Source organism: Dermochelys coriacea, chromosome 5 (genome assembly GCF_009764565.3).
Source record: "Dermochelys coriacea isolate rDerCor1 chromosome 5, rDerCor1.pri.v4, whole genome shotgun sequence".
Classification (NCBI taxonomy): domain Eukaryota; kingdom Metazoa; phylum Chordata; order Testudines; family Dermochelyidae; genus Dermochelys; species Dermochelys coriacea.
In genome coordinates this window covers 112,169,916-112,413,708 of record NC_050072.1, presented here as the reverse complement: position 1 = coordinate 112,413,708, position 243,793 = coordinate 112,169,916, and the positions used below count along the sequence as shown (strand labels likewise).

At 42.4% G+C, this 243,793-nt stretch overlaps 2 protein-coding genes and 1 long non-coding RNA gene across 9 annotated transcripts in view; all 3 read right to left on the bottom strand.

Annotated features, from left to right (window-relative positions):
- Positions 1 to 352: 352 nt before the first annotated feature.
- Positions 353 to 3,864, bottom strand: LOC119856191. The gene is made up of 3 exons (XR_005293199.2): positions 2,913 to 3,864; positions 2,329 to 2,497; positions 353 to 1,405 (listed from the first exon to the last, which is right to left on the bottom strand). It is a non-coding gene; the product is annotated as an uncharacterized LOC119856191 (long non-coding RNA).
- Positions 3,865 to 12,343: 8,479 nt separating this feature from the next.
- Positions 12,344 to 173,696, bottom strand: SH3GL2 (SH3 domain containing GRB2 like 2, endophilin A1). 3 transcript variants are annotated; one of them, XM_038403723.2, is made up of 10 exons: positions 173,381 to 173,696; positions 98,357 to 98,420; positions 53,383 to 53,451; positions 49,361 to 49,433; positions 30,155 to 30,298; positions 26,490 to 26,623; positions 24,809 to 24,967; positions 21,490 to 21,593; positions 16,416 to 16,546; positions 12,344 to 13,828 (listed from the first exon to the last, which is right to left on the bottom strand). In XM_038403723.2, exons 3-10 carry the CDS (start codon positions 53,389 to 53,391, stop codon positions 13,629 to 13,631), a joined length of 954 nt encoding a protein of 317 aa, XP_038259651.1. In that variant the 5' UTR covers positions 53,392 to 53,451; positions 98,357 to 98,420; positions 173,381 to 173,696; the 3' UTR covers positions 12,344 to 13,628. The 3 variants fall into 3 exon arrangements, with proteins under 3 accessions (XP_038259651.1, XP_038259649.1, XP_043371116.1); XM_038403721.2 differs by lacking the exon at positions 98,357 to 98,420; XM_043515181.1 differs by lacking the exons at positions 49,361 to 49,433; positions 53,383 to 53,451; positions 98,357 to 98,420; positions 173,381 to 173,696 and adding an exon at positions 46,254 to 46,368.
- A 50,355-nt stretch (positions 173,697 to 224,051) lies between these two features.
- CNTLN (centlein) overlaps positions 224,052 to 243,793 on the bottom strand; it is a 283,198-nt gene continuing 263,456 nt past the window's right edge. For 3 of the 5 annotated variants that reach the window (XM_038402595.2, XM_038402593.2, XM_043515180.1), the window contains 3 exons: positions 235,009 to 235,206; positions 233,428 to 233,505; positions 224,052 to 224,867 (listed from right to left, as the gene is read on the bottom strand). In XM_038402595.2, coding sequence (XP_038258523.1) covers positions 224,766 to 224,867; positions 233,428 to 233,505; positions 235,009 to 235,206 — 378 coding nt within the window. In that variant the 3' untranslated portion in view covers positions 224,052 to 224,765. Of the gene's footprint in view, positions 224,868 to 231,294; positions 231,811 to 233,427; positions 233,506 to 235,008; positions 235,207 to 243,793 lie in introns of those variants that run through there. The other 2 variants (XM_043515178.1, XM_043515179.1) reach the window with 2 other exon arrangements.

Below are 243,793 nucleotides of genomic sequence, written 5' to 3'. Positions count from 1 at the left end.
GAAAGTACAAGAGAAGCACAGCTCTGGTCCCATTGTTAAAATGAGATAAGACAAGTAAGAGCTTCCCTCCTAGGCATCCCCTTGGTCTTTAGCTGGTGAGGCAGGGGCATCTGAAAAGAATGTAGTAGAAAAAGATGGAGCCTGGTTTGGGGAGTTTCTGGGTCTTGAACCTTTCCCCATCAGCCAATGGAGCAGCAGAGGGATCTGATGAGGTGTCCTAGATGGGAGTCCTTTATCCACCTTCTCCTCCCAGATGATCTGTCCCCTAGGTGCCTAGTTCCCATTTAAATCCCACTAGGTGCCTGTCTTCACCTTTTAGGTGCCTAAACATATTTTAAAACCTGGCCCTCAGAGTACAGTGATTGGTGTTGTATAAAGCCATAATTAGTCCCCCAGATTGTTCCCCTTGCTGCAGGCTGCTGTCAGAAGGTAAAAATGACACCTCATTCCCATATGATTTCAAGACCTCTGACAGCCACTATAAATTTAAGTTCTCCTTGTATGTTGATGTACTTTAACCGCTAATTTTACAGCATGGGGATGCCATTGATCAGTAAAAGAGCTCAGGTTGCTTAGGACTGCTGAGAATTTTTATTTCACAATCTAATTAGGGCATTAGGAGCCCAATTTTACCTACCCAAATTTGAAAATTTTGGCCAAAGATACTTAGCCACCTTTGTAAACCACTTTCAGTTCTATAGAAGAAAAGGTCTGAATAAATGTTTGATTGAGTATTATGGGTATCTGGGCTTTCCTCTGAAGTATCCTATGTAGGCTATTCTCAGACAGGTTACCAGACTGTATGGATCATTCTTCTGTCCTGGTAAAGCAAGTCCAACAGTCCTGATTATAGGAAGTTCATGCATGAACAGCCAGTGTGTTAGTTAACAGGATTTTTGAGCACTGAAAAGTTCAATCATAAAATAAAGGAAGCATTAAACGTACAAGAGGTAATTTATACACAAACAATTTACATTCCTTTTGGGCTAATCTTCACATTTTGCTTTAAATTACATGGTGCATACTGTGAACTTGAAAAAGAGAGTTTAATAAAATGGCATTCAGTTGTGTCCTGTTGTAGAACTGAAATCAGAATTATACATGGATTTATCAAATCAACAAAACAATATACTCAGTCAACACCAATAGTTTGTTATACAGAATTAAAAAATAAATTCAATCAATCAGTCAATATTGGATGGAGAAAGAGTTAAGCTAATAGCTGACTCAAACCAGTAAGGAAAAGATTTTCTGTGCATTAAAACCTGTGGGCCAGCTCCTTAGCTTGTGTCAAGTGGCATGCCTCAATAGACCCTGATGGTGCTATGTCGATTTCCACCAGGTTGAGAATATGACCCAATGTGGTTAAAGCTTTGTAACTAGGACAGAAACTTCAGTCTTCATTCTGCAGCATGAGAAAACTATCAGTTAAAACAAAGAACATTTTTATGTAGACATTAGTTTTGCCACTAGAGGGCAATCAAGTTTCCATTGTGTGACGTATATACTCCAGGATTAATTCATGCCAGATGCAAGTCCTTTAAAGTCAATGCCGTATGCATTTCACTGTATTTGTCACAAAGGACTCTGCCAGCCTTACTCACAAGGAGTGGCACTTACATACTCCAGTGGTCCCACTGACTTCAAAGGGGACTCCTGGGATAAGAATGTGCTACTCAGTGCAGGGTTAAAGTAAAGTGGAGCTCCCCCAGTCTCATCCCAAAACACAATTTCTGCTTAAAACAAAGAGTGCACTCCCTCTTCTCCCTGCCTTGGGATAGCAGGACTCCCCAACAGCACCCATTCGTTCGTGGCTCCTGCTGAGAGAGCTTCCCTCCCTATTTTAATTTGCATTAACCACTGACTCAGTAGCTTCAGCATAGGGCCCAAAACATTGGTAACAAACTACCTTGGGTCTGCAGAGATTCTCAACCCCCCATCTTTGGGGAGATAAATTGTAGAATTAGCCCCTGGGGGACTGCTGCAGCATTTTTTAGTTTGCTCCCCTCAGTGTGTCTGATCAGGAGCCAGTAGGAGGGAAAGCAGGGGCATAGCCCTATCTCCTCCCTAACCCTTTGGGATAGGTGCACTGTCAGGGACATCACTTGTGACTGGTTATGTATGAGACTGAGATGCACTCAATCTGGCCCATTGGGCATGTGTGTGAACTATTTAGAGTTTAAAACAAAATACCAAGCAGGAGTAGTATTTAGTAAATACAATATAGCTGGAAAAGGGCAAACATGGGAAGGAGGGTGCCAGCTCACACCCCAACAACCATGGCTAAAATAGTCACTAATTGCATATTATAAGGGCATGGCTCCCAACCTTTTCCTGGGAAGGGCCTCTGTGAGGGGGGGCCACTTGTTTCCTGCGAGTGCCTCCTGTCGGGTGTGTCTGCACCTGCACTCTCTGCTCTGCTCGCAGGGTCCTCTGTTGGCAGTTAAGCTCTCAAGCAGGTTTCCACTGACTCAGCCCTCCGGCCAAGGCGCACACACTGTGTAAGTGTATAACAAAACAGATTCCTTCCATGGTACAGTGTCTCTCAGAGTGCCCTTAGCTATGTCTCTATTGCTAGCCCTGTACCTGGGCTCAGTCCTCAGTCAGTCCAACAGGGGCCTATCCCAATACACTCATTTAGCATCTTCAGCCCTCTCAGTTCAGTCTCCTTGTGGGTGGTATTAAAGTGCATAAATGCTGACCCTATTTAGGGTCTTCAGCCCGCTCCATGGGCCTGTTTAGATTCCCCCCCTCTTCAGGGCTTTGGCCACTGCCAGTGGGTGGGTAGACCTAGACCCACCCACTACTCTGGGTCCTGACCCAGTGACCCTATAAATAGCAGCTACACGCTGCATCTCTTTTAATCTGCAGCTACTGTTTCATGGGCCACTTCCCCACACCCCCTGTTTTACCTTCACCCTTAAGCTAGGGCTGAAGAAGCTGACCAAGAATGCCCTCCTTACTCCAGCCAGCAACTGCTCTGTTTAAGTACTGTGGCCAACCATCCTTACTTTTTATAGGAGCCTACTGGGCTCTGATTGGCTGCTCCCTGCAGCCTCTCTATGCAGGCTGGAGGACCAACTCTACTCCTGCCTTTTTGGGGTAAGGTGTGGTAGGACCATAATTCCTCCAGCAGGGGTTCAAAGGACCTAATACACCCTGTCACAACTCCCCATGGGGTGGACTGGTCAATCTATCTTCCCATCACCCTTCTCACCATGTCCTGATACAGTGGCTGCCATCTCTGCTTCTTTCTATGCCATTTCTCTCATTTCTCCTTTTCTGTCCTCGTCCCCTCATCTTTTTCTTTTTACTAGTCTTTTCCATGTGGTTTTTATTTTCCTTACTCTTCTCTTCCCAGTTTGCCTCTGGTTGCTCCAGTTCCATCCTAGTCCTCATTCAACAAAAGACTACTTTTGGCCATCCCAGGATGATCTGACTGTCTGTCAGAGTAGTGCTTATTCACTAATATTTCTAGTTCTTCTTGTTTATTCCCCATTCTTCTTGCATTAGTATACAGACATCTAAGATACAGATTTGATTTCCCCTCTGTGTTCTCTCTTGCCTCTGCTATGATTGCCTATGCTCCCCTCTCTCAGCACCAGATTCCAACCATTCTCCCAGGTCTCCATGTTTTTTGATTTACCTGTGGGCTTTTGTCTCTTGTCCCCACTTAACCTAAGTTAAAGCCTTCCTGACTAGTTTAAGCCAGTCTGTATCCAAAGATATTCTTACCCTTCCTTGATTCGTGCACTCCTGCCTTGAGTGCAGAGGCCTAGACTAGATGATCTATTGAGCTCCCTGTCAGTCCTACACTTATATGGCTCTATGAATACTGTGGAAGCAGAAAGGAGAAGAGCGGGCCAGCAGGTTCTTTTCTAGGCCTCCAGCCCTGTATATGGCAGCTGTTGCTACCACCAGCTACACTGGGGGTCAAAATAGGAACAGGGAGGAAAGGACTTCCAACTCCCTCACCCAATCACACAGCAGCAGGTTTGAACTGTGGTGGGTGGGATGGTATATGGTGTCTTGCAGTCTTCTGCCCCAGTTTTCTTCGCCTCTCCCCAGCACCACCCCCCTTTTATTCATCTGGCATCCTCCAGCTTGGGAAATACTGATTTAACACACCCAAGAGAGAATTGCAGCCATTTGGACAAGACTAGCAGGGAACTTGTCATTTAAAAGTCTAAAGGTTAAAGCTTGAGGCAAAAGTAACCCATAGATTAATCAATCACTAATGGATGTCAGAAGCATCTCTGATTTTGAAAGTGTCTTTCCTATTTGAACCTCTTCACCCAAATGAACACATTTCCCATAACAGGCTGGCAATCAAAGCTGAAAATAAAATAGAACTAGGCAAAACATAAAGTTGGAGGCTAAAGCCAAAGAAGACCAAAGCCAAGAAAAGTCCCACCAGCACTCCAATGATCCACATAAGCAGGGGAAGATACAGAATATTAAAATTAGAAACATTTATATAAGTTTCTACAAAAGCAAAGTATGGGAGGGGGAGAGCAGAAGGTAGGGTCTATGCCCCCCCGGCTTGCTCGGTCATGTGATGTAGACAGGCCCCCTCCTTGCACAGTAGCTGAGCCTGCAAGCTGTGCTGAGCAGGGAGAGGCAGAGGCAGGAGGAGCCAATGCTTTCCAAAAGGGGGGGGGCTGCTTTCTGAAGGGGAGGGGAGCTGCTTTGGGTGGCATGAGTCAAGGGTTGTGCCCCCCCTCCTCACTGCCAGGAACTATTATTAAAATACTCTCATTGACTTGCCCTAAATTCATGTACCGCTAGCCGAGCTACTATTAGCCGTTCCACCCTAGCCTAGCTTCTGCAGTAACTGCTTGGCCCACCTTTCCAAACTAGTACTAACAGCTTGAAGTGCCATTAATCACAAATTATTTTCCAAGTTGCACCTATTCACAAACTAGTCAGATACATGAGTAACTTTCACACTGAAATTCACTGGTACTCTTACTTTCAATAGACTCTGTGTCTGTCTGTCTCTCTAAGGTATTTCTAAGGCACCCATCACCCTCTGTACAGCTACCACAGTGTAAAAAACAATGTAGAATTATTTCATTCTCCCTTGATGTCATTTTGTTCTCGCTTGCTGTCATTCACTAGCTGATGTGTTAGCACATTGGATTCAAATATAGATCATTTGAGAAATTAATTAGAGGGATGTTGAGACAATTATTAACTTTGGATGAATTTTCAACCAGATACTCCAGGATTAAAAACAGAATGAAGACATGTAGCAAATATGATTATGTAGCTGAGCAACACTCTGCTGTGTAATTCTAGCTAGGGCTTCATTATTAAGATTGTCAGAAGCCCCCTAGTGTGATGTCTTTACAGTTCCAAGTAAGCTATTCATTAATTTGGGGGTCTGTTAGTACTGGATACTTAAAGGTAAACAATATGGAGAACACACCACAGTGCACAGCCATAGTAAATCGTAACAAGGCTATTTACATGTTCCATTTGCATCCAAACTCCCCAGGCTTACTTCAAGAATACACTTGGCCCTTGGAGGGCAAGTGTTTGTTTTATTTGAATCCTACTCTTAAAATGGTTTTGGGAACTGATAAGTTTGTGAGGTTTTTAATAACAAGGAATAGAAGGAAAAGGTGAAAGCCCCATTGTGACCCTACGAGCCCCTTTATGCCAATTGGCAAAGGGCACCCCCAACATACTATTGTCAGACTATTTAGCCAAACAGTATCTTCTAAGGTATCAGATAAAAACTGATGACACACTGGTCATTAATATTATTAAGTGATGTATATACAGTTAACATGTAAAGGATTATGTACATTTCTAAAATATGTTCAGACCAAGCAACCTGAGTAGAGCAGATAAACATGTTTGTCATACAAACAAATGTTGTTTTGCTTCTTTGCCTGCATCTCTAAATGTAAATTAAGTTAGGTGAGGTCAGAGCCAATGGAAGTATCTTTACATCTAAGGTAAACAACTGATTAAGCCCATCGAAAAAGCACATTGATCAGAGGATGGGGAAGACAGCTACACACCAGCAGCGCAAAGGAACTTTGTTTGGGTTTACTTTTCCAAGAATATATTTCAAAGGTTTACTGAACTATAAAAAAGGGCGGGAGAGAACCCCTTTGTTATCCATCACTTACAGAACACAGGCAACAGCACCCCCCGATTCTGATCCTCTGGGCTGAAGGTTTTGGTATGCTAGTAGTTTGATGTGAGAACTGCTTAGGCAAAGATTTTAACTTGCTAAAATTGAGTTTTAGTCACTAGAGAGCATGGGTTGTTTTGGTTTTGTTTGTATCCATATGTAATGGGGTCTACAAATCCCATACTGAACATAGACAGAGAGGGAAGGAGAGTCTCTTCTGTTTACAAGCAAGCTGCTTCCAGAGCGGCCAATCATGGAGGCAGGTCCCCATAGTTCCAACTATTAGAGGAAACAGGGCCTGCTATAAAGGGAAGAGGAGGTAGAAAGGCCTGGGAGTAACAAGGTGGTGACAGTCCTGCATCAGGCTGCCTCCAAGAAAAAAGCCAGGTGACTGGCAGAGACGACAAACCTAGAACACAACAGGCTTATCTGTTAAGGAGGGTGATTGTCCCATCACTGACAGCAAACTAAGTGTGTGTGTGTGTGTGGGGGGGGGGGCTAGTCTAGTGAAGCTGCGAGGCCCAAGAGGTTGCGACACCATACTTGTGCCTTTTCCTCATGCTTAGTGTCAGTTAAATCTGTGTTCTTTGTTAATAAACTTTGTTTTACTGTAAACCATCTCACTGCAGTTATACTGAAATAAAGACGGACTCCTCTGCTAACCTAACAAGCTGTTTGTATACTGTCTCTTTGGAGGCAGCAAACGTAATTTCCGTGAGTGGCCAGTGAGATGAATGGGACACTGCAGAGAGATGTCTCTAGGGAATGTGGGAACTGGGATTCATTCATTGTTACCTGTGAGACAAGGTTAAGACCAGCAATGTCTTGAGGAGTTTGCTGGTGTGGCGGATAGACTGGCATGTCAGAGCTGACAAAGTTTAAATTCCAGCAAATCCCCCACCCCCTTGTTGAGGCAGAGGGGTAACACTGGCTTATGGTTCTGGATGTGCTGAACAGAGCCTGACACCCACATAACCTAAGTGTATAACTTAATATGTAAGGACATTTTGATACATTCTGCTGCTAATATTTCAGTTTCAGGATTTTCTATTTCCCTCTTTGTGGCAATGCATTCATTGAAGTGCCAGGTCTGGCAATGAGGTATTATGAAATGTTCCTTAAGGCTACATGTACCCTGCAAAGAAAGGTGACAACAGAAGTCAAAGTCTACCAGTTACTGCAGAAGCCTTTCTCCAGCAGTAGAGTATCAGGCATGCTTCTGGAAGCTGACAGCCATGTGGTTCCACACCTAAGCTTTGAAGTACCTGAAGCAATCATGGAAGAGGAGCAAGCAGCTTCTTGATTTAAGTGTCTCTCATCCTGCCCATGAGCCTCTGAAAGACATGTGATCTCTTATTTCATCCAGGAAAGCTACTGGAAGGACTCTGTAACTCTTCATGACCCATGATAATCTTTGAAGCCTAGAAGCCTGAAATCTGCCTAAGCCTCTTAATAAAGGGCTTGATTTTGCCACCCTTACTCATGGACTAAGGTGCTTCTTAGTGTGAGTAAGGGTAGCAGTGTGGGGCCTATAATGGCTGGCAGTGCTGAGTACTAGTTCGCCTTCTGCTTGAATCAGATGCAAACTTAAGTCTTTCAGACTATCGCCTTACCATTGCACCATCTGGAGTAAACATTGCAGCACAAATAAAAGTCTCACTGGGTGAGATCCCAACATTGAGTAACACCTGACTTAAAATGGGATCATTTGTGCAGTAGGATACTATTTCCCTTGAATAAGGGTATCAGCATCTGGCTCTTTGTTTTAGGTTAGAGAGCTCAGCATTTGCACTTTTCTTTTGCCAATAACCACCAGCTTAAACACACCATGTTACCGATGTATGTTCACCTGTTATCGAAGATATTTTGTTAAGCTGCACATCTGCAATCTCCAGCCTCACAGCACTGCACCATAGTCAAACCCTCTGCAGTAGACTCTTCTCATGCTCTCTATCATAAATGAAACAGAGCATTAAAGAGGTTTCACTTTGTTATGGGAAAATGTAATCTACTTCTGCCCTGGCATGCAAATAATGTATATTATGTATTGATTGCTGATTGCTTGGCAAAAAAATTATGCAAAAAAAAAAATTGAGTCGTTTTATAAGCCAATCCTCAGGAGTTAAACGAAAGCTGACCGATTCTCCAACCCTAACTCACTTTCAGTAGTATTTTACTTCATGAGTCATCCCAGGTTTTAGGAAGGGATGAGAGGCTGAGGATGTGTATGGCAAGAAACCACCCTGGCTTAACCAGGAGATCTTCACTGATCAAAGAGTCCTACAAAAAGTGGAAACTAGGTCAAATTACAAAGGATGAATATAAACAAATACCACAAGTATGTAGGGACAAAATTAGAAAGGCCAAGGCACAAAATGAGATCAATCTAGCTAGAGACAAAGGGTAACAAGAAACCATTCTACAAATACATTAGACGCAAGAGGAAAACCAAGGAAAGGATAGGCCCGTTACTCAATGAGATGGGAAAAACAACAACAGAAAATGTGGAAATGGCAGAAGTGATTAATGACTTCTTTGTTTCAGTTTTCACCAAGAGTGTTGGTGGTGATTGGACATCTAACACAGTGAATACCAGTGAAAATTTGGTAGGATCAGAGGCTAAAATAGGAAAACAACAAGTTAAAAATTACTTAGACAAGTTAGATGTCTTAAAGTCACCAGGGCCTGATGAAATACATCCTAGAATACTCAACGAGCTGATTGAGGAGATATCTGAGCCATTAGCTATTATCTTTGAAAAGTCAGAGAAAACAGGAGAAATTCCAGATGTCTGGAGAAAGGGCAAATATAGTGCCCATCTATAAAATAAGGGAATAAAATAAGGGAATTACAGACCAGTCAGCTTAATTTCTGTACCAAGAAAGATAATAGAGCAAATAATTAAGCAATCAATTTGCAAACATCTAGAAGATAATAAGGTGATGAGAAACAGTCAGTATGGATTTGTCAAGAACAAAATAATGTCAAACCAACCTGATAGCCTTCTTTGACAGGGCAACAAGCCTTGTGGATGGGCAGAAGTGGTAGACATGGCATATCTTCACTTTAGAGTAAAGCTTTTGATGCTATCTCACATGACCTTCTCATAAATAAACCGATGGAGCTACTATAAGCTGGGTGCATAACTGGCAGGAAAATTGTTCCCAGAGAGTAGTTGTCAGTTGTTCACAGTCATGCTGGAAGGGCATAACGAGTGGAGTTCTGCAGGGATCAGTTCTGGGTCTGGTTCTGTTCAATATCTTCAATGATTTAGAACAGGGGTCGGCAACCTATGGCACGTGTGGCAAAAACAGCATGCGAGCCGATTTTTAATGGCACGCTGCTGCCTGCCGGGTCCCAGCCACCAGCCCAGCTCAGCCAGCTGCCGAACCCAGGCCAGGACCCCAGCAGACAGCAGCGTGCCATTAAAACTCCTGCCCCTCCCACCCCCGCAAGGGGCAGGGTGAAGAAGCTTGGTTCTGCCAGCTGCTGCTGCAGGGCAGGCAAGCTCCCCCTCCCCTGCCTCTTCCCCCAGCGTGCTGCATTCCTGCCCCATCTCCTCTCCCTGCTGCCAATCAGCTGATGGCCCTTGCAAGGGAGGGGGAGAAGCAGAGCCGCAGCGCACTCGCTGCTTCCAGGCGGGGGTGGGGGTAGTGGTGAGGGTGGGGAGGGAATCAGGGCATATCCCCTCCAGCCCCCTGCCGTGAGCTGCTCTGGGCAGGGGGCTGGGAGCATCCCCACGACCCCAACCCACACCCCCAGGCCTCTGCCCTGACCCCTGCACTCCCCCACACACACCCTGACCCCTGCACCCCCCACAACCCCAGCCCTGACTCCAGCCCCCCCATACCCAGCCCCCCCACAGCCCATGCCCTGACTCTTGCAGCCCCCACATTCCCACCCCCACCCTGAGCACCAAACGGGAGCTTTTGCACACACCCCCACACATTCCCACCTGCACTCCAAATGGGAGCTGCCCAGGGAAGCGCTTCACACCCAAACCTCCTGCCCCAACCCTGAGCCTCCTCCCTCATTCTAGCTCTTGGCCAGGCCCTACACCCCAACCCCCAGCCTGCTCCTTCACCCCCAGCCCTGTACTCAGTGCACTCCCACCCTCAGTTCAGTGCAGAGAGAGGAAGAGAATGGTTAGAACCAGGGAGAAGGTATGTGGGCAGGGCCAGGATCCCAGACTGGCAGCAGGCTGTGTCTGGGGTCCCGGCCGCTGGCCCTGCTCAGCCCACTTCCAGTCTGGGGTTCTGATTGCCAGCCTCTTGCCAGCCAGGGTCCTGGCCGCAGGCCCCGATCAGCCGGCTGCCGGCCTAGGTGAACAGAACCCCAGGCTGGCAGCGGGCTGGTGGCGTAAGATCAGCATTTTAATTTAATTTTACATGAAGCTTCTTCAACATTTTGAAAACCTTGTTTACTTTACATATGACAATAATTTAGTTATACAATATATAGACTTATAGAAAGAGACCTTCTAAAAATGTTAAAATGTATTACTGGCATGCAGAACCTTAAATTAGAGTGAATAAATCAAGACTTGGCACACCACTTCTGAAAGGTTGCCGACCCCTGATTTAGAAAATGGCATAGAGAGTACACTTATAAAGTTTGTGGATGATACCAAGCTGGGAGGGGTTGCAAGTGCTTTGGAGGATAAGATTAAAATTCAAAATGATCTGGACAAACTGGAGAAATGATCTGAAGTAAATAGGATGAAATTCAATTCTGACAAATGCAAAGTACTCCACTTAGGAAGGAACAATCAGTTGCACACATACAAAATGGCACCTGGCTGCCTAGGAAGGAGGACTGCAGACAGGGATCTGGGGGTCACAGTGGATCACAAGCTAAATATGAGTCAACAGTGTAACACTGTTGCAAAAAAACTCAATATCATTCTGGAATGTATTAGCATGTTGTAAGCATGACAAGCGAAGTAATTCTTCTGCTGTACTCCACACTGATTAGACCTCAACTTATGGCCAGTTTTGGGTGCCACATTTCACGAAAGATGTGGACAAATTGGAGAAAGTCCAGAAAAGAGCAACAAAAATGATTAAAGGTCTAGAAAACATGACCTATGAGGGAAGATTGAAAAAATTACGTTTGTTAAGTCTGGAAAAGAGAAGACTGAGAGGGGACATGATAACAGTTTTCAAGTACATAAAAGGTTATTACAAGGAGGAGGGTGAAAAATTGTTGTTCTTAACCTCCGAGGACAGGACAAGAAGCAATGAGCTTAAATTGCAGCAAGAAAGATTTATGTTGGACATTAGGAAAAATTTGAATAAATTACCTATGGAGGTTGTGCAATCTCCATCACTGGAAATTCTTAAGAGCAGGTTAGACAAATACCTGTCAGTGTGTTGCAAAGCTTCCTTATTTTTTCAGTGGGGAGTCGGTGGATGTAGGAAGATGGGTGAGGGATTTGTATGATGTACATTTGTTTTTATTTAATTTAAAAATGTCCATTATAAATGCAACGCCCGCGATGAGTTACACTAGCTTGACACCAATTTGGTCTGCATCATTCCGTTTTTGGGCAGCTGATCTGGTAGCACAGATGATGTAGAAGCTGTGAAACAGAGGGTACAATTAAGAATGGGAACATATTTAGGGATTAATTTTGACCTTATTTACTCCTAAACTATTCCTAGGAAAATTAATGAGAGCTGCATCTGAGAGGAGAAGTGAGCCGCTGGCCTGTAAGATTCTTGTTAGCGTGCGTACGGATATATATACACAGCAAGCAACTGAAGAAAAATAAAGACTATTAAAAATAAGATTCAAATACAATATTGAAATAAAAGAAAGAAATCAGAACTCACCCTGTTTTTAAGCCTTAGTAGGTGAGTTGCAGAGCTCTCTCATGATAGGTATTATGTCTCCAGAAGATTGAAGGCCAGATGCATCACACTGAGCATGACATTCAATTAATAGGCTGAATGCTTGTCTTATCCTGTTTACTTGGATCACTCTAGTTATGGCTCTGACCCTGCTCTGACCATGCTCCCATTGACTTTGATAGAAGCAGTGTTGGGTCTGATAATACCAAAATAAAGGGAATTTTATGCTTCAGGATTGCTGCTCACTTTTAATGAATACGCTTTCTGAAATAAGACACTGAATGAACCGGCACTTAGCACAACCATTGTTCTTATACAAAGAAAAAATTAATTCACAGTATCATTCTGATTATTCTGTCAGCATTATTTATTTGAAATATCAATACTTTCCACAATATAGTTTATACATCAAGCAGTAGGATTGCCTTCATTTCATGGGATCCAGTACTGAAGTGGCACACCCAAAGCAGCACATTCAACCTCTGAAAGAGTCTGTACAATTTAGATAAATAGAACTCTGGATAACTAAACTAAAAGAACTTTTACGACTGTTACAAAAAGAATGCTGATAAGCTAGGCACAGCACTGTACACACAAAATGCAGGAAGGGTGGGGAAGATTAAAGAACGAACTAAACTTATGGGAAACATTTTTGCGTATACAGCCACAAGTCTTTAATTGCTCAGCACAAAAATCAATTTTATTTAGTCCTCATTGAGGGCAGAATATGCACAAATGATGTTCAAAAAACACAAAGTAGACAAAAATAAAAAGGACTATTGGTTATTGGTTTTTTCCCCGTGTATGAGTGTATTGAAGGCTCCCAGTGCTTGAATGGTGTGATTTTGTGCCAAAACTTTACATGAAATACATAACAATTATGATAGTTTTATTCCCCACCCTGCCCTCTTGCTGGCATTTTGTTTATTGTGTTCAAAGTTTTTGAAGAGCAGACACATTTGGCTTGTATCCCAAGCTCTTTATTACTGGCCTTCTTTTTATAGTTTGCAATTTACCTGAAGATTGAACAGGCCTGTTATTAACAATCCAGAATATAAAACCAGTTGCAGGTAGGCAGCACATACTGTACAATGGTAGCTCACTTTCAGAGAAACTGGAGGGTCAACATTATACTGGCTCTCTGAGAACAGTAACTGATTCTAAATCATTTTGATCAGAAGACACAATGCTGGTGAGTCAATATTAGACCTGCATGAGCCATATCCTTGTGAAGGGAAAGATGGAATGTAAAAAACTTTTCCCCTCTTTTTATCAAAACTAAGACTTAAAAGTAATACAGTGGTGATAGGCATTATCTTCCCAACAACACACTGAATTTCCTCTACTTCACTGAGTCATCACTTTTGCTTGCCATTGTTTCCCCAATACCATACAAACAATGGCTCTGGTTACCGCGTGCTAGCACACCATAGCATACAAATCCGCATGCCACATTATGCTGCCTCAGAAGATACCACGCATCACCACTATGCCGCATGACAACACGTAAACCAAAGATGCTCAGTGGGACTTGACTTTAACCACTGCAGTTTGCACTTGTGAGGTGTAGTAAGCAGCAGTTTGAAAGCAGTGGTATCAACATGACAAGAGGTGGTGAGTCAGCCATCCTAATGGGGCAAAGGTACCAGAATATCCACATAATTGATAGGGAAGAAGCCCGACTGGCCATGAAGCATCCCTTCATACCAGTTCTCATCAATCTGGTTAGTGAGGGTAATGACATCACCCTCTTTAAAGCCCAACTCCCCTTCATTTTCAGGGTCAAAGTCATACAGAGCTCTGCAGCATGGCTGATCCATTGGAATACCTAAAAAGAAGGGACACAATGAAACAGTGCTTAGAAATCTTGGTAACTACAGACTCTCCTGGTTATTATCATTAGCATATTTCACCATTTCTATTACAATTCCCATTGCATTTACGGCTCCTTGACATCATCCAAAACTAGAACTAATAAAATGCCGTCAAAGCAGAGATCAATTTATGGTACAGGTACTTCTCAAATTCCCATATCTGAAGCTTTGTTAACTGGGTGTTGTAGAACCCCAAAAATAACAAGCTAAGCCAGGTCTACATTTAAGTGTTGCTAACATAACTCTGTCAGTTTGGGGTGTGATTTTTTTTTCCTGACAAAGCAAAAGTCCTAATGTAGATGCAGTTATACTGACATAAAAGTACTCTTCTTGATATAGATCAAGACCATGTCTACACTACAGACTTCTGACAACACAGCTATGTTGGTCAGGAGTGTGAAGAGGTGCGATCCCCAGGCAACATAGTTATTGCAGCAGAAGCCCCTAGTGTAGACACAGTTATATTGGCAAAACTTCACTTTTAATAGCTTGTTTCACTCAGGGCATGGGGGGCGGTGACAGTTGGTTTACTATACAGCCACAAAGCACAGCTTTGCAGGGGTAGATATGTCCACACTAGGAGCACTTATATGGTTCCTCGTGGGCATGGATCAGCGTTCCTGTCGCACTCACCATCAGGACCCAGCCAAATCTGGGGAACCTAATGATCCAACCAGCAGACCAAATTCAGTGATGAATCCTGGTCATGTGCCACCTGAAGCACGTTGCACATACGCCAAGAAGAACTGGGATTCCTATACAAGTAGAGCATTTTCTAGTGTAGACAAAAAGAAAAGGAGTATTTGTGGCACCTTAGAGACTAACAAATTTATTACCGATGAAGTGAGCTGTAGCTCACGAAAGCTTATGCTCTAATAAATTTGTTAGTCTCTAAGGTGCCACAAATACTCCTTTTCTTTTTGCGAATACAGACTAACACGGCTGCTACTCTGAAACTAGTGTAGACAAGTTACTGAGGGAACTAGCATAAACAATACAAGCAAGAGCACTTTTTTTTGCTGGTACAACTGTATCTACACTAAGAGGGATGGCAGTATAGATACACCTGTACAGCTATATTGGCAAAACTTTTAAATGTAAACAAGGCCTAAGTCCTTGAGACTCTTTTTTTTCCTAATTCTCTCCCATTCTCATTTTTGTGGTAAGTGGTTTCTGAAGAGCCTCTTATACTACAACTTTCAAAGCATTAAACTCTCTGGAGGTGCTCAGCAATTCACATGATGGGGCTCCTACTGAGGAACCTTGGCAATCTATTCTTAGCAAAGTGTCTGAGTGAAATGCCAGTATCTACCATGAGAGGAAAATCTAGTTTGTGGAAGATACAGCATTGACTGCATTTAACTCCTTGTTTTTCTGCTACAGAAACAGAAATGAGGTAAATTTACATCACATCAGTCCTAGTCCCAGCACAAAAAAAAAGTGAAGAAAAAATAGCTGGTGTCATGACTGGAAGAGCATTAGTAAGTCACAGGCTGCACTCACGCACTAGGAATCTGTATCTCATCCCCTCTGGCACTGTGGGGGTGAGGAGGGGTGTTTGAAATTACAGGGCAGCTTCTAGCTGCTGTTACAGAATACAAAATAGAGGTGGTGTTGTGCATCCACGCTGAGGATGTCAAACATGCACATCAAGATCTGACGGGGAGGAAGGAAATCCTGATTACAGAACTAGGGGGAGAAAACATCCAATGCTGCAAGGTGGTGTGTGCTTGCAATTCCCGCTGGTGTCAATGGGAGTAGAGGGTACTCAGGGCCTTGCAAGATTGGGTTCAGGGAGAGAGAACAGCCCTTATCATAATGACATGTGATGAGAAAGTATTCCTGTAAGGAGCAAAGTGATGTCATCTTAACATGTGAACATTTTAAACAAAGCGGTTACTTAAGTTACTAATAAGACATTTGTCACTGCTTATGCACTTTAATTTGCATTTCTTTCATCTGAACAATGAACATCAGTTCCACTTTTGTTCATAGTCAGTTTCACTTTCAAGATCAGCTAAAATATCTGAGTTTCAAAGACTGCATAGAAATGTTTTTTGGGTGGGGGAGGAAGGGGAGGAGCGGCGCGATACATGTTCATGGAAATCTTTCAATTGACCTCTAGGTTTTCTAAGTATCCATTTTTACAAAATCTAAATTTTAAGGAAAATTTTATGTGACACCATCCCTTTAGGATGCTGTGATTGATGGAATCACTGGCCACTAAGCCACATATTTAATAAAATGGATCATCCTCCTCTCTAGGTCCTTGTACTATACCTAACACCATAGTATCTGAGCCCTTTATAAAGAGCACAGTGCCAGAGTTGGCCATTGGGGTAATTCCTTTAGTGTAATTGATAGTTTAGTTTCAATAAGCTTTCTCCTTTTCTCCCTTATACCTTTACCCCTCAACTCTTCACTAAGGCTGGTTGTATTCTGGTGGGAAAGCTAAGCTGAAAAAAGTGAACTTCATGCTTTTGCATCATAGCAAAAGATTCAGACAGACAAGACTACATTCTCCTTCCTCATTCTTTTTACCTGTTGGTTTTGGGGTGCTGGTCTGGGATATCCCTCCATTGTACTGGGTATTCTCACTAGTGGAAAAATCCAGACTCATACGGGGTTTTGGCTGGTATTCTCTTCTGGGCTGAGTTGATGCTTCTTTTATTCTGAAAAATGTGAAGAAAGTTAAATATACAGAGCTAGTTTCTTGTCAACAGACCCACACTGAGATTAGTAAAAGATGGAGGTTTTTCTTCCTGTACTGCAAGGTTGAAGTTCAGGCTAGGTATTGGGCCACACTAAACAGAGTTTGGTATATGGAGTGGCTTCCAGTTGCTAGCTTAATCTACACTACAAAAAGCACATCATTTGACCTCACTGTGTGGGGCTGCTAATTTTCTCTCCCACTATGAATTAGCATATTAGACTGGTTTGCCTTTGACTCATAGACCTTGTCTTCAATTGCTACAAAAGGTGCATTTTTTAGCTCCAAATAACTAACACAGGTGACCTATCCTGAGGTAAAAACACAATGAAGACCAGGTACTTTCATTTTTGCTGTGAGGCAAGCTCACCAAGGTCAATCCCTGCAAGCAGTATAAGGCCGTTTATTTCATTTTAAAACTGAAGTGCCTATTCCCCTCAGGATAGCTCATGCATGTTAGATACTTTCAGGTTAAACACACTTTTTTTTTTTAAGCAGTTAGGACAAGACCATAGTGAAGGGAAGCTCTCATGAAAGGAAGGGACAAACAACATAGCCTCAGGGACGTATAGTGAGGGCAGGTGCTGCACAAGCATCTCTAGCCGGCTTTTCAGCTTGATTCTGACCCACAAGTTCTCTGCTGTTCCACTCCTGGGCCTCACCTGAACAAAGGTGCTGCTTTTTGAGAGGAGAACAAGGGTGGATAAGGGTGTGATTACCATATTGATTTTCAGGACCAAAGTAATTTCATTTGTAAATGGGGACAATTTTCTCACAGAAGGGACCACAACTGCAATAGATACCCATTCTCCCAATGGCAATGTTATGCATTGTTCAACTCAATTAATTATTCTTTTCATTATAAGGTGATAAGTAAACAGTCTACATGGATTTGTCAAGAGCAAATCATGTCAGAAACCTTATATCCTTCTTTGAAAGGGTAACAAGCCTTGTGGATAGGGGGAAAGCAGTAGATGTGATATATCTTGACTTCAGTACAGCTTTGGATATTGTCTCACAACCTTCTCATAAACAAACTAGGGAAATATAGCCTAGTCAAACCTGCTATAAGGTGGGTGCACAACTGGTTGGAAAATTGTCCTCAGAGAATACTTATCAATGGTTCACTGTCAAGCTGGAAGGGCATGTTTAGTGGGATCCTGCAGGGATCTGTCCCGAGTTCGATTCTATTCAATATCTTCATAAATGATTTGGATAAAGGCATAGGGAGTATACATATAAAGTATGTGGATGATACCAAGCTGGGAGGGGTTGCAAGCACTTTGGAGGACAGGATTAGAATTCAAAATGATCTTGACAAACTGGAGAAATGGTCTGAAATAAATAGGATGAAATTCATTAAAGGACAAATGCAAAGTATTACACTTAGGAAGGAATAATCAATTGCACAAACACAAAGTAGGAAATGAATGCCTAGGAAGGGGTATTGCAGACAAAGATCTGGGGTTTATAGTGGATCACAAACTAAATGAGAGTCCATAATGTAATACTATTGAAATAAAAAAGGCAGCAAACATCATTCTGGGATGCATTAGAAGGAGTATCATAAGCCAGACACATGAAGTAATTTTTCCACTCAGAACTGTATCATTAGAAGTTTTTAAGAACAGTTTAGACAAACACCTGTCATGGATGGTCTAGTTAATACTTAGTCCTGCCCCTGTGCAGGGGACTGGACTAGATGACCTATTGAGGTCCTTCCAGTCCTACATTTCTGTGATTCTGACTGCTAAAAATAAAAATTTATAGAAAAAAAATTTCAAATGGCAGAGGCTAAATCCAGGAAGATGGCGACTCAATGGGAGCTGCATATGGTATGTGCCTCTCAGGAGTTAGCTCAGAGACTTCACTGGGAACTATACCTGAATAAAAACCTTTGGATACGACTTAGTAAGCGTTTTGTTTCAGTAATGTTGCTCAAACTTTGGTTTGAGCCAGGTTTGCTGCCATTAGTACTAATGGTACAAAGCACATATATTAATATGTCTGCTATGTGGCTTTTGTTGAAAATTCCTCTCTCACTTATGGCAGTTCTGATTCTTATATCCAGGGTCTGATCACCCTTTAAAATATTAATAATACTCAGCCCCAGATAGATCTTTTCCTCTTCAGAGTGCTATAAAAGCATTAAATAATTAATAAATAGAGGTGGTCAAAAATTTGACGAAAATTTGTGAAAATAGTTATTAAAAGGTTTTGCTCTTTTTTGACCAGTTTATAGAGAGGAGTTAATATTTTGCAAAAACTCAAAGTTTTGATGAAAAATTCTCAATCAGCTCTACTAATTAATCTTCACAAAGCTCATGTGAGGGAGGCAAGTATCATTTCCTCTCAAATTGTGAAACCAAGGCAGGTTTAGTGGCATGTCGAGAACCACACAGAGAGCCAGCATCAGAGCTAGGACAAGAACTCACAAGCACGGGCTCCCAGAATGATGGCCAAACCACTCTACCATGCTAGTGTCTTCAAAAGTGTGATTAAGCCCGTTTTTAATTTTTTCATTAAGATTAAAATGAAAAGACCAGTCCAGTATTGTAAACTCTCATGATTTTATTGCAAGTATCATGAGGTTTAGTATTTTTCTTACAGCCCCAGCTCCTGGAATGATGCCATTTCATGGAAATCTCACCTTTCATTTAAAAAACAAAAACAAAAAAACATTTCTAGCCCTCATGGTTGCTGCAGAAAGCTTGGAAATGTGACCTATGTATACCCCAAAAGCTCAGAAAACAGGGCAAATAAAAAGAATGTGACATTTATTTTAAAATCTCATGATTGTTTAAGCCAGGATCATGACCGCTGGGGACTTGACTCATGGATTTTGAACTCTTGGGGCTAGCAATACTGGAAGACCTGGGCTGGACTCACAGTTTTTGTTTCAGGCTGGAAGAGGCTGGGAGTAGAAAGTGCACCTTGCCACTAGAGGTAGGAAGGACCTGCTTTGCATTCTTCAGCACCAATACCTCAGGTTGATTAAGAGGTGGTAGCAATGGGATCTTTAGGAGCCAGAAGGTTTGTGGCCATGAAAAATGAGTAACCTAGGGGAGGCAGATGCGTGTCATTCCCAAATAAAACCCTTTTCAATGGGAAGTGCTGCTATATCTTGAAAAGTGACTGTAAAATTGACATTGAGAGATTCTGTGTTTGTCTCTCAGTGACTAGGTATCAAATCAGCTCAGTTCACAAGTAAAAAGCTTTCCCCCCACCGTGGTTGCTTTGCAGTGTACAGGGAATTCATTTCAGTTCTTTGCTACTTGCATAACACCACCAGTAAAAAAATCACGTAGGTCCAACTCTGCCATTAATGACACCTGTACAAGACTATGGGTATGAAGGCTGCGCAAACCCAGGCTGTAATCGAGGCATAATTTGTTCTGCAGAATCTTTATTACTGGTGATGAACAGTAACATATTTAAGCCATTGCCGTTGACTAGACTGGTACAAGGAAATGGTGATGCTGAAAGCATCCTGACCAGTTATATAAACAAGGTAAAAAAATCTAGACATTTACCAGACATGTGAAGAGAGCAGAGGGGGACCTGCACTGGGCTGGAGGCTGGCTGGCTGTGGGTCTTAAAGGGAGAGGAGGCATGTCCACTTTGGCATGTGCTTGTAACATAACATCTGGACTGTGACCCAACATGTCTGATCATTTTAATGCTTCTACACAATGTGTGAATTACGGTATTCATTCAGAATGGCTTGGAAATCCTTCTTTGCTGGCTGTTTACATTGTTCTGCAAACTGCAGCCAAAACCACCCTGCCAAGCAGTCTAACTGCCATAACAAGTTCTGTATATGATGCTCAAGCTGCAACTGAGCTAAGACAAATGTAGGAGTCAGGACAGTATAGGATGTGTGTGCTAGCAAATGTGTGCTTAGCAAATAATGAAATGGCAAGGCCTAGTGTTACTAGAAACTAGACTTATAGCATTGATAGCAGAAAATAAAAAACATGAAGACTTTGCTTTGTATTAAGTTACTGAATGTGTGAGAACACTAACACTAGCATTAGCAGCTGTTCAGATTTATGGTCACTTCCTTCCATGTCCAAGATTTTAGGAGAAGAGTCATTCAGGATTAAATGGAACCAGAGAAGGCAAATAAATCCCTTGCATTATTATCTGACTTTCTCTCAGATCTGTTTTCCAAAGTGTGGGGGAGGAGGGCGGGGGTGGATGAAAGATTTTCTTTTTAAACAGCAATTGTCCTCTTTTCAAATGGAACCAATCTGTTTAATCTAGTTGCAAAGAACTGCATAAGTAACAACAGGTTTGTAACATTAAAAAGACACGGTCAGTTCTGAGAGGATAGGCACAGCCACAGGGAAGTAGTGGAACGGGGCAAACTCAATGTGACAACCCTTGTATGAATGGTGGCAGATCATGGGGATCCTCAAGACCCCTTTTGGATCATGGAGTTCACTGTGATGGGGAACAGGATAAAAAGATATTGTCCTTCAATTAGGATAAATTTACAACCCATTTGTTTTTTAGAAAGCCGATGCAAAACTGATATATGCCAAAGCTCTGATTCCTGAAAGCAGATTAAGTCCATCCATCCAGCAAAGCACTTAAACATATGCTTAACTCCCATCACTTCAACTGGATGGAAGCACATGCTTTCAGTTAAGCACATGCTTTACTGAATAGGAGAGTTTTTTCTCTGAATTGGGGCCTAAGTCAGGAGCACTTTAATAAAAGTGCATAATTTTACTTACTAATGTCTCCAGCCAACATGAACACAGACTTGCAACTGTCTTAAATGACAGCACTGTTATGATTATAAAATGGAAAAGATCTTTTAAATGTCTTACATCCAGCACATATTTTGCCTTTGTACAGAAGAGTAAATTCCAGTGTCTGATGAGAAGTGAATGTTACCTCTCTTCCAACTTGGCAGTGACTTGCTGTAGGATCTGTGTTGCCTGTCTGTGGTACTTCAGCTGGGCTTCTACAAGGGCAGAAAGCTGACTCACTTGTTCAATCTGAGGATCAACATGAAAAATCAAGTCTTAGTTCAATACTGTTGAGCAGAAGTATTCAAACAGCTTCCACGGAACATTACCGCGCTGACACTGCAAAGGTACTTTTCCTTTCTGTCTGTAATCTCAGCTCCTCTTTATAAGTCAGATAATAACTAGGGACCAGTTAAGCTTGGCTTATCTATTTGTTACTGCATATGGTTAGGCCACTAGGCCACATATATGGGGCCTGCAGCTACAGCTCTTTCTCAGCTGATCACCTCCGTGGGCTTAGTCACATGTGCAAGGAGCCTCAAGACCTACCTCGTTCTGAGAATTCTGTGTACAGAAGAACGAGAAAAGGGCAATAAGGAGGGAAGGCAGAAGGAATCTGCCCTCACATTGTGCAGCCTGAGTTTGAGGCATGCAGAATGATGAGAGCCATAGCTCTGCTTTCCTTACACACAGGCCAGTAGAGCTGGCTGGCCACATAGGGAAAAAATAAAGTGCCCCTCAAAATGGGGTTTAAGTAGTGGAAGTGCAGTCACTGTCTCTTTCTTAGGTTTCAGAGTAGCAGCCGTGTTAGTCTGTATTCGCAAAAAGAAAAGGAGTACTTGTGGCACCTTAGAGACTAACAAATTTACTAGAGCATAAGCTTTCGTGAGCTACAGCTCACTTCATCGGATGCATTTGGTGGAAAAAGCAGAGGAGAGATTTATATACACGCACACACACAGAGAACATGAAACAATGGGTTTATCATACACACTGTAAGGAGAGTGATCACTTAAGATAAGCCATCACCAGCAGCAGGGGGGGGAAAAGGAGGAAAACCTTTCATGGTGACAAGCAAGGTAGGCTAATTCCAGCAGTTAACAAGAATATCAGAGGAACAGTGGGGGGTGGGGTGGGAGGGAGAAATACCATGGGGAAATAGTTTTACTTTGTGTAATGACTCATCCACTCCCAGTCTCTATTCAAGCCTAAATTAATTGTATCCAGTTTGCAAATTAATTCCAATTCAGCAGTCTCTCGTTGGAGTCTGTTTTTGAATCTTTTTTGTTGAAGTATAGCCACTCTTAGGTCTGTGATCGAGTGACCAGAGAGATTGAAGTGTTCTCCAACTGGTTTTTGAATGTTATAATTCTTGACGTCTGATTTGTGTCCATTCATTCTTTTACGTAGAGACTGTCCAGTTTGGCCAATGTACATGGCAGAGGGGCATTGCTGGCACATGATGGCATATATCACATTGGTAGATGCGCAGGTGAACGAGCCTCTGATAGTGTGGCTGATGTGATTAGGCCCTATGATGGTATCCCCTGAATAGATATGTGGACAGAGTTGGCAACGGGCTTTGTTGCAAGGATAGGTTCCTGGGTTAGTGGTTCTGTTGTGTGGTGTGTGGTTGCTGGTGAGTATTTGCTTCAGATTGGGGGGCTGTCTGTAAGCAAGGACTGGTCTGTCTCCCAAGATCTGTGAGAGTGATGGCTCGTCCTTCAGGATAGGTTGTAGATCCTTGATGATGCGTTGGAGAGGTTTTAGTTGGGGGCTGAAGGTGATGGCTAGTGGTGTTCTGTTGTTTTCTTTGTTGGGCCTGTCCTGTAGTAGGTGACTTCTGGGTACTCTTCTGGCTCTGTCAATCCTGCTGCTCGGCTGCCTCTGCGCCCTGCTCTCGCTCTCCTGGTACGGGGCCTTCAGCGGGCACAAAGGTAAGCGGCGGCTGGAGCCGTGGCGGGGCCTTGGGTGGCCGCAGACCCTGACCCGGAGCTGAGCCCCCTCCCCAGTCTCCTGGGGGCCTGCCCCTCCAGCCCGGCACCCAAAGTCTCCCTGCCGCCCCCACTCCTCCTCCAGACTCCAACGAGAGACTGCTGAATTGGAATTAATTTGCAAACTGGATACAATTAACTTAGGCTTGAATAGAGACTGGGAATGGATGAGTCATTACACAAAGTAAAACTATTTCCCCATGTTATTTTTCCCCCCCACCCCACCCCCCACTGTTCCTCAGATATTCTTGTTAACTGCTGGAATTAGCCTACCTTGCTTGTCACCATGAAAGGTTTTCCTCCTTTCCCCCCCCTGCTGCTGGTGATGGCTTATCTTAAGTGATCACTCTCCTTACAGTGTGTATGATAAACCCATTGTTTCATGTTCTCTGTGTGTGTGTGTGTGTGTGTGTATATAAATCTCTCCTCTGCTTTTTCCACCAAATGCATCTGATGAAGTGAGCTGTAGCTCACGAAAGCTTATGCTCTAATAAATTTGTTAGTCTCTAAGGTGCCACAAGTACTCCTTTTCTTTTTGTCTCTTTCTTAGGGAGAATGCCTCCCAGTGCTCCCTCTGGGGCAATGCGACTCCCCACAGAACTTCTTGACAGTGTCAGAATGGTACTATCTAGGTCAAAACAAACTAGCCAAGTGGGAAATATTAGAAAAATTTGTGAAATAAAAAAAATATCTAGACTGTATCATGCAGTTACCCTTTTCACTTGTATGCACTCCAAGACAGCTATATTTATTTTTATGTACATAGTTTCAGTTATATTAAAGCCCCTTTCCACTGCTCTGGCAGGATACAGAGGCCTTAAAGTGGGTGTGAATTTAAATCTAAATAAATCCACTCAATCTGTAGATTCAAGTGCATAGAAAATAATTAGAATATATTTCAGTTTAGAGGAATTCTTTCCTCCAAAAGAAGGAGTAACATTGACTTTTCAATTTTGCAGTTTTCAACCTTATTTATGAAGGGAAAAAAGACTCCAGTCTCTTTGGTTTCAGTTAATGCTACTCATTTTTCCAGCATAACGCTCAAGTCTCACCTATTCTATAAGCAGAAGTTACATTGCCAAGCCATGTTTGAGTAGTCATGTACCAGAGTTTATGGGAAATCATGACTTGTGGACAAGCATTTATATAATTCTGATCATGGAAATACTCTTTCTTTTGCCATAAATAACCTTAAGCTGTTAGTGAGAATGAAATATTAACAGTGGAATAATTTCTCTCTCTCTCAGGTATTTACATGGCCCCCTTTAGCATAATATCTGAGTCTGTGAGGTAGGAAAGTGCTCTTATTCCCATTGTACAGATGAGCAACAGAAAGGCTAAAAGATCAAAGTCGCACATGAAGTCTGTGGTGGAGCGGGGACTTAAAGTCAGTCTAGTGCCCTCACCACTGGACCATTCTTCCTCTCATTTCAAAACTCGGTTCAAAACATAAATAAGGGATTTCCTCACATCCATCTCCAGAAGGTTATACATGCTTGACTCGGCTATTTCTTTGGACTCATCAAATTTCTCCAGAGCTTGGCGTAGCTCCTCATCAGGGAGCCTGCCTTGTCTTTTCTTTTTGTAATCAAAGTCCAGGCGTCGACCTTCCATTTTCTTCAGGTGGTGCTGAAAAATATGAAAGGGAAATAGTGTATATATGATGGAAACAATTTCCCAACTCCTCTTTCTTTGCTTTAGGTCCACGACATTCAGTCAGTCAACAGAGGTTGAAAATGTATGCTGCCAATCTACTATACATCACACTTTTACCAGAGTAAAGGAGTATAGAAAAACGAGGTAGGTTTACACTTCAAACGGAGCACCATGGCATTTCATGTCAAAACATCGAAACAGCTCCATCACAGAGTAATTTATAGAAATAGTACACAATGGCAAATTGCACTGACACCTAGATACATGAGAGCTGATAGTAATTTATAGTTCTATTTATAATCTAGAATTATCTGCATATTGTGCATATCCCCCAGGAGTTTAGGAACAATTTTTTCTTTACATTCTAGTTTTCTTTCCCTGTACAGACAAGCGGATAATTTTTGCAGTTCTCACAAGATCAGCAGTGCATCTTAATTTCTGAATGATTTACCAGACTTACCAGACATCACTGCTGTCACTATACTTAGTTAGCAAATTCCATATTAGGTTCACTAAAGCATTTTTTAAAAGAGCAGGTTAGAGAAACAACTCTCAGGTCTAGCTAATACTTAGTCTTGCCATAAGTGCAGGGGACTGGACAAGGTGACCTTTTGAGGTCCCTTCCATTCCTATTATTACCAATGCCACTGCTGGCCCAGGGGCTGAGAAAGTAAAGCACTAAAGCATGAGTATTTTAGGTTTTCATTACCAAAATACAAGAAATAACTTGTGATCTGACATGATTCACTCAGCAAACATTAAGCAAACTTTTAAAACGTCAAGGTCCCCTTCTGAGGCCCCAATTCTACACTTACACATATGCTTAACTTTATCCCGGGGAGTGTCATTGAATGCACATGTGTGAAGTTACACACATGGGTAAGGGTTTGCAGAATTGGGACCCAAATTTATACCGACAATTGTGTGTGTGATATCACTTGCACCAGCAAAAAACAAGCGTGTGTATATAAAGCATTTGCACATGCAAATATAGTAGCTGGCTGACTACCTAATTTGCACATGCAAATGATGATTGTGTTTCACATTCTGGGGAGTTTGTGGATGCAAATCGCCAAGCAAATAAAACTGCAAGTGCAAATTCAGAGGCAGCTATTCAAAATCTGGATCTAAGGTAAGTCATCATTAACACTGGCCTAAATTATTTAAATGCACACTAGAAAACCACTTATAATTTGAAAGTGAATTTTTTATGATAGAATTAGAATACAGCAGCAAGGCCTGCACAACAATGGATTTTTCAAGACAGACAATGTAGTTTGTCACTAAAAATAATGTTGGCATTTTGCTCCTGAACATTTAAAAAAGCCACTGAATGGAAGAAAATTAATTTGACTTTTATTATTCAAAGAGAAAAAATGAGGCCTTTTAGAGATTTACAAAGACCTTCAGCCTCACAGCTGAAGTAAGAATCTTGAAAATATACAAGGTGTCAATCTGGCTTTCCAAAATCATGCAACTCAATCTCTGGCAATACCTGTATTTCTCTCAGATCTTTATCATGGAGATTCTGCAGGGGATCTATGAAGTTCTGCTTCACTTCAATGTCCAAAGAATCTTTGACTTCAGAAAGCTCTCTCATAGCTTCCCCAACATCACCAAGGGCTGGGCCTGGAATAGAAGAGTATGTCTAGTTTACCTTAAATACAAACAGTGGGATGTGGTGCTGCTTTAATACAGAACAGAGCCAAGACACAGAACTCAATTAAGAATAAAATTTAATCTTTAGTTTTAAATACATGGCAGAAAAATGAGGCATTGTAGGAAGGCCACAATTGATGCTACAGTTTTGCAGCCACAGAAATCGAACTGTACTTCAGAATCCAAGCTCCTTTAAAAAAAATCAATCAATCAAAGGCCCATATGGTGGTAAAAGAAAACCTGCCAGAGATAAACCATCTACACCTGATGCAGTATTGTCTTCTGTAGGCTGGAGATTGTGTGAAACAGTCATTCTACAAGAGGTCTGACCAGCCCGATTAATTTTAAATGGGGTGTGTTGACTCTGACCATTTGTGTGTCAAAATCATTAGCAATGTCACTGCTGAGCATTTTATCAGAAACATCATACTGACAAGCTGACAAACTGACTACTTATCCTGTAATTTACGATATCTTAGTGACAAAACCTCCAGAAACAACTTCTAAAATGCAATTACTCAAGTCCAATAAAAAATTATTCAGTGCTCTGAAAATTCAGATTTTAAGGACAGTGCAAAATAAAATTAAATATTAAAAGCAGAGGGTATCCCCTGTACTGGCTATATTATTGATTTTTATATTTAATTCAATAAAATCCTCAGTTTCAAAATGTAATATATAGTTGAGCTTCATAAACAGAATACACTAGACATCAGTCAGAAGGGTGAGCCTCTGAAGATCAGAATCTAGATGTTTCAAGTTAAGCACCCAAAAATGGAGGCAAAATCAATCAACACTTTTGAAAATGTTAGCCTAAGTGACTTGCCCAGTGTCATGCAGGAAGTCGGAGGCAGAACTAGAAAAAGAACACAGGAGTCTGAACTCCCATTCCTATACCCTAACCACAGTACAAGCCTTCCTCTTTTCAGGGGGTCAGGGTTCTGTACTTCTCCTCTAGAGTGGATAACACCCAACTACAGAAGTTGGGAAGCTGCATTCCTTAAGGGGTCACATCTGGTATTCGATGTGTCATCATCTATCATCATCTAAATTTGGTTTGGTCTCTGCACAGGCACCTGGACTAGGTGACCTACTGCAGTCCCTTCCAGCCCTTCATTTCTATCATTCTTTCTCTCACAAGGGGAAGACAGGACTCTGAACTCAGGTCTGGGCAGGTAAAGAATTTATTTTACTTTCACAATGTATTTATTTGTGGTATTAGGGCTATCAGTGCATTTTCTTAATGTTTACAGGCTTAAACAGTTTCTGGTTAATAGTAGATGTATTTTTTGGTAAAACATCTTTCAATTCACCTTTAAAAATTTTTATTCATGTCCTCAAAGCAGTAAGGAAACAAAACTTGGCCAGTTTAAACAACTGCCACATCAAGGAAATCAAAAAGTCAAATTCAGTAAAGAGTCAGCTTTTAAGTTTTGCACTCCCAAAGGGATATTTGAAGCAATAGTGAAAAAAAATCGTATTTTAGGCAAAAAATATTTTGACCATTTCCTTTTAAAATGAAACTGCAGCACCATCACTATGCTATTCCCAAGATAAGGCTAAAACTTTTAAAATTCCTCCTAACATTAAATGCAGGTGTTAAGGCTCAAAGAAATTGGTTGTGCAAAACTAGGACCTGCACAGCAAAGCAGCTGAAACCTTAATAAGGGACACTAGTTATATGAGCACTAAAGAATGAAACTTGCCCTTACTAATAGAAACTGTGCTTGGGGCAGTGTTAGCCACATATATGTTCCCAGAGCTTTCTTACTATGCTGGACATGGCTGGGGAAATTGTAGGGTGCACACTGCTGCTCTTCTAAAGCCCAATCCTACAAAGATTCTGAGGGCCTCCTAGAAGGTGCTGAACACCCTCAACTCTCATTGACTTCAATAAGATATGAGGGAGCTCAGTACCCTGCAGGACTGGTTCCTTAGAGAGAATTCGCATGCTACATGCAACAGCACAAGTCCTAAGGGGTTAACGTCCTCACTTTGATGCTAGATAATCAAGCCAAGCTTCTTTGGGGCAGTGATGCATCAGCAGGTCAAGGAGTTTAGCCCACCTCCCAGTACCTTCAGTTGTTAGGTGAGAATCGAGCCCTGCTGCTGGGAGAGATAATGTTCATTGCATACCCAATGTAGCCACCAAACACCAGTGGTTTTGAACCTCCCCCACAACTATGGTCCATAAAAACTACTCTTCTGATCTGTCCCATGAAGCAGTAGCAGAGAATCCAAACCTGCTTTGATATTTGGAATGGAGGAAGAGAGTCTAATTTTAAATAAATTGTTTATGAAACGTGGACCTGCACACCAAAAAAAGTAAGCCTGCCTAACAACAAATCCCAGTCATTAGCTTTGTCTTCCAAACAGAGAACCTCACCAACATATCATATAACCAGAGAGCCTGCTCTAGGCATCCAGAGGAATGATGACTAATACCTAGAAGAAGCATTACTAGGTAGGAACTTATGGTATAGCAATGCTGCCTTTTGCCTACACAGCAATTTGTTCAGATTACACTTTATTAAGCCAATCTGTTAAGAATATATTTGAAATTTAGCATGAGAGAGAGAACTGATTTTAAAAAAAGCCAGCACTGTTCAGTAGAATCAGTCCATGGCTGCTAAATTAATTAGTAGGTAATTTGGGTCTAGGAGGTTTAAACCAAACCAGAAGACACCTTTCTTCTGCAGATGTCTTCCTGCACAGGAATAAAATTGTATTAAAGCTTAGAATAGAAGAGAATTTTCAAGCTATTGTTCAAGCAACCTACCTGTTGCTAGTGTATAACTGACTGCATAGAGCTCCACACAAATGGGCTATGGAGATACAACAAGAACCTGTTGTGGATGTGAGCTCACTGATTAGGCTGAAGATGACCTCCACTGTTGAAAAGTATCTTCAGTATTCCTTACGCAGCAAAACTCCCAGTGACTTCAATGGGAGTTTTGATGGATAATGAATGAAAAAAGAATGTGGACTAGTACCCTAAAATGTAGAGTTCAGGCACCAGAAAGACCAGGTAGAGTAAGAGGAACTAACATTTTCAACTCATTATTGTACATTGGATTTTTATTTGTTGTTAGCCTTTATTCCATATCTGCAGTGAAGGTAGGGACATCTTCCTGTAAGGAGTCTGAGGACAAGAGAGCTTTTAGCATGACTGTAGGAGGACATGAACTCCCTATAATAGTATAGCTTCTACTCTTTTGGTCACAATGCATCATCGCAATGTACACAGTAAGGCAGTATAAAGCCTATCTAGATATCACCCCAAATGAAAACTGCTTGGCTTTCAACAATAAGAAAACAATTTCCACTTCCCATCCTGGGAAGATATTGGATCTACATCATCTTGATTGACATAGGCCTGCTCGGAATTGAACAGTTTGACAGTATCTGGGCTTTGCATTTATTACAGGCTGTTCTCCAAAGCTCTTACTCTACACAAGCACTAATATACTCGCATAATTTAAAGGGAAGAAACCACATTACCAAAGTTGCATTCATCTCCAAGTTCTCTTCCAAACTTCAGCATAGCTTCTGCCAATAAGGCCTCAGCCTGAGGGTAGCCTGGTCCTTTTTCCTGCCCTCGAATTTTTGACATTGTGTTGATCATGTTGAGTTTAGCTCTGGAAGCTGCAAGCAGACCAATAACAGAGTTACCAAAGAGCAGTAAATGGGGGTATAGACTTTATAAGTACTGTATCTTAAACTGCAATATGTAGAGTATGGGAGAGCCCCCTTGTGTTCTCAAAAAAAAAAAAAAAAGAATTACAAAGCTACTTGTAACATGTTAAAAGTACAGTAGAAGTTGTTACTGAACATGTATGTTAGATAAATTGAAGATTCACTCTCAATGTTCAGCAAATTTTTGGAGAGAAGGGGTGAAATCCTGGCCCCACTGATATCAACAGGAATTTTGCCATTTACATCAGAGGTGCCTTAATTTGACCTGGGATGTTCACGGGATTTCAAGAAAACAAAAGAAGTCCCAGGAACAGTCTAGAGACTAGTCCCTGATACCCATTACAGCTCAGGCTAGGGGGAAATGAAGGAAGCTCTAAACCATTTACATTCTCCCAGTCTTCAGGTCACTGGGCAACAGTCCAATCTCATGGTGCAATCTAAACTGGTTTACCAAAAGGTTGTTACCAGCAGCTGTGGATCAGCAGGGTACGCTAACTCCCCTGTCACACTCCCATATGCCCAGTCATATGCCCTATACTGCAGCTGTGGTGGTGAAGAGGGGGCATAGAAACCACAATGTTGGCCCTACTACTCTTGGGAAATCCTTAGATAGCCAGTTAAGCCATCACTGCAGCAGCTTTACATCAGTGGATGGCCAAAGATGGTGCAGTAGGGGCCAGAATCTGGTCCTCCATATTTCCTAGATGTAATATGTTTTTCTCTCTTTATTGAATACAAAATATATCAAATATTATCTCAGAAAATATGGGCATATAAAAGCCTGCAATCCCCTTGTTATTTTTACTAGGATTTTGGGAAGACACCTGGGTTGATATGAAAAAGAAATTGTGTTACAGCTCATATTTTCCCTCCAATACACAGTTGCAAAACACTCCCCCACCCCACTGCCCAAACAGTGATTGTTTAAAAGACACCTGGATTATCAGAATTGATAAAAACAAAAATAAAGATGAAGAAATTAACTAATTCAGTAGACCATATTGTGTGGTGAATGCTGCCACTGCAGAAAGAGTTTAAGAATGCATATACTGTGCTTTCATAGAATCATAGAAGATTAGGGTTGGAAGAGACCTCAGGAGGTCATCTAGTCCAACCCCCTCCATCCCTCTAAGGATGGAGATTCCACCACCTCCCTAGGAAACTCATTCCAGTGCTTCACCAACCTCCAAGTGAAATATCCTAATATCCAATTTAGACCTCCCCCACTGAAACTTGAGACCATTGCTCCTTGTTCCGTCATCTGCCACCGCTGAGAACAGCCTACCTCCAGCCTCATTGGAGCCCCGCTTCAGGTAACTGAAGGCTGCTATCAAATCCCCCCCTCACTCTTCTCTTCTGCAGACTAAACAATCCAGTTCCCTCAGGGTCTCTTCATGAGTCATGTGCCCTAGCCCTGTGATCATTTTCATTGCCCGCCGCTGGACTCTCTCCAATTTGTCCAATCCTTTCTGTAGTGGGGGCCCAAAACTGGATGCAATACTCCACATGTGGCCTCACCAGTGCTGAATAGAGGGGAATAATTACTTCCCTCAATCTGCTGGCAAGCTCCTACTAACGCAGCCCAATATGCTGTTAGCCTTCTTGGCAACAAGGGCACACTGCTGACTCATATCCAGCTTCTCATGCACTGTAATCCCCAGGTTCTTTTCTGCAGAACTGCTGCTTAGCCAGTTGGTCCCCAGCCTGTAGCAGTGCATGGGATTCTTCCATCCTAAGTGCAGGACTCTGCACTTGAACTTCATCAGATTTCTTTTGGCCCAATCCTAAAATTTGTCTAGGTCACTCTGAACCCTATCCCTACCCTCCAACATATCTACCTCTCCCCCCAACTTAGTGTCATCTGCGAACTTACTGAGGGTACATTGTATTATATTTCTAATATTTCTGATATTGTATTATATTTCTAATTTTGTCAACTACAATAAATAAGCAACTGTACCATTGTAAACCATTGCACAATAGGGAAAAAATTTAAACCACAAAAACATATATTTGAATATTTCTATGAGTCTGATCGGATTTGGATTCAGAAGAGTAAAAGCAATTCAAAATTAAGAATGACATGCCATCTGTAATCCTCCCTGTAACCCTCCCTTGCAGCACAGATGCAAGATTATTCAGTATTTGGACACCACAGCAGTGCATAAGCACAATGGATCCAAGAAGTATTTTACTCTTCGCTTAATTCACTCTTAGTTGAAATACTATGAATGAAGATCTGGAGACTGCTGCTTTTCACATTGTGGCATTTATGTGCTAAAACCAGGAAATTGTCTAACTACATATTTTGCCTGTGTAGAACATTATGAAAGAGTAGCATATTTTTAGCATAGTGTACGTTTTTGTAGAGTCTTCTCACTACCCAAAAGTGCCACTGTACCATACTATTCTTAATTTTTGATGCTTCCTGGTCCCAAACTGTACAGAACTACAGGCAGCAGACTGACAATCCAATGAGAGAGACTCAATTTTAATGAGGTGTCAGCAGCACGCTCCACCTCTATGCCGCAAAAGGGATCATTCCTCTGCTATTGCAGGATTGGAAGATGTCTGACACTTTATTCTCTTAGGGCCTGATCCAAACTCCATTGAAGTCAATGAAAAGATTCCCATTGTCTTCAAAGGGGCTTTGAATCAGGTCCTTAATATGCCAGGGTACAAAAAGAAAAAAGCAGTCTGCTAGCCCTCATGTTACCCCCTGGCTAATGATCCTGAGATGGGTGAGGAGAAGAAAAGAAGCTGGGGAACTATGGGAAAGAAAAGATGAGGGCCCTGACAACTGAGGATAATGGAGAAAAACAGAACAAGGGGGAAAAGATAAAAGAAAAAATACAGATAGCAGAGAAAGGGAATGGTGAAGAGAAGGACAAAGAGGAGGCAGTAAGTGTATTTAAATGGGAAAGAAGGGGAATGTTTTTAAGAAAGAAAAGGAAGGAGGAGACAGGAAAAAGGGAAAAATTCAAGAGAATAAATAAAAGGAGGGGCACACTCTGGCCAGATAGGAAGGTAGGGGGAGGGGGATCAAAAGCAGAGAAGAGAATTGTCAAGGCTGATTCCTGACTCTGGCACTTCGAGTGCAGAAGGTGGGGGCTTGTAAGGGTTCTAAAAATTAACACTGGCCACTCCAGGTTTGTATTAAACTCCCAAGGTCACAGTTTCTCTCTGACCTTGGATGGGCAGATGCTGCCACCAACCAAGTGCAAAAAACCTCTTTGGACCCAGGAAGGAGCAATTGGGAACTCCTCCCTGTGGGATACTCTCAAGCCCTTTCATTTTCTGATCTACTTACAAATCTAAAGTTTCAAATGAGTAGTCTCTAGGTATGATCTGATGGGTTTCCATACCTGGCTTAAAGCTGCTTATAGCATTGCTGCCATGTGTCCCCTCTTTCTGGACAACAACCACAGACAGACAAAGGGAAAGTTTTTTCCCAATTTTAAAAAGTTCTAGCCCTCCCATTGGCTCTTTTGGTCAAGTGCCCATTCCCTTCCTTTTACCTATGGGCTTTTTTAACTCTTTACAGGTAAAGCAAGTAGAGAACTAACAGGGATTTTACAGCTAAGTGGCTGGCTGGGTGTTCACAAAAGGAAGCTACACCCCTTCATTTATCACAAGAATGATGAAATGTGGAGATGAAAAGGAGAGTAGGGGAAGGGGACAAACAGATGAACAACAGAGGAAATCAAGCATGACAAATACTTTAATTAATTCATACAATGATAAAACCAGAAAGGACCATTGTGATCAAAAACATGTCACCTGTAAAGGAATTTGAACCCTGGATCTGCAGATTAAGAAATTGATTCTCTACCAAGCGAGGGATCCATATTAATCCACGTTCCTACATTTCACAATCTGCTGACATGATACTAAAACACAAACACAGTCTGTGTCTGCATAGTGTTTAACACTGTATTCTAACACAATGTAATTTTCCAGTGTGTATAGACCAGTTCTCCACATCTCATTCACTTTGGCAGAGAACTCACAACGCTGAAATATATAAATAAGAACAACAATCAGTTTAAAAAGCTGCCATAATAGAGTTTAAAACAAACATTGCCAGCGACTTCAATTTCTCACTGTTTATATCTGATGTCACATTCCTTCTGCATTACTGTTTTTTTTAAGTTAGCCACATTCAACCCTGAACTTTAATTTTTTGTCCCCTTCAATCTCCCATTAGGTTATTTTCATGGTTAGGCAGTTCTGTAATGATTTTTTTTTCATTTGTGATACCCTCAAACCCAACTTTCCTTTCAGTAAATTCATTGCTCTTCTGTTAACAATATGCTCTTTTTCCTCTGGAGTGAGAGTTCATTAGCTTTCGAGTAAGGCTGATCAGTAATGCAAAATCAAGCTAACCACACTGTGGTGGGGCGATGCCCCACCCTCAGGCAAGACTGGGCTACAACAGGCCAGAGCGGCTGCGCGGAATGGCAGCCAATCAGAGAGGGCCTGTGGGGGAGCCAATCAGTGCTGAGCTGAGGGAACCCAGGAGAGAAGCCATCAGTCTCTCCCAGACCTTCAGAGGGGAACGTCTGTCTCTTGAGCTAAGGAGACCAGCACCTCGGACAGCGCAGTGTTGGGCAGGCTCCGGGGAGCAGAGGAGAGCTCCAGCCCAATACCTGTCAGACTGTGGGCCCTGACCGGAAGGGCCTAGGGGATGCTAGGGGGTCAGAGGGGTCGGATAGATGAGGGGAGAGAAGAAGGGCGGAGAGGCTGCCACTAGAGCCTGGGTCGGGACCCAGAGTAGTGGGTGGGCCTGGATCCCACCCCCACCCTTGTACAGCACCTGGCTGTGGAAGAGTGGCCGTGATAGACTGCAGCCAGCCCTTGAGCAAAGGGACTAGCCCTTTGGGGGTTGTGGTTGGCCGCTGCGGCAGGAGCAAACTGGAAAGACTGCTGTTAACAACCCCCCTCCCCGTGGAAGGGGATAAGAATGGACTAGGGGGCGCTGCTGGAGGGCAGTGTCCTGAAGTGGACATCGCTGAGCGGGGAGCAAAGCGATTCCAGATACCGGCACAGCAGATGATGGATGGGACACCACCAGCAGAGGGTGCTCCGCAACGGACAGAGTTAATTCCCAGATGCGTGCCAGCAGGAGGAGCTGCGGTGGTGAGTCCCAACCCTGACACACACAGCATCATGAAAAGCTTGTCCTATTTCCCATTTCTTCATTCCAAGTATATACCAATGTCAGGTAAAAGATTTTTTTAAAATTTGAAATTAAAAACTGTGTCAAACTGAAGTTTTGCTAAACTCTCACATCCCAGCCTGCAGAATCAGATCTCCTCAGGGTGCATCGCAATAATCAGTAGAGCTCTATTTTATCTCAACCTTCCCCCCCCTCGGCAACAAAAAATATTTTATTGAAGAAAATAAGTTTGTGCAGAAAATGTTTGTCTCCTTAGAAATATTCTGAATTTTCAATCAAAATCAAAATCCAAACCAAACAGGAAATGTTTCTGTTTACAAAAGCCAATAAACCTGTGTTTTGTTTTCTGAAAACTGGCACTTTTGTGGTATCATCAAAAAACAACAAAAAAACCCCAAAAAGTAATTTAAGAGGAAATTTTAAAAAAAATTCTGGGAGAAAAAAATAGTGTTTCTCAACCACTTCTATTTACTAAGCAGACTTCCAATGAAGCCATGGCCAGATTCATTGTTAGCTCCAGTTGCTTTATGCCTCTCTTGCTTTGCAAAGCAACTGTAATCAATAAGTTAAGTTAGGTGTATGGCTACCTTTGCACTGCCAGATAGCTGCAGAGCAGCTGGAGCTTGTGGCTGAATCTGGATCACACCGTTGAATACCTCAGGCTTGAAAGGGGAGCTAACAGTTTTACTACTATGTCCATAACATGTATCAATCTTATTGCTTTCTCTGCAGAGTGCTTGTTGATGATGATGAGCAATGAAGCTTTGGACCCTATAATAAACAGTGCTCCATCTGTTGACATAAAAGCCACTTTAATTACCATTGCTTTCTGTTTAGTGCTTCTTAAACTCATAAATATCCTTCTCTCCTGTTTTCATCATCAGCGGCAGTGTCATCAAATTATCTTCCCTACCGCTGTGGTCTTACACACAAATATCTCCAATTAAGCTGTGCCAGTCACATTCTTTGATTCATCACATTGGAGGGAATCTGTATCATGCCAATTCAAGTAATTTTCCAGTAGTTAGAAGACTGCCAGTGATGCAGCATTCCTGGTCACTGTATTTGCACACAATTGTATGTCATTAACTGAAAACACAGGGCCTAATTCCTCTTGTGCTAGTTTTACACTGGCATAACTCCATTGACTTCAGAGGAGTTGTCACTGATTTGCACTGGTGTAAGTGAAAGGAGAATCAAGTCCTTAATTTCATGGGTTATTTTGGAAATCTTTGAACTGGGTTTGAATTGTTTAAGTTACTGCCTCATTTATGACTGCACCATCACCGACTACTTTCTCATCTTTGGCAAGTATGTTCTGAAATGCCTTTCAATTGCAGCCTTCTATTCTTTTAATAGTTTTGAAATAATGTCTGCTGAGTGATCAAAGATAATTTACGGCCTAGCTTTGCAGACTCCTATTTTTAGGATACTCCACTTCCAATTTCTGCTGCACTATGGTGAAGTTATGCCCAGATCACTGCCTCTGGTAAAAGTGGTATTGGTTTAGCATGAAAGCAGGACACGCTCCTCCATGAGCCTTGTCAGCAATCCTTCATGTTCCCCACTCTTCATGAAAACCAACTGTTTGGTTTCTATTTGGAAGGTCGAGCTCAGTCACTCATGATCCCATTTGGCTTGCTTGTCTTTGAACAAGAAGTTACCGCAAGCCTCTGTTCCCTTCCCCAATTCATTGCCAGGGTCTCTTCCCCCGCCCCCCCCCACCGGTGGCGGTGACTGTAGTAAGGAAGGGCAGCTACCTGAACACTACAGGACAGCTTCATTATACTGTCCTCTCTCCACATAAGCTCATTGTAGGGCAAAAAGAGCAGCTGTAGCTCCTTGTCCCTTCTCCCAGTCCTCTGCAGGCTAGGCTGGCCAGCCCTGCATCTTCCTTTTTGCACTCAGAGCATGAAGACCTGAGGAGAGGGAAGAGGCAGGGAAACAGATAATTTGCCCCATTCACAGGCCAGGAATTTTCACCCTCTTCCTTCAGCTTGGAGGGCCTGCAATTCTGCTCTGTTGCATTCCCCTCACTTGGCTGCACTAGCTGGTCTCCCTGTCAGATACTGCCTCCAATTCCCAACTGTTCAAATGTGCCGATTGCAGCCTCTGAGACTGTGGTGGCTCACACGGAAACAGCTCCCAGCCCCTCAGAGAAGGCAACAATTCATAAAGAAAATAACTTTCCTATTCTCCTCACAGCACAATTTGAGTCAATATTTGAACACGAGTAGAATAGAGGCATCTACTTTGTTAATTGCAGGTTTTTTGTTTGAACCAGAAGTAGTGTCAGCCGAAGTCATAGCTCCTCACCTCTCGGCAGCGGGCAGCATGGTGAAGTAAAAACTGACAGTACTGACTGCAGCACAGATTGGACTTTCTAGGAGCTAGGGATGTTATTTATTCAGGCTATGACTATAACCATAGGAGTTGTGTTAGCAGCTCTCCCTACTGCTAGCAGAGAACTACCAGAAATGCAGCTGCTAGCAGGATAGGGTCCTCCCAGGCATAACTCCTCACCTTTGCTGTAACCACCAGTATGCTTTTCCCATCCAGTGTTACGATGGGAGGCAGGTTCCTGCAAGATTCCTGCCTGTGTCACGATGTGAGGCAGAGGAAAGGAACCACTGAAACACAAGCACACGCCTGTGTCATAATATGAGGAGATCTGCACACCAACCCGCTGCTGACCAATCACAGAAAGCTGCAGCGGCACAGGAGCTAGCAAACAGAGCTCTAAACAGGGGAGTTTGAGTGGGAGTTCTGTTGGAGGAGAAGGTAGTTGTACTTGGTTTTGTATTTTTAGTATTTGTCTTTGTGTGTGTGTAGGGGTTTTGTGCTGGGAGAGCAGCTGAGCCTGATTAGGGGGTGGGGCTTTGTGCTGAGAGAGCAGCTGAGCCCTGCCTAGGGGGTGGGGCTTCTGACTAGGGGCCCTATAAAGGTAGCCAGCCAGTCAGGCAGCAGCACAGACAGCTGCAGCGGCACAGGAGCTAGCAAACAGAGCTCTAAACAGGGGAGTTTGAGTGGGAGTTTGTATTGTGCTTGTTTGGGGTTTGCTTTTGCTGGGGGGGGGGGTGGTCTTTTTGGTGTGGCTTCTGTTTCCCAGATTAACAGGATTTAGGTGGGAAGGAGATGACAGATACAGAGGAAGCTGTGGGAGTGACTCCTGCAGTGAAAAACACATTGAGGATGACTGGATGTGGAAGCTGTGGTATGTACATGATCCTGGAGGGGGGAACCGGTAAGAGTTTTGTCTGCATGAAATGCCGTCTGATAGAGCTGATGGAGGAAAAGATCCGAGGTTTGGAGATGCAGGTGGAAAGTCTGGTTGAGTTTAGGAAGGGGTTTGAGCAGATGATGGAGCAAAGATATGAGGTATCTGAAGGGAAAAGCTCAGACTCACAGATGGAACCAGGGCTGGGGAATTTTGAGGAGAGACTGGATGAGGAAAGTGGTCAGTGGAAACATGTGACTCAAAGAACCAGGCAGAGAAAAAGACGGGCTAGTGAAGGAGAAATAGAGCTTAGGAACAGGTTTGCAGAGTTGGAAAATGAAGAAAGGGCTCAGCAGGTAGTCGCTGAAGGTGGAAGGGTAAGGAAGAAGAGAAGAGAGGCTAGCCCTATAGAAAAAGGGAAAGAGTCAAGGGAGACTACACCAAATATGAGCCCCAGGAGGATACAGGATGGGTTGAAGAGAATTGTAAGGGAAAATAGGAATGGAAAGAACTTGCAGCCAGAAGGAACAGGGGAGAGACTGGAGAATAGCACTGTCACCAGGAAAAGGCAGGTCTATGTGATCGGGGACTCTTTATTGAGAAGAATAGACAGGCCTGTAACTAGAGCTGATCCTGAGAATAGAAGGGTGTGCTGTCTTCCGGGTGCTAAGATACGGGATGTAGACCTGAGGTTGAAAAGGATCCTCAAGGGAGCGGGAAAGAATCCCCTAATTATCCTTCATGTGGGAACAAATGATACAGCCAGATTCTCGCTGGAAAGTATCAAGGGAGACTATGCTAGGCTGGGGAAGACGCTTAAGGAAATTGAGGCTCAGGTGATCTTTAGCGGGATCCTTCCTGTTCCTAGAGAAGGGCAACAAAGGTGTGACAAGATTATGACTGTCAACAGATGGCTTAGGCAGTGGTGCTATAAGGAGGGCTTTGGGATGTATGGCCACTGGGAGGCATTCACGGACAGAGGTCAGTTCTCTCGGGATGGACTTCATCTGAGTAGGGAAGGAAATAGACTTCTAGGATCGAGGCTGGCACAACTGATAAAGAGACCTTTAAACTAGGAATTGGGGGGAGATGGATGGGAGATGTCCAGAAAATCTCCACGCCAGATTTTAGCATTGAGAGGGAAGAAGATGAAGTAAGAAAGGATACAGCCATGGGTAGGAGAATGTATATAAGGAGCGAGGGCGGTGTGGATACTAGTCTAATAGGTTATACTGGCTGTAAAATGTCTGTGCCTAATAGGGTACAAAATGTGAGCGAGGCCAAACAGCAAAAATTAAGATGTTTATACACCAATGTGAGGAGTCTAGGTAACAAAATGGAGGAACTAGAGCTACTGGTGCAGGAAGTGAAACCAGATATTATAGGGATAACAGAAACATGGTGGAATAGTAGTCATGACTGGACTACAGGTATTGAAGGGTATGTGCTGTTTAGGAAAGACAGAAACAAAGGTAAAGGGGGTGGAGTAGCACTGTATATCAACGATGAGTTAGAATGTAAAGAAATAAGAAGCGATGCAATGGATAAGACAGAGTCTGTCTGGGCAAAAATTACATTGGGGAAGAAAACTAGTAAAGTCTCTCCTGCGATAGTGCTTGGGGTGTGCTATAGACCTCCGGGATCTAATTTGGTTATGGATAGAGCCCTTTTTAATGTCTTTAATAAAGTAAATACTAATGGAAACTGCGTGATCATGGGAGACTTTAACTTCCCAGATATAGACTGGAGGACCAGTGCTAGTAATAATGATAGGGCTCAGATTTTCCTAGATGCGATAGCTGATGGATTCCTTCATCAAGTAGTTGCTGAACCGACTAGAGGGGATGCCATTTTAGATTTAATTTTGGTGAGTAGCGAGGACCTCATAGAAGAAATGGTTGTAGGGGACAATCTTGGCTCAAGTGATCATGAGCTAATTCAGTTCAAACTAAATGGAAGGATTAACAAAAATAAATCTGCAACTAGGGTTTTTGATTTCAAAAGGGCTGACTTTCAAAAATTAAGGCAATTAGTTAGGGAAGTGGATTGGACTGAAGAACTTATGGATCTAAAGGCAGTTGAGGCCTGGGATTACTTTAAATCAAAACTGCAGAAGCTATCGGAAGCCTGTATCCCAAGAAAGGGGAAAAAATTCATAGGAAGGAGTTGTAGACCAAGCTGGATGAGCAAGCATCTTAGAGAGGTGATTATGAAGAAGCAGAAAACATACAGGGAATGGAAGATGGGAGGGATCAGCAAGGAAAGCTACCTTATTTGAGGTCAGAAGATGTAGGGATAAAGTCAGAGAGGCTAAAAGTCGAGTAGAGTTGGACCTTGCAAAGGGAATTAAAACCAATAGTAAAAGGTTCTATAGCCATATAAATAAGAAGAAAACTAAGAAGGAAGAAGTGGGGCCGCTTAACACTGAGGATGGAGCGGAGGTTAAAGATAATCTAGGCATGGCCCAATATCTAAACAAATACTTTGCCTCAGTCTTTAATAAGGCTAAAGAGGATCTTGGGGATAATGGTAGCATGACAAATGGGAAGGAGGATATAGAGGTAGATATTACCATATCAGAGGTAGAAGCGAAACTGAAACAGCTTAATGGGACTAAATCGGGGGGCCCAGATAATCTTCATCCAAGAATATTAAAGGTATTGGCACCTGAAATTGCAAGCCCATTAGCAAGAATTTTTAATGAATCTGTAAACTCAGGAATAGTACCGAATGATTGGAGAATTGCTAATATAGTTCCTATTTTTAAGAAAGGAAAAAAAAAGTGATCCAGGTAACTACAGGCCAGTTAGTTTGACATCTGTAGTATGCAAGGTCCTGGAAAAAATTTTGAAGGAGAAATTAGTTAAGGACATTGAAGTCAATGGTAAATGGGACAAAATACAACATGGTTTTACAAAAGGTAGATCGTGCCAAACCAACCTAATCTCCTTTTTTGAAAAGGTAAAAGATTTTTTAGATAAAGGAAATGCAGTGGATCTAATTTACCTAGATTTCAGTAAAGCATTTGATACCGTGCCACATGGGGAATTATTAGTTAAATTGGAGAAGATGGGGATCAATATGAACATCAGAAGGTGGATAAGGAATTGGTTAAAGGGGAGACTGCAACGGGTCCTACTGAAAGGCGAACTGTCAGGTTGGAGGGAGGTTACCAGTGGAGTTCCTCAGGGATCGGTTTTGGGACCAATCTTATTTAATCTTTTTGTTACTGACCTTGGCACAAAAAGTGGGAGTGTGCTAATAAAGTTTGCAGATACAAAGCTGGGAGGTATTGCCAATTCGGAGAAGGATCGGGATATTATACAGGAGGATCTGGATGACCTTGTAAACTGGAGTAATAGTAATAGGATGAAATTTAATAGTGAGAAGTGTAAGGTTATGCATTTAGGGATTAATAACAAGAATTTTAGTTATAAGTTGGGGACGCATCAATTAGAAGTAACGGAAGAGGAGAAGGACCTTGGAGTATTGGTTGATCCTAGGATGACTATGAGCTGCCAATGTGATATGGCTGTGAAAAAAGCTAATGCGGTTTTGGGATGCATCAGGAGAGGCATTTCCAGTAGGGATAAGGAGGTTTTAGTACCGTTATACAAGGCACTGGTGAGACCTCACCTAGAATACTGTGTGCAGTTCTGGTCTCCCATGTTTAAAAAGGATGAATTCAAACTGGAGCAGGTACAGAGAAGGGCTACTAGGATGATCCGAGGAATGGAAAACTTGTCTTATGAAAGGAGACTTAAGGAGCTTGGCTTGTTTAGCCTAACTAAAAGAAGGTTGAGGGGAGATATGATTGCTCTCTATAAATATATCAGAGGGATAAATATAGGAGAGGGAGAGGAATTATTTAAGCTCAGCACCAATGTGGACACAAGAACAAATGGGTATAAACTGGCCACCAGGAAGTTTAGACTTGAAATCAGACGAAGGTTTTTAACCATCAGAGGAGTGAAGTTTTGGAATAGCCTTCCAAGGGAAGCAGTGGGGGCAAAAGATCTATCTAGTTTTAAGATTCTACTCGATAAGTTTATGGAGGAGATGGTATGATGGGATAATGGGATTTTGGTAAGTAACTGATCTTTAAATATTCAGGGTAAATAGGCCAAATCCCCTGAGATGGGATATTAGATGGATGGGATCTGATTTACTATAGAAAATTCTTTCCTGGGTATCTGGCTGGTGAATCTTGCCCATGTGCTCAGGGTTTGGCTGATTGCCATGTTTGGGGTCGGGAGGGAGTTTTCCTCCAGGGCAGATTGGAGAGGCCCTGGAGGTTTTTTTTTTGCCTTCCTCTGTAGCATGGGGCATGGTTGACTGGAGGGAGGCTTCTCTGCTCCTTGAAGTTTTGAACCATGATTTGGGGACTTCAATAGCTCAGACATGGGTGAGGTTTTTCATAGGAGTGGTGGGTGACATTCTGTGGCCTGCGCTGTGCAGGAGGTCGGATTAGGTGATCAGAGTGGTCCCTTCTGACCTTAGTATCTATGACCACTTCTGTGTCATGGTACACAACAGGAAGGAGGAAAGGCAGTAGCAGGGAGACTACTCCAAACCCCTCTGCCCCCTCCTGTGCACTTCTATGAAGAAGAGACTTCTGTGAATATATAAAGTTGAAATAAAAATTTTGTATGGGGAGCTGCCTAAAGTGGGAATTGAGCACACAAGTGAAGACTGCACTGCATAGGAGCACCAAGAGATCTAACTGCTTTTGTCAGTAGATTTGCTAGCTTTCTCCAGCAAGCCTCATGGCAAGGTAGGGGCAGTCAGAAGTAATGACAATATGTTAGCTGTCTATTAATTATACATGTTTACATCACTGTTAGATTATTGATCTGTTTCACATAGCATATGGAATTCTTACAGGATTCATATACAGTGTTGATACATTACATATGACTCAAATGTTCCAGCTCTAGAATATTTAAAATAGATTTTTGTGATTTTTGCCTTGGTTCCTCTTGGTTAAGCTGCCTAACTGTTGCAAGTGCTGTCTGTTCTTTCTGTCTGATCTCTGCAAGCCAACCATTGCAACACTCATAAATGGACCATTCTATCACACTAGTCCAGTGTTTCTCAACAACCAGTCCCTGGACCAGCACTGGGGTCCCTGAGATCTCACTGACACAATGTAGGAAGGCAACAAGCTGGTCCCTGGTAGCAAAAAGGTTGAGAAACAGTGCACTAGTCTATCCTTCCATCAAACCCGAGTCTTCTGAGTGCCTGTAGCTCCAGTCCAACAATGAGCTCTATGCTGGCAGATCCTGTATGAACATGGAACCTTACTAAAGCACTGTGCAGCACCAAGGCCCAAGGCAGGAATCCTGTAAGGTGCAGAGGTCATGTGTGTATTTTTAAACACTGAGCTAAGATTTTCAGAAGTGACTTGGGGTTCTTCAGATTTTGGGTGTCAACTCAAGAGATCTTTAAAGGGACTGATTTTTCTGAAAGTGCTGGGCATCTCACCTCAGCAAATTGGCCCCTTTTAGATGACTCAGGTTGGACCCCCAAGAGACTGAGGCACCCCAAATCATTCGCCCTGCTGAGAATCTTGGCCAGAATCCAGAATATAACCAATGTAGGCTCCCATTCAGCAAGTATTTCCAGAACTATTTTTTAGAATCACATTTGTAAGATCTGATTGTTTCTCTCTTTTCTGTTTATATATGTTACCAGTCACATTTGCACGCTGCAGAGGTAAGACCCACAAAAGAGGAAGATACGACACCTTAATACTTACTCACTCAAGGAGAATGAAAATTGGCCAATTACCCTGATAAGAAATTTGTCTGGTTAATGGTCTTTTATTTTATTTTATGCTATGGCAGATGTCTACACACTTCTGCAGACACACAAACCCATTCAGCTGTTAGCTAATTACTGCACAATATGCCTCAAAGAATATTATTTATTCAAATGAAAGCAACAAGACCCAGGGACTAAGTCTTATGTCACACAAACTGGTTTTATACTACTGCAACTGACTTCATAGTTACTCCCTGGTGATTTCAGTGGAGTTACAACTGATGTATAAAAGATCAGAATCAGCCTCTAGGTTCTTCCACAATGCAGTCTTTTTAGCAGGGTAATAAGAGAGAGGAAGGGTAGTCTGACGGCTAGGGCACTCTAGGACTTGGGGAACCTGGGTTCAAGTCCCTGCTCCACCATAGACTTTCTCCATGACTTTGGGCAAGTCACTTAGGCGGTCTGGGTCTCAATGCCCTGCTTATAAAATGGGGCTTATAGCACTTCCATACCTTACAGGATGTTGTAGGAAGATGCATACATTAACAATGATGAGGTGCTCAGATAAGATGGCAATGGGGGCACATAAGTATCTAAGATAGATAGAATAGGTCTTGGCGTACTAGTTAGGGAACAGAGGTGCAAAAACTACATCTACACTGGAATAAAAGACCTGTGCTACAGCTGTGGGTGGACCAGGTGAGCTCGCTCAGACTTGTGGGGCTAAATTGCTGTGTGGTCATTCAGGCTTGGGCTGGAGCCTGAGCTCTGGGACCCATCCCCCTCACAGGGCTCCAGCCTGAGCCTGAATGACCACACAGCAATTTTTAGCCTATACAGCAATTTTACAGCCCCAGTCCAATGACCCTGAGTGAGCTGACCTGGGGCAGCCACAGGTGTTTAAGTACTGTGTATACATACCCAGAAAGGCTAAATGACTTGCCCAGGATCACACAGGAAGTCTGTGGCAAAGCAGTGGTTGGTACCCAAGTGTCCCAAGTACCAGGCTACTGCTTTAACCGGTGGACCACCTTTTCGCTCAAGACTTCCTTCTGATTTTATTCCTGTCTGGTATTTATATATCCTTTAAGACAACCCACTGAAAGCTAAGCAACAGCTTTCCAGACTAAATTGAACTTGGATAAGCGTAAGGTAACTCATGTTGACAAAAAACAGCCAAACTTTTCACATGTACTGGCTTGGCCAAGTTCTTCTCATAGTAAGTCATTGGTGTTACTGAGAGACTGCTGTAGCTCTGTATGATCTTACAGGAGCCTCTGAAGTAAAAGGTTTAAGAGTTATGAAGCCCAATGGAAATACTTTGACTACCCCATGAACAGTTTGGCTTATCCTGGGTAGCTCAATAGAGATGTCTGCTCAGAGTGCAGTGGCAGTTAGAAAAGGAAACTGGATGTGTGAGGTCTGTTAAAAAATGCAGTTCGTTTGAAGGCATTATAGTGGCAATGGAACACTTTTGACACTGCTATGCGCACCTGAATTTAAGAAACATGTAGGCTGGAATTTTTAAAAAAGCCTCAGTGAATTAGGTACATGTGGATGAGATGGCTGCCTCCATGACCCATTTTGTGGCTGGGTGTCTCTGCTCTGCCTTTATTCTCCCTCTTTCATGCCCTTTTACAGAGACCCCACACACTTGCTTGTCCAATCACCACCCTTATAGGGACTTAGGTTTATTCAGATAACAACTCAAAAGTAGAATTAAGAGTCCAAGACATAGCTCTTACATCAGAGCCTGGTGAGTGAAAGGGTTCCTTCATCTAGCCTTTTCCCTTTTTTCAATGAGTTTTAAGGGGGTGATCCACCTGGTTTCAGCTTGCCACTAACTCCCCTGTAGACTTAGAGTCAGCTCCCTCAAGCAACTGCTTCAGCTCTCTTATAAGGAACCAGCTGCTTGTGGTTCCCTCCCCTAACCAGATGTGTCTGGTTAGCTTGTCTGGCAAGCCTACCCTGGCTTCAAGTCTCCTGCAGGCATCTCCCCCTCACTCTCTCATAGTGCTCAGAACCCCATCAAATTTCAATGGAAACAGGGTGCTGAAGTCCCTTTGGTTCCTTTGAAAATCTGAGCCATAACTGAGATTGAAAAAAGTCAGATAAGAGCAACAAAAATGGTTTACATGAAGTACAGTGGGGTTTACATATGACGGGAGAGGCAAAAATTAGGATTATTCAGTCTTGAAAGAAAAGGAAGAGTTAGATGGATTGATTTAAAGGTCAAGTTCAAAGGGTTTGGCTTTTCAAATTTGTTTTAAATCTCCAAGATTACAAACGTTGATAAAACAATATGTAGACATTGCTCTCAAATGTATTGAGTGCTGTAGATGAACAAAAAATTACCCTAAAATATTTGCTGCCTTGCTAAGGGCCTGAGATAAAACCCTTTGATCTCAATGGAAGTCTTTCTACTGACCTCAGTGGGCTCTGCATCAGGCTGTAACGGTACCTTTACACAGAAACAAAAGACCTGCAGCATGGCCACGGCTGGCCCAGGCCAACTAACTCAGGCTCTGGAGCTAAAAATTGTCGCATAGATATTGGATGGAGTCCAAGTTCTGGGACCCTCCATCCTCACAGGGTCCCAGAACTTGGGCTCCAGTCCAAGCCCAAATATCTACACAGCAGTTTTTCAGCCCTGGAGTCTGAGCCCCATGAGCCCGAGTCAGCAGACCTAGGCCAGCACGGGGTTTTTTTAATCCATGTGTAGACATCCCCTAGACAATGAAAAATTTAGAACTGTATCGTTCCAGGTTTCTCTGTCAACCCAGGCTTGAAATAATGTTCCCATTCTAAACCCGTATCTTAATTTCTCTCACATATAGTATTTCTGATGCCACTCACAAGGTAGGAGTCTCAGGTTTTGGGTAATTTTATTAAAATACAGTGACAGCTATACTTTAAAGTAACACTCACTCAGTGGGTAGCACTAGACTATAACTCAGGTTACATGGGTTCTAGTCCCAGCTCTACCATCATTGTATGACTCTCAGCAATCAATCACTTTCCCTTCCTATGCCCAAGTTTTCCCATCTATAAAATGGAGATAATGATAGCAAGTCCTTGATAAAGCACTTTGAGATTTACAGATAAAACATCTTATGTAAGAGGTAGGCATGATTAGCATCTCCTTTTTTGCATTCTTAAAATCAAGTTTTTAAACTTTCTGCAAAACCTTTTCAGTTCACTTTTAAGATCCTGATGCAAATATTCATCAGTTTCTACTTTCTAAATTGTTCCATAATATGAGAGTGGAGGAACAGTGAATTTAATTATAATCAAATCTCATGCTCAGACACTGCAGTAGTCAGGAGAAAGCATCTGAAATGAAACCAATACAACAGATTAACCTTCCTGGGCAACCTCCTTTTTTAAACAACTATGCAAACCATCCTGAAATGTATTGAGTGCAACTCTATTTTACCTGTTTTAGGAAATTACCTCAACTAAGCAAGTAATTTTTGCGAAGTCTTTGAATGGTCACATAAGAGACACTTCACCAAGCTCAGTTGAAAATTCAGGAGAACCCCACACCACTTCTTCACCCACATTTTAACTCCCAGTGTAGCCTACATTGATTAATTGCTGGCTACTGGGAAGGACAGAAAACTATACTTTATAATTTTATATGGATGGCTGTAATTCTGAATAATCTGATGCTACTATTGGCACAACTGGCCTTGGTACTAAGAAACCATCAACACCACCTGATCTCATTTAATGTATTTCACTCCAATGTAACTCCATTAACTGTGTTAATCCTAATTTACACCAGCATAACTGAGATCAGAATCAAGACATGTATGTGGAAGAGACACATACACACAATACAGTGAAACATATTCCACCGGAATATACCAAAAAACAAAAACAACAACAAAAAAAAAACTAGTTCCCAAGAGAAGTGTAGTGACGTGATGTGGTGCCCCACCACCGTGCCAAGGGAAGAACCTCCCCAGACACAAAAGCAGGCGGAGCCAGTGGATCCTGCTCCCGCCCCCCCAGAGGTCAAGATGCAGGACAGGAAGCAGAAAAGCCCAACCTTGGAGCTCAGATGGGCAACAGCAGCCGGAGAGGCCAGATGCCCATGGCCTGGCTCCGGCTTGGGAGACCCTGGTAAGCCGTGGCCGACCTGAGGACTGGCCGGACCGGCCAATGCCAGACACTGGCTGACGCCCAGAGGAGCGGCCAAGTCTACCCCTTGCTGGCGACCCAGAGGAGCCCATGGTGCTGGAACCCTCTGAGGATGCCACCCTGACCCAGGTACCCTCAAGGGGGAGTCCAGAAGTAGCTGGGGGCAGCCGACCTCAGTCTGGCTCTGGCAGTGCTGTAGCCAATGTCAGTGTCTTGTGGCCAGGATCCCCACTGACACAGCAGCGAGTCTTCGACCACTGCTAGGACCCCGGGGTGGGACACAGTGGAGTGAATGGGTCTGCATCCCCCCTGCGACCCACCTTGCGGGTGGCAGTCTCCCCCTGGTTGCTAAAGCTAGAAGCCTGGTCTTATATTGATTATTTGATCAGCCCCTGCCTGAGGGTCTGAGCCCCTGACTGTTTCTTTGCTGTCCTGCCCTGTCCCAGGGCCTGGGCTTATATCGAACTGCTTGCAGGACCCAGCCTGAAGGCCTGGGCCATAGACTGGGTATTCCCCAATCCAGTAGAGAGTGTAGTGAGGCGGTGTGGTGCCCCACCAAGCGACGAGCCCCAGCTGAGTTCCCTTACAAGAAGGGTGGTTAAGTAGTACAGTGGCAAAGGCTACTGACAAAGTATCCTCTAAACTAGAAAAAACCAAGAAACGGTAAACATCTTTAAAGCATACTGCAACTCAGAAGTTTCTTTACCTGGGTTGGGCTGAAGATATTCTACTGTCTTGGTCATTATTTCCATCACAGCCCTGCTGGTGACATCTACTTTCTGAAATTATAATGAGAAAAATATAAAAAGGAGAGAGACACAAGACAGACAAAAGTGAAATTTTGAAGAAAACACTCATTTTTCTTCTTAGGTTTATTCCCCGAGGATTCTTGTTGGAGAAGGTGAGTGATAAGTTCAGCAGTGGTGCTGGGTGGGGTGATTATAAGGTAACCTGCCTGGTGAACTGTTATACTGCACAAACAAGCCATCTCCCGAGTTGGAGCAGAACCACATGCTTGTAGGCCCAGCTCCCAAGGAGATTCCAAACCTAAGCAGCAACAAGTGCGAAGCAGTGGTACAAGGAGAAAAGGAGATCTTTTTCTTCAAGGGAGAGCTAGCCATGGTAATCCATACCTTCCTGCTGGACTACTAGTTTCTCTACGTCTGACCATGTAACTCCCTGCAGTTGGTCTCTTGAGAGGGCCTGACTGGTGAGCTGCTATCACCATACCCTGCACAAGCTTCCCAGCCAAATGCCTTTTTTCTCTAGCCAGTGATGCCAGACTCAAATACCCCTTCTCATTTTACAGTCAGCTGAACAATCTGCCTCTGGAGATGAACTGAGACCATATTATAGAAATCCAGAAAAACTTGCTGCCCTTCTTTAGAATCAGACAACATGTTCTCACTTGAATGATGGCAGAAGTTTGTTACTGTGCAAAGGTCCTGAAGTGGTAATATAACGTCAACATATTGGCTGCTGTAAGAAATGTGCCATGCACCTGGGTTTTTGTGGCTCTTTGTGGTTCTCTTTGGATAAGAACAGTAAGTTATCCTGAGTAATCTCACTTTTCACAACAGCAGCAATTCACAAGCTACCAATATATTTATTTTAACTTTATAAATACACCTGTTACACAGCAAAGAACAAACGATAGGTCATGCTCAAAATCATCTCAGAAATACCTCTCCCAAGCACGCTTTCACTGTCAGTTATGTTGAGACTCTGGCTTTGTTTCCAAGAGTATAGATCTGAATTGGGTTCGTAGTAAACTTCTCTGTTACAATTGCTCATATTGTTGGAGTCAGTGAGTTCTCATGTACCTTTTTGATATCTGTTCTTGCACCCATTTTGTTTTTAAAAACTTAAATTGTTTTTAATGTGATGGGAGCATTTTTAAATTGTAGCTTCTCCATTAGCTTTTCAATAAAGTTATATTGGGAAAATATGTGTAATATTATTTTATGTTTAAAGAAATACTTATTTTATAATTTATTTCTTTAACAAGAAGAAAAGAATGGTTTGAGATCCCAGATCTATAAGGGCCAGATGTATTTGACTCTGAGCATCCTCAACACCCACTGATTTCCTTGGGTGTTCCAGGTACACAGCACTTGCCAGGGGCTATGCAGCACCTCTCAAGATCAGGCCCAGAGAGAAATATGTTGCTCTTAGTCTGCTTCCTTAGATCTGTGGTTCTCTATTACATATTGTGCATGCTGCACTTATGCAAATACATTGTTGTACTGTAGGAGAAGCTCACTGTAGAGAAGTACATCATCTGTCCTGCAGAGTAAATTTCTCCAAACACTACATTTTTATTTAATTTTTTTTAAATCACCTGAGATGAGCTAGTCACAGCTTCCTCTGCCTGCCCTCCCTCCCATAGTACCTTGTCTTTATCTTCTGCCAGCTCTGGCTCCTTCCCAATAGCGAAGGGCAGCAGGGAGTAGCTGACCTTCCTGGTACCAAGCCCAGAAGTGGCTCTGTGTTGAAGAGCTGGGAAGCAGAGAATGTAAAGCATGCAGGGACTATGCATCAGGAGAGAGAACACTTCCAATGTTTACTCAAGGGCTGAAAGCAGGCATCTTGGATAATGAAGACAAACAGGAGAGGAGTTTCTCTGCTCCAATCCCTCACTTTAGCATTCTCAAGAAGAGTAATCTCATCCTTATGTTTAAGTCTCACAACACTTCTGTGGAAGGTAAAGTTGGTGAACAATTTTGTTTTAAAATGTACTTATTTGTAATGTTTAATTCCACCATGCTCGTATGGAGCCTTCACAGCTGAGAAGACTGATCAGGGAGTACAGATTCTCACCTGTTGACCATGTGTTGCAATCCAGATAGATTATAACACGTTAGTTACTGTGGCATATCATGGTAGCTCAGTGACCTATGGAATATGAACTGATGCTCACAGTCCTCTCCTAGCAGAGTGCTGTCCATATGAACAAACACATCTAGATTTGGCTCTAACTGGCAACCATATCAGCAATCTTTGCAGAGAGAGCATTGAATGAACGACCATGGGGACTGAGCTGGTCACTTCTAGAGCTGGTCTCTCTATGTCAGAGTTGAACTATGGTGTGGGTTGGTGCATATGACTTTGCAGTTCTGTGGATAAACAATAGATTTCATTCTCTAGGGGTGCCAATCTCATACTGTTCACAAACATAAAATGGAACTCACCCTTAACTAAAGCATTGTCCTAGTTTCCATTATAAATCTCCCACTAGTTTTCAACTCCTGAGAACCTTCTCAAACAAATTCTGTTTTTGATGATAATTTCTATGTTTTGCCTCAGTGCAAAGCAGCAGCAAAATAAATTCTACAGTTCTTCAGTGATGTGAGCAAGGAAAGTCCCCCACTTATGCTTTTCCTCTATGTTCAGGATGACATTTTTGCACAGAGAGGGAGAGCTAAGCATATAGGTGTGGAGTGTTCACCCCTCTAGATGAAAGATTGTGTATACGCTGTCATGGGATGCATCACTCACCATGGTCTGGAGCCTCCTCCTGGTCACTCGGGATTAGCTCTTGAGGTAGACTCCTCCTTCCACAGTTTGTACACCGTCGCTCTGACTCGCTCTCTGGTCTGCTGCCCCTTTCTCGCTCCAGAAACTGCAGTGTGCTCTTCACGGCTTAGCCCTCTGGCTAGGTCACTCAGCATTTCCCTCCTTCTGGGGTACAGTCCTTCAATCCCCTGTCACTCCCACGGTGACCCAGGCAGTATTCCAGTTCATTGTCCCACTGGTCTATGCCACACCCTCAGTGCCTTGTAGAGGAACCTGGGCCTACCCCCTATTCCGGGTTCCGGTCCAGAGACCCTCAACTCAGCAGTTCTGGGCTTTCCACTCTCACTGCTTCCTCCCTGGACTGTTTCCTACCCCTCTGTCTCCCCTCCTGTCTCTGTCCTGTCTCCAACCCCCGCTTCCACTTCCTAGGGAGTGACTGCAGCCTGCATGCCTCTGAAGCCTCCAAATACTCCTCTGTTTTCCCAGGAAGTGACTGGCCTTTCCCAGCAGCAGCCCCTATCTGCCAGCTACCTGGCTTTATAACCCCCGCACCTTTCCTGCCCAGCTAAGCAGTCTGTAGAGTTAATTGGCCTACGTGGTCATCTTAACTCCTGTCAGTCCTGTATGGGGTGGACACCCCATTACATACACCCACCCAGTATTGTAATCCCTTTTCTTCCAAAAGGGATTCACAGCCACGGGAAGACAGCTGCTGTTGTCACTTTCAGCATCCATGGAGTTTCTGATGGGGGAAGGCATCTCTTACTGCAGTTCTAGATCCAAAGGAGCCCTGACCAGTGGGACTGCTGGGGGGGATGCTCTGAAATTGCAAATATCCTAAGCATCTTGGATACAATCTTTCCTCAGCCAGCTCTGCCTCTCTTGACTGGCCTCGATGAGCTGAGGATTGTGGGATCTTTGTGCCATAAGAACATCCATCCATCCAGGCAAACTTTCTGCTTCCAGGGCTCCACTACGGTGGATTAACTCAGGGATAAATTGAGGCAGATGTCATTGATCTCTGTATGTAATATTTGTTATTTATATTTCTTGATTAGAAAATAAAAGGGGGGTAACAGACCATAAGTGCAATTCTGCTGTATAATGATTTAGGAATATAAATCAGGAGACTCATGCTGCTAAATCACTTATCTTTTTATGGTGGGATTTAAAAACAAAAAACAAAAAACTAATACTTATGTTCAGACTTACCCTCTCCATTTCTTTGAAGTCATCATCTAATTTAGTTCCTTCTGCACCTCCAACCTTCTCACTCACTTTCTGTGGATTAAAAACAAAAGGTAAGATCAGAGATGACTGAAGATCTACCAGAATTCTCATATATACATTGGTTTCCAGTGCAAAGGTATTTTCCTATAAGAAACTAGCTGGTATAGTGACCAGATGCATCAGCCATTCACCTCTGCAGAACTGAGTTTAAATATATGACCTATGTCAGGAGTGAAAAATAGCTTTGTGGTCTATTCTCTTAAGCCTCAATCCTACATTACTGTCAATGGAATTACACATGGTGCGTGAAAGAAAGCACACACAGAAGTCTTTGCAGGATTGGGGCTCTACTCCTTTACATCTGGGGGGATGAACCCAGGATCTCAAAGAACAAGTCGCTGCTTGAACTAAATATCCATTACCTCTGAGCAGAATCAGCCTCACAATCCCCTGTAAGCACTCTAGCTACTTGAGGGGGGCAAACAGCCACACAGCTTGTTAGGATGAGTTGCACACTCCCCCTGGACAGGGATGCTCCCTCCTGACCTTCAGATGCATACCTGGCTCAAGCCAGAACTCAGCCTCATATCATTAGAAATCAAATTTACATCCCAATTTTTCCCTACATAAAAGAAACATCCATAGAAAATCATTCTCATACCATGCCTGGGCTTGTAGTAACTACATGAACAAACACTTCATATCGGAAAGCAGTGGTGGTCATATGAGATATGTATAAAATATTAAACTTGACGAAATTTCAGTTGAAATAAGGAATAAAGTGAACTCCGGTGACATAGCTTTGACAAATCTTCATTTCTCACAATATGTTCAGTGTGGAGATGATTTGGAAATGATTTTGTGCTATCCTTTCATTTTCCTGATTCATGCTGGATCATATTAAATTGAGTTTCCCTTTTCGTTAACAATACTAATGATAATGGATTATATTGGTCACCATTATACAGCACCAGTCACCAATGAATCTGTAGGAAACTCACTGTACTAGCACTGTTCGTCACAACAGGCTCAATTTATGACTGGTGTCACAGAAGTCAATTTGATGGATTTGACCCACTGCCTGTTCTCATCATACACTGTCTGCATTTGTCATACTAAATTACACACTTTCAGTTTTTCACTATAATTTGCAATTCATTATACTGTACATCATTTAATTGTACATATTCTTCTATGAGTCTGATTCTGATCTCTCTTACACTTGTTTTATACCAGTATAACTAATGAATTCAGTAATGTTACTCCTGTTACACAGGTATAAGTGAAGTCAGAATAACACTTGTGTTTCCACTTGGTTTCAACCACTCAGTTGACTTTTTGGCTAGCTTGGCACTAGGCAGAGGGAGATCTCAGGGGAGGTGCAGTCTAGCATTTTAGTGTTTCATAGGAGAGGGGCACAAGTCCCCCTTTCTATACTTGCCTATGGTGAACAAGATCCAGAAATGTGATTAATCTCATCAAGTTCATTCATTCTTGTAAATCAGCAGTGCTGCAAGGTACCTGCACTTGAGCACTTATTAATGCAGAGCCATTGCACACACAACATTACCTACCAAACAGGAAACAGTTGTAGCTTCTCTTTGTTTATTGTCAACTCCTCATTGAGTAGTATCCAAAACCTGACTAGTACAGCTTCATTCAGCTGTGTTAATCATACACCAATACTAGATGGCTTCTACCAAAAAAAAAAAAAGGGGAGGAAGCACTTTACTTATCCTGTTTCCCCAATAAAGACTGGATGGACAGAGCTGAAAAGCTTCTGTTCAGACACACTCCTGCTGATACTTTGAATGCAGATGAATCTGTGTGGTCTGCACTACTGAATCGACATGAGCAAGCACTCAATAAGAAAAAACGGTTACCTACCTTTTCGTAACTGTTGTTTGAGATGTATTTCTCATGTCCATTCCATTCTAGGTGTGCACACGTCCACGTGCACAGTTGTCGGAGACTTCTGCCTTAGCAGTATCCTTAGGGCCGGCTGTGACACACTCTGGAGTGCCGCCCTCATGCCTTGGTATATCAGGCACCACCGGCCCTACACCTTCTCAAGTCCTTCTTGCCGACAACTCCCACAGAGGGGCAGGAGGGCAGGTAATTGAACGGAAATGAGCAACACATCTTGAAGAATAGTTTCAAAAAAGTAGGTAACCGTTTTTTCTTCTTCGAGTGCTTGCTCATGTTGATTCCATTCTAAGTGACTCACAAGCAGTAACTATGGAGATGGGCTTGGAGATCATCGCTTGGTGGCTTGAAGTGACCAGGGCCTGCTGGGCCAGTGCACAGTGGGATGTAAAAGGTATGGACTGAAGACCAGGTGGCCACTCTACTTATGTCCTGGATAGGCACTTGGGCCAAAAAGGCTGCCAAAGAGGCCTACACCCTGATAGAGTGGGCGGTGATGATCACCGGGGGCAGCACCTTTGCTTGATCATAGCAAAAACGAATGCAGGCAGTGATCCAGGAGGAAATTCTCTGAGTGGAAACAGGGTGACCTTTCATCCTGTCAGCCACAGCAATGAATAATTGTGTTGACTTATGGAATGGCTTGGTCCTTTCAATGTACAAGGCCAGAGCCCTCCTGACGTTCTAGGCATGTAGCCTGTGCTCCTCCTCTGACTAATGCAGCTTCGGAAAGAAGACCAGTAAGTAAATGTCTTGGCTCAAATGAAATTGAGAGACCACCTTAGGAAGGAAGGCCAGATGAGGTCTTAGCAGGACCTTGTCCTTGTAGAAAATCATGTAAGGTGGCTCTGAGATGAGCACCTGAATCTCAGATATCCAGAAGGTCGATGTTACCAGGAGCAGGAATTCGACCTTCCAGGAGAGGAGGAGAGAGCAGGAAGCCAAAAGCTCAAAGAAGGGACCCATGAGCCATGATAGCACCAGATTCAAGTCCCATGGAGGAACAGGATCCCTGACATAGAGGTAGAGGTGCTCCAGGCCCTTGAGGAATCTGCCTGTGATATCCTGAGAGAAAAATGACGTGCCTTCAAGTGGTAGGTGGAAGGCCAAGATAGCCACTAGATAGACCTTGATGGATGAGAGCAACAAGCCCTGAAGCTTGAGGTGCAGGATGTAGTCTAGAATCACCTGCAATGGGGCTTGCTTGGGACAGATCCCCTTATTCACCATCCAGAAGGGGAATTCCTACCATTTGGCCAGGTAGGTGTCCCTGTTGGAGGACTTTCTACTGCCCAACAAGACTTCTCTGTCCACGCAGCAGCCAAGCCGTCAGATGAAGAGGTGCAGGAGACTGCCATGGCTCTGGGACAACAGGTCTGCCCCGAGCAGCATCTGTGATAGGGTTTTGCCACAAAGAGATCCAACAGCATGCTGAACCAGTCTTGGTGCGGACACACTGGCGCTTTGTCGTGTCCTGCTTGATCTTCATGAGGACCCTGGGCAGCATGGCACTCCTCCCGACCAGAGGAGCAGGAAAGCGTCTGACAGGGCTCTCCTGTCCCTGCCCTGGAACGAACAGAAGATGTGGCATTTTCTGTTCTGCCTAGATGCAAATAGGTCCACCTGGAAACTTCCCCACCTGCAGAAGATAGAACTGACAACCTCTGGGTGAAGAGACCACTCGTGAGAAGAATGTCCTGCTGAGGCTTTCCGCCCAAGCTTTCCTGGCCCCCGGAAGGTGAGCGGGCATGAGATGGATGTCGTGCTGCAGGCAGAAATCCCAGAGCCGGAGCACTTCCTGACATAGGGCAGACGACCTGGCTTCCCCTGCTTGTTGATATAGAAGACCGTGGCTGTGTTGTCCATTAGGTGTTGAACCACCTTGCCTTGTATGTGAGGCCAAAAGGCTTGGCAGGCTAGGTGAACCACCCTGAGTTCCCTGATGTTGAGGTGCAGGGACTGATGACCAGGAGTATTGAGATTGCCTGGGTGGGCTCCCCAACCCAGGTCTGAAGCATCGGAGACAAGAATCACCGACAAGACTGGGGGAGCGAATGGGACTCCATCCAGTGCCGATGTAGGATCTTTTCCACCAGGTAAAGAACAGTACGCTATCTGGAATCCTGATCACCCGGGCCATATTGTGCTGGTTGGGGACTGTGCTGGATGATGCCAGCCACACCTGTAGGGGCCTAAGGCGGAGTCACACATGCCAGATCATGTAAGTGCATGCTGCCATGTGACCCAACAGTCTCAGGCCCGTGTGGGCAGTCATGAGTGGTTGGGCACGCAAAGACAAGATGAGGTCCACCATGGATTGGAACAGAGTCTTGGGGAGGAAGGCTCTGGCTTGAGTGGAGTCAAGTACTGCCCAAATGAATTCTCTACGTTGCACTGGGGTGAGGGTCAACTTTTTGTTGTTTATTATTAGGTGCAGGTCATGGCAGGTGGAACAGACCAGATCGAGATGCCTCTGCACCTGATCCGAGGACCGCCCCTAAGGAGGAAGAGTCAATGGAGACTACACCAAATATGAGTCCCAGGAGGATACAAGATGGGTTGAAGAGAATTACAAGGGAGAATAGGAATGGAAAGAACTTGAAGCCAGAGGGAACAGGGCATGGACTGGAGAATAGCACCATCACCAGAAAAAGGCAGGTCTATGTGATCGGGGACTCTACTGAGAAGAATAGACAGGCCTGTAACCAGAGCTGATCCAGAGAATAGAAGGATGTGCTGTCTTCCAGGTGCTAAGATACGGGATGTAGACCTGAGGTTGAAAAGGATCCTGAAGGGAACGGGAAAGAATCCTCTAATTATCCTTCATGTGGGAACAAATGATACGGCTACATTCTCGCTGGAACATATCAAGGGGGACTATACTAGGCTGGGGAAGACGCTTAAGGAAATCGAGGCTCAGGTGATCTTTAGTGGGATTCTGCCTGTTCCGAGAGAAGGGCAACAAAGGTGTGACAAGATTATGACTATCAACAGATGGCTTAGGCAGTGGTGCTATAAGGAGGGCTTTGGGATGTATGGCCACTTAGAGGTGTTCATGGACAGAGGACAGTTCTCTCAGGATGGACTTCATCTGAGTAGGGAAGGAAATAGACTTCTAGGATGGAGGCTGGTACAACTGATTAAGAGAGCTTTAAACAAGGAATTTGGGGGAGATAGTTGGGAGATAATCTCAGGTAATCTCCATGCCGGATTTTAGCATTGAGAGGGAAGAAAAAGTAAGAAAGGATATAGCCGTGGGTAGGAGAATGTATAGGAGAGGAAGGGCAGTGTGGATACCAGTCTAAAAGGTCATACTGGCTGTAGAATGACCATGTGTAATCAGGTACAGAATGTGAGAGAGAGCAAAGAGCAAAAATTAAGATGTTTGTACACTAATGCGCGGAGCCTAGGTAACAAAATGGAGGAACTATAGCTACTGGTGCAGGAAGTAAAACCAGATATTATAGGGATAACAGAAACATGGTGGAATAGTAGTCATGACGTGACTACAGGTATTGAAGGGTATGTACTGTTTAGGAAAGACAGAAATAAAGACAGAGGTGGTGGAGTAGCATTGTATATCGATGAGGTAAAATGTAAAGAAATAAGAAGCGATGGAATGGATAAAACAGAGTCCATCTGGGCAAAAATCACATTGAGGAAGAAAACTACAAGAGCCTCCCCTGTGATAGTGCTTGGGGTGTGCTATAGACTGCCAGGATTTAATTTTGATATGGATAGAGCCCTCTTTAAATGTTTTCAATGAAGTAAATACTAATGGAAACTGTGTGATCATGGGACACTAACTTCCCAGATATAGACTGGAGGACGAGTGCTAGTAATAATAATAGAGCTCAGATTTTCCTAGATGCAATAGCTGATGGAGTCCTTCATCAAGTAGTTGCTGAACCGATAGAGGGGATACCATTTTACATTTGGTTTTGGTGAGTAGTGAGGACCTCATAGAAGAAATGGTCGTAGGGGACAATCTTGGTTCAAGTCATCATGAGCTAATTCAGTTCAAACTGAATGGAAGGATAAACAAAAATAAATCTGGTTTCAGAGTAGCAGCCGTGTTAGTCTGTATTCGCAAAAAGAAAAGGAGTACTTGTGGCACCTTAGAGACTAAAATTTATTTGAGCTCATGAAAGCGTATGCTCAAATAAATTTGTTAGTATCTAAGGTGCCACAAGTACTCCTTTTCCTTTTTTAAAAATAAATCTGCAACTAGGGTTTTTGATTTCATAAGGCCTGACTTTCAAAAATTAAGGCAATTAGTTAGGGAAGTGGATTGGACTGAAGAATTTATGGATCTAAAGGCAGAGGAGGCCTGGAATGACTTTAAGTCAAAACTGCAGAAGCTATCGGAAGCCTGCATCCCAAGAAAGGGGAAAAATTCATAGGCAGGAGATCTAGACCAAGCATCTTAGAGAGGTGATTAAGAAAAAGCAGAAAGCATACAGGGAGTGGAAGATGAGAGGGATCAGCAAGGAAAGCTACCTTATTGAGGTCAGAACATATAGGGATAAAGTGCAACAGGCTAAAAGTCAAGTAGAGTTGGACCTTGCAAAGGGAATTAAAGCCAATAGTAAAAGGTTCTATAGCCATATAAATAAGAAGAAAACAAAGAAAGAAGAATCGGGACTGCTAAACACTGAGGATGGAGTGGAGGTTACGGATAATGTAGGCGTGGCCCAATATCTAAACAAGTACTTTGCCTCAGTCTTTAATAAAGCTAATGAGGGTCTTAGGGATAATGATAGCATGAGGATATGGAGGTAGATATTACCATATCTGAGGTAGAAGTGAAACTCAAACAGCTTAATGGGACGAAATCGGGGGGCCCAGATAATCTTCATTCAAGAATATTATAGGAATTGGCACATGAAATTGCAAGTCCATTAGCAAGAATTTTTAATGAATCTGTAAACTCAGGGGTTGTTCTGTATGATTGGAGAATTGCTAACATAGTTCCTATTTTTAAGAAAGGAAAAAAAAAAAAAGGTGATCCAGGTAACTACAGGCCTGTTAGCTTGACATCTGTAGTATGCAAGGTCTTGGAAAAAAATCTGAAGGAGAAAGTAGTTAAGGACAATGAGGTCAGTGGTAAATGGGACAAAATACAACATGGTTTTACAAAAGGTAGATCATGCCAAACCAACCTGATCTCCTCCTTTGAGAAAGTAACAGATTTTTTAGACAAAGGAAATGCAGTGGATCTAATTTACCTAGATTTCAGTAAGGCGTTTGATATCGTGCCACATGGAGAATTATTAGTTAAATTGGAAAAGATGGGGATCAATATGAAAATTGAAAGGTGGATAAGGATTTGGTTAAACAGGGAGATTATAGTGGGTCATACTGAAAGGTGAACTGTCAGGCTGGAGGGAGGTTACCAGTGGAGTTCCTCAGGGATCGGTTTTGGGACCAATCTTCTGTAATCTTTTTATTACTGATCTTGGCACAAAAAATGGGTGTGTGCTCATAAAGTTTGTGGATGATACAAAGCTGGGAGGTATTGCCAATTTAGAGAGAGACAATGATATCATACAGCAAGATGTGGATGGCCTTGTAAACTGGAGTAATAGTAATCGGATGAAATTTAATAGTGAGAAGTGTAAGGTCATGCACTTAGGGACTAATAACAAGAATTTTAGTTATAAGTTGGGGACGCATCAATTAGAAGTAACGGAGGAGGAGAAGGACCTTGGAGTATTGGATGACCACATGATGACTATGAGCCACCAATGTGATATGGCCATGAAAAAAGCTAATGCGGTCTTGGGATGCATTAGGCGAGGTATTTCCAGTAGAGATAAGGACATTTTAGTACCATTATACAAGGCACTGGTGAGACCTCACCTGGAATACTATGTGCAGTTCTGGTCTACCATGTTTAAGAAGGATGAATTCAAACTGGAACTGGTACAGAGAAGGCCTACTAGGATGATCTGAGGAATAGAAAACCTTTCTTATGAAAGGAGACTCAAAGAGCTTGGCTTGTTTAGCCTAACCAAAAGAAGGCTGAGGGGAGATATGATTACTCTCTCTAAATATATCAGAGGGATAAATACCAGAGAGGGAGAGGAAGAGGAATTATTTAAGCTCAGCACCAATGTGGACAAAGAACAAATGGCTATAAACTGGTCATTGGGAAGTTTAGACTTGAAATTAGACGAAGGTTTCTAACCATCAGAGGAGTGAAGTTTTGGAATAGCCTTCCAAGGGAAGCAGTGGGGGCAAAAGACCTATCTGGCTTTAAGATTAAACTCGATAAGTTTATGGAGGAGATGGTATGATGGAATAACATGAATTTGGCAATTACTTGATCTTTAAATATTTATGGTAAATAGGTCCAATGGCCTGTGATGGGACGTTAGATGGGGTGGGATCTGAGCTACTACAGAGAATTCTTTCCTGGGTATCTGGCTGGTGAATCTTGCCCATATGCTCTGAGTTCAGCTGATAGTCATATTTGGGGTTGGGAAGGAATTTTCCTCTAGGGCAGGTTGGAAGAGGCCCTGGAGGTTTTTCACCTTCCTCTGTAGCATGGGGCATGGATCACTTGCTGGAGGATTCTCTGCTCCTTGGAGTCTTTAAGCCATGATTTGAGGACTTCAAAAGCTCAGACATGGGTGAGAGGTTTATTGCAGGAGTGGGTGGGTGAGATTCTGTGGCCTGCATTGTGCAGGAGTCAGATTAGATGATCATAATGGTCCCTTCTGACCTTAATGAATCAACCAGTCATTGAGGTATGGTTAGATCTGGACTCCTCAACATCACAGGTAAGCGGCCACTGGTGCTGTACACTTTGTGAACACTCTTGAGGCCGACAAGAGACCAAAGGGCAATGCCATGAACTGGAAATGGTGCTGGCCCAACACGAAATGGAGGAAATGCCAGTACCCCAGGAATATGGAAATATGGAAGTATGCATCCTTTAAATCAAGGGCAGTGTACCAGTCAACCGGATCCAGGGAGGAAATGATGGAGGCCGGGGAGACCATGTGAAACTTCAATTTTTTGAGAGATGTGTTGAGGCAATGCAGATCTAGATAGGTCTGAGGCCCCCCTTTTGCCTTCGGAATGAGGAGGTAATGGAGTAAAATCCTCTTCCCTCCATGTCTTGTGGAACCTATTCCTCCAGGTTTTCGTCCTCCTGAATGAGGAGTTGCTCTTGAGAAGGGTGCCTTAAGAGGGAAGGGGAAGGGGAATGGAAAGGTTGGTTAGCTACAAACTGCAGGGTATAGCCCCATGAGACTGTATCAAGCACCCAGTGGTTCGAGGCAATATGGGACCAGGCCGACCAGAAAGGGCGGAGGCAGTTGAGGAAGAAGGGGAACAGATCCGGTGCAGTGACTGGGGTGTTGTCCTTGTGCGCACCCTCAAAATGCTTCTGGCTGCCTTCATCCCTGGAAGGACTGGGCTGGGCAGGTGAACAAGAAAATGCCTGGTGGCATCACTTAAAACCCATCTTTGTCCTTCCTTTTCTAAGAGCCAGAATGAGGGAGATGATGGCGGAGGTAGCGGAATGACTTTCTGGCCTGCTGAGGAGTATGTAGGCCTAAGGAGCGGAGGGTGGTCTGGGAGTCTTTACTGCCGTGGAGCCTAGCATCAGTCAGCTCAGAGAAAAGCCCCAATCCCTCCAACGGGAGGTCCTGGAGGGCGGATTGCATCTCTTGGCACAGCCTGGAGATCTGTAAATGCTATAATCCAGCCAGGCCTCTAACTACTAAACTACAACTAACTAAATCACTGACTGAATAACAAAGGAGAATGATCTGAACAGTGACAAACAGCTCATGCTCTTGCTAAGCAAGATCAGAAGTTCCAACTAGCCGTCACAGGTAGTAAGTAAGAACTGAGAAGGCATAGGGCTGGCTGTACCTGATACACTGCGGCATGAGCGCGGCCCTCCAGTGTGGATACCGCTAAGGCAAAAGTCTCTGACCACGGTGCATGTGGGCGTGCACATACCTAAAATGGAATCGACATGAGCAAGCACTCAAAGAAGAACTACTGCAACAAAAGGGTGTCCCAAGGCCCAATTCGGATCTGAACATCAACATAAATCAACAGTAACCCCACTGAAGTCAGTAGAACTATGCACCAGATCATAATTGTAGTGAGATGGGATTTGGGCCCTATACTTTTATCTTGCAACTTAGTATGACCCTGTGTTTTTGATAACCTGCTCTGACACTTGTTTGCCAACTGCAATGGGTGCATTGGATGAAGGACAGTGACAGCACATTTTGTCCACAAGCAGAGCCCATATTATAGCCATTATCATTTCACAAAGTAATTCAGAATTATTCTGTACAACTATGCTATACAACAGATTTCGCAAAGACTAACATCACATACTGTAAGCATCCCTGATTGTAGGCACTGCATATGTGAGACTGATTCCTAGGAACACTGGCTTGCTGAAGGGAAATGAAAACATCTTATTTACAACGTGGTTTTTTTTTTTATTAGCAGGACGCATTATGAAGAGTTAGAATATATAAAGAAATTAAATATGGGATGCTTGCCTATATTAGCCTCTCTTACAATTCACTTGAATGCACAAATCTAGATAGTTTTTTTTTTAATTAAAAAAAAAACTAAGAACAATGAGGTTGCTATAAGGAGACAGATCCAGTTTTCAAAAATCTAACTGGAGGGATTTGCATCCATTGATGTAAATCAGCCCTTTTACATCAACGGAGGATCTGAGCCACTAGGAGTGAATTACACACCTATCTTAGGGCACTCAAGAAAAAGAGGGAAAGAGGTTTCTTTGAAAGTGTAAATCCACTAACTGCACTTTTCCTGGTTATATTCACCATATTGTTTTACCAGCATATGAGAATACAACATCACTATAAGTGGTTCTCTTTTATACAGCCTTATAAATCCATTTGATTCGGTTAGCCAAAGCCAGTTAATGTCCTTTGAAAATATTATGCCAATTAAATCAACTGGCTGTGCAGGCTCATGTACAATCTTTCCACTTTCATCTTGAATTGTGCCAGTATCCTGGAGTTGAAAAAAGGGCCAGTACAAAAACATGCAGGTAAGACATGGAAGGGATGGTATTCATGCTTTTTTTTAACTCAACTAAAAAATGACATGGACAATGAAAGTACACTCCATCCCCAGCTGAGTGCATGAGAAAGCTATTCTACAGTGCCTGGCCTGATCTCACTTCCATGGATTATACCTTTATATCCCCACTATCTTCAATGGAATTAGTCCAGAATTACACTTGTGCAAGCAAAAACAGAAGCAGAGTTAGAAAATGGATCCTCATCTTTTTTTATATTTGTCATACCCAAACAATGCAAATATATTTGCTTCTAGTCCAGAGGGATGATTTCAGATTAAATGGAAGAACCAAAGAAGAAGAAATTCAAAATTTCCAAGAAAGAAAAAGCGAAGTCTCTCTCTCACTCCAAAAAATCTTTTCTCATGAATCCTCTCACAGCCCTGTCCCAATCAGTCAGACATTTTACTTTTAAAGTAGTAGTATACAAAAAACAGAATCACAGCTACATGCTGGGAGTAATAGTCACAGCTCAGGAAGGTATGCATGAGAATATAGTTACATTAGAACCTCAGAGTTACAAATACCAGAGTTACAAACTGACCAAATCACACACCATATTTGGAACCGGAAGTATGCAATCAGGCAGCAGCAGAGCCAATGGAAAAAAAAAAAGCAAATACAGTACTGTGTTAAACGTAAGTGAATAAAAAAAATAACGGGAAAACAGCATTTTTCTTCTGCGTAGTAAAGTTTCAAAGTTGTATTAAGTCAATGATCAGTGGTAAACTTTTAAAAGAACCACCATAATGTTTTGTTCAGAGCTAAAAACACTTCAGAGTTATGAACAACCTGCATTCCCAAAGTGTTCACAACTCCGAGGTTCTACGGTATTAGTTTAAATCATCATCTGACGCGGATAGCAACCTCACACACATAAAAGCTCATCTTCAGTCAGCCTGATCAGAAATGTACCTTTGTATTCATCAATATACAATTATCAAGATATATAGTTTTTAATTGAAGTACTGTGTGGAATTTTTCTTGCATTTGAGAAAAATCTATTGAAAAAGCCTTCTCAAAATAACAGGCCCAAATTGCAGGAGGAAATAATTCTCCCCCAAGCAAATCTTACAAATAGTTAGTCCCACATTTTGGAATGTAAATATCCCACACTCTGCAGAAATGTATATTCACAGGAGATTTTAAACTACACAGATCTCTTTGTGGGAGTTTGCTAAAGAAGTTTGAGACCTAGAAAGTCAATGCAAATTTCCCTAAGAATTCAATAAAAAACTGAGAAAATGTTCTAAGTAAGAAAATAACCAGAACACTTGATGGGACAATGGGAGAGAGTTAAAAATTTACAAGTTCCAATACCAAACTTAGGAAGAAAAAAAAGGGGGCCTTTGTGGGCTCACAAGACTAGCTACATCCATACCTATCCATGTGTGCAGACAGTTACTCAATGAACACGATCACCTGCAATTGTGCCTTTGAAAATCAGGCTCAATATTCCTCCCTAGGTTTCAGAACCTGTGATTTGTCATAAGAACAAACTCCCTTCATTTTGAGAGAAGAAACATATGGGTGAAGGACTATTTAATATTATATTCCATCTGCATGAGGAGCTGTTTAGCAGTCTAACCTAATTATGCAGGGGAAATGATCCCAACCTCCAAAATCACAAGTCTTGATTCTGTCTCTTACATGGTTACTTGTTTTAGAACACTGTGTTTGACTTAGTTTCTGAAAGCAATTAAGCTGAGCCAGAGAGGAATAAGAGTCATACAAGAATGCAATCAGTTTAAAATGTATGAAAGATTCTTTGCCAGAACTGAGCTGTCCTAGTGGAAGTTCAAATCTAGAGAAGATCCCAGATTATATGGGACTGAAAGGTCACTGAAAGGCAGAAAGTCCTAGCATCTGTCACAAAGCTGACTGCAGGCTGCTGATGTACCAAGGAACACAGAGGTTTCACTGCTGGCAGCTTATCAAGGTGGTTGGCATTTGATTAAACATTTAAAATGAATTTCTCCTCACAGCATTATAGAAAACCACAGAATGCATTTATTGCCTGTCTAGAATTCCTATACAGAAAACTCATTTTTAAAGACAATACTAAAAAGGAACAGTGAACTACACCAAGTGGTCAGATCAAGGCATCGTCAGTTCTCAAACTCAGGTCCCAGTTTTGCCACTGAGTTTCTATACTTCGTTCCTTGTGTTGGCAGTGCACATCCTCACCAGGAACGCTTGCACCAATTGAACTGTGTGGAACATGGTAGGCTGGCTTCTGAAAAGCCTGCAACTGTTGATGTAAGCAACACAGTGTCTACACCGACGCTATGTCAACCTAACTACATTGACATTGACTCTACGCCACCTGTGGGGAGGGGGAGGTTATTAAATCAGTGTAGTGGTCGAGTTATGTTGGTGGGAGTGAAATTTTAGTGTAGATACTTACAGAGTTAGGTAGACGCAAGGCTGCTTACAGTGACCTTTCTTTGTAGTGTAGACCACTTACTCCGTTTGACTTGTATCCGAGGCCAGGTCTACACTACAGACCTATATCAGTATAACTATGCTGCTCAGCGGTGTGAAAAATCCACAGCCCAGAGCAACGTATTTATACCGATCTAACCCTCAGCACTATGTCAAGGGGAGAGCTTCTCCTGTCAACATAGCTACTGCCTCTCAGAGAGGTGGATTAACTACGCCAATGGGAGAAGCTCTCCCATCTGCATAGAAGAGTTTTCACTTAAGTGCTACAGCGGCAGAGCTGTAGCTCTGCATGTGAAGACAAATCTTCAGTTTACTCATGAACAGGATTCTTCACAGGAATCTTCACAGGAGATACTTCACAGGAGTAACAAGGCAGCTTAGTTATCCAGAGCCAAATTCTGCCACCGTTACTCATTTATTCCAACTGAAAAGGAGTACTTGTGGCACCTTAGAGACTAACAAATTTATATGAGCATAAGCTTTTGTGAGCTACAGCTCACTTCATCAGATGCATTCGGTGGAAAATACAGTGGGGAGATTTATATACACACACAGAGAACATGAAACAATGGGTTTTATCATACACACATTGCTGGCAGGCCAGTCCTTGCTTACAGACAGCCCCCCAAACCTGAAGCAAATACTCACCAGCAACCACACACCACACAACAGAACCACTAACCCAGAAACCTATCCTTGCAACAAAGCCCATTGCCAACTCTGTCCACATATCTATTCAGGGGACACCATCATAGGGCCTAATCACATCAGCCATACTATCAGAGGCTCGTTCACCTGCGCATCTACCAATGTGATATATGCCATCATGTGCCAGCAATGCCCCTCTGCCATGTACATTGGCCAAACTGGACAGTCTCTACGTAAAAGAATGAATGGACACAAATCAGACGTCAAGAATTATAACATTCAAAAACCAGTTGGAGAACACTTCAATCTCTCTGGTCACTCGATCACAGACCTAAGAGTGGCTATACTTCAACAAAAAAGCTTCAAAAACAGACTCCAACGAGAGACTGCTGAATTGGAATTAATTTGCAAACTGGATACAATTAACTTAGGCTTGAATAGAGACTGGGAGTGGATGGGTCATTACATAAAGTAAAACTATTTCCCCATGTTATTTCTCCCCCCACGCCACCCCCCACTGTTCCTCAGACGTTCTTGTTAACTGCTGAAAATGGCCTACCTTGCTTGTCACCATGAAAGGTTTTCTTCCTTTCCCCCCTCCTTCCTGCTGGTAATAGCTCATCTTAAGTGATCACTCTCCTTACAGTGTGTATGATAAAACCCATTGTTTCATGTTCTCTGTGTGTGTATATAAATCTCCCCACTGTATTTTCCACCGAATGCATCCGATGAAGTGAGCAGTAGCTCATGAAAGCTTATGCTCAAATAAATTTGTTAGTCTCTAAGGTGCCACAAGTACTCCTTTTCGTTTTTGCGAATACAGACTAACACGGCTGCTACTCTGAAACCTGTTATTCCAACTGGAGTACTTACAGAGTACAGTTCTACTTAATAGAAAGGTAGCAAAATTGGACCCTTATTCTTTGTAAAGTGACTTAATATTCTCAGAAAAAAGGTGCTATTGGCCTGATCCTGTCCCATAGAAGTCAATGGCAAAACTTTCATCAACTTCTCTGGTGCAGGATCAGGGCCTATTTACCATATGTGCAAAGCAGTATTACTAAAATTTTCTTAATTTTTAAATTAATTCTTAATTCTCTTAAATCTGAGATCCTCATATGCTATAGAAGCTGGAACAAACCAACTAGCCTAGACTTGCTACAAAATCATGTTAGTTGGCGACATTGCACTAGTTTCGGACTTGACAAAAGGTGACAGAGAGAGGGAATTAATTAGGATGTAGACATTGTATTAATTTATTAAATTTTGCATGTGGACATTAATTAAGATATTTGGAATATTCAAATTGAAATGTCAGTATGTCAGAAATTATTTATGCAAATTCCAGTGATGATAGGATCTGAAGATCTGCTCCCTAATGACTTGCCTACCTTTTCTCCAGTTTCCCCAACTCTAACCTAGGCAAACATAGGTAAAATTTGAATTATATTGCACAGGCAGATATTATTTACTCCTCATACTAGTCCTTAGAATTTAGCGCAAAGGGTTGATGGCACTACGGAATTCAAAAATGCAAGCAGCATTGTTAACAGAAGTGATTATTTGCCTACCTGGCCAAACTCCATTATTATCTTTGTTAATGATAGGGAGCCACTTCCACTTTTGGATTCTGTATTGCCAAAATAACGTGTTGCTAAATTCAGTGCATGATGCACTAGGCTCCTAATATAGTCATTGAAATCTGTATGAATAAAGGCAAAAATAAAAACTATACAGGATTTAAGATGTACACAGCCAAATGTAAATATATAAGTATGTATATAGTTTTTGAACATAGAGTGCAGGAAATGGGGCTCAGATGTTGACATAAATAATATCTAACCTGTGCAATACAATTCATATTTCACCCATGTTAAACACCATTGTGCCCATTATAGAGTTGGGGAAACTGGAGGAAGGTAGGCAAGTCTTGTGGTTAAGGCACAGAGCTGGTAATCATTTGGAGTTCTGGGTTCCGATCCTGGTTTGCCACAGGCTTCTGGTATGACCTTCTGCAAGTCACTGACTCTCTCTGTGCCTCACATTATAAAAAGTGAAAAATAATACTTTTTTCTCTGTCTTCTCTATTCAGACTGTACACTCTTTGGGACAGAGGCTTTTACTATGTGTATGTACAGTACCTGCAACATTCTTTAAACATCACCGTCCTCTTGTTGATAAAGACCAGAAATGTGACTTCTGTCTATTAAAACAGGACCCCAAACTCTGAGGAACTGATATTTTCATGCTACTGCTTCTGTGTGAAGCATGTGGCACACTAGTTCGCTTTCATGAGAGGGAGTGGGCATGAGCTGGGAAGAGAACTAGAAGTCAATTGTGCTCTGCCTTTTGATTATGGTGGTCTGGTCTCAGACATCTGAAAATAAAGTCTGCCACCTATCCATTCACACTTGCCCTGCTACCCAATTAACAGGAGTCATGAAAGGCCAAGAGACTCTTGTCATTTAAATTAGGGAACACCTTTAAAAAAACCTAACACACACACACACACACACACACACACACACACTGCACCAGAGGGAAAGAGAATAATGCTACTTATATGAACTCTCAGGCAACCGGACAGTCAAACACACACTTGATATGGGTAGGTTTAATAGTGCTTCTCTGCCTAGACTTATCAGCCTCTCGTGCTTCAGGGGTAACCTGTTCTTGCCACTCCTGGTTGATGTGTGGTGTGAGATAAGGTTCTGACTACTTGTACACTGGATGAGCTGGGGCTGCTACAGGAGTGATGAGAAAGCAGGCAGCCATTTACTTCCTTTCCCCTACCCCTTCTCTGGCTTGACCATTACAACGAAAGTCCTCCTAGGCAGTAACTATCTTTTACAGTTTCAGAGTAGCAGCCGTGTTAGTCTGTATTCGCAAAAAGAAAAGGAGTATTTGTGGCACCATAGAGACTAACAAATTTATTAGAGCATAAGCTTTAGTGAGCATTCGATGAAGTGAGCTGTAGCCCACGAAAGCTTATGCTCTAATAAATTTGTTAGTCTCTAAGGTGCCACAAATACTCCTTTTCTTTTTGTCTTTTACTGTGTGTATGCACAACACCTAGCACAACTGAGCAGGGGTTTGGACCAGATGACCTACTGAGGTCTCTTCCAACCCTAATCCACTAGAATTACGCTAGAATTACGTTTGAATTACGTTTGTTTGGCAGGCAGTGCATAAACCGTTTGCCCTAGAACAGGAATGTGTACTTGTATGTCACCAGGCAGACTACAACAAAGGCACATTTATATAAAATGGGAAACAAAGCCATCAACCCAGTGAGTGAGGGAGATAGCCTCTTGCCGGGGTCTGAACCTCAAATGATAACTAACTGTCTGTATACAATATTACTGTATTATAAAAGTGTATCAGGTACAGTCTTTTATGAAAGCTAATGACATGATGGTGAGTCATGTCATTAAATAGATATTAATACTCTAGGAGGAAATATTGTTACTTAAAGATATTATGCTTTAAAGTCCATACCAGAGGGAAGACAGGTATCTGTCTGTCTTCAATTAAATTATGCAAGATGTGTCCAAAAACATGGAAGCATCATCATTTACATTTGAATCAGCAGAGAGATGGGAAGTCCACAGGAAGGGAACATCATGAGGTCATCCTAAATCTGGAGACAAAATAGTGAGTTGGGGAAGATATAATGAAAGAAAAACCATCTTGATTTCCATTACTTGAAAGACTTAAGGAGCCAGAGATCTTGCAAGCTGAGAAATATAGGACCTTCAACCAAGAGGGCTAAAATCTCTAGGAACTGGATTTATGTGAGACTTGCTTACGCAAAGATCTTTCACCTATAAAGACAATTGAAACCAGCATCTTGTACTGCTATGCCTGGTCTTTACAGAGAGGGTCAGCCATAGCTGGAAAGCAATGATAAGAAACTACACTGACACAAGGCTATAGTTGAACCAAGGCTGTAGTTTGTCGAATTAAATCTTCTCCCTTAGAAAATGTATTTTACTTTTTTTTTTTTTTGCTTGTGACAGTTTAATCTTTATCCTTTGTGCTTGAACTCACTTAAAACCTCCCTTTTTTGATGGAATAAACTTGTTTTAATTTTACCCTAAAAGAACTCAGTGCTATGTTTAAATTAATGTAATTGTTAACGCAAATTGAAGTCATAAGCCGTGCTTTTGTCTCTTTAAAGGAGCAATGAACCTTATTGATTCTCTGAGTGTTCCAGGAGAGGGCAGCACACAACAGGGCAGATGGTTTGGGGAAAGTCTGCAAGTGGGGATGTGGTGGGGTCACCTTGCAAGTAGTAACCAAGACTGATGGAGATCCGGGTGGAGCTATTGTGTTATAGACAGGCTGCTGGAATTAGAGTTGCTGAATGAGGACTGCTTAACATACCCTCAGTGTGCTTGCATGCTTGTATACTGGCTGGGAGCATCTACACAGGGAGCTACAGCAGCAGACCATTTTAAGGGTTACAGGACACACTCTCACGAGTCCGGGTTGCACCTGAAAACATCACAGCCTGAGTCACCTCTCATTTACACCAATGGAACTTCAATAGAGTTATTTCTGTTTTATAAATGTACCAAGGAGAGGTGTAAGGACTTTATGCATGTAGGTGAGAGAGATTTTACATGGCAAAAATTATTTAAAAAAAACCCTTCTAATTAGGGAACTACCTTACCAAAAATAGTAAGAGGACCAAAAAAGTGTCACTGAGGCTAAACAACAAAATAAAAGAAGTGGTTAGAGGCAAAAAGGTATCCTTTAAAAAGTGGAAGTTAAACCCTATTGAGGAAAATAGAAAGGAGCAAAACCTCTGGTAAGTGAAGTGTTAAAATATAATTAGGAAGGTCAAAACAGAATTTGAAGAACAGCTAGCCAAAAACTTGAAAAGTAACAGCAAAAAAAAATTTTTAAGTACATCAGAAGCAGGAAGCATGCTAAACAACCAGTGGTGCCACTGGATGATTGAGATGCTACAGGAGCACTCAAGGGCTATAGTCCATTGGAGAGAAGCTAAATTAATTCTTTGCATCAGTCTTCAGGATGTGAGGGAAATTCCCAAACTTAAGCCATTCGTTTTAGGTGACAATCTGAGGAACTGTCCCAGACTGGGGTGTCATTAGAGGTGGTTTTGGAACAAATCGATAAATTAAACAGTAATAAGTCACCAGGAGTATTCACCCAAGAGTTCTGACAGGGCTCAAATGTGACATTGCAGAACTACTAACTGTGATATGTAACCTATCAATTAAATCAGCTTCTGTATCATATGACTGGAGGATAGCTACTGTGATGGCAATTTTTAAAAAGGGCTGCAGAGATGACCCCGGCCATTTCAGGCCGGTAAGCCTGACTTAGTACTGGGCAAATTGGTTGAAACTATAATAAAGAACAGGTTTATCAGACTATAGATGAATATTATTTGTTGGGGAAGAGTTAACATGGTTTTTATAAAAGGAAATCATGCCTTACCAATCTACTAGAATTATTTGAGGGGTCAACAAGCATGTGGACAAGGCTGATCCAGTGGATGTAGTGTACTTAGATTTTCAGAAAGCCTTTGACAAGGTCCCTCACTAAAGGCTCTTAAGCAAAGTAAGTTGTCATGGGATAAGAGAGGTGGTCCTCTCATGGATCAGTAACTGGTTAAAAGATAGGAAACAAAGGGTAGAAATGGTCAGTTTTCAGAATAGATAAAGCTAAATAGTGGTGTCCCCCCAGGGGTCTGTACTAGGACCAGTACTATTCAACATATTCATAAATGTTCTGGAAAAGGGGATAAACAGTGAGGTGACAAAATTTGCAGATGATACAAAACTACTCAAGATAGTTTAGTCCAAAGCAGACTGTGAAGAGTTATAAAGTGATCTCATAAAACTGGGTGACTGAGCAACAAAATGGAGGATGAAATTCAGGGTTGATAAATGCAAAGCAATGCACAGTGGAAAACAATCCAACTATACAGATAAAATGATGGGGTCTAAGATAGGATAGTTCTCTGAAAACATTCATTCAATGTGCAGCAGCTGTCAAAAAGGCTAACAGAATGTTGGGAATCAAGGAAAGAGAGAGATAAGATGACAGAAAATATCATATTGCCTCTATATAAATCCATGGTACGCCCACATCTTGAATACTGTGTGCAGATCTGGTTGCCTCATCTCAAAAAAGGTATTTTGGAATTGGAAAAGGTATAGAAAAGGGCAACAAAAATGATTAGGGGTATGTAACAGCTGCCCTATGAGAAGAGATTAATAAGACTGGGACTTTTCAGCTTGGAAAAAAGATGACTGAAGGGAGATATGATAGAGGTTTATAAAATCATGACTGGTGTGGAGAAGATAAATAAGGAAAAGTTATTTACGCCTCAAACACGAGAACTAGGGGTCACCAAATGAAACGAATAGAAAACAGGTCTGAAGCAAATAAAAAGAAGTATTTCTTCCTACAACGCACAGTCAACCTGTGGAACTCTTTACCGGAGGATGTCGTGAAGGCCAACACTATAACAGGGTTCAAAAAAGAACTAGATAAGTTTATGGAGAATAGGTGATTTTAGCCAGTGATTTTAGTTTATAATCCATTTATTGTGTGATGTTATGATTAATTTATGTTACATTAACTCTAACATACAATGAATATATGTAATTTGTAGGATTATAAAAGTATAAGACTGATCAGTATTTAAAGGAACCAAGTACTAGACTTGAGTAAAACAAGTTGAAATGCCACGCCTGCAAGACTTTAGCTTAGCTATTTTAGGCCTTGAAGGCAAGAAATGATTACTTAAACCAACGACCAAGAAATAACCCAATGCTCTAAAATTATGGGAAAATTACCCAGAAGATTACTATTAGATGATAAAAATACTGTAAAAGTGCATCTTGTCTTAAATGTGTCTTAACCACAGGATACAGGTTGTGCTAATGAGAATGAAGAGAACTTACACAGCCTATAGAAAATTGGGGTCCCTTAAGTTTCCAGGTGACAAAGACCAAGAAGGGAAAAGAGGCTTGACACTTTTATGGACATATGTCAAATGTAGACAATTACTTTATAAAAAGAGGGTGCTCAGAATGGGAAAATTGAGCTCCCTATGGGAGACTCCAGCAGGAGCCATCTCTCTACTGATGATCAAGCCATGAGAGACCCATCAGATCCTAACACTGTTGTTAAGGATGTGAGCATAACTATATTTGTAACTGTATAGAATTTCTATGCGCTTCGGTAATCATAACTTTAATTGTAACTTTAATATAACTTGCAAAATAGACTAAACTTTGTACTGGTGAATGTGCGTGTGGTCACGACCCTTGGTCTTTATGCGTTCCCAGAGACTGACTCTGAAGCAAGTAGCAGAATTGACTTTCACTCTGTTAAGCTTGAAACAGTAGCTGCCAGAGCCGAACCCACGGTGGTGTAATACACCATTACAAAATTCACTTTAAAAGGCTACAGGTCCTTCAGTGGCTATTAGCCAGGATGGGCAAGGAATCAAAACCATACTCTAAAGTGTCCCTAGCCTCTGTTTGCCAGAATCTGGGAATGGGTGACAGGGAATGAATCATTTGATGATTACCTGTTCTGTTCAATCCCTCTGAAGCACCTGGCATTGGCCACTGTCAGAAGACAGAATAAATGGACCATTGGTCTGACCCAGTATGGCCATTCTTAAGTTCTACACTGTCAATTAAATAAATAAGCCATTAATCTATATGTAACTTTTGTGAGGACGGATGAGCAATTCTGCTTAACCATTCAAGGACATTGTGATGTTCAGTTTAAATGTTTCATTGCATAGTTAACTGTTAAGACTTAACAAGCTTCCCTCTCTGCTAGAGGCGACCACGAGTTATAAACTAAGTTATTTGATTGCACCGTAATGAGATGTTTGAACTATTCCACAGCAGCCTGCTGCACCTAATAAAGAGTTTTTACTGTAGCAATTTTTCCAAATGATAAGGAAAGTGCCAATTACTCACTGTGCCCTTTCAGACGAAATGCTGATTTTTCAATTACCCATGTCCATCTCCTCAATAGTAAAAGCGGTCAGAGATTTTCAAATAGGCCTCTGTAGCTTTTGGAGAAATATTCTGATGCAGTACATGGCATTGCTATTATCTCTGCTCAGTAGGTTCCATGATTTAAGGTGAAAAGGACTTATTTTGTTATTTAAAAGCCATTTGTTTTCTATGTTTTCTGGCACTAGCTGATCATTGCTGGGGCCAAAAAGGACCCAAGGTCAGATTTTAAAGGTATTTAGGCGCCTAACAATGACAATAGGCGCCTGGTGATATTTCCGACAGCACGTAGGACCCTAGGCACTTTTGAAAATCCCACAAGATGCCTATACCCCTTTTTGGGTGTCTAAATGCTTTTTAAAATCTGACCTTAAGTAAAAGCCTTTGCTGATTTGAGAGGAAGAATGGTTCTGTAGTTAAGGTACTGAACAGTATCAAGAGATCTGGCACTATTAGCACATGCTTCCTTTATGACCATAGACAAGTCACTATGGCCCAGAAGCTATTTAGGTTTTGCTTCACTCAGAATTGCAAGATCTCAATGGTTTAGGAACCTAAGTCTCATTTTCAAAAGTGACTTAGGCACGAGGCTCCTAAATCCCATTGACTTTCATCTGGGCCTAAATCTCTCTGTACCTCAATAGTCATGATACTTTCCTTGTTAGTTTACACTGACAGCCCTTCAAGGCAGGGAGTGGCTGTCTCTCCAGCTGGGCACTGGATGTCTAAGTGCTATCGTAATACAAATAAATAATAATAGCCCAGTTCTTAGCTTATGCAGTCCACATATAATATGTAGTATTTTTAAAACAATTTCCATCTTCTAATTTTTTTCCCTAAATTACCAGTTTGTTTACAACATTACATTTATCTTAACATTTCTGGTTTGAGGACAAAGTCATGCCTTTGTCTCTAAGAAGAATGTGCTGGTTGGTTTTAGATGTTAGAAAAAGAACTTAAGCTTAAGAATCCATTTGTAAAGAAAGCAAATCTTTAAAAAAATGAGTTCTGAGTGATTACTGGTGCAAATTAAAAAATAAGCTACAGAGCATCTCAGCATATGTGAAACTGTTGGCATGACAAACCAACAGCTTAGGAAGATTTTCCTGTATGGTTTGCAATTTATCTGCAAAAAACTGGGAAACAGACCTTATAATTTTAGGGGAAAAAACTGAGTCTTATGGTCAGTTTCACATGCATCATAACTTATGCTCACAGATCTTAGTGTAGCATATGCAAATATGCTGGGACCTAAATCAGAATCTTTTAACTGAAATATGCACAGCTATTCATAAAACAGTGCACCTGGATCTCTAAAATCAATTGTGTTATATCAGAAGTAGGAAACAGAAGAAATCTTATATAGCAGAAATAAAATGATGTGGATCAATGCAAGCTATGAAGGAAATAACAGGCTGGGATGACCTGTGGCAAAATATTTCAGCACAGATGGACACCCCACTGATAACATAAAAGTGCTGCATGTATCAATGCTGTGGAAGACAGAGATGAATTTTTCATTAGGGGTGAATACTTGAACTTCTCAGGATTTATACTCTCCATAAGAAATCCAATTAAACACTGTGTGTAAGTAATGCAATATATTATACTGTACAATATTCAATACAATTTAATACAATTTTAACAATCCCTCACAACTGTGTTTTGGTTTATATTCTGGTCCAAGTCAGTCCTTGCATTCTTGACCTGAATTCATATTATATGTATAATTGTGCCCTTGGAGCTCTATGTATTTACTACTGAGTTACATTTGTACATTTAAAAAAAAAATCTTTCCTTAAAGAAGATGAATATAAACCTCCTTTTTAGGGCATTGTTAAACTGACTTTTACTTGTTATTTGCTACTACAGTACTGATAAATGTCACATGGATTTTAATCCATGCTGGTAGTCCTCGACATGTGAGCTGCAGAGCCTGCTGTTACAAGTAAGCAATGGGAAGACAGACCTATTTGCTGCCTTCAGTCTCATTAATCTGACTTTTGTATTACGCCAATTCCAAGTTGGAATTTCAATGGTACATGGCTCCTAAATTAGCCCAGAAATAAATGCTTCATATACTACTGATTTTTAAAATCCTTTTAAACAGGGTTTATTTATCAAAAAAGCAAATCTTAGGACCCTCAATTGTACAGTAATTTGATTAAAATACTGTAGCTGGCACAATTAAAAATGCAACCTTTGCTACTACATAGTGCTTGTGGTAATTACTGAAAGCACTGAAAGATAACAGCAGTAGCACAGTTCAACCAATAATGAATATCAACTTTTTATAGCAACTGTTGCACCTATTACTTCAGGCACATGGTGCCTAATTCATCTCAATTAAGACCTTGATTCTCAAAAGAATCCCTGTTCTTGAGCAAATGCAGAGCTTTAAGCACATACTTCAGTTCAATTGATTTCACATGCTTAAATGGTCTCCTATATTGTCAGAGTTATACAGCAATGAGTTTTGTGTTCTCAATACATAGATTTTCCTGTAATGCAGTATCTCTGACAAACTATGGGACAGAAATCACGGTAGGTGGAGGATTATCGGAATAATTCTGAAGACATAAGTAAAGCATACGGTCTTCTGTAGGAGATTTATTTTTTAAAAGATCCATTATGCTATTATACAATTTTAGGCATGACAAGAATCTCTCTCTGTCAAAGAAAACTACTATACAGAAATAGCAACAAAATCCACCCCTCACCCCAACACTGCAACCTAAACCATTACTTAGAAAACAATTTTTTTTCTACAAGCATTCTCTTTGGCAGGTAATTTAAAATGTGATATCGAACATGGATGGCTGTCAAATTTATTTCTCAAACTATGAATGTTTGTCAAAATCTATTATAATTTATTATTATTATATAAGACACTGTACAACACACTGAAAACTGATAAATATACTAGTTTTTCTTCCATCAGTATTAAAGAAATGTTCTTTTCAGTTAAGGTCATATCACAGAGTTTGTTTTGGTTAATTGTCTCTGTTTCTGTGATTTGTGCTCTAAATTCTGAATATTTTATGTCCAGAAATGAATCTTCCAATTAAGCTCCACATTTCATGTTTCAAGTTCTGAATGCTTAATGAGCAGTACTGTATAACATTTGTTGTGTGAAGAACTCCTGCAGTATTACAGAGGAAAAAACTTAGCAAAATCAACTGGTCAGTCCCCAGGACAGGAATACATTTAGGGAAGAGAACAGACTTCCACATCTCACCGGCTTTCACTATTGTTCAGTCTTTTTCCTTCAGCTTACACAAATGTGTAAATGTGCACACGATAACAGATAGCCTGGGGGAGTGAACTCAGGTCTACAATTCACACAGGAGCACAACTGGAAGGGTTTCAAAATGAATTTGGCCATGTATTCATACTAATATTGTCATATATTCATATTAATATTGTCATCTAGAGTCCTGACCCGTCCCCACTGTTCACTCTTCTGAAAAACCATCTCGGATAGCTTGCACTCACTCTCCAACCCCCATCACTCCCAAATACTGTATCACACAAACAGGGCTGCAATCCTAGCAGTTCATTACTGGCTCAGCTAAGATGATGGTTTTATTTTTGATCATAGGGAAGTCAGATGGACTGAGTCAGAAACCATACATGAACAAACAACAATACCAGGAGATAAAACAGAGGCCCTGTCTCTCTGGATGCTTTTTAAAGTATCCCAGAATAGTCCTAGGTCTGAGACAAAATTAAAGTGACCACAATGTTCCTGCAAAGCATTTGCACAGAGATGTTTTCACATGTTTTCATGTAGCATTAAGGTAACTGCTGCCCAGGCCAGGAGACAACAGAGGTGAGTTTATTTTGTAGGGTGTCAAATGTAATTGGGAGGGTTTGGGAGTGGGAGAGTGTTAAGCACTACAGTAATATGATTACTTTGTGGTGCATTTTGTTTTATTTCTAAATATGGGGAAGGAACCCAGCCCTAGCCCTAGAATTTTTGCACCCATAGGCAATCACCTTTTCTGCCTGTATTGTACAGCTACTGGAGCATAGTAGAGGTCCAAGTCCTGTTTCCCTATTCTACACCCAGAGTTTTACAGGAAAGATGCTTACCACAGCTCCCGCCCTTTTCACAAACTCCTCACATCTCAGTTAGAATCACAGAAGATTAGGGTTGGAAGAGACCCCAGGAGGTCATCAAGTCCAACCCCCTGCTCAAAGCAGGACCAACCCCAACTAAATCATCCCAGCCAGGGCTTTATCAAGCCGGGCCTTAATAACCTCTAAGGATGGAGATCCCATCACCTCCCTAGGTAACCCATTCCAGTGCTTCAGCCTCCCAATGAAATAGCTTTTCCTAATATCCAAGGTAGGCCTCCCCCATTGTAACTTGAGACCATTGCTCCTTGTTCTGTCATCTGCCACCATTGAGGACAGCCTGGCTCCATCCTCTTTGGAACCCCCCTTCAAGCAGTTGAAGGCTGCTATCAAATCCCCATCACACTTCTCTTCTGTGTACTAAATAAGTCCAGTTTCCTCAGCGTCTCCTCATGTCATGTGCCCCAGCCCCCTAATCATTTTTGTTGTCCACTACCTGCCATATTTGCTATTCTTTCTGCACATCAGGATGGTTTGTTTTGCATCCTCAATAAGGCTCTTTAAAATACAGTTATGCTCTTCTATCCCTTCCCTTTTCACAAGTACCCTATGGGCATCTAACTCCCTCTCCAAAACCCAGCATGCTGGCATCTTCATTCCTCCTCAGGACAAGCTCCCTACTCCCTCATAGGCCTCCCTCCCATCGCAGGGCTGTTGCAGTGTCCAGCTACATCTCAGAGACATCCAGGTGCTGTGTTTGTAAAATCTTGCACCAGTTGGTGAACAGAGCCATGGGGGGACAGAATGGCACTGAGGAAGCAGTAGGGTACTGAAGAAACTACACCCAAGTGCTACAAAGTTTATGAGGTTTGACAGGAGAGGTATTAAGATGCTTCACAATGAATTCTCAAAGGTTAGCTTACTATGAGGAGATAGGTTTCAGAGTAGCAGCCGTGTTAGTCTGTATTCGCAAAAAGAAAAGGAGTAGTTGTGGCACCTTAGAGACTAACAAATTTATTAGAGCATAAGCTTTCGTGAGCTACAGCTCACTTCATCGGATGCATCTGGTGGAAAAAACAGAGGTTTCCCACCAAATGCATCCGATGAAGTGAGCTGTAGCTCACGGAAGCTTATGCTCCAATAAATTTGTTAGCCTCTAAGGTGCCACAAGTACTCCTTTTCTTTTTATTGTAAGGAGAGTGATCACTTAAGATAAGCCATCACCAGCAGCAGGGGGGCGGGGGAGGAGGAAAACCTTTCATGGTGACAAGCAAGGTAGGCTATTTCCAGCAGTTAACAAGAATATCTGAGGAACAGTGGGGGGTGGGGTGAGGTGGGGGGGAGAAATACCATGGGGAAATAGTTTTACTTTATGTAATGACTCATCCATTCCCAGTCTCTATTTCTCCCCCCCACCCCACCACCCACTGTTCCTCAGATATTCTTTGACAGGTTTCAGAGTAGCAGCCGTGTTAGTCTGTATTCGCAAAAAGAAAAGGAGTACTTGTTAGTCTCTAAGGTGCCACAAGTACTCCTTTTCTTTTTTCAGATATTCTTGTTAACTGCTGGAAATAGCCTACCTTGCTTGTCACCATGAAAGGTTTTCCTCCTTCCCCCCCCCCCACCCCCGCTGCTGGTGATGGCTTATCTTAAGTGATCACTCTCCTTACAGTGTGTATGATAAACCCATTGTTTCATGTTCTCTGTGTGTGTACATAAATCTCCCCTCTGTTTTTTCCACCAAATGCATCCGATGAAGTGAGCTGTAGCTCACGAAAGCTTATGCTCTAATAAATTTGTTAGCTTTTAAGGTGCCACAAGTACTCCTTTTCTTTATGAGGAGATAGGAGATAGTCATGAGGGGCCATGCTAGATGCATCAGGAAAGGCAAGCATGAGAAGCCTCCAGCAGCTTATGACTGAACCTGAAAACCGATCACTAGTTCTGATTTCCTAACTGTGGTGTCAATTTTTATACATTCAATGTAGGAAACATGCAGTGCAGTGACAGGTAAAGATTGGAGTTTACTGACTTGTGCATTTCCAATTTCAACCATAATGTTGCTCCCGTATAATTTTTCTGCAATTAATTCCTTGATTTCTTAAAATGGAAAAACCATCAAAAAAGATGAAGCATATGGCTGCAACATATTTATTTGCCTCTGCAAGGGTTCGGCTGCACCTTAAAAGTATGCCTGTTAGCACAAATTCAAACAACTGTACGTATCTGACCTAATGATTCAAAGGCATACATCAGTACCTGCAGGCGTGCTGGTGCTTCAGTTCATTTCCTGCTCGATTCAGAATTACTAGATGCAGTTTGGGGCAGAAAGGGGTATTTCCATTTACATCCAGAATGTGACCGTGCATGGTTATTTTAAGGGTTTAATTTATAAAATGCTAATAATGGACATGGCTTCTCAGTAAGAAATCACTTCCTTGTGGCACTAGGACAGATAATGAACCAATGATCTGTTACAAGAGAGATTATACAGTTTAATCACTGCAGGAAAAATAGTCCCTTCAATATGATGGTACCATTACGATTAAGCTTCAGTGGAGCCAGTTCCTTAAAACATCTCCAGCGTTGACTAAATTTAATCACACATAACGGGGTGGGAGGAGGGGTTAGACTGTTATTGCTGTTGTCAGTTAATCCACCTACTCTATGCATTAAGTAGATCTTTCAGTTCTTGGGTGAAATGCTTAATATGCAAGACTTAATCATTTATTCTGAGAACCCTGCCCATGTGTTTTCTAAGTTCCACCAACATTTTTTCCCTGGTGTTTTGTACCATGCTGAACTGTCCCGTGCTGCAGCTATTAGCTTTTTTCCAGGTGCAGGAAGGAGCATTGTCTACATTCACGTCAGAGTAAAATGCAAGATTAGAAAAATAACAGTGTAACACTGCATCCTGGCAGCTTCTCATCCTACAACAGGGTTATCCAAGTCATGAGCAAATGGGGCTAAGCCAATGGGACTTTCAAACAAACAAACGTTAAACAAAACAAACAAAGGCAAAATGACTCATGAAAGCAGCTGTGTATTATTTCTATGCATGTGTTTTCATAGCTACACAATCCAAATTTGTCTTTTGCAGGAGGATTTCTAATTCCTAGAAATTGCTAAACTTCTTGGAGAGGCCCTCTGCATCTGTAGTCTTGATTATTGAACCCACTTCTTCTCTGTCCTCCCCCCTCCTTCTTCAGTCCCCATGAAAAGACACCACTAAGATTATCTTCTTTGCCCATCATCACTTTGAACACTTCAAAAATAAATTGGCACTGAACAAACTCACAAAGGCATTTAAAATCCATGGGACAGGGACGATCTTTTTGTTATGCGTTTACACAGCACACAACACAATGAGGTGCTGGCCCAGGATTAGTACTCTTAAATACTACGGTGTTACACATGACAAATAATAAAAAATAATAATTTGGCTTTTCTACTGGTGTGAAACAAGCTGTTAATCTAGAAAGAATGGTTTATTTAGTTATACACTGGCTAATTTTTTGGCTCCATCAAAGGGAGAAGTTTTCAAGTCAGTTCACAAGACAGCTCTGGCTAAACCATTCTCTCATATGGTTTTGTAACTGTAGCTGAGCAATGCTAGAACTTCATGCAGAAACCTATCAGACATATTTCTGAACACAGTCTAGCTCCAGCTACATCGTCTGGCCAAACTGTGGTAGACTATGGTTCAGTAAGTGCTATGTTTGACCATATTTTAAATCTAGGACAATTTCCTCCTCATGCTGACGGGGCTTCAGAAACTTAGCTGCTGGACATGCCATGAAGTAACTGTAACTGCATCTACCCTTTGATGTCAAATGCTACCAAACTGAGGGCTGAGTTATTCGTATTTTATTAAGCTCTTTTCAAATAGGAGCTATAAACAAAGATGGAAAAGTTGATATTTATACCTTGCTGTTCAATGGACAATAATGAAGAGTCCATAGTCTTTGTGTGTTAAAAGAATCTTCTTTAGGTTTAGTTTATGCAATGAGCTAGTGTGTGTGCTTTCACCTCTCAACCCCTGGTTTCAAATCCTGCTCAAGTCGACAAGTGAGAAGGCGTTTGGTGTCAGTCTTGGCCATAGAGACCACCTGTCTATATCATCAAACCACCCCCGAGTTCAGAAAGGGCAGTAATCTCCATCTGAGAAAAAGTTCCTAGAAGGGGGTGAAGAGCACAAGCAGAACTGGAATTTACACAGGGCCTGTTGCTTTATGCTTATCATAATCCCATTAATCATTGACGTCATGATTACAAAATGCAACAGGCTCATTAGTACTCTCACGTATCCAGAGGGTAGAAGAGGTGATGTGGCCTAAAATCCAACAGACTTGGAGCTTTTCAAGTACCTGTAACCAAATCACTAAATTGCCAGATGTTATGCTTTTCCTACCTCGAAGGTCTTAAGAAAAAAAAAAAAAAAAGTCAGCTTGTAGGTGCAAAAGGCAGAGAGCATACAGTTAACTGAAATGGATCAGGACAAGGTTCAGTCAGGCTCGTGGAAGTAAATGAAACAGAATTTATGGCTACATTCAGCATTGATTCCCACTTGCATCCTCTCTTTCCCCCGCCCTCCACCCAAGGAACACAATTGCGGGGAAGGATTACTTATTGAGACAGCAAAACCTCTACAAAAGACTGCCCTTAATGGGTCTCCTTCCCTCGTGAAAAATATCTTTATTAGAAATCTCCTTCGGTTAAGCAGCTGATTTTTGTCAGCTGAGCACTTTCTTGAGCCAGGTTTTATTGTATATTAATAGGTCTAAGTTATTCTGATTTTAGTGTGTGCATATATAAACACATATGAAAAACATACGAGAGACAGAAATTAAGATTTGACATTTCCAGTCTTCTTATAGACTGTCAAAACATTTCCATTATGTTTTTGTTCAGTACATATAAAGTATTAACTATCTTTCACGTTACAGCCAACAATGTATGGGTATAACAGACACTTGGAATTTTAAAAATCAGACAGGATTAAGTCCTAAATATGTATGCAGGAAACAAGCTGTTGGGAAGAGGATGGGCTAGTTGTGTCTTTTCCACCCATAATTTTCACAATGCTTCAAAAGGTAATATTGATTCACCCTATTCCACGCTAACATTTGTAGATGTAGAGTTACAACGGGAGTACAACCCCTTAACAGAAGTGCTAGAAGACAAATATTCCTTGAACAGCATGAAGCAGTTGCAAGAAGCAGTGAGAAAGACAAGGGAAGCAGAAAGACAAAGAGCTGAAGAAATGGTGGCAGCCATAGGAAAAAACAAATTAAAAGATCCAGAAGCAGAAACAGCAAAGACAAAAACAAGAAAAAAGGAGGAAAGAAAATAATGCAGAAATAGAAAATGGAAGAGGAAGTCATAGAAAGAACCATGAGTAGCAAAGTAATTATAAGGAAAGGAGTATGAGAGAGAGATATAAATACCCAGGCAAAGGGAGTGATTCTGAAGCCCACAAAACCCAGGATAAGAAGGAAGTCTGGGACAGTGCAATAAGGACAGCTCATATTCACCAACATGTCAAATGTGAGCCAGATGAGCGATACAGTAGGAAGAAGAGAGGCACCAGACCATGAGAAATGATAGATGGAGTCTTTCAAGGGTGGAGGAAATACAAGTGAGGTCCCTGTGAGAGAGAGAAAGGATACAAGAGATTTTCTTTAGGCTGGTGGCTTAAATTTCTGCAAAACTGCATAGGGGAAGGTTTATAGTACCCTCTTGAAGGAGTCTGGGCCAAGTTCTTCTCTCCTAGGGTGAAACATACAAGTTCTGTGCACCACCTAAAACAGTGCTGAATTCATCCTTGCACCAGGGAGCTTCTCTTAGAGGCAAGGGACAGAAGGAGCTGAAATGTCATATTGTCCATCATCTTCATTAACGATCTGGATGATGGGATGGATTGCACCTTCACCAAGTTCGCAGATGACACTAAGCTGTGGGGGAGAGGTAGATACTCTGGACCCTATCCCTACCCTCCAGCATAACCTAGACAAATTGGAGGATTGTACCAAAAGAAATCTGATGAGGTTCAGCAAGGACAAGTGGAGAGTCCTGCACTTAGGAAGGAAGAATCCCATGCACTGCTATAGGCTGGGGACTGATTGGCTAAGCAGCTGTCCTACAGAAAAGTACCTGGGGATTACAATGGATGAGAAGCTGGATACGAGTCAACAGTTTGCCCTTGTTGCCAAGAAGGCTAATGGCATATTGGGCTGCATTAGGAGGAGTGTTGCCAGCAAATCGAGGGAAGTGATTATTCCCTTCTATTCGGCACTGATGAGGCCACATCTGGAATACTGCATCCAGTTTTGGGCCCCCCCACTACAGAAGGGATATGGACAAATTGGAGAGAGTCCAGCGGAGGGAAATGAAAATGATCAGGGGGCTAGGGCACATGACTTCTGAGGAGAGGCTGAAGGAACTGGGCATATTTAGTCTACAGAAGAGAAGAGTGAGGGGGGATTTGATAGCCTTCAACTACCTGAAAGGGGGTTCCAAAGAGGATGGAGCTAGGCTGTTCTCATTGATGGCAGATGACAGAACAAGGAGCAATTGTCTCAAGTTACAATGGGGGAGGTCTACATTGAATATTAGGAAAAACTATTTCACTAGGAGAGTGGTGAAGCACTGGAATGGGTTACCTAGTGAGATGGTGAAGTTTCCAACCTTAGGGGGTTTTTAACACTCAGTTTGACAAAGCCCCAGCTGGGATGATTTAGTTGGGGTTGGTCCTGCTTTGAGCAGTGGGTTGGACTAGATGACCTCCTGAAGTCTCTTCCAATCCTAATCTTCTATGATCTTTCAGGAACAAATGGAGGTGGCGCTTTAGCTCAGGATCAGAGGGCCAATCTTGCAGCGTTTAAGAGCTAGGCACAGCCAGTGCTTATGCCGGCAAGCCACCTTCTGCCCCTCTCCCACTCCTTTAATAATATATCAGTCCCTTCTGACTGTATTGTTGCTGCTCCCCTCTTCCACAGAGGACCATACAGCTCAAAGAGACTCTTCTTCTGCAGAACTCCTAAGTCTTGCAAGACTAGTGCTGTTGGAATAGTTTTTCCAGTGGGGCTGCTGAAAGCCATTGAACAAAACTGAAAATCCTTTGTATGATGGAAACCACTTCAAGTGAGGGGGTACTGCTGTACTCCCAGCATCCCTAGTTCCAGCAACCCTGTGCAGAATTGGTATTCCTCTGCTAAAATGCAAGTAAACAGCATGTATTTTCACACTGTTGAGCATTTTTAGAATTGTTTCAGTAAAAGGGGAGGTGAGCAAATAATTTCATACTCAGTTAACATTGCCTAGTTCAGTCATGTCACCTGCAGCACCTTTCTCCAGGTCTCATGGGCCTTAAAGACTACACAGTATATGAAATTTTGCTAATGGGTTTGCACTCCACCCCAGTGGGGTCTGGTTAGACCAGTGACTTAGATATGAAAGTTTACATATACCATTATAAATTAATTCTTAGAGTCATCTAATCCTCTGTCCTTTCAGCATTTAGTTATTTAAAACATACCACTGTGTAATCAAGAAGGGAAGCCTAAAGAAAGTGCAATATAGGAACATGGCTACCTTGGTGATACTCTTGCAAAAGGTAATAAATCAGCATGAAAGAGTTTGGAGTTCTAAACCCAAAGCTCTCTACCTGAAGTGCAAAATCAAGCCTTTCTAATCACTCTCTCAAATGACTGTGACCAAGACAGACAATTATTCAGTTCTAAAAGTTCTGCTAGAAATCTCTATTATGAGAGAGACTAAGGACTGGTATACCATGAATTCTGACTCTAAACGGTATGTTAGGCTAGGACACCATATAATCAGGGCTCTGCGCATAATGGAATTATTCAGATGCATAACTGCAGATTATTTTGAGACTGCTGCACAGTTATATTCCAGATTTTAGGCTCTCATTTTCTGAAACAGTTAAGGCTTTGCTTACATCCAAACAGGCACCATTTTAATTACAGCTGTCATTTTAAATCAGGAGGGGTTGAGGTATGGCCACACAACTCCAGAATCCTTGTTGTATAGGGATTTGCATTATTATTTCATTATTCATATTTTGTGGATCAGGACCCCATTGTGCTATTAAAATGGTCACATGATTCTAATTTTTAATACCGGTTTTAGGGTTTGTTTTTTTGTTTTTTTTTTTTTAAACTTTTGGAAACAAACTTACCATGCCCTTAATTAAACTGTGTGAGAGGTACTTACTGAGTTCATTTCATTTCGAGCAATGGACTTATTTCTCAACATTTATACTGTCTCATGTAGACTCAAAGCTTGGTGTTTATTAAACTGCAGCTACAGCATCTAAAAGGGATTACAGTCCAAGCAAAATATTCAATATCCTGAGTGGAATCAATTTTGCCCGTTTCTATTCCAAATTAATTGCTCTGTGTAGTGACCGGCTGTGCAGCTGCAAGGTAATCTCAAAATGTGACTGATTATGAAATTGCCATTCTTTCAATGATGCTAAGTATTAGAACTATCAACATGAAGGGGGGGGGGGGGGGAAAGCTGTGTTTGGACAGGAAGACAGTCCAAAAAAGCAATCTGGTAGCAACAGAAGTATCTCTCCATATTATGAAATATGTACTGGTATTTGTAGTAACATGTGGAATCATAAAAACATCAAATGTATAGGCTACATTTAGTTCTCCTCCACTAGTTACAACATTTACTGTAAAAAAGAAAAAGGAGTACTTGTGGCACCTTAGAGACTAACAAATTTATTTGAGCATAAACTTTCATGAGCTACAGCTTACTTTATCTGATGCATTCAGTGGAGAATACAGTGGGGAGATTTATATACATAGAAAACGTGAAACAACGGGTGTTACCATACACACTGTAACCAGAGTGATCACTTAAGGTGAGCTATTACCAGCAGGAGAGCGGGGGAACGGGGGAACCTTTTGTAGTGATGATCAAGGTGGGCCATTTCCAGCAGTTGACAAGAACGTTTGCAGAACTGTGGGGGGAGATAAACATGGGGAAAATAATTTTACTTTGTGTAATGACCCATCCACTCCCAGTCTCTATTCAAGCCTAAGTTAATTGTATCCAGTTTGCAAATTAATTCCAATTCCGCCGTCTCTCGTTGGAGTTTGTTTCTGAAGTTCTTGTTGAAGTATTGACACTTTTAGGTCAATAATCGAGTGACCAGAGAGACTGAAGTGTTCTCCAACTGGTGTTTGAATGTTATAATTCTTGACGTCTGATTTGTGTCCATTTATTCTTTTACGTAGAGACTGTCCAGTTTGACCAATGTACATGGCAGAGGGGCATTGCTGGCACATGATGGTATATATCACATTGGTAGATGTGCCAGTGAACGAGCCTCTGATAATGTGGTTGATGTGATTAGGCCCTATGATGGTGTCCCCTGAATAGATATGTGGACACAGCTGGCAACGGGCTTTGTTGCAAGAATAGGTTCCTGGGTTAGTGGTTTTGTTGTGTGGTATGTGGTTGCTGGTGAGTATTTACTTCAGATTGGGAGGCTGTCTGTAAGCAAGGACTGGCCTATCTCCCAAGATCTGTGAGAGTGATGGGTCATCCTTCAGGATAGATTGTAGATCCTTGATGATGCGTTGGAGAGGTTTTAGTTGGGGGCTGAAGGTGATGGCTAGTGGCGTTCTGTTATTTTCTTTGTTGGGCCTGTCCTGTAGTAGGTGACTTCTGGGTACTCTTCTGGCTCTGTCAATCTGTTTCTTCACTTCAGCAGGTGGGTATTGTAGTTGTAAGAATGCTTGATAGAGATCTTGTAGGCGTTTGTCTGAGGGGTTGGAGAAAATGCGGTTGTATTGTAGAGCTTGGCTGTAGACAATGGATCATGTGGTGTGGTCTGGATGAAAGCTGGAGGCGTGTAGGTAGGAATAGCGGTCAGTAGGTTTCCAGTACAAGGTGGTGTTTATATGACCATTGCTTAGTAGCACTGTAGTGTCCAGAAAGTGGATCTCTTGTGTGGACTGGTCCAGGCTGAGGTTGATGGTGGGATCAACAAAAGGTTTTACCCCCCCCCCCCGCCCCTCCTGCTGGTAATAGCTCACCTTAAGTGATCACTCTGGTTATAGTGTGTATGGCAACACCCATTGTTTCATGTTCTCTATGTATATAAATCTCCCCACTGTATTCCCCACTGAATGCATCTGATGAAGTGAGCTGTAGCTCACGAAAACTTGTGCTCAAATAAATTTGTTAGTCTCTAAGGTGCCACAAGTACTCCTTTTCTTTTTGTGAATACAGACTAACACGGCTGCTGCTTTGAAACGTTTACTGTATTTCTCTGGTAGCATGTCTTGCTGAATCAGAGAAATCTAAACTCTTGTAGAGTCTTGAACCTCAAAAGCTCTTGACTCATTTGCAGTCTTGTATTCAGTTACACACCCTGCAATGTTCTCACATTCTAACTTTTTTTGTTTTACCAATTCCCTAGCAAAATTTTTTTCCTCATAACTAAAACACTTAACAAGCAGAGAAATATCCACATTCTTCAAGGAGGAAAGAATTCAATATTGCACTAGTCTAAAGTGTACAGTGGTTGCCACTAAAGTGTCAACTTTACCCTCCATTGCCACACAAAGTAGTGTGCTAGAAACATTAACACTGTATGGTAATGGATTTCAATGGGAGTTAGACACCTAGCTATTTTCAAAAAAATAGCATTAGGAACCTATCCGCACCTATACATGGCCTCAGTGCTTTTAAACATCTGGCCCTAGTACCTAATCCCACAGCCTTTACTCACCCAAGGAGGCCCATTAGAGACTACTTACTTGAGTGAGCAGTGCAGAATTGGTCTCTAAATCCAAGAGTACATATCATAAGGACAGTACACCAAAACAGATACAATAAAAAGGACATTTGAGTAATTATACTGTTTGATCAGAATATGGAAGCTATGTAGAACAATACTTTATACTTTCATATGTTTCTCATAGTAAGTTTGAGAACTGCTGGTTTACAGATCAATTAATCCAACCAGAGTCTGTTCTAACCTTAGGCAAAGAAAATCAGAAGATCTATATGGACAATGTACAGGAAAGCAATTTGTTCTGAACATTGTAATGTTTTTACCTGAAAACCAGTTTATTTTAATACCCAACAGATCTGTTATGTACAGGGATAGAACTGTAAAAAAGTTACAGTGTAACAATTTACAAAGCTAGTAAATTGGGTGAGTAACCTGAAAAAAAAATATTACTCTTATCCAAGAAACACTGAACTAGAGGAATGAGAGAATTGTATGCTTGATGGGAGAAGTCTATTACACTAGCAAATCAATGTCACAGCCAGCACAATGATGTGTTGATCTCAAATATGCCACAGAAATCACATAATTAGCTATTTCAATTTGCTATATTTCTAAACACAATACAGACAAAAACCTTACAGCATTCACTCCATCAGAACACATTACTGCCTGACTACATCCCCTCAATTCCCTACAAGAACAGAACTATTACAGTGGACTCCTTATTGTTATTACAATGGAAGGGCTCAGTATTATCCAAATTCAAAATATGAAGGTGCCCAGTACAAAGAGAAAACATTTTCTTTTCTTTTAATTAAGGACTCATGAAATGTAGGACTCTCAAATAGTCAGGTTGACAGCCCTGGTAAAGAAAACCCTCTATACATGGAATGACAGTAAAACCTTCCTTAGAAGTTGCCATCACACCCGTTTCTGGCAGAAACAACCCTAGAAGTAAAAGATGAATTAGGTCTCCCTGCAATTCTTGTTCTCCAACAAGTCCACCAATTAGCATCAAGTAGGCTGGGAGATCATTAGGAAATGGACTGAAATAATTAATTCCTGGAGATTTTTAGTTCTTCTTACCTACCCGATCATGATATGAACTGGTGACTCAGAATTTGAAGGCTCTGTGTCCCATTACCAACCCCATGAACTATAACTACCTTCAATCAGTGCAATTTTATGGTTGTATGAAACTCAGTCACAAGATTCCATGTGAGAATGTGTCCACAGCCCTTACCTTGTCTACATAGATAGTTTCATGTTAGCAATCTAGTTGCAGATCTGTTCAGAAAATGGGCGGGAGGTGTATTGTGAAAAATATATTCCTGTTTTTCAATAAACATTTTCCAGCACTCTTGAAATAGTTGCTTTTCCTTCTCTTGCCTAAATATTCTGTAGCCCACTTCCTCAGATAATGTGGTGTAGTAGCTCCTAGGATTTCCTAAACACATTTCTTTCTCCTGAGGAAGAAAGTGGGCAGGATATTTTTCTTTCACTAATATCAGAGGAGGACCTATAGCTAGCAACTTGAAAAGTGCACCCTGACTGGCCAGTGAACTATTTCCACTCCTCAACTGACAGCAGTCTCTCAAAGAGGACATGTTGTTTTGCACAGGGGACCAAATTAATTCTTGGTGCAACTTTGCAGAAGTCGGTGTATGTACTGAATGCAGTTAAGTCAGCGGTTCTCAACCTGTGGCCCAATTAGCACACAGCTGTGGACCAGCTCAGCTGTGCGCTAAGGCCGTGTGGTCCAGGCTGCCAGCTTCCGCGTGGCCCCACACAGCAGGGTGCGGGATTGTGGCAGGGTCTGGAGCTGGGGTCCTGGATGCCCCCTGGCCCCGCATGACAGGGTTCAGGGTTGGGGGTTCCCACGCAGCAGGGTTCAGGGTCCCTGCCCTGTGCTCAGCTCTCTGCTCCTAGCCCCACTCTGTGAAGGGGTCTCTTGGTGGAGGGTGCTGGGCATAGGGGTTGGGGGGGCTAGGTAGGGAGCAGTGTGGTTCTCAACCTGCAGCCCAGGTAACACTTTGTGGGCTGCACACGTGGCCCACAAATGATAAATAGGTTGAGAACCACTGAGTTAAGTCAGTGGAAGTTGAAGGCACTCAGAACCTTGCAGGCCTGGACTCATGATTTCTAAAACAGAAGGTGCAGCTACATATACTGTAGACATCTAGAATGGGTGAAGAGAAGAATTAGATAAAGCACAGAAATAAACCCTGCCAAGTAATGACATAGGAAATGATACTCCAGAAAAACTGTAAGCCCTGTCTTGCAGGCTAAATAGCTGCCTATACCCAAGAGAGGTGAGAACGTGGATCCAGAGCATTCTAGATTTTCTTGTTGTTGTTGCAACCTCTAAAGACTTTCAGGTAGCCCTCAACCTAAAAGGTAAGTACATGTTCCTGCTGTGTAAATACAAGGGATGTCCTAGAATGCATGTAGTAGGTCATTGCTTGAAAAAGTAGTAGAAGCAGAGCAGTGACTATTTTATATTAATAGCCAGTCCAGAAATGCTACACACTAGTGTTCTGTCAAGCAAAGAGGGAGATGAAAAATAGCATGAGCCTGTTTTAATGAACTGAAGCCCCAGGGGTGTACAACAACCAAAAATCAGCCTATAAAAATAGATGAGTGTTGGTGAGAACACGCATCACATACTACCTGCTGCAGATCAGGATTTCTCCTTCACATCCAAGAAATACATTTAATAAAATCCCAAAGTAATTATTTTAATCACCCTTGGAGGCCTCATTGCAAACTGCTCAGCAAGTCAAAACTCAGATATTCACTGATAAGATTTTCTGTGTCCCACTCTAAGTGGGCAGTACCTAAGGCCTGGTCTACAGTACACAGGTCAGAGTAAGGCAGCTTACATCAACCTAATTATGTCAGTTTACACACTATAGCCCTCTTCCCACTGATTTAAGTGCCCTACTACACCAACATAACTCCACCTCCACAAGAGGCATAGGGCTTATGTCGATGTAGTTAGAGTAACACAGTATCTATGGGATGGGGAGCTGAGAGTCTGGGGGCCAGCCGGGCTCTCAGCAGGGAGCTGCCCTGGGTCTCAGCCCCCACACTGCCCCTCCTGGTGAGGATGTGCACCACTGACAGAAGGAGGATATTGTGGACATTAACCAGCTCAGTAATTACTGTGGCAGCTGTAAGCCGACCTAACATAGGTCAATTTACGTCTGTAGCGTAGACATGTCCTAAGTCTTCCAGTCATAATAGGTCTTATACTGATGTTCTAACCTCCCACAAGATACAAATCCACTTGCCACAGACCCTGGAAGCAAAGATTTGTACTACAAGAGATGTATTTATTCTCTTATTAACATGCTTTGCAGTTCCATAGCACCTGCCATCAAAGGACCATTAATGATCTAAATCTCAAAACACTCCTGTGGACATTTGTCATTGTTATCCTTATTTTATAAAAGGGGTGTTGAAGCACAGAGAGGGTGGCTTTCAAAGGCACAAAGGGCAGTTAGGCACACAACTCCCATTGAAAGTCAAGGATAGCTAGATGCCCAACGCTCATCTGAAATATTAAAAATCTCCCCTGGAGGGATTAAGAGACATGGCCGAAACCGCATGAGGAATCCACAGTAGACAGAGGGAGATCTACTGATTCTCAGTTCTGTTCAAGTCCATTTCCCTCCCTATTTCGTGTGGGTAGTATATACATACATATAATCTACTTTAAGCTAGAGTCTGCAACCTATATTTGCATTGACTTCTACCCTACCCCTTGAGCAGTCCTACTGATTATTGACATGACATCTAACACACAAGCATAGATAGGTGATATGGTACATGTGTTCTGAAGTCATTTTTCTATATAGATTGTCAGGGAACACTTGCTCATTTTAGGATATGGGACCAATTACTGTGGCAGCTATAACAGGCCAGATCCTCAAATGGTGTACATTGGCACAGCTTCGTCAAAGTCAATGAAGCTACACTAATTTGAACCAGTTGACTCACTAGATATACATCTGCCTACTTGTTGCCTTGCGGAACGCAAACCCCATCTCTTTAACATAGCTTTCCCTACAGCAACCTTCTCAAAAGTATCAGCATCTTTGCCCTTTGTCTTCTACTCTATGCATCGTGATTTACCCCAAGGTACATGAGTAAAATGCTAGCAAACCCAAATGATAGTGTTTTACACTCACTTTCCAATGTGGAGTAAGAATCAGGACATACATATGTTTAAGTCCCAACTATAATCTCAAGGTTATTTATGCCGACAAGGATGATAGCAAAGTATTGTTGTACTTATTCTGTGGAAGGCTACTCCGATACCACAGTGACCTTATAAAAGCCTAGTTAGACAACTCAATATGGCCTTGGCTTTCAGTCTTAAAGAAGGTCTCCTCAGTTCTTTCTGCACTTCAAACAGTCTTGCGTCCATTGAATTATCTTGGAGACCCTCACTCTTGGATGTTGTGCCTCTTTCTAAAATGTAACTCTAGACAACAAGAAGTGCTATTGATAGGAAAATTGGAGCTGGTTCATGGGGTGGGGTGGGGGGTATTTGTTCTCTTTCTAGCAATCCTTTTGAGAATGAGAATATAAAAATTTTCAAACCTGAGAATGGTAGGTGTCATTTTGGAACTGGAGCTATTTTTCAATGAGCCTTGAACAAAATATTTTAAATCAATCACTTATAGAATATGGCCAGGCTGAGGTGCCTCCTTGACAGGGAAGTCCTGGAGATGCTGATTTAATGATTTTGCTATTCTTAGCTTCATTACTGCAATTCATTATTTGCAGGGCACACAGAGGATGACCTCCACAAGCTCCAATTAATACAGAATGCAGCTGATCAGCTTCTCACAGGGACCAGCAAGTCACCCTTAATTCTTATGTCATCACTGGCCCACACAGAAGTTCTGAATCAGCTGTAAGATTTTATTGTTACATTTTTAAAATATCAGCACTGCAGATCCAGGCTGTCCTTTGGAACTTTCAAGATTAATAGGAGTCAGACGTAGATGAAAGGAATATTATAACACTAACAAACGTATTACATGCTTGCTTACTCATGCAAGCTACTTCTCCACAGTCCCATGCAACTGCAAAATAAACTTGCATCCATGAGGAAACTGAGGGGGATGGTATATTTTCACCAGATTCATGACAAGAACAAGTAGGTTTTATTGAGTGACAGGAAATTTTGAAAAATAAAAATTGCTTCTTGTCCCAGCAAAGCTTGAATCTAAAGAAAAGACAAGGAGATTACCTCTGCAATAATGAAATAGGCTTATGGAGACCGGAAGTTGTTTTCTCATATTCCAGCGAGGATAGGAAAGTAGAAATGTTGAATGCATTAGATTCATCGAACTAAAACAGTATAGATCCTTACATTTGCCAGCATTATCATCAGCTCTTACTCATCTAGAGCCTTTCCCAACTCCCTAAAAATCTGTCACTGTCCACCCCTTGACTCTGGCACACTAACTCTCCTTTTCTCAGCAAGAGAGAAGGGCTTCTCTTAACTACAGAAATATTCTCAAAGACAGTTTCAACACCTGTAGTCCCCTTCTTAGCTCAGACTGCTCATTTCCTTCCATCATCCATAAACAAAATCCTGACAATCATCCTTGGCCCAGAATTTTCCTTCTCCTCCCACATCTTCTATGTCTAAAAATCTGCCTATCACCACTACCACAAAACTTTCTATGCCTCTCGCTGACTTGACTCCACCTCTGCTGAAATCTTCACTTCATCTCAAATAGACTGTCCCTGCAGCCTCCCTAAGTTCCATTTCACCAGTCAAGAGCATGCCCAGAATGCTGATGCTGGCCTTTTCATCCTACCAAAAAACCATGACTATTCTCCATCTTCAAACATTTTCAAAACCCTCCCCCTCTGCATTAAGTTTCAGGATCCAATTCAAGACTCTGTTCTGCCTCTCTCAGGTGGTGCACCATAGAAGACAGCACAGAAAAGGGCAGGTCAAGGTGGCTTTAAGCCCCCTTTATGCACCTTAGAAGCAACTATGCTCTGGGGGCTAGTGCTACCCACTTCATATGCTAGAGGAACCATGGGGAATTGCAGTCAGTTTCCAACTTTCATTATCCTAACTTCTCATTAATTCTTAATGGTTTTAATTGCACATTTTCTGGAATTTTTAGCTCAGGCAAGACAATTTCGTACAGAACAAGTGGCACCAGAAGCTCTAAAAAGATGTGTTCTGTTGCTTGGAAACAATTTTGACACAACTCCCTCCCAATCCATCCTCCAACAGCAAGTTAAGCTAGCTGTAATTCTTACTGTTCAACTGAAAAATGGATACAGCCTAAACCAGAATCTCCAGATACTCTAAGGCAGTTGTGTGACTAGTTAAGAGGCATATGTAAGATTCAGTGCATAGGATGGATGCTCATTAACGAGCAGCTAGTCAATATTTTGTTTTATCCTCACTGTTTGACATGTGGCCCCAGGCCTTATTTACTTTGCACTATTCAACCTCTGTTCCGATTAAGTTCTTCGTGGGCATGTCTGTGGCAATCTTCACTATAGCAACTGCATATTTCACAAACATTAGTTTATTTTTTACAGCACTCCTGTGGGGTACAGGCAACTTTAATTCTGCCATTTCCTCTCTCAAGTACTAGACTTTACAACCTTAATGTTCTTTTAACATATTTTCTATGTGTGTTTTGTATATCTATACACACACACACACACACACACACACACACACAGAATAACTAAAGTGTCCTAGACCAAGTCCTTCATTGAGCATGTCCTCATTTTGAAATATTAAGAGGTACACACTGTCAGACATTTGGATGACTCCAACCAAATTTAATTGTAGCTATGCAGCTAAAGGTCTATGCAAATGTAAAACAGTCAGGGCCAAAGATACAAAATTGAAGAAGCACTTTGGCCTCCCAAGTAAATTTTTTAAATAGGTTTTTTTACCTTGATTTCTGCTCTAAAGTCACAGGTCTTGTTGAAAGGTCTGCTTGATGGATGGCAGGTCTTTCTGTGACTCCCAGATGTAATTAAAACTGCATCAAGTTGTTGTAAGGCTTAAAAACTACAAGACCTGCCAACAGTCATTGGCACAACCTTACCAGGTCAGCCGAAAATTTCATTTCTTTACTATAAAACATGTGCAGTAATTACATTGAGAGATATTAGAACATTGTGGTTCCAGCAAATTTATCAATTTCTGACCCTTTACTGCTCCAAAATAGTCTCAGTTTCAAGAGACCAACTATGGAAATGCTTTGCCAGGTGTTCTGTATCCTTCTTCCTTGGCCCATTTCAACACTCCATGAAATTGCTTATTTGAACTTGGCCATTTAAATGCCTCTCAAGCTCCGATGGTGAAGGGAAGAGAGGAAAATAAGTATAGAGGAGGGGCTGAGAGAAGGAGAAAAAAGAAACAGCGTGCTCATTCCTGCAGTCCTTACTCACACGCGAGTCATTTATTTATTGGGCAAATGACTAGTGGAATAAGTGAGGTGTGAATCAAAGTCTCCTTATTTCTAATGCAGACTCTGCCTACTAACTGACTGTATTCCCTTGGGCAAGTCAATTCTTCTCTGACTCACTTTCCCCATCTGTAAAATAGGAGTAATAATATTTAATAATCAACCTGACATAGGTCAGGCACTGTGCGGATTACATACATGCTGAATGATCATGAAATGAACCTTGTTTTATTGTGCACATACAGAAGACTTGAGGTTTCTGTGGGAACTAACTCTGATTTGTCTGACTTTTGTAGGATTTGAATCTTAAAAATTGTTACAATATCATTTAGGTTAATAAAAAATATATATTTGTATTATGGTAGCTCCTAGGAGCTCCAGTCATGGACCAGAGCTCCATTGTGCTAGGTGCTCTACAAACACAGAACCAAAAGATGATCCTTGCATTACAATTTAAGTAAATAACATTGGTGTCTATATAACAGAGAAAACAACTTACTCAGGGTTGCATTTCCATTTGCTCACATTTGGTGAAGGCATTTTGAATGCGTCTTAAACTGTCTCTGTAAAAAAAAAAACACATATGGTATCCAGTGTGTATGCCATATTTAACAGAGTGAATGGAGTGGCCAAATCTGTGGTCCTTATAATATTAAACTCTTAATGCAGTCCATTATATTAAGATTTTATTAAATATGGATGCACATCAAACTGTTTTTATAGATTTATTCTTAAATTATACTAAAAGGGATTTTCTTTAAAATATCTACATTTGCAAATACATGAGAGTTTTACAGAATGGAGAGAGAATCTGGCCCAGTGAAAGTAATCTAAAAAGACAAGAATATAAACAACTCAGATTATTTTTCTACAACTGTGTTTCATTTTTCCTTAAGGAATGGGACAATTTCCTTATAGTTTGGGCATAAGGCAAAGTTGACTCATGCGTGGATAATCTCCTAAATCGCTCCCTGCTGAATTTTCCATTTTTCAGAAGCCTTAATTTCATTGTAATGAAATATCTAAAAACTCTCTCCTCACTAGAGCAAATGGAATATGCGACTCCATCCTAGGACTTGATCAGATTTTTCCCTCCAACTCTGTTCAATTCATATGTATTTCAGTTAATGACAGTGACTGGGCAAGCACAGGTAGATGAAAAGTGTGTTTAGATGCAGAGAGTTAGATTTTCAGCTCATGTAAATAGATGTAGCTCCAGTGAAATCAATGAAGCTATGCCAAATATACACCTGCTGGGAATCTGTCCCTCAAATCAGCAACCAAACCCACTTTTTGGCCTAAAGGTTAATATACATCAGCCAGGCTTGTTCTTGCTGAAGCTATGCTGATTTATAGCAGCTGAGGATCTGGCATCCAGTGCAGTGAGGCTCCTGTGTGGACACACAGTCCTGTATTTACTTTTTGGGCACAAGGTATGTTTTTCTCTTGTTAAGATCTTCCCTCTCCCTTGCCCTGCCGGCAAAGAGATGCCATTTGAACTTTTCCAAGTCCTAGCGAGATATTTTCCACACTAAAATTATTAAGCTGAAAGCTTGTCTCCCCCAGAGAGTTGAGTTGGTGTAACTTAAGGTGTGATTTTAAACAAGTTTACTTAAAAATATGACTTAGGCTAAACTGAAATAAGCCTGGTTTAAAACAAAAATAAGAGTGTCCATACAGACTTTTGAACCAGTTCAACTATGGAATCCAGGCATGCCCCAATGAAATGGATTACCTGTGAAAGGAGAAGCACAGATTTCTCCTAGTTGACATAGATGCTTAGGGAAGGCAAGGAGTGAGCAGCAACAGCTGCCATCATTTTGGCGAGGGTTGGTGCCACCAGGAGCTAGTCATCCAGGTAAGAGAACAGAGCATCCCAGGTAGCGCAGGTGGGCTGCAATAAACTGCAAAGACCTTGGTGAAGACCCTTGGGGACATGGCAAAGCTGAAGGGGAGGACTCTGAACTGATAGTGATAGTCACCCATGTGGAAGCAGAGGAATTTGAGGTGGTCTGGGTGGATATTGATATGGAAGTAAGCATCTTTCATGTCCAGAGCTGCAAACCATGCCCCCTGGGAAGGGAAGGAAAGGAATGATTGATGCTAGTATCACCATATGGAACTTGGTCTTCCTGATAAAGATGTTGAGTAACTGGAGACTGAAGATAGGGAAGAGGCCCCTGCCCCTCTTTGGGATGAGAAAGCGTGGAGAGTAGAAGCCCTTGCCAACGAAGAGGGTGGACATGACAGCAGAAGGTGAGGAACTCTACTCTAGAGTAGCCATGTTGCATGATTTCCAGGATCCAGCAATCTGTGGTGGTGATCTTGCCCCAGTGGGCTGAATAGGGCAAGATGGCCCCTGAAGTTAGGGAGCAAGGTAGATGCAGAGGTTCACAGAGCTCAAACAGATGCATCAAAATAGGGCCTTTGGTTGGTGCCGTGGTGTGATGGGGGAGATTATGGTGGCCAAAGGGTGTGGATGCTGGGAGCTAGGGCACCGTGGGGCATGCTCCTCATACCGGATGTAGGCAGGGAGGTATGGGGGAGGGGCAGGAGTGTGGGCGGAAAGGTGGCTTATGTTGCTGGTGATGGGAGGGGGGGATGAGGGTTGTAAATCCTCAGACTGCAGAGTAACCCTGGAGTCCTTCAGGGAGTGGAGGGCCTCATCCATCTTAGTGAAGAACAGTTTGGCTTTATTGACATGAAGATCCTGGATTGGACCTCCCTGGGACAGCCTGAGGATTGCAGTCAGGCCTCTTGGCACATACCACCGCCCATGGCCAGGGAGCAGGAGGATGTATCCACTGCTGCCTGGAGGGAGATCTTGTCCATCAAGCGGCCTTCATCCACCAAAGGCTTGGAACTTGTGCTGATGGTCTTGCAGAATATCCTCCAAGAACTCTGCCAGCTTGGCCTAATTATTAAAATCATACTTTGCCAGCAGAACCGGGTAGTTCAAAATGAGGACTTGCAGGGCTGTGGAGAAGTAAAATGCGTGTAGGAGCTGGGTCCAAGCATTCTGTTGTCTTTCCCAGTGGGGTGGAGGTGGTGAAGTGCTGTCTTGCCCGTTCTGTTGCTATGTGTACCACTTGCAAGACCAGGGCAGGGTAGAGAAAAATGGAAATTAGCTCCCTTGGACAGCACAAAGTAGTGACATTCTGCCCCCTGAAGCGTCAGGTGCAGGATGCTGGTGTGCGACAGACTTCTCATGCAGGGTGGAGCATGGCCTTGTTAATGGGCAGAGCCACATGCGCTGGTCCACAAGGCTGAAGAGTGTCCAGCAGCCAATGGGATTGGTCCTAGACCTCCTCCAAGGGATACCCAAATCAAGGCCCACCTCCTGCAGCAACTCCTGGTCCTGGTGGTGATCACTGGGAGGTAAGAGGGTTGGTAGAATCAGGACTTCATCCAGATTGGAGGATGCTGCCTGCGGGACTGCTGGCACTGGATCATACTCTGGTTCCACTTCCAGGTCTGAGGTGGTTCTGGTGGAAAGGCCCAGATGGAAGGGTATGTGACCTCTGAAGGTGGGTACAGGTGGTGGTGCAGATCCTATGTGGGCCATTTCTGCCATGGAGCTGTGGGTACTGTGGGCCATAAGGACACCACCCCAGTGGGACCAGGGGGGGTAGCCCATCTAGTGCGGTGGACATGCCCAGGAGTCCAAGCTGTGCCAGTACAACAAAGAACAACATCATTTCTGCTGAAAAGCCCTCCGAGTCCAAAGAGGCCTCCAGTAGTGGTGGGGCCATTAGTGCAGGTGGTCCCATGACTGTTGGGTGTGAATCCTGGCCCGGAAGCAGTGGTGTATCCATCAATGTAGGTTGCCACCAAGCTGAGATGAGTGTGAGGGTGGGTACAACAGGTCGAGTTGTGCCATGAGGAGCAGCAGTTCAACTCATCTGAGCATCCAGGGCACATCCAGGTGACTACTGAAGTGTGGGAGAGTGTGGGGACTCCTGTTAAAATGGAGGAACACGCCTTGGAGGGTTGTCAGGGTGCATGGCCAGCATGTGAGACAATGATACCAGTGCCACCTCCTTCTGTCTTGGCCTTCCCCCTCCATGTGTAGTATCAAAGGAGGCGGTGCATCAGATTCTGCATGCAACGTCTTGCCCATCCAGGCTTGGCTCAAAGAGGTAATGCTCTGCATTGCAGCATTCCATGATAGGGACCTGTTCCGAGATGTCCATGGGACTGCATGCAACTCTCCTTGGCCTCATCATGCTTCGGCAGTGTCGCCAAATCCGAATGGGAAGTAAAGGGTGGGGTGCTCACTGCCAGTGAATGGCAGTGCACTGCCGGCTCTGCCAGTCTAGGGTTGGACACCACACAGGGCCCCAAGTGCTTCCTCCATGAGGCATTTGTGGAGACAAAGGAGATGAACCTCATGGGCAGAATGGACCTGTAGACATCACAGCATGCTGCGAGATGTGCTTCCCCCGGACAATAGAGGCAACAGCTGTGCTCATTGCTCACCAAGAAAGAGTGAGGGCATGAGGCACAGTTCTTAAATCCCAGGACATGGGCATAGTCTCCTAACAAAGTCGGGGTGGACCCTGCATGGAACAAATCTCTCCACTAACTACAAGCTATGTACACAACCAAGAACATAACTGAACTAACAATATATAGTGGACAATTGTTCTTATAAAGGCTATGAGCGGTAAAAGGGAACTGAGGGAGTGCTGCTCTGCACGGCCTCTTATTAGCTCACCTCAAGCACGAGGGAAAGAAAGACACACATGCGAGGCAATGGACACTACTGCTGAAAACTTCCAGCTCTGGCACATACGTGCCGCCACATTTGAAATTTTTATATATAGGGACCATCGCTTGAAGTGGTATTAGCGTTGGCAAGAAAGCACTCATTAAGAAAAACACTTCAGCACATGCTTAAGCACTTTCCCCATTATAGCCTTAAATCACTTGAGTCCATAGTTGTTTAACTGATCAACTCTACCTGAACCATATGAATTCAGAGTGGAAAGGATTCAAAAGGTATACTTCTGAATATGGAATGTTGCAAGCTGATGAGCTGAAATGGTTTTTAGATTTGTACCATTTGCATTGTTAAGCAAGAAGTGCTGGAGGCTGTTTTGTACCACGCAAGTGTCAATATGCTTCCTTTTTAATCAGGGGAAATATGTTATCCTGTGATTTCAGTTTTAGAGAAAGCTTCCCTTAAGCACAGATGATATATGGTTCCATAAATATAATGTTTTTTGCATTTAGATTGCTTAACTGGAAGGGTGAGTGATTTGTTTTTTTCAGTACACACCTCTGAGTTATGATTTTATATGAACGGTTTTATTTTTGAACAGGGCTAGACAAGAGCAAAATGTCAATGGTGTCTAGTCACTCATTGATTAGTATTAATGGGAGCTGCCCTTGTAAATGTTTCTCCCTTTGACAGGAGAGGAGGCTCCACAGGGCTAAATTCTACCCTGATTTACAACCTGTGTCTTTAGTGTAGTGGCAGATACCACAAAGAGGCACATTGAGACCTTACAGAGGTACTAGTGGTCAAACACACACCCAGGACGTACATTGTTTTTAGAGATGTAGGGGAAAAAAAAAAGTTCTCACTCCTCAAGAAATTTGGCCTGAAAAAGAGAAAAACAACAACTCACTACATTTTACTGTTGCACTGAAAGCCTTGAGCTGAATAGCAACAATGGGACAGGCATATTTGTGAGACCACATGAACCTCAATATATAATTAAAGATATTTTTCCTTAATTTATGTCCCAAGGTATCCTAGAAATTGATGTTTTTTCTCTGGAGGGGGAAAAAAAAGTGGTGCACAATAACATGGAGAAACTAGATGGTTTCTAAGGAGATTAATATAGCTGCAGTGAGAGCATTAAAGTCTTTCTGTGAGCTGGAAAATTTAAAGTTGTCTCTGGTAATAACTCCACCTCCCCCAGTCTTTGCCTTTTACATAGTCTCATTCTGAAATTAAGACACAGAAAAATGACATTCAAAGGAGACACCTGATGGGCTAAGCCTGTGACAATTGGTAACACAATGAATATTGACTCAGAGTTGGTGGGCTTCTTTTTAGGAAACACGCATTACCTTTCCAAGGTGGCAGAGATTGGGATAGAGTACTTCATGCTTCACTCCAGTGACCCACAGGTAGATAAAGGAGCAAACAAGCTGATGAGATACATATTTGTATACTTTGCATGTTACTGAGAATCAATGTTGGCCCACCAAAGAGGAGGGGTTTGTGGAGGTGACCACGCTAAAACTTGTTAACTACGGATCTCACTTTCAGTGCAGTACACAAACGCTCTGAGATGTCTGCACCTAGTGGCTTCCAGGTGAGTTTAAAGTGTTAGCTATGACCTATATAGACCTAAATGATTTGGAACTTGCCTACTTTCAAGGCCACCACCCTTCCTCAACCCCATACTTGTTTAAAAGGGAGGGAATTAGTGCCAGGGGATTCTCTGATAGGGCCCCTCAACTTTGGAATTTGTTCCCCCACCTTAATTCAAAACAGAGTGCAAAAACAGTAGAGAAACAAGCCCCAGAAGTCTCATCGTAATTCATGGATGATGGCTCCAATCTTTTACCCTTAGGGTATATCTTCACTGCCAAATTAACAGAGGTGAACAGCACATGCATGTGAGCACCTAAATTGGTTTAGCTCAGGCAACAGTGCCACTTGCAAAGTCACATTTGACACTAGTGCTATGGTTAACCATGTGAGGCACTAGCCTTCTGGGGTCATATCCCACAGTACCTTGCAAGGCACCGATCTGAGCCACTCTATGAAGGTGGCTAGAAAATACAGCTCAGGGTAATCGTGGGAAGGCATTGATCTTTCAGCACTTGTGTGACTTGGACCTGCGTCCACACAGCAGAGTTGTCAGGTTACCCGTTAAAGTGTCAGAGTTCATGCTGTTAACCTATACCCCTGGAAGAACCAGCTAGGTTAGGTACAGAGCACTCCCACACTCAAGACAGAGATGTGTGTGTGTGAATGGGACTCAGGTTAAGAGCAACACCCAAGTAAGAACTTGAGTTAACTTTGCAGCAAAAACAAGCTTAGCCCACATTATGTTGTGCCTCATGAGTAAAGATGACAGAATTGGAGCCAGTATTTGTGACGTAACCAAATGGCATACCCTGGGATAAATCAAAGTGAACCAGGTAGTCAAAAGAGGAAAGTCTTTACAGAGAGGAATTTCTAGGTGCTACAATACAAATATCTATTAAGAAGGTAAAAAGCCATCAGTTAAAATTTAACTCTATGCAGCTTCAGGTCTGGTTCACGGCAATAGTGAGAACAGAAATTGATACTCGATTCAATTTGTTTTTCAGTTTGTTGAGGGAAAAGCTAATATGTGCAGAGCTGGCACGTTTTGGCGCCAGCCACTGTCTGTGCAGCTCAGACCGCAGCACATTTGGGGAATCGTTTCGGGCCTTGAAACTGTTGTCCTTCCTGTCTTTGTGGTATGCGAGGCACGTTGTGTAACTGCATGTTCCGTTTTAATGATAAAGTTGACATTCTCAGAACACGAGAAAGCACTCACCAGAGAGTGGCTGAGGATGGGGTGAGGATGGAATTCATTGGTTAAGGGTGCCGATGCACGAGGGCAGCACGCGATGTCAGATGGTATATAAGCTTTGCATAAACTGTATATGGGGTCCCCTCCTGACTAGCGGGGGGGGGGGGCACCACGCTTGAGCGTAATACATTAAACACAGTCTGGAAACTCTGCAGATCTGGACCTGGTTTTTGGTGCCTCAGCCTAAAAACTTGAACCGTGCGTGACCGATCAGGTATAATTCGCAACAAGTTCAGTTCTTTTCTTTTCTTTACTTTAATTCTAGCTCATAGCAGAGAGATGCATCTTATCTTAGCCAATTGCTTTAGACAGTGAAAAAACTTAAGTGTTTGTGTAACTCCAGGTATTCACTACAGTGAGTATAGAGACCTACAAGAGCAAGAAACCGAAATAACCTTATTTAAGGTAAAGATCAATACTTAAGGTGAACCATTATATGGTGATGTTGCATTGTAAGTGATGGGTATTGTATACATACCTCAGATATATATATTACACTGATTTCACCAGAATCCCCACCCCTAGTCCCAAACAGATGAATATTACATAACTTAGGATGCGGTACTGGAATGGGTAACCCTTTTGCAGCCTATAACAAGTTTTAAAATAATTGATAAAAAATGCAAAGAATAGAGAGCATAGATGTTAATTAGCCATGAAGACTCTGAAGAGAAAATATAGCATTTTTAATTATTCAGTAACGTGCAGGGCTCAATTCTTCCCTGCTATAACCCCAGTAACATTGCATCAGATCAGAATTGGGCCCCTAATCTTCTTAGGAAGATGTTTTGTGTATAAGCAGTATGCATGCACTCTACAAGTGATAGTACTTGGCATTAAGAATGCAACTTACACGGTCATAAAAACGGTTTTTCAGGCCCTGGTCATTTTCCTCATAAAAACCCACACAGAGGCAGTTGGTATTCAAGGTTGCCTAGCAACTAACGGAGTGGGCAAAAGGGCAGAGGAGGGTGGCTTAAAAATTAACTATAGAGTCAGTTAAAGGAGGCCAGCTACTGTTTGGATTTGCCCAGCTTAGTTTTCACTTAGTCAGCCATCTGAAATATTTCTTAAAGAGGTGCACGACAATCTATTTAAGCCATCTGCACCTTCCTGAAAGTGTCAGGGATGTTCATTCTGCATCCTGCTGGAAAGGTTTGTTTCCCTTGGCTGATGGGCTGGATTTATTAGATCAGCCCTGACTCCCTCACTGCTCAGGACAATTGACTGTCAAGAGACTGGATGTCTGCTATCATTGTTGTGAATGAGAGGAAAGGGGAAAGCGGTCAGAACCATTTACAAAACCCAACCCAGTAGGAAAAGGATGACTGTTAGAAGGAATAGAGAAAACAACTCAGATCTGTATTGCTCTTCCTCCTTTCCATAGCTAGAGAGAAGAATTTTTTTAAAATATGGAACTGCATGAAAATGTTACCCAAGTGGGCATGCCCTAGGTTTTCTCCCCCTCACATTCTGATCTATACAATGTACTAACCTCATGCATGTCTATATGCAAATATGACTGTATTAACAGCACCAATAGAGTCAAGTAATTTGTAACCTGTCCAAATATAACCAGTCTGAAAAGGTTATACAATAGGAAATATGCGCCTTACTCCAATTTGGCATATGTGGGAGTGACAAAATTAGGCACAATAGAAACAAAAAACACTTAATCTCTGTCCTACACACAAACAAAGCTGTGTGTATATTATAAATGGCAGATGTTCTTTCTGTACCTGTTTACTCACTCTGCAAGCACAGACATTTAAATTTAAAGGGGGGGGGGGGGAGTACATCTTGCTCCCATTCAAAGTACACCTTGCTCCCATCCTGCACTAAAGGAAGAATAAGCATCTCCAGGGATGCATATCAAAGTGGGAAGTGGTGAAAAAAAGAACATCAGCTAGTTTCTTCTGATTGGTTTCAGCAGATGCATTTTTATTTTATTCCTGAACTAAAATGGATGCCAATTATCTTTCAAAGACACTTCCAAAAGGAATGACAAGATATTGCTCAAGTTCCCCCGACATTACATTTGATCAACTTACTGTGCAGCAACTTTTGGAATGTTCAGTCTGTTTCAGCATTTAAAAAGAAAAGAAATACACTTACTGCGGCTCATGTTAATTGGGTACCTAACTCCCTTTGGCTCCTTTGAATACTCCCAGGCAACCAGTGTTTAATTTCACACCACCAGGTGACTCTGGGGAAGCATACAGTAGGATTGTGAAATGTTGCTGGTGTGTATAACTCACAAGATGAAGCGAGTTGGAGGGGAGGAAAAACAATGGGGCGAGGAAAAACTCTCATTTCTGGTTTACAAGAGGCTGCTCTCTTAGTCTGAACAGGACTAAGGTGACAACAGCGGATTCCAAAATTAACCTCTACAGTAGACAGATCGGAAGGAATAAATAAGACCAAAAAAAAAAAAAAAAAAAAAAAAAAAAAAAAAAGAGACAGAGGCCCAGATTCTCAAAGATATTTAGATACCTAAATACTTCTGAGAATCTGAGCCAAAATGTCCCCATATTACTTACTGAACGATTATTCTTAGAAAGTTTCAGGATATAAAACTGCCCTATTAAGAGGCTATAAAGGTTAAGGACTGTCACTGATTTATTGCTTCTTTTTGTACTGAATGACATATGGATAATTAAGTCTAAGGCTTAGTACCTGTAGATTATTAATAATCCCAACACTAGCTAGGTAATGTCAATAGTGATTTACTCTTACAAGAGAGACAAGGCGGGCGAATTAATATCTTTTATTGGACCAACTTCTGTTGGTGAAACAGAGACAAGCTTTCAAGTCACACAGAGCTCTTCTTCAGGTCTGGGAAAGGTACTGACAGCATCACAGCAAAATGTAAAGTGGAACAGATTACTTAGCATAAGTAGCGAGTCCATATTGGAAGGCAGTGGTTTTCACAGTTTGCTTCGTGACCCAGTACTGGGTTGTAACATGTAAAGCACTGAGTCACCTTGCTCAGCGACATCAAAAGTACCATTGGTGGTGGTGCTGCCTGACTGAGGCAGGCTAGTGCCTACCTGCTCTGACACTGTGCTCTGCTGCTGGCCACTTCTGGGGCACATCTGGCTTCTAGGCAGGGGGGCCTCAAGGCTCCGCACTCCCATTGGCAAGGAACCAGGGGGCCGGTGCCTGCGGGTGAGAGCCACGTGTAGCTGCTTGTGCACCTCGGCCTAGAAGCCAGACCTGCTGCTGGTCACTTACGGGGTGCAGTGTGCTCTGAGGTGCCAGGACAGGCGGGAAGCCTGCCTCTGCACCCCGGCGGCACTGCTGACTGGCAGCCCCTGGAGGTAAGTCCACACCCCAACCCACTGGCCCAGTCTTGAGCCCCCCCACCCAGAACCCCCTCTTTCTTGTACTCCAAACCCCACATCCCAGCCTCACCACAGAGCCTGCATCCCAGCCCAGAGCCCTGACCCCCTTCCCATGCCCCAACCCCCTGCCCCAGCCCTGAGACCCCCCCAAACCCAGAGCCCCCTCCTGCACCCAAACCCCCCATCCCTGGCCCCACCCCAGAGCCTGCACCCCCCAGCACAGAGTTCTGACCCCCTCCTGCACCCCAACCCCCTGTACCAGCTCAAAGAGCCCCCTCCCATACCCTGAACCCCTCATTCCCAGCCCCACCCAGCAGCCCTCACCCTCACCCCCCAACCCTTGCACACCCCAAACCCCTCAGCCCCAGCTCTGTTGGGTTGCAGGCATGAACAATTTTCCTCAGCTGGGTCCCCAGAAAAAAAAAAGTTTGAAAACCACTGTTTTCAAGTGGGACCATTCAAGGTAGAGTGGCCTGTTAACAACTCTGCAATCACAGGACAAAAAGAGGGGGATTAGTGGTTACAGATGGTTGCAATGAGCCATAAATCCCATGTTTCTGTTCAGTCCATGATTTTTAGTGTTTATCAGAGTAATGAATTTAAACTCCCTTATCAACAAAAGTCAGTCCAATAAGAGATATTACCTCACGCACCTTACGTCTCCAATATCCTGGAACCGACATAACTACAACTACACTACAAAAGCAGCATCATTTGCCCCATAACCTCAGCCGTGCAGAACACAATGCCATCCACAGCCTCAGGAACAACTGACATCATAATCAAAAAGGCTGACAAAAAGGCTGAGGTGCTGTCATCATGAATAGGTCGGAACATGAACAAGAGGCTGCTAGGCAGCTCTCAACACCACTTTCTACAAGTCATTACCCTCTGACCCCACTGAGTGTTACCAAAAGAAACTATAGCATTTGCTCAAGAAACTCCGTGAAAAAGCACAAGAACAAATCCGCACAGACACACCCTTGGAACCCCAACCTGGGGTATTCATTCTATCTGCTACCCAAGATCCATAAACCTGGAAATCCTGGACGCCCCATCATCTCAGGCATTGGCAGCCTGACAGCAGGATTGTCTGGCTATGTAGACTCCCTCCTCAGGCCCTATGCTACCAGCACTCCCAGCTATCTTCGAGACACCACTGTCTGGGGAAACTACAATCCATCGGTTATCTTCCTAACACCACCATCCTGGCCACTATGGATGTAGAAGCCCTCTACACCAACATTCCACACAAAGATGGACTACAAGCCGTCAGGAACAGTATCCCCGATACTGTCACGGCTAACCTGGTGGCTGAACTTTGTGACTTTGTCCTCACCCGTAACTATTTCACATTTGGGGACAATGTATACCTTCAAATCAGCATCACTGCGATGGGTACCCGCATGGCCCCACAGTATGCCAACATTTTTATGGCTGACTTAGAATAACGCTTCCTCAGCTCTCATCCCCTAATGCCCCTACTCTACTTGCGCTACATTGATGACATCTTCATCATCTGGACCCATGGAAAAGAAGCCCTTGAGGAATTCCACCATGATTTCAACAATTTCCATCCCACCATTAACCTCAGCCTGGACCAGTCCACACAAGAGATCCACTTCGTGGATGCTACGGTGCTAATAAGCGATGGTCACAAACACCTCCATATACCAGAAGCCTACTGACCGCTATTCCTACCTACACGCCTCCAGCTTTCATCCAGACCACACCACACGATCCATTGTCTACAGCCAAGCTCTACAATACAATCGCATTTGCTCCAACCCCTCAGACAGAGACAAACACCTACAAGGTCTCTATCATGCATTCTTGCAACTACAATATCCACCTGCTGAAGTGAAGAAACAGATTGACAGAGCCAGAAGAGTCACCTACTACAGGACAGGCCCAACAAAGAAAACAACAGAACGCCACTAGCCATCACCTTCAGCCCCCAACTAAAACCTCTCCAACGCATCATCAAGGATCTGCAATCTATCCTGAAGGATGCTCCATCACTCTCACAGATCTTGGGAGACAGGCCAATCTTGCTTACAGACAGCCCCCCAATCTGAAGCAAATACTCACCAGCAACCACACACCACACAACAAAACCACTAACCCAGGAACCTATCCTTGCAACAAAGCCCGTTGCCAACTCTGTCCACATATCTGTTCAGGGGACACCATCATAGGGCCTAATCACATCAGCCACACTATCAGAGGCTCATTCACCTGCGCATCTACCAATGTGATATATGCCATCATATGCCAGCAATGCCCTTCAGCCATGTACATTTGTCAAACCGGACAGTCTCTACGTAAAAGAATAAATGGACACAAATCAGACGTCAAGAATTATAACATTCAAAAACCAGTTGGAGAACACTTCAATCTCTCTGGTCACTCGATCACAGACCTAAGAGTGGCTATACTTCAACAAAAAAGCTTCAAAAACAGACTCCAACGAGAGACTGCTGAATTGGAATTAATTTGCAAACTGGATACAATTAACTTAGGCTTGAAAAGAGACTGGGAGTGGATGGGTCATTACTCAAAGTAAAACTATTTCCCCATTTTTATCCCCCACCCCCACCGTTCCTCAGACCTTCTTGTCAATTGCTGGAAATGGCCCACCTTGATCATCACTACAAAAGATTCCCCCCACCCCGCTCTCCCGCTGGTAATAGCTCACCTTAAGTGATCACTCTGGTTACAGTGTGTATGGTAACACCCATTGTTTCATGTTCTCAATGTATATAAATATCCCCACTGTATTTTCCATTGAATGCATCCGATGGAGTGAGCTGTAGCTCATGAAGGCTTATGCTCAAATAAATTTGTCAGTCTAAGGTGCCACAAGTCCTCCTTTTCTTTTTGCGAATACAGACTAACACGGCTGCTATTCTGAAAACTTCATTTACTGTTACTGACAATCATTGGTTTGTATGTTTATAAAACACAGTCTTGCAAAGTACTTATGAGGGATTATACTGCTCCACTGATTAAAATAAATAAAAGTGAAAAGAAAAGGAATGAAGCTTTTAATTAGCAGCATGATGTTCTTTTCTTAAACTCACCCTCTATTTGGAAGAGGAGAAGTCTTATTTGGGTAGTTTACAGAGGATTTTTGATTAACACAGATATTAATAGTTGCAAGATCATTACACCCCGCCTTTATAGTCACCTCTCTTCTCCATTCCTCTACAAATAGAGGTTATCATGTCAACACCAGTTGAAATAAAAATGTTGCAAGAATGATCCTGCCTATTTTTCATTTCTTGTACTTTCCAGTATTTAACAAGGAAGAGACATGTATGTAGGAAATACCAATGTGTTTGAAGGCATAGTATCCAGGCTGACTAACTCAACGTTTGGACAGGCTCAGTAGTTAAACAGTTTTTTCCTCCAAAATATGTTTTTTGGTTCTGGAAAAGTAAGGAAACAAACATTATTAGAGTGTGGGTTTCTCAGCTGGACAGCCTACTGTACTACGACAAGTTCAGGGTGCTGAATTTTATCCATTATTAACTTGTAGGACATTCCCTGTCATTACTGTGTTTGGTGGCTCCATTATTGAGGAGTCAGGGTTTTGAAATTTATAAAGTCCTTTTCTCTGCCTGCAAACCAAAAAAGCAGGGGAACATCTACGTTTAGGCCTAGCAGACCTGATAGTGCCTTATTTTGGGCTATGATTATGTGTCTTCTGGGGGTACTACTAACATGTGTAAAGCTGAGTTCAAATCTTGGAAGACCTCTGATGTAAATGGCAAAACTCCCTGTGACTTTAGCGAAGCAGATGCAGGTACCAAAAAAGAGTGAGATTTGCAAGGCAGCGTGGTCTTATTATGAGAGTTTGGGCAAATTACTTCATCCCTGCCTCAATTTCCCTATCTGTAAAATACTGATATGGTATCCATTACTGTAAAGCACATTGAGATTATCCAGTGAAAGGCACTGTAAATAAAGTGTTATTACTGTGTAAGTGAGGATTTAGCTAGGTGAACATCAAGGAATTTCTTGAGGCCTCTGTCCCCTGCATATTTTACTACAAGATACTACATATTTAATATGGCCAACAGGTCAGATTTCAATTGTTGAGCACCCACAATTCCAGCTGAAGCCAAATGGAAGCAGCAGGTGCTTAGCACCTCTGGAAAAAAAAAAAAAATCAGGCATCCTATGGGTGAGATTAAAAGATTCAGAGCAACAGATGCTATGCCACTAGCCTCCTTCATCATAAACGATGAAGCAATTGCTAAGTTCAGCTTTGTGGAACATGGCTGGTGGAAACTGGGGGATAAGATTGTGATGCTGGCAGGCCAGATGCAGGTTCCTGCCCAAGCTGCAGGCACTAGCTAAGAACTGACAAACTCATAGCTGAAGACCAGACCAGTTCACCTTTATGCTAGTTTTGCTCAAAATAGGTATTAGCCATGTAAGAATGTGTTTAGTGTTTAGACTATGAAATGCTTGTAAATTGCTGCACGCATTAATCTCACTTGTAATGTTTGTATTTTGTGCTATAAGAAAATATGCATGTTTTGCTTTATAACTTTGAAAAATGTTTGCTCTCAATTTGTGAGCCTACGCACAGGAATTGTTCCCCCCCAAATCCAGGAGGACTATCAAAATTTCAGTGGGCCAAAGAAAAAAAAAAGCTTTGTTAATTGCCCCATCTGACCATGAAGTAGTATGTGCAGCGGCCTTGTTCCATCACTTTGAATGCTGGGAGGAGGGGAAAAAAGTAGTTGATGTGAAGAATGTTCATCTCCCTGCTGTCTGAACTCACAGGCCCAGAGACACCAAACTGAAGCCAGAGATCGCCAGGGATCATAATTTAAAACTCATCTCCCTCCTCCAACTCCCTCTGTGCTTCAACAGATGTCTACTAAATCGGTTTGAACGGATTTATTTGCTCTAAATTCTCAGGACCACATCCAACCCAATTTACACCAGCTGAGGATCTGGCACAGCCCATGTCAGTCATTTGGGTAGCTGCAAGGAAACCAAAACATTATACTTTAAATTCTTGACTCCAGTTCTTGCTAAAAATATGTTTTGTTCCTAGGGCTGCCAGCAGGTTCCATTGTCCTGTGGACTGAACATTAATGATGCTTTCATAAAGAGGTAAATGCACCAGGTCCCCTCATATGGGGACAATTTACTCTAATAGCATCTAAGTTGCATTAACCCACATGTACCAGAGTGAGCTCAAAATTTTCAGCCTTATTTATTTTTTCTTCACATTTCACTTTCCATTTACAACCAGAGTTCCGCTCCATAGCAATGCTGCAGCCCTCAGAGGGAAGAGAGAAGTAATTTTAATACATTGCACTTTTCTGGATATTCATTTAGCTCTTCATAAGGACCATAACTTTAAAGAATTCTAGAAGGCCTTAGTGAGAGTTAACTTAGGCTGGGTTACAACTGCAAAATGACGTGATGCAGCTCACTGCTGTTACCCAGGGAAAGATTTTTTTTTTTTAAATTTAAAAAAGGGGGGGGGGTTTCTGAGGCAAAGAGATTGGAATACCCCACTGAATGCTGGGGACTAGAGGACTCAGGCTCAATGGAACTACAGGAACTCACATTCATAAAGTTAAGCACTTGTGATTAGGATTCAGGTTGATGTCAGTTACCGTCTGCTAGCTCTTTGGTGACCTCTGTTTAAACAAGCTACTGATTTCAGTCCTGTTCCTAGTGATGTCCAAAATATAAAAGCAACCACCACTATGATAGCCTTTTGCAGGGCAGCCAAGAACTTGAATGAATGAATGAATGAATGGAGACTGCACTACTCTGCTTTTCCTGTACATATTCTTTGGACAGAGGTCTTCAAACCCCCTTGTTATAGAACGATAGAACTGGAGGGATCTCGAGAGGTCCTCTAATCTAGTCCCCAGCACTTAAGGCAAGACTAAGTATTATCAAGACCATCCCTAACAGGTGTTTGTCCAACCTGCTCTTAAAAATCCCCAACGATGGAGATCATCAATCCAGCCCCTTTCAGAAGTACTAAGTAGATGTACCTAAAAAAAAGGCTCTCCTCCTGTTTCTGGGAAGGACTGTGGAGCTGGGTTTCACCATATTTAGTAGGGATAATCAGTTAACCAAAATGACAACCAAATGTGTACTTTTTACTGCTTCTACCCTAATGGTTTAACAGCATCATGTTACAGTTGTATCACATTATCCAGTAAGAAAGGTCATAAAACATGTCCTTTGGATAGGGATATAACAGAAGAAGTTGGAAGCAGCCCTGTTTCTACAGCATAAAGTAGCAGCCAAGGCACGAGGGGAAAGATTCAGAAGTCGCAAAGCATAGCACAAAAAGCAGACTTCATACCACACCCCAGTAAAATAAATAAGCTGCATTAGACTTATTGTGCAGATAGGGAAACGGAGGAACAAAATAGGATAAATGAATTGCCCTGGGTCATATAATAAATCAGTCGCACAGCCAGTAATAAATTCTCATTTCCCCGCTCTGAGCATTAGACAAAACTCTCTTCCTTATCTGCACTTTGTGGCATAGAGCTTGTGAAGTGACGATATCTATTGTGCATGAAGTGTACCATATCAGTGGGATTTAAACCACTGGAATTCTAATATATACAACATTTTGAAAACTAGCATTGCAATCTCAGAATATCCTGGCTTCAGTAAAGTGTATTTGCAAGTAATGGGATATAGTCCCATCTCAGTGTGCTAGGAGTTAGTTACATAAACACCAATTGACATACATTCCTCCATATTAAGAAGAGTATCTTGTACCCCTCTTCAGTTAAATCAAAACTATAGTGTAACTGGGTGACACTGACAATGCACTCAGCATATTTTCATAAAATCATATAAATGAATATAACGTAACTGGAATATGCTTCATGCAAAAGATCTCTTGTAAAGATATTATTACAAACCTTATAAGATACTGAGTGTGGTCATCCTATTTGCATAAATGTATCACTCCTGTATCTGAAACTAGAAATATGAAATATAACTGAGGTCCTATTGTAGTTATGCGAAGTGCGGGCCATTGATGGCTCCCATTAACCAGGACAATTGACTGCAGTTGGCTCTGTTTACTTGTAAGTCTTCCTGTATACCTGTGTGCTGGCAAGTGGGTAATGAAGTCTTACAATGACATGTGATCATGTCACCTGAACTGGAAGCAATCTTTAACCTGGTGCTTTTCCATTTAGAAGGAGAGGTGGGAACCTAGAGGGACAAAGGATTCCCGCCTTGTGCAAAAGATATACAAGGAGGTGGAACAGAGCAAAGAAGGCTGCAGTCATAAGAAATCCCCTAGCTACCACCTAAGCTGCAACAAGGACTACATCATGGGAAAGGATTGTGCCCAGACTAGGAAGGCATCCAGTCTGAAAAAAGGCCTATTAAAACATCTGAGGGTAAGATTTACCTGTATTCAGTTTTCTTACTGTATTTGGCTTACACTTGTGTGTTTTATTTTATTTTGCTTGGTAATTCACTTTGTTCTGTCTGTTATTACTTGGAACCACTTAACCACCTTTTACTTATTAATGAACCCAGAGTATATATTAATGCCTGGTGTGGGAGGCAAACAGCTGTGTATCCTCTCTCCATCAGTGTTATAGAGGGTGAACAATGTACGAGTTTATCCTGTATAAACTTTATACAGGGTAAAATGGATTTATTTGGGGTTTGGACCCCATTGGGAGTTGGGTATCTGAGTGCTGGAGACAGGAGCACTTAAGTGGTTTTCAGTTAAGCCTGCAGCTTTTGGGGGACGTTGTTCAGACCTGGGTCTGTGTTTGTAGCAGGCTAGCGTGTGGCACAACCAGGCAGGGCTCTCGAGTCCCAAGCTGCACGGAAAACAGGCTCAGAGCACATCAGGTGGTAGTCCCAAAGGAGGTTTCTGTGACTCAACCTGCCACAGTGACCTACTGGGTCATTTTCAGTTTCTATTTCCGATGAGTATAAAAGAGCTTGCTGTGTCAAGACTAAGGACAGAAATGACAGTTACTCCAATCACACCTCAGGATTGTGGTGTAGATATACCCTGCATAAACACTACAGCGTTCGGCCTACACTACAAGCATTCAAATACTTCATTTGTACCTTAAACCACAGGACAGGTCATGAAAGCTTATGCTCAAATAAATGTGTTAGTCTCTAAGGTGCCACAAGTACTCCTTTTCTTTAAGAAATTTCAGACTTGCATAGAATTTTTCATGGGAACTTTTGCTTCCATGCCCTTTGAACTTTCAAAACCTAACTAGTTTTACTAAATAAAGGTCGCTTTTATTACCTACTAAAGATAGGTATCATAATTAGCAAAACTAGATTATTATTAGATTACAAAGGAGAAATGTCCTCTCCCATGATACTAATCATGATCTCTTGCAAGTTGCCCACATCTTCTGATTCCCCTCCAATCTGTGTTCACATATGGAGGAAAGATCAGTAGGTAACTTAGCAACAAGGGGCCCAATCCTGCAAATGCTATTTAAATATACTGCTTACTATTAGAGCTAATCAGAAATTCTCGTTTTCTTTTCCCTTTTTCTCCCTATAGAAGATTAAACTTTTTTCTCTAAAAGTTAAACTGATAAAAACCAAGAATTTTGACCCAGAAATGCCACTGAGCTGTAGTTCTAATGCCTTATGGCCTCATTCTCTTCTATGGACAGGGCAACCTAGCCTAACTATCTCCCATGATACACCAGGGTCTCCCCTTCTTGCTGAGCCTCTGTGGTGCATCATGAATGCTATGGCTGCAGTGTGTGGACCCCAGCCTATAGAGGAGAATAGAGGAATTTTTGTGGTGGCATTTCTTATAAAGCATTGAGGTGGCATTTCCTATTCAGGAATTTGGGTTTTGGAGGGGTTGGTTGTTTTTTTTTTTTTATTATGAAAAGTTAATTTTTTCCACAGAAAGCAGAGAGTTTCCATGAAAAAAGTTTAATTTAGTAGAAAACCCAATTTTCAGTCAAACAGTTTAATCTGAAAGTTTCTGACCAGTCCTACTTACTGTCATAATCAGCCTCACTGAAGGCATTAGGAATAGTCATGAAGCCCTAAAATTCCATCTTCCCTTTAAAATTAGATTTGAGTGACTAACACTGATTTACCATAAAGATAGTCCCTACCTGCAGGATAACAGGGCTGCATTTATGGGATTCTTCTTATAGCTAAATACTGATGGCAAAGGACCTAATTAATTACTGTATTACAGTTCTATGAGGGCATAACTCCCATTGGTTGTAGTGAAATTATATCAGCATAAAAAGAGGGGTAACAGTGGTGAATTGGGCCAAAGGTTTTATTTGCAGAGGAGTAATACACCATCCTTGCTGAACTCTAAGCACTTTCTGATTGAGAAAGGAATGCCAATTAACATCTTAACATGAAGCCCCAAACTTTATTAGTATGAATTGGCACCTCTCAAATGTCCAGGACTTTATCAGTTATATTGGTACAAGTGTGATTAGAACCAGACTCAGGGTCAGAGACAGCATCTTAGGGCCCTGACTGACCTGCCAGTTGAAATCTGTAGTACAAAATAATTAAATAAAAATAGGAGGAGGGCAGAGAGATTTTTGTTAAGGAGTCACTAAATGAAATAGATATGGGGCTTAAGGCCATGGTAATAATGTAATTCCGGTCACAGAACAAAACAAATTCTTGAACTAAAGAACAAACACATCAAAGATCAACAGAACAATTTGACCAGCGAGAATAACATGTAGAAATCTCTTGAGTAAATTAATGCACAGGGCCTTAGGATGACTCAGAAAAACCATTAGAAAAAAAAGAACGTAAAAGAAAAATTGCTTTCATTTGCCTGTCTCCACATGTGGGCAGTTAATCCTGCGAGGAACTTTTTAGAGACACGTACTGTACGTTCACAATAATGTTACACCAGTTGGGCTAGTTTCGGATATGCTTAATCACAATGAATAGTGCCTTGCTCCATGCATTGTCACAGGTGACTTCAATGAACTAAGGTGCTACTCAGCATGAATAAGGATGTCATAACCGGCTCCATAAAAATCTTAGTTAGAATCTCACAGTGTCTGCATTGTACAATGTAGGCCAAGATATTCAGAAAGAATTAAATTATTTTGGGTACCTAAATTTTTGGGTGCCTATCTTGAGAAACATCGGGCAAATGCTCAGGCACTTTTTGAAAATCAGAGCCTTGAAGGCATCTCAAGTTGGACACCTCTAGACTTTGCTATCATCTCTGGAATCTAAGCTTTCGTTTAAAGCCAGTTATAGCCAACACACATTACTTTGGTTTTATCAAGTCTATATCCTCCCTGCCTGAAAACATACAACTGCCCAGAAGTTCCACAATTCATCTCCACGAGACAACCATTTTGATAAGTCATTCTTCAGGGAATTAGTTCTCAGTCCAGTCACCTAGACTTCAGCATTTAGATTATAATTTTCAAAACTGGCCACAGATTTTAGATGCTGAAATCGATACATGCTGGACTGGCTTTTCCAAAATATTGAGCCACACCATTTTCATCAACTTTGCTGAGAGCTGTAGGTGCTCGGCACCTCTGAAAATCTGACCTGTGGTGTATCGAGTCGGGCATCCAAAAACTGAGGTACCCAAAATTAGTGATCGCTTCAGAAAACTTTGACCTTATTACTTGTAAGGGCCATATTTTCAAAGCATGGTTTCAAATGAGCATGCCAATTATACTATGCATAGAACTGCTGACCCAAAGTTAGAACCACAGTTCTTGCAAATGCACATGTTACATATTTTTAATGTACTATTCATTCCTGAGGAAGCTACTGCCAGAACACATGCCCATTCAAGCAATGAGACAGTTAAATAAGCTAAGACAGCTTTATTTTTATTTAGGTTTTGATGCAGGTCACTATGCAACAAATGAATGAGTAAAAAAAAGCAACAACAACAACGAACGAGCACTGTTACCTATATTTATGAACTGAACATTTCTAACCTTGTTTCTAGATAGGTTTAATGATATTAAGGAAACTGTAAAACAAAGTCACACTTATCTCTGAATATTTTCTGACTTCTCTCTGAAACGCACTATTATTAAAAGTTGCACCTAAGATACTATAAATGAAAGAATGAAGGGGGGCAAATTTTAACTTGTGCATTTGACAGCATTTTGTGTAAAAATCCGTTTGTGTTTTCTATGTAGAGTTTGTTTCCCTTGATTGAGAGAGGTCTTTCAAAAGGGAATGTTAAAAAAATATTAATTTAGGAACCTGTTTTTGTAAAGATCATAAACCTGGTAGGGTGACTTAAGGGCAGGTGTAGTAACTGAAGAAACATTTAACTCATTTTTTAAAAGCTGAATAGATTTCAAATTGATTGGGTCTATTTAAATTGCTGTAAATGTTATTAACTGGATGCACATTTAACTGCATAAGTGGGGGAATTTGTTTAACCAACAGAAAGGGGAAAAAAATACAGATTCTTGCATATTTTCTATGTGATATTTCTTGAGCAACTGATATCAAAATTAGAGATCGGCATATGCACAAAATTCAAATCCAGATCTAGATTTTGAACACCCTGAAATCCAGGTCCAGGGTTTTGGTTTAGCTGTCTCTTGTCCCAAAACTGAAATACTGAAGCTCTAAAAACTAGAGGTGGGTAAGAGCGATGAAATATTGTTCATCTACTATACAATATTAATAATATGCATGTTTTGCCATCTGAATTTCTCTTAAGTAGTTTAATACTGGGTTTTGCTGGAGCGACTGCAGCCAGCTCCTGGCACATCATGTCTTTTGCTAACATGTTTACTCTTAGTAGTTTGGTTCAGAGTGTCCTTAATAAGAACTAAATCTCACACTTCTCGTGGAGAGCTTCTAAAAACAGTTACCTTTTATAAGTAACGCACCATTTTATTGTCGGGTTTGTTTTCTTTTTAGAATAAATTAACAACTAATTATTATTATTAATGACCAAGTTCTCCTGCTTGGCTAAGCTCTAATTCTGCAACAAGATGCATGAAGGCTGACTGCTACTTCACAGCATCTCTTTGCAGGACCAGGGGCTAAGTCATTGAATCCCCAAATGCATGAAGAGAACTGCTTTGAGCAGGGGGTTGGACTAGATGACCTCCTGAGGTCCCTTCCAACCCTGATATTCTATGATTCTATAAGAACCTTGTGACAAATAGTGTGGTCACATCCCTGAACATATATCTTGGGAACTTGCATCTCTGTGATTGTTAATAACTCAGTCCATCTCCATCTCTTTATTTCCCCAGATTTGTAATTTTGTGATAACAAGTGTAAAATACCCTGACTCACCTATATTAAAAAAAAGCAAAACACAAAAAAACACCAAAACAAAACAAAAAAACCATCCTTTTCATGCCCACACACTGGTTTGAAATAAAGGCTACCCCGGGGTGAAAGTAACTGAGGACACTTACCGGTATGGGGCGGGGCCTTGGTCAGAAGGGGCAGGGCTGGGCGGGGGGGGGGTCAGCATCCGCCAGCCAGCCCTTCCAGGCTGCCTGTCCTGCGCTGCCCGGGGCTCCAGTGTTGATTTAAAGGGCCCCGGATGCTGCTGCTGCTGCAGTAGCAGCATCTGGAGCCCTAGGCCTTTTTAAATCGCCGGCCCAGGGAAGCTGCTCCCTTTGCCCCCACATCGGCGGCCGGGGGTGGGGGGGGACAAAAGGGGCAGGGACATTAAAGCACTGCAGGGTCCTTTGCCACGGCAGCGCTTTAATGTTGCTGCTCCTTTTACCTCCCTGTCGGCGGCCCTGCTGGTATGGACCCTACTGGCAGGGCCGCCGATAGGGGAGGCAAAAGGGGCAGGGACATTTAAGTGCTGCTGTGCCAGCGCTTTAATGTGGGCTGGGTATGGGCTGGTGCGGGTTCTTACTGGTATGGAGAACCGCCCCGTACCAGCTCACTTTCACCCCTGGGCTACCCTCTTTCTGATCAATTTCTCTTGAGTACTGGGGTTCCACAAATCTATACAAACCGTGACAAAGTTCATCCTCTGCCTTGCTGGGTCCTGTGTTTTTTGGTGGATTTGCTCGCCTCAGAGGTTCATGGCAGCCCTCGGTTTGGCCACTTCTACTAGAGACTCCAACCTACCATTCACTCAGCTAACCTCATCACTGGCCAGCATGGGGGAAAACCGGCGAACAATCCCCGCAGTCTGTGTCCCACCTAGTGGGTCAGGGACAGGCCAGATCCCTTTCCAAATTATACCTTTACTTCTGGTGTTTCTCAGACCAGGTCAACTCCTCCTGTGTCCAATCAGGAGTTGGGGCAGGGAATGGGGGAAACCCAGGCCCACCCTCTACACCAGGTTCCAGCCCAGGGCCCTGTGGATAGCAGCTGTCTGCAATGTCCCCTGTATCAGCTGCATGACAATTACAACTCCCTGGGCTACTTCCCCATGGCCTTGCCCAGCACCTTCTTTATCCTCACAGCAGGATCTTCCTCCTGAAGCCTGATCACGCTTGTACTCTTCAGTCCTCCAGCAGCATGCCTTCTCACTCCTTGCACACCCCCCACACTAATTGTTGAGAGTTCCTTTTTAAACCAGGTATCCTGATGAGCCTGCCATAATTGATTCCAGTAAGTTCTTAATTGGCTCCAGGTGTCTTAATTAGCTTGACTGTCTTAAATTGGTTCTAGCAGGTTCCCAATTGCTCCAGGGCAGCCCCTGCTCTGGTCACTCAGGGAACAGAAACACTATTCATCCATGGGCTAGTATTTTTGCCTTCTACCAGACTCCTGTACCCCACTGGTCTGGGTCTGTCTCAAAGTCATATTAAACTATCCCTGCATTGTTTATGTTGTAAAGTTTCAGATTCTAAAAATTGCATCTATTCAGGATTTAACCACAACAACAACAAAGATGCCTTTGCCAATAATCACAAGTTTTGATGCCTGATCCTGAGAAGCAATTAAGTTTGAGGCAGCCTATGAATCTCGGTCTGTCCTTGTGATAAATTTTTCATCCTCCTCTTTCCATCATGAAGTCAGAGAGGCTTCCCCCAGTAGTAAGCACTCTGCCCAGTAGTATTTGCATGCTCAGGCCCTAAAACTGTAAGCTCTTCAAGGCAGGGATATTTTCTTTTATTTGTCTGTACAACACCAGACATGTTTCATGGCGACATATGTAAATAAAAAACAATTGAAATGATAGTAAATGTGGAGGTGAGTCCTTGAAGGAGAGGAATTAGCCCTGATACTGTTTAAGCATCTTCCTTTCCTGGTGTATACTAATGCTATTGCAACCAAAATTTCACTTGTCAAAATATAATTCAAAGTGTTTCTAATAAATCTGAAAGCCTTTGAGATCTTTTGATGTTTATGGAGGGGTGACAGCTCTCAATCTTACTTATAAACTAAATGGGAATGGCCTTGTAGAAAGTCTATGGTGGATATAATATTTGTCACTCTATTTGTAATTGGTTATACTGCTGCATATCATATCTCCTGGTTCCTTTGTACAGCATTTCAAAGCCTTCACCACAGCATTCTAATCAATCTTTGAAGCACCTGTTGCTTTAGATTAGGAACAGGAAGATATGACTAAAGTGTGTAGGAAGAGTCCACAGATTTAAAGGGACAGTCTCAAGGCTGATTAAATTAAAATTGAAACTTTGCAAAGTCCATGTTTATTTACTGTATGTAGAGTTTTGTCATAACAGATGCTTTAATGCTGTTTGTAGGCAACCACACCTTGGAAAGTCACTTTTGAAAATGGTCATAAACCAGTGCACATAAAGTATGGAGAAAAAAAACAAAACATTTCAATTACAAGCTTCCTGGGCCGGGGGGGGGGAGGGGCGGAAATTTTCGTGACTGTCCTTTCAAGTGCCACCACTCATTCGTTTCACTGAAAGGTAAGGTTTTTATATGTAGTTTTTGGGGAAAAATCCACTTTTAAATAGAAGAATACGTGCTTTCTGAAAAATGATGATACATAAAAAGGAAAGGGGGCAGCGTGGATCCTAAAGACCTGCACAGTGCATCAGTACCTACAAAATTAAGTGATTTTGCATCTGTATCTTTAAAAGAATTAATCAAAAAACCCACAACCATTACCACACAAGCATTTCCATAAACCCTATTAAAAACAAGCTATTCCTTTGAAGGGTAACATTTTAAAATAATGAAGTAAAACATCTAAAAATGCCAAGCAAGTGTTGCATGCTAGATAAATTTAAGTTAGCCTCTGGACACCTCTCTGATCTCAGTTACACTTTGATTACAATAGAAGCCATTAAACATTTGGCAAATGTTACCAGAGGCATCTCAAGTGAAATCCTGGCCCAGTGAAGTCAGTGGGAATTGACTTCAATGGAGTCAGGATTTCCCTCTTATATTTAAGTATGGAAGCACAAAGGAGACAAACTTTTGGCAAATGGTGAGCTTTTTATCATCATTGTAAAGCCACTGAAATCAATGGAGAGACAATCCATGTCTGCATTGGTACAAATGATAAAGGAATCTGGCCCTTAAGTCCTTTCTCATCACATGAGGAGTTGTGCCTGACAACCCCAAGAAAAGGTCACAAGAACTGGAATGTCTATCTTCTAGTAAATGGGAAATTGAGAGTCATGACAATGACGCTACAGAAAACGCTTCTAGTATATTTGCCAGAAAAATAGCCCAAGAAACACTGAGCTCCCAGCAAATGTTTCTGAGGCTGAGTGTCTGTAGATATCATGTGGCATAAGTAAGTCATATACAGTTTTTTCTAAGTCCTTGAGTAAACAAAGCCTTCCTTCACATAAACCAAAAGAAGAGAATCAAAAAACAAATTGTGCCACCTCATCTGGTAATAAATCAGTTTAAAAGGGAAAAAAAGACTGTCCCACAGTTGCTAATTAAGCTGCAATTTCTCTATCTGTCTCTTGGGAGACTGCAGTAATAGGTGTTATGTAAGTACTGTAATGCTCTTAAATCAACTGGAAGAGGCCAGGCTTAGGGTAACATAGTTACCTTTATTCCTCCCTTCCCTCAGTTTTATAAGTAGCTATAAGTGGACTGTGTCAGCAAGGGTCTGATCCCAATCCCATTCAAGCCAGTGGGAGACTTCTCACTGGGTTCACTGGGCCTTGAATCAGACCCCAAATGCTTTCACACTGTGTGCTTTCCAGAAAGGGAAATCAACAGTTAGTCTATTGTTACGTTAGTGTGATTGAAATGTATTGATTCTCTGGTGGCATTTGCAGTGGCTCAATATGGAGCAGTCAAACACATGCAGGGAGAGCGTGTGCTCAGATTTACAAACCACAATGAAAAATATAGGATGCAGTCATAGGACACTATGCCAGCATTTAAAATCAGGTATTCGTTACTTTTTTAACAATTAACTGCAGGAACTGAACCTTTATTCATATTATTCAAACACTCTGAAAAAAGACCTCTGCAAACAACCAAGAGTATTCTATGGTGAATGAGTTTAAATGGCAAAGATCAACAAAGTGCTTTCAATGGTGATGAGGGAGAATTTGATAATTAATATTATTGATACAAGCCCAACAGGGCATTAGACAATTTGGAGACAACCATGGTGACTAGACAAGAACAAATGGATATAAGCTGGCCATGAACAAATTCAGGCTGAAAACTAAAAGGTTTAACCATCAGAGGAGTGAAGCTCTGGAACAACCTCCCACAGGAGTTGTCGGGGGGAAACAATTTAAAGTGGTTTTAACAGAGAGCTGGAGGAGTTTATGAGTGGGGTTGTATGACAGGGTTGCTTGTGATGGTGGGGGGCACTGGGCAGCAGCCTTCGGGATAGTCTTTACTACTAAAATTGATGCTTCAGGGCTTCAGCTGGTCACTAGCAGAGGTCCATAATGAATGTTTTCCCTTCAAGTACAGTGGCTTAATTTTTGGTCTCCTTCCTGTGAAGGATCAGAGATGGCCACAGTTGGAGATGAGACACTGGATGAGGTGGGCCAGTGCTCTGAGGTGGCAGTGGAGCATTCTTTCACATTTTTAGTTGGATGGTTCTTGCTCGGGGTCTAACCAATAACCATATGTCTGTTTGGAAAGGAATCTTCCCCCACATCAGATTGTCAGTGATGTTGGGGTTGGGCTGGGTTGTTTTTTGGGGTTCCCCACACTCTCTCTGCAGCATGGGTCACTTGCCTGGATTATCTGGGTATATCTCGCTTAACTTGTTGGCATTGGAGTGGCCTTTGGCATGGGTCTATCTTGGTCCTTCCTCTTCTCTACCTCTGGCACATAATAGTTCAGTTTCCTGGGGACTGCAATGGTTTGGTCTAAATTTCGGCTGTGGGGTTTCATGTACTGGGTGGTGTTGGCAGCCTGCAATGTACAGGACAGACAGATGAAGATCTGGTTGTCACGTCTAGCCTTATATTTCAAGCTTTCTACCCCAACACTTGCAATGCAATGCAATAGAAACAAAAAGCCACGACTTTGGTTTAAGGAACTTGTGCCTCCTCTCATTGTTCTAGGGATTGCACCCAGTTGAGCTCTTCCTTCTCTTCCCCCCCCAGCCACCCCAAAAAAGAGCAAGGTCTTTTACAGGTTGATAGAATTAGACATCTATCACTTACTAGCATGTAGGGCACCTTCTCTGCCCAATCCACAGAGGATATAAATCTGTTATCCCTTCAATTAGAGAATTTTAGCTCAAGCTATAGCAGCTTACGCGTACTGGGCCTGGAGGTCCTCCATTCAATGATTAATGTGTTGGCCCTGACAGTGGCTATAAGGTTGCCAACCCTCCAGGTTTATCCTGGAGTCTACAGGAATTAAAGATGTCTGTCATGAAGTCTCCAGGAATTCATCCAACCAAAGCTGGCAAGTCTAAATGGCTTTCATATACATAAAGGCCAGAGTCCAGTCTCTCTAGCAGAGACTAACATGCAACATTCAAATGCACTATCGATCAGCACAGAAGGGTGAATGCAACTCACATTCACCAGTGCTCTACACTACACCATGAGAACTGAAGTGACTGAGTGATCAGAGTTCAGCAACCATCTTGTTCACTCTGATTTTTGTTTAGGATTTCTATTTCTCTCTGATATAAACAAAATTATGAAATGACCTACATTATGCAAAAGTGGGCCTTCAATTTTGTGATGTTATCTTGACTGTGCAGCTCATTTACTTACAGATAGACTATGACTGGTCCTGCTTTGGTGCAATGAGAGTCAGAGTGAGTAGAAAGAAAAGGAGTACTTGTGGCACCTTAGAGACTAACAAATTTATTAGAGCATAAGCTTTCGTGAGCTACAGCTCACTTCATCGGATGCATCCCTTTCCACCTGGGACATGCTTGCAAGAGGCAGTCTTTATCTGGCTGCAAACTGCTGGCAAGCACAAAAGCAGAACAGACAACAAGCTTCCACTTGGGTGTGGAGGAGGGAGTGCAAAAGACATTAAGTGCACAGCATTCAAGAAATATTATATCATACACAGGGAAAGGACTGGAGAAAAATATTTTCATTCCTCTGTTCAGGTATGAGAGGCAAGTAGAAAGTAATGTTAGAAGATAAGAGTTAGCCTGTTGCAGTTCACTGGGGCATCTCCACTCATGTCACTATTTATTCAGCAGAGAGGATACAGAATAGTGAGAACTCTCTTGGTTAAAAGCAATAAAGCTCCAGTTCAAAATGATTGTCACAAAACAATTTTCAAAGCACAACAGATACTTGGGAAAGCCCCAACTGCATAGGAGGTCTGAATTACCCTGTCAACAACAGGGTCCATATGGCTGTAGAAGAAAGCTAGGCAGTAACTACACACACACACACACACACACACACACACACAGTATTTGTTCTGTAGATAGAGGACTTGAACCATCTATGAGCAAGAAATTCACTGTGTTACTTCCTACCACTCCCACCTCGACCTGGCATAAGATCCATTTCAGCAGCATGAGATTTGCTCTGCAGAAATACTGTACAAGATCCAGTGATAAGTCACCGTGGTTTGAGAGGCTTTAGCAGTATCTGGAAAGACAGTGGCTCACCCATCGGGGGCTCGAGCGCACCCCAATCTTCCCTTAAAGAAGATGGCAGATTTTCAGACAAGGAATTCCTAGGCCAACCCTGCAGCACATTGTAAGTTAGGTACACATTAGATATACAATCTCTCCATCAGAGGTAGAAAACAAAGATTTGCAACATCTTCACCCTCTTGTAGGCCGCCAGCAGTTTTCTACTTTGCTATCTAAATACTTGAAGCAGGAAGCTATCAAATTTAAAAGACTGCAACTCAATTCACTTCTCGTAAATGCCTTTTCCTAGATACACCTCTATCCCGATATAACAACGCGATATAGCCAGATTCGGATACAATGTGGTAAAGCAGCTCTTGGGGGGGGGGGGGGGGTAAGAGCGGGGCTGTGTGCTCCAGTGGATCAAAGCAAGTTCGATATAACGTGGTTTTACCTATAACATGGTAAGATTTTTTGGCTCCCAAGGACAGCGTTATATTGGGCTAGAGGTGTATATGCTAAAACCACTATTGCATTGTTACTATGGCTGTTGACATAATTTGTTTACTATTAGGGTTCAACTACTACAATGCTATTTTCATTATCAAGGTCTCCTAGCATACAGTCTAGCTCAGTGGTTTTCCAATGGGGGTCTGCAGCCTATGTCTAAGATTTCCAAAGAGATCTGCATCTTCATTTGAAAAATTAAGGGTTCACAAATGAAAAAGAAAAAAAAAAAAGTTGAAAACCAGTGGTCTAGTATAAGAAAACATATGCAACCAATATGGTAGCAAATTTCTGCTTCAACATTTTCCTCTTTTTATTTAATTAAATAAACCAAACCATAATCAATTAATTGAAGCTCTGTGTTGGATTTCCTTTCTGAAATGAGCCTCTGTCATCTTTGAGGAAAATGGGTCAACTGAAGCACAGTGAGTAACACATTGCACAGTGTCACTGCGTTTTATTTATATCCTTCAGTGGTTTGGTTTTATTTTTAATTATTTATACGGGGACATGCAGGAAGCACAACATGCTGTCCAATATGTCCCTGTCTCATCAAGCAACATGATTTGTTATCATTTTCTGTACAAAAGGCTGACTATCTTTCGGTAAAATGTTATCAGTGAATTGAATCAGTCTCTTTTGTTGCTAAAAATGAGCATCTCCTCTGTTTACTTAAAGAATTTAGCCACCATTATGGAAAAATCTTACAAAATTTAAACCAACCGGGTTCCACAGAAATGACTCTAGACACCTATATAATTGAATGAGGAATAATGCCCTTTCCATAGTGTTTTTTTTTTTTTTTAAAAAAGATTGATTCCATAGAAAGGATCTCATACTTAGGGAAAAATCCTTCAGAATTTAACAAAGGTCAAGAATTATTTTTAAATATTCATGTTATTATACAAGAACTTGTTTCACTAAGACAGTTGCTAGACTTTTCAGGGACAAGAAAAAAAGCAAATGGGTGTGTTGTGTAGCCATTTCCCTAAACCTCTTGCCCCATGCCCTCCACATTAGACACCTGTCTCCTTTTGTGATGCTACGCAAAACCAAGTACATGAACAGAACCATATTTTTACTCTGGCACCTTACTGCAACCAGGTCAAACCCAGTTGATTTCCCCAATAAAAGTTTAATTTAAATTATTTTATCTCCCCTAACTGCTGTTGATGCTTTATTAAATTTTTCCCTTTTGAAATGCTGACAATTTCTGTATCTGAAAGAGAGCTGCATAAAGCAAAGGAGAGCACGCGCACAGGATGGGAGAATGGTGTTTTTCTTCATTGCAAGAATCATCTATTTAGTCGTATAATTCTGACTAGAAAAGGGATCGAACCTAAAGAAAGACTTGCTGGAAGAAATAGATTCATAGATACTAAGGTCAGAAGAGACCATTCTGATCATCTAGTCCGACCTTCTGCACAGCGCAGGCCACAGAATGTCACCCACCCACTCCTATGAAAAACCTCACCCATGTCTGAGCTATTGAAGTCCTTAAATCATGGTTCAAAACTTCAAGGAGCAGAGAAACCTCCCTCCAGTCAACCATGCCCCATGTTACAGAGGAAGGCGAAAAACCTCCAGGGCCTCTCCAATCTGCCCTGGAGGAAAATTCCTTCCCGACCCCAAATATGGCAATCAGCTAAACCCTGAGCACATGGGCAAGATTCACCAGCCAGATACCCAGGAAAGAATTTTCTATAGTAAATCAGATCCCATCCATCTAATATCCCATCTCAGGGGATTTGGCCTATTTACCCTGAATATTTAAAGATCAATTACTTACCAAAATCTCATTATCCCATCAGACCATCTCCTCCATAAACTTATCAAGTAGAATCTTAAAACCAGATAGATCTTTTGCCCCCACTGCTTCCCTTGGAAGGCTATTCCAAAACTTCACTCCTCTGATGGTTAAAAACCTTCGTCTGATTTCAAGTCTAAACTTCCGGGTGGCCAGTTTATACCCATTTGTTCTTGTGTCCACATTGGTATGAGCTTAAATAATTCCACTCCCTCTCCTGTATTTATCCCTCTGATATATTTATAGAGGGCAATCATATCTCCTATCAACCTTCTTTTAGTTAGGCTAAACAAGCCAAGCTCCTTAAGTCTCCTTTCATAAGACAAGTTTTCCATTCCTCGGATCATCCTAGTAGCCCTTCTCTGTACCTGCTCCAGTTTGAATTCATCCTTTTTAACCATGGGAGACCAGAACTGCACACAGTATTCTAGGTGAGGTCTCACCAGTGCCTTGTATAACGGTACTAAAACCTCCTTATCCCTACTGGAAATGCCTCTCCTGATGCATCCCAAAACCGCATTAGCTTTTTTCACAGCCATATCACATTGGCAGCTCATAGTCATCCTATGATCAACCAATACTCCAAGGTCCTTCTCCTCTTCCGTTACTTCTAATTGATGCGTCCCCAGCTTATAACTAAAATTCTTGTTATTAATCCCTAAATGCATAACCTTACACTTCTCACTATTAAATTTCATCCTATTACTATTACTCCAGTTTACAAGGTCATCCAGATCCTCCTGTATAATATCCCGATCCTTCTCCGAATTGGCAATACCTCCCAGCTTTGTATCATCTGCAAACTTTATTAGCACACTCCCACTTTTTGTGCCAAGGTCAGTAACAAAAAGATTAAATAAGATTGGTCCCAAAACCGATCCCTGAGGAACTCCACTGGTAACCTCCCTCCAACCTGACAGTTCGCCGTTGCAGTCTCCCCTTTAACCAATTCCTTATCCACCTTTTGATGTTCATATTGATCCCCATCTTCTCCAATTTAACTAATAATTCCCCATGTGGCACGGTATCAAATGCCTTACTGAAATCTAGGTAAATTAGATCCACTGCATTTCCTTTATCTAAAAAATCTTTTACCTTTTCAAAAAAGGAGATTAGGTTGGTTTGGCACGATCTACCTTTTGTAAAACCATGTTGTATTTTGTCCCATTTACCATTGACTTCAATGTCCTTAACTAATTTCTCCTTCAAAATTTTTTCCAGGACCTTGCATACTACAGATGTCAAACTAACTGGCCTGTAGTTACCCGGATCACTTTTTTTTTCCTTTCTTAAAAATAGGAACTATATTAGCAATTCTCCAATCATTCGGTACTATTCCTGAGTTTACAGATTCATTAAAAATTCTTGCTAATGGGCTTGCAATTTCAGGTGCCAATTCCTTTAATATTCTTGGATGAAGATTATCTGGGCCCCCCGATTTAGTCCCATTAAGCTGTTTCAGTTTCGCTTCTACCTCTGATACGGTAATATCTACCTCTATATCCTCCTTCCCATTTGTCATATACATGTAAACCATGAAGATAGTTAACATTTCCCTCATAGGGCCCTTCCTTAGACAGTGAAGGAAAATCCTTAGAGCACAGGTGGATTTCCTTTAGGAACAGAATTTGTTACAGTGGTGCAATATGCTTTGGGAAGCCACTGTGCTATGCGAGTTCTGTGTTCAAAACCATGATTTTGATTGAGAGCACTCTCGACCCAATGAGACATCACTGCTTCAGTGTCACTGATCTTTATTTAGACAAGCAGGGGAGGGCAGGAAAGTGGGGGAGTTATTTCCCCCCCCCATTGCCAGTGCTTTTGGGAAACCTAGAGGAAATATTTCAGAGTGACCTTGCAGTACAGCAGTGATTAACGCACTGCAGTGAATTTTAGGTCAGTGCTAGGATCTCTCACGAGCCGATCTGCTCCTCTCATTTTGTGCTTCTTGAACTGCCGAAGTTTTAGACATAAAAAGGCATTTATTTTAACCAGCCATAAAACAATATAACTGGGTTTTTAGCTATTTGAAAATTTCCTAGGGTGATAGATGCCCTCAAAAAGGTTTTGCAGGAACTAACTGGGATAAAACAGGGTGTTATTTGCTTAATAAATGGTAGAGAACCTCGGGGGGGAAGGGGGGAAGAAACCACCAAAAAAACCCGACAACCTTTCCTCAGGGAGAAGTTTCTGGATCTGTAGAGCCAAGGAACAGAGTATTTAGATAGGAATGGCTTCCCACCCTTCTGAAATGGGGTCACTGTTTATTCAAACACTCTTCAGCAACTTCAACCGTGGAAATGGCTGCTGTGTTTTTGTTGTTGCAAGCAAGGCAAGTGTTATAGGACACAAGGAAGCTGCTAATTGACATGGTCTTCTAGGGCAGATTGCTCCAGGTGCTGTGCTGTGCTCCCACTCTGCCCTCTTCCCATTGGCCATCTCACCCCACCCCAGCAGGGCAGTTTCAGTCATGGAGGGGACTCCAAGTAAGAGATTTTAGGGGTTTTAACTCGTTTGTTTGCATTTCAGCACTAATATCTGCTGGAGAGTACATTGCAGAAAGCTGCTGCTCCATGCCAACTGGCAGACCCTGAATTCAAGCACAATTCAAACCTTGCGGAATGCTTAAATTTGGAAAAGCTGCTCTAGGAGGAGAAAAACACAAGTGCTTTCATGAGATAGCTTCTCGTGGCCAGCACTTTCACCAGTCCACCACTAAGTCAGCTTCCTTCACACTCCCCTGCCCCCATCCCACGTTTGCCTGCATGTAGCCCTTCTGTAGTTGAAAAACCTGCCAGCAACTTTAATAGGTCAGCAGGAATCGTGGGGCCAAAACAAACTCTGCTCCAAAGCAGCTCCTGCACACACTTTAAGAAGTCTTAAGGGAAGCAAGTTTAGGAGTGAAAGCAGGAATAGAGGCATTGAACCTGGGGGACCAGCGGCAGCTTGGAAAAGGGTTGTACGATTCAGGGAAGCTGGCTTTGGAAATGGAGAGCCAAAAGGGTTGCAGGATGTTTCAGGGACAAGGGAAGCCTGGGGGCTTCAGTGCCTCCATGAGGCAGTCTGATGTGGTGGTATGGGAGATGCATTAGAGAACTTAGTTAGAATCCACTTAGGGCTGCAGTAGTCACCAAGGACAGGAGAATTGGGAGTCCCGGTACTTGTTTTGATCCTGGAAGGAACGAAGCCCCATTCTGATGCTCCTAACTGACCAGTGGACATTCCCAAATACACCTTTCCCCATCTCCAGATTGGTACTATCCTGTACCCCAAAGTGTAAGATAGGGTGGTACCCTCTCGTACAAAGTACTAGCAAAAGATTTTTTAGCAGGTATGGGGTACTGGAAAGACTTGGGGCTAGCCCCCCACAAAGGGGGGCCTGCACTCTGCTCCTTAAAGGAGCAGACGCAGCTAGGGATGACATTCATTCTTTATATGGCTTTAACAGCACAATACATATGCTAGCAAACAAACAAAGGCTTTATTTAAGTTTGTTAGCATATGTATTGTGCTGTTATATTAGTCAGAAGTCCTCAAGAGGGGAGGAATGGAAGGAATAAAAAGTGTTCTCCCCATTGGTCTTAATTATCCATGACATCCATACTGTATCACATCAGGTCCAGATCATTAGAGGAATGCCTGCCTGTGCTTGCACTGACGAGAGAATGTTTGGATTCTGATGTCAGCCCAGTTCTGCAGCCTGATGGGATTCAGGTGTTGTCCCCAGTGTACACAGAATTCTTCTTTGCAGCCAAAGTAGTCTAACATGCATTTTGTTAACTGGGACTGTAGCAGCAAAACAAAGAAAATAAAATGTCTGATTTTCCAGCTTTGTGGGTGAGAGAACTATAAGTGAAGATAATGCCGGACACTGATGGCCTTAAACCAGCTGCCTCAGGACTCTGCCAAGAACTTTGCTGAAAACATGTTCCTCATCTTAACAATGGAGCTAAGACTTAACACACGTCCCACATTTATTTGAATGAAGCTCCTTCTTATCATCTGACAGCTCAGGCATTGTCAGTTTCATCCAGATCAATTTACAAAACTTGGAACCTAATACTGTAAACCAGGGGTGGGGAAACTTTTTGGCCTGAGAGCCACATTGGGTTTCCAAAATTCTATGGAGGGCTGGTTAGTGGAGGCTATGCCTCCCTAAACAGCCAGTCGTGGCGTGGCGTGGCGTGGCCCCTGCCCCCATCCAACCCTCCCTCCGCAACTCCTGCCCCATCCAACCCCCCCGTTCCCTGTCAGCTCCCCCCCAACCAGGACCCCTGCCCCATCCACCCCCTGGGACCCCTGCCCCTGACTGCCCCCCCATCCAACCCCCCTTCCTTCCCAACTACCCCCTGGGACCTTTGCCCCCATTCAAGCCCCCTGCCCTCTATCCAATCTCCCTGCCCTAACCGCAGTGCCTGGAGCACCAGTGGCTGGTGGCGCTACAGCCGCACTGCCCAGAACACCAGGACAGGCAGCCATGCCACCTGGCTGGAGCCAGCCACGCCACTGCGCAGCACAGAGCACTGGGTCAGGCTGTGGCTCTGCAGCTGCACTGCCCAGCAGGAGGTTGCAGCCCCACCATCCAGAGCATTGCGCTGGTAGCATGGCGTGCTGAGGCTGCAGGGGAGGAGCTAGGGGTGAGCCTCCTGGGCGAGGAGCTCAGGGGTCAGGCAGGAGGCTCCTGGGGGCTGGAGTTTGCCCACCTCTGCTATAAACCCTTAATCATTTGATCAATCCCATTGAAGACAATGGGACTATTTGCATGACTATGGACTACTTTTGTGGGCTGGAAAGTGTGTCAGGAGTCTGTTCCTATAAAGGAAGTTGAATCCCCCATTGAAATGCAATGTTTGGGTACAATATCAAAAAGCAGATTTCAGAGTAGTAGCCGTGTTGGTCTGTATTTGCAAAAAGAAAAGCAGTACTTGTGGCACCTTAGAGACTAACAAATTTATTAGAGCATAAGCTTTCGTGAGCTATAGCTCACTTCATCGGATGCATTTAAGGGAGCTGTAGCTCACGAAAGCTTATGCTCCAATAAATGTTAGTCTCTAAGGTGCCACAAGTACTCCTTTTCTTTTTACCAAAAAAGTTTAGGATAAAGTCATACATATCCTGAAATGGCTCCTCACCCAACTCCCATATAAGCAGACTGAGTACTATGTATTTTGTGGGAAAGTGAGTATTAAGCATGCTGAGGTCTGTATATACAAAGAGGAAGGAGTGTCAGGGGGAGAGCATAGGGGCCCCAGGCTTGGAGTGGGGAGGAGTCACATGAAGGGTCATGTGTGGAAGTCAGTGCCCCCCCCACACTTGTGTCCCTTCTATGAGTGCAGTACTGACAAGAAATGATTTCTACTTGCACCAATGTGTACACCTTGCACAGATCTTTCTAACAAACCCCATCAGACATTTCCAGTACAGGTGATGCGTGATAATAGCGGTCAAAAAACACCCACAACCAAAAACATGCCTCCCTCACCCACACCCCTGAAAAAATGAAATGAAAATTTTGGCCAAAGATCCACATTTGAAAATCAGAAAAGCTGCAGTAGTGCCCTGCCTCTCTTGTCAAATATTTCCTGTGGTACACCATGGTCTCCTCTCTTGCCAAGCTGACGTGGTGTATTATGGGAGATGTAGCTCAGCTGAGGAGTCCTACCCTTAGAGGGGAATGGGGGTAGGAGGTACCCAAACTCCCATGAGGCACCACATTGGCATTTTGCAATCACAATTTTTTTATTTTTGGATGCAAAAAATGGTTTTCAGCTGAAGATTGAAAAAAATGATTTCCATGTTGTTTTTAATGCAGTCAAAATTTTCTGTAGAAAGCTGACACTTTTCATGGACAAATTATTTCTCAAAAACCCCATTTTGTGATGAAAATCAGTTTCGATAATACATTTTCCAACAGCCCTACTAACACCTTCTTCCCACACCCCCTAATCTCATTTCAAAGGCAGCTTACATGCATCATTTCAAACTGTTGTGGAAAAACAAAGAAAAGGTTTAGAGCACACAGGCCTCATATAGAATGTTAAGTGGAAATTGGACTTATGACATAGTTCAAGTCTCTTCCTGACCAATGGAGATAAGATTCCTTTCCTCCTCCCCCCCCCCCCCCCCCGATGGAATGGCAATTTAAAAAAAAAATTGCCATTTTCACACCTATCTGCCCTTCACAGGATTTAGTATTTACACTTTTTGTTCTGATGGCTTTTTCAGACTCCAGACATTTAACCATCTTTTCCTTTTTAGAAGCAGTTTATTTTCCACTTCCTTGGCAATAATTTGCCGACTGGAGGAAGCTTACTGAAAATCAATTTTTTTGGAAGAAAAAAAATTCCTCAACTCAGGCTAGCTTAAAAAAAAAATAAAATAAAAATGCAGTAACCCAATACTGATTATTTGGATACACATCATAGCCTTTTCTGGTTTCCCAAGTAACAAAACAAGCCTCCCACATTTATATATAGATTGAATTGTGCTGAAGAAATAAAAAATCCTTTTATTTTTCCTTAACACAAAAGAAAAGTTTTACAACTTGGAACATTTTTTTAAAAGAGTTTATTTTAAAAGGAGTCATGTGATAGGAAGAATTTCTATTATGGAATGCTCCCTAAAACAGACCTTTTGCCAAATGAGAATGTGTGTATGGGGCAAAGCAAAGGCTGGCCTGGAAAGATCAGGGACATTCTTCAAAGCTCTGAATTTCAAAACACACGTTCTCTGAATGCAGTTTCAAGTAGCTTGAAGCTTCCTCCAGAACTGGTTAAACATCTATTTAAAATGTCTAACAAACAAAAGTGGCTTGAATTAAGCATAAAATTGAATTCCCAACCTAGGGTTACCAAACTCCAGAATTGGGCTTGATCTCCCAGAGGCTACTGAAGCCAGTCTGGGAGATTATAGCCACTAAAAGTCTGGTGCTGTAGCAGGGCTAAAGCAGGCTCCCTACCCGCCCTGGGTCTGCACTGCTCCTGGAAGCCACCAGCATGTCTGGCAGCAGCTTCCAGGTGGAGACATGGCCAAGGGGTCTCTGCATGCTGCCCCAAGTGCAGACACAGCAGCCCCCATTGGCCGGGAAACCATGGACAATGGGAGCTTCAGGGGCAGAGCTGCCGGGCTGCCTCTGAGCCCAGGAGCTGCTGCCAGACATGCCATTTCCAGGAGCCACCTGAGATAAGCACCATCTGGCCAGAGCCTACACCCTTAACCCACTCTCACACCCCAACCCCAGGCCTGCGTCCCCTCCTGCACCTAAACTCCCTCCCAGAGCCTGAACCCTGCCCCTCCCTCACCCCAACCCCCTGCTGCACCCAAACTCCATCCAGAGCCTGAACCCCCTCCCATACCCAAACTTCTTCCCAGAGCCTGCACCCCCCTTGTGCACCCCAACCCCTATCCCCAGGCTCAGCCTGGAGCCCCCTCCCACACTCTGAACCCCTCAGCTCCCACACCACATACACCCCAACCCCTTGCCCCAGCCTGGTGAAAGTGAATGAGGGTGGGGAGAGCGAGCAACAGATGGAGTGAGTGGGGGCAGGGCAAGGGTGTTTGGGTTTGTGAGATTAGACAGTTGGCAACCCTATCCCAAACCCCTCACAAAATGTTTATGTTGTCTGTTCCTTTGGGCCCAAACCTGCCCTTATTTAGCCCCATGCAACTCATTATCTCTGTGCAGGCTAAACATTCATATGTCCCTTCATGCTTCAGCCACGATTCCAGAGGACATGCTTCCATGCTAATAATGCTCATTTAATGCATTTTTTAAAAATTTGTGACTGAACTCCTTGGTGGAGAATTGTATGTCTGTGGCACTGTTTTACCCACATTCTGCCATATATTTCATTTTATAGTAGTCCTGGATGACCCAGCACATTGGTCACTGCAGATTTCAAGAGAAATTTCTAAAGATAGCTACAGCCCTTGACCCAAGGTTTATGAATCTGAATTGCCTTGCAAAATCTGAGAGGGATGAGGTATGGAGCATGCTTTCAGAAGTCTTAAATGAGCAACACTGATGCAGAAACTACAGAACCTAAACACCAAAAAAGAAAATCAGACTCAGATGATGAAAATGGACACGAGTCATTCTGCATTGCTTTAGATTTTTAATCGAGCAGAACCCTTATTAGCATGGACACACGTCCTCTGGAATGGTGGTTGAAGCATGAAGGGATATATGAACATTTAGTGCATCAGGCATGTAAATATCTTGCGACGCCAGCTACAACAGTGCCATGTGGACGCCTGTTCTCACTTTCAGGTGACATTGTGAACAAGAAGCGGACAGCAGCATCTCCCATAAAATGTAAAACTTGTTTGTTTGAGCAATTGGCTAAAAAAGTAGGACTGAGTGGACTTGTAGGTGCTAAAGTTTTGCATTGTTTTGGTTTTGAGTGCAGCTATGTAAAAAAAACCCTACATTTGTAAGTTGTGCTTTTTGATAAAGAGATTGCACTACAGTACTAGTATTTTTCAGTTCACCTAATCTTATTTTTTAGAGTGCAAATTTGTAATCAAAAGTATGAAGGGAGCACTGTACACTTTGTATTCTCTGTTGTAATTGAGATCAATATATTTGAAAATGTGGAAAACATCCAAAATAATTAAGTAATTGGTATTCTATTATTAAGTGTGATTGTTTTAATTTAATTGCATGATTAATTGCAATTTTTCTAATTGCTTGACAGCCCTAAGGAACCAAACCTGGGAAAACTGTCTGTACCAACATTCCTTTTTGAATGGAAAGTTTTCATTTAAGATTCCCAAAACAGAAAATCGAAGTCAAAATTCTATATCCCTGCACAAAGCCAGAGTGAGCCAGCCTTTCACAGGAGACCACCATGACTGTACTGAATCCTCTCTATAGGCCAGTAGGTCTCAACTGTGGTCCACCGTTTGTTCAGGGGAAGCCCCTGGTGCACCGGGCCGGTTTGTTTACCTGTTGCGTCCACAGGTTTGGCTGATTGTGGCTCCCACTGGCCGTGGTTCGCCGCTCTAGGCCAATGGGGGGGATGCGGGAAGGGCGGCCAGCACCCTCAGCCCGTGCCAGTTCCTGCACCCCGCATTGGCCTGGAGCGGCGAACTGCAGCCAGTGGGAGCCACGATCGGCCAAACCTACGGACGCCGCAGGTAAACAAACCGGCCCAGTGCGCCAGGGGCTTCCCCTGAATTAACGGTGGACCACAGTTGAGAACCACTGCTATAGGCATAGTTGCAGCTCTGTGTGACTCATCACACAGCCATAGGGTTTGTTCAGTGCATCTATGCCATTGCAGATAGACTGCCACACCACCATCCTACGCACGTGCTACAGCTTCACAGCAGGTATTCAAGGCTCCCAGTGCAGCCTTCCAGATGCCGGTAGTTCTGCTGTGCAGAGCTACCATGGCATCTTCCACACTCAGGATCCAATCCTACCCAATTAAAGTCAATAGGTCACTGACTTCAGTGGGGCAGGCTCAGGGCCTCAAACAAGGGGTAAGGGATAGAATGTGGTCCTTAATGCTGACAAAGAGGCGGTTAGTCTTTGGGCACATACTGCATTTGATAGCAGCTCCCTCTGTCTTACAGTATCACACCGCACTGGCCCACAGTCAGGTTCGCGGGGTGGTTTGCATTACCACATGCTCACCGACAGCGAGTACACCGGGGCTTTGTTTCTAGCTGTTAGAGCCCTCTATTTCTAAATGATCTTTTCCACTCTAGGTACTTAAAGCTGCTTCAACAGGAACAGCTGCCCATCAATGCAGTTCCTCCGAGAGCTTCGGCTTTTTCTTTTATCCTGCTGGACCCCAGACCATGAGTCTGCCACAAGGTTGAACAGCTCTGCCATAGCAGCATGGGATGTGGGGTAGTCAGTGTGTGGTGAAGTAGGGGGAAGATGTTCCATTCCCCCCCACCCCCGCAAAAAAACAAAAACAAAATTATTCATCCCTTCCTATGAAAGGACCTACATTTTTACCCCACACAGATTTCATGCCCCCTACCTGACACACCAAAGACCCACCTCATGCAAAATGCCCCAGTGACTGAAGTCATAGCTAATAAAGACAGGTAAGCCTCATCCTCAGCAGCTGCAGTAATCATGCACCCAGGCCTAACTAATGCTAGCGAATGGGGCAGGTATCTCCCCACCGGGAGACTGAATGCATCACCATCATGAAGCTAGCCTCTATGGGGCTGTTAAATAAAGAATCCCAGAACAGTTCCCAAATTGGGATTTTCCCTCTATGGACATGCTTAGCTCTGGCCTCCAGGTCAATGGCTTTGCTTTCATTCATGCCTTTAGCAAAGACTGTATGGGTCACTTTTTTCTCAAGTACATCCCAGATTCTTCTCTTCAGTGTTGTATTGTAAAGGCTTAGAATTGCCTGTTACAGGGATGAAACTAAGGAGACGGAATTACTGTTTTAATTTATTTTAAGCTTGTATGGGGGCACTCATTGTTGTAGCATGCAAGTGCCTCACAAACATTAATGCATGCATCTTCATACCAGTCCTGTGTGCTAGGGAGGCATTTATTTCCATTTTACAGATGAAGGAACTTGAGACTTATCCAAGAGTATACTTACAGGAAGTCTGAGGTAGAGCTGGGAACGTAGCCCAAATATCCTGCACCCAAAGCCAGTGCCTCAACCACAAGGCCAGATTTCCTTTCTATATCCACCCTGGGGCAGGATGATTTTACTGCTGGCTATCAGCCATCAATGAATTTTTGGCAATTTGCTGGTTTCTTGGAGAAGCATATCACAGAATAGTTGCACCTAAAGTCTGACCCCTGTTAGACTATGTCCCTGCTTCATGCAGGGGGACTGCTAGCCAGAAGCAATCCTACAATCTGATCACCTTTTCAATTGGTGAAGCTTGCACAGACCCCATTTCCACATGACTCAAGCTGTTGCTCCCCTACACACAAGCAAGGGGCCAAAGGGTGGGGGGGGGAGGAGAGAAAAAACACTACATTCTGAATGTGCCACACTAAAGGCAGCAAGAAACAGTTGTGGTAAGTTTTACTGCTGCTCTTTATTTAAAATGCTGTAAAAAAGGCAATTAAGCACTTGTTATTGCACAAAACAAAGGAATATGTGAATCCCCTCAGGAATTTGAGCCATCTAGGCTAAGAGGCCTTGCAGCTGGATATTATTTTGGCTAAGGGAGTGTGGAGGTGTGAGAGAGACACACAGAGATGGAGGGAGACAGAAGGAATTGAAAGTGTGACATAGCCTGAACAAGCTTGAAGGAAAGACTAGAGAGAGAGAGTTTTGGGGCAATGCTGGATGAAAGAGGTTTGAGGCATGGAACAGTTTCCTGTTGTGTGGTTCCTCCTTTGTTCAGGGAAATAGGACTTTGTAAATCAACAGGATTGCATCAAAAAAGCTACCAGACTGCATCCATTTCTCCTCCTAGTTGGAACAACCAACATGACCCCAAATTGTAGCAAGCTGCTTGGGTCAAAAAAGGTAGGGTAATAGTATTGAAAGATAAGGAAATTTACACATTTGATTTACTTATATTGAGCACATCAGGTAAAAGTTAATTTTCATTCAAAGATCAACAGCAGTTTTAAATATACTATATACCTCAAACTGAACCTACTAACCTTTTGGAAAGCTATAGGCATTTGCTTCCAGTGATGCAGAAAAATTGCATCACACTGCTGAGGTCTTTCATTTCATAACTTCATTAATAAAGCAATGAGACTGCTGTTACCTCTTAATTTAGATCTTCTTGTGTCCTAAAAGCTAGAAATAGACCATCCTCCCATCACTTCACCATGCAGTGTAATCACTTCGTATATTTTTCTAAAACCAGTAAGTGTTAGTTTTTGCTACAATTCCCCCCCCCCCATAGTTCATATTACTAGGTCAAATGAGAAAATATTTGAGAATTATATAAAAAAAGTTCAAAGAAAATCACTGTAAAGAATGTAAAGTAGAAAAATAATCTCCCATTTTCCTTCCAAAAATGGGCATATTACTTCCATGATGAAGCACAATAGATTACATTAGTAATGATTAAGAGCTCAAACTCAGAGACCTTTTAAAAAAAATCAAGACTCCTGTAGTTGCAATGAAATACAGTAAGGAACCCTAAAAGTTACCTACACAGACTTCAGAAGGTGTTGCCTGTGCCAGCTTCACACACAACTCCTGTTAACTTCCAGAATATCTAATTTTGCGCGCGTGCTCTCTCTCTCCCGAGAGAGAGAGAGATTAATTATTAATAAATAAAAGAGCAAATGGAACATAATTGTGCAGGAAGGATGAACTTCATTACCTGCACAAGGCCCCATTAACATGGTTTCCATATGTGACCTGTGTAGTGTGGGGCAAATCTAGTCACTCTACAGCTGCTGCTTGTATCTGCCTAGGCTGTACTAACTGCCTGAGCCCACAATGCTGTTTTAAAAAAAAAAAAAAAAAAAAAAGTCATGTATCATGCAGATCCAAAGTATCTGCTTTGCCCTTACCTCTACCCACATATCACTCTATCCCTCACTGCCATGCAACAGCTCTCTACAAGGTGCTTGGCATGTGTAGCTTGCTGCCCCTGCCCAGTGCAGCAGAGCTACTGCAATGCTGCTGTGTTTCTGGTCTTGTGGTCCCAAGAGGAGCCCCCAATTTTCCACATTATATAGAACTGCAGAGACCTGTTTATCACTATATGTGGGACAGCTTGGAGGACTATAGGGAGGAGGATTTTAAAAAACAAAAAAAAAAACAAACCACAGACACCACACACTTTGCAGGAGATTTGAGAAGAATATTCTTGGTGGCATACTGTACCTTGTTAATCCCAAGTTCATTCAAAGGAGTTTTCCCCTTGGCTGGTTTTAAAAAAAAATGGGGAAACCTTATTATAAAATTAAGGAATGTACAGTAATTGATTTAAGCCTGCACTTATCAAATGAATCACCTGGAAGAATATTGGATAGAGTGCTATCCCTGACAAAGAAAGGGAAATGAATGAGACATTGCCACTGATGAATGATAGGACACAGTTAATCCTGAAAAAAAAAATTAAAAAAAAACTTCAATGCAGCCAATTCTTTTGATTTTATCCATAAATGATATTTGGTCTTTTCTTAAAATTCAAAAATCCTGGAATCTTGTAATTTGGGGAGAATCTCAGCTTTCATTTTTATTTTTTTTTAAAGTAGTGAGTTTCTAGCCCTCATAATGGTGGAGAAAGGCTTGAAAACATGAACCCTAAAAATCTCAAACAAGAAGGCAAATAAAAATAATCTACATGTATTTTTTTTAAAAATCTTGTAATTTTTAACCCAGTCTCATGACGTGTAGGGGGACTGGCTCATAATTAAATATTTATGGTTGGCAATACTGCTCAGTGACTGAAAACTAGTATTTCTTGTACTGCAAAACAAGCATACTCTAGTGTGTGTGTGTGTGTGTGTGTGTGTGTGTGTGTGTGTGTGTGTGTGTGTGTGTGTGTGAGAGAGATGAAAGATCACTCAATACTTCAAAAGCCACTTGCATCTCTTAATTCATAGCAAGGGTTCTCCCTTGTCAAGTTTTGTTAAATTAGCATCCACTATCTTTCCCCTCCCCACTTCAAAGTAATCACCATATTCAAGAGTGATAGAAGTACTGTTTGAATATACCTGTAAAGCCTTAGACATAATTCTTCCTGAATCTAAACTCTGTCTACAGATCATGGCAGAGTAGATAGCAAGGGCTTCCTAGGCCTACAGGGGCAAATAGTTAAAGACTTAAGTTTCTGGGGTGTAACTGCTGCAATTGGCAGCACCAGACCCCTCTGTTGTATATAGAGATACAAATGCCCTGAAACAAGTTACACTAAACAGAAGGAAAGAGACACCATAACATTACAACCTCCCTTCTTTACAGCTTGTTAACCATTTTTCCCCCCACTTCATTTATCAATGTACCACATTAATATTGGTGCTCCAAATAGTAGTTGAGTTCTGGAAGTCAGTACCACCCACAATAATTACAGGCTAACACAAACAATGGGACATCTAATTGTTCTAGGATGAAAATATTCCCTTTTAAGGCATCTTGTTGGCACCATCGTACTGTTCTATTCCTCCTACAGTGAGCAGGAAAGCTATGTGATTAATATTTAAATGCGTCTGAGGAATGTAACTGCATCAAGACCAGCTGTGTTGTTCTGACATTATCCAGGGGTTAATTGTTTGTTGGTAGGGTTTTTGTTTTGTTTTCTTTTATAAGTCTGGAGTGTATTTTTTCTTACTTAGATTTGGCCTTTGTCAAGCCTCTCCGGCATGGCTGAAAACTGAACTCTTACAAAAGAGAGTACTTGAAAGCATTTCTAATTCTAACAGGTTCATAAACACACATCCACACAAAAAACCTGTCTCCAGCATGCAAGAAACTGGAATAGTTCAGAAGAACCTATTGCTACAGTCCAACTGTGGCCTTTGATATCTCCCAGAATCCACTGCTTCAGATCAGGGAGTTGTGCTGGGAACTGTGGGATAGATGCATAGAGAGCATTGCAACTGAAACTGTATAATGCTAGTTTGGATTTGGGGCAATGCTGAAACTACTCAAAACATGACCACCACGACCAATGGAGGACACAGTGAACCATGTGTACTTAAAAACCATTGCAGCTGTACTGGTTCAGTAAGGAGGAACTCTGTTTTCCAGTACAGATATGGCTTTAGGGTTTCATGCAAAGCCCAGTGAAGCCAATGGTCTGCTTTCCATCAATTTAGGTAAACATTTGATCAAGTCTTTAGACACCCAACTACCTGACTGTGCCTTTTCAGATAGTTAGAAATGTTATACAAGTTGCACTTACAATGATTTCCACCTGCAAAAAGGTGACCATTTTTTAAAATCTGGGTTTTAATTATGCAGATTAGAATTGCATGTAATATTCTAAGTCTGCCAACTTTCAAGTACAAGACTGTACTTCTACCAAATCTTAAGGACTGGATTTTGATGTGACAAACTCAGACAGCAATGTCATTTTGTTATAAACATGGCAGAACACCAGTCCCCTCTCTAACTGTTCCATTTTCTATTTGTAACCATGCCGACAGTCACACTCCTCCTGGGATTTTGAACAATCCCTGGCCTCTCTCAGACCACAGCCAGCTTTCCTCAAACATGTCTTCTCAAAAGGTTTTGCTATGACTGCCTAGCCCAGCACACCCTTCCTATTCTTACTTGTCTCTCTCCAGCGGTTCCTGACTATAGTTATCCCTTATTGGGCAAACTTCTGTTGGTGAGAGAGACAAGCTTTCGAGCCACACAGTGCTCTTCTTCTGTCTCTCGCCAACTGAAGTAGGTCCAATAAAAGATATTACCTCACCCACCTTGTCTCTAATATCCTGGGACCAAAACAGCGACAACTACACTGAATGCAACAATTATCCCATCAGGTAATAGCCACCATTTCCAAATTCACAGTATTTTAATAAAAAGTGTTTCTCACCCAAACCAGACAGGTATAATCAATCAATAATCCATCTCCCTGTTTGCAATCTGTCCTCGAGGAATAGAATGAAAAATGACATTTCAAAGTCTGTGTAGGTTCTTATACCCATTGGCTTAACATATAGCCACTTTGGAGCTCTTGCCAACTGGCCTTAGCTGTCCTCAGACTGGAATAAGCAGAGAATGTTGATCTTCTATGCACTCACACTTCCAAGCCACGAATGTACAGAGATGTTGTACTCTAAATCTGTAACTCACAGCAGATACACATGCTACTCAACCCACAAGGTTCTTTTAGATACACATGTATTGCAGTGGGGGTAGGAAAGGCTAAAAAGGCACTGTGAAAGGTGGAGTCGTAATGGAGCCAATGAGAGGGCTAAATCCTGCTCTTCTCCACTGATGCTGCAGTAGAGGCTGAGTGAAGAAAGAAATGGCCATGCCTCTGTGAGGATTACCAGAATCTTCATGATGGTACAAGGCAAGATGTCCCAGGCTAGGAAAAACAGACAGAAAGAAAATACTTTGTGCTCCAGAACATGACAGCAAGAGTGCTGGGGGCTTCCCTATGCCCCATTGAAGGCAGGCCACACCCGGAAGGGTTGGTGGAGCATCAACACATACAATAACTGAGACCTGCTTTGGAGTGCGAGATAAAGAAGGTATACTGTGTTATTGTTACATGGGTGTACTGAAAGTGCTCCAATATATCTTTTTTCCATCCCTCAGCCACATCCATGCAGCTCAGGACAGGATTTACCCCCAAAAGTGTGTAACCCCCCCACCCCAAAAAAGGAAGGTAACACATGTACACAAGTCAGGATGATTGTCAGTGTGGAAAAGGCATAGAACCCTCCCTCCCGCTCCAGATATACATACACACACAGCTAAAGCAAAATCAGAGGTGGAAAAATCAGCCTGCTTTACCTCTGTACAGCAATCAGTCTGTTACTGTCCTCTCTAAACAGGGAAATGTTTTCAAAATATATATTGAAAGAGTAACAAATTCCGTGGTGGATTAAAAACCTTGTTTAGGAGAAGTAGAGTTTATTACAAACCACCAATCTTATATGGAGGTCCCTGGTAAAGTGCAGCCAGAAATTTTAAAAGTTGGTGAATTAAGATCAGCTGGGTGTCGATGCAGCGATTTTTCGTCTCCAAATAAGCTCTTTTCATCCAAATCCTCATCTCTTTTGAGGGATTAAATGCAAATCCCAAAAACAGATGTATGGTAGAGGGTGTCCTCGTCACTCTTGCACATACAGCTAAATAGTTTAAGGGCCCTATTGAGGCTAGAAATTAAGTGGGAGAGTCATGCTGGGGTGGCAAGTGAGCATGCAGTGCCGGAGCAGCAGCATTGAAAGGTATTCTGCTTGAGGAGGCCAGGAACAGACATCCTGGTGCACAGATCACTAATTCACGGCAGCTCTTTTGATATCTTTTTAAAAGATGGAGCTTTTGGGCCTCAGACACCCATTGTCAGGAGTAAGACCCTCAGGTGCACCTGCTCTGTTCTCCGGACACCCTAACAAGTCAGTTATGCCAAGCCTGATTGTCTGAGGAAGCCAGCAGGCCAGTTCTCAAGCCCAGCAGCAGCTTGCTAGCTGCTTAATCTCCCTATGCTGGTCTCACCAAGCCCTGCACCTGCTCTGCTCCTCCACAGTTCCAGCTCAGATCCTGCTGTGCATCCAGCCTTGTTCCCATCCTGTCCCACCTTGCTCCCGCCTTGGAACCAAGCCTGTTCCTGCTTTCTCTGACTCCTGGTAATCCAGTTCTTACTCTCAGCTCAGATTTCTGTCTTTATCTTGACCCTCAGCTTTGCCATTTGCCCTCTGACTATTTCTGACTCTCAGCCCTGCTTCATGGTTCTGGACTTCTCAGCCTCTGGCTCTGGCATTTGCACTCCAAACACTACGCCTGACTCCCATTCTAACCACTAGGCCTGACCACCTGTGATCGGGTCTCCTGACACCCATCCCACTCCAGGTACTCTCCTGTGCTCCTATCCCTATAAGACGCCCTACACAATTCCACAGGGATTTAATTAGTCAGGGCTTCTAATAGAACATTGGCCTTTATGACTAAGGCAAAACTTCCATTGACATCACGGGGAGCAGGACTGGGCCCATGGTCTACTGGAAAGACTACTTTTAAATAATTGTACACATCCATCACTGACCAGAGAAAATCTTTCACAAAAAAGTAGCTCCAGTCAATGACATTGTACTTTCAGGTGATTACAATGTCCCGAGTCAGGGGGAACCTCCTACAAAACCTGAAATTGGGAAGCAAGATTCTTCAGCAGGAGAGCCAAGCCTAAGATCGGAGAAGTTGGTGCAGCACGTGTTCTGATGGCATAAAAGTTCCGAATCCCATCAAGAATGGAGAGACACTATCAAAAATGCAACACTGACAAAACATTAGTGATAGTAGCCTGGCAGCCACATCTCAAAGACCACCAGTGCAAGTGCTGCTAAACACGCAGCGAGACTCCCTCTCACAACCTTGCAGATGGTCTTTCCATGCCAGGGCTCTTCACATTGGCGAGACAGTGGGGGCATTAAGTCCATCAACAGCTATTAGCCAGGATGGGTAAGGAATGGTGTCCCTAGCCTCCGTTTGTCAGAGGGTGGAGATGGATGGCAGGAGAGAGGTCACTTGATCATTACCAGTTAGGTTCACTCCCTCTGGGACACCGGCATTGGACACTGTCGGTAGACAGGATACTGGGTCAGACCAAAGGTCCGTCCAGCCCAGTATGGCCATTTTTATGTTCTTATGGAGAGAAGCTAGCACTGCCAGTTTCCACATAGTAGATGAACAGAATATTTTAATCCACTTATGGCACCTTTCATGAGCACTAACATCACTTAGTGTACATCTACAAAGCAACTAAAGACCCACAGCTAGCCTGTGCCAGCCGACTCAGGCCTGCAAGGCTTGGGCTGTGTGTCCGTTTCATTACTGTGACTTCCGAATGTGGGCTGGAGCCTGAGCTCTGGGATCCTCCCACCTTGCAGGGTCCCACAGCCCCTGCCCAGAAGTCTACACAGCAATGAAATAGTTCTGCAACCCAAGCCCTGTGAGTAGAGTCAGCTAATACAGGCCAACCATGGGTTTTTTTCTTTGCTGTGTAGAGATACCCTTAGGGACAAATACTGCCCAGCTCTTAGTTGGATGTATAGTGAGGGGGAGCAAAAAAAGGAGACATTCCTCCACCTTCCCTGGGCCAAATAAGACCCAGGCAGAACTACAATCCCCCCAACAAAGGAGAGCATGGAAATTGCTCCCCAGCTAGTCCAACAGTGTTTAGTGCCCCAAAGGCTGCAAGGAGGGGTGGAGAGGCAGGAGAGCCCTGGCCCTGCCCTCAGTATTTTGATGAGTTGGGCTGACTAGCCCCGCTGAAGACAAAAATATTCCTCACCCCTTGATGGGAAATGTAGCAATGCACATGTTTCATTCTGAGCACTGGGGAGCCCAAGGAGAGATGCTACCTCCATGAGTCGGAGTGCCTCTGCACTATCCCCAATTCAGCACAGTGCCTAAATAGCACAATCTAATCTTTTAAAGTGTAGATAGAAGAAATAAAGGAACTTGTTTCCATAGACTTCCAGCTGTTCACCACTCCTTCCCCTTTGTTCATTTATAGTCTACTCCTGCCTTATTCCTAAAATACAGGATCTTTCCCCTTCCCCTACCAATTCATGTGATTTCTCCGAGTTATGTCAGCTTCTCTTCTTTTAGTTATCTGCCTTCTGCTGCACAAAGGGAGTTAGTGGCAGTCACGAGATTTGCTATATTTAAATATTAGTCAACACTTCAACAGAACATACATTTTTCAGAGCTTTGTAAGAAGTAGGCCACAAAGAAAACTGCTCCTAAGCTCAGATCATTTTATGCAAATTTTACAAAGTAATTGGCGTCACCATTTCCAGGTAATGGAAATAAATTAAAGAGGGTCTTATGGGTTTCAAGTTCCATTTTTTGGTAGACATACAGATCAAAAATTGCTTCAGAGTAAGAAATTCCATTTGCAAGACACAGCCCATTACATGACCAGAAGAATTTCAGTAACTGGAGGGAGGTGCAGTGGGGAAGGGAATGTACATCCACCAAAGAATCATCATGTATTTGCAGACAGACAGCTCCCAATGGAAATTTAGAAAGACTGTTAAGACAAAATTTTACCAACTTTCTGTGATATTATCAGGAATCTCATCATGTATGCTGTTTTTTTAAACGCCAACTCCCAGCGTTGAGATAAGAGAAAAAATGTCAGCTTTCATGTTTTTAAAGAAGTTTGAAAACCATGAACCCTAAAGGCTCAAAAATCAGAAGGCAAATAAAAAGAACCAAAATTTCACAATCTGAGGGCCCAACATACGATTCCTGAATGCCTAGGTTTGGCAATACTGCCAAAGCACTTAGTTCAAACAATACAAAGGGTCTGACTCAAGATGACAATTAAAAAAAAGCAGCAAAATCTGCAGAATTTAGGCTAACGCACTGTTCTCCCACTGCCATGCTGTTTTTGTAGCACATATGTCAGGCAAAGTCTCCCATCAGCTGGGGCACCTGCCTTATCTGTGCATGCAAGTCTCAGGAAAAAGCAAAATTCTGGTAACAGCTTTGAATGTCTTGCCTTTTGATGGCTTGCTCACAGACCCTTCACTATTATAAAGACCTTTCATCATTATATTAATGTCACTTTCTTGTTTTAAATCATGTTGCTTTACAATTAAGATCTATGTGTTGCTGTTATAGAATTCAGGAAAGTTATGTTTACATGGGGTATATTTTTCACTGACCACTTGCCATTTAAAACATTCTTGTGTACCGTACTGTACTGCAGTTCAGCCTAGAAGCCAAACATTATTTCAGTAAAGTCAAGGGACTACACTCATTAGGTCTCAAAGGAGCGTGCAAAGAGCGTGAAAACCAGCCCCAAGTCCCCTTCTGGTCTGTGGGAAATCCCCAGTGGCCCTAAAGCCAGCGTTGCTGTGATCTATGTCTTTATCCCCTTGCAGCATCTGGCACAGAGGTAGGTCAGGCCAGGGAGGTGTAGTAGCTGGAGGATGGTGTAGTCCAGCTATCCTCTGTTGGTGGATGGTCCCAAAGGAGCTGTAGCCTGCTGGCACAAGAGTAGCCGTCAGGCTGGGGTAGAGATCAGGAGCTGGTTGTTGATTCTCAGCTTCTCCACTTCCCCCTTTCCTGGGCTGCCAAGTCATGGAGAGGAGCCATCCTTTGTGATTTGCTCCCCTGAAAGCAGGAGGAACCAGTTGAGCTCCTATCCTGCTTTCCCTTAGACTCACAAGGAACACAAGAACAGCCCTACTGGGTCAGACCTAAGGTCCATCTAGCCCAGTATCCTGTCTTCTGACTGCGGCCAATGCCAGGTGCCCCAGAGGGACAGAACAGGTAATCAAGTGATCCATCCCCAATTGCCCACTCCCAGCTTCTGGCAAACAAACAGAGGCTAGGGACACCATCCCTGCCCATCCTGGCTAATAGCCATTGATGGACCTACCCTCCATAAACTTATCTAGTTCTTTCTTGCTGGGGGCAGCCAGAGATATTGTCCTCCCGCCCCTGCAGGCGGCCAAGAGGGAAGATGCTGAACTACTGGAACAAGGTAACCCCAGCTCACTTCCTAGAGCTGCAGGGGAAGTGGCAAGGATAGCTCCTATCTTCTCCCTGTAGTTAAGGGGACTGATTGATTTTGTTCAATATCTTCATAAATGATCTGGAGGATGGTGTGGATTGCACTCTCAGCAAATTTGCGGATGATACTAAACTGGGAGGAGTGGTAGATACGCTGGAGGGGAGGGATAGGATACAGAAGGACCTAGACAAATTGGAGGATTGGGCCAAAAGAAATCTAATGAGGTTCAATAAGGATAAGTGCAGGGTCCTGCACTTAGGATGGAAGAATCCAATGCACCGCTACAGACTAGGGACCGAATGGCTCGGCAGCAGTTCTGCGGAAAAGGACCTAGGGGTGACAGTGGACGAGAAGCTGGATATGAGTCAGCAGTGTGCCCTTGTTGCCAAGAAGGCCAATGGCATTTTGGGATGTATAAGTAGGGGCATAGCGAGCAGATCGAGGGACGTGATCGTTCCCCTCTATTCGACACTGGTGAGGCCTCATCTGGAGTACTGTGTCCAGTTTTGGGCCCCACACTACAGGAAGGATGTGGATAAATTGGAAAGAGTACAACGAAGGGCAACGAAAATGATTAGGGGTCTAGAGCACATGACTTATGAGGAGAGGCTGAGGGAGCTGGGATTGTTTAGTCTGCAGAAGAGAAGAATGAGGGGGGATTTGATAGCTGCTTTCAACTACCTGAAAGGGGGTTTCAAAGAGGATGGCTCTAGACTGTTCTCAATGGTAGCAGATGACAGAACGAGGAGTAATGGTCTCAAGTTGCAATGGGGGAGGTTTAGATTGGATATTAGGAAAAACTTTTTCACTAAGAGGGTGGTGAAACACTGGAATGCGTTACCTAGGGAGGTGGTAGAATCTCCTTCCTTAGAGGTTTTTAAGGTCAGGCTTGACAAAGCCCTGGCTGGGATGATTTAACTGGGACTTGGTCCTGCTTTGAGCAGGGGGTTGGACTAGATGACCTTCTGGGGTCCCTTCCAACCCTGATATTCTATGATTCTATGATTCTATGATTCCAACACTTCACTTTAAAAATTGCAGACATGGCTCAGGAAGCAGATTTTCAATTCACAATCAAATACACATTTTCTTCTTAACACAGTCACATTTGAGGACCACACTTCTGAGCCTTGATAGCCCCAGAATGGCCACCCCTGCTGAAGTATTCTTTGCTTCCTTAATACAGAGATGCTTCTAGTTTTCTACCCTGCTATGGCTATGTCCACATGGTGGCAGAAAAGGGAGAGAAGAGAAAGCACAGTGAAGGAGCCTTCCTTGTGTGCTCAGGAGTGGAGTCACTGCTTCAGTGTAGTGGTGAGAACCACCTCAAAAGGGGTTGGGGTGAAGGCAGGGCCCATAGTCCCACCCCAGCCAGAGCTGTTGATTCAGCACTTACTCCCAGAAGCTCCAGGACTCAGACAGGATTTGTCCTGTAGCTTCCCTGATAGTGTAGCCTTTTCTTGCCACACTTCCTCTCCACCACAGGTCTGTGCCTTGAAAGAACACTCTAGCCTTCATCTAATGAAGATGCGTTATTCCTCTCCTAGCTGCCAATGTATATTTCCATGTTTAATTTAACTGTGAGAAAGTGAATAAATAATTCCCCAGAAATACTATTCCCAGTGACAATTTGTGATAAAAAACTATTTGGAGGACTCCGCAGAAACTATGCAAGTTTGTAAAATACATGAGAAATTTATTGCACTCGTGTCAAATGTAGTCACCGAAAAGCAAATGAGAAAGATATAGAATTAAAGTAGTCCACTTTATTGCAGCATCATTAAATTTTCAAGCCTCTCTTGCTCTGATACTCTCAGCAAGAAAGAAACCTCCACAGAATGAGAAAGGAAGACATACCAGCACAACTCACCATGTTTCAAGAACCTTCTAAGTCTGCTTTGGAAACAGTTTTCTTTTTATAGAAGTTGCTGCCAATCTCACTTACCACTTGATTTAAATGTACAACTACGAGACTGCTTCTGATCTCAAGAACACTAGCACAAATGAGCTACAACTCTACTGAAGCCCATAGAGTTACATCAGTGTAAATGAAAGGAGACCATGTCCTTTGTTTGGTTTCTCCCTTGACCAATCTTGTCCAATTCTCTCTGCTGCATCCCCACAAATATTTTCAGAATAGAAAGCCATTCTAAATTCTCATGTATTGTTAAGTCATTTATTCAGTATTTGTATTTCAGTAGTGCACAGGGACCGCAATCATAGACCAGACCCCACTGTGCTAAGGGATCTACAAACACAGAAATGACTGCCCCTATCCCAAAGGGTTCACAAGTGCTTTAAACCAAGGTAGTTAAAGCGTTACTGGTGCATGAAGATGCAAAATCAAAATGTCTTCACCATGTGATCAAGTTTGAAAGATGAGGCTTCAACCATCCCTTCCACATGCAGAGGAGCACAGCTGGATAGCTGGTAAACCAATTACTAAGTTCTGTGTATGCCTAAGAAATGCATGGAGATATATGCCTGAGATTCTGTGGCTACCACTGAATCCTGAGATTCAACAGGGTACGCTTTTAATAAATGGGAAGCTAGAGTTCAAGGAAATATGTTCATGTGGGAGCTCAGCATTTACCCAGTACCCTTATGTGTTCAGTTGCTAGTTATTAGAGTTGGTCAAATATTTCAAACAAAAGCTGCTTTTTTTTCCTCCTTCCCAAAAAAAGTGAAATAATGTCTCCCCCCACCCCCAACAGTCTTCAGTCAGGGGAAGAATGAGATGACAATCAAAGTGTGTGGCATTAAAAAGGTTCCCTCAGTACTGGGTGGCTGAAGACTGAATTGTTCAGATACAAAGTTGAATGGCAAGTTCCACTACAGGGCAGAGGGCTAGCACAAGGTTCCTTCCTAAATCCCATTTGAAACCTGTGTTGGGGTGATTAAATGTTTTTTCTTTTCTTAAAATAATTACACAATAGTCTCTAAATAAATAAATTAAATCAATTCCTTCCTGTCTCTACTTTTCATGGTGATTCTGGGAGGTGGGTCTTGTTTCCATGAGAAAAGATCTGGAACAGATGGGGTCAGAGTCTGAGGAAAACAACAAGATAGTCCCTTCCCCATCATTTTAGACTCATCTGTTCCCTACAGCTATCCCCTCTTGCCTTCACTACAAGGCATTTTTAACCCAGAAAGGCTGGAACTTCCATGCTGATGCCTGAAACCATGTGTTGTGTGTTTAGACTAAGTAATTTGGCACAAGAATCAGTTTTTTCTGTGTTTCTATAACCCTTAGCCTAGCACAAAGGAGTCCTGGTCCATGAGCAGGGCTCCCAGATATTACAGTAATACAAACAACAAATGATAGAAGGCAGGAAACACTACATGGTGGCTTCCTATTGGTGCATGTGATCCCCATGAACATTAATGGAAGCTCTTCACATTCAGAGGGTGATTTTATTCTAGGCCTCACCTGATGAGGACATGTCTAGTCATTTTTATGCCAAGCAATTTAATATGCCAATGCCAAGCAATTTTCACAGGTTATCACTAGGCCAAAAAAAAAAAAAAAAAAAAATACATCCACTTTGACACATGCCATATCTTTGTGAATGCATTTTGTTGTTAAAAATACAAATTAAGAAAAGTCTGTTCATCCCTTTTAAATTAAAACAGTAAAGCAAAGCATTTACTATCAGGTCTAGGAATTTGGGGGTTTAAAACAAAATAAAAAAAGCCTACTAATGCCCATGTAAAGTTCACATGTTATGCAACATCTAGCTTTGAGTGATGAGGATGGGTTTTTTGTCTGCAGTGGGGATGGAGGAAGAGGACCTCTCTACAGAAACAAAGTTAGACGGAAAATTCTCTACTGCAGAAGTGCCTATGCTTGCACATGCCCTCGGCATTTAAGCCATCTATGACCTTAACAGCATCCCAATGCAAGAGGTTCACTGAGATCTAGTAGTAAGTTTCAGCTAGCCTGAACAATTCAATGTACCACAACTCACTAATGTCAGAACATGTATCTGGAACACAAAAGAATGGCCATATTGGATCAGACCAATGGTCCATCTAGGCCAGTATCCTGTCTTGTGACAGTGGCCTGTACAAGGATGAATGAACAGAATGGTCTATCCCCGGTCATCCACTCCCAGCTTCTGGCAGAGGTTTTAGGGACACCCAGAGCACGAGGTTGCATCTCTGACCATCTTGGCTAATAGCCATTGATGAACCTATTTTAATTTTGGCCTTCACAACATCCCTTGGGCAACAAGGTCCACAGGTTGATTGTGCATTGTGTGAAGACATGCCTCTTATTAATTCTATCTGGTGACCCTGGGTTCTTGTGCTATCTGAAAGGGTAAACAACGTTTATTCACTTTCTCCACACCATTATATTCCTCCCCACCCCTCAGCTCTTTTTGAAGATGACCAGAGTCTTTTTAATCTCTCTTCGTATGGAAGCTTTTCCATAATCCTAATAATGTGTGTTGCCTAGCTCTCTTTTTTGAGATGGAGTGACTAGCACTGCTTGCAGCATTCAAGGTGTGGGCATATCATCAATATATATATATATATATATATATATAGCAGCATTATGATGTTTTCTGTTTTATTTATCTATCCTTTTGTAACAATTTCTACCATCTGTTTGTTTTTTTGACTGCTGCATCATGTTGATTAGATTTTTTCAGAAAACTATCCACAATGACTCCAATATCTGTTTCTTGAGTGGTAATAGCTAATTTAGATCTCATCATTTTGTACGTGCAGTTGGGATTTTGTTTTTCATTATGTCATGTAAGAGATCAATAAAAGCTAACATACTGGTCATTAATATTATTGTGTGGTGTATGTACAGAAAAACAACTCAGAATTACCAGTGTATTGGGAATTATGTTCTCAAAGGGCGTCTGCCAGGGAGGGCTAAAATTACACCACCCTAGATGAAGGAATGTGGGTCTGCCACCTAGAATGTATTTCCAAGGTATATTGAGAAACAATAGGAATGCAATCTACATAGAAGGTAAACATCAAGCCAACAAGGGGAGGAGATAAACACTCAGCATCATGGCAAAGGGAGGAGATTGCCGGAAACAGATCAATTTGCATTTTAGCAAACACCACAGGGTAAGAAACCTCCTTTCACAATCAAAGCTTCCTCACAGCTTGAATGGACTTTACTTTGAGGGGTAACCTTCAGAAAAATATATTTCAAAGGTTCACTGGCCTATTAAAAGAAAGGGGCAAAGAACCCCAAGCTACCTTTCACCTAAGACCTCAAAGGAACCAAGCACTTTAGACTTTGTGAGAGATCTTAACCAGATGGGGGTGGAGGTTAGGAGCGGGGGGAGGGACAGACACCTTGCTGAAAGGTAGATTGGTAAGGACACTACCTTGGACAAACCCTGTAGCTTGTTCTGTAAAGCTTTAGCCTATAACCAGTGTTTTTCCACTGAATTTGCTTGTTACCATTTCTAACTCTATTCTTTGTATTTGAACAAATTTAAAAATCCCATTTCCTTTTATTAAATTACATTTGTTTTACTTGTAATCTAAACCAATCCAGTGTGATGTCCGATTTAAAGTGAATGTTAACTAATTAATGTAGCAAGCTACTGGATATAGTATCTTGGGGAAAAAAAAAAAAAAAAAAAAAAAAAAAAAGAGGACTCAGTGCTCCAGGAGAGGGATGGACATTGACGAGCATGCAGTTTGAGGAAGTGTGGGACTGGAGCACGTTAGTGTTACCTTGCCAGGTGTAACCAAGACAGGTAGAGGCTTAACACAGAGAGGCTCATTAGTTGTTCATCTGCTGGCTGGAAGCATCCCATCAAGAAAGCTCCATCAGCAAAGTATTTTGAGGCACCCAAAATTACAGGGCAAGCAATGATGGAATTCCTCACTGATCTGGATTGCACCCTAGAATGTGACACCATCCTCCCTACTACCTTGTCTAGTTACAATGATTAAACCAGATCCTCTGCTAGCAAAAGTGGGTGCAAGCCCAATGCCTGCAATAGTGTCACACTCACTTGTGGCAGCAATGGATTTGACTTGCATGTAGTCATATGGTTCTCAGTACTTTCATAGAAAGCAGAGTAAATCCTCTCTGGAGCCACAGAACAACACTAACCATTTTGGAAACGCATACTAATTTTTAGAAAGTCAAGAACACTAGAGGTAGTAAACTCCCATTCACTTCAATAGGCACAAGACCAGGCCTTAAAACGCCATTTGCATGACAGCTACAGCATAGCTAAAGGAACGCACAGTCAGCTTGGGAAAGGGCTTTAAGAAAACAAACCAGAGGTCACCACTAAAGCGTTGTCAACATGGGAAAGTTTTACCAGTTATATGTGGATTCTCTTTTTTCATCTTAAGAGTGGCTTCCCAAGCAACATATTTAAAAAAAGAAAAGAAAAAAAAAAAAGCCTCTTACACCAGAATAAGTGTCAACCTGGAGATAATAAGACTATAACAGTATAACTGTAGTGGTTTAACATCAGACCTTAGGTTATGATGGTGTAACTTTTCCATCTAGACAAGCCGTAAGTTGCTGACCTGAAGAATCAAAGCTATTTTTGACACCTATATTTCATGAATTGCTTATTGGTGTTTGGGGCCTCCAGATTGGTTTAGGAAGCAAGAGAATTTTGGCTGTAAAGGGGTTCTACTCACCATAGATGCACCTCCTTACGGGTGAGTCTGGGAATTAGCTCTCACCCAATCTAGCACCTCCTTCTGTTGGTTGCCCATGCAGTAGCCCTTCTCTCTCCAGGTAGCTCAGGGTGCTGCTGCTTCTTCATGACTCAGCCCATGAGCCAGATCACTATGTAATCCCCACCACTTCAGAGGTAACAATCCCACCAGATGAGCTCTCTGGACATTGTCTCAATCAGTCTTCTATTCCAAATTTAGGTTCAATGCCACTTTCCCAGTACTTGATAGGAGGACCTAAGCCCACCTGCTACTCTAGGTCCTAGCCCAAGAACACTAAGACTACATCTGTTCAGCCTCAGACCCTGCTTCTGTTTCCCCTGAGCTCCTTCCTATACCCACTCTCTAGGTCCTTGCCCGATTCTAATCAGTGGTGATTCTTCTGCTCCCCATGGCTACTTCCCTTCTCTAGGCCTCTTGTAAGACTATCTAGTCCAGGGAAAGAACTTAGGGACTAGGAGGTGGTCAAGCAGGAGAAAAAATCCTAGCAACTCCCTTTCCCTCTAGGATACAACTACAGACCTCCTCCCTCTTACAGCCTCTTTCTGCTCTATAATCCTAACCCTACACCTTCCCCTGCTGGGCTTCAGCAGCATTATTCTTTATCACATCTGGCTTCCCTCCAGGTGCAGCATGTAAGGTTAATTGTACCCCTTCTGGCCTACATTAACCTGCTCAGGTCTTATGCAGGGTGGATATTCTGTCGCATTAGCCAACATTCAGAAAGATATGAACTATATTACAAGGGCTAGAAAAGCAATACTTTTGTAACATTGTCTTAAGTCTGGATGTATCAGCTAATCAAGAAGTTCAGGTCCTGCTCAGTAAAGGCCATAAAAGAGCATGTGAGGGACAATTCCTGGGGAGAAAAATTATTTTCAGGGAAAAGTCCTTGGAGGAATATTTTATTTTACCTCTGTTGGTATGTGTTTGCTTTCATGTGTTAAAATATATTTTTTCAGGAGTAGGAGCAAGCAAGTCATGTCTGGCCCCTGAGCCTTTTTTAATATAGTGATTAGCTGGGGTGTGTCCTGGTTCCTATAACATACACATAGTAGCCTCAATACCGTACAAAAGTAAGGCAAATTATTACTGGAATAGCAAAGTGCTAAGCTAAACCATTTTTGCATTTAAAGCTGGTAACAACTAGAATATAAACAAACAATCCTATTAAAGATTAAAATAAAGAAGGGGCAGAAGAGGATGAAGACATTTTAACATGGTCTAGTGTAAATTGCTTTTCTGACATCAGAGAAGAAAAGGGAATAAAGGAAACAATTCACTCTATTTTAAAACATCTGCTCATAAAGCACTCGGCATAATAGCTTAATTTCAGAGTGCTTACAAATTCAAGAAAATTGTGAAAGAGAAAATAAAAACCCAATGGAAATTACCTCCATCAAATGATGGCTGTTCAGTGGCCAGCGAAACCAACTGGTAGCCTCTGTCCATTTCCTAGTGGGTAGAAATTCACATCGCAAACCCATCAACTAATTATTACACATTGGCAGCATTGTTAGCAGTATCAGCTGACAGGCCTTTCACGCTTATGAGTGGTTGCTCCAGGACAGAAAGAAGTTATCTAGACAAGCCAGTGACAGAAAGGCTACATCCGCAGCTGTACCTTTTCCAGGGTCAAATAATGCCTGACCCTCATATGGGTGCATTGGAGGAGGAAGTTGGGGAAGACAGCGAAACCCTAACCTCCCTGCCAACTGTGACACCCATATAAAGCCAGGCACAAATGCAGACCAGGAGCATGGGGGGGTTCAGCAGCAGCGCCTTTCAAACAGCACAGAGACAAACTACACCCTCACAGGCATGAGGAAGAGGCAGGGACATGGCCTTTATATCCCTCTGCACTGGCCAGCCAAGTGGGATCAGCACACGTTGGGGAGACTATGCTGTACCTTATAAAAGCATGTAGCAGCAGGTGCATTGCCCATGTCTCACAGAGCTCTAGGTGGCTCTTTCTGGGTGGGCCAGTTCTGCACTACACCAAAAGCCGTGCTGTGCTTTGAAGGCACAGCTTAGGCCTCAGTGAAGAGCACAAGAACAGCCATGCTGCATCAGACCAGTCTTCCATTTAGCCTAGTATCCTGTCTTCCAAACAGTGGCCATTGCCAGATGCTTGAGAGGGAATGAGCAGAACAGCGAAATTATCGAGTGATCCATCCTCTTGTCCATTCCCAGCTTCTGCAGGATTCAGTTGCCTGAATGGTTGCCATACCACATTTTTTTTTGAGTGCTAAAACCATTCCCTTTTGTTTTAAGGAATAGTAATCATACACATGAATATACAGCCCCTCTGGCCCCAACTTTCATAGCTTTACTCTAATAAGCCATAGCATGTTGATCTTAGCTCTGTGTGAATGCTGGTATCCACTAGAGATAGAAATCCTTTGATGTGAACCAATTAGTGCATAGTGGTAATACTGTAGTGATATCCTTAGTTTCAGAGGACAGAGTACAAGGAGCTTGTCAACCTGGTTAGACCAGCGACTTGTAAAAACGACCACCATTGGCCATCTAACTACTTATATGTCCCTCATCATGGGAGTATCAAACCACCATCCTAGCTGAAACCTAGAGCGTTTGCTGAAAATAGTGCAGGTAACTGGTAGGTGCATCACCAAATCTTCATCATCAGCAAAGACCTTCTGATATGACTCATCTCGGGAAGAAATTACATAAACTCCTGTTGCTGCTTGAATAAGGGTGAGTTCTCTTAAGTATATAACCTGATGGAAACAGATGGGAAAATATAGTCAATGAGAATTTCATCCTTTGGTTTAGAGTAATTCGTTTTGCAGAGAAAATATATTGAAATGCTTTCAGTTTTGTGGCATGTTGGATAGCTTTGAGACATCTGCCACAACACCAGGTTTTTTTTAAAAAAAGCAACTATTTCTGTTCCAAGTACAGGATTAGGTAAGCAACGTGAGGTTAAGTAATTTTGCTTGTGGCAAAGAGAATGATGAAAATATTTTGTACTAGGGCAGTTTCTTCCTATGCTGGTCTCTGCACGTTTAAGATGGGCCCAGCACCACCATTCTCCAATAGGCGGTGCAAGGTAAAGAGAAAATGCTGAGCCATAGTCACAGAAGATAGCACAGTGAGGTGTAAATTAAAGGCCTTTTGCTCTAGAAGAATTCAGTAGGGGAAGACAGCTTTTATTCCTGTTGAGGGTTCCACAGGAGCTGCACTAGGAGAGGCTAGCTAGGGATGTGATGGATCATTGTTCTTCCTAGTCATTCTGGTCCCATTCCCTTTCTAGTCAACTGCAGCTATTTCAGGAGTCTACTGGACCCCTATGTCCTGTCAAGCTGTTTTTCACTGCAACTGCCTCCTTCCCTGGGGGCCTTTCCATGCTTGGGACCTCCATCAGTAGGCTGTTGGGTTGTTGTTATTGATCTTCAAGATCCTTTTGCCTTCTTCCCCATAGTAAAGGAGAAAGACCACTCCAGCACCTCTGTCATATTTCCATTTGGGAGCCCTGACAAGCTACAGTACCTTCCACAGGGTAACTTCTCTGGATTCGTTAATGGTGCTTCAGCACTTTTTATGAATACTATTAACATACAAGTCTCAGAGATGGGAGGTGAGTTAAATCTCTCAAAGACACACTTGTGCACTACTGACCAGCAGCAGTCAGTGCTTTATTTCATCTTGTTATGCAGTACTCTGGAAGGACCTGATGACAGATGAGATGTAAAATAATAGCCTGTGTCAGAGTCTGTTTTGAACATTGAATCCCTATCTACTGTCCCATCCCTGGCTGTTGGGGATATTTGCTTGTAGCAGTCACAGATGGGCCATATGACATTGTAGGGAATCTCATCATACCATCCCCTCCATAAATTTATCAAACTCAGTTTTCAGAAAAGTTAGGTTTTTTGCCCCTGCTGCTCCCTGTGGAAGGCTGTTCCAGAACTTCACTCCTCTGATGGTTAGAAATTTTTCCCTAAGTTCAATCCTAAATGTATTGATAGCGGGTTATTATCCATTTGTTCTTGTGCCAACATTGGCCCTTAACTTAAATAAGTCTTCTTTTTCCTTGGTGTTCATCCTTCTGATGTATTTATAGAGAGCAATCGTATCTCCCCTCTGCCTTCATTTTGTTACGATAAACATGTCAAGCTCTTCTAGTTTCCTCTCATAAGTTTCCATTCTCCATTCCTCTGATCCAGATGCGATCTCACCTTGTGTGATGGTAACACATTCCTATCTCTACTGGAAATACCTTGCCTGATGCATTTTTGGATTGCATTAGCCTTTTTCACGGTTTCATGACACTGTCTGTTCTTAACTATCCTGTGATCAACCAATACAGCCAAATTACATCCAGTTTATAGCAGAAATTCTTGTTATTAGTCCATAAGTGCATGACCTTGCACTTCGCACTATTAAATTTCATCCCATTTTTATTAGTCCAGTTTTCAAGGTCATCCAAATCATCTTGTTATTAGGGCTATCAATTAATCGCAGTGAACTCATGAGATTAATTTTTTTGAGTTAATCACGATTTAAAAAATAAATCACGATTAATCACACTTATAACAATAGAATACCAATTGAAATTTATCAAATATTTTGGATGTTTTTCTACATTTTCAAGGGATTTTCTACATGAAATCAAGGGATTTCAATTATAACAGAATAAAAAGTGCACAATGCTCACTTTATATTTTTTTTTACAAATATTTGCACTCAAATGATAAATAGTTTTTTAATTCACCTCATACAAATACTGAAGTGCAATCTCTTTAGTATGAAAGTGTAACTTACAAATGCAGATTTTTTTAGTTATATAACTGCACTCAAAAACAAAACAGTGTAAAACTTTAGAGCCTACTAGTCCAGTCAGTCTTACTTCTCGTTCAGCCAATTGATTAGACAAACAAGTTTGTTTACATTGACAGGAGATACTACTGCCTGCTTCTTATTTACAATGTCACCTGCAAGTGAGAACAGGCGTTCACATGGCACTGTTGTAGCCAGTGTTGCAAGGTATTTACATGCCAGTCACGCTAAACATTCATGTGCCCTTCCATGCTTTGGCCACTATTCTAGAGAACATGCTTCCATGCGGATGATGCTTGTTAAAAAATAACGTGTCAATTAAATTTGTGGCTGTACTCCTGGTGGGGAGAATTGTATGTCTCCTGCTCTGTTTTACCTGCATTCTGCAGAGATTTCATGTTATAGCAGTTTTGAATGACAACCCAGCACATGTTTTAAGAACACTTTCACAGCAGATTTGACAAAAAAATGTAAAGAAAATATCAATGTGAGATTTCTAAAAATAGCTACAGCACTTGACCCAAGGTTTAAGAATCTGTAAGTGCCATCCAAAATCTGAGGGGATGAGGTGTGGAGCATGCTTTCGGAAATCTTAAAAGAGCAGCACTCTGATGCAGAAATTACAGAACCCAAACCACCAAAAAAGAAAATCAACCTTCTGCTGATGGCATCCGACTCAGATGATGAAAATGAACTTGCGTCAGTATGCACTGCTTTGGAGCATCATCAAGTAGAACCCATCATCAGCATGAACGCATGTCCTCTGGAATGGTGGTTGAAGCATGAAGGGACACATGAATCTTTAGCACAACTGGCATCTTTAGCACAACTTGCAACACCAGCTACAACAGTGCCTTGTGAATGCGCATTCTCACTTTCAGGTGACATTGTAAACAAGAAGTGGGCAGTATTATCTCCTGCAAATTGTAACCAACCTTGTTTGTCTGAGTGATTGGCTGAACAAGAAGTAGGACTGAGTGGACTTGTAGGCTCTAAAGTTTTACATTGTTTTGTTTTTGAATGCATTTTTGTACATAATTCTACATTTGTAAGTTCACCTTTCATGATAAAAAGATTGCACTACTGTACTTGTATGAGGTGAATTGAAATATACATTTGTTTATTTTTAAAAAGTCAAATATTTGTAATGAAAAATATAAAGTGAGCACTGTACACTTTGTATTGTGTTGTAATTGAAATTAATATATTTGAAAATGTAGTGAACATCCAAAAATATTTAATTAAATGGTATTCTATTGTTGTTTAACAGTGCAATTAATTTTTTTTAATCGCTTGACAGCCCTACTTGTTATGATATTCTAGGCCTCCTCTGTATTGGCAATACCTCCCAACTTCGCATCATCCACAAATTTTAGGAGTACACTTGCACTTTTTGTGCCAAGGTGAGTAATGAAACTGTTGAATGAGATTGGTCCAAAGACACATCCTTGAGGAACTCCACTAGTAACCTCCCTCCAGCCTGACAGTTCATCTTTCAGACCCGTTGTAGTCTCCCCTTTAGCCATTTCTTTACCCAACTTTTGATTCTCAAATAAATCCTCATCTCCTCTAATTTAACTAATAATGTTCTGTAGGGAACTGCATCAAATGCTTTACTGAAAGCCAGGTAGATTAAATCTACTACATTTTCTTTATCTAGAAAATCAGTTTTCTCATAGAAAGAAATGAGGTTGGTCTGGCATTATCTACCTTTTTAAAAACCTTGTTTTCATTTGCTTATCTTTTTATTTAAATATTAAGCAGGAAAAAAACCTCCTTGTAATTTCTGTAGACTAAGCATATTTCATCGTATCTTCTCTACCTTCAGTGATTTACCATGTTCCTGTTTATCTACTATGCTTGACTGTGGCTGTTCATCACCATCCCGTAGGTGCATCTTATCCACTAGCATCCCATTACAATGCCTTACAGCTAGGTATGTGCCTGATGTCACTATGCTTCTGTCCCAATTAAGGAACAATCATGTTTCAGCAGAAGCAGATCTAGACTAATACCCTTTGGAAGTTTGCAGCACAGTTTGTGTGTGGACTGAGCTTCATTCTATGACAACATATCAAATTAGAGTGATAATGATGGAGTTTTATTATATGAAAAATATGGATTCATATGGGGTAACTGGAATTAAAAAGTTCAGTTTTTCTAGAACACATTTCAATGATTTAAAAAAAGATTCCCAGCTTTTATAAATAAAGCAAAAGTTTCCGGTTCTCATTAGGAATACATTTATATAAAATACTGAGAACAGTGGTGAGAGCACAAGCTTAACTATGTATGCAGTGCTGTGGGGAAAACCCTGTTTACATCAGTTTACCTAGTGTGCAGGCATATTTATCTTGCCAGTTATGCAACGATTTAATCATGTTCAATATTATTTGAAAAATATCCAGTCAGTTAGAAATTTTAGGTATTCTATGTAAGCTGTCACTTATAATATATAGTCAATATATTTAATAGACCTTTCCCCCTCACCCATGGATATATTTAAGGGGGACAATATATATTTTCATAATAATTTGGGATACCCAATTTGAGATGCCAGTAAAGGGGCCTGATATTCACAGGGCAGCTGTTTAGCATGTTCTGAAAATCAGTTCCTTTTAGTATGTCTCATGTTGGGTACCCCAAAACCGAGGTACCCAAAATTACTTGTCATTTTTGAAAATGTAAGCCCCATTTTTTAAGCTAATGCACATTAACAAAGCTGTTCAATTATTTTCTACCCAAAGAATTTGGGGCTGAATCTTGACTTCCTTAACAAGGCACATTCCCACTTCTGTCAACAGGATGTTCCTGAATAAGAACTAAATCAGAACTGATGAAGGCTTTCAGCATGTGGCCCTTTGATATGGCCTGTCAGTTCCTTTACAGGTATTCCAGCTTTTACTCAGTATCTTCCTATTACAAAATACTTGGCCCCAGTAAGTGTAGCTCAAATTTTTCCACTTTATCCCATACAACAAATCACAGAAGGAAAAGACCTATTAGGTCACCTAATCCATCTGCAGTCAATGTGAGATAGTTTCCAATTTTGTATATTTATTAGAGCTCTGTCCAGTCTAATTTTAGATGTCCTAAGAGACAGTGCTTCTGGCACTTGCCTTAGGAGGCTAGTAGAACATCAATCCCACTGCAGTATGATGTGAAGCATCACATTGCAAATGCTTTAACAGACCAAGACCAGAATTTTAGCACGTCAGGTATCAAGAAGTTTTTATTCAAGATGGCATGATTTGTTATAAGCAAAACAAAGTAACAGCCATATTGGGAAGAATACTACATTATGTAGCTTCCAATATAGCTCACACAGGTTGTGGAAATATAAAAACTCTCGTCATTTTTTGGGGTGGAGGGGTACACAAGGAAAGAGGACAAGATACATGCTTGTTTTGAGCAAGATGCAGCTCCCGTTGATTTCACTGGGAGTTGGATCAGGCCCTTTCCCCTTTATATCTCATATTATGTAATACTCAGGAGTCAGTGTGGGTTACAGAGAGGTTAGCAGAGGAAAAGAATCAAGAGAACCAAGTTCTAGTCCTGGCTTTGCTATCGAGTCCCAGGATGGCCTCAGACAAGTCATGGAGCCAACATTTTTAAACCTGGTTGCCCAAAATTAGGCTCCTAAATAAAAGCAGCTTGATTTTTCACAGTGCTAAGCACTCGCGGCTACCCTTGGAGTCAATGGGATATTTGGTTGCTAGAATCTCATACAATCACTTTTATTGAGGACCCTGAATATGGATTTAGGCACCCACGTTAGGAAATGTTGGTATCTAACTCTGACTCAGATCCCTGATCTGTAAAAGAGGACTAACAATATAGTCAAGTCCTTACTTACCACACTGGTGTTTTGAGAATTAATCATGTGTGCAGAATACTTTGAATACGTGAAGGGTACAGCTTCAGTCCTTGGATTTCCTTTCCCCATCAGAACAAACAATATTACGCTCTGACCTTGGCATCTCTTTTTTTATTTGATCAGATGGACCATGATCTAGCAAAGCCTTGAAGTACGAGCTTAACTTTAATCACAGTGCAGTGGAACTGCTCATGTGCTTAAGATTCAGTGTTTTGCTGGATCAGTGCCATGGAGCAGACTCTTTTCCAGAACACTCACTACATGCAGAACCTAACAGTCATTATTTCAGTCTTTCCACCCACCACTCTTAAGGATCCAATCTTGCAACTGGATCTGTGCAGACAGATCACTGAACCCATGCAGAATCCCTTTGAAGTCAACAGGGACTATGTGCCTCTTGAGTAGATGCAATTGAAGGATCAGAGCCTAATTTATATGCCAACTGATTTTTGTTATACACCCAGCGTTATTTAGTTTAGACTGTTACTAAGCATTTTAACAGGCTCTTTTGTTAAAGAGAAACATTGCACTTGCCATCCAAAAGGTCCGCTTCATAACAAGTTACTATAACTTAACATAACAAGAGAGCTATAGGCAAAGTGGCAACATGTATGACACAAAGTTCAAGTATTTTTCTTCAAACGTTTTTTCAGTAATAAAAAAAAAAAAGTTAACACAAGAATATATACCCAAGTCTGCTTCAATCTCTACATTAAAAACAAACAAACAAACACATTTCTCTCTTAAAGGGACATTGCCAAGTTTAAAATAGGCCAAAACCCAGGCCTTATCAGATAACGTGACTCCCTTCACCCTGTCCATTTAAATGTCACTCATTTTCATTGACTCCCTTCAATCTCATCACTAGTGCCCAGGTGGGATGGAATGATGCACTCGGCTGCCTGTGTTTTGTTAATTTTTTTCCACTATGGAATTATTACTTTTCTAAAAAGTCAGTCTTGATAGTGTGTTTGAGACACCAGATTTATTCCATACTATGCAATACATGCTGCCATGAAAATATAAAGCTGCGATTCCTTTGAAGCAACTCAATTTTTTACATGCTAGCAAGTCTACATCTAAATCAATGCCAGCCAAAAACCCAATTTACTCTAGTATTTCTTAAATCAACGCAAGTCTATTCTCTCCTTGATACGAACATAATTCCCAATAACGTTAATGAAGCTAGGCTTGTGCATCTAGGGGAGAACAGACCCTTTAGTGTATACTGATGCAATGACATTTATTTGCCCATTATATATTCCTGGGAAAATATCTGAAGTAGTCTGTATAACTGCAGATTGTATTCACAGCAGATACATGGTAGCTTCAGTTAACATTTAGTGGTGTTACCTTTGCTCGGGTGCTGTGTGGGCACAATAGTAATGAATTCCATACTGAGCAGCCTAGATATTTTGTAATTCTGTATTAATCTCACTCAGAGGGCCTGACTCGCCCTCATTTATATCATTGCTATTTTCACTAGAAGGTCGGTAACGCGATGTTCAGTGGCCAGTTAACAACATTGATACATTAGTGAATGTGCACAAACCATGAAAAACACCAACACTTAACAGGAGTGTCACATGAAGGTCGTCATCTTGCAACCACCAGGTTTTGATTTATGTCGGAAAGACTGATGCAGATTGAATTGCATCAGGACATCTCAAGGGAGATGTGTACAAACCCTCTTTAAATGGAAAAAGAGGCAAACACCTGTATGAGACTGTGGTCAGCAGGCACAAACGATGAGGCACATTATATCCGAGTGTCCTCTTCACTCTTTTGCCAGGGATCTAAAGGACATTCATCAGCTCACTGCTATGGCAATGTGCTGGCTATCAAATCTAGCTATAAATTTGTAATTGTTGCTACCTACACAAGCCATACAAAAGAAGACCCTCATTTATCCAGGTATAAATCTTGAGTAACTCCTCTGAAGTCTACAGAGTTACACTGCAGTAAAACTGTTGCGAGAAGAGAAACTGTTCCACAGAATGGAAAAAAAATTGCACTGCTCCTCGCTACCAAGTGCTACATTTGCCCCCACTTTTCATTGAGTAACTACTGCTGCTCTTGATGCAAGGGCTTCAGTATATAGGGAACTCTGCAAAATGTATTCCAATAAATACCTTATACACAGTGTGTAAAACTTTATAGATGGTTTTGTTTGTTTTCCATTTTACAAAGTAAAGTAGGAATGAAAAACAAGATGTTGAAATTGGATAAACAGAGAAATTTAATTCATGTGATTTTGAAAATTATGGTGGGTACAATAAACATCTTTGTATGGAAGAAAATGAAGTTAACATGATTTTTAGTAGTGCCAAAAAGCTTTATATTTTGTAATGGGGAAATATTAGTGTGCTTATAGTCAGAAATTGTGTATGTGTGTGTTTGAGAAATAGAGAGTGACACACACGCACACATACACACACAGGGGAACAATGTTATGAACGAGTATAATAGCTTCAGAGGTGGAAGTGTACAAAAAGAATTAAATGCTGTAGAATGTTTCTCTGGACTGAAGGACACAATAAGCCTAGAAAATTGCTTTACAACTTACTGGTATACAAAAAGGTTTTCAAGAATTGGGGTCTATTAACAAATGAAATATAATCTTGCTGGTAAATCTCAAACATTTCATTTCTTAAGCAAAATTTGCATATTTGCTGTGGTGGAGGATATAACATTCAGACACCTGTATGTATTCCACACTATTTTCCACAATAGGACCTAGCTAAAATCTAGGCAATAAAATAATTTGGTCCATGCAATATCCTGACATGTTTAGAAACCAATCTTGTGTTTTCAAGAGAAAACAAACTATTCAAGAAAAAGCAGTAGAAAGTACAGGTGTAAAAAGAGTACTCTAGGACACAGCAAAAAATAAAATATTCCAAAGTTTTAAAACATTCCCTGCGTGGTTTGGGAGTACACTGCAACGAAACAGGTCACTTGTGAGTAGGTATTCATAGATTCCAAGGTCAGAAGGGACCATTGTGATCATTTAGTCTGAGCTCTTGTATAGCAAAGGCTATAAAAATCCCCCAAAATAATTCCAGTTTGAACTAGAGCAAATCTTAGAAAAACAGCCAGTCTTGATTTACAAATGCCCAGTGATGAAGAATCTGCCATTAAGCTATCATAGGAAGTAATACCTGCCAGGTAAATTCCCTACAAACTGTGAAAACCACTAAAAAGGTGTTGTTCTTAGCTGATAGACTTCATTCATATTGCAAATATAGGCCCATATCCTGCAAACCCTAATGAATGGGACTCTTATGTGAGTAGCGTTGGCAGGGATGGGCCCTTGATTTTTCAATCAACAGCATAAGTAAATAAAAAGAGCCCGATCCTGTGATTCTTACTCATTAGTAATTTTCATTCATGCCAGCATTTCATGGCACGAGTATGAATTAATTGTATAAATCAAGGTTGGCCTCCAGAATCCCTAGGTTGTCTGCGGACAGGTTGCTAAATTTGGAATTGGACTGCTATTTTGGTTCCAGCTAATTCAAACTCTTCCGACTTATAAATGGCAGTATTGCTCAGAATCAGCGAAGTAGTATGAGAAAGTCATCTTAAGGATAGCACAGTATATGTGCACCCATGTAGCATGCTCCATCCAGGAATGCTTCTTATTTAACTCCTACTGTTCATGAAAGGATTCTCTTTATTGTACTATGAAAAGGAGCCCGAGTAAATTTTACCATTATAAAGTAGGCTTCAACACACTCTCTCCTTAGATTTGGCTAGTACAGCACTGGAATTTTTACGTTGGGTACTAGATTTCACTGCAGTGATGTTCATTTTGGAGGAAACAGAGGGAAAATAATGGTTGGTTGTCCCAGGGACTTAATTGTAACTGCTGTGCATCTGTCATGACCATGACAGGTTGATGTGAAGGATATTTAACAAATGATGCAGCTTCAGCATGATATGAATGACAAGATGCAATGTTTTGCTCTGTGCACAGTTGTCAAAGGTATACACCAATATACACCATTACATTCATAATCATAATGCCTTTTATTTATGTATACGTTGGAGGAAATCACAATTAGAACCAGAATTTGGGTGAGTCCTCTACTGGGTGGAGTTAAGGAATTGTTGCATTAGATCAACAGGCACACAAAAACAGGCACACTTTTCCTAGAAATCTAAAAGAGAGGAGAAAAGGAGAAGGCACAGGTTCCCAAAAGGTGTTATACCATATTGAATTTTGCAAGCCTACTCTTGGAGTCTATTTACAATGGCCTTGTGCTGTTCCCTGAAGACACTTCACAATAAGGATTACTATGTAACATCTGATATTTTTACTCATGTTATATGTGAATTGAAGACAGTCAAATTTTAATGTCAGTCACAGCAGTGTAAAAGCAGAGTAACGCCACTGACTTCAATGAAGCTATACTGGATTTCCACCAGTGTAACTGAGATCAGAATATGACCACAGATTGCATTTTAAATACTATTTTAAGTTATTTTTTTAAAATAAATTTGAAATCTGGTGAAACTTCCATCCTGCTCTCTCTGAAATAATGTAGAGCACCTACAGGAGCTGTAGGCCTGAGACCTGATCAATCCCCCACCCCCATATTAAACCAGCCATGGGTGAAACTCGGAGTTCACCACAAAAATTGAAAAGAAAAGAAAAAAGAAAGGAATGTTTTGCTGCTGATAAAGCAACCCGACCTCAGGAATGTCCCGAACGAGAGTTATAACCACCAAGGTTGTAAAGTGAAGACACTCGGGTGCTGGGAAATTGGGGAAGATACAGAAAGACTCAATAAATGGTAAAATAAGCTCTAACCTGTGTTTTTACGCCAATCATCTGCATAAACATATAGGATCACAACTAAGTTACAGTTTAGGCATGAAAGATAACATGTAAAAACTTGGGCAGGAAGGAGGATACATAGGTGCCAGTGTGTAATTGGTTAAAATTTCTGTTATTTAGGAGTATGGGATAATGTGAGAGGTTTAGTAAATTTGAAGGACGTAGCTAGTTTTACCAGTTTAATGTAAATAATGTTCTTTGGGAACCATTTCCAGACTGCAGTTTAACATCAAGCTACTGGAACTCTGACCCCTCTGCATGACCGTGACGTGCAGAAGCATCACTAGGAACCCCAGACGAGTGGATCCTGACTGGCCATCGGGTGAAATTTGTCTGTATATTGGGAGTGGTGAGCATAAGAGATTTGCTGGGTATATGTATTCTGTGTTGCTAATAAATAGATGTTTAGAGCACAGCTGTTTAAGGCTCTTTCACTGGGAAAAGGTTCTGCAGACCTGTGGAGCCCTGATCCCAAGGGAAAGGGTGGGTATTTAAATTGACCAGGTTTCTTCCTGAGCCCCATGGGTAAGGATATATGAGCCTTACACCCTGAGCCCTTGGAAGGGAAAGGGTGGGCGTGCCTAAACTGATTGGGTCAAGCCTGGTGCCTTTGGAAGCGTATAGGCAGGGTGCCCTAGATTTTTGCAGGTAACACAGCTGGTTCTCCTTACCATACATCACACCACTGGCCAACATATTGGCTGTAATCTGAATATTGCAGTATATGGATTTACAAAAACAATGAGAAGAAATCCAAATGAAACCCAGGCTTCTCGGACGTGCAGCGTAAGAAGTCCCTATTTTAAGGCCAGATTTCTAAACCAGCGTGTATGTAACATCTGAAATCCAACAAAATTAATTCTTAAATTAGTGCGAAGCCTACTTTGGGATTCAAAGAGCAAGCCTGTCCTTAAATTAGTTTAACTGTAGATAAATCTTCCAGAGGTCTGAGTAGGGCTATGCAGCTAAAGGACAAGTGAAACCAACACAGATGATCCTTTGGGAGGGTTGGGGAGGGGAGAGAAAGCTAACCATAGCAGTTCAGAACACTGTACAGCTGCAGTGAGATTTCAGAGAGCGCTCCCAGTACAAGGTCACAGGGGGAGGAGGACTTGCCATAATCTCACAGACGGCCACACAACTCGGCGCAGTTTTCACCGATGAAATCATACCCCAAGCCGCCCAGGGAGCAGTTGTGGCCCCAAAGCGCATCCCGGGGGAGAAGGGAGGCAGAGCGGGTCCTCCTGGAGTAGAGTAATTCAATTGCGAAGCCGCTCTGCGGCGGCAGCGAGAAAGAGGAGCCTGCAGCCCAGGACCCGGCAGCAGAGGCGGCTGCCAACCGAGCCTGGGCTCTACCTGCCAAATAATGGGGCTGCGGCTGCAAAAGCAGGGCTGGAGTGAGGGATCCCGCGAGCGCTGTGCGCGCGCCTCCCCCTTCCCCGGGGATGCGGTGCCTGCTGCAGAGCCAGATCCACCGGCCCTGAGGGGACCGCCCAGCTCCCGCAGCCCCCCCCCCAGTACTCCCCAATGCCCCGCAGCGCGCTGGGTCCTGCAGATCAGCTGGGGGTGCAGGGGGCCGCACAAGTCAGGCGGGGGGACGGGGTCTGACTCCTTCCCTCGGCAGCTGCCCGCTTTCAAAGCAGCGGCACCAGCCAGGATCCCCCACAACTTCCCTGAGGCGAAGCCAGCCAAGGAACCCCCCCCCCCCACACACACACACTTCCCCGACCCCAGTCCGCCGTGGTCGCTGGGTCCGACCACCCCGGAGAGCTGCGCCCTCCAGGGATTGCCTCTGAGCATTGCATCACCCCAGCCAGCCAGCCCCAGGGCTCCCCAGCCGAGCTCCAGCTGCCAGGGTCCGGCTGGCGCCCCCCAGCCGCGCAGAGCCAGACACACACATTCGCCGCTTGCTCCAACTTCCTTCCCCGCGCTGGGGGGAGCCTGAGCCCCGCGGAGAGACCAGACACCCCCCCCCCCTTCCGACCCCGCTCCCGCTCCTGTACCTGGGTGGCTTTGTGGAACTGCTTCTTCAGCCCGGCCACGGACATGGTAGGATGCTGCAGGGAAGCGCCCGGGGCCCGGGAATTTGCTGCTGCTGCTGCTGCGGATGGGAGCGACTGGAGGACCGGATGGCGGATTGCTGCCGAAAGGGGGATTTCTCTCGCTCGCCGCTCTCAGACCCTCTTTAACCCCGCGAACAGGTGACCGCAGGCCGGTCTGCGGTGCAGAAACCCTGACGTCAAAGGGAGGGAATCCAGCCTCTTAAAGAGAAAGCTGTCCTCCTTTCCTTCCCCCGCCCTCCAGCCCTGGGCTCCGAGCAAGCGCCTCCCTGCTTCCCCGCTTTCCTTCCTCACAATATTGCATAAGCAGCCCCGATTTCTCAGCCGTAGAATTGTTTAAATTAGAGCATGGAATTAAAAAGGGGAAAAAACCAACCAACCAACCAGACTGAGATCGTTATTTATAATGCGTGTGTGGGATCGATTTCCAAATCCTGAGCGCCCTGCTTTGAGCTCTGCCCCTATGGCTGTGTGCCAGGGCTCAAGACCTCGTTGGGTCAGTGTCTTGCAGCACTTTGTCTACAACTGTTCATGTGCCGGAGGCAGAATTCCGATGTGGTTAGAATGAGGCCACACTTTTCAGGCCCCCGAACCCCTAAGATGACAAATGACAGTGACCGAATCTTCCTAGGGGCTCAGCGTCTTCGGCCTGCACTCAAGTGAAATTGGAAGTACCTCTGAAAATCTGGCCACTTTAAGACACAATCCCTCAAACGCTTATGTGACGGCTTAACTTTCTGCTCATGTGCATAAAATTAAGTAGGTGTGTAAGAGCTTGCAGGGTTGGGAAAGGCTGTAGGCCCTCTCTGGGAGGAAGGAGGCCTGTTTCGGGAGGGCTGCAGAGATGAGCTGACTCAAGTTCTCCAAGAGAGGAGGGAATGAGGAAAGTTGCAAATCCCCAGAGGAATGGGGAAGGCTAGGAGACATGGAAACGGCTCAGGGAACGGACCTTGACTGCTGCGTAGCGGGCCCTGAGCTGGAACCCGGAGTAGACGGCAGGTTACCCTGGCAGCCACTCCGGGAGTGGCACTGTGAGGCAGTGAAAGAGAAGCCTGCCTGAGACTTCTGGAGAGCAGGAACCTGGATGCACTCCCCCTGGAAGGGGAAACCACACTAGTGACCTGGCCCGAGGACTGAGGCATGAAGAGCATAGTTGCAGCTCCTGTGAGTGAGAGAGAGGCTGCAGAAGAGAAACTGATGGGGTGTAATCACTGGAAGTGGCAGTGGCCTTGACTGAGCTAATTCCCAGAACTGTCCAGCAGTGAGTAGAGCAACCCATCACATATGGGTAATATTTAAGGAACAATGTATTTATATTGAAAGTAGGCTTTCTGGACTTGGGGTATGTCTACACTGGCAGAGTTACAGTGCCAGCAGTTACAGCGCTGAAGGGAAACCGCTGTTGTGTGTTCACACTGTCAGCTACCTGAGCAATTGTGTGTGGCACTTACAGTGGTATTCGGAACAGTGCACTCTAGGTATCTCTTCCTTTTCTGCCACTAAGAGTTGTGGGAAGGCGGAGGGGGTTGTGGGGCATCCTGGGTCCTGTCCCAATGCCCTGTGATGCATTGCTTCACATCCCAGCAATCCCTGTGTTTCCATCCACATCTTTCAATGGTTTGTGTACTGCACCTCTTCGCTCTGCAGGAATGGATCCTGCACTGTTGACCAATATGCTGGTCGCTCTGATTAACACGTCACGAGTGGCAGTGGAGTTATTCCTTAAACTATAAAGGCAAGAGGACTGCAACATTGATCTCACCACATGTACTATCTATGACGCTAGATTGCTTGTGGCATTCACGGAGGTGCCAACCACAGTGGAAAGCTGCTTTTGGGCTCAGGAAACAAGCAGAGTGGTGGGATCACATCATCATGCACGTCTGGGATGACGAGCAGTGGCTGCAGAACTTTCGGATGGGGAAAGCCATTTCATGGGACTGTGTGATGAGCTCACCCCGCCCCGCACAAGGACACAAGAATAGAGCTGCCCTGCTGTTGGAGAAGCACCTGGCAACTGCACTATGGAAGCTGGCTACTCCAGACTGCTACCAATTGGTCACAAACCAGTTCGGAGTGACAAAGTTGACCATTGGACTTGTGCTGACGGAAGTGTGAAGGGCCATTAATTGCATCCTGCTCTGAAACACCGTGACTCTGGGCAACATGCATGCCATTGTGGTTGGCTCTGCACAAATGGGCTTTCCTAACTGTGGAGGAGTGATAGATGGCATGCGTATTCCAGTTGTGGCACCAGATCACCTAACCACCGAGTACATTAATCGGAAGGGGTATTCCTCAATGGTTCTCTGGGTGCTTGTGGATCACCGTGGGCATTTCACAGACATTAACGCATGCTGGTCCGGAAAGGTGCATGACGCACACATCTTTTGGAACACTGGCCTGTTCAGAAAGCTGCAAGCAGGGACTTCCTTCCCAGAGAGAAGATCACCATAGGGGAAGTCAAAATGCCCATTGTGATCCTGGGAAACTCTGCCTATCCCTTAATGCAGTGGCTTATAAAGCCATACATGGGGAATCTTGACAGCAGCAAGGAGCAGTTCAACAACAGGCTGAGCAAGTTCAGAATGACCGTTGAGTGTGCTTTTGGCCATTTAAAGGCCTGCTGGTGCTGCCTATATGGGAAGTTGGACCTGGCCGATGACAATATTCCTGTGCTTTTAGCTGCATGCTCCATATTTGTGAAGGGAAGGGTAAAAGCTTCACTCAGGGCTGGACCATTAAGGCTTAGCACCTGAAGGCTGAATTTGAACAGGCAGAGACCAGGGCTATTAGAAGGGCACACCATGGGGCCATAAGGATCAGGGATGCCTTCAGGAATCAATTTGAAGCTGAAAACCACTAATATTTGTTGCTATGCTTGGGAATGCAGTGCTTGTAATGCTAGGACGTGATTGTGATTGGTGCAGACAATGCACTATGAAGGTTTAAGAAAATTGTCTGTTGATTTGTATTAATGGAATAGAGATTGCTTTCAAACCAAAACAATTATTTTTATTAAAAAACAACAACTGGAGGAGAAAGACAAACAAAAAAAACCACATCAGCACTGTGGGGAATGGGGGAAGGGAAGGTCCCAGGAAGAGGAGAGGTCCCAGGACGGTTAAAGATTTGTGTATGTCCAAGTATCACATGCAACCTTCTCCTCTGGAGTACAGTGCAGCAGGTACTGTACTTCAGCAGGGCTAAACTGCAGAGGGACGGGTGTTGAATGCGGTGGGTACTGGGAATCCACAGGGCGAGACTGTGATGGGGCAGGAGTGGAATGCAGTGAGTACAGACTGGAGCAAGGAGGTTGATAAGAGTGTGTTGGCAGTGTCTTGGGGGGTGCGCATGGGAAAGAGTTTTGCAACAGCAACTGCAGGGGAGGGTGGGTGCGGAGCTGCTCGGTTTGCAGTGCTAGTAGAACTTGGAGCAGGTCCACTTGGTGCTCTATAACATTTAAGAGCTGCTCTGTGGTTTCATTCTAGTGTGCCACATTCTCCCTCTTCTCGCTGTCTCGTCACTCCTTCAGTTCTTGGGTTTTGGCCATGGAGTGCATCATAACATCATGCAGAAAGTCCTCCTTAGTTCTTCGTGGCTGCTTTCTAATTCTGCACAGCCGTTCAACCGGTGATAAAGAGGGAGGCTGGGCTCCCAAGGTCATCTCCGTGAAGCTAAAATGCAACATTTTTCAGAATCAGTACTGTTTGCCACACAGACCTCTGATTCAGTGATTTAAAACACAGCCACTATTCACATACCCGTCACAAACTGGCTGATCCCAGGCAAGCCCACCTGAGCCACAAGATCCCCCAAATTCCGGGTAACTGCATAGGCAGGGGAAATCAGTGTTCCAGGACAGTACTGTACACTGGGCACGTGGCTCTTGGGGAGAGCCAGTACTGTAGGGGTGGCCTTATAATCATTCCTGTCCTCACATTTTCCACATGCTGTGTTCATTATAGAAGATATCTCACTGAGCAGGGAATCAAGGGAGGGTCTTCTCCAAGTCTGCAGCTTCCACCCTGGCCCTTATGCAGCTCACCTGTGTGCAGCAATGGTCCCCTCCCCAGCGATAGCAGAGTGGCATGGGAAAGTTACCCTTAATGGGGCAAGAAACAAAGCAGCTCTGCCAAAGAACCTGTGGCAGTGGATTCCCAGTATCTCCATGAGAGTTTCCTGGAGATCTCTAAGGCAGATTCTCATGAAGTGAGGGAGTCAATCAACACCCTGTTCCACCGCTCAGACTAGGCATATGGTGGTACGCGCATCATACAGACACAAGCCTGCTTTCTGCAACCCTGCACTGCAGTGTGTCCCAATCATGGCCCCTTTCTATCATGCATTGTGAAATCTGTCCATAGGTATCATAAATCCTATGGCTGGAGCGCAGCTGGACCTGGACAGCCTCCTCTCCCCAAATGCTGATGAGGTCCAGCAGCTCAGCATTGCTCCAAGGGGGGAATTGCCTGGGGCACAGAGCAGGCATGGCCACCTGGAAGATGCACTGAGACCACTGCATGCATCACCGAGCAAACAGGAAGGGGACTTTCAAAATTCCCAAGGAATTTACAGGGTGAGGATGATGGTCGGTCGCCTGAAGGCAGGACAGTAGAGGTCAAACTGATGACCAGAGGGGCAAGAACAGGCATTGTGGGACACCTCCCAGAGGCCAATCGCAGCACTGTAATCAACCAGGGTGTCCACACAGGCACCGCAGTGCTGTACCCCCTGCGCAGAAAGCTGTACACCTCTTGTCGGGGTGATTTTTTTACAGCTCTGCTACTGCGCAGTTTCTGCGCACTAAGTGGCTTGGCAGTGTGTACACTTCGGGAGTTACAGCACAGAAAGCTGCTTTACTGTGCAGAAACTTGCCAGTGTAGACAAGGCCTTGGAGTAGAAGTTAATTACCAAAGCCTTGTTTAAACTGCTACTTACAGCGCTGAAACTTTCTTCACTCAGAGATGTGAAAGAACACCCCCTTAGCAATGTAAGTTTCAGCGCCATAAAGCGGCAGTGTAGACAGAGCTGGGAATCACACTCCCAGCCTGGGAACTCTTCCCCTCACGTAGGTGGTTTTATTACAGCACTGGGAGAGCTCTCTGCCAGCGCTGGAGCCGCGACTACATAGCCACATTAAAGCACTGCCGCTGCAGTGCTTGAACATCAGCTGTGTAGACAAACCCCAAGAGGTAATGGACCTCAGAGATGGCCCATCCAAGCAAGAGGGAGTTATCACTCCTCCCTAATCAGCTGGTGAGGTAATCTAAGGCTCAGTTGACCAGCTTTGCTCCCTTCCAAAACTATCAATGGAAAAACCATCAGAGGAACCACCAATCAATCAAAACCACTTAGAAGTGAAAAAGGAACATTAAGATAGAGAGTCACCCTGGCTGTGAATAGAAACAAAACACACTCTTGATCCATTCACCGAGGAAAACTCTTTGCAGAAGGGGTACTTTCATGAATGGTTTGGATGAAGTTTACTGAGAACCCAGTCAGCTCTGCAATAGACTAAACCTTTTTGTGGGGAGGAGGGCAAAATCTACTTTATTAGATAGGAAAGGTAACTATTGATAAGTGTAGACCCCAGTTAATATTTATGGTTTTGTTTTGTATTGTAACCATTTGTTTCCATCACTCTCTCATCTCCAGTAAAATCTTTATTCTTTCTTAAATAAACCTATTTTTGTTTTAATAAAAGGCTCACAAGTCCTGTATGGCTTACAGGAGTAGTAGTTTATGGTACAACTGGTAAATTGGGGTTTACACTGCACCTTTAGATGCAAAGGATCTGGAAATTCTGTGAGTAGTCAGTCTCAGGGGCTGGATATCAGAGGAGTATAATTCAAAGGGATTTAGGGTGCACCAATTCATAACCTTCAAGGTGAAGGAAGGGCTGGTATAAGCCCTGAGGAGGGAGCTTGTGGCTGAAGGGGCGGTAGTGTTGAGGAGCTAACACCCAGGTACCACAAGAAAGATTCCCTCTCACTGGAGGCCGGTGTTAACAAGGTAACTCTCAGTTTTGGGTAAGCTGAGACCCATCATCCTCCAAACACTTTCCCTATTTTTTTTCCTGTCTCATCATCAAGATATTTGATCAGAAGGTTTCAGAGTCAGTCTCTGGAGGAGGATGAAAGGTAAAAGGAGCTGCTTACAAAAAACAAACAAAAAAAAAGGGTGGGAGGAACAATTTGAGCTCTCTTCAGATCAGAGCTTTGAATAGAAATTGCTTTCCATTTTTTAAACTAAATCTTTCTCAGTTAAATGGAAAGAAACATTGCTTCTGAACTTTAAAACTGCACTGGATAAACCACTAGAGAACATATCCTTGCAAGCCATGCTGACCTGTTGGGGAAATGAATTGGATAACTTAACACATTTTACCTCTATGATTAACTGGTTACCATATTCTGCCATTGCTTTTTTTTTACCATATGATTAAAAGAAATCATATTTAATTTATTTTTAAATGAATATGTATACAGATAACCAAACAAGCTAAAATATTAGAATCTGAAACTCCACTCCTTTCATATTCTTTTAAGAGGTGATGATTGATGGAGAAGAAACTTTTGCCCTGAGAGGAAGTTACTGGAATTTCCCATTGATCATAAGAGGTTTTGTTCCGGACTATACAAGAGTAGTAAAACAAATACTGTATGTTACCTACATTTCATTTCAGTAAGCCCTCCTCAGAGATAACAGTACAATGTCAGCCGTCAATGATTGATTCAGAATTGTAGTCAATCAGAAGTTCAAACATTGTTAAATCATTATTATATACTATTACCCCCTCTCTTCCTGGCCTTCTGGGAGGGCTGGATCCCTTCTATAGCTAGGGGCTATGCTGGGAAACTTTTAAGGCAATAGGTAACTCTAATTAGAAAAAGGATTTTATCTAATATGAAAGTATAAAGCCTGAGATTGTGTCTTTACGGTTATTTTCTGTGTCGCTTGTATATGTCTGCTTTCCTCCCTACTATTTTATCTTTAGATATGTGATTTTTCTAGTAAATAACTTTTTGTTTATTTTTATGCCAAACAGGTCTCTGGTGTACAAATTGTGAGGAGCGCATATGCTAAAGTGAGCTGGTAACTGGGGGGCTGGTTTCATGACTTTGCGGGTGATGAACCAGAGGCGAACAGTCAGAGTGTCTGATAATTAAGAACTTGTGCAGGGTGGATTTGGGGAGACCCGGGATTGGAAGAACTGTTCATAGAATCATAGAAGATTAGGGTTGGAAGAGACCTCAGGAGGTCATCTAGTCCACCCCTTTGCTCAAAGCAGGACTAACCCCCAAAGAAATCATCCCAGCCAGGGCTTTGTCAAGCAGGGCCTTAAAAACCTCTAAGGATAGAAATTCCATCACCTCCCTAAGTAACCCATTCCAGTGCTTCAGCACCCTCCTAGTGAAATAGTTTTTCCTAGTATAAAAACCTTGACCCTGGCCCCTCAAATGCAACTTGAAATCATTGCTCCTTGTTCTGTCATCTGCCACCACTGAGAACAGTCTAGATCCATCCTCTTTGGAACCTCACTTCAGGTAGTTGAAGGCTGCTATCAAATCCCCCCTCACTCTTCTCTTCTGCAGACTGTTGGCATCACCTATGAAGAGTAAGTAGACTGGTGAGAACCAGGGTGTGACCATATGTTTGTGGGCAGGCTACTGGTGTCAGGGAATTGAGCCATAACTGCAAAGCATAAGGGCCACAAAGTTACAGGGCAGGCAGTGACAGAACCCATTACTGATCTGTTTGGACTCCAAGAATATCACGCATGAGCACACATGCACCTATCTGGACACTTTAAAAAAGAACCCTTCCATTTATAATAATATCTAGTTTATCAATAGATCTCATCATAGATCTCTTTCATCAGTAGATCTCAAAGCACTTTACAAAGGGGTCAATATTATTACCCCCAACCATCTCCCCAGAGCATCTTTGTGGACATTTCCCTTTTCTCTTTCCTTCTCCTAATCTGAGATTCCCTCCACCCCTCTTTAGTGATCTGTCCTCTCACACTCTATTTGTTGTGGTGTCTCTCCATTTCTTCCCTCCATCCCTATACTATTATAGTGTAGTATACTATATGTATATATAGTATAGTATGTCTCCCTGTATGGTAGGTCCCTCCTTCCTTAACGTCTCCCTGGGATGTCTCAGCCTCTGGCATGGATTTTCACCCCTCAAGTATCTTCCTTTTTCTTCTTTCCCCTACCATACGTATATTCACTCCCAATGGCTCTTTCTGACAGTTGGATCCTAGCTTCATTCCCTCCCCCATGCTAGATACCCCCAGAAAGAGTTCCCATTTCCTTCCCCTTCCCCCACCGCCACATGACCTATTCCCCATTGGTGGTCTCCCCATTCTCCAGTTCTTTCATTCTCTCCCAGTTCTCCCAGCATTGAGACACCCAGTGTGAATATGGGAAGTTGACTGGGGGAGCAGTGAAAAAATAGCATGAGAAGCACAAGAAAGCAGCTTCTGAATGCCCATTGCAACAGGAGCAATATTCTCTTGCCACATGAGCGGGGAACCGCAGCCACATTATTTATTTCAGGCCTGATTTGCTTTGGACAGTCAGGAAAACAGACCGGAAACCTGAGGTTAACCAAGGCCAGGTGGGATTTTTAGCGAGCATGCAACACCTCCTTCCACAATGTCAGCATGACAAGTAGAATAACAATCTAAGGCTGGCTTGCTGGGTACTGGTTTACAGCCACAATCCTTACCCCCCAGATAAAAATTTATATAATGTCCTACTGCAGTCCCAGTCTAACCGTCTATAAACAATAACAGCACATTAACTGAGGTGACTGTCTCTGTGTTGGCTCTGCCAACCAGGCCCTAAACAATAGAGCCAATTTAACCAAAAGGCTAAGTTCTCCATCTAATGGCTGAACCACTGGCTTTCTGCGCATCCTACAAATTACCACAATCAAGATTTATATGGACACCTGCAGGGCCAGTAGGCAGCAGCAGCTCTATCAGAGGAGCTAAAAACAAACTCCCCCTCCAGCCAAGCTAGTAAGAGTAGTGCTAAGCATATTTCTGCTGGAATTGCTATTTGCATAGACCCATGCAATTAAATTTCTATAAAAATGCACAGCAAGTTACTTGAGAATGGGTAAAATTATCAAAAGGGCCTAAATGATTCAGCAGCTTAAGCCCCATTTTCAAAAGTGAAATGTCAGAAATGACTTTAATGGAATGTAGGCTCTTGAATGCTTTTAAGTCATTTTTCAAAATGGGATGTAGGCTCCTAAGTCACTTAGATACTTTTTAAAATTTCAACTGAAATGTATATCCTGAAAGAGAGAAACAAACAAATCCCCTGCTCATTTCAGAATGGGAGAATTAGAACAGCATTAGACTCAGTGTAGTAACAAGATCTCACCCCCACCCCCAACAGCCTGATCCCATAACCACTGAAATCAATGAGTCCTTTCATTGACTTCAATATTATTATTTAATATGTGTAGTGCAGTTGCACGGAGAGAGCCCAGTCAGAGAGCAGGGCCCCATTGTGGTAGGTGCTGTAAACGCACATAACAAAAAGCTTACACTCTAAGTAGTCTGTGGGTTAGGACCTTACACTGGTGTATGTGCAGTCCACAGGGGCAGGAGCAGGATCTGCTCGATTGACTCTATTTGGTAAAAAGCTCCTTGCTGTGACAACACCCACAAGTGTAACTGTGTGTGGCCATTAGGAAACCACCATCAATGTTAATTTACCCATAGTATTGTCAGCTCTCACAATGTGATCGTTAGTCTCAAAACATTTGGTTATTGCTTGGGTGAAATCCTGCCTCCACTGAAGTCAATGGTAACACTTTTACTGACTTCCAGAGAGCCAGGATTTCATCTCGGCTTTGCTTATACAATGAAAGTCCATTTTCAATGAGCAATGCATCTTAAGCAAGATTCTTTCTATTTAATTAAATTATATTGTCCACAGAGTAAATATTCCCTAATAAATTCCCAAGCATAACAGAACGTAACCGGAATGAGGGAGTGGACAAGAGCAGATTCCACTGTAAGTCCCCTCTGGAGAATGCTTGGTAGACATAAATTCCCTGTCAGGCATTTAGATACTACAGGGATAGGCCCTACTGAACACTTCAGACTGATTAATTGAACACAGAAGAGGCCAGAGACCATTATAGAGACTGAGAGTATGTATACACTATGAAATTAGGTCGAATTTATAGAAGTCAATTTTTTAGAAAGCGATTTTATAGTGTCCCCACACTAATGCACTAAGCACATTAAGTCGGCGGAGTGCATCTACAGTACCGAGGCTAGCATTGATTTTCGGAGCGTTGCATTGTGGGTAGCTATCCCACAGTTTCCACAGTCTTCGCCACCCATTGGAATTCTGGGTTAAGATGGGTTAAACTGGAATTCTGGGTTAAGCCCCAATGCCTGATGGGGCAAAAACATTGTCGCAGGTGGTTTTGGGTACATGTCATCAGTTGCCACTCCCTCCATCAAAGCAACAGCAGACAATCGTTTTGCACCTTTTTTCCGTGCAGGCGCCATATTGCTTTCAGCAGATGGTGCAGTAGGACTGCTAACTATTGTCGTCATCCACCACTTCCACTGCCACTCTGCTCTCCTGATGCTATGAATCCATCTCACAGGTCCTCTATATGACCATCGTCATCCACCCCTTCCGCTTGCACTCTGCTCTCTTGCTCTCCTGGTGGTCTCACAAGGCCGCTTCCGCTGCAACTCTGCTCAGCTGCTCTTGTCTCGCCATACCACGGCAAGCGTGCAGCCCGCTCAGCTGTTGTGTCCTGGCAGCAGACAGTGCAATAGGTCTGCAAAACTGGTCAAACGACCACCACTTCCCCTGCAACTCTGCTCTCCTGCATACCACAGTAAGCATGGAGCCCGCTCAGATCACCGCAGCAGTTATGAGCATTATAAACACCTCGCGCATTATCATGCAGTATATGCAGAACCAGAACCTGCAAAAGCAGGCGAAGAGGTGATGGTAGAGCGGTGACAAGAGTGATGAGGACATGGGCACAGACTCTCTCAAAGCATTCTCTCAATGTGGCAGGCTCATGCCATGGAATGCCGATTCTGGGCCTGGGAAACAAGCACAGACTGGTGGGATGGCATAGTGTTGCAGGTCTGGGATGATTTCCAGTGGCTATGAAACTTTCATGGGAACTTTATGACTTACTTTCCCCTGCCCTGAAGCACAAGAATACCAAGATGAGAGCAGCCCTCAGAGTTCACAAGCGAGTGGCGATAGCCCTCTGGAAGCTTGCAACATCAGACAGCTACCAGTCAGTCGGGAATCAATTCGTAGTGGGCAAATCTACTGTGGGGGCTGCTGTGATCCAAGTAGCCAACACAATCACTGAGCTGCTGCTATCAAGGGTAGTGACGCTGGGAAATGTGCAGGTCATAGTGGATGGCTTCGCTGCAATGGGTTTCCCTAACTGTGGTGGGGTGATAGACGGAATGCATATCCCTATCTTGGGACTGGACCACCAATGCAGCCAGTACATAAACCGCAAGGGGTACTTTTCAATGGTGCTGCAAGCACTGGTGGATCACAAGGGACGTTTCACCAACATCAAAGTGGGATGGCCAGGAAAGGTACATGATGCTCGCATCTTCAGGAACTCTGGTCTGTATGAACAACTGCAGCAAGGGACTTACTTTCCAGACCAGAAAATAATCGTTAGGGATGTTGAAATGCCTATAGTTATCCTTGGGCACCCAGCCTACCCCTTAATGCCATGGCTCATGAAGCCATACACAGGCACCTTGGACAGTAGTAAGGAGCTGTACAACTATAGGCTGAGCAAGTGCAGAATGGTGGTAGAACGTGCATTTGGACGTTTAAAAGCACGCTGATGCAGTTTACTGACTCGGTTAGACCTCAGCGAAACCAATATTCTCATTGTTATTACTGCTTGCTGTGTCCTCCACAATATCTGTGAGAGTAAGGGAGAGACATTTATGGTGGGGTGGGAAGTTGAGGCAAATTGCGTGGCCACTGATTTCGTGCAACTAGACACCAGGGCGGTTAGAAGAGCACAGCAGGTGTGCTGCGCATCAGAGAAGCTATGGTGTGACAGATCTGTTTGTTTCTCCTTGATGAAAACTTGCCCCCTTGGTTCACTCTACTTCCCTGTAAGCCAACCGCCCTCCCTTCCACCCTTCGATCACTGCTTGCAGAGGCAATAAAGTCATTGTTGTTTCAAATTCATGCATTCTTTATTTATTCGTCACACAAATAGGGGGATAACTGCCAAGGTAGCCCGAGAGGGTTGTGGGAGGAGGGAAGCACCATGAGGGGTGGTGGATGAGGGGAGGAAGGGAGGACAAGGCTACACTGCACTTCAAAACTTATTGAATGCCAGCCTTCTGTTGCTTGAGCAGCCCTCTGGGGTGAGACGTTTTCTTGGGCGTCTGGGTGAGGAGGCTATGGAACTTGGGGAGGAGGGTGGTTGGTTACACAAGGGCTGCAGTGGCGGTCTGTGCCTTTCCTGCACCTCAACCATATGCCAGAGCATATCAGTTTGATCTTCCAGTAGCCTCAGCATTTCATCCTGCCTCCTTTCATCATGCTGCCGCCACCTTTCCTCTTGATCCCATCACCTCTCCTCTTGCTCCAGCCATCTATCCTCTTGTGCATCCCTCCTGTCCTTGCGTTAATTTTGTGCTTTCCTGGACTCTGCCATTGTCTGCCTCCACACATTCTGCTGAGCTCTTTCAGTTTGGGTGGACTGCATGAGCTCAGAGAACATTTCTTTGTGAGAGCCTTTTTTTCACCTTCTTATCTGTGCTAGCCTCTGGGATGGAGATGCTTGTCACAGCATTGAAACATTTGCAGCTATGGGAGGAAAAAAGGGAGATTAAAATTGAAAAAGACACATTGGTCATTTAAAAGGAGGGGCTGATGTTTTTGGGTTAACATGCAGCACAAACACCCCCCCCCCACACACACCCAATTCTTTGGGATGATCGCTTCACCCCTCCCCGCACTGTGTGGCTAACAGTGAAGATGATTTCTTTTCAGCCACAGGCAAACAGCCCAGCAGGAACGGCTACCTCTGATGTCCCCTTAATAAAATTCCCCTATTTCAACCAGGTGACCATGAATGATAACACTCTCCTAAGGATAACACAGAGAGATAAAGAACGGATGTTGCTTGAATGCCAGCAAACACAGGACCACACGCTGCCATGCTTTTCTATGCAATAATTCCAGACTACGTGCTACTGGCCTGCCGTGGTAAAGTGTCCTACCATGGCAATAAAGCTGTCCTCCCCAGAAACCTTTTGCAAAGTCTTTGGGAGTACCTCCAGGACAGCTTCATTGAGATGTCCCTGGAAGATTTCCGCTCCATCCCCAGACACGTTAACAGACTTTTCCAGTAGCTGTACTGGCCGCGTATGCATCCCAAGTCTTCAGGGCAAATTAATCATTAAACATGCTTGCTTTTAAACAGTGTATTATATTTACAAAGGTACATGCACCAGAGGTGCCTTCTCTGCCTTCAAGGTCCAGGAGCCTGGGTTGGGACGGTATTGGCTCCAGGGCGATAAACAGTTCCTGGCTGTCGGGGAGATGGTTTCTCCCTTGCCTGGTGTGCGCTATCTTCAACTTTCCCCTCCTCATCATCTTCCTCATCCTCAAAATCTTCATCCCTGTTGCATGAGACTCCCTTGCAGTAGTCCACATACAGGTGTGGGGTAGTTGTAGGGGCACCCCCTAGAATTGCATGCAGCTCATCATAGAAGCAGCATGTCTGGGGCTCTGACCCTGAGTGGGTGTTTGCCTCTTGGGTTTTTTGGTAGGCTTGCCTGAGATCCTTAAGTTTCACGCGGCACTGCTGCAGGTCCCTGTGATAGCCTCTGTCCTTCATGCCCTTGGAGATTTTTTCAAATATTTTGGCATTTCATCTTTTGGAACGGAGTTCTAATAGCACGGATTCATCTCCCCATACAGCGATCAGATCCTGTACCTCCCGTTCGGTCCATGCTGGAGCTCTTTTGCAATTCTGGGACTCCATAGTCATCTCTGCTGATGAGCACCACGCCATGGTGGCCAAACAGGAAATTAAATTCAAAGTTTGTGGGGCTTTTCCTGTCTACTTGGCCAGTGCATCCGAGCTGAGAGTGCTGTCCAGAGCAGTCATAATGGAGCACTGTGGGATTGCTCCCGGAGGCCAATACCATCGAATTGCATCCACACTAACTCAAATTCAACGCAGCGATGTTGATTTCAGCGCTAATCGCCTCGTCGGGGAGGAGTACGGAAATCGATTTTAAGAGCCCATTAAGTCAACAAAAATGGCGTCATTATGTGGACGGGTGGAGGGTTAAATTGATCTAACGCTGCTAAATTCGACCTAAACTCATAGTGTAGACTAGGGCTAAATCTGCAATAGTGCACACTGAAGCACACACTGATATCTATTTATTATGTTCATTGTTCACCCTCCATTCACTGGGGAAGGATACTCTTCTTGGTATCTATTAAAGAATTTATATGGTCCTTATCATTGCAGTACCTGAACATCTCACAATCATTAATGGATTTTATCCTCACACCACCCTTGTGAGATAGGGAAGTATAGGTCCCATTTCACAGATGGGAACTAAGGCACAGCATAGATTAAGTTACTTTCCCACTCTCACCAATGAAGTCTGTAGCTGAACCAGAAATTTAAGCCAGATTTCCTGAGTCCCAGTTGGGTGCCATACCAGTTAGATCAGTACACTAACAATGATGAGTGAATTACACATTACACAGATCATTAGATTCTGATAATCTTATTTATGTAAAAATCATGCTTATTTCAAACAATGGTGAGAAAGATGGAACTGAGACATCCATTGTGTCCATATAGTATCTTAATAAAAAAATTCTCTCTAATAATGCAACTAATTCTTCCATTAAAAAGAAAACATGGTAGCCACCTCTTAATGTAGAAATAAAGACAAGATACAGACAACAAGTTCCCCACAAGAAAAGGTGGAGAAGTCTGTCTTGAGACAAGCAGGATAGAAAAATACCTTTAAACATTGTAGTGTGAGTTACTGGAGCTGTTTTCATACAAAAAGAACAGAATAAAACAAGGTACATTTTGTCATTCCTAGCACTGACATTTTATTGCTCTCCCAAGCAATGTGGCAGAGAAAATAAATAGCTGTGTTTCTGTAACAAGCATGATATAAATATAAATCCCCAAAATATTTAACCCTCAAAAGCATCTGAATCCAATTCTTCATCTTCACAGCTTTAATTTCTTTCTTCGGAGGTTAACAGATCAAGTGTACCCCAAAATAAAGGTCTTCTCTTTATAAAGGTACACAAAGCTTAATTGGACACAACACCAATACCTTAACGTTTCCCTCAACAAATGCACGTAAAACCACTGCAAGCTCTTTCTTACCAGGCTCAACAGCAAACAGGAGACATCAATACTTTCTTGCAGTACCCTTGAAGCAAGTCTTTATTTTATCTTGGCAGATAGAAACCTGCTGTCAGGAAAGTCTGACAGGGCTGCTATCATTGGGCTCCCACTGCACTTGTTGTCCCTCTCAAAGGCACTTGTATCGCTCTTTTCCATATAAAATGTGTCCTTTTCCTCTTCCTCTTTTGCAAAATTCTTGGGCTTCTCAGTTCCAACTCCATATGTGAAAAAGTATTCCAGGACTATATCACCACAAATCTTACTGCCCAGGGGTGCAGTCTAACTTGAGCAGTAAGCTAGTACGGTACGCTTGCGTGTATGCTGAACTGCTCTATACACATAAAGCAGAAAGTACAGGTTGATATAATTCAGAAGTCTCTTCAGTGTTGTTCTCTTCCTTCAGGCCAACATCACCAATAATATAACTGGGTTGAGATTCTCATCCCTTGTACACTGTACACTGGCCAACCCATTAAATAAATAGCCTGGTCCTCTAACCAAGATACAAATCTCACTGCTCCAGAACTCATTTTTAGTGTCTTAATTTGTTGGTCTAGCTACTTTTAGTGAGTACTTTCTATCTCATACTATCCTGTGACCACTGCAGGAATAGGAGATTTAACAGTAGTCAAGACTTACAAATCTTTGGCAGATAGATCTGATACCAGAATTTAACCAGGACAGTCAGGTGTAGGGTAAAAAGGTAACAATGATCTAAAGCAGACAGAGGCTGCTTAGAAACAGGTCACTTTTGTAAGGCTGCTACTCAGTAGCATACGGATGCTGTCTCAGTCAGATAGGTCTGTTCCTCCTAGCTACTCTTCCAGCAATGAAACTCAAAGCATTATGGATAAGCAGCACTCTATGAACAATAAACAGAAAACAGAGAGGAAGTAGTACTCAAGTACTACAGAGGGGGTGCTTGCCTCTGTGCATCTGTGCGCGGCGCGCATGCACACACATAGAGATCATCTTGTGGCAACAGTGAAAGAGGAAACTCAAGAGTTAATTGTTGGGAGATTCCCAGAATAATTTTTCTCCATTCTGCACTGGTGAACCAGAAGACTTACCAACATGGCCCAGAATGCCTGGCGCTTTATGGGTGCACAGATAGGGGAGGCTTCATGGAGCCTTTTCCCAACCCCCACTTATGTCAAGCACAATGGCAGACTGTTGACTGCTCCCTGCTAGCCGCCCCAAGGACATTAGCCACCTCAAAGAGGGCCGGGGGGGGAAGTGCCAATGCTCCGCCTCCCGTAACGCTGGCTGGCCATTGAAGGGAGTGTCCTCTACATCCTCCTAAGGAATGGTGCAGTTCCCAACCACTGGATCTATATAGCAGCAGATCCTGCCACCTTTCACCTGGCCTGCGCCCCCCTGCACTGATTGGTCTTTATGGAATGGGTACCTTTAGCATTATGGCACCTTCATGGTACCTTGGAGAGAGGGTGACTGGAAAGCAAGTGTGAAAAATCGGGAGACGGGGTGGGGGGGTACTAGGTGCCTATATAAGAAAAAGCCCCAAATATCAGGACTGTCCCTATAAAATCGGGACATCTGGTCACCCTACTTAGAGAGGCAACAGCCCCTTGGTGTGATCACTTTGCTCATGCCCTTGCTGCATTGCTCCACAGCTGGGCCTAAGTGGTGCATGGGGCCCGTACTGCACATCACCTCAAGCAAAGAGGGCTAGGGTAGTGCGATAACTGCAAGGGGCCTGACTAGTTTTACACTTGATTTATCCCAGTGTAATTCGAAGAAGAATCAGGTCCAATGTCTTATATTCAATTGCTTCTCTATTAGCAGCAGATCCTGAGCCACTAAGCTGAACAGATGTTAGCACTTCCATGCTATCTACTCCCAGGAGACAGTGCACTGCAAAGAGGTAAGAACCAACTGTACATGCTAAAATTAACTAATGCTTCCCACAGCCTGTGTATCTATGGGCAGTCTCACAATCAAAGTACTGTCTCAGAGTGTGCTGGGGAGAGAGCACTGTAGCAAGCAGTGGAAGTATTTCTGATAATTGCATGGGTTGCCTCATCTATGCATATTTGTATACTGCAATTCCTTGTGTTCATTACAGATGAAGGACCTGCACAGATATTTCCTCACATTGATGGAAGCTGTCTGGATGGATTGATAAATAAGCATAAACTAAAGATGTCTCTTGCTCAAACTTTTTTCTTTGCTTGTTTTTCCAATTGAGTGAGTGAGTGAATGTTTCATTGTTCTATTTATTGTTGCTCCATTAGGGATATTCTTTAAACGTCTTTCAACCTGTCACTTAAAATCTAAAAAAACATAACTGGAGCTGCAACTGCTTCAAGCAAATCTGGAGCCCCTAGAAAATCACTTTATAAGACCCACGACCACCTTCCTCCCCATTCCCCATCCCTACCATCATACCAGCTTCAAATTGCTCTGCTAACTGGGAAGGCCACGAAGTGGTGGAGGTGCGGTTAATAGAGAATGGGTTCTGAACGGTCATGTGCACTGGGGCAGAATCAAGTGAAATAGTGGATGGAGCAGGGGATCCTGTGAGGTGCCACATCCAGGGTCATTATGAAGGGGGAGATATCCCGATTCCCTAGAAGCTTCAGATTATCACGCGAGCCCTCACACAGACAAAGTGGTTAATGTTCCATTCCACATGACACTGGAACACGAGCAGCAAACACCACACGACTATTTCAACCTCACAGCAAGAACTGCAGGCATTAGTAAATGCTGACCTCTGAGAGTCCTGTGTCAGAGATATTAGCCTTTCAGAACTCTGTCCCATGTCAGGTGCATTGGGCTGCGGGGGAAAAAAACAGTCAGGCTCTTACGCGCATTCATGTGTGGCACACCATTATGACGAAGCTAGCCTTAGGGAGGCAGAGGCACCTTGCAACTGAGATTTGGCAGCACAGTCTGAGCCAGCCCTGGCCATTGCACTCTTGTGCCCCAGCGATAAATCTATTTAGATAATGTTATAAACAAAATCTGCAATTAATTACTCAAATTGGGAACAGCCAACCAATGTATTACATTAACTACTTAACATCTACTTTATTAACGACACATAGCAACTGTCTACAAGCAGCAGTACATTGTGGTAATGCAGCTGAAGATCACTATCACCTATTCTCCAACTCTGATACGTACATGAATGACATTGAGCCAACCCCCAACTCCTCTTCCACAGGCCCTAACCATGGCACTATTTATTTTAATATGAACAAAAGCTAAAACAGCTGTGTCGGCATTGTGGCTGGGGCTGAAACTTGGGCTCTGAAGCCTGGGGATGCCCTTAGGCACCTCTAATGGATCATAAGCAAGGACTGAATCAGGGACCACCAACATAGAAGAGCCTCTGCTGCTTGAACCAAAGGACTAATGTGGCACCCTGGGTGGACAAAGACCTACACTGTGTTACATACTCCATGGTCATGGGGTTGAGGATGGCAGTTGCTTTAAAAGGCTAAGCTTCAACAGGAAACTGCAGGACCACACTTTCTGCTACCACACAATGCTTCCCTTCTCTGGACGCTTATATACAGAGACAGGAACCATTTGCAGAGACTGCAGACAGGCATCGCAGCATCAGTATTGTGTTTACTTTATAAATAAGTTCTTAATGTTGATTAAGTTATACTAAAACTTATCTCAGTCACCAGCGAAATGCTTCAGCTTTCAATGTATTATATATTTATTTATTTTGTAACGGAGATGGCCCCAGACATCTGAGTATGGGATCTTCTTGCTGTTACTATTGTAATTATTTAATTCAAGCTGCAGTTAGGTTTATACAGAATGGGAAAAATTCACCTTGGGCATATCTTCACTGGCTATAAGTAGTTACACCAGAGATAAAATTGTCCTGTTTCATTGATTAAAAAAATACAATAGAGGTTAACCATAGGAAGGAAAGAAAAAGAAAAATCACTGCCACTGCAAATAATAATGAAGTCTGATTCTATGTGTGATGCCAGCAGACTAGGTACCAGCTCATGCCAAGATCCCCATGTCTCAGTTAGGTACTGACAAATACATCACTGGAATCCGACTGGCATACCAGTGTGTTAGAATTGTTAATATAGGTATTAGAATTACAAGAATGCTTTTAGTATTTAAAATTTATGTAATGCTTATAAGTTGCTATAGGCATTTATTTCACTTAAAACATCTGTTTCACATATTATAAGGCAATATTTGAGCATTTGCACTGTAAATGCTTCACTAAGGCCTGGTCTACACTGGTGGGGGGGATCAATCTAAGTTGCGCAACATCAGCTACGTGAATAACATAGCTGAAGTCGATGTACTTAGATCTATTTATCGTGATGTCTTCACTGCACTAAGTTGACGGCTGATGCTCTCCCATCGACTCCGCATGTGCCTCTCACCCTGGTGGAGTACTGGAGATGACTGGAGAGCGCTTGCTGGTCGATTTATTGAGTCTAGACTAGATGCGATAAATCGACCCCGGTGGATTGATCGCTGCCCGTTGATCCAGCGGGTAATGTAGACAAGCCCTAAGTTACATTGACTTACAGCCACCAGAGTAATTTTCCATGTCCACACTATGCTCCTTGTACCGACGGTATTCATCCTCACCAGGAGCGCTTACATCAATTTTACTATCAGTGCAGGGCATTGTGGGACACCTTCAGAAAAGCAGCGGCAGTCAATGTAAGCAACACAGTGTCTACATTAACACTGCATCACTCTAACTACATCAACTTAAGCATTACGCCTCTCACAGAGGTCAGTGTAGTGGGCGAGTTACATCAGTGGGAGCTGCATTTCAGTGTAGACAGTTACAAAGTTAGGTCAATGTCGGCTGCCTTAGACCAATTATTAAAAATAGGTTTTTGTTAAATACCACTTCCTTTCTGCCCCCACATCTGAGAATGAACGTGATGTCAGCACATAGATAGGCTAGGTGAAATGTGTTGGGCTCAATTAAAAACTGGCCAACTGATAGGTCTTGAAATGTAACTGTAAAGAGGAAATCATCAAATGGAAGCATTTCTATTGGGGTCCAATGCTATTTAACATTTTTATTACTATCCTGAAAGAAATCAAAATCATCACTAAGTTTGCAGATGACACAAAAATTGGGGGAGTAGCACATAATGACAAGGACAGGTTCCTGAAAGAGAGCAATCACTTGATAAAGGGGCCACAAACATAAAGATGCATTTTAATATGTCTAACTGCATACGTACAAAATGGGGGACTTGACTCTGGGAAGCAGTGAATCTGAAAAAGATCTGGGGGGTCCTGGTGGATATTCAGCGGAACATGAGCTCCCAGTGCTATGCTGTGGCCAAAAGGGTTAATGGGGTCCTTGGATGCTTAAAAAGTGGAATCTCGAGTAGGAGCAGAGAGGTTATTTTACCTCCATCTTTGGCACTGATGTGACCGCTGCTGGAATGATGTGACCAGTTCTGGTGTCCACAATTGGAGAAGGATATTGATTACTTGGAGGAGGTTCAGAAAAGTGCCACAAGAATGAATAAAGATTAGAAAACATGCCTAGAGTGAGACACTCAAGGAGCTCAGTCTATCTAGTTTTAAAAAGAGCAGTTTAAGGAGTAACTCAGTCACAGTTTATAAGCAACTACAAGGGATATAAAAAATTGATAATGAGCTCTTCGGTCTAGCAGAGACAGATACAACATGATCCAGTGGCTGGAAACTGAAGCTGGAATTCAGACACAAAATTTGTGTCATATTTTCAGACAGTGAGGGTAATTAACCACTGAAACAATTTACCAAGAGTCGTGGGTAGATTCTCCACCATTGACAAATTTTTAAATCAAGATTGGATGTTTCTCTAAAAAATACGCCGTAGAAATTATTTTGGGGGCAGTTCTATGTCCTGTGTTACACAGGAGATCAAACTAGGTGAGCATAATGATCCCTTCTGGCTTTGGAATCTATGCCTCTCATCAGTGCGCACTGTACTGAGAGAGGAAAGAGGCTCACCTACCTGGAGAAATTATGCTTTTAAAAGTCACGACTAGCCTGATTTTCACAGGTCCTGAGAGTGGTTTGAAGTTGATGGCAGCTGCAGGTTCTCAGCACTTCTGAAAGGGAGGCCAAATGCCTTCTGAATGTGGTGGGGGAGGAGAGGCAGAAACAGAGCAGAGGGGATCTTGTGTGCCACTACAACCATCCTTTCTAATGCACACTGAGTATGGGAGGGGCCATTTTCCTGTCTCTGCCCCACCCAGAAAGAACATCTCTGGATCCCATCAATGCTGCACTAGAACAGCGAGAGCCCCATCCTATTCCCCTCTGCCTGGGGATGACCAGGAGGAAGGGCTTTCTGTGCCTTCTCTCCCTCTAATGTAACCGCACAGGGCAAACATTTAGCCCATCGCTGGGTAGAAATGTCTTTGGAGAACATACAGTAAATACCCCATAAAAGCGAAATAGCAGTCTCTTCCCATATTCTGTTAAAATCAGAGCTTTAATACCCAACTATGCTCTGTTTAGGGCTGGGATTCTTAATCTTTTTTGCCTGTAACTTCAGAACCACTGATTTTTCTGCATAAACACCCCCTTTCCTCTTCCTGTGACTCTGTTTACCAAAATTCTTGAAAATTACAGCCTGTTTGTTAGTGTTTGCTGTAGCCACACTAAGGGTTTTGGGATGGGGCATGAAGGGCTCTGGTGTATAAAGCCCCAGGAGGGACAAAAGCCGTAAGGGGAGGATGTTTCACAAAAGATGAAATCATTTGCAGAAAGAATCTAAATTCCTCTGTTCTTGCACAGCCACCTAGATAAGAGTTCTTAACCCTCAAAAAAATTGTGACAAAGAAGAGTCTCTCAGTATATTGACTGTTCATTATGCAACATGAAGTGTGTTTTAATTGAATCAATGGCTAAAAGGTGGTTTCCTGAAATACTGTATCAGATACAGATCTACTTGGGGAAGTAAAAATCCATTTCCTAAGAATATCTAATATTATCTAACACTTTATAGATGGGAAACCAATGCAGAGAGAGTAAGTGTCTTGCCCAAAGGTCATACAGGAAGTCTGTGCAGAAAAAGGAATTGAATTTGGGTCTCTCAAATCGCAGGTTAATGACAACCAATGAACCATCCTTGCTCTGTTATATTATAATAGGGATACTGTGAAGATAATTACACTAAAGGTTGTGAGGGGCTCAGAGACTGCAAGGCCTACAAGACTCGGAGGCCATATAAGTACCTCAGATTCAAAATAAACTTTTGATAAGGGAAACGTAAATTTTTAATCAAGATTTTTAAAAAGCCCTTGATATTTGGCCTGACTTCAAAGGATGGGGGGGGTAAAGGGCAAGGGTTTTATGATCTCTCCCCCCTCCCCCAGGCCAACTAGCATGTGTTTTAACCCAGCAGGGAGCTGCAGGCTAATTACTGCTGACTCATTGAGGCAGGTGTAGCTCATTAGCTGCCAGGTGAGGGAGGCTTCCTCAGGGAGGAGCTAGAGACTGGAACAGCCAGGGTCTTAGGGTATGTCTACACTTACCATGGATCGACATCGACGCTGCCACGATCAGTCCATGTGAAGACCCGCTAAATCAACCTCAGATCACTCTCCCATCTACTCCAGTACTCCACTGGAACGTGAAGCATAAGGTAAGTCGATGGGAGAGTCTCTCCCATTGACCCAGCGCAGTGTAGACACCGCAATAAGACGACCTAAGCTACATCGACTCCTTCAATTAAGGAACTCTAAGAGCAGCCTAGCCCAGGGAGAAGGGTTCAGCTGGGATTCATGCAGCATTATTTTGGAATTACCTTTTTCTTGGTAAGCCTTCCAATTCTGCAGTGATTGGGTGGTGTTAGTTTGGCCTGGGTGGGGACTTTGGCAGCTGTGTTTAAAACTGTAAAACTGGGTAACAATTACTGTGTTTAAAACTGAAAAGATATGCCTAAGTTATGAGGGATGAGCATTCATAGTGGTGCAAGGGATTTACAGGATACATGTACCGATAAATGGACTAAACCTCCTATCATCGCTCACATAAACTTGCCCTGGAAGACTCTCAAAATAGCAAATGTATACAGAGCTAACTGATAACCCTAAGAGTAAAATTCATCCCCTATGCAGAGGGTCTGCACAAGCCCCTGTGGACAGCTTAAGTGGTGCTGAAATGGTGTACAGGCCCTAGCTAGGCTCTCTGCAGTTGGATGAATTTCATTCTATAAATGCATGAGATTATTACAGAAGGAATCCTAAAATCTCAGAATAGAAACCAAATGTGAAAAACTAATAATGACAAACAAGGTCAATTTTATGTTACTTAATTTATTCTATTTTTGGCATTCTAGTCACTTATAAGTTCCTCCTTTCACATTTTAATTATTTCAAGTGCATTCCAGTCTGAATTACTCTCCCAGGTTATTACTTATTGAGAAACTAATTTGTTTTTTAATGATTTCTCCTTTTAAGAGAAGTGATTTTTTTCCCCTGACCATAAATTTAAAGCTTTTCCCTGTGAGTCCTGCATCTCTGGTGGAAGCAACTAGGTGGGTCTAGGGAGAAAGTGTGATGATCCAGGATGCTTTGGGAGGAACAGGCTGGTGAGGTGAAAGGGAGAAGGATTTGATTGGGATGGCAGGTACTGGGAAAGGGAAGGACTCTGGGGCTCTAGTTGAGTAGAGAACTTAAGCATGTGTATAAATTGTGCTGAAGTCAATGAGAATTAAGCTGATTTGGGGCCAGTAAAAAGAAAAGGAGTACTTGTGGCACCTTAGAGACTAACAAATTTATTAGAGCATAAGCTTTCGTGAGCTACAGCTCACTTCATCGGATGCATTTGGTGGAAAAAACAGAGGAGAGATTTATATACACACACACAGAGAACATGAAACAATGGGTTTATCATACACACTGTAAGGAGAGTGATCACTTAAGATAAGCCATCACCAACAGCAGGGGGGGGAAGGAGGAAAACCTTTCATGGTGACAAGCAGGTAGGCTAATTCCAGCAGTTAACAAGAATATCAGAGGAGCAGTGGGGGGTGGGGTGGGGTGGGAGGGAGAAATACCATGGGGAAATAGTTTTACTTTGTGTAATGACTCATCCATTCCCAGTCTCTATTCAAGCCTAAGTTAATTGTATCCAGTTTGCAAATTAATTCCAATTCAGCAGTCTCTCGTTGGAGTCTGTTTTTGAAGCTTTTTTGTTGAAGTATAGCCACTCTTAGGTCTGTGATCGAGTGACCAGAGAGATTGAAGTGTTCTCCAACTGGTTTTTGAATGTTATAGAGACTGGGAATGGATGAGTCATTACACAAAGTAAAACTATTTCCCCATGGTATTTCTCCCTCCCACCCCACCCCCCACTGTTCCTCTGATATTCTTGTTAACTGCTGGAATTAGCCTACCTGCTTGTCACCATGAAAGGGTTTCCTCCTTCCCCCCCCTGCTGTTGGTGATGGCTTATCTTAAGTGATCACTCTCCTTACAGTGTGTATGATAAACCCATTGTTTCATGTTCTCTGTGTGTGTGTATATAAATCTCTCCTCTGTTTTTTCCACCAAATGCATCCGATGAAGTGAGCTGTAGCTCACGAAAGCTTATGCTCTAATAAATTTGTTAGTCTCTAAGGTGCCACAAGTACTCCTTTTCTTTTTGCGAATACAGACTAACACGGCTGCTACTCTGAAACCTGTGATTATATTGGGGCCAGTGTAAGCAGAAAAAGGAGTTAAATGTATATTAATATTTCAGGCATCTTCTAATAGATGCATATTCAGTTTTGACAGGCTGCAAAGCATAGTTCTTGGGCCTGCTTGACTCTCTAGAGTAAATACAGTGTTTGTAAGAATATGTGGGACTCTGGCAATGTTGCTTTTTGGCCTGTGCTTTTTAAATGAATGTATAAGTTTAAAATATAAACCCATCTTGGGAGCCAGTATTCATGAATGAGATATAAACCTTAAGCCACATTCAGCCCTGCCATAAGGGAGTTGAGTTTGCTTACACCAGGGTTGAATTTGGCTCCCGAGGTCTTTGTGTAAATAAAAACGGAGGGTCTTCAAATAATTCATCAGGGCAGCCAAATAACATTTTATTTTTCCTCTTCTCTGAGTGGTGACTAATACAATTCACCCGTAGGCCTTTTCTGAAGAGAAATGTCTGAAGCTCCTTCCTCTTGTTGTTCTGCCTTCTCAGTACCCATTAGACAAAGCACCATTCCAAGTGGTACCTCCCCCACATTAACCCTCACCACAACACTTTCAATAATACTGGAAATTGACACCGGATTGCAGGTAATTCAGCTCTATGCTGTCATCAGAGCATAATTAGTAATGTCATTTTCAGTTCTCTGTTAACATTACTTTCGTGCATACAAGACAGACAAACCAACTGCTCCCAGATGTTAATGGAATGCCAAGAGAGCAGTTGCTACAGTCAGCAAGGTACACTTGAGGGAAGTACTTATTGCTTTCTCATTCAACATCCAGGACTTCAGGCAGTGGCAGGCTACAAATACCTCAGCCCAAGCACCTTAAAGTGAATGGACTAATGCAGTTGTTAATGCATGAAACTTCTACAATGTAATCAGTGGACTTGCTTTAAAAAAAAGATACAGGCTGACATCATTGTTCGGAATAAAATCTTCAGCCACAAATCATAATAGCATGTTCTGTGGAGAAAGGTGCTAAGGACTCAGCAGCCTTATTCTTATGCCTCTCAAGAAGTCCCTGCTTTAGACCTCAATTTGCTTCTGTTCCATGCTACCTTGTGATGTTTTGCTTTGCAGAGCCACTTCTTATATTCTGGTGGGGAGCCAACAAAACAATTGTTGCCCCAATCAGACTACAAAAAAAGCTCCCTTCCCACTCCTGTCCCGAGTGATCACACCATATGAACAGGGCAGACCTCAGAAGCTGAGGTTTTTAGCTCCAATTATTTCACTAGAGAATCTAAAGTAGCAGAACATAACAGATATGTTATACTTACACTTATCAATATTCAGATTAGCCATCCAACCCCATTCCCCAGAACTTGCAGTGCAATAAAATAATCATAGATATTTTAGCAACCTAAAAGATATGTCTTGCCTTGCTTATTTCCTCCTACCTCTCACCCATTCTAACCAACCACAGCCCACTTCCTTTCATTCTCTTCCACATTGATTCTATCCTTGCATATCCATGGTATGTTATCTTTTCCCTCTTGTGTCTCTTTTTCTGTTCTCCATCTCCTTTACTCCTCCATTCACATCACCCTCTGCTCTCTTTGCATAGTATTACCTTTCTGGTCCTCTCACTTCTCTTTACTTCCCCTTCCCCCACCATAAACAAATAATATCACATCATCCTCATAAGATAGATAATATTATTTACATTTTCAATTGGGGAAACTAAGGCAGAAAAGCTAAATTCATCATTTTTACAGCTGGGCCCCTAAAGTTAGGTGCCTAAATAACAGTGGCTTGAGGCTTGATTTTAAGAGGTGCTGAGTACCTGCAGCTCTGACTGAATTGCAGATATTCACTGACTCTTGAAATCAGGTCTTAGGTGCATAACTACGGACCTGATCTAAGACCCACTGAAGTCAATGGGAATCTTTCCATTGACTCCAATGGACTTGGGATTAGCTTGGTCCCATGTGAACGTTTCAGCCAATGTCTAATGGAGCACAGAGTCAGAACCAGAATTAAACCACCTTTGTTCCTAGGTCTTACACTCTATGCTGAGTTCACTTAGTCCAGTAATGTAATGACAAGACTATCCTGGACATAGTTCCTAATTCCCATGTTATTTAAAAATCATATTGTTTCCTAAAGGTTACTATTAATTCTCAGTGTCCTTCATTGTGGGGCTTTGTCCTACCTCACCCTGCACATTTGTGCCTTGGCAGGTCGAGATGTGTGTTTTGCGTGAAGCAATGAGCTCGGTTAAGTGTTGAAATCAGAATCAGTGGGAGTTTTGCCATTGACTTCAGTAGAGCCAGAAATTCACTCTACTTCTTGATTATCTTCACCAATCCACCTCTCAGTCTAGGAGTAATATATTAGCATAGCAGCCTCAGATGGAAACATAACAAGCAGACGAGTCAATCCTGTGAATACTAAAAGTAGTTAATTACAACATAGAAATAGGGACACTTAAGAGCTAAGCATCTGGGTAACGTTTTGAAAACTAAACCCAGTTCAAAATGGCAGCTGTGGGCCTGATCCCATTTCCACTGAAGCTAATGGGAGTTAGAACTGTGCCTAAAACAATACTTGGGATCATTAATTTTCCTTCCGGCCTTCTCCATGCTAACAATAAATGTGCTCAGTTTGGTTTTGTATTAGGGTCTAGCATATACCACTGCTCTTCATTAACAGTGGAAGGTCTCCCTATTATGTTTTCTGATGATTTTCTTGATTAAACTGGCATGGAATGGAATGGCTAATGTCTTAGTATGAAGATATTACAAGCTCATTTCAAATCATTGCTTCTCAGTACTCATAGCATGAGGACACGATCAAAGTGGATGTGGTTAAAATTTGAAACACCGTCTCCCCTCAGCTAAAGATAACAAAACAAATAATTAGTCCCCCAGTAGAAAGGTTGCTCCAGCAGTCTTAAATCCCCAGTTCATGCACTTTGTTGGCCTGACGTAAAGAAATGCAGGGTACCCAACAGCTCCCACTGGCTTCCATAAATCCGTTTCTCTGTAAACCCAGACATGCGCATTTCCTCATTTTCCTGGCTGGCTTGGTTTATGTCATCCAACTGACGATATAACCAGACAGGTTTCCTGTTCTGTAAGGCTCAGAGGGCAGGAGTCTTGTCAGTTTCAATCCTCCACTGGCTCAGATGAAGCTAGACAACACTATGACATGCATTCTTGCATCACCTCCTTGCATGTACAGTCATGATACTGTCAGCTGGAGCTCCTTGTAGCACAGGCCTTATCTATTTTACCAGGAATGAGATTTCAGAAAAAAATTGGGGCAACTGCTCCCCTTTCCCCATACAAATGATCCCCCTGCTATTTAGGTTCCCTATAAAGCACCTCACACACACCCCTGTGGTGCATGATAGGTAATAAATAATAAATAATAATAATAACTCTAGATTTAACTACCCAATCTAGGAAAATGGGATTATTGCAACTTTTATTTCATAGGCAGATAGTGAAGAAAAATAGAAAAAAATCATATTGTCAGGTCTTGCAACCTTTTATGTCTCATTAAATGTGAGCTGAACAGGTATTACAATTCTTAGATTGCCTTGCAGGGAGAAATCACTTACCAATATCAGTATTTGGTAGGACGCTCATAAGTCTTTCCCAAGGGGACATGAAATTCCCATTCTTTGTTCTCTGTGAAATAATTAGGGCCAAATTCTGGCTCTAGCTAAGAAAGTGGCATAACTGTCGCCCAAAACAAGAACACATTAACGCTGCAAATTAAGGACCTGGTCCTGAGTGATGCTGTGAACCATCTGTTGATATCCATAGGAATCATGAAGGTCCAGCATTATTCAGGATCAAGTCCTGAGTCCATGTTCTGGTCATCCTCTTTCCTTGCCACAACCTATCCTATCCAGATTACTCCTGTTACTAGCAATCAGCCCATTGCTTGCAACCTGCCCACGTTGACGCCTCCTGCTGGGGCTCATTTCACAGAGCATGTGAAGTGTGGTGTCTCAATGAATTTGGCAGAGAGAGTCAGAATTGGGGCAGGTAGTTGTGGTTATGCAATTGTCAGGATAGAATTTGGCCCCAAATCTTTTCTGGTGAGAGAAATTTCACTCAGGTTGATTACTTTTTCATTTCTTTATCTGGTTGTTGTCATGAGAGTCACACAAAATCAGTGCATCAAAAACAGTCAAAGGCACACAAGGAAAAACAAACACTCTCATCATACGTTAAACCAATAAAAATATGTAAAGCAATGTAATTTCAGAAGTAATTTATTATCTTTTCAATTTAAACTCTACTAAAAATTCATGAGCATCTATTATAATTATTCCATGGAAAAGCTAAGGAAACGTTATGATTGATTTATTTCTCTCTCCCCCTTTTGAAAGCTAACTGTGCAACCTATTTAGAGCAAATACTACAGGATCTTCTTGCAATGAGAGAAGTCCTTTTCTATTTGTCAGTCTATACTTCCTTTTCAATAGAGTCATTGTTTACCCAGGGGACAATAACATTGCCAGAAAGGTGATGCAGTTTTTGTGCACTTGTTGGAAAGTGATCGTATTTTCAGTAATTTCCCAGGATTTACAGTTCCAACCTACAGAATAGAACCAGAGGCACATTCTCCCTGGGTCTTATGGATAGCATGTCATAGCAAATAGCATGCAACAAGAAACTGCATGCCCTGACGATGAGTCACTGGTGTTTTGCAGCTCGCGGGGTTGCAGAGCTGTATTGCTAAAAATGAATAGTCATCATTTTTCTCATGCCACAAAGCCTTCTCGGTGGGGGAAGGGAGTAATGGAATGAGTCAGTGATGTCAGATTTTATTACTGGATAATTTAAATGCTATGTTAAAGTCACGCTGGCTTTTTGTCTGTGAATTACTGAAAGCTCTGCTGCATGATCAAAATCCTTCTCTTTAAACCCGTATTCTATGTGTTTGTTGTTTCTGGAAGGATTTATTATGAATGATAGACATAAGATAATCAGCAGAAAGTGCTTCTCAGAAATACTCTTCTATCTGCAGAGTTTGCAATGAAAGGGGTGTGAATGTGCACAGCCTGTTAGTTTATAACTCACAGAGTGAAAACAGAACAGGCATTTATAAAGTAAAACCTACTGCCACAGGATAGTTCTCAGCAGAACAGCATGGAAGGAAGGGGAGATGGTATCAGCCAACATGGGGGTCAGCATCATAGAGTAAGCATACACTCCTCAGGGCTCCTAGTAGGTTATAACCCGGTGGTTACAGCACAGAGTGGGGAGCCCAGACTTCTGACTTTTGTTCCTGGTTCTGACAATGAATGACCCATTCTCTGGCTTTGCTGAATTATGGTAGGGCCAAACTCATCTTCTACTCAATCTCAGTAAGGGTGGTAGAATCAGATCCTTAATTTTGCCGTGTCTATAGTTTATGCATCTGTAAAATTGGAAGGATACCAGACAGACAGGGCCCATGTATAGTACACGAGCGACTGTGCTTAAACTCTGTTCACAGGCTAGAAGCTAACGCTAAAGTGTGTACACCAGATCCTGCCACACTCACTCTGGCTAGTAAATTACTACAGAAGTAATTTCACTGATCTCAACCGGAATATTGTTGATGTACATCTATAGTGCACACTCCTACTGGTGGTGTGTAGAGTACATATACTACATGCCCCTCCCCTAGAACAGGTATAAATAGTGGGGTAGTTGAAACCTTTCCCCGCAGCAGAAAAAGACTCTGACAGAGGGGGAAAGCCTCTGGCAGCTCCCTGCTGTGGAGCCTTTCCCCACTGCTCCCCCACCTCCACCAGAGTCTTTCACTGGCATGTGTATGTACTGCCAGTGGTGTGCAATATAGACATAGCCTTGGGGTGGGGCATTACTCAGGAAGATTAATGGTGGCTAAGTCAGACTCTTAAGTTAAAGTAATAGTCCAAGCCCACTCGCTAACCCATGATTAGACCCAGGCTACACTCTGACAAGCTATCCTCCATTGGTTACATCTGAGTTTTAAATCATAACTAAACCCATGTTTGGAAGTAAACTGCAAAACCATTGTAGAGTGGACATTACCCATCCCCACTGTGGAGTTGGGATGCAGGCTTAATTAAGTTCAGGTTTGTGATTCCCTTTGAGATTTTAGGATAAAAATTGCTGCATACATGCAAATTATTATTATGGTATAAATCTCAACTCCCTTCTAGGGCTCGAGGAAATGGTTACAATCATGGAAGAGTTGAGCAGACCCCAGGTACTCAACATCTTCTAAGTAATTACAGCATCTCCTAGTAAGTTAGTGCAAAAATCAAAAGTAACAACACATCTCAAAGTGTGTAGTATCAAAGTGAAATGACAACAGCACATCTCTTAGCAAGGAAAATAAAGAGCAACAACTGCTCCCCTCAAAGTATGTCAAATTCAGCAACACTCAGACCAGCCACTGTATTACATATCCTCTGTGTCTAAGCAAATAGAAAATATTAATGGTCTGTGATATAACAGCCCGCAGGGTTGCTACCACAATTGTAATCAGTGATGCAGTCAGATCCTGACTCTCTCTTGCTCCTCAAAGTGACAAGTCTAGGGTGTTTACTTCTAATGCATGTCAAATAGTGCTAATAAAATATTTTAAAACTGTCTAAACTCTCCTAAAATACTTTGTATAATTTTATTTTACCACAGCACAAAGCATGATGGGGGGTAAAGGTTTTACTGGCGCTCACTTGAGGTATCTGCATCACTCGCCCATGGCTTTGTTAGTTGTTAGTAATGCACATAAGAGGCAGCCTTAATTCAACAAGGCACTTGAGTTTGTGCCTCACTTTGGACCCTCATGAGATTTCTCACATGCTTAATGTTAGACATGTGCTTAAATGTCTTGCCGAGGTAGGTCCCGGTCAGCCCCTCATTTTCACAAGCACTAAACTCACCCACATATTTAAAGAGCATTTTTGACACTGCACTAAGTGCAGTTGCCAAGAATAGCACAATTATGGTAGTGGATGGAAGGCCATTCTGCATCATATTGAAAGAGAGTTTCTAATCAGCTGAGATCTTAATTCAAACACTTTATTAGATCAACACTATAGCAAGTGTCTGCTCAGTTACTGTGATAATGCCAGGATTATCACTGAATCAGGCCTCGCAGATGATTCATAAATCCTCTTTGGGTGACACCTTAAGCTCATATGCTATATTTAGTGAGGTTAACACCAGGAAAAACCCTTATCCATTAATTCAATGTGAAAGGAAGCCTTACTATTGCAGCAAGCCATTTCTCCATCCCATGTTGACTTCATGTTATGTACTTTAGTGCCATCCAGTGTTAGAAACTTGAAGTCATTTAGCTCAGACAGAAACCTGGTTGTTTAATAATTAGGTTCCTGATTTGCCTTCCTGTTTAATTGATATGTTTTGTCTAAGCACTGGCTATCCAATTATTTTTTATAAATCAAAATAAATTATTGCACTTTCTGATCTTGTATTGTAAGCCTTCTTAGTGGCAAGTGTGAAATTTAAATTATCATAGAAAAATAAAAAATAGGCAGAAAGAGGCTAAGAATGATCTAGGAAATTCTGTAAAGAAATAAAGAACCATTTGACTCAAAGATAATTGTTTGATTCCTGCCCAGATCAGTAGCAGGTGTGGTGGCCTATGTGAAGTGAGTTAGTGTTCTTAGTTCCTTTCCTGGTGGACAAGCAACCAGCTTGCCAAAACTAGCACCATAATTAGAAATATTTAGTACCCACAGATGTAAGGGCCTGATCCTGTAAACATTTAGGTCTCGTCTACACGGTAAACTACTGCACAGCAAGGCAAGGTGTAAATCACAGCCACGCAGCAAAGTCCCATGTGGACACTGCAGTGAAAGTGAAAATGCAGTGAAAGTCTCAGGGCACGGTTTCGCATACTATGCTTTAAGTGATAATAGCTAAGCCATAATCTGGGACTGTAAGTGCACTGTAGTAATGTCCATGTGGGACACTACTGCGTGGCAAGCTGGTCCACTGTAGATTTGCACCCTGGCTTGCCGCACAATCACTTGCCATATAGACAAGCCCTTAGTCAGCCCTAGCCAGGCAAGTAGTCTCAATGAAGCACTCCTGTGGGTAAGAACGACTCTAAGATATTTGCCTTTCCCTATTTTTTATTAAAATTACATTGATTGATTGACTTAAGATCCTGCCATTTATTACAACATAAATGACATTTCATTTTATTACCCGTCAGGGATAGCTACTATCAGACTTAATACGAATGCATACATATATTATTTTTAATGAGCTACGGTAGTTTAGAGATTCATATTTTATTGGGTTTTTACAAAGTATGGGTCGCTTCTAAATTAACTATTAAAAAAAACCCAGTGAAACCATTAAAGATGTGTACATGCCTTAACTGAGAAACCACATCATCTTATCCATGTAACCTCTGTCCCCCCTGCCTTTTGTACCTTTGGTTTATTATCCTCATGTGTCACGTCTGAACATTGATTGTAGACTCTATGAGGCCAGATCTTAGGGCAGGTCTACACTACCACTTAAGTCGATCTAACTTTCATCACTTAGGGATGGGAAAAAAGACACCTTCCCTCCCCCCAAGCGACACAAGTTACAGTGACCTAAGCATTGTCCGTACCGGTGCTATGTCATCAGGAGATGCTCTTCTATCAACATAGCTTCCGCCTTTTGCAGAGGTGGAGTAATTATGCTGACAGGAGAGCTCTCCCCTGTCGGCATAGAGTGTCTTCACCAGATGTACTACAAGGTGCAGCTGCGCTGATATAGCACTTCTAGAGTAGACCTGCCCATACCTGTTACTGTCAAGGGCCTACCCAACTTTTGGGTGCTCAGAAATAATGAGTAACATAAGCAATAGTAATAAACAAATTTCTATCTTGAATCAGTTACTTTAGGGCTGGTTGTTTGGAGAACTTAACATCACCTAAAACCCATAGCGTACCTATGTATGTAACAAGTTGCCAGTGCAAACAGTACTTCCATTCTGAGATGATTCTATTTCATTGGAAGCTAAAACTTTTATGGGCAATTTTCCAAAGATTGGTGCTTCATTAGCAGCTGCAAAAACCTGCATGCCATAAATTATACTAAGCCCAATTAACTAATGAATCCTCCCAGCATTCCTGTGAGGTCAGTGATATGATCCCCATTTTGTGTGCGAGAAGGGACAGAAAGATTAAGGTCAAAGATTTTGAATCATAAGTTGTTGGGTGTTCAACTTCACCCCTGAAGGGTCTGATTTTCAAAGCTGATGACCATCCACAGCTCCCACTGTCTCTCTTACTAAAATGCAAGGTCATACACCTAGGAACAGAGTGTAGGCCTGATATAGCTGCATCCTGAATTTAGAAAAAATGAGCCACTTGCATATGTTGGGGCTTTCTTTTGACTTTAGAAATTATTATAGTAGATAAATATTTATTATATTGTTTGAGACATACTCTACAAAGTAGATTTCTTTAAATTTATTCAGTTTGTCTGTTTTCAGTTTGTCTCTTAAGGTTCTTATATTGATGCACAACTCTGGTATCTGGGCCCTTTCTCTCTTGAGTGTGGGGGAGTTCAGCTCCCCCTCTTCCTTCCTCTTCACTGGCTGCTTAAATGTAGATTCATCATGGGGGAAAATTGGAAGCGGGAGGGAACTGGAGAGTTTATGGAAAAGCACCAGCACTAGATAGGGTATGCAGAACGGTCCAAGATTGGCATCCCCTATCTTCATAGATTCCAAAGCCAGAAGGAACCATAGTGATCATCTTGTCTCATCTCCTGTACAGTACAGGCCAGAGAACTTCACCAAAATCACTCCTGTCTGAACTAGAGCATATTTTTAAAAAATATTCCATCTTAATTTACAAATGGCCAGTGATGGAGAATCCACCATAACCTTTGGTAAATTGATCCAATGGCTAATTACCCTCTCTGTTCAAAATATACCTCTAATTTCTAGTCTGAATTTGTCTAGCTTCAACTTCCAGCCATTGGATCATGTTATACCTATGTCTGCTACATTGAAGAGCCCATCCTTAAATATTTGTTCCCCGTGTAGGTACTTCTAGACTGTGATCTCAAGTTGCCCCTTAGCCCTCTCTTTGTTGTGCTAAATAGATTGAGCTACTTGAGTCTGTCATTATAAGGCATGTTTTCTGCCTCCTTTCTTCTACAAGAAGATATGCTTGTTCCATTCTCTAGAGAGGGAAAGAGCAAAGGGTTCTCTACAGCTCTCCCATCCTCCCAAGGGAAAAGGAAACCCTGCTGCTAGGTTTTCCTTCCTTCACCAAAAATAAAAGGAGTACTTGTGGCGCCTTAGAGACTAACAAATTTATTTGAGCATAAGCTTTCATGAGCATCTGATGAAGTGAGCTGTAGCTCACGAAAGCTTATGCTCAAATAAATTTGTTAGTTAGTCTCTAAGGTGCCACAAGTCTTCCTTTTCTTTTTGCGAATATAGACTAACACGGCTGCTACTCTGAAACCTTCCTTCACCAGAGTTTGTTCAGTTTTCTCCCTCTCCCCCAGCATGACACAGTGAATATGAAGAAAGTGGTTGGGAGGGAAAAAGTTGTTTCCTTACACAACTCCATACTATGTGTCTACACATACATACACACACTTGTTTGGGTGGCTATAGGCATGTTTGGAGACAAACTCCTTTTGCATTAATTTATTTCCTTATGCACAGTTATCTTCACCTGATCATATCTCATCACGCAAGATGATGCAGTGTCACTATGGCACATGACACCAATAACTATGGTGACATACAAGCACCAGAACTAGTGAGTTCTCCTTCTCCTCTCTGATATGTTTTAAACACTGCTCTGTGTTTAAATCCCTGTGTAATCCCTGTGTAAGAGGTAAGTACTTGTTAACCCCCTTTTACAGATGAAACAGAAAGTATAAGTGACTTACCCAAGGCTTCATGATGAGTTAATGACACAGCCAGGATTAGAATTCAGGACCTTCTGACTCCTAACGCTGTCCCTATACCTGCAGATAACAATAAAGCTTAGCAGAGCCTCTCCCATACCTGGGCCTAATTTTGAGTTTGTGACTAAACCAGATGTCAGGTGAGTGTTGCCTATGCTGTAATTTTGTATCAGGCACTTTAATTACAATAATAACCCTGTGTATTTAAATAGGGCTTTTTCATCTGTAGATCTCAAAACACATACAAGGTGGAGAAGAATTGGCATCCCTATTTTATATATGGGGAAACTGAGGAACAGAGGTCAAGTGACTTGTCCATGGTCAATGAGGAAGCCAGTGGAAGAAAGGTGAGAACAAAACTCTGACTTTCTGACTTCCAGTCCCTGAGCTCTATTCGATTGCACTGAATGCAGAGCTTTATAACTAATGCAATGACTCTTCTTTCAAAACATAATGGGACAAGAAACAGGATCTTTTGAGAATATTGTTTAAAAGGATATAGAGAGGGAGATACAACTTATTAACAAGCAGTGTCATTTATAAAATTTGAACTATTTGAGATTTTCCCCTAAACTTTTCTTTGTTGTGATTAGTAAATGGTATTGTAGGCCTGGTTTTGACATTTCCATTTCCAAGCAGATCCTGTAAGCCCTTGCTCACGCATGTAGTACTTATATGAGCTGTCCTCCTGACATCTTTTTTTAAACCTGCTATCTATTAATCAACAGGATTATTCATATAAATAAGTAAGGGAGTGTGGATCAGATTCCTTGTAAGGGCCATGCACTGTGTATAATCTGATATAGATTTTTCAGCACAGATAGGCCTACATTTGCAATGAGGCACTGACAATTTGCAACACTGATGTCTCTGATTGGTTCCCAGGTAAAGCAGGGTTTATGTGTCTTTGATAAACGGTACTATACAAATTAGCATGAGAAATGTTGCCAGAAGCTCTGATTTTAATCTTGATATTTTTAGTATGTAATAGTGATGTTTTAAAGGGTTAAAAGATCTGCACAACTTGTAAATCTTGTGCTAAATGATCTTCTGGACTCACCTGTGAAATATCTGAACAAAATAGCACATGCTTTTGGGACTACGTGTTGTATCTGGGAATTACTAATTTATTTAATGTCATGAGTTACTAGCAGCTCACCAGCTCACTAGCAGCAATAGCAGTATGAATGACAGGTCTTCCTGAAAATGAATTCAGAAACAGAGAGGAGAGAATTTACAACAGTTTCCAAAAGCAAAACATTCTGGCAAGTCTGTATGCACAATAGCACATTACAATTATCCTCTATGGAAAGCTAACATTTTCTATTAGAGCCTGCCATCTAGAGGCACACGAGGCATTACCATTTTGGATTACCAATGTACAAAGTCACTATCCAAAATTAATAGACAAAAATAAACAAATATATTTTCAGATTTTCATAGGGGCGCAGTCAAGTTAAAAAACAATTTCACCTTTAAAAATGATTATTATTTACTTAGCCTTGTTAGCAACATCACCTTAGAGGCATTACACTGAAATCCACTTCCAAATAAAAATGGTATTTCACCAAATTTGTTTTCATAATTTTATGCTAAGTTTTATGCCAGATTCTATGCGAATTGTTTAGTCCATTTAATGTGTAGAGATCGGAATAGTTCTTGAGCATGTGTATTAGCTTACTTAGGTCATAATGCTAACAGGCTGCTCTTGGAATGCTGTGTACTCCTTGCCACTATAAAGCTTTCTTTTTCTGAACTAGGAAAATAAGCTTTGTGTGACAGTGAGTGTGAAAGATGCTTCCCACAAAGTAGTGTTGAAAATGATTGCCCCACTGGTGTAGACAAGGTCAAGGGATGCCCATTATAGCAAAGTATACTAGACGTCTAGCATGCTTTGCTGGGCTTAAAGTAAAGAGGCATGCACTCCCCCTCCCCTTCTAAAAACAAAGGGAGAAACCATTTTCCCTTTCCCCAGTGGAGGAAATGTTTAAAAGCCACTGTGCTTTTTGGCTGGTAAGTCTAGGGCTGACTGGTCACGGGAGTTTGAAGTGGAGTGGGAGAAGGAGAGGAGCTGCTACTAGGTTAATTAAAAAAGAAATAGTATTCCACTTTTCAGAGTAGCAGCCGTGTTAGTCTGTATTCGCAAAAAGAAAAGGAGTACTTGTGGCACCTTAGAGACTAACAAATTTATTAGAGCATAAGCTTTCGTGAGCTACAGCTCACTTCATCGGATGCATTTGGTGGAAAAAACAGAGGAGAGATTTATATACACACACACAGAGAACGTGAAACAATGGGTTTATCATACACACTGTAAGGAGAAAAGGAGTACTTGTGGCACCTTAGAGACTAACAAATTTATTAGAGCATAAGCTTTCGTGAGCTACAGCTCACTTCATCGGATGCATCCGATGAAGTGAGCTGTAGCTCACGAAAGCTTATGCTCTAATAAATTTGTTAGTCTCTAAGGTGCCACAAGTACTCCTTTTCTTTTTGCGAATACAGACTAACACGGCTGCTACTCTGAAAACTGTAAGGAGAGTGATCACTTAAGATAAGCCATCACCAGCAGCAGGGGGGGGAAAGGAGGAAAACCTTTCATGGTGACAAGCAAGGTAGGCTAATTCCAGCAGTTAACAAGAATATCAGAGGAACAGTGGGGGGTGGGGTGGGAAGGAGAAATACCATGGGGAAATAGTTTTACTTTGTATAATGACTCATCCATTCCCAGTCTCTATTCAAGCCTAAGTTAATTGTATCCAGTTTGCAAATTAATTCCAATTCAGCAGTCTCTCGTTGGAGTCTGTTTTTGAAGCTTTTTTGTTGAAGTATAGCCACTCTAAGATCTGTGATCGAGTGACCAGAGAGATTGAAGTGTTCTCCAACTGGTTTTTGAATGTTATAATTCTTGACGTCTGATTTGTGTCCATTCATTCTTTTACGTAGAGACTGTCCAGTTTGGCCAATGTACATGGCAGAGGGGCATTGCTGGCACATGATGGCATATATCACATTGGTAGATGCGCAGGTGAACGAGCCTCTGATAGTGTGGCTGATGTGATTAGGCCCTATGATGGTATCCCCTGAATAGATATGTGGACAGAGTTGGCAACGGGCTTTGTTGCAAGGATAGGTTCCTGGGTTAGTGGTTCTGTTGTGTGGTGTGTGGTTGCTGGTGAGTATTTGCTTCAGATTGGGGGGCTGTCTGTAAGCAAGGACTGGTCTATCTCCCAAGACGTCTCAGACTCAAGGAATATTTCCAACACACCTCTGACCAACATATTAACCCACAGAGACCTTCCTGCCAACACTACAAAAAGAAGGATTCTGGGTGGACTCCTCCTGAAGGTCGAAACAGCAGCCTGGATTTCTACATAGACTGCTTCCGCCGACGTGCACGAGCTGAAATTGTGGAAAAGCAGCATCGCTTACCCCATAACCTCAGCCATGCAGAACACAGTGCCATCCACAGCCTCAGAAACAACTCTGACATCATAATCAAAAAGGCTGACAAAGGAGGTGCTGTCGTCATCATGAATAGGTCGGAGTATGAACAAGAGGCTACTAGGCAGCTCTCCAACACCACTTTCTACAAGCCATTACCCTCTGATCCCACTGAGAGTTACCAAAAGAAACTACAGCATTTGCTCAAGAAACTCCGTGAAAAAGCACAAGAACAAATCCGCACAGACACACCCCTGGAGCCCCGACCTGGGGTATTCTATCTGCTACCCAAGATCCATAAACCTGGAAATCCTGGACGCCCCATCATCTCAGGCATTGGCACCCTGACAGCAGGATTGTCTGGCTATGTAGACTCCCTCCTCAGGCCCTTCGTTACCAGCACTCCCAGCTATCTTCGAGACACCACCGATTTCCTGAGGAAACTACAGTCCATTGGTGATCTTCCTAAAAACACCATCCTAGCCACTATGGATGTAGAAGCCCTCTACACCAACATTCCACACAAAGATGGACTACAAGCCGTCAGGAACAGTATCCCCGATACTGTCACGGCTAACCTGGTGGCAGAACTTTGTGACTTTGTCCTGACCCATAACTATTTCACATTTGGTGACAATGTATACCTTCAAATCAGCGGCACTGCGATGGGTACCCGCATGGCCCCACAGTATGCCAACATTTTTATGGCTGACTTAGAACAACGCTTCCTCAGCTCTCGTCCCCTAATGCCCCTACTCTACTTGCGCTACATTGATGACATCTTCATCATCTGGACCCATGGAAAAGAAGCTCTTGAGGAATTCCACCATGATTTCAACAATTTCCATCCCACCATCAACCTCAGCCTGGACCAGTCCACACAAGAGATCCACTTCCTGGACACTACGGTGCTAATAAGCGATGGTCACATAAACACCACCCTATATCGGAAACCTACTGACCGCTATTCCTACCTACATGCCTCTAGCTTTCATCCAGATCATACCACTCGATCCATTGTCTACAGCCAAGCGCTACGATATAACCGCATTTGCTCCAACCCCTCAGACAGAGACAAACACCTACAAGATCTCTATCATGCATTCCTACAACTACAATACCCACCTGCTGAAGTGAAGAAACAGATTGACAGAGCCAGAAGAGTACCCAGAAGTCACCTATTACAGGACAGGCCCAACAAAGAAAACAACAGAACGCCACTAGCCATCACCTTCAGCCCCCAACTAAAACCTCTCCAACGCATCATCAAGGATCTACAACCGATCCTGAAGGACGAGCCATCGCTCTCTCAGATCTTGGGAGATAGACCAGTCCTTGCTTACAGACAGCCCCCCAATCTGAAGCAAATACTCACCAGCAACCACACACCACACAACAGAACCACTAACCCAGGAACCTATCCTTGCAACAAAGCCCGTTGCCAACTCTGTCCACATATCTATTCAGGGGATACCATCATAGGGCCTAATCACATCAGCCACACTATCAGAGGCTCGTTCACCTGCGCATCTACCAATGTGATATATGCCATCATGTGCCAGCAATGCCCCTCTGCCATGTACATTGGCCAAACTGGACAGTCTCTACGTAAAAGAATGAATGGACACAAATCAGACGTCAAGAATTATAACATTCAAAAACCAGTTGGAGAACACTTCAATCTCTCTGGTCACTCGATCACAGATCTTAGAGTGGCTATACTTCAACAAAAAAGCTTCAAAAACAGACTCCAACGAGAGACTGCTGAATTGGAATTAATTTGCAAACTGGATACAATTAACTTAGGCTTGAATAGAGACTGGGAATGGATGAGTCATTATACAAAGTAAAACTATTTCCCCATGGTATTTCTCCCTCCCACCCCACCCCCCACTGTTCCTCTGATATTCTTGTTAACTGCTGGAATTAGCCTACCTTGCTTGTCACCATGAAAGGTTTTCCTCCTTTCCCCCCCCCTGCTGCTGGTGATGGCTTATCTTAAGTGATCACTCTCCTTACAGTGTGTATGATAAACCCATTGTTTCATGTTCTCTGTGTGTGTGTATATAAATCTCTCCTCTGTTTTTTCCACCAAATGCATCTGATGAAGTGAGCTGTAGCTCACGAAAGCTTATGCTCTAATAAATTTGTTAGTCTCTAAGGTGCCACAAGTACTCCTTTTCTTATTCCACTTTTGTGAAAGAAGCAAAAAATTGTCTCGTTCAAATTCTTCAATGAAATTTCTCTTTCATTTTTTGATGACAATATCTAAAATTAAACTAAATTAACATTTCAATATGAGTCAAAAATGTTTTGATTTGATTAGCCTCTTCAATTTCTTTTCCTTTTTTATTTTTTCCATTGGAAAAGGGGATAAAAGTAAAAATAAATAAATACAAAGGGTTAGAAAATGAAAGAAAAAATTCAAGCCTAAAAAAAAAAAACCCTTCAATTTTTTTTCATTTCAATTTTTTTTGTTAAGAAAGTGGAACATTGTTCCTGAAATTATTGTTTTGGTCAATAAGCTATTTTTCATCAAAATACCTTGACAAAAAAATCTTTGAGCAGCTCTGCTAGGGAAGTGTATGGGGCTTAGTCTTTCCTATCAGTAGGTGGAGCAGCAGTAGCACCTGATGCTAGAGTAAGAGGTTTTCCAGCTGGGAGCCCCCTATGCCAAAAAGAATATCTATCACCTTGTTGGTTCCCCTCCCACCCAACGGGAAAGACAGATACATAATACACAAAATACACAGAGTTTGCATGAAATCTCTCCACTGAAATGTCTTAAAATCTTCCCAAGTGCAGGGAACTGCATCCAATGTTTCAAAGTGTGCCGGGGGGAAAACTATAGCCCCACCCGTTTTATCTGTCTTGACATCAACAGAGATTCACTATCCTGGCCCAGTCTATTTGGTGGCATTTATAGGAATGGTTTGGAAACTTTACATAACTACACACACAGTGCTGACTGTGGACCTGAACTGCTTTCAGATACAATTCTTCTCTTGTCCCTCTTGTGAGCCAAGATACTATGACGAGTGCAGTATCAAGGGACAGAAACTCCAGATTCTTCTCCTTACTGCAGCCCAGCACCAAAAGATGATGTAGCATCTCATTGACACATAATATTGAGACCCATAATCAGAGCTGCCCTCCTATTTTGATCTTCTTTAACAACTGATGCTTTCAATAAATCATAGAAATGTAGGACTGGGAGGGACCTCGATAGGTCATCTAGTCCAGTCCCCTGCACTGAGGCAGAATTAAGTATTTGTTACAGTGAAAAAAGTGGGACAACTTTTAAATACTACAGGAGGGAGACAACCACGGATAAAAGTGGCTGTTTTTCAGTGTAAAGACAACAAAAAGGAATTGTACCTGATACATGTTTACAGCTGCAGTGTATGGGATTGTGAGGTGTGAGGCTAAATATATACCTGGATACTTAATTATGACTTATTATTATTATTATGGCGATCAACAGGTTATCTCAAGTGCTTATATACAAATGCACAAAGCCTTGGAAACAAGCAGGGAGAACTGGAGGTCCTGGTGATGTCAAGGAATTATGACGTGATTGGAATAACGGAGACTTGGTGGGATAACTCACATGACTGGAGTACAGTCATGGATGGTTATAAACTGTTCAGGAAGGACAGGCAGGGCAGAAAAGGTGGGGGAGTAGCACTGTATGTAAGGGAGCAGTATGACTGCTCAGAGCTCCGGTACGAAACTGTGGAAAAACCTGAGTGTCTCTGGATTAAGTTTAGAAGTGTGTGCAACAAGAGTGATGTCATGGTGGGAGTCTGCTATAGACCACCGGACCAGGGGGATGAGGTGGATGAGGCTTTCTTCCGGCAACTCACGGAAGCTACTAGATCGCATGCCCTGATTCTCATGGGTGACTTTAATTTTCCTGATATCTGCTGGGAGAGCAATACAGCGGTGCATAGACAATCCAGGAAGTTTTTGGAAAGCGTAGGGGACAATTTCCTGGTGCAAGTGCTAGGGGAGCCAACTAGGGGGAGCGCTTTTCTTGACCTGCTGCTCACAAACCGGGTAGAATTAGTGGGGGAAGCAAAAGTGGATGGGAATCTGGGAGGCAGTGACCATGAGTTGGTTGAGTTCAGGATCCTGACGCAGGGAAGAACGGTAAGCAGCAGGATACGGACCCTGGACTTCAGGAAAGCAGACTTTGACTCCCTCAGGGAACAGATGGCCAGGATCCCCTGGGGGACTAACATGAAAGGGAAGGGAGTCCAGGAGAGCTGGCTGTATTTCAAGGAATCCCTGTTGAGGTTACAGGGACAAACCATCCCGATGAGTCGAAAGAATAGTAAATATGGCAGGCGACCAGCTTGGCTTAATGGTGAAATCCTAGCGGATCTTAAACATAAAAAAGAAGCTTACAAGAAGTGGAAGCTTGGACATATGACCAGGGAAGAGTATAAAAATATTGCTCGGGCATGTAGGAAAGATATCAGGAGGGCCAAATCGCACCTGGAGCTGCAGCTAGCAAGAGATGTCAAGAGTAACAAGAAGGGTTTCTTCAGGTATGTTGGCAACAAGAAGAAAGCCAAGGAAAGTGTGGGCCCCTTACTGAATGAGGGAGGCAAGCTAGTGACAGAGGATGTGGAAAAAGCTAATGTACTCAATGCTTTTTTTGCCTCTGTTTTCACTAACAAGGTCAGCTCCCAGACTGCTGTGCTGGGCAACACAAAATGGGGAAGAGATGGCCAGCCCTCTGTAGAGATAGAGGTGGTTAGGGACTATTTAGAAAAGCTGGACGTGCACAAGTCCATGGGGCCGGACGAATTGCATCCGAGAGTGCTGAAGGAATTGGCGGCTGTGATTGCAGAGCCCTTGGCCATTATCTTTGAAAACTCGTGGCGAACGGGGGAAGTCCCGGATGACTGGAAAAAGGCTAATGTAGTGCCCATCTTTAAAAAAGGGAAGAAGGAGGATCCTGGGAACTACAGGCCGGTCAGCCTCACCTCAGTCCCTGGAAAAATCATGGAGCAGGTCCTCAAAGAATCAATCCTGAAGCACTTAGAGGAGAGGAAAGTGATCAGGAACAGTCAGCATGGATTCACCAAGGGAAGGTCATGCCTGACTAATCTAATCGCCTTTTATGATGAGATTACTGGTTCTGTGGATGAAGGGAAAGCAGTGGATGTATTGTTTCTTGACTTTAGCAAAGCTTTTGACACGGTCTCCCACAGCATTCTTGTCAGCAAGTTAAGGAAGTATGGGCTGGATGAATGCACTATAAGGTGGGTAGAAAGCTGGCTAGATTGTCGGGCTCAACGGGTAGTGATCAATGGCTCCATGTCTAGTTGGCAGCCGGTGTCAAGTGGAGTGCCCCAGGGGTCGGTCCTGGGGCCCGTTTTGTTCAATATCTTCATAAATGATCTGGAGGATGGTGTGGATTGCACTCTCAGCAAATTTGCGGATGATACTAAACTGGGAGGAGTGGTAGATACGCTGGAGGGGAGGGATAGGATACAGAAGGACCTAGACAAATTGGAGGATTGGGCCAAAAGAAATCTAATGAGGTTCAATAAGGATAAATGCAGGGTCCTGCACTTAGGATGGAAGAATCCAATGCACCGCTACAGACTAGGGACCGAATGGCTCGGCAGCAGTTCTGCGGAAAAGGACCTAGGGGTGACAGTGGACGAGAAGCTGGATATGAGTCAGCAGTGTGCCCTTGTTGCCAAGAAGGCCAATGGCATTTTGGGTTGTATAAGTAGGGGCATAGCGAGCAGATCGAGGGACGTGATCGTTCCCCTCTATTCGACACTGGTGAGGCCTCATCTGGAGTACTGTGTCCAGTTTTGGGCCCCACACTACAGGAAGGATGTGGATAAATTGGAAAGAGTACAACGAAGGGCAACGAAAATGATTAGGGGTCTAGAGCACATGACTTATGAGGAGAGGCTGAGGGAGCTGGGATTGTTTAGTCTGCAGAAGAGAAGAATGAGGGGGGATTTGATAGCTGCTTTCAACTACCTGAAAGGGGGTTTCAAAGAGGATGGCTCTAGACTGTTCTCAATGGTAGCAGATGACAGAACGAGGAGTAATGGTCTCAAGTTGCAATGGGGGAGGTTTAGATTGGATATTAGGAAAAACTTTTTCACTAAGAGGGTGGTGAAACACTGGAATGCGTTACCTAGGGAGGTGGTAGAATCTCCTTCCTTAGAGGTTTTTAAGGTCAGGCTTGACAAAGCCCTGGCTGGGATGATTTAACTGGGACTTGGTCCTGCTTTGAGCAGGGGGTTGGACTAGATGACCTTCTGGGGTCCCTTCCAACCCTGATATTCTATGATTCTATGATTCTATGATTCTATGACTCTTAATTCCTATTCTAAAAGGTCTGCAAGGTTTCTTATTTTTGACTCTAATCCTTTCAACTCACACTACATTTTCACTCTCCTTCCTGTAATTCCCCCAGCCATCGACCCCTTCTCTCCCAACCTCTGACCAGCTTGCCCAGTCCTTCCATTCTACAGTTCCATTGCCAACACTACAAAAGCAAACATCCTCCTTCCCCAACCACATCTATAACAGTCTCCCTGGAAAGTGCAAAAATCCCCTCCCATCAAAACCAAAATTCCTCGGGAAAAAAATTCTCTCCAAAACAAACATTTCCAATGGAACATGCAGGCCCAGCAAAATCCCTTCTACTGTTTCCACACCCCTGAATTTATATACCTGCTTTCCTGGCTTGGTACAAGCATTGAGAGACTTTCCTAGTCTTCGCCCGCCCCCCATCCCCACCCCCATGCAGTCATTAAGCACACCAGTTCCAGTAAGGGCCCCGCTGACCCCTGACCAGAGCTGGGGAAGAAGCTGTGGGACCAGAGGTCAATGAGATGTATTCATAGCTAAGGGAGAGGAAGCACAGGGGCTAATTGACACTTTCAGTAGTTGCACTTTCCCTGTCCTCGCTAAGTGTGTTTTGTGCGCTGGGGGCTAACTGTTTTGGTACATGGTATGGTGCTCCAGTATCATAGAATCATAATCAGTAATACCTATGGATGCCCTATGCTGTTACCTTTTGGACTCCTGTGCCCCATCTTGATGCGGTTAGGATTGGAAGCTGGTTTGTAAGATGAAGGACAGACCCAGGACCCAAAGGAAAACAATAAATCAAATAGAGAGGCATAACTTCACCTTTCCCTCAGAGTAAAATAAGTGATCTGAAGTCCTTCAAGGAGAAATAATCCCTTCTCAAAATGCTGTGTTGGATTTTCATGAAGGTGCTGGCAAGGTTCTCTCTTCATTTGAGTGGCTCTGTTCTGGAAATCCTTAGATACTAGGGTTATTTGTTGCCTGCTTTACTAACCTGGACTCTGGTGCAGCTGACTATTGCTTGTTTGCCTTCTGAATTCCAAGCTCTCTGCTCTGCCAGTCCTGCAGGTTTACTGGTGACATATGAGTAGTTACTTAAATGGAAAACAATACCAAAAAAACAAAACAAAACATGATGACAAATTCTGAAACAAAAGAAGAAGAGGCTAAAGGGAAGGAGTGGAGCACACATTGTGCCATGTTCTGCAGGCCTTACTTGGGCAACTCTTCCAATTGAAGTCAATGGGAATTTTGACCGAGTGGAGATTTTAGCATTTGGACTATTCATTTTAATACTATTTACAAGAGCAATTGGAGAGAGAATCCCACCCACTAGGGTCCTGTAACAGTGATTTCAGGAGAGGGACATAATTTAGCTTGTAAATAATTTCAATGTCTCTTGAGACCAGAATGCCCAGGCACTACAGCTGCCAATGAAAAGCAGTTTCCAGAAGATATTGTGCCTTTAGCACAGTTATTTCCTATTCTCAGTATCATAAAAAACAGTTGTATCTCAAGGCCCACTTGTGCTGTAGGGGTTGCATATGAGTCTCTCACTCCAACGTGGAAAAGGGACTCTTTTGCTTTCACAGCACCATCCCCATTAACCCCTGAGACAGAACTCTCTGCTGATGTAGGGATCTATGAGAGTGGGGAGCGAGCTCTGTGCTGCGTGGGGTATGAGCAGGCAGAATGGAGCTGTGAGGAGGGACAGGTGTATTTTCCTCCAACTAGCAAATACTGAAGATCAGGAAGGACCATTAATAGAGCCAGGAGCCGTACTGACTTTCCTCAGGAGCCTTCACCATGATGGGCAAGCTGCCTTAAAGATTACCTTAAATCTCTGCATGGATTGGCTGTGGCACTCAAGGGATCTTCAGAGGTGATGCACGGTTTCACATATGGAAGAGGTGGTGTGGGGATCAGACTAAGCTTTATAGAGTTCCCTTACCACTATGAAGTTATTTCCATATAAGGGCAAGACCTAGCCCATAGATATCACTACACTGTTACTGTAGGCAAAGACAGACATTTTCACGGCATCTGACGAGAGAGAGAGTGTTTCTGAAAGATAAAAATACATCCAACATTCAGTGGTTCCTGAAGTTGTGGAAGTTCTACTCTTGTGTGAGCTCCTAGAGTACTGGCTTTGCTGGAATGGTGAGGGTTCCTTTGGCTTGTCTGTATGGTCAGAAACTGCTTTCTTGGACTGCTCTAGAGAATTTTGACGCACACAGGATTTGACCATTATATGCAGTCCAAGGTTTAAAGCCAGATTTGGTGCCAGGCCACGCAGTGGGCAGGCAGCCTCACGGAGTCCATGGAACTGTAGTAGGGATATTGGACTTGCACCTTAGCTGAACGCATCATGGTTCTGGAGGCTATGGCTTCTTAGGTCATTGCCACCAGGACCCTGTGGCTCTAGCAGAGCATGCTGTTGCAAGTGAGGCTCAGAGGGACACTGACGACCTTTTCAACAACTCCTTTCCAAGGCCTGACATGGCCGTTGCTGGGAGTGCTGATGCTGAATTACTCTGAGGGCACTTGAATAGAGAAATTTTAGTGCTAAGACCCAGACCTTTGCGGACTAAACTTCAATCCTTGATCACAAGTTTTCCACTCCTCGCTTTTCCAAAGGAGAAATGCAGGGTGTGTGTGTGACAGCTGTGTCTTGTTCTTTGTTGGGAGGTATTAGTCTTTGGAATTAGTCTGCTCATCCTCGCTCTCTGGCTGAATCTCAACAGTGACTACCACAGTGTTCCACATAGTTTCAACCATCTCTGTGGTAAACCATTTCTCTGCTTTTTGGCTGAAGGTTACCATGAGCTGAAAACAGGAGGTTAGCTTCTTTGGGGAAGAACTTGGATCTCACATGAGAAGAACTTGGAGAGGTGAATGACTTTTTTCCTGTGGGTTCTGGCCTTTTGGCTTTTTTTAAAAACAACTTTTTTGGGGAGAGTGGTTGTCCCCTTTGGAAGACTGGTCTCTTTTCTTAACTGTTCTCCTTTTCAGGTCTTATCCCATGGGTGTGTCCGTGTGTATTTCTCTCAAGTCCCTGAGCTTGATCTCATATGTAGTTGGAGAGGAAGTGAAAGGTACATTCCTGAGAGAGTGTGAATACTGCTCTTGGGAAGGATAGTCAGAAAGGATGTCAGATTTCTTGATAAGTCACATTTCAGAACCTAGAAGAGTGCTCTGGAACTTTTCTCTTTTGAGGTGGATTGGGTCAAGGGAAGAATTCTTGATCAGAGCGAAGAGTCCATTCTGTTGAGTCCCAAGTGGTGAACAGAAATGACACACTTTCACAGAGGTGTATCCTGAGGAGTCTCTTCAGATGTGGGGAAATGCAGAGGCCCCAACAAGCTCTCCAGACTCTGAAACCTTTCCTTAAGCAGAGTGAGGGGCTGCAGTCTGGAAGCAGCTGTGCCACAGCTGGGACTGCAATGGATAAAGCAGGACAGTTGAACTGCTACTCTATTTACACTGCCAATAATTGGAAAATCAGGTGTGTGGGTAAAAGAGCTGTAGCCAAGCCCCAGAACCCCATGGAAAAATCCAAACAGCCTCTGGTAGCTACAGAAAGTTCAAATGTCTTGTATTGAGGAGGCTCAGGGTTCAGTTGGCATACCCATGCATTTATCATTTTTGTGGGTATAGGGCAGCATCCCAGTTTTGAAAACAAGTGACCTTTATTTAATTTATATAACCTATTTTGGTAATGAATGTAATCCTTGTAAAAAGTACCCAGAAGTCAGACCACAAATTAAAGTCCTATTTATCCACTGTGGCAAATTGCCAGCACTACTCTGATGGGTTTCACGCTTACTCTTCTGGGTGGGGGGTCAGGACACCATTTCTTGCCCCTGAACTGGGGTATTAACTGCCCCACTAGTGTCCTAGAGGAGGGGAGTGGAGAGGGAGGGACCCGGGCCTGCCCTCTACTCCAGGTCCCAGCCCAGGTTCCTTCCCTGGGCTACTTCTCTCTCCTGCCCTTCAGCTCGTGGGGCTTTCTGCCCTCTCTCTGCACAAACCAGGTGTCCCTTTACCTAGGGTCTTGGTCTTCTTAGCCCACTGCAGCACTTCTCCAAACTCTTCTCTGCTGCCCTCCAAACTGCTCTATGCTCCAACACCAATCCACTCTGTTTCAACTCCTCCAAACTGCTCTTTGCTCCAATGCCAATCCACTTTGCTTCAACTCCTCCAAACTGCTCTCTGCTCCAACACCAATCCACTCTGCTTCAACTCCTCCTCTTGTCTGATTGAAGCAGGGATTTTTTATCATGTGACTGGCTTCAGGTGCTTTAATTAATTTATAGCAAACTTTCTTCCCTCTACAGGGAATAAGGCTCCCTTCTAACACTCTCCTGCTGCCCTCTGGCCATGCTGTATCACACCACAGACAGATGCAATAAAGACAACTGCACTGCAAATTCTCTGTACCGCCTAAACAATGTGCCTCAACTAGTACTCCTCCAGAGAGGAGGGTAGTACAGACTCCATGTCCATTCAATCCTTGAGTCTGACAGCAAGGGTGTTGATTAGAGACTTGTGGTTTGTGGGTTTTGCAATATGAACATCTGTCCCCTAAGAACTAGGCTAAAACCAACTCATTGAACATAGCTCAGCTACAGAGCTGCTCTCCTGACTCACCATGCAACACATGTGGGATACAGCAGCAGGAAGAGCTGTGATCAGAACATAGGCAATAGTTTTGTGTGTGTGTGTTTTTTTTAAACAGTATATGAGCAACATTCTACACACAGAACACTTCAGAAGCTTCTCATTAAAAAAACACTGGAAATCATTTTTATTTTGGTGAAATATGTCTTAAATACAATTAAATATACTGGACTCTCAACACACTCCTAATTAGAAAACAAAAATACAGCTTGCCTAATGGTCTCTGAGGCTACTGCATACTTTTCCATTTTATTATTTCATGTTCTTAACATAAAACAAACCCATTCAAGGACTGCATACCATCTTATGCGGAGTAAATAATAAAGGCTGGGATTTGCAAAGGACTCAAAAGGAGCAAGATGTCCAAATCCCATTGAAATTGGACACAAAACTCCATCTCAGCTGAAGTGTTTTGAATGATACATCCCCCAGTGTCTTGCCAATTTTATGCATACACAGTGCTCTCACTGATTTGTACAGTTCTTATGGTTTATTGTTCACATCCGTGACATCTCATCTCCTCAAGGCTTGCACTGGCTTTCTTTACTAATATACTTGAAGGAAAATCATTTTTAAGTTTGCATTGATTTGTGGCAATTTTACTGTTCAACAATCAAATCTACACTTTCCTCTTTAAATGGGAATTTAATTAATTCCACTTGTTCAACAATTAATTAGTTCACAGAGTCTTCTTCCTTCTATATTGAACTAGACTACTGATAATTTTCTATATGAAAGGGAAAGATGTGAGGAGCACAAAACATTTCCGAGTCACTCTGTATAAAACCCTTTCCAAATGTAGTTCGCAGCAGTATCATATGGTTTGCTTCATAAGAGAACTATATTCTTCTACCAGTTTCTTCTTCTCATTTAGTTTTTCCAGTACTGCATCCATTAAATATGAAGCGAAAGGAAACTGAAAAAGAAACATAAGAAAAATGGTTAGTGAACTCCATATTTCCTTCAGCTGAAAAATATATGCTAAATATCCTTAAACCATTACATTTCACTTATTTCTGACAACTAGCACCCACTTGCACACATCTGATCTTTTAAAACTGATCTGCCTGGTTAGTGTGTGTTACTTTGTTCTTTATCATAAAAATGATAAAAGAGCAGAGTAAAATGAAAAAAGATAAACGCCTTATTGAACAATTCATGGTTTACTGACCATGTTAATGATGTAATCTACAATACTAGCAGCTCTGTCATTTATCTTCAATCAGCTGATCAATATGAGGTTACAGTCATCTCTAGGGCACATATAAATAGAAGTAGTACTATATGTTCACTATGCTCAAGAGAGTGAGACAGAACTATCAATACAGCTCCCTATGCTGCTGCTAAATGTCTTAAGAGTAGGATAGTGAAACTTTTGTGAATAAATGCAGAAAAAAATCTCCATTGATCAGGATGTTGCAGAGAAGTCTGTTACTATAAGCATAATGGGAATTTTACAAAAAGCTGCGTTTACATATTTTACAGAAAAGTTAGATTCACTCTGGTATCTACTTTCAAACCCAGCTTTTTAAAGGAAAACAACTGGTGTATTGTCCTCTATTATGTCTGTAAGACTTAACATATACTAGATATTGTTGCATGTAGTTTGGACGTTTTCAGTGTATATCATACTGTACAAAATGGTATAGATTCAGCTCTGGATAGATTCTGCTGCCAGTGTAATCCAAGTGTTTGAGTGCAGGGGGGTGGAAAGTCCATCAGGAGGTGGCACAAGGTAACATCAACTCCACTCAGTTACCCATTGCCCTAAAAAGTGAGCAGTACAGGTGGGGTGGGAGGCTCAGACATTGTACTGCTTCAGTACACCTTCTGCTAGCAGATGATGTCCCAGGAACAACTTAAAGCTGCCCCTCCTGGAAGAAGCCTTGGGTTAAAGCACTTTAATTGGTGTCCTTTCACAGGGAGGTGAATCCTAATGGAAGAACAGCATTTGCAGCCAGTACCAGAAGAGGGCAAGATAATTTTCCCCCAATCATGCAATCAGGGGTGAATCAAGCCAAATAATCACACCAATGGATATAAATGTAAAATGGGTTTACGTTTTAGTTGTCGAGTGGAGAAATCAGTTCTCTCTGGTGTTTTGGACTCAACTCAAGATAACCATCCCAGTGTTTTCACAATTCCACACTCCATGCCTATTGTTTGACAGTACATTACCTCTGTTCTGAATTTCTTTTTTCATTTCTATATCCTCGTCTCTTCTCATCATGTCTGCTGGGTTTTAAAGACTAATCTGGGTTGATATTATTTATGCCAGATAAAGTTATTGCACGTTTCCCTATGGAAAAGGCACAAACTACAAAAGAGGCCAAAAGCGAGAGTAAGAACATTGTTGAACAACCTGAACAATGGTAGGGCTATTTTTATTTACATTTTTTATAATTAAAATGTTACAAGAAATGATCTGCATAAAACGATAGAGGGTACAATCTTGACCTTACCCATGGAGGCTGTGCATGAACCGGGGAGTGGAGTGGAGTGGTGAGGCCAAGTACTACGTCATGCTCAACAGTCACTGCACTTACAGGGCAGGCTGCCATGGTGTGCTGTGTATTCCTCCTCTTGAGTAAGAATGGTTTATGCACAGGGCTAGCACTAGCTGGCTGGACATGACCTCCAGTGCTCAGCCCCTAGGTCTGTGGTGTGGGATTGCTGAGCTAGTCATGCAAACCTGCTAGCACTGTTTTGAGAGCTTCAGGAACTACTACACTGCTATGTGAGGATCAAACCATTGATCACAGCATGGTAGCACAGCACTGATCACAATATTGGTATTACAATGGCATAATCTCAGCTCAAATCCTTTGGAGATGCTGTAAACTGCGGACCTGTTTCCCCAGCCCAGGAAGGACTCACTGTCATGCCTGGAGTACTTCAGGCCCTTCTTCCAGGGCCCCATTTTATTTTTCAAGCATAAAACTTAGGCAAAACATCTAAACCAAGCAGTTCCTCCACCAGGGGCTACAGCTCCCAGAGGCTTTCCCACTTGTCCCTCCCAAAGATGAACAGAAAACAACCCTTCCCTTCAATCCCCGTTTCAGGAACCCATCACCCTCCTGCAACTCCATCCCAACTGAGCTCTCTCTCAGCCCATTATAGGGATCACTTGACTCCTTCCCAGCAGGGTCTGATAATCAAACAGTGCTGGCTGGCCCCAAGCACTTAAAGAGGCAGGCCATCCTGTTAGAGTTACCTTCTACTGTGCTGGAAAATTATTGACCATAGCATGGTGCCCACTCTGTAACTGATCTTCATTGTCTACATATAGTTCTCCAAGAGCAGTCTATCATGACTTCAAACTCTTGCATAAGTTCTTCTTTCCCTACCTTGACCACATTCATTTTTGATTCATTTTATATTTTTTCCTAATGAACTGCTTTAAATGAATGTATTATCTCACTGCTTTTTCAGGTTCCTATCATTCTATAATGTACTTGCTGTTCACTATTTTTGCAGCTGTATGTCATAACAAAGTGATCTTTAAAGAAGTCTTTCTAACTAAATTATTCACTTAAATCAAGAGCAGCAGAAGGTTGAATATTGTGGCATTCTCTTACATTTGTCAGTTTGGGAGAAGTATTTGTGTTTTTATCTGATTCTCTTTAGGGACACACACCCCGCACTGGATCTCTGCAGTCTTCAACTTCAATAGAAGCCTGTCAGATTTACTTTTATAGATGGCTTTGTAAATACACTGGGATATTTGCATTCCTGTTCAGGATTTCAGAACAGTTGACGAAAATCCAATCAAAAGAATCCATCTCAGATTTTAAACCTGCCCATAGCCTGGGGCAGGGCTGTGTGAATTTAGTTAGCACCATGTCTATACCTAAGCTGTGCAGACGTGTTCAGTACAGCTGACAGTTATGTATTTTAGTACTGAATGTGATTTCATTCAAGTGGCTCCCACTAATCTGGGCCACAACCAGTTTTCTGAAAGGTAACTGGTAATAATAATACTAGATACCATCAACTGTAATTTATAATAGCACTGAAGGGAAGTAAAATTTAATAGAGTTGTATAAATTCAGACAATCAGAGAGCAACAGCAGCCTAGCTTTACATGTTTTAAGACTTACCATATTGCCTAAGTTTTCAACTTTTCACTCTTTTAATAGGAATACCTATAAAGATGAAGTGGGAACATTTTGTGCAGATGTTAACAAGATAGCTAGTCATCTTGGGGACATAGTCCACTGGAAGGGAGCATGGTCTAATAGTTAAAGCAGAAGCCTAAGTCAAGGAGTGCTAGGTTCTATTCTCAGCTCCCTGACAGATTCACTATGACCTTGGGCAATATGACCTGTCTTTCAGATTCCCTATCTGTAATAATGGGGATAATAATATTTATCTGCCCCATTGGGTGTTAGGAAGCTTTAGAAATTTGTGTTTTGAAAGTGCTTTGAGATCCTTAGATGGAAAAAGGTATAAATGCAAAGTGTTGTTGTTATTATTATTATTCTAATGAGGAGTGACATCCCAGTTCACAGTGTGTCAACTACTGAAAACATCTACCCCACAGACTGTGTTATTCTGCTTGACAGTGATTTACAAATTAATACAAAAATTAAGTTGTTTAATTCTTTGCTAATATCTTTGGAGTGCACACAACAGTGATTACAAATACATTTAATCTGCCCATAGCGGTGAGTATTGCAGTAAAAGCTTTTATTTATTTATTTTTCACTTCAGAGCAGCTTCATTTTGAAGTAGGTAAACTGTAAATTCAACGGAAACGAAACTTGAGAGGAGCAGGCTGAAATTGCATCGGAAGCTAATTTCAGCAGAGGCTAAACTTGAGTGTTTTTTTTCATTTCAACATAAATGAATTAATTCTAAAAATTCAGTCTGGTAGTAATCTGAAAATTCATCACTCTATTATTGTTCCTTGGCTATACTGATTTGTGAAGACTCACGTGACTAATAAATTCCCAATTGTATATCTGTTGTCCACTATTGGCACAGATTGGAACATTTGCTAATGAATCCAACTGCTCCCTTTATTCAGCCCATTTCATGCAATGCAATGCATTATTATTACTGCTCATCCCACAAAATCATGCATTTATAGTATTCCAAACTACCAACCTAGAGAACAGAGTTCCTATTATATTACTGCAAGGAGAATGCAAACATGGATGCTAGGCTTGATGGCCCAGCAAGGACGTTAAAAGTTATATAACAGAAAGTACTGGTTCTAGATGCAGACCATCATGTCTGTTATAGAAACTTAGCTTTTTTAAGGACAGGATTCTTGAAGCTGTAGTCTCTGGGTTAAACAAGGAAGGTGGATGGTGACAGTGGTAGCATGGGGTGGGGGAGTTTCGTATGATTGATCACGACTATGTTGGCAGCAAGGCCTGCTGGGGGAGAGAGAGAAAACAAAAGACAGGCTCTGTTGCTAGGAAGATAGCATGGGAAGCCAGGGAGTTGACCCCACTGGGAAATCTGAATGGGGCCATCTATGGCTGTTGGGCTACATTCCCAGATGAGAACTGAGTGGGTCTGTGGTCAGAAACCCGTGAGAGAGCCAAAGACTATCTGCATGCCCTGTTGGGTGGGTTGTGGAGAAGGGTGGCTGATAGTTGCAAGTCCAGATACAAAGGGGAAGGATTATCCATAGACCCTAGTGAGAGATCTGTAGAAAGTTGGGGACAAGGTGTGGACGGTGAGTTTTCCAGTGTGTTACAACCATTGGAATACAATTTGCACATTAATAAAGAAGCCCCAAAGAGGGTACATTTTATTATGGAGCTCTTGTTGCATTGGGCATGATTACCCCAGAGGCACACAAGGAGGAAGGGGAACTGAGGCACAACTGTGTAACTGACAAAGGACCAGTTAAGCCAACCTTGTAACAGGCTCCAAGACGTGAAAGATTTTGGCAGACTACTTGTACATTGTTAAAAATCTCTCTTGGAGGTTTGAAGGTAGGGTTGCCAGGTGTCCGGTTTTTGACCGGAATGCCTGGTCAAAAAGGGACCCTGGCGGCTCTGGTCAGCACTGCTGACCGGGCCATTAAAAGTCTGGTCAGTGGTGCAGTGGGGCTAAGACAGGTGCCCTATCTGCCATGGCTCCGTGCAGCTCCCGGAAGCAGTGGCATGTCTCCCCTCCAGCTCCTACACATAGGGGCAGCCAGGGGGCTTTGCATGCTGCACCCGCTTCAAGCGCCGGCTCTGCAGCTCCCATTGGCCAGGAACCACAGCCAAATGGGAGTTGCGACAGCACCTGCAGATGGAGCTGCTTCTCATACAGCACCCCCTTGTGCTGTAGAAATCCATTAACTTTCACCCCATTCTGTTTTACATACAAGGGGTGGGGTTTTTAGGGTATTTGTTTTTAATTTTTCAGCGATAAGGTTCCAGGCACTGTGAGTTGATCCACGAATATAAAGATCATCAAAAAGACCTCATTGGCCAGTCAAAATGTAGCTTTAGACAATGTGTGCTTATAAATATCACAGCAGAATTTCCAACTCAGTTATTTCCTTAGATAATACCATTTTTATTTGAATAATATTTTGAAAAGGAAATTTCTCTATTTAGATTGTACAGGGCAGTTCTTCACATGTGTTCGTACAATGGCTAGTACAGTGAGGCCTCGATTCTGACTGGGGCCTCTGGGCACCACTATAATGTACATATTAACCATAGCAACAGTAATACTTTCCTAAAGCTGGCATAAATACAAACCTTTTCAGGTCATAACCATACAGAAAATAGGAGTGTATATGAAGTGTAAAACAGAGGTGTGCTATAGTTGTTTATGATTACACTCTAGGGGAATCTATAAAATGACATTAAAAGCAACTAGTGCTTCCCCCAGTCGCCCCCAAAATTTCTAATGCAGCAGTAAAACAGCATATGTCAGTAATAAAAATAAAATGTCTATGACATTTTAAATGTTATCATACTGTCACAGTGGAATAAAATTAGCTTGAAAAATGATCTAGAGGGATATGATGCAGTTCATTATGTATAACAGCAACAGCAGCAGTTTCCCAGTGTTCATAAAGGTTTCTCCATTAAATTTACCTCCAGTCAATAATTAGGAGTCCACAAATAAAGCTAGGCAATTAAATCAATACTGCCGGGCAATTATGTTCCAGAGTCCTGGCTCAATGGCACAAAAAGACATTATATCAAACTGCAGTGATCTGATGCAATTTTCTGCAGGACATTTTCTCACAATAAGTGCAGAAAGTAAGCCTGAGATGCCATATCACAGATGTGTATGTGTACATAGAATATAAACGTATCTCACTGTGCAAAGTCTACATTTTATTCTGATTAGAGTCTTGACAAAAAGTTCCCATTTTTTTCCCACTGTTAAATTGAGCATTTCAGGTCAGAATTTTTAGAAACATGTATTAAAAGGAAACAGTATCCACCAATGCACAAAACCTGACTTGAAAATTGTAAAGGGCATATTCTTCTCCATGGGCTACTCCCAGGTAGGATCAGGAAAGTCCAGGATTTCCATTCATAGTTTTCTTCACGTCCATCTGTAGGAGGCATGATTTAATCCCCCACACAGAAGAGGAAGCAGATCTTGGCCCCAAAACCAGCCAATTCCCTGGTATCTTCCAGGCTCTTGCCAAAACTTTTTCTATGGCAGTTGAGCTGCCAGGTGTCTCCCATGTCCCTACAATCCCTGCCAGGGAAAGGGAGCAGGGATGCCTCACAGCACAGAGGGGAGATGCAGGTAAGTTCATGATGATCGAATCACCATTAACTTACTCACTAAATTCCCACGAGTTAGAGACGAGGAAAGTGATCCTGCTGAAAGCAAGCAGTCCCTCCTCCTTCCCTAGCTGAAGTTCCCAGTGCCCTTGGAGCCTAAACAGAAAGAGGTACTTGGTCACAAAAAACCCACAATCCTCATCCTTGATGCACTAGGTTTTCATACCGTCTGCTTGTGGTGGCAGAGAGGATGATATGGCCCTAAATCTTTTATTTAGTTTACTTTAGGTGCAAAGGAAAAAATTACATCTGAATTAAGAAAGAATATAGAGCATGATTCTTATTCTGCAGGTTTCTAAACTATCCCCAGTATGAACTGAGCACATCATTTATTCCTACAACTTACTAAAGTTTAGGTTTAACATTTCTCAAATCTGAAGGAAATGTAGGGACTACATTTGTGTTTCTGTTTTGTTTCTATTTTGCATATATCACTAAAACTATTTAAATGAAGCTGCACTGCTTGTGACCAGGCCAAAGCAATTCAATGGGTATTTCATTCTCCTCGGCGGCAGCAATTAAGCAGCCTTAGTGGTAGTATCTTCTGATAATGAATGAAGAAAAACAATCACCATTTTAGTAGCTGATTGTGGGATTTAATCTTGACACTGAAAATTTTTTTATTTTATTAATTATTATTTGCCGTTTAGAAATGACTAGCCTCTGAAATGGCTCTCAAAATATTTTTAATTATCTACTTTCTTATTAGAAATGAAGTATACAGCTTACGCACTCACCCTACTGCATATACGTTTAAATTTATAAATCAAATGTCATTTTATTTCAGATATTAGATACACGTAATCATGATTCAGAAGGTAACTAAAATATAATGAAAAAGTTTCAAGATCCAGTGGATGTTATCAGTGATGTCCAAACAAAAACTGACTACGACTAGAAAAGCAGGGCTCTCACCTGCCAATAAACTGCCCTTGATCACTTTCAAGAGGGGGAGCATCCCAACAGACTGTGTGTGTATTAAAAAAAAAAGACTTGAAAGAGAAGAAAAAGTATCACACAGGTCACAGCGGCAGTCTCAGAGGACCCCTCAGGGATTTCAACTAGTCTCAGCCTTGTCATCCTCTATGCAGCTTTCTACTCTGCACAGAAAATGTCGATAGGAAAATGTTTGAGGGGCCTCTGGTGGAAATTTTTTCATTCTTTCTGCATTGACAGGATGCCAAATCAATATTTACTTCCCACTAACAAGCTGCTTGAGGTCTCAGTAGAAAATATTGTAGAGAATGCGGGAAGACACGGTAATAAACAGCTGTCTGGCTGTGAGGAAAACATGAATTGACTGGAAACAGGTCCATAGTAAAAGGTCACTGAAACTCATGAACTCCTCAGGTGTCCATATCAACTACTGACTTTAAAGGCACATAATAAAAAATCTCTTTTTCCTAAGAGGTCTGAAAGAATGGATCCTATTCACTCTACCAAGCATACAAACTGACTCAATAATTTAATTAATACATTTGTGAAGATCTGTGCTGGTTTTCCCCAGATTATTTACATCTGTTAAGTTAGCTAGTACAAATATGGTGTTAACTTCTTCTCTGTCTCATGTAATGCCTCACCGTTAAAGAGAAGTAGAAAAGAAACATCAGAAAATAATAACATTGTATTGCATGAATTACTACTATTAAAGATATATATATTTAGTTAGATTAGAAAGTTTTAATTCATTAAGTGGATAAATAAATGTAGTACCTGTCCTTCAAGAAGTTTCTGTATGTAACACAGCCATTCCTTATCTTTTTCAACTTCTATTTTAGCCCTTTCTGTTTCCTAAAAATAGAATAAATATGAATTACATAGGATTTTCTTATTATTATATTCGCAGAATATACTGAATAGTTACAGACAACCATAACTGCATTTTTGCACACCAGTTGAGTAACTGTATGTGTAAATACTTTGAAAACTGGCTGTCTAAATTGGATCCTCAAAATCTTTGAGGGCTTCCATTGCATTTATACAACCTATATTTGCAAGTGCAACTGGATAACTGCATGCCCAGTTCTTCTTTGAAATACACTTGTATGTGTGTGAATGAATACATGTGCAAATTTTGTAAGTGCAATTGAGGAAGTCACTTTGTAAGTTTGGGATCTATGCATAGATTAATAAAATAAAACATGCATGGTATGTATATGTACAGTGCAAGTATATCAATTGTACATTTACATTTCCTTTGTGTGTGTATTAGACACAAACACTTACAATACACATTATATCAAAACAATAGGACCTTATTCTGATCTCAGTTACACTGAGGTAAATAAGGAGCAACTCCATTGAAATCAATAAACATGCAGAGGTGTAGAATTGGTGTTAAGTGAGATAAAAATCAGACCATAATGTATTGTGTGTATGCAGTCCAGTCTCTCTCTCTCTCTCTCACACACACACACACACACACACACAGAGTGTAATTGCTTTAAAAGTATGGAATTAGTCATAATCTGTTGTGACAATGTGAAAGTATTATCACTACTAGTCAACATTTTCCAAGTAACAGCACACGCACTTTTTATAATTGTATGTACACACAGTCAGTCTACATCTTTTTTACTCACTAGCTAGCTTTATTTCAGCTTGAGCAACTAAGAAAACATATTTATCACAGAGAGTTTTGATGATGATGTCAAATCAGATATTCTGCCATATAACTGTAGGATAGGCTCAGGAAAGAAAAGCAACAGGCTCCCTATTAGAAAACACCCGTTTAGTAGAAATTACCAAAATTAGAGAAAACATGCACAAGTAAACTGAATTTGGTATGACAGAATAGATTACAAATTGCTTCATTAATACTGAAGTCCACCTTCAAAATGAATGTTATGTGTGAGATTATCAAATTTCCTCATGAAAAATGGAAATTACTAAGGATTTTGAAATGATTAAAATCTCCACATCCCCATGTTCAAATCAGGAAATTTATTTTTAATTTATGCATTTACAACGGTCTCCACTATAACTTTGCCCCTTCTATATGGTCCTTTATTCAACTGTGACATTTTGTCTAAATCTTAGATTGTGAGCTCTCTGCAGAAGGCACTGTCTTTAGGGTATCTCTTTGTACAGTGTCTAATACAGTGAGGCCTTGATCCACAGTTGGGAGTGCTTGGGTGCTACTGCAGTAGTTATAATAATAAATTTTTAAAATGTTGGGCCACATCCTCAGTTGATGAAAACTGTGGGAGCTCCATTGATTTACGTGGAACTGCACCAATTAACACCAGCTAAGGATATGCCCTTTACCCTAAAAGAGTCCTTAAGATACCTTACCTCTTCATCTTCTGTATCTAGCATCTCCACTAGATCAGTCTTTGAAATATTAAGGATAGAGGCTGCCAAGGACTGGGCTCGGTGGACAGACTCTTTGGAAGGATACCTGTTCCATTCCTTCTCTTCTCGTAATTTTTTAGCATGTCTGATTCGCATTCTCATCTCCTGTACATTATGCTGTAACTCTCTGGTTAAGGCCTAGAACATATGAGAGAGAGAAATACACTACTGCCATTTTGTCCAAGTGCAACTGTGGTGAAAGCTTTAGGTTGTAAGCTCCTGGGGTCAGGAATTCCTTGTCATTTTTGGTCACTGTTTAAATAGTAAAGTCTGAAACAAAAATGAAGAAGTAGATGCAATACGGGAAAACAAATGAAATTTTGCCTAATCTGGTCATTCCATTTCATTTTTTTGTTAGCTGTATGTAAAAAAAAAAAAATTACCTGACATCACTCCCCTTAACATAAAGCATATTCATAGAACCAGGAAAGAGACTGATACAGATACCACTGATTTAACTCTCAACTCTTTTCAGATTCAATGGGACAAAGTCATCTTTAGAGTAACTTCACTGATCTCAATGGAGTTACACCAGGACTGGATTTGCCCCACTGTGTTCAAGCAATGGTACTAGGTAGGCTGATTTGCAGGCTGTCACATCAAGTAGCAGAAAGTTGTCTTTTTGTCCAGAAGTGGGCACTATGCTTCCCACCATGTGATCACAATGACATCACTCAAATTGTGTTTATTATTCCTTCCTTCTTTGTTCATTTCTCTAATCCCTGGTGACCAGAAGCAGTGATTATCAGTCTGCTAATTATTGGCCACCTACTTGGAGCATATGTAAGTGAAGAGTAGAACCCCACTCCCCCCACAATCTGGTGGCTGTACCTGATGTCCATCCTGCACATTTTTATAGTCAAGGTATAAACTTGGATTTGTGATTTATACACAGCTGGCCGATCATCCGGACTCTAGCATTAGAGTCTCTGCTAAGCTGGTTTGAGCAGGTAGTCACTTTTTTGTTAGTATATACTTTAAAGCAATTAGCTCAGAATGTACATAAGTGGCCTGACCCTGTTCCCACTGAAGTGGAAGGAGGATCAGGTCCCCAAAGAAGGCTATATAAGAGACTAGTTGCCAAATCCAAGCCTGAAAGCAAGGACATCAGTGAAGATTCAGCTCTAACCTCTCTTTTCTGCTTTTGAGAACATTTAGAACTAGTTTTAAGCTAGAGTAGGATGCCTTGTCTTGATAAGATAGCATTAAATAAACTAAACCAAACCAAGCCTGGTTTTACTGTGCTCATCCTGGAATTCAATTAATATGTACCAGAAAGATGTTGGCAAATTCAAGGATATTCAGAGAAGAGCAGACCATGGCTAAGAGATAACTAAGTGGGATATGATTTTAAAAGTGTAAAGATCGTTCAATATAAGTGGCAAAAAAGAAAATGAGCTATTTAGGGTGGTAAAAGGGGGTTACTAGTTAGGAATCCTGGGATAAAATTGAGAAAAGGAAAAGTTGCAGTGATTATCAGGGAAAGCTTCCTGACAGCTAGATATATAGTATTAATTTCTGAAATGTTCTCCCCAAGGGATGTGGACATGGTGTGAGCCCCATCACTTAGAATATATAAAACAAGACAAAACACAAGAAAATATATAGTAGGAAACACCCTACAGTGACCAGGAGATGGCCTCAATGACCTAATAGGTCTTTTCCATCTCTAAACATCTCTGATTCAATGACATAGCAGCCAAGAGCACTACTGCTAAGCCACCAGGCTGACAACACAAGTGATTTTTTTTTTTTAAGTGTGACACATGCACTTTGTCAGATGCAGAAAAAGATGAGTGGTATTTAAAAATTGCCAGCTGGGGAGAGTTGAGAGAACAACAGTTGCTCACTGTCAGAAGATCCACCAAGTGGCACCAGGAGCCAAACATTAGTACTGCAATTGTCAACAAATAATATGCTGGGTGAGTTTAAGATTGGAGAATAAGGGTTTTCTTTTGATCATCATATCCAGGATTGTTTTTAATAAACTATCTTTCTCCAACCGCTGATAAATTCCTGAAAATTCTTTCCATATTCAAAGCTAACAAGCACTGAGTATCTTAGTTTCAGATAAAATTGATTGCAGTATTATGAAGCTTGTTTATTGGCATTTTGGGTAAAGTACTCTTCAGCCTTCAGTGTAATCAAAACACTGTTAAAGTATTTGAAACAAATCTTAACAGGATTTCTCTGATCCCAAGATCTATTCATTATCTTCCTGTTACTTTCACAATTTAATATTTTGATACAACTAGTTAAACTATCCTTATTATAAACTTGCATCCCCCCAACACAGATGCTGAAGGTACATCTACACTCACGGTGGTGTGTAGAGTACAGACACTGCATGCCCAGTTAGCCCGGGTATAAACAGCAGTGGACGGTGAGGGACGGCTTAGGCGAGGAGAGTGGAACAGAGTGCCCTACACGCCTGAACCCTAGTGTATATACCCTACACGGCTTTCTGCATGTCCAACCAGTGCTTCCCATGTTTACATCTCTACTTTTAGTTGCCTGCTGCCTCCCTGCTGTTGAAACCTCTTCTCACTGCAGTGAAAGGCTCCAGCAGCAGGGAAAAGACTCCAGCAGGGGGAGGCAATGGGGAACAGCTCTCGCCTTTCCCCACTGCAAGAGCTTTTCCCCCACTGCCACTGGTAGCTGCACACCACAGTGACAAGGGTGGACTCAGCCTGCTTTCACTGCAGCCTGTAGCTACATGTGTAGTGCCTGTACCCTACATGATGCCATAAGTGGGTACCATGAAAGCAGAGGAGGTATTCCAATCTGTCCAATGTCAAAAATAGCCAAAGGATTCCGGCTTCTGTGGTATTTTCAATATAATGTCTTGAGACAATTTATTTCTATAATATTTCTAGAGCTGACCAGCCAGCTGGCGGGGGGGGGGGGGGGAAGGAATCAGAGCATGGGATTTTCAAAAGAATCTAAGGGAACTGGGCCCTATTCTCTACTGGTCAAATGAAAAGTAGCTGTGTAGGCATTGCTTTCATGTTGCAGCTCAGGCTCTCAGGCCTCCCCATCCCTGCAGGCTTGAGAGCTCAAACCCCAGCTGAGCCACAACTACATGGCTATTTTTAGCACACTAGCGGGAGCCCCACTAAACAAAATCTGTGGATCCAGGCTAGGGCAGATGCATTTCACAGATGCAGTGCTGACATATCCGAACTGAGACAGGAAGCCACTGTCCAAGTGATTTAAACAGCTAACCAATTTCAAACAGGGTTTGGTTTGTGTTGAACCAAAGCGTGTTGAACTGAGTATCAACACTGTTCTTTAATTCAGTAAAAGTCCAATACAGACTGTACTGAAGGTTCAGATTTACTCTGGTCTGAGATTTCAAACAAATCAAGCATTTCCCATTGCGTGTTTTAAAAATTTAAATATTTTGAAAGAGACAGCACTATAGACAAACCTGCTGAAGTGAATGCAAGATGTGGCTTTAATGTAGTATTCATGTTTGATGACAACGCCTTTATTAGTATTAGTGATGCTAGTACTTGCTCTTTTTTTTTTGTTTTCCTTTGTCTCAAATCTAGGGGATATTTTCTTGCTCAAGTCATTTTCCCAGCTTAGACGTAACTGTCAGATTTATTTCTGTGGGACATACGTAGCTTCTACCAGACGACTGGAGTGGGAATCCCTGATTAATTCCTGAAAATGGCTCTACAACACATCAGTAGCAATTGCTACTGGGCCAGCTATATATAATGCAATAGTTTAAATCTCCAATCCTTTTTTAAGCAGTAGGAATTGTCACATTAGCTATAAGCTGCATGTAGTTATATACATCTTATAACTATGTATTACAATAACATCCCCTACAGTTATCATTACAAACTAATTTCCATTATAAACCTTGTTTCCATATTTTCCTAACTTTCTGAAACATTCATTTTTTTGCATGAAATGTTCCATTCTTAGTCTCTACAAAAGGTGACTTTTTTTTAAGTTTGAGCAATGTATCTTTTGCCATTTTTGAGGTCTACAAGGATGAAAATATTACATTTCCTATTTTTAAAAATGGCCACACATTTTTACACAGAGATTATTTGGAAATGGTGTAACGTTGAAAAATGGCATGTATGGTAAAGTGTCCACATTGAGGAGTAAATCCATGACCAAGTCTGAAAAACACTGATTGGATAATAATAAAACTTCCCAACTCCCCGTATTCAGAAAAGATTATTCCCATGTAGGGGAGTAGATACTATGGATTTCCCCCATTCATAGGGATGGGGGCGTAGGGTTCAATCTGCTAAACACCCAACATTACAATTGACATGAGTTGATCTTGGACCATTGGAATGGTACTTGATGATGGCCTCAATGCTTACGATTATAGATGTAATTACCATGATTATTACACAAATGACCCCATGGCTCTCTTGCATGTGGAGTCCTTGATTTATATGCACAAATATAGGGAATGCAACTGTGCAAGCAATGAATGCATAAATGAGCCTCTGCTTTCTAAAACAACACAGCCCAGAAAAATCACCAGAGTCACAAAATGCAAAAGTTAAGATTCCAAGAGCAGTGCTATCTTAACTATGTTGTAAATCATTTAATGTTTTCTAGTCCACTATTTAAATATGTATTTTAACATTTTATTCTTTTGGTCATAAAAGATGTATACTATAAAAACATTCAAGACGTGCAACATGGTCCTGTTAATATTTCAACTGTAACTCAGACTTTGCATTACCTTATTTCTGGTGACTAACATTTAAACCTTAATGACATTAAAAAGGTTTTGTGCATTTGAATAGAATTTGTTCAGTATGGTTCTGTGATGAAGGTAGAAGATTGGGTCAGAAGACTTCAGAGTTCTATTCGCAGCTCTGCCATAGTCATCCTAGGTGACCTTGGGCAAATCACTAAGGGGTACATTTTCAAAGCTGAATTCTTGAATCTAGATGCCTAACTTTGGACATCTAGGACCTAATTTCCAAAAGTGCTGTGCACTCACAGCTCCAGTCGACTTCAATGCAAAGTCAGACCCGAGGTCTGCAAAGCTGGGCACCCAGAAACTGGGGCATGCATATTTAAGACCGTTTCTGAAAAGGTGGGCCTTAAGAACTTCCCAGTTTTTTCCTTCTGTAAAACAGAAATAGACCTTTCCTATCTATGACGAATGTTGTGAGGCAACTTCTCTGTGCCACAATTTCTCTTTCTGTAAAATGGAAGATAGTCATTCCCTAACATTTCCTCAAATGAAAGTTGTGAGGTTAAATAAATTAATATTTTTTAGGTATTCAGATATTATACAGTAAATTCAATTGATGTAAGGCCTGTACAAATACTTTATACAAGCTTACAGACTCTAAAACGCAGGATGGTTACAGCCTTGCATGAGGGGCAACACATAGCTGTGCCACGACAGGAGGAGCTCTGGGAAGGAACAATAATGTAGAGTACAGATAAGCCAACCTCTGAAATAATGGGAATTAGGAAATAACTCTCTCCCTGAGCAGGTTACTCCATAAAGGCCCACCACAGGCTTTCTGAATCACCCGAGTTTGGTCACTGTGGACCACAGCTGTGATCTGGTATGGCAATTTCTATGTCTCCTCCCACTCCTGGATGTTCACCTTCTTTTCAAGCCACCCCTTTGACTCTTGAAACAGCCTTTCCCCTGGTGGTGGGCTAAGGGAAGTCATCCAATGATGATCCTCACCTTTTTGCTTTTATTGTATTGTTTCACTTGCTGTTTGTGAGCTAAGTCAGGTAGGGATTTTGTTTTATTGTCTGTTTATAAAGAGCTCGGTACCTACTGATTACTAGGCAGTATAAATCCTATATTATTTACTCAGGCAAAAATGTACTCCCATTAGTATCAATAGGAGTTTGAGGAGTTTAATAGGAGTCCTGATAAGGACTAGGATATTTGCCTCATCACTGTTAAGATGATGCCTTGCCACTCCTGAGGTTTCATTTCTTTTCTTATTTTGATGATAAATGTATATTTCACACTAATTCACAACAAGTTTTATTCAGTGGAAATTTGTCTGTGCAGCTGCTGAGCCATAGAGAGTATGAGAGTTTCCTGATTAGGCACAACTGTGAAGGCTACTCCCTAGTCCTTTGTGGTATTACTTGCTCAGAAGTGGAGGTGATGTCAGTGTTGGCCTTACATGGGTGCCTGTTGGGGATGCAGGTGGTTTAAAGGAGAACGAGCAGCACAGAAAGAAGTCCTTCTTTTTTGATAGATTTTTAATAGATTGCAGCCAAGGAGAAGTGTGAAGCCTACTGAGGCAAAGTTTTCTCCTCAATGGCCATCTGGGGAATCCCCCCTTACCTCTCAATTTCCCCGCTCTATTTTAGGCCGTCTATTGGGGCAGATATCCCCCAGATATCCTGAGACACATCTATCCTCCTCTGCCTCCTCCTGGAACCATGCAGCCTCATTTACGTGTGCGCCTCACTTTCCAAACCTATTCCACAAATCCCAACTGCAGAAGTGGAAGGGTTTTCTTCCATTTAGGCTTTGTATAAACAGGATGATCAGCCAAAGTACAGCTAGCATGCACAGTCCAGAAGGTTGTGCAGCATTTCACCTGTATAGCCTTACAGCACACAACCCATTTACACATGCAAAGGAAATACTTGAAAGCCTAGCAGAATTTGGCCCATGTGTACAACAGAAACACAGAATAGTAACAACTTGGACACATCACTTTTAATGGATATTACAAATTATAGTTGTCATAAAAAATCATTGAAGTTTCTCTCCCTTCTTTCTTCGCAATCTGTACAACATAAAATGATTGACATATAGAGAGAAAACATTCAACTTTATGTATATGAAATTGAAAGGCATTACTAATAGCTTTAAACAATATAAAATACATATTGATGGTTATCTCATTCCAGTGCAAATTCCTTGGTTACCTCTAGATATAAACAATTTGCATTTATAACCCAAGAGCACTTATTTGTGGCATGCATCTGATGAAGTGAGCTGTAGCTCATGAACGCTTATGCTCAAACAAATTTGTTAGTCTCTAAAGTGCCACAAGTACTCCTTTTCATCTAAAACTTTGTATCCCACCACACATACCAGAAATGGAATAGAAAACCTTACATGAAACAGGAAGACCGTTTGCTCCTGTGAAAATAAACGCATGAGGGAAGTTTTCACTAGGAAGATGATCTGAATGTTGCAGAACAAAATGTTAAACTTAGAAAACAAATGCATCTTTTTACTATTATCATGTATTATTATTTGTATTATAGTAGCGCCTACCGGCCCCATCTTAGATCAGGTAGTGTAAAAACACACAGAGACAGTCCTTGCTCCAAGGAGCTTACAGCTTATTCTAAATAGACAAGACAGGCAGAGGGTGGGACAGATAGCCGAGGTACACACCAAGGCAGTGGCAAAGCAGTGGCACCTATCCATAGACCAAACCGCCTATCCAAAAATACTTGCCAAAAATAGTTTTAAATACTATTTAAATACTAAGTGCCCATGTATATCACTATACAATCGAGCCTTCTTCCTTGTTTGCATAAACAGGCTGACAAAAACCTGTGTATATTCTTTCACAAAAGAAATGCAGGGGTACTCATGCACAGTGTTTTGGAGGACAGATCTCAACTTTTTGCATTTTAAAAATGTAACCTGAAAGGTCAGTTATTATTATAACAGAAAAAAGAAGAAAAATAGTGACTGTAGTGACAGAAAATAGAAATTACAGTGTATGGAATTTTTGGCCAGTTCTGATCTCAAATCAGTTTTACACTACTCTAACTGTGCTGACTTTAGTGGAATTATTCCTGATTCATACTAGGGCAATTGAGAGGAGAATCAGGCCTTTTTTTGTTGATAGTTTTTTTAAAAGACTATTATTCCCCAATTTTTTTTCACTTTCCATCCAACCTTGCTTGCCTACATATCATTCCTCCATAATACAGAGGTAAAAAGATCCCAGTAGTTGAAGTAAGAGTTATGAAGCCAGAATTTGGTCCCTAAGTATATCATTTTAACTATCTTTCTCTCTAAGTGACTTCTCTCAAGCAGTCACAGGTGAGGAAAATGACAGGGAACAAGCAGTTTAAAATATTTTTGAATAATTTCAAGATTCGTAGTTCAAAGACGCTAATACACTGTGCCAAGTTTCCTAAAAATTGTTCAATGAGTAATTAGTTTAATACAAATTAAATCATTTATTGTAACCAATTTAAAATGTTACCTTGTTACTAAGACAAACCAGATTTAAACAAACAAGTAGGAATGGCTTTACACTGGCTAGTTATAGTCTAACCTGAATCTATGTAAAGAATTGTATACAAGAGTTTCTTCAATTATCTTTCTCTCCTATCTGATTATCCGCTTTGCTGCTAATGTTCTGTTATATCCCCAGCCAGATTTCTTGTCCAATGTTGATAATTACTTTGTTTTTCTATTTCCTTTTTTATCCTTACCACATGGATCTTGAGTTTAAAAGTTCAATATATTCAAGTTATCTCTTGTAATTTAACTCAGAGTAGATGTGTGGACTCAGCCCCTTCCCACTGCAGTTGTATCAGATGGACACCTCATCCCTAGAATACAGGAGGTCAGACACCTCTTGACAAGAGGGGTATTTGGTAACAGATGCTATTTAATCTTTACAATCATTGTAGTGCTTGATATACAGTAGGGAGTAGAAGGTCAAGGAATTAGGCTACAGGTCAGATCATTTTCAGGCTCCTAAGTAACATC

Coding starts and splice junctions, on each gene's coding strand:
- SH3GL2 (XM_038403721.2), bottom strand. CDS start 173,425: ATGTCCGTGGCCGGGCTGAAGAAGCAGTTCCACAAAGCCACCCAG. Junction 24,968..26,489: donor AAGATCTGAGAGAAATACAG/GTATTGCCAGAG, acceptor CATATTTTTCAG/CACCACCTGAAGAAAATGGA. Junction 21,594..24,808: donor ATAACCTTCTGGAGATGGAT/GTGAGGAAATCC, acceptor GTTGATCCTCAG/ATTGAACAAGTGAGTCAGCT.